Source organism: Aquarana catesbeiana, linkage group LG04 (genome assembly GCF_042186555.1).
Source record: "Aquarana catesbeiana isolate 2022-GZ linkage group LG04, ASM4218655v1, whole genome shotgun sequence".
Taxonomy (NCBI): domain Eukaryota; kingdom Metazoa; phylum Chordata; class Amphibia; order Anura; family Ranidae; genus Aquarana; species Aquarana catesbeiana.
The window spans coordinates 599,705,641-599,993,998 of record NC_133327.1 but is presented as its reverse complement, the minus strand read 5'-3'; the positions used below and the strand labels follow the sequence as shown (position 1 = coordinate 599,993,998).

Here is a 288,358-nt window from a genome sequence, read left to right as displayed (position 1 = left end):
TATATATATATATATATATATATATATATATATATATATATATATATATATATATATAAATACAGGGGTATTTGTATATTTGTATGTACTTTTTTTGTATAGATTAATAAATAAATATGAGGTTAAATACAATTTGCATTTACACATATTTCTATGTCCATCTTTCTCTCAATTTGTTTTATACATTTTATAATTTTTGTACAATTATAACAAATGCATGTATGTTCGCAGGTATAGATACATATTTAATATGCTCATATATAAATCTATCCATTCATACAAAACGCATGAACAGACCTATGTGTTTACACACAAAATATCAATAAATGCTATCTATCTATCTATCTATCTATCTATCTATCTATCTATCTATCTATCTATCTATCTATCTATCCATTTCTTTCTCCCCCTCTTTTCTTCCTCTCTCTCTGTCCCCTTTTCAATTTTCTCTGTCTTTTGTGTCTTTCCCTCCCTCTCTTTTTCTTTCCTTCTCTTTCCTCTCTCTCTCTTTCTTTCCTTCTCTTTCCTCTCTCTCTCTTTCTTTCTTTCTTTCTCTCTCCCCCTTTCTTACTAAGCACCAAAAGGACTTACAATACTTACTTGCAATATGGTATTTCAGAAGACTATATTTTTCCCTTTCCATCCATCCACCCATCCATCCATCTCTCTCTTTCTTTCTTTCTTTCTTTCTTTCTTTCTTTCTTTCTTTCTTTCTTTCTTTCTTTCTTTCTTTCTTTCTTTCTTTCTTTCTTTCTTTCTTTCTTTCTTTCTTTCTTTCTTTCTTTCTTTCTTTCTTTCTTTCTTTCTTTCTCTCTTTCTTTCCCACTAGGCACCTTAAGGTTTTACAATATCTACAATATAGTCTTTGAGAAGGATTCCCTATATACTTTTTATTTTTTTCCTTTTTCATCCATCTATCCATTTTTCTTTTCCTCTCTCAATTTCACTCTCTATTTCTTTCACTCTATTTTTCCTTCTCTTTCTCAATAGGCACCCCTAAAGGTTTTACCATATTTACAATATAGTCAGAAGCCTTACATTTTTTATTTCTCCATTTTTCCATAGCTCTTCGTTTACCTCTCACAAACTCACCCCAAGAATAAAATAAATAAATACATATTTAGACACTTGTATGTCAATTATCCATCCATTTCTCTCTCCCTCTCTTTTACTGTCTGTCTTTCTTTCTCTCTCTCTCTCTCTCTCTCTCTCTCTCCTTTTCCTTCTCCTCATCCTCTCTAGGCACCCTAAAAGTTTCACAATATTTACAATATAGTCAATCAGAAGACTTCCCTATACATTTATTTTTTCCTTATCCATACATACATCCATTTCTCTCTCTCTCTCTCTCTCTCTCTCTCTCTCTCTCTCTCTCTCTCTCTCGCTCTCTCTCTCTCATTTTCTCTTTCTTTTTCCCTCTCTGTTTCTTCCTCCTTCTCTTTCTCACTAGGCCCCCTAAAGGTTTTTCAATATTCACAATATAGTCTATCAGACTTCCCTTTATACTTTTTATTTTTTTCTTATCCATCTCTCTCTCTCTCTCTCTCTCTCTCTCTCTCTCTCTCTCTCTCTCTCTCTCTCTCTCTCTCTCATTCTCTCTTTCTTTTTGCCTCTCTGTTTCTTTCTCCTTCTCTTTCTCACTATAGGCACCCTAAAGGTTTTACAATATTCGCAATATAGTCTATCAGAAGACTTTACTATACTTTTTATTTTTTCCTTATCCACCCATCTATCAAATTCTCTTTCCCTCTCCCCCTTTCACTCTCTCTTTCTTTTTCTTTTCCCTTCTCTTTCTTAATAGGCACCCCTAAAAGGTTTTACAATATTTACAATATAGTCAGAAGCCTTCCCTATACATTTTTTATTTCTCCCTTTTTGCATAGCTCTTTATTTACGTCTCATAAACTCACCCCAAGAATAAAATAAATAAATACATCTCCAGATCCTTGTGTGTTAATTATTCCATTTGCATAGCCATCCCAAGCAAACGCACGCCTTTATTAATATAATCTGCGCCCAGCACAATTCATCATTTATTTACAACCCTAAAAATATACGATTTTGTAATTCTATTTGCATGAAGTGACATCGCTGGAGATAGAGAAGGCAGAGTGTATTTTCCCCCTTCTCCAAGTCATTCCAGGGCTGTACAATATAAAGCAATCTGCGAAGTAATGAAGCGCTATATCATGTGTATTGCAGGCTTGGCATGGCTATGACGCCGGGCGTGTTGAAATAACATGTATGGCAAAACTTTAATTAACAAAGGTAGAAGATATATTTTATTTAGCTTTGCTTTGTTATAAATTCAATTTAGCGAACTGCAGAATGGGATTTGTTCCATGCAAATTATTTACAGGCTCCATTGCCTTTTGAACATTAGTCACATATTAAATTTACACAATAATACCATAAAGGCACTTGGAAGGCAAAGCGTTACGTTTGTAAAGATAAAGCAGCAGTCCTGGCTCCATCAAGCCAAGCCAGAAGGTGGATTTGACATGTTGACTTGATCTTTTGCGCCGTCTAGCGGATATCTGAGAGAAGTGCATCCCTGAAAAAAAAAAAAAAAAAAAAAAAAACGAAATGGAAGAAAACGCACGCAAAATAAATTTTATATTTTAATTATACCCCATGCAAAAAAAAAAAAAATCTAAATTGGATTTTAGGTCCTGATAAATGGCTAATTAATTACCATTTTTGTTTCCTAAACACTGCTCAAACGACAACTAGGTTTTGATGGATTTAACAAGAAGCGCTGATTATGTTCAAGTGTCATTTGAGAGCACTAGAAAATCATGGAAACAAACAAACACATCGCACAGATCATTAACATGGATAAGGCAAACGTAGGCAGATCATTTTCACAATAAATAAACTCCATGCTTTCTACATTTACCCCCGGCACCACAAATGTCATGCACAGATTTTTAATGCACAGCGACTTTAGTAAAAGGGAACATTCACTGGGGTCACGAACATTCACTGGGGTCACGAACTTAAAACACTTAATGTCACTATATATATGTATATATATATATATATATATATATATATATATATATATATATATATATATATATATATATATATATATATATATATAGCAGCTGTAGTAGCTGAACTCCTAGTGCAACTTTTAAGTATCCCACTGCAATCAACTCTGAGATCCACAAAATACAAGAGCAATAGATCTGAGCAAAAATGTAAAATCAGCTAGGAAAACTCATCTGTACACCTGTCATCTTCTGACCAATTATATACACTTGTATATAATTTAATATATAAATAACTGTATATGATGTACTAAATGAGTTAGTAAAATTCACACAATAAATTATGCGAACATTTACTCATGTTAAAAGAAAATGGCTGTTTATTTATTTCATCAGCATATGAATGGATCATTGAGGGTAATATTTACAATGTCAAGATTTTGAACTCCTTTAGTTATTCAGAATTCAGATATATGTTATATATATCATTTATTTATACATACATTGCATATACACACGAATGATGCTAATTAATCATCGCTTCAAATAATTTGTCTGATTTCAGTGTGATTAAGTAATCTTCACTGAAATGACTCCTTTGACAGCACCCCCTATAGTGGACCTTCATACCGTAGTTATTGATTTGTGACATTGATTTGTGACACTTTAAAAGCCATTACTCAATGCAACGAAATTAAAACTTTGTTTTAACTTTCTATCCTGTCCCCTATGATGTTTATTCTGTAATCAGTAAGATGACTTTAGCAGAATATATGTATTTTTAATAAACTGTTGACATTAAATGACATCCTTTAGCAGTCATTGTTAAAAGCGGTGATAATTGATAAATAATATCTGTTGATTAAAAATCCTCAGTGCAGGCCTGTTAGTTTCTCTCCTGTCTTTTAGATGTCTTTAGGAAATTAAGTCCTTTTTTATTTAGGATCATTAAGAACACACTGGTTAATATATGATGGTTTTTTAATGGTTTTCAGAAATGTATATATATATATATATATATATATATATATATATATATATATATATATATATATATATATATACATACATATCTATCTATCTATCTATCTATCTATCTATCTATCTATCTATCTATCTATCTATCTATCTATCTATCTATATATGTAGATAGATATATTGTGGCTGATCATTTCATTTTTGTTTCCCAGGTTTGCAATAGTTTTACTCCTTGAACTTTTTTTTCTTTACATGTCAATGTGCTTTATACCCCAGTAAAGGGGGTTTCGCTAACCCTGTGTCACTATTGCCTGCTAGCCCTCCCCTGGCACTCACCAAATCCTCTGTGGGACTATAGACGCCAGCTTTCTCTCCCTTGTGGCACACTGCCTGTCAAGCAGCCAGCCTTCCACCAACAAGTTGTAATCTCTTATGAATCTGTAGTGTGTGCTTTATGTGCAATAACCCCACTGATTGTAAATCATCATAATAGAATCGCCAGCAGCTTGTGTTGAATAAGGATTTTTTTTTCTCTGTGTCAGTAAACAGTATGTTGCATTTGGCTGCCTTTTAACGAACTGAGTTAAAAGTTAGAAAAAAATGACACCCTTAAAAAGTAAATGGCATGTAATTTATTTTTCTTTTAAAAGAATTAAAGCCTTGCATTGTCTTTAAAATGCAAAATCTGTTCCTATAATCTTGTAATTTTCTTAAAAAATTACCTTTTTCACGTAATGATGTTTTTTTATTTTTTTTGCAAATATTGAATTGCATTTAATGCTAGCACCTTTTACTTTTTATTGTACAATAATGTTTATATTCTTCTTATCATTATTATTTTACAATATTTGAGTTATGCTGCTTATTTATGTTTTTTATTACAATTAAACATTAATCATCTTAACTAGCTAATATATTAATATGTATGCTGTTTTTTTTTTTAACATTGATGTGTGTTTTTTAAATAATTTTTTTAACATGAAAGAGATTTATTGTTGCAAGGAAGACTGTAACCAGTCCATATGCTTTAATATAAGTGGCATGCATAGTAACACAATATTGTATGGCGAAGTTCTCCTAAACTTTTAGGGTGACAAGGTAATTGGAAGGTGTAGATCAGAGAGTGTTTCTGTATTTGTCTCTGTCATTTACACCATACATGCTCTGGGGACAATTTGTTGGCTCTCTCCAGATGTCAAAAGGACTTTCCCATCCTAATGAAAATCACTAACAACCAAGGCATTATAATGGCAATTGTCACATTGCTCAGCAATGGTCATTGTAAGGACAGAGAAGACATTTGTCTTATTTCAGGTGTGTTAATGGGATTAGGCGATGGTGGGAATGGTGTGATTGCTGGTCGCAGGTAGTAGCAGGTGCGCAGGCAGCACTCAGCCCAGAGGTGGGAAGTGAAGGCCACTCTAGGTCAGCACCTATAGCCTCAGCAGCGGGGAGGCGGGGTCAAGGTAGCCAATCAGGAGAGGGATGCGGCTGACACCTTTCAGGATGCTGTTAATCAGCAGCAGGGATGGAACCTCTTCCCTTGCAGTCATTATCTGGGGACATGTGTCCTGGTGTGAACATAAGTGCAGCAAGAAGCATTTTGATCTTTCTGTTCACTGAGACATACAAGGTATCACCTTCTGCATCACATTGTTAAAGTGTTAGTGGGAGAGAGATGTCTCTTGATCTCTTTGGTGAACTCATTGATGGCCGCAAGGAGAGCATATTTCAACAGTCAACTCTATATAGATGCAAACCCAATTATAAAAATCTCATAATATGTAACATGTATACAGTGGGAGAGCTTTACTAAAACTGGTGCACACAGAATCTAATGCAGCAGTTCATAGTAACCAATCAGCTCCTAACTTCAGGTGGTTCTAAAGCTTTTATTTTGGATTAAAATACCAAACACATCTATACTTATCTGCTCTGTGCAATGCTTTTGCACAGAGCAGCCCAATCCTCTTCTTCTGGGGACTCCAGCGCTCCAAGCCTCTCCTCTTTATCAGGTGCCCCCACGGAAAGCCACTTTTCATGGGGGCACCCATGTGTGTTCGCTCCCAAGTCCTGCTGCTGCATCCAGCAGACAGCGGGACTCGGCCCCATCCCCTGCTCCCATGTCACAGGATTTGATTGACAGCAGTGGGAGTCAATGTGCGCATCGCTCGTGTACATCACTAGATCGGATCTGGCTCAAGTAATGGGGGTGGGGGGGGGTGGGGCTGCAGCACAGAAGGTTTTTTTACCTTAAGCGGAGCTCCACCCAAAAGGTTAAGCTCTGCTTACTTGCCTCCTCTCACCATCCACTGCCACATTTGGCACCTTTCGGAGGGGAGCGAGTACTTGGTTTTGACAGGTACCCACTCCCACTCCTGGATGACTTCGCCGTGGCTAAACTCATCTGAAAGTTTGGTCCACCTCCTCCTCCCCTGCTGCCGGGACATTCACAAAGTGCAGCGTGCTTTGCGCATGTGCAGTAGGGAACTGGCTGTAAAGCCTCATGGGTTCACTGCTGGCTTCCCTTAACAGAAATGGTGGTGGCAGCGCCCAAGAGCTGATTTAAAAATTGGCTCGGGTGAAGACACCGCTGGATTCGTGGATAGGTAAGTGTCCTAATATTAAAGGTAAGCAGCTACAGCATTTGTTGCTGCTGACTTTTCATGGAGCTCAGCTTTAATGCATAGAATGCATTAACCGTTTGCTGACCAGCCGCCGTCATTATACAGCGGCAGGTCAGCACGATCCCGCGAACCGTCGTAGCTATACGTTGGTCTCTTTAAGCGGGATAGCAGACACCTGCCCGCTGCACAGCGGGGGTGCTGATGCTCGTGACCGGCGGTCACGATGACCGTCGGCCACGAGCGATGGAGGGCACGAGAGGCAGGTAAACACACACATCCCAGCTCAGTGAGGAGAGAGAGATTGTGAGTTCTTACGAGCTGGGAACCACGATCTCTCAGCTCCCATAGTCACTACAATCTCCTACAGTTAGAACACACACCTAGGGAACACAGTTAACCCCTTGATCGCTCCCTAGTGTTAACCCCTTCCCTGCCAGTGACATTTACACAGTAATCAGTGCATTTTTATAGCACTGATCGCTGTATAATTGTCAATTGACCCAAAAATGTGTCAAGAGTGTCCGACGTGTCCACCATAATGTTGCAGTCTTGATAAAAATCGCAGATCACCGCCATTACTAGTAAAAAAAATAATAATAATAAAAATGCCATAAATCTTTCCCCTATTTTGTAGACGCTATAACTTTTGCGCAGACCAATCAATATACGCTTTTTGCAATTTTTATTACCAAAAACATGTAGAAGAATACATATCGGCCTAAACTGTGGAAAAAATTAGCTTTTTTAAAAAAAATTGGGGCTATTTATTACAATAAAAAGTACAAAATATTGTGTTTTTTTTCAAAATTGTTGCTCTCTTTTTGTTTATAGCGCAAAAAATAAAAACCGCAGAGATGATCAAATACTACCAAAAGAAAGCTCTATTTGTGGGAAAAAAAGGACATAAATTTTGTGTGGGTACAACATCGCACAACCACGCTATTGTCAGTTAAAGCAACACAGTGCCGAATCGCAAAAAATGGCCTGGTCAATGAGCAGCCAATTCTTCCGGGGCTGAAGTGGTTAAGGTGAAAAACCTTAAAGGGTTACTAAACCGTTGTTTTTTTTTGTTTTTTTTTAAATAACAAACATATCATACTTACCGCCTCTGTGCAGTTGGTTTTGCACAGAGTGGCCCCGATTCTCCTCTTCTGGGGTCCCTCAGTGGCACTGGCGGCTCCTCCTCTTCCCAAGTGCCCAGTCAGAGAAGTGCTCTCCTTCGGGACACCCGTGCAGGTGCGCTCCCGAGTCCTGCTGCTGTGTCTATTAACACAGACAGCAGGACTTGGCCCTGCCCGCAGGCTCCGAATCATTGGATTTGATTGACAGCAGCGGGAGCCAATGGCTGTGCTGCTATCAATCTATCCAATCAGGACATGAGACACCGGCCGAAGTTGGTGTGCTCGTCTACGTTGCGGAAATTATGGGGCTCAGGTAAATAAAAGGGGGGCTTGGGGGGACTGCTGCACGACAGGAGGTTTTTTACCTTAATGCATAGAATGCATTAAGGTGAAAAACCTTGAGGGTTTACAACCCCTTTAAGGCAAGCACTTTCAGCTTGTTCAATTCAGCTTTGACAATAAAACCTAGAAATTGATTGATTACTATGCACAGCTGCACCAGATTCTGCATGCATCAGTTTTAGTAACTCTCCCCCCAGTATGTAATTTCAAAGTCATCTTTAGTATTTTTGAAGAGGAACTTTAGACATTTTAACCACTTTACTCCGGAAGGTTTACTCCCCTTCATGACCAGGCCATTTTTTGAGATATGGCACTGCATTACTTTACCTAACAATTGCGCGGTCATGCAACGGTATACCCAAATAAAATATATGTCCTTTTTTCCCCACAAATAGCACTTTCTTTTGGTGGTATTTGATCACCTCTGTGTTTTTTATTTTTTGCGCTATAAAAATAAAGATACAGACAATTTTGAAAAAAAAACTCATTTTTTTTTACTTTTTGCTGTAAATCATATCCATTAAAAAATTGAAAAAAATCTAATTTCTATATAAATTTAGGCCAATATGAATTTTGATACATATTTTTGGTAATAAAAATTTAAGTAAGTGTATTTTGAGCTATAGTGTCTACAAACTATGATATATATTCTGGAATTTTTATTTCTTTTTATACTAGTAATGGCGGCAATCAAGCGACTTATAGCGGGACTGTGATATTGCAGCGGACAATTGGACACTAACTGAAACTTTTGACACTGGAACCAGTGACACTAATATGGTGATCAGCGCTAACAATATGCACTGTCACTGTAATATTGACACTGGCTGGGAAGGGGTTAACATCTAGGGCGATCAAAGGGTTAACTGTGTGCCTAGCCAGTGTTTATGTATACTGTGTTAGGTGCTATTACCAAGGGAAGTAATGGATTTTATTCCCTGCTTTGCCGGGACACAAAATCCATCACCCCCCCCCCCATCAGAACAAAGCTCTGCCTTGTTTACATAGACAGAGCTTTGTTCTGTGTCCCTGCCTGATGATCGGCGGGTGCCAGCAGACATCCAGTGCCCTGCACCCACAGATTGGCTTCTGCTGTAAGTAATTACAGCAGAAGCGGCCTGCCGGTGGAGTTTGCGCAATCCCTAGGTGGAAGTGAAGATTCACCTATATATACATGTGATTCTGTGCAGGAGGGCCGCCCTGTAGCAGTAAATCTGCTATGAGTCGGTTTGGAACTGGTTAAGATATAAAGTCAGAGGCTGCAAATACTGTAGCTAGTGACTTTTGAAAAAACAGGTACTTCTGATGAATCACAGCCGGCTCCCCATTGCACATGCACAAGATCACATGGTACAAGGAGACAAGTCCTGCAGCCTCCAGGGATGCAAATTATATAGAATGGTTGAGGGAATCCACCTCATATTATTATTATTATACAGGATTTATATAGTGCCAACAGTTTATGCAGTGCTTTACAATATAAAAGGGAGACAATACAGTTATAACACAATAAGATACAAGAGGATTAAGAGGGCCCTGCTCAGAAGAGCTTACATATTAAAAGGTGCTCAACCCTAAAATCTAGGTGGGTGTCATCACAAATATGCACCATATTCAAGAAGAACACAAAACAGTGGAAAACACAACACCATTAGGTTTACCTCCTTTAAATTTATTGAAATTTATTGAAAATAGTAAAAAAGAAATTCAAAAAGATGTTTATCAATGCAAAGGAAAATCCCATCTGAGCATACATCATCGCCCCCAACAATCCCCTCCCAACCTCCCCCATAAAACACACTATGTGACCCACCACTTACAAAAAGGACTCCAGCAATATTGTCAAAATGTCACTGTGGACAGTAATGTGAATGGATGCTTGCCAAATGTGCAACACCCAAATATCCAGTAGACAGAAGGCATCACCGGAATGCAGACTGTATAATATAAGTATGATAATATACTATGAGTATGATAATATGATAATATTATGTTTTATAGATGGAAGGCAAGTCCCACCTGGAGAACGCCTACAGTACACCATCAGCACAGGTCAGCTAATCATCCAGTACATGTCCTAAATTAATTTCACATATGAGATTATGAGATATGAGATGTGTAGGATGACAGATGCTCAGATGGGATTTTCCTTTGAGGATGGGTACATTTTTACATCTTTTTGAAATCATAAAAACAATAAAAAGAGCGATTATGGGACTTTAAATGAGGTGTATGTCTCTGCAAGTATGGAATGTCAACTTATTGGTAGTAACCAATCCCCAAAGGGTAGTCCCTGTCATGAACAAAATAATATTTCTTGTGTACAATATAGGCACGATATAAACATATTCAATGCACAATAGTCACATATTTAATGTTTATACATAAAAGGACATGATTGGTACAAACAACAATAATGAAGAATTAATGTACAAAATTGATAATAATAAATATTTATAAACAACATAGTAAGATAATTCATAGTATTCAAGCACGCTGTAAACCTGGCACCCTTGAGTATGGACTCAACGCGTTTCATGGCGTTTAAAGCCAATCATCAGGAGTAGGATGCTAAAAGATAAGTAAAAATGGAAAGTAAATAAATAAATTAAATAAATTTGCCTACGTCAGAAATCTATATGTTAGGTTAGGCTCACTAGTTAGAAAGGAGATGTAATGATGGTACTAACCTGAAGCGTATCCAATGGGTGTATACCCATTGCTACTGTGTTAAGATGAACAAAGCCTGGGTATGTTTGTCTCCCCCGGGGTTGAGGCGGGGATACCCAGCCCAGTGCAATCCCACCAACCCAGCGCCCATACGGATATGCAGGCTAGGTGGGGGGTGGAGGGGCCAGCCAGCCGAGGATAGGAGGATAGACCACACATAGGGGGACCGAGGTGGGGAATTAAAGGGCCCAGGATAAGGTATGGTTACTGTATAGTAGGCAAATCCAGGAACGAAGTGTCCATTAGAATCCTACAATACATAAAAAAGGGGCTAAGTAAATGTAGTTACATGTATTGTATATATAAAAAAAATATATAAATATCAAATCCTGGGGAAACCTTCACATACCTAGGTCAAGCAAGATGAAGATGAATATTGTTGTCCCAGATAGATGGTAATAGCCTATGAGTGGCCCCCAGCTCCCTCCCGGCTGATATACCCGCCAAAAGGGGCGGGACCCCGCCAACGTCATGCGTGCACGCTAAGCGGCGAGGAGGAGATACACTCCATAGTCGCCGCAGCGTGAGATGATGGAAGTACACACCCCTCGATCGGCACGTAGGGAGAGGCCGCGCGAGAGAGTGCGTGAGCATGACGTCGAGGTGCAAAGGTCAACCCCTACCCCGTCACATATGGGACGGGCGAAGGGGAGGAACTGGGCACCTCGCAACCCCGGAGCGAGACCACAGAACCCATGGCCATGGACATAAGACTAGGGGAAGTAGGTCGGGCTAGTGTAAAACCCCTAGATAGAGAGCCTAAAACTAGTTAAATAAAGATGATTACATGGACATAGGAATTATGGATAATCTTGCTGGGAAAGAAATCTAATAATTATTAATATAATATAATGAAGTATAACCTATGTTAAAGCTAAAATAGGAGTCTATGGATATGTCTGGATAAATGGATATAACTGAAAGTAATATGTTGGGCATAGGGGGTCACATCAAGGAATGGGTGTCTTCCACCCTAAATACATAGGAAAAATAAGAATAAAAGAAACCGAAATGTGACCCACATCCGCCCAAACATAAAGAAGTAGAGACTCACCTCCATCCCTAGGACATTATAAAAACAATAAAAAGAGCGATTATGGGACTTTAAATGAGGTGTATGTCTCTGCAAGTATGGAATGTCAACTTATTGGTAGTAACCAATCCCCAAAGGGTAGTCCCTGTCATGAACAAAATAATATTTCTTGTGTACAATATAGGCACGATATAAACATATTCAATGCACAATAGTCACATATTTAATGTTTATACATAAAAGGACATGATTGGTACAAACAACAATAATGAAGAATTAATGTACAAAATTGATAATAATAAATATTTATAAACAACATAGTAAGATAATTCATAGTATTCAAGCACGCTGTAAACCTGGCACCCTTGAGTATGGACTCAACGCGTTTCATGGCGTTTAAAGCCAATCATCAGGAGTAGGCTGCTAAAAGATAAGTAAAAATGGAAAGTAAATAAATAAATTAAATAAATTTGCCTACGTCAGAAATCTATATGTTAGGTTAGGCTCACTAGTTAGAAAGGAGATGTAATGATGGTACTAACCTGAAGCGTATCCAATGGGTGTATACCCATTGCTACTGTGTTAAGATGAACAAAGCCTGGGTATGTTTGTCTCCCCCGGGGTTGAGGCGGGGATACCCAGCCCAGTGCAATCCCACCAACCCAGCGCCCATACGGATATGCAGGCTAGGTGGGGGGTGGAGGGGCCAGCCAGCCGAGGATAGGAGGATAGACCACACATAGGGGGACCGAGGTGGGGAATTAAAGGGCCCAGGATAAGGTATGGTTACTGTATAGTAGGCAAATCCAGGAACGAAGTGTCCATTAGAATCCTACAATACATAAAAAGGGGCTAAGTAAATGTAGTTACATGTATTGTATATATAAAAAAAAATATAAATATCAAATCCTGGGGAAACCTTCACATACCTAGGTCAAGCAAGATGAAGATGAATATTGTTGTCCCAGATAGATGGTAATAGCCTATGAGTGGCCCCCAGCTCCCTCCCGGCTGATATACCCGCCAAAAGGGGCGGGACCCCGCCAACGTCATGCGTGCACGCTAAGCGGCGAGGAGGAGATACACTCCATAGTCGCCGCAGCGTGAGATGATGGAAGTACACACCCCTCGATCGGCACGTAGGGAGAGGCCGCGCGAGAGAGTGCGTGAGCATGACGTCGAGGTGCAAAGGTCAACCCCTACCCCGTCACATATGGGACGGGCGAAGGGGAGGAACTGGGCACCTCGCAACCCCGGAGCGAGACCACAGAACCCATGGCCATGGACATAAGACTAGGGGAAGTAGGTCGGGCTAGTGTAAAACCCCTAGATAGAGAGCCTAAAACTAGTTAAATAAAGATGATTACATGGACATAGGAATTATGGATAATCTTGCTGGGAAAGAAATCTAATAATTATTAATATAATATAATGAAGTATAACCTATGTTAAAGCTAAAATAGGAGTCTATGGATATGTCTGGATAAATGGATATAACTGAAAGTAATATGTTGGGCATAGGAGGTCACATCAAGGAATGGGTGTCTTCCACCCTAAATACATAGGAAAAATAAGAATAAAAGAAACCGAAATGTGACCCACATCCGCCCAAACATAAAGAAGTAGAGACTCACCTCCATCCCTAGGACATTATAAAAACAATAAAAAGAGCGATTATGGGACTTTAAATGAGGTGTATGTCTCTGCAAGTATGGAATGTCAGCTTATTAGTAGTAACCAATCCCCAAAGGGTAGTCCCTGTCATGAACAAAATAATATTTCTTGTGTACAATATAGGCACGATATAAACATATTCAATGCACAATAGTCAAATATTTAATGTTTATACATAAAAGGACATGATTGGTACAAACAACAATAATGAAGAATTAATGTACAAAATTGATAATAATAAATATTTATAAACAACATAGTAAGATAATTCATAGTATTCAAGCACGCTGTAAACCTGGCACCCTTGAGTATGGACTCAACGCGTTTCATGGCGTTTAAAGCCAATCATCAGGAGTAGGATGCTAAAAGATAAGTAAAAATGGAAAGTAAATAAATAAATTAAATAAATTTGCCTACGTCAGAAATCTATATGTTAGGTTAGGCTCACTAGTTAGAAAGGAGATGTAATGATGGTACTAACCTGAAGCGTATCCAATGGGTGTATACCCATTGCTACTGTGTTAAGATGAACAAAGCCTGGGTATGTTTGTCTCCCCCGGGGTTGAGGCGGGGATACCCAGCCCAGTGCAATCCCACCAACCCAGCGCCCATACGGATATGCAGGCTAGGTGGGGGGTGGAGGGGCCAGCCAGCCGAGGATAGGAGGATAGACCACACATAGGGGGACCGAGGTGGGGAATTAAAGGGCCCAGGATAAGGTATGGTTACTGTATAGTAGGCAAATCCAGGAACGAAGTGTCCATTAGAATCCTACAATACATAAAAAAGGGGCTAAGTAAATGTAGTTACATGTATTGTATATATAAAAAAAAATATAAATATCAAATCCTGGGGAAACCTTCACATACCTAGGTCAAGCAAGATGAAGATGAATATTGTTGTCCCAGATAGATGGTAATAGCCTATGAGTGGCCCCCAGCTCCCTCCCGGCTGATATACCCGCCAAAAGGGGCGGGACCCCGCCAACGTCATGCGTGCACGCTAAGCGGCGAGGAGGAGATACACTCCATAGTCGCCGCAGCGTGAGATGATGGAAGTACACACCCCTCGATCGGCACGTAGGGAGAGGCCGCGCGAGAGAGTGCGTGAGCATGACGTCGAGGTGCAAAGGTCAACCCCTACCCCGTCACATATGGGACGGGCGAAGGGGAGGAACTGGGCACCTCGCAACCCCGGAGCGAGACCACAGAACCCATGGCCATGGACATAAGACTAGGGGAAGTAGGTCGGGCTAGTGTAAAACCCCTAGATAGAGAGCCTAAAACTAGTTAAATAAAGATGATTACATGGACATAGGAATTATGGATAATCTTGCTGGGAAAGAAATCTAATAATTATTAATATAATATAATGAAGTATAACCTATGTTAAAGCTAAAATAGGAGTCTATGGATATGTCTGGATAAATGGATATAACTGAAAGTAATATGTTGGGCATAGGGGGTCACATCAAGGAATGGGTGTCTTCCACCCTAAATACATAGGAAAAATAAGAATAAAAGAAACCGAAATGTGACCCACATCCGCCCAAACATAAAGAAGTAGAGACTCACCTCCATCCCTAGGACATTATAAAAACAATAAAAAGAGCGATTATGGGACTTTAAATGAGGTGTATGTCTCTGCAAGTATGGAATGTCAACTTATTGGTAGTAATCAATCCCCAAAGGGTAGTCCCTGTCATGAACAAAATAATATTTCTTGTGTACAATATAGGCACAATATAAACATATTCAATGTACAATAGTCACATATTTAATGTTTATACATAAAAGGACATGATTGGTACAAACAACAATAATGAAGAATTAATGTACAAAATTGATAATAATAAATATTTATAAACAACATAGTAAGATAATTCATAGTATTCAAGCACGCTGTAAACCTGGCACCCTTGAGTATGGACTCAACGCGTTTCATGGCGTTTAAAGCCAATCATCAGGAGTAGGATGCTAAAAGATAAGTAAAAATGGAAAGTAAATAAATAAATTAAATAAATTTGCCTACGTCAGAAATCTATATGTTAGGTTAGGCTCACTAGTTAGAAAGGAGATGTAATGATGGTACTAACCTGAAGCGTATCCAATGGGTGTATACCCATTGCTACTGTGTTAAGATGAACAAAGCCTGGGTATGTTTGTCTCCCCCGGGGTTGAGGCGGGGATACCCAGCCCAGTGCAATCCCACCAAACCAGCGCCCATACGGATATGCAGGCTAGGTGGGGGGTGGAGGGGCCAGCCAGCCGAGGATAGGAGGATAGACCACACATAGGGGGACCGAGGTGGGGAATTAAAGGGCCCAGGATAAGGTATGGTTACTGTATAGTAGGCAAATCCAGGAACGAAGTGTCCATTAGAATCCTACAATACATAAAAAAGGGGCTAAGTAAATGTAGTTACATGTATTGTATATATAAAAAAAAAATATAAATATCAAATCCTGGGGAAACCTTCACATACCTAGGTCAAGCAAGATGAAGATGAATATTGTTGTCCCAGATAGATGGTAATAGCCTATGAATGGCCCCCAGCTCCCTCCCGGCTGATATACCCGCCAAAAGGGGCGGGACCCCGCCAACGTCATGCGTGCACGCTAAGCGGCGAGGAGGAGATACACTCCATAGTCGCCGCAGCGTGAGATGATGGAAGTACACACCCCTCGATCGGCACGTAGGGAGAGGCCGCGCGAGAGAGTGCGTGAGCATGACGTCGAGGTGCAAAGGTCAACCCCTACCCCGTCACATATGGGACATTATTATATTAATAATTATTAGATTTCTTTCCCAGCAAGATTATCCATAATTCCTATGTCCATGTAATCATCTTTATTTAACTAGTTTTAGGCTCTCTATCTAGGGGTTTTACACTAGCCCGACCTACTTCCCCTAGTCTTATGTCCATGGCCATGGGTTCTGTGGTCTCGCTCCGGGGTTGCGAGGTGCCCAGTTCCTCCCCTTCGCCCGTCCCATATGTGACGGGGTAGGGGTTGACCTTTGCACCTCGACGTCATGCTCACGCACTCTCTCGCGCGGCCTCTCCCTACGTGCCGATCGAGGGGTGTGTACTTCCATCATCTCACGCTGCGGCGACTATGGAGTGTATCTCCTCCTCGCCGCTTAGCGTGCACGCATGACGTTGGCGGGGTCCCGCCCCTTTTGGCGGGTATATCAGCCGGGAGGGAGCTGGGGGCCACTCATAGGCTATTACCATCTATCTGGGACAACAATATTCATCTTCATCTTGCTTGACCTAGGTATGTGAAGGTTTCCCCAGGATTTGATATTTATATTTTTTTTTATATATACAATACATGTAACCACATTTACTTAGCCCCTTTTTTATGTATTGTAGGATTCTAATGGACACTTCGTTCCTGGATTTGCCTACTATACAGTAACCATACCTTATCCTGGGCCCTTTAATTCCCCACCTCGGTCCCCCTATGTGTGGTCTATCCTCCTATCCTCGGCTGGCTGGCCCCTCCACCCCCCACCTAGCCTGCATATCCGTATGGGCGCTGGGTTGGTGGGATTGCACTGGGCTGGGTATCCCCGCCTCAACCCCGGGGGAGACAAACATACCCAGGCTTTGTTCATCTTAACACAGTAGCAATGGGTATACACCCATTGGATACGCTTCAGGTTAGTACCATCATTACATCTCCTTTCTAACTAGTGAGCCTAACCTAACATATAGATTTCTGACGTAGGCAAATTTATTTAATTTATTTATTTACTTTCCATTTTTACTTATCTTTTAGCATCCTACTCCTGATGATTGGCTTTAAACGCCATGAAACGCGTTGAGTCCATACTCAAGGATGCCAGGTTTACAGCGTGCTTGAATACTATGAATTATCTTACTATGTTGTTTATAAATATTTATTATTATCAATTTTGTACATTAATTCTTCATTATTGTTGTTTGTACCAATCATGTCCTTTTATGTATAAACATTAAATATGTGACTATTGTGCATTGAATATGTTTATATCGTGCCTATATTGTACACAAGAAATATTATTTTGTTCATGACAGGGACTACCCTTTGGGGATTGGTTACTACCAATAAGTTGACATTCCATACTTGCAGAGACATACACCTCATTTAAAGTCCCATAATCGCTCTTTTTATTGTTTTTATAATGTCCTAGGGATGGAGGTGAGTCTCTACTTCTTTATGTTTGGGCGGATGTGGGTCACATTTCGGTTTCTTTTATTCTTATTTTTCCTATGTATTTAGGGTGGAAGACACCCATTCCTTGATGTGACCCCCCTATGCCCAACATATTACTTTCAGTTATATCCATTTATCCAGACATATCCATAGACTCCTATTTTAGCTTTAACATAGGTTATACTTCATTATATTATATTAATAATTATTAGATTTCTTTCCCAGCAAGATTATCCATAATTCCTATGTCCATGTAATCATCTTTATTTAACTAGTTTTAGGCTCTCTATCTAGGGGTTTTACACTAGCCCGACCTACTTCCCCTAGTCTTATGTCCATGGCCATGGGTTCTGTGGTCTCGCTCCGGGGTTGCGAGGTGCCCAGTTCCTCCCCTTCGCCCGTCCCATATGTGACGGGGTAGGGGTTGACCTTTGCACCTCGACGTCATGCTCACGCACTCTCTCGCGCGGCCTCTCCCTACGTGCCGATCGAGGGGTGTGTACTTCCATCATCTCACGCTGCGGCGACTATGGAGTGTATCTCCTCCTCGCCGCTTAGCGTGCACGCATGACGTTGGCGGGGTCCCGCCCCTTTTGGCGGGTATATCAGCCGGGAGGGAGCTGGGGGCCACTCATAGGCTATTACCATCTATCTGGGACAACAATATTCATCTTCATCTTGCTTGACCTAGGTATGTGAAGGTTTCCCCAGGATTTGATATTTATATATTTTTTTTATATATACAATACATGTAACTACATTTACTTAGCCCCTTTTTTATGTATTGTAGGATTCTAATGGACACTTCGTTCCTGGATTTGCCTACTATACAGTAACCATACCTTATCCTGGGCCCTTTAATTCCCCACCTCGGTCCCCCTATGTGTGGTCTATCCTCCTATCCTCGGCTGGCTGGCCCCTCCACCCCCCACCTAGCCTGCATATCCGTATGGGCGCTGGGTTGGTGGGATTGCACTGGGCTGGGTATCCCCGCCTCAACCCCGGGGGAGACAAACATACCCAGGCTTTGTTCATCTTAACACAGTAGCAATGGGTATACACCCATTGGATACGCTTCAGGTTAGTACCATCATTACATCTCCTTTCTAACTAGTGAGCCTAACCTAACATATAGATTTCTGACGTAGGCAAATTTATTTAATTTATTTATTTACTTTCCATTTTTACTTATCTTTTAGCATCCTACTCCTGATGATTGGCTTTAAACGCCATGAAACGCGTTGAGTCCATACTCAAGGGTGCCAGGTTTACAGCGTGCTTGAATACTATGAATTATCTTACTATGTTGTTTATAAATATTTATTATTATCAATTTTGTACATTAATTCTTCATTATTGTTGTTTGTACCAATCATGTCCTTTTATGTATAAACATTAAATATGTGACTATTGTGCATTGAATATGTTTATATCGTGCCTATATTGTACACAAGAAATATTATTTTGTTCATGACAGGGACTACCCTTTGGGGATTGGTTACTACCAATAAGTTGACATTCCATACTTGCAGAGACATACACCTCATTTAAAGTCCCATAATCGCTCTTTTTATTGTTTTTATAATGTCCTAGGGATGGAGGTGAGTCTCTACTTCTTTATGTTTGGGCGGATGTGGGTCACATTTCGGTTTCTTTTATTCTTATTTTTCCTATGTATTTAGGGTGGAAGACACCCATTCCTTGATGTGACCCCCTATGCCCAACATATTACTTTCAGTTATATCCATTTATCCAGACATATCCATAGACTCCTATTTTAGCTTTAACATAGGTTAAACTTCATTATATTATATTAATAATTATTAGATTTCTTTCCCAGCAAGATTATCCATAATTCCTATGTCCATGTAATCATCTTTATTTAACTAGTTTTAGGCTCTCTATCTAGGGGTTTTACACTAGCCCGACCTACTTCCCCTAGTCTTATGTCCATGGCCATGGGTTCTGTGGTCTCGCTCCGGGGTTGCGAGGTGCCCAGTTCCTCCCCTTCGCCCGTCCCATATGTGACGGGGTAGGGGTTGACCTTTGCACCTCGACGTCATGCTCACGCACTCTCTCGCGCGGCCTCTCCCTACGTGCCGATCGAGGGGTGTGTACTTCCATCATCTCACGCTGCGGCGACTATGGAGTGTATCTCCTCCTCGCCGCTTAGCGTGCACGCATGACATTGGCGGGGTCCCGCCCCTTTTGGCGGGTATATCAGCCGGGGGGGAGCTGGGGGCCACTCATAGGCTATTACCATCTATCTGGGACAACAATATTCATCTTCATCTTGCTTGACCTAGGTATGTGAAGGTTTCCCCAGGATTTGATATTTATATTTTTTTTTTATATATACAATACATGTAACTACATTTACTTAGCCCCTTTTTTATGTATTGTAGGATTCTAATGGACACTTCGTTCCTGGATTTGCCTACTATACAGTAACCATACCTTATCCTGGGCCCTTTAATTCCCCACCTCGGTCCCCCTATGTGTGGTCTATCCTCCTATCCTCGGCTGGCTGGCCCCTCCACCCCCCACCTAGCCTGCATATCCGTATGGGCGCTGGGTTGGTGGGATTGCACTGGGCTGGGTATCCCCGCCTCAACCCCGGGGGAGACAAACATACCCAGGCTTTGTTCATCTTAACACAGTAGCAATGGGTATACACCCATTGGATACGCTTCAGGTTAGTACCATCATTACATCTCCTTTCTAACTAGTGAGCCTAACCTAACATATAGATTTCTGACGTAGGCAAATTTATTTAATTTATTTATTTACTTTCCATTTTTACTTATCTTTTAGCATCCTACTCCTGATGATTGGCTTTAAACGCCATGAAACGCGTTGAGTCCATACTCAAGGGTGCCAGGTTTACAGCGTGCTTGAATACTATGAATTATCTTACTATGTTGTTTATAAATATTTATTATTATCAATTTTGTACATTAATTCTTCATTATTGTTGTTTGTACCAATCATGTCCTTTTATGTATAAACATTAAATATGTGACTATTGTGCATTGAATATGTTTATATCGTGCCTATATTGTACACAAGAAATATTATTTTGTTCATGACAGGGACTACCCTTTGGGGATTGGTTACTACCAATAAGTTGACATTCCATACTTGCAGAGACATACACCTCATTTAAAGTCCCATAATCGCTCTTTTTATTGTTTTTATAATGTCCTAGGGATGGAGGTGAGTCTCTACTTCTTTATGTTTGGGCGGATGTGGGTCACATTTCGGTTTCTTTTAATCTTTTTGAAATCCTTTGTATTTTTTACTGTTTTCAATAAATTTGCATAAGGTAGCCCTAGTGGTGTCGTGTTTTCCACGGTTTTGTGTTCTGTTTGACATTAGCCTCCTGGAATGTTGGATGTGTCCCAGGAGGTTGCGGTCGGCAAAAAGGGTGGGTTAAGGCAAAATCATCTTCGCCTAGGCAAAGACTGAGGAAGTGGAAGCCAGGACTGACAAAAAGATGATACTTGTTTCTCCCTAATGATATTTGTTGATGCAGAAAACCTGCAACTTAGTTACAGGCTGCAGGAAAGGAAAGAATGAGCTTAATGTCATTTTTTATTATTCTTTACTTTTCATTTTAGAAAATATACAGCCAGCAAAAAAAGCCAGTAGCAGTATTAACAATTAAATACAGATTTGAAATAGAGGCCCTTGTTCAGGCACTTTCTGTTATAAGGTGACCGTACACCTAACAATTTAATTTAACAATTATTTACAGAATAGGGCAATATTATCCTGTGGTCATCAATCTATTTGGAGCAAAACTGATCACTTTCATTGAATTTCGGCTGATTTTTCTGGAGAGAAAATCTAATTGTATGAAAGTAGATAGATTGATATGATTTCTAAAGAAGTATTAAACTCTTATGCCCCGTACACACGGTCGGATTTTCCAACGAGAAATGTTCCATGGAGCTTGTTGTCGGAAATTCCGACCGTGTGTAGCCTCCATCGGACATTTTCCGTCGAAATTTCCGACAAACAAAATTTGAGATCTGGATCTCAAATTTTCCAACAACAAAATCCGTTCTCATAAATTCCGATGTGTACACAATTCCGACGCACAAAGTTCCATGCATGCTCGGAATCAAGCAGAAGAGCCGCACTGGCTATTGAACTTCATTTTTCTCGGCTCGTCGTACGTGTTGTACGTCACCGCGTTCTTGACTTTCGGAATTTCCGACAAGATTTGTGTGACCGTTTGTATGCAAGACAAGTTTGAGCCAACATCCGTCGGAAAAAAAAAAACATGGATTTTGTTGTCGGAATGTCCCATCGTGTGTACAGGGCATTAGGGGTTTATTCGTTGAAAACATTGAGCACAATAAAAAACAAAACAAAAAAAGATAACCATTCCCCAGTAAAATACTTTTCAATGTTGCTGTCTCCTTCTTTCTCAATGTTGTTTCCTTGAACTTCCAGTCTTCACAGGAAAGAGTAAATAATGGACAGTGCAGTCTTCAGCCAGTCTGTAATTTGAGAAGGAGGGAGGACTAGGGAACTACCTTGCTATCCTAGGCTATGGGGTTGTGTGTTTCTATTGATGCACACAGTGTAGGGAGACACAACTCTAGTCCTTGCATGCAAGGTTATCTCCATAGGATGCTGCAAGAGAAAGGAGCTGCCCTGAAACAGGAAACCTTAGCCAGTGGTCATGGCACCAGCTCAAACTGGAATATATGTTGAAAGGTCTTTAAAAACTGAGAGTTTAACCTCCCTGGCGGTATGATTATTTCGGATTTTAGGTGCTGAAAGCGGTACAATTATTTTGCATGGAAATTTGGCATTTTATATTGTAGGTCTGTAATTCTTAACAATAACACACTTAAATCTGTCCAAACAAGAGTCTAGTAGATATCCCGGGTATGATAAAGTTTGAAACACAAAAACATAAATTATAATATAATAAATAAAAATAAATAATTAAATAAAAAATAAAATAAATTTCCCCACGATTCACTATCGCTCAATTCTGCAAGTGTTCTAATTTACTATCGCTGTTTTCTAGCTGGTCTAAAGCCACTTTTGATGTAAAGGGACACTTTTTGGTTGCTATGGACAATCTCCAGTTTCCAGGCAGAAAGAACAGTATATAACATAAAACTGCATGCAGGGCATGGGCCAGAGCACTGGGGACAAAAGGGATGTGAAATAATTTCATACAGTAATGTAATCTGTAAGATTACAGTACTGTATGTGTTATGATTTTACAATTTTTTGAATTTGCTGCCAGGCTCCGCCCCCGTGCGTCGATCCGCTCGCAGGGAACGGAGCCTGGCACGGAGAGGCTTCGGAGGAGGACGGAGCCCGCAGACACAGTGGGGGACATCGCAGGATCCCAGGGACAAGGTAAGTAAAGCCACACCAGGATCCTGCGATGTAATCCCGAGTGTGGCTCGGGGTTACCGCTAATGGTACTGAATTTTAACCCCGAGCCACACTCGGGAAAACCGCCAGGAAGGCTACTAGCACTTTCAGAGCATCGAATGATCTTTTTGATCTTCCAATTGTACTTTTCCCCCGAACACTGTTTATCATCATCTGGAAGCCTACTGTATAAAAATGTCACCCCTGGAGTGCATGCATGTAGACAGAAAGGGGCTGCAAAGAGGCTGCAGGAGATCAGCAGCACTGAAATGCAATAAAGGATGAAAACAGATTTAAACAAGTATTTTTATTGAAACCACTTGCCGACCGACGAACAGTAATTTTACTGCTGGTCTAAGGCTTGAATAAGCATCACAATGTACCAGTACATCACATAGCTCATGCGCACTGGAGCGCGCCTTGGGGCCCGCAGTGCTGCGATCTGAGATGGTTGTTTCCATTGGACACAGCATATTGCAGTGCTCAGTATCAGGCCACTTTGAGGGGCCCTGATACCACGTGATTGCTGTGTGATCACATGATACCTAGTAAACAAATTTCATGAATGTAATCCATTCATGACATCATTGTTTAGTACTGTGTGTGATCTGTAATTGGTCACCAGGGATCACATGGTACTTGGGCCAATCACAGCACCATGTGATAGCTATGGCCAATCACAGCATCACAATAGTAAACAATTAACCATTTGCTTACCGGGCAATTAAACCCCCCTCCTGCCCAGACCAATTTTCAGCTTTTAGCGCTGTCATTCTTTGAATGACAATTGCACGGTCATACAACACTGTACCCAAATGAAATTTTTATAATTTTTTTCCCACAAATAGAGCTTTCTTTTGGTGGTATTTGATCACCTCTGGGTTTTTTAATTTTTTGTTAAAAAAAAATTTTATATAAAAAAAAAAAATACAAAACTGTTTTATATTTTGTTATTAAATTTTGCAAACAGGTAATTTTTCTCCTTCATTGATGTAGGCTGATGAGGCTACACGGATGGGTACCGATAGGCTGCATTAATGGGCACTGATAAGGCAGCACTGATGGGCACTGATAGGTGGCATTGATGAGCACTGAGAGGTGGCACTGATGGGTGGCACTGATGGGTGGCACTGAAGGGAATTGATAGGCAGCACTGAAGGACACTAATAGGTGGCACTGATAGCTGGCACTAATGGGCACTGATAGCTGGCAGTGATAGGCACTGATTGGTGGCAAGGATGGGCACTGATGGGTGTCAGTGATGGGCACTGATCGACACTGGTCGGTGACACTGATAAGCAGCACTGCTAGGTGGCACTGATGAGGCACTGATTGTCACCACTGGTGGACATTGATAGGTGGCACTCGTGGGCATTGATAGGCGGCACTGATTATTTGCACTGTAATGCACTGGTGGGCACTGATTTGTGGCACTGTGGGCACTGGCAGGTGGCACTGGCAGGCGGCACTGGTGGGCACAGATGAGATGGGTGTGCATCTTCCTCTTCGGGACTGATGTCCCTTGCACAGAAGCCGGTGATCGGCTTTTTGTTCTCCTCACGCTGTCAGCGTGAGGAGAAAAAAAAATCGATTACTGATCTTCTGTTTACATCACGTGATCAGCTGTCATTGGCTGACAGCTAATCACGTGGTAAGGGGCCGGGATCAACCACTTACTCCGATCTGTCATCACCCGCGTCTCACTAACTCCTTGATCACAGCGTGCGGCACGCGCACCCTGCAGGGGGCACACGGGGAGCGTGCAAAGGGGAGGATGTCTATTGACGGCCTCCCGGCAAAGTAGGTCCGCGCTGTAGCCGCTATAGTGCGGATCTGAAGGGGTTAAAGACATTCATGACAGTTCAAACAATTGCCGCTACAGTGATCATCATAAAAACAAGCAATCACAGTGCAAAAACTAAAACAACCCCCCAGAATAGTAAAATGTGACTATGGTGAAACTGAACTACTCTGATGAGAGTATGTATAAAAAAAAAAAAAAGAAAAAAAAAAGAATTGTTGAAAAAAATTTTAAAAAATGATTTCTTTTTTAACATACTGTCACCAGTCAGTATACCTGATCACCGCCACGCCAATCAAAGTTGTGAAAAAAAAAAAAAAAAGTTTATTTCATTTCTTCATTTTGCTAAAAATTATGACAAAAAATCACAACAATCACATCACAAAATTCAAAAAACTTGCCTTGCCTCTTACATTGGACTGTCTACTTTCCAAAAAGGGGTCATTTGGGGGATATATGTACTATCGTGGCATTTTAGGGCGTCAAGAAATGAGATGGTGGCTCATCCATTAGGGGCGCACGGCCGCTGCCCCTCCTATCCATGTGTCCGGCCCCCTGATCTACATGCAGGGCGCCGGACCATAGATTCCAATGGGGGGGGGGGAGCACTGCGCTCCGAGCCCACCCAGTTGTGTGACAATAGCAAATCAATATTCGTTATTGCCACACTGATCCTCAGTCCTGAGACCCGTCACCTGATTGGCTGAAAGGACAGGCGATCCTATTGGACACCTAGGAGGAGCAGGGAGGAGACGCACAACAGAAGCTGCCGTGATGCAGAGGAGAAGAGACGTGATAGAAGCTGCTGCCCGCCGTCCATTGCCTGTAGGAGCGCCAGGGTTGGACTGGGAGTAAAAACCAGCCCTGGAAAAAATTTCAAACCAGCCCCATATTATTATTATATCAGCCCAACATCATAACGTCATTATTTTCTTATTCATAAAAGGGAAAACCATGCATTTTAAAGCACATAGGGCTTCATATTTATATATACATATATAACAGCAAATTCTAGTTAAAAGTGATAAAAGTGTAGCAATCATCAAGGGGGACCCCAGGGACTTTAGGAATGCGGGGGGGGGGGGGGCCCTCTGGTGACCAGAGATCACTTTCCGCAGAAAGAATACACTAAGGTAAGGGGGGGGGTTACTGATTTAAGGGCGAAACCTTTATATCGATGCCCCCTTACATTATTATATTCACTCCCCCTTACATCAGTGACCCCCCTCAGACTGGCTTGGCGGCACTGATACTGACCTCCTCTCAGGTGCAAGAGATCAATGCAGCTTCACCAGTGCCCATCAAATGCAGCCTACCAGTGCCCATCAAATGCAGCTTATCAGTTGCCATCAAATACAGCCCACCTGTGCAGTACCCAGCAAATGCAGTCCACCTGTGCAGTACCCAGCAAATGCAGTCCACCTGTGCAGTGCCCACCTGTGCAGTACCCAGCAAATGCAGTCCATCTATGCAGTGCCCACCTGTGCAGTGCCCAGCAAATGCAGCCCACCTGTGCAGTGCCCACCTGTACAGTGCCCAGCAAATGCAGCCCACCTGTGCAGTGGCCACCAAATGCAGCCCACCTGTGCAGTGCCCACCTGTACAGTGCCCAGCAAATGCAGCCCACCTGTGCAGTGGCCACCAAATGCAGCCCACCTGTGCAGTGCCCACCTAATGCAGCCCACGCGTTCAGTGCCCACCTAATGCAGCCCACCTGTGCAGTACCCATCAAATGCAGCCCACCTGTTCAATACCCACCTAATGCAGCCCACCTGTTTAGTACCCACCTAATGCAGCCCACCTATGCAGTACCTAGCAAATGCAGTCCATCTATGCAGTGCCCACCTAATGCAGCCCACCTGTGCAGTGCCCAGAAAATGCAGCCCACCTGTGCAGTTCCCAGAAAATGCAACCCACCAGTGCAGTGCCCACCTAATGCAGCCCAGCTGTGCAGTGCCCAGCGAATGCAGGCCACCTGTGCAGTACCCACTGAATGCAGCCCACCTGTGCAGTGCCCACCTAATGCAGCCCACCTGTGCAATGCCCACCTAATGCAGCCCACCTGTGCAGTGCCCATCAAATGCAGCCCACCTGTTCAGTACTCACCTAATACAGCCCACCTGTTTAGTACCCACCTAATGCAGCCCACCTGTGCAGTGCCCAGCAAATGCAGTCCATCTATGCAGTGCCCGCCTAATGCAGCCCACCTGTGCAGTGCCCAGAAAATGCAGCCCACCTGTGCAGTTCCCAGAAAATGCAGCCCACCAGTGCGGTGCCCACCTAATGCAGCCCACCTGTGCAGTGCCCACCTAATGCAGGCCACCTGTGCAGTACCCACCAAATGCAGCCCACCTGGGCAGTACCCATGAAATGCAGCCCACCTGTTCAATACCCACCTAATGCAGCCCACCTGTTCAGTACCCAGCAAATGCAGTCCATCTGTGCAGTGCTCACCTAATGCAGCCCACCTGTGCAGTGCCCAGAAAATGCAGCCCACCTGTGCAGTTCCCAGAAAATGCAACCCACCAGTGCAGTGCCCACCTAATGCAGCCCAGCTGTGCAGTGCCCAGCGAATGCAGGCCACCTGTGCAGTACCCACTGAATGCAGCCCACCTGTGCAGTGCCCACCTAATGCAGCCCACCTGTGCAATGCCCACCTAATGCAGCCCACCTGTGCAATGCCCACCTAATGCAGCCCACCTGTGCAGTACCCATCAAATGCAGCCCACCTGTGCAGTGCCCACCTAATAGAGCCCACCTGTTCAGTGCCAACCAGTACCTGGATCACGATCTCCTCATGAAGCTTGGATTTCAATTTCCCACCCGGGCGGCCACTGTAAGAAAGTCCTGCCTCACAGAAGCCAGTCTAGCAGGTGGGACTTTCTTACAGCGCCGCTGAACAGTTCAGACCCAGCGAGTCGGGAGATAGCCACTGTGTGTGTGTGTACCACACACGAGGAAGAGGAGGGAGGGGAGGACAGCACAGAAGCCTTGACGACCAGGCGCAGTGCAGCCGCGCAGGATCGGCACTGCTTGAGCCACAGCTCAAAGCGGCCCCAGGGCAGGCGGCATACCGGGAAATTTCCCGGTATCCTGGTAGGCCAGTCTGGCCCTGAGGAGCGCTACCCGCTCAAAACCTAGATGGGCTAAGCGCGGGGGATGTTTGCTGCCCCCCCCGAAAAAAAAAACACCGGCCGCCACTGCCACCAAAAGAAAGTCTATTTGTGTGAAAAAATGATACAAATTTCATTTGGGTACAGCGTTGCATGATTGCGCAATTGTCAGTTAAAGTAGCCCAGTGTTGTTTTTTACACACGGGTTGATTTACTAAAACTGGAGAGTGCAAAATCTGGTGCAGCACTGCATGATAGCCAATCAGCTTCTTGTTCAATTAAGCTTTGACAAAAACCTGGAAGCTGATTGGCTTCTTTGCAGAGCTGCACCAGATTTAGCTTTCTTCAGTTTTAGTAAACCAACCCCACAGTGCTTTAGCACAGTAGGGTTAATTTAAAGGATCACTGAAGTAGTTTACATTGGGGTTATTATTATTATACAGGATTTATATAGTGCTAACAGTGCTTTACAACATGAGGACAGATAGTACACTTACAATACAAATCATTTCAGGAGGGATCAGAGGGCTCTGCTCGTTAGAGCTTACAATCTAGAAGGGGAATTTACTAAAACTGGAGAGTGTAAAATCTGGTGCAGCTTTGCTTAGAAACCAATCAGCTTCCAGTTTTTATTGTCAACGGTTAATTGAACAAGCTGCAGTTAGAAGCTGATTGGCTACCATGCACACCTGCACCAGATTCTGTTTGCTCCAGTTTTAGTAAATCAACCCCATTGTATTCTGATTGTATGTGGTTAGTGTCTGTAATGAAGGTATTAGGTATTTGAATTCCTTTTTTTTTTCATGTGCCTTTATTTATGTTGTTGTCAATGTTTACATGCAGACCAGCTGTCCAGCAAAAGTTAAACGCTAAGCTTACATGTGCAGCAGTCTCTGCAGTGGATCACGTTTCAGAGGTCAGTAAAGCAGCGGTTTGCAGGCATTCAGGAGGGGATACTGCCACCTGAATGCCTGTTTTTACTTTGGCTGTTCTTTTGCCAAAGTGGTATTTTGAATGGGAATGCCATGCTGCAACCATGAACTTAGTGTTTGGCTTGCAGCTGCAGCACAGTCCCATTGAACATCAATGGGAGAGTTTGACAGGCAGTGTCACCTGTCAAACTCGAGAAGCCGCCAAAAATTTGCTTCTGCTGCAAAGCATCAAAGCCATGGCATGTGTAGAGCCCCTTCCATCTGTATGTTATATTTTAGGTAGGTGGCTGGGGCCAGTAAAACCATGGCTTAAACTCCTGTTTTTACCATCATGTAAAGAAGACCTCATTAAGGTTGGGAGAAAAAAAACGTATAAAAATGCCTGAAGCTGCTTACAAAGTTTATTCATATGATCCATACCTTTTTTCCAAAAGAAAAAATAACTTGTGACTGTAACTGCTTAACACCACTTGCCGACCACCGCACACCGATGTACGTCCCAAATTTGGGGACGGATATCGTTGTTATGGCAGCATCTAGCTGCCATAACCCCGGTATCCCTGTGTTCGGCCAGCAGTTGGCTACAAGATAAAAGTGGTCTCTGTGGCGGATTTGCCGCAAGATCACTTTTATCGGTGGTGGGAGAGGCCCCCCCCTCCTGCTGCGATCCGGTGCCCTCCGCTGCTTACCGGAGCCGTCGGCAGCAGGGGAGGTGATCGCGTATGTCCCCTTGCTGGGTATGGAGATGAGTGAGGGGAAGATGGCCCCCCACTCATCTCCATACCATAGCAGGGCGGAAGCGACGTCAAAACGTCACTTCCGCCCATACATCCTAAAGGCACATTTTTCTGTTGTCATCTTCTCAAATGACAATTTTTTAAAATTTTTTTATTGCATTTAAGTCCAAATATGAGATCTGAGGACTTTTTGACCCCAGATCTCATATTTAAGAGGACCTGTCATGCTTTTTTCTATTACAAGGGATGTTTACATTCCTTGTAATAGGAGTAAAAGTGACCCATTTTTTTTTTTTTTTTAAACAGTGTAAAATAAATAAAATCAAGTAAAATATATAAGAAAAACATTTTTTTTAAAACACCCCATCTCTTTTTTTAGCTAAAAAAAAAAAATAAAAAAAAAAAAAATAAATAAAACACCCCATCTCGACGAGCTCGTGCGCAGAAGCGTACGCATACGTGAGTAGCGCCCGCATATGAAAACGGTGGTCAAACCACACATGTGAGGTATCGCCGCAATCGTTAGAGCGAGAGCAATAATTCTAGCCCTAGACCTCCTCTGTAACTCAAAACATGCAACCTGTAGAATTTTTTACACGTCGCCTATGGAGATTTTTGAGGGTAAAAGTTTGACGCCATGCCACGAGCGGGCGCAATTTTGAAGCATGACATGTTGGGTATCAATTTACTTGGCGTAACATTATCTTTCACAATATAAAAAAAATTGGGCTAACTTTACTGTTGTCTTATTTTTTTATTCCAAAAGGTGATTTTTTTTTAGAAAGTGCGCAAATACGGTGTGAAAAAAAGTATTGCAATGACCGCCATTTTATTCTCTAGAGTGTTAGAAAAAAAAACAATATATAATGTTTGTTGGTTCTAAGTAATTTTCTAGCAAAAAAAAAACTGTTTTAAACATGTAAACACCAAAATCTCAAAACGAGACTGGTCCTTAAGTGGTTGAAAAGTGCTAGCCGGAGTTAGGCTTTAATTTGTTTGTTACTTAAAACTAATTGCCTATCTAAGACTATAGAGTGACAAAACTAATGGGTGATTTCACTGCAATACTAACTGTCACCCCATCAGTGGATGTAAAAAAAAATGGATTTACTGACAGGATCAACACGTAATAAAAATGTTACAGGGGAAAATTAGAACGCAAATACTACTGTTTTAGTGCTAGTGACAGGCTCCATCTTATATGTCATTTTGGACTTTGCTCCAAGTTCCACTTTAATGGAAAATAGAAAGTTACATAAAATGCATAGGTGTGTGCAGGGGGGGTGCCAGGTGTGCCTGGGCACACCCTAATAACTCTGTGCAGTGCCGATTCCCCCTACTGCTTGGGTTACCCCCCCTCCCCCCGTGCTACTGACTTCCCTCCTCTCCTCCTGGCTGCTGTGGGGGATTTTTCAGGATCGAGAGTGGGGGGAAGGGGCTAATCAATATATCATTTACTGACCCTTTCCTTTTCTAAATGAACCAGTTGAACACACTCACTCACTGTGTACAATGATAAATGAAGTATAGTGAACTGTGGTTTACTATGCTTCAGTTTGTGAATGAACAGGAAGCCGCTCAGCACAGATCACTTCCCTTTCAGTCACTGTAGAGGGCAGCTGAGGGTGCAGAGAAAGGCATGTGTGCTGGAGCTTTGGGGTGCACACCCTAATACAATAGGCTGCGTACACCTATGGCACCCTGGGAAGCTACATCACAAGTGCCTTCCTGGAGAGATCTCGTTCATAAAATTAAAAAAACTTTTCCTCCAAGATCTTATGAGATTTCCTGAAATCTTGGGGGGAAATGCTTTTTTTCCCCTAGATCTAGATCTGCCCAAGAAGTCATTGTGGCCTGGCAAGAAAAACACGGAACAAGAGCCTGGCGACTGATGATTGTAACTTGTGAAAATGGCACAAGATTATTTACAGCTGCATCCCTGGAAGTTCCTGTCACACATTCCAGGAAGTAGACCCAGATTTCTAGGCAGAGTTTCAGAAAGTAAAGGTAGATGGATTTGTCTGCCCTTAGTATAAATGGGCACTGTGAGAATAATGGGGAGGAAAAGAAAAATAAGGTACAGTAAAACCTCGGATTGCATGTATCGTGGTTTACGAGCGTTTCGCAACACGAGTTGTTTTTTTTCTTTAAATCCTGACTCGATTTGCGAGCGTTGTCGAGCAGACAAGCAGGATTCAAGCCTCTGGGGTGTGCAGTACCGCATGTGGCCAGCGGTGGGGGGCACCGGCGACACTTGGATACACTCGGAGGCCACTCAGAGACGCTCGGAGACACTCAGAGACACTCTGGAACCTAGTGTCTCCGAGTGTCTTCGAGCATCTCTGAGTGTCTCCGAGTGTCTCTGGTGCCCCCCCCCACCTCTGGCCACATGCGGTACTGCATACACTAGCAGTGACACTGGAACAAATTATCTGAGTTTCCATTGATTCCTATGGGGAGACGCGCTTTGATATACGAGTGCTTTGGATTACAAGCATGCTTCTGGAACGAATTATGCTCGTAATCCAAGGTACTACTGTATGTGAATAATAAAAAGCCTGCAATTATTTATAAGTATCTGTTTGTAGATTGCCATTACTAAACATTTTCAAAGTGCCTTCGTTGAATAAGAACACTTTGGAAAACAAACTTAGGTTTTTTTAATAAACAGAATAAACATTCACCAATCCCTGGTTTTTTACAGTATATGTCAAAGCAAAAAAAAAAATGTATGCAGTACATCTCTGTAAGGCTCGATTCACACTAATGTGTTTTTTGATGCATTTTGCAGAAATGCAGGGAAATCTTTTAACATGGATTCCTATGGAACATGTTCACATCAATGCATTTTTGTGCCTCTGCGTTTTTGGAAAGGGTCGGTGACTTTTTTCCCGCAAAATGCAGCATTTTGCATGTAATAGAATTCAATAGACCCGCATCCAAAATGCAAGTACTGCGTTTTTACTGCGATTATGACGTGATTTTGCCGTGATTTGCGTTTTGCGTCTTTTTTATTTCTTTTTTTTACACTGTATATAGCTGGTTGCTAAGGAGGGGGACAGGAAGCCAGCCGCTGCGTACTTAACAACCGATGAGTCATCAGCTGTCAGCTAGCTTCCCGCTCAATGTAAAAAAAAAAATGCCGGCTAAAAACAAAATGTGAAAAAAACAGCCTGGGGTCCCCCCCCAGGTCCATACCAGGCCCTTAGGTCTAGTATGGATTCGAAGAGGACCCCCACACACCAAAATGTAAAAAAAATGGCATGGATCCCCCCAAAATCCATACCAGATCCTTATCCGAGCATGCAGCCCGGCAGGTCAGGAAAGGGAGGGGACGAGCAAGCGCCCCCCTCCTGAACCATACCAGGTTGCATGCCCTCAACATGGGTGGATGGGTGCTTTGGGGCAGGGGGGGGCTCTGCACCCCCCCCACCCCAAAGCACCTTGCCCCTGTGTTGCCCGGTGGTTGTCGGGGTCTGCAAGCGGGGGGCTTATCGAAATCTGGAAGCCCCCTTTAACAAGGGGGCCCCCAGATCCCGGCCCCCCCATGTGAATGAGTATGGGGTACATTGTACCCCTAACCATTCACTAAAAATAAAGTAATGTAGTGTTAAAAAATACAGTAGACAGTTTTTGACAAGTCTTTTATTAAAAATCATCTTCTTCTCCGCTTCTTCCTCCGGTCTTCCTCCATCTTCTCCCGCATCTTCATCCTCCGGTCTTCTCCCCCTGCTTCTTCTTCCGCTCTTCTTCTGTCTTCATTGTCTGGTGTTCTTCTTCCTCTGCCACCGCTCCAGCCGACGACCCTCCTCTGATTCTGCATCCCGCTGATCTGTCGGCACCGATGTCCCGCAATTCTTAAATAACGATGGGGCCTGGCAATCGGATTACGTCATCCAGAGGCCACGCCTCCTTGTGACATCACCGCCTGATGGGTCAGTGACATCACAAGGGGGCGTGGCCTCCGGATGACACAATCTGATTGCCACGCCCCCATCGTTATTTAAGAAATGCAGGACATCAGCACCAACAGATCAGCGGGACGCAGCATCGGAGGAGGGTCGTCGGCTGGAGCGGCAGCAGAGGAAGAAGAACACCAGACAAAGAAGACAGAAGAAGAGTGGAAGAAGAAGCAGGGGGAGAAGGAGAAGACCGGAGGATGAAGATGCGGGAGAAGATGGAGGAAGACTGGCGGAAGAAGTGGAAAAGAAGAAGAAGGTTTTTAATAAAAGACTGTCTATTGTATTTTTTAACACTACACTACTTTATTTTTAGTGAATGGGTAGGGGTACAATGTACCCCATACTCATTCACATAGAGGGGGAGTGGGATCTGGGGGTCCCTTGTTAAAAGGGGCTTCCAGATTCCGATAAGCCCCCCCGCCCGTAGACCCTGACAACCACCGGGCAAGGGTTGTTGGGAAGAGGCCCTTGTCCCCACCAACATGGGGGCAAGGTGCTTTGGGGTGGGGGCGCAGAACCCCCCCTGCCCCAAAGCACCTATCCCCCCATGTTGAGGGCATGTGGCCTGGTATTTTTCAGGAGGGGTGGCGCTCGCTCGTCCCCTCCCTTTCCTGACCTGCCGGGCTGCATGCTCGGATAAGGATCTGGTATGGATTTTGGGAGGACTTCGAATCCATACTAGACCCAAGGGCCTGGTATGGACCTGGAGGGGGACCCTACGCCGTTTTTTCTCTTGATTTCTTATTAGCCGGCAATTCTTTTTTTTTAACATTCAGCGAGAAGCCCGCTGACAATTGATGACTCATCGGTTGTTAAGGACGCAGCGCCGGCTTCCTGGCTCCCTCCTTGGCAACCAGCTATATACAGTGTAAAGAAAAACCCCGCAAAACGCAAATCGCAGCAGCAAAATTGTGGTAAAATCGCTGTAAAAATGTGAGTCCAAAAAAGCGGCAAGCACCACAAAAAGCACTGCACAAACTCTCAAAAGCAACATGCATAGATGTGAATCGAGCCTAATACTTGTCAGCTGAGCCCAGTTTTCTCTTGACAATCTACTCAGACCCACCTACTCTGCCATCTCCACAGCATATTGACTAGTCATTCTGTAGACCCAAGATAAGGACTGGTAGAACGAATTACTTTCCTTGAACCAACATAGGAAAGGAGCACTGGACACAGAATAGCACTGAATTTTCGACATGATGAACAGGTTTTTTATGCACTTGTTGAACAGATATAACAAAATGCTTCCAACGGTATATTTAACAAACCCAAAAAGAGCAAATTAGAAATGTGTATTGTTAAAGTGATACTAAAGTCTCATTTTTTTTTTACAAACATGTTATACTTACCTTCTCTGTGAAATGGTTTTGCACAGAGCAGCCCAGATCCTCCTCTTCTCGGCTCCCTTTTCGGTGCTCCTGGTCCCTCCCTCCTGCTTGCTATGGGGGCACCCGAGCTGAGCCACAGCTCCATTTGTCCATTCAGACACAGAGCCACGGTTCGGCCTGCCCCCTCTCTCTCCTGATCGGCTAACTGACTTTGATTGAAAGCAGCAGGAGCCAATGTCTCAGCCAATCAGGAGGGAGAGTCCTGGATGTCCGAAGCACTCGTGCACATCACTGGATAGAAAGGCGGTCTCAGGTAAATATTAGGGGGGCTGAGTGGGGCTGCTACACACAGAAGGTTTTTTATCTTAATGTATAGAATGCATTAAGATAAAAAAAAAAATCTTCTGCCTTTACAACCACTTTAATGTTTACATACATGATAATGCTTTCAAAAGTTCTATTTTGAAATATTGTTATTTACAGTACTGCAGCTGTCTTCCAGCATGAGAGAACATCTGTGGGGATCAACCAGGTGACCCCAACATTCACATGTCAGAAGCTTTGTGGGTAGTCCTAGACGCTTGGGCCAGTTTTAGCTATTCAATAGGGATGAGCTTCGAGTTCGAGTCGAACTCATGTTCGACTCGAACATCAGCTGTTCGCAAGTTCGCTGAACAGCGAACAATTTGGGGTGTTCGCGGCAAATTCGAATGCCGCGGAACACCCTTTAAAAGTCTATGGGTGAAATCAAAAGTGCTAATTTTAAAGGCTTATATGCAAGTTATTGTCATAAAAAGTGTTTGGGGACCTGGGTCCTGCCCCAGGGGACATGGATCAATGCAAAAAAAAGTTTCAAAAACAGCCGTTTTTTGCAGGAGCAGTGATTTTAATAATGGTTAAAGTCAAACAATAAAAGTGTAATATCCCTTTAAATTTCGTAGCTGGGGGGTGTCCATAGTATGCCCGTAAAGGGGCGCATGTTTCCCAAGTGTAGAACAGTCTGACAGCAAAATGACATTTCAAAGGAAAAAAAGTCATTTAAACTACTCGCGGCTATTGCATTGCCGGTCCGACAATACACATAAAAGTTCATTGATAAATACTATTCAATAAAAATCAAGCTGTGCTGCTGCACTGTGCATCAACATGTCAGCATAACCTGCAGTGTTTAAGGGTTGCATCATGTGGACCCTGCAAATCAAGAAGCCAAAGACCTTGAACCTGGAAGAAGACCTAAAGAAGATGAAAGTGCTGGCAGAGGACGGAGCACTGACATTGTAGACCTGGAAAGGATTGCTTTAAAGTAAGTCTGCCATAAGGTGCTAATATGCTGTGCATACCAGCACATTATGGCAAAAAACTCCTGGGGGACCAAAAATGTTAATTTGGTCTGGCGATTTAGTTCTGCTTTAAGCTAATTTGATGTACAAAATTGTGCTTTGTATTAGATATCTGCAGCATGTACTAATCCAATGAAATAACACTAGGAATACAGTTTGGGAATTTATTGTAGCGTAAAATAATACCAAAATGTTACTTAGTAATCCTAAAATCTCAAGAGACTTGGAAACAAAAAGCAAATTGCAGAAAAACAACTGTCAGCAGAAAACAGACTGAAACAGATTAAACACAATTGGAATTCTACAGTACAAAAATGGGGAACAATTATTATTATCCAGGTATCAGGTGATATGTTTAAGAGCTCTTAGAAAAGTACCCTTAACATTTTGTTCTTGTGAACGAGTGTTTCTTGCTTAAGCTTGTTCTGGAGGTTCTTCCTTTAGCATGTCAGATGTTATTTTTTTACTATTGTTTTAATGGCAAGTTCACGTTCAAAATAGGGAAGGACTCCAGCAAGCCTGCATTCAAAGCATTTTTCCAGTATATCTAGAGCCAAAACATTTTTCGTTAGTTTTGGATAGAAAGGAGAAGGGTTAGCAACCCTATCAACTTTTTATTCCAGTTTGTGGAGATTTGCTTTGTCTGTCCTAGTGACTATCAACACCAAAATTTACAGTAATGGCAACATCCAAAATGTTTAGTGTTCACGAAAACAAGGAAACAATGGGAGCACTTGTTTCACCGCAACTTTCCAAGGTGGGGATTTCCCTCACTTTGCAGATACTTCCTCTTATTTCCTGTTATACTTCCAGGTCAAGTAGGAAATAGGGGTGAAATTTGGGTTAATCATTACCATTGGTTTGGTGAAACCTGAATGTTTGAGGTTTATGGCCATGAATTAATGTGGGAATTCATCAGACCCAATTCTGTGTAATTTTAATACACCGCTCGGCCTTTGGAGTTAGGTCTGTTGGCTTAGAAGGGCCAATAAGGTTTTTTTTTGGATAAGCCAGTCCCCTAACTATAAAGGGGGGGGGGGGGGGTCACAGCAGTCATCTTTACAAAATGCTTTATCTGTGATAGGGAAAGCATTGGGAATTCTGCTGACAAATTGCATAGGGAGAGACTAGTGTGGGCAATGTAGGCACTGTTAGGGCTGTTAAATTAGATGTAAGCCTTTACTTAATGTCATGTAAGTAGCAAAATGCTGTGTATCTTTGAAAATTGGGTGGCTGCTTTTCTTCTTGCAGTTTGATTATGAGAACCTCCTGGAAGGCTGTAGGGATATAGCCTTCTGTAAGAGCAACTTAAAGGCACTGGCTATGTCACCAGTTTCTCAGAAAACAAGAAGCTGAAAAACATATCTTCATTTCTTAATCGTACATCACGGGACACAGGGCCATAGTAGTTACTATGTGGGTTATATAGGCCACCTTTAGGTGATGGACACTGGCACACCCTAAACAGCAAGTTCAACTCCCTATATAACCCCTCCCGCTACAGGGAGTACCTCAGTTTTTTTGCCAGTGTCTTAGATGTTGGTCACGAAGATGTGCTGTGCTGTGCTGAGCTCCGCTGGAATATTCCTTGCTGGGGCACGCCATGCAACTGGATCCATTCAAAGTGTCTTTTCCATGCTGAATTGAATGTTACCCGGGCCTTGTGTCCGAAGAAACAAGGTTTTACCTGTAACACTTCTCTTTTTAGAGAGCTGGACCCCAGGATCCAGTATTTGTTTTTTTCAGACATATTCCTGGTGGGGTGCTTTTTACAGGCCCAGGGCTGCGGATCCTCCGATGAAAAGGGGGCCCCTGTCCCTAAAGGTTTTTTAACAGAGCCCACCGTGAGCAGTGAAGATTGGGTCTGTTTTATCACAGAACCCTGCAGCTGGATAAGGTAAGGGAGATTCCTAAGGAATTTCTTCTAAATCTTGTGGGTTTTCTCCTTTGAGTAAATGTTTGCTATGCCTAAAGTCGCCACCGGGGGCTGTCAAGAGCATGTTCCATGCTGGTCAGTCTTGCTCAGTGTCACAAGCTGCATGCTTCCTTCGAGCTCAAACTCCAGGTAGGATGTGGGAAAGGGTTTTTTTCTGTTTAGGAATGTCCCTCCACAGCTTCTCCCCCCCGGTTAGAGGCCATGGGGAGGTCGGCGGCATGCCACACCACTCCTGCTGCCGCCGCCATCACGGCAGCTCTCCATCCACCTGCCCTCCTCTCTCCTCTGCCCCAGCCCCCCCTTTACATGCGATCCGGTCGGATCGGAGCCCCTGCTCACGCGGGATATCGGTCTTTTTTCTGAAGAAAGATGAGGGAGGGCGGAAGGGGTGGCCGAAGGAGGGGGGGACGGAGCATTAGTGTGGCGTCAGTGTGGTTCAATGCCCACAAGCGCGGGCCATGCTTAGCTATAAATGTGTGCTTTTTGCAGGTGCACACAGCTAAAGGAGGGACACAGAGCAGATGGATTGCATGTGAGAGTGGTTGACACAGGCATTCCCAGGCACATTTACTTAGCATCAGACTGAGCCTTGATAGCAGTGGCAGTTGCTGAACTATATTGTTCAGCAGTGGGTGCATGTCTGGTAGTACCTCTGAATTTGTGCTTAGCACTATGGGCAGAAGGGGAGGTACAAATACCCTGAAAAATAGGGTCTCAATTGATCTCCCTCAGGCTCTGAGGACCCTCATTCTGCAACGCCATCTCCCCCTGAGAAACCTGGGGAGGCTGGTCAAAGTGAGCCGTCGGGGTTTGGGGTTGCAACTGGCATTTCAGTCCCTGTATATATTACTCAGGAGGTTTTTTCCTCAGCCATGAGTGGATTAGAGGAAAGATTAGTGACCTTAATAGCATCTTCGCAAGTAGAAGAAAACGCATTAAGGCCCCTTCTATCACTCAGGACCCTCAAACAGAGAAACTCTGGGAGAAAGAAGATGATCCCCCTCAGGGGATTGGGAAGAGATTGATGACTCCTCTTCTGAGGAATCAAGTGGGGAAGGACCCTTTTCAGCCTCACAGGCTGAGAAATTGCTGGTGCAATCTCTTACTGAAATGGCCTGTTCCACATTTAAGTTACCCGTAACTGAGTCAGTTGAAAATCCCACTTCTGGTTTGGGTTCACTGAAGCCTCCTCAAGCTGTGCACGCCTTTCCTGTTCATTCATTGCTGGGAAAGCTTATTTATTCTGAGTGGGATCACCCAGATAAGCATTCTTTCCCTCCAAAAAAGTTTTCAACACTTTATCCTATGGAGGAAAAAATTTACTATGAGGTGGAGTATGCCGGCAATCGATGCTGCTTTTTCCTCGGTAAATTAAGATTTGACTTGTCTGGTTAACATTGCTTAAATGCTTAGGAATCCATCTGATGAAAAATTGGAATTCCTGTTAAAAAATATTTTCTCTTTGGCAGGTTCAGCAGCTCAACCTGCAGTGGCAGCAATTGGGGTATTTCAGTCCCGGAGAGACCATTTGAGACAGGTTCTCAAGGTTTTCCCTGAACAGCTAGCCCAGGATTAGCCAAGCTGCCAGGGGCTTGGTATTTTGCAATTGACACAATCAGAGATTCTATTCTGCAAACCTCTCGCTTTACACTTGGGTTGGGGCATATTCGTAGAATCTTATGGTAGAAAAGTGGTCAGCCGAAGCACCATGCAAAGCTCCTGGCTATTTTTTTCCTTTCCGTGGTGAAAGGCTGTTGGGGATGGGAAAAGGTACCCTTTTGCCAGTTAAGCCTACACAGAACGCTAAAGCCTCTTATGAAGGGGCGCCCCTGCTCGCTCGAATGGGGGGAAGACTTTTGCAGTTCTCAAAGGTCTGGCAGGAGAAGTCTCGAGACAGATGGATGTTCTCCATAATAGCTCTAGGCTACAAACTAGAGTTCCAAGATTTCCTGTCTCCTCATTTTCCTCAGAGCAAAAGTCCATAGAAAAAGAAGTCTCCTTTTTTCAAGCATTAGTCCAACTTTTGGCTCAGAAAGGGTCATGGCGGTCCCCGTGATGGAGCAGGGGTTGGGGTTTTTTCAAACCTTTTTATGGTGCCAAAGACCAAATGGGGATGTCAGGCCCATGCTAGATCTCAAGGACCTAAACCGTTTCCTGAAATATCCACTTTTTCCACGTGGAATTAATCTAATCTGTTGTCTCCATCCTATAAGGCATCAGTCGACATCAGGGATGCATACCTGCATGTGCCTATTTTTCCCCGCTAATCAAAAATATCTGCGTTTTGAAGTAGAAAAACTTCACTTTCAGTTGTAGCATTGCCTTTTTTGGTCTAGCTACTGCACCTTCACAAAATTTCTGGCCCTTGCTTTGGTCAGATTAAGGACTCAAGGTATAACAATTGTAGCATACCTAGACGACCTGCTCTGAATAGACAGGTCAGTAGCCCGCTTAGACCATAGCATGGTCTCCACAATCAGCTACCTGTAATACCTAGGTTGGTTCCTCAACCTAGAGAGATCTTTTTTAAAACCATTAAGAAGACTAAGAATACTTGGGTCTGGTTATAGATACAGCCCAGAAGAGGGTGGCTTTTACCCCAGGCAAAGAACAGTTCCGTAAAGGAGCTGGTTCAGGTGGTCAGGGCAAAGAAGGGTCCTTCTATTCGCCTTTGCATAAGGTTGTTGGGAAAGATAGTGGCTTCATTCGAAGCAATTCTGTATGCTCAGTCTCATACAAGACTGCTGCAAAACAGTATCCTGTCTACTTTAAGCAAGAAGGTCCAAGCGCTAGATTTCCAAAGCGTCTGTCGCCAAAGGGTGCGCCAGAGCCTCAGTTGGCGGAAGATATCCAAGAATCTGCATAAGGGGAAATCGTTCTTACCAGTTACCTGGAAGATGGTAACAACAGCTGCCAACCTTTCGGGTTGGGGAGCAGTCCTGGAAGAGGCGACTGTCCAAGGGAAATGGTCCAGATTTGAAAGGACCTCGCCCATCAACATTTTAAAGATTCGAGCAGCGCACCTAGCCCTAAGGGCCTGGACATTCAGGTTGCGGATTTGTCCTGTCTGGATTCAATCCGACAATGCCATAGCAGTGGCTTATGTCAATCACCAAGGGGGCACCAGAAGTCATGCAGCCCAGGGAGAGGTAAACCATATCTTAGCCTGGGCAGAAAAGCAGGTGCCATGGATATCATCAATCTTCATTCCAGGGGTAGAGAATTGGCAGGCAGCCAGCAGTTGTTCCCTGGGGAGTGGTCCCTTCACCCCAAAATCTTTCTGCCTATATGTCAAAGATGGGGGATTCCAGACGTATGTCTTTTTGCATTCAGGTTCAACAAAAAAATCGACAACTTTGTGTCAAAAACAAGGAATCCACTCGCATATGGAACAGATGTGTCGGTGACCCCGTGGGATCAGTTCTCATTGATTTATGCATTCCCTCTTATTCTGCTGCTACCAAGACTTCTTCGCAGGATCAAGCAGGAAAAGAAGTTGGTGGTTTTTGTAGCCCCAGTGGGGCCCAGAAGATCTTGGTATGCAGAGATCATAAGGATGGCGGTAGGGGACCCATGGACACTACCACCACGTCCAGACCTGCTCTCGCAGGGACCAGTATTCCATCCTATCTTACAAACACTATATTTAACGGTTTGGCTATTGAAACCCACATTCTGAAGAATCGTGGGCTTTCAGGCTCAGTGTCATTTATTATAGAGTCTGGAAGGCATATGTCCTGGTGTGAGTCCAGGGGTTGGCATCCTAGAAGGTATATTCCTTGCCTTTCTGTAAATAGGATTAGAAATGAAGCTGGCATCAAGGGCCAGGTCTCGGCCTTATCAGTATTATTCCAACGACCACTTTCTTTGCATCTCTGGTCCGGTGACATGGCTCAATCCGCCGGTTAGGTCACCCTTAAAACCTTGGGACTTGAATTTGGTTTTGTCAGGTTTACAAAGACAGCCTTTTGGGCCGATACGACATACTCCCTTGATCCTTTTGACAAGGAAGTTGTTTTTTTCTGGTTGCCATATCTTCTGAAAGAAGGGTATCAGAATTGGCTGCTCTTTCTTGTAAAGGGCCATATTTAATTATTCATAAGGATAAGGTGGTATTGTGTCCTTATCCTAGCTTTCTGCCGAAGGTGGTTTCAAGTTTTCATCTAAACCAGGATATTGTTCTACCTTCATTTTTTTTCCAGAACCCTGTTCTAACGGAAGAAAGGTCACTACATTTTCTTGATGTAGTGAGAGCAGTGAAAGTCTATTTGAAGACGACTATTCAGATTAATAAAAAAAAATCGAATCGAAAAAAAATCGAATGTTTTTGTTTGTGCTGCCTGAAGGTCCTAGAAAAGGACAGGCAGAGTTGAAATCTACTATTTCTAAGTGGATCCAACAAGTAATTATTCAAGTTTTTGGTTTGAAGGGAAGGTTCCACCTTTTCAAATCAAAGGGCACTCCACCAGGGCTGTTAGTGTTTCATGGCCAGTGCATCACTAAGCCTCCATGGCTCAAATCTGCAAGGCCGCAACTTGGTCTTCAGTCCATACATTCAGCAAATTCAGGTGGATGTAAGAAGGCATGAGGCTATCGCCTTTGGGCACAGTGTACTGCAGGCAGCAGTATAGGTCCTCAGGCCTGATGGCACCCTACTTTTGTTTGTGTCTCCCTCCCCTCGGTTGGCATTGCTCTGGGACATCCCACATAGTAACTACTATGGCTCTGTGTACCGTGATGTACGATTAAGAAAATAGGATTTTTATAACAGCTTACCTGTAAAATCCTTTTCTTTGAAGCTCATCACGGGACACAGAGGTCCCTCCCCTCTTTTTTGGGTATACACGTGTATTGCTTTGCTACAAAACTGAGGAACTCCCTGTAGGGGGAGGGGTTATATAGGGAGTTGAACTTTCTGTTTAGGGTGTGCCAGTGTCCATCACCTAAAGGTGGCCTATAAAACCCACATAGTAACTACTATGGCTCTGTGTTCCGTGATGTACTTCAAAGAAAAGGATTTTACAGGTAAGCTGTTATAAAAATCCTATTTTTTAGCAAAATAATGATTTGTTTTCTATTCAGCATGCAGAGCTGATGCATGTTTATTTTTTATTTTTGTTTTTGGGGGAAAGGTCTGCTCTAATACGGCTAATGTCCTGCAACCTCTTTACAACCTATAGAAACCAAGTTGTTATCCCTCCATAAAACAACAAAAACCTAGCTCAAGGACTGTTCTGGATGCAAGTTGAAGATGGTATGTGCCTGGCTGTGCAGCAGTGGTGAACCCTGTCACCCTACAAGGGTAGTGCTACACACTTGTTCTCATTTATAAAAAAAAGTGAGAATGAATTTTTATGATACTGTTCACACAACACAAACACAACTTTAAACTACAGTGCTTACAAAAATGAGTTGAAGTAAATTAAATGGCTCTAATCCAAATGAATGCTCAGATTTCCTGATCTTTGGGTGCAATATATGGAATAATTTCATCTGGTGACAGAAGTTCTTAATGACTTTTACTAAATACATTTCTTTCTAGCCCTGAACTAATTGTCCTTTAGTAAAGCTGTACTTAAAATGCAATGTGCTAGTATATATTAACTGTGTAAATGTTTATTAGAAGAATAAAACAGGAACATTCTTCTATGGGTGCCAATAGTTCCACACAAAAACAAGTGAAAAAAGATATCTATTTAAATGAATGTATATGCTACATGAAATACTGCTGTACTTTCAAACTTAATATCTTGGATATACCTTATATAAACAAGACTAGGACAGTAAACCATTTCCCCCAGGGTGTATGATGTAGATTGTAAACCACAGTCTAAGAACTGGAGAACAAATGTATTTTGATGCAAGTTGTGTTAAAATCCTACCATTCATCTTGTAGCTTACATCTGTCTCCCAATCCATCTCTCTTGCTGCCTCTTTCTATCACAGGGCACAGAAAAGTGGAAAAATTATAATAAGAACTGTAGGAATGACCCTGAAGTAGCTCCTGGAAATGTTGGGTTCTTTACAGTGATGACCCACCATGTAACCACCAACACACCAATATTGATATAATTTGAGCTTTATTAAAGCTGAGATAAGACCTGATCGAAAGTATTGAATAAATAGGCTTGAAAGTGGTAAAAGCAACAGTTTGATGACAGCAATATAATCCAATAATACAAGAAAAATAGTACTGGTGTTCGTTCTCTTTACTGCCAATGAGAGACCTTGCCTAAAATGCACTGGCTGAGTGGAGAACACCACTGCAGGCTATAATAAGCAATAATAGTACAAGCCAATGCCTCTGTGTTAGAGTAAGAATGATGGGCTAACTACATGAGCCTAACTGCAATTGAATGGACCCTAACCAACCAAGGGCCCTGCCAATTAACCACAGGAAACAAGCTATGGTGTGGCCATGATGCCCAGGCTGTGCAGCTCCCTTGACTCAAAGGGGTTACCAGCCAGGGTCACAGAAGAAACAAATAGTTGTTACTGACAACTGATTACAATTTTTGCTTAATTAAAAGTGAGATCTCATTGGTTTGTATTGAAAACAATTTCAGTTTTGTAGTAATTTTCTTTTCTTTAACGTTTATGAATAACACGCTTGCTCATTTAATGTGTCTTTAAAGCTCAACCTTTTTTTTTTTTTTGATAACATGGAATGGCCAGATCCCCTTTCAGATTTCTATTGCTGTGACCAGGTTGGGGTGTTTCACCCTCACTATAGGCCCTTGTGACCATTGTCTCTCCTACAAAAAATGATAATGATCTTTTGCATTCCTGATGAGCTCAGTGGTTCATCCCATCAACTCAGACGTCACTACTGTTTTCTGAAGTATTTACTTCCTCTTCTTTGTAGATACCCCTGTCATTTGAAGAAACATTTTAATGAGAGAGCTGCTTTAAAAGAAATATTCACAAAGCAAAATGCCAGCTTCTATGCTTGCAACATTTTTTTTTATTACTAATGTTACCATTTTCATTACTTTTTAGTTTAATAAATTAGAAAAGTGTATGTTTACTTTGCACATTGAATGTTAGTAAATAGGCCAGATTTGCATATACTTTGAATAACCAATTACGTGTAAGGGAAATGAGAAAACAAGTATTTTTGCTAGCACATGATTGGTTGAGTGAAGTGACCATAGCCTTTTCCTAATTATACTTTTTAAAGAGAACATTTACTGCGCTAAGTGAACAGTCTGCATATCAGCCTTTTGAAAATCAGCCCTGCATGATTGTGTCAGTTTTTTAGTACCTACCTCTTAAAAGAAACAGGTCAAACATTCTGTTGTGAACGAGGCAACTAAATTTAAATAGTCATAGCAGACTCTTTACTGTAGGAACTCCTTTGCAGGGCAACAGCTGGGTCACTGTGGATACAGTTCCTCTTTACCGGTGTATGTAGTAGCTATGTTTTGGTGTGAAACCTATAGAGACCAAGGGTGAGTATCTGTGATTTAGATATGTTTTCTTGCCACTAGGGTGGTTAAGCATGGAATATGATCCTTGCCACGTAAAAAGCCCTGAGCAATAGTTCTGCTACAAACTTAAAGTTAAGGCAACAAAGCCAAAAGACCATACAAGTACTCTTTGATGAGTGAAACCTTTATATTAAAGTGTTACTAAACCCAGGACCCTGCAGTCCCTATATCTGGTCCCACACAGTACACAGAACATGGAAATGCAATTATTTTAGTAAATATAAATTGCTAAATACCTTTTCTCATCAGCAGTTAGAGCAGTCTTGTGACTTCTATCAGTGTCTGTTTAAAGCTTGTAGGAGGAGTTTTCATTCTCTCATGATTGTCCTATGAGGATGCAGGACCCCTGACCCTCTGCTTGGACAGTGCTAATTGGCCCTGTGCTGATCACATGGACTCTCCCAAGAAAAAAAAAACTCTCTAGCAAAATGCACAAAACGGAGCATGTGTATTTTGTCCCTTAACCGGTTCCCACCGCTGCATGTAAATATACGTCGACAGAATGGCACGGCTGCACAAATGGGCGTACCTGTATGTACCTTTGAATTTGCCGCCGTGCCATCGCGTGCATGCCGCCAGCTCCGTGAGTAGGATCGTGGGTCCCGCGGATTCGATGTCCGCGGGGATACCCGCGATCATCTCACGGAGAGGAAGAACGGGGAAATGCTAATTTAAACATTTCCCCGTTCTGCCTAGTGACACTGTCACTGATCACCGCTCCCTCTAATCGGGAGCGGTGATCAGTGATGTGTCACACGTAGCCCCTCCCCCCACCGTTAGAATCACTCCCTAGGACACACGTAACCCCTACAGCGCCACCTAGTGTTAACCCCTTCACTGCCAGTCACATTTACACAATAATCGATGCATTTTTAATCGCACTGATCGCTGTATAAATGTGAAATGTGAATGGTCCCAAAAATGTGTCAGGATTGTCCGATGTGTCCGCCATAATGTTGCAGTCATGATAAAAATTGCTGATCGCTGCCATTACTAGTAAAAAAAAAAATTATTAATAAAAATGCCCTACAACTATCTCCTGTTTTGTAGATGCTATATTTTGCGCAAACCAATAAATAAACACCTATAAATTGTATGAATGTTAGTTTCACTTATCCAGTCATGTGCAGATAAAATAAGTAAATAGGGATTCTTTGTCTTATATGATTGGATTATTGGAGTGAATCTCAAATCAGAATTTTTTTTTTTGAAAGCCCATGGTGTGTGAAACACACTCAAAAACTTCACCCGGTGCCAACACGTGCAATGGGTGTACACAAAGCCTCTAAAATTAGAGGGCCTTGCCCTGATCCCCCGGGGCGTTAGGCTCCGGACAGGGACTGGGGTACTTTACGCTTGGTCCATCTGGCCGAAACCAGACGGACCCCTTTCTCTGGAGGGTCTGCCCAAACAGACCCACCCAAGTACTTGGTGGGGCTCCCCTGAAGGGAGACCCCATGAGAGAGGGCGAACCAAGCCAGAAGGCCATATCCACCCCCTCCCAAAACCTTTCAGAACAGGCCCGAGGACCTACACCCTACCAGTCACACGTGCAAAAACCGTGTACAAACATAAAAATATAAAAAGTGACAAACAAGGGCTTAAATAAAAGAAAGTTGGGTGAAGGAAGTGGAGAGGAGAGTGAAAAGTGGTCATTGCGTGAAACGGTGACCAGGCCCTCCGGGGAGAGTACTGCTTGCACTGGATTAATTCTCAGGCTTTGAAGGGCTGTATTGCTTGACCTGATCTGTACTACAGGACTCACTGGTGTGCAGGTCACTTATGGGGAGACACCTGCATTCAGTACTAAAATTTGAGCAAGCAAGGTCATGTTACAAGTTACGGATATGTAATAATAAAAGTAACTTTTTTTTTCATCTTTTTTAATTATGTTTTCAGATTGCACATACAGCTGTAGCCCACTCAGGGGCAAGACCAAACAGGTCATATTTTCATACAGCAACATGTATCCTAAGAACTAAACAAAAGCAATCTACTAAACTAATTCCCCAATGTGGGGAGAAGTTTCAGTTCAGGATTAACTATGCTCAAACCCGGGATATTAGGATAAAAAATTAAGGTGGTTACATTGGGACTAATTGTTCAGTCAGAGACTATGCTTAGCTGGCACAGGCCTGATCGCCGCCTACTGTAGTGGAGTCGTCAAGCCAACATGCCCAAACCTTATTGGATTTATTGGGGAAAACCCTGTTCGCATAGGTGGCCTTATATGAGGGTAGACTGGTGTTTATCAGACCCTTCCAGAATTGGACAGAGGGAGGGGATGGGTGCTTCCAATTCATTGTGATGGCTTTACGAGTGTAAAACAGTAAAAGGTTAATGAGTACTCTTCTGGCCATGGTCATCGACAGTTGTTCAACCAGTCCTAGCAAACAATATCTTGAGTCACATGGTATATGGATCTTGGTTACACGTTTAATCACTTGAAGGACCTCTTGCCAGTATTATTGTATTGCCGGACAGCTCCAAAAAATATGGAAAAACTCTCCAGTCTGGTCCGTGCATTGTCAATACAATGGGGAATATGCCGCAGACATCCTGTGGAGCCTGTGAGGTGTATAGTATGCTCTGTACAAATGTTTATATTGTACCATCTTATCCCTGGCTGAGAACAGGGGGGAGAAGGGGAAATCCTGGTCATCCTCATCCAGTCCCAGGATTTCCTCCACCCATTTCCTGCAGAGGAAGGACAACTCAGTACTAGCAGCCATGAGTAGGTAACCATAAAGTTGAAACGTGGGTTTCCCCAAGTCCTTCACTCGGAGGGTAGATTCCAAATCTAAGTATGATAAAGTTACCGGTCGACCCAAAAATTGCCACCTGAAGGCATAAGCAATCTGGAGGTATCTAAAATATGCATGAGCAGGTACATTAAATTTTTCTTGTAGAGTATGAAAAGAGGACAGCTCAGTGTTAGTGATAATGTGTTCCAGCTTCACAATTTTGTGTTTGGTCCAAGCCTGTGGATCTGGGATGGTGTAGAAATGCGGGACATTGGGATTCAGCCACAATGGTGTATGTGGAGAAAAATAATTTGGCTGGGATGTCTGCAGAGCTTCACTCACTTTCCACACATGTATGGTGGTGCACATGGAAGGAGTAAGGTGGTGTGGGGACTTTTTCCCCCTAAACAACTGCCCCTGAAGGGCCTCTAGAAATTTGACAATTGCTGCCTCCAGTACTATAGCAGAATTGGTTAGATCAGGCTGAAGCCACCAATGGGCAATCACCAGCTGGGTAGCCAGGAATTATTTATAACAACCGGAAAGAGCCAATCCCCCCCTATCCACAGGCCTGGTCAAAGTGGTATATTTGTATCTGGGTGGTTTTGATCCCCAGATAAAGGACGTGAAAAGTTGTTTAATGGAGTTAAGGAGTTTTTTTGAAAGCCACTGAGGAGAGTTTATAAAAATATACGTGAATTTGGGGAGGACCTTCATTTTTAAGAGGTTTATGCTAGAAGCAGAGCTCAGCTGCTGCACGTCTGTCTTGCTTCACATCCAGTCATGCCCCCCCATAATGAAAGTAACTTTAGATGATATTCAGAGGAATCCATAAAGAGTGTCTATGATACTCTTTAGAATTTTGTTGTGCCTTTGCATGAGAAATTTTGGTGCAGGCAACAGTTTCATGTACTGTATCTGTTGGGAACAGATACAGTGGGAACGGAAAGTATTCAGACCCCCTTAAATTTTTCACTCTTTGTTATATTGCAGCCATTTGCTAAAATCATTTAAGTTAATTTTTTTCCTCATTAATGTACACACAGCACCCCATATTGACAGAAAAACACAGAATTGTTGACATTTTTGCAGATTTATTAAATAAGAAAAACTGAAATATCACATGGTCCTAAGTATTCAGACTCTTTGCTCAGTATTTAGTAGAAGCACCCTTTTGATCTAATACAGCCATGAGTCTTTTTGGGAAAGATGCAATAAGTTTTTCACACCTGGATTTGGGGATCCTGTGCCATTCCTCCTTGCAGATCCTCTCCAGTTCTGTCAGGTTGGATGGTAAACGTTGGTGGACAGCCATTTTTAGGTCTCTCCAGAGATGCTCAATTGGGTTTAAGTCAGGGCTCTGGCTGGGCCATTCAAGAACAGTCACAGAGTTGTTGTGAAGCCACTCCTTTGTTATTTTAGCTGTGTGTTTAGGGTCATTGTCTTGTTGGAACTTAAATCTTCGGCCCAGCCTGAGGTCCTGAGCACTCTGTAGAAAGTTTTCGTCCTGGATATCCCTGTACTTGGCCGCATTCTTCTTTCCCTCGATTGCAACCAGTCGTCCTGTCCCTGCAGCTGAAAAACACCCCCACAGCATGATGCTGCCACCACCATGCTTCACTGTTGGGACTGTATTGGACAGGCGATGAGCAGTGCCTGGTTTTCGCCACACATACCGCTTAGAATTAAGGCCAAAAAGTTTTATCTTGGTCTCATCAGACCAGAGAATCTTATTTCTCACCATCTTGGAGTCCTTCGGGTGTTTTTTTAGCAAACTCCGAGCGGGCTTTCATGTGTCTTGCACTGAGGAGAGGCTTCAGTCAGGCCACTCTGCCATAAAGCCCTGAATGGTGGAGGGCTGCAGTGATGGTTGACTTTCTACAACTTTCTCCCATCTCCCGACTGCATCTCTAGAGTTCAGCCACAGTGATCTTTGGGTTCTTCTTTACCTCTCTCACCAAGGCTCTTCTCCCGCGATAGCTCAGTTTTGCCAGACCGCCAGCTCTCGGAAGGGTTCTGGTCGTCCCAAACATCTTCCATTTAAGGATTATGGAGGCCACTGTGCTCTTAGGAACCTTAAGTGCAGCAGAAATTTTTTTGTAACCTTGGCCAGATCTGTGCCTTGCCACAAGTCTCTGAGCTCTTCAGGCAGTTCCTTTGACCTCATGATTCTCATTTGCTCTGACATGCACTGTGAGCTGTAAGGTCTTATATAGACAGGTGTGTGGCTTTCCTAATCAAGTCCAATCAGTATAATCAAACACAGCTGGACTCAAATGAAGGTGTAGAACCATCTCAAAGATGATCAGAAGAAATGGACAGCACCTGAGTTAAATATATGAGTGTCACAGCAAAGGGTCTGAATACTTAGGACCATGTGATATTTCAGTTTTTCTTTTTTAATAAATCTGCAAAAATGTCCACAATTCTGTGTTTTTATGTCAATATGGGGTGCTGTGTATACATAAATGAGGAAAAAAAAATTAACTTAAATGATTTTAGCAAACGGCTGCAATATAACAAAGAGTGAAAAATTTAAGGGGGTCTGAATACTTTCTATCCCCACTATACATGGATTTGGGCCAAGCACTGCATGCTGAAGTGTACTATGGCTGGAACATCTGTACAGAAACTCTGTCCTCACTGCAGCTGAGCTCTCTCCCTGCCACTGCAGTTTCCAAAAAGACACAGCAGTGGCTCAGGATTTTCTAAGCTGGGTGAGCAGAGCCTGATGTGGTCAGAGACACTAGTTCCCCATCAGGTTCTCTTCTGTTGTGATTGACTTCTGGCAGTGGCGGATCTGTAGCCAATAGATAGCCAGCTATTGGTAATAGGACCAGCCCACTGCCTGCTGTCAATCAAAAGGGTAGAACTGACCTGACGGCAAACTAGTGTCTCTGAATGCCCATCATACTTCACCAACTCTCAGCATCGCTACTTGCTAGAAGGCTGTTAGCTGTAAAGCTGACAGCATCCTTAAAAATCAGTGATGGGCTGGGAGAGGACGTGAGGTGGTGGAAAATGTGCCGCCTGCTACAGAGCATACAGAGAAGACCACTCTGCTTGCCTCTGTACACCAACTTGTACTTCTAAAATGGAGCTATTAAGAACTATCTAATTCAGCTGCATATTTTGGTAAAGCTACTAAAACTGGTGGCAGGGTTTTTAAACCTAGTGCAGGAATTATTTAAAGGTCATACTACCAGAAAATGCTTTATTGTATTCCTCTGTTGTGTTTACAATTCGTACTCTGTGGCTGTACATATCAGTGCTATCATTTTCAACTTGTGGTTCTCTAGAGAATTGTGTTGGGGGCTACAGGAGGGTGTTAAAAGTCCCAGATTCTGAAACATTCATAACTGAAAGCAATTAAACTTAAATGGCCAGACTAAATATAGTAGCATCAATTTACTTAAAGTGGAGCTCCACCCAAAAGGGGAAGCTCCTCTTGTTCATAGACATGTGCATTCATTTTCTTCCAAATGCATTTTCGTCCGAATTTCGGGTATTTCCGTTATCGTTTGTTGTTTTAACAAACGATAACGAATGTGCAGAATCCAAAAACCGAAAGATCCGACATAAACAAATGCTTTATTTTCGTTTTCGTTGCGACAACAGTTCGATATAGATAGGAGATTAGACATGACACTGACAATAGCAATCTGTGTCCATCGAACCTGTGGTCGAATGTTCCTAACCTTAGCTCTATTAGTCCAAGATTATTCTACATAGAGAGAAAAGATTCGACATAGAGAGAAAAGATTCGACATTATAGAGAATATAGCAAAAAAGGTCGACTGTGCCTAACCTAACTCTATTAGTCCAAGATTATTCGACATAGAGAGAAGAGATTCGACATAAAGATTCGACGAAGCAGTCGCTGCGAGTGGACATTTCTGGTCAAATGCTCCGCCCATAGGCTATAGAAGAATTCTAATGTTGGTTGACTAGTAATAATAATGAATAAATATAATTATTACTAGTGTCATACAACATTAGAATTCTACTATAGCTTGTAGGCAGAACATTCGACTGGAAATGTACGATTGCGGCGTCGTACAGTTTAGCTGCTCCGTCGAATCTTCTTAGAACATTCGACAGACAGCATAAGCCTTCAATGACAGATTCAACCCTAATTATATCGGATTTTCGGACGAACGCATTTTTTTTAACGAAACGAAATAAATAAATATGAGTTTTGGGAGTAACTAAATAAATGTATTTTTCGGACGAAAACGAAATTCCGAAACAAAATATTTCAGTGTGCACATGTCTACTTGTTCGCACTCCCCTTTTCCACTGCCACATTAGGTACTTTTCGGGGGTGAGGGGGGATCGAGTACCTGGTTTTGATAGGTACCTGCTCCCACTTTCAGGTAAGACTGCCGTGGCAATCTATAAGAATGTCAGACCCCTCCTCCTCCCGGCTGCCTTCTGGGACACTCCCAGATCCCAGAAGACAGTGGTACCATTCTCAAAGCTCTAAAGATGCTGGCACCTGCACCCAAAGCTGATGGAAGAATTGGTTTGGGTGCTGACATTGCTGGATCCCTGGACAGGTACGCGTCTTTATATTAAAAATCAGCAGCTACAGAATTTGTAGATGTTGACTTTTAATTTTTGGGGGGGAGACTGGAGCTCCTCTTTAACTATGAGATCTATAACTCATTAATCAATTTGAAAGATGGGTTTGAGAACTAGGAGCATGAACAAGTGTGCATTCCTAGTTCATTGCTGCAATGGTAATTAGACATTGTGAGCACAAGCTGGTAAAACAACCAACAATATAACTTTTTACATGCGCTCAGGAAAGACACAATTTTCTCTTACCATAAAGCTGGTGTTTCATAAAAGATTTACCTTCTTTGCCACAAGTAATTCAAATGTATCCAATTTTGCCAGATAGGGAGTCACTTTACTGGTTTGCCAGAAAGAAATAAGTCAATTGGAGTCTGAAAAGCCATTTTCTTCAATAAAATGAGTGTTTATTTCATGATGAAAGTCAATGATGCATATTTTTTGGGCAAAAGCACCCAGGAGGCTGTGCCATTAAACTAAAAAATATAGTCTAGCAAGACCCCAAGGGGTATAGTTTTTCATATTCTGTAAAATTAGTTGGCTTTTAAGCTGCAAAATGTATGTTGCAGCATAAAGCAACAGCCTGATAAAACAAACTAGCACAGTTCTTTGTTGTTGTAAGATAAACAGTGTGTTCTCTAGAATTACAGATCTGTAATTGGAAAATTGAAAGACTAGAAGCACTTAGAAATATCTGTAATCACTTTAGGTTGAGGTCACTTAACTTTCTATTTGAGATGAAAAGAGACACACTGCTCACAAAAAAATTCAAGTTAGTTACCAAGTACCTTTATGTCACTCCTAGTTGCTTTACGGATGCTTAACAATTATAACACTCCATTAATTATCTCTGCTACAGTAAATGTTATATTCCTTAACCTTTTTAAAGCCTGTTTTTGCCTCCACATTCTTTTGTTTAATGACACTAAATCTACTGAATCTATGTAACTCATATAATAATGCATAAATCTAATATGAGGTCTACCAACACATGCATATTTTGATGTTATTTTTTTAAGCCCTATAAACATTCCTTATGTCAAATCCAACTTCATTTTTTTATTTTCTCATTGTCTTTCTTTTGAATATTTAATTATTGTTGCAAGGCAAGCCTAGATTTCTGGAAAGGCTGAATAAACCTGGGTCTTAGACGTACCCGGTTGTTCAATGCTGCATTACATTCATACACTTCATTCCTTTGTAAGCATGCGATCTTAAAAGCAAATACATGCACCTTTCATTTACATGTATTATAAATGTATTTATTTTATACCAAATGTTGGAAAATTTGCAGCTAAACTAGGCCCCGAAGAAGTTTTTCCTATCCTATGGTGATTAAATGTTCTTGCCAGGTCCATCAGACTCTAGTAATGATTGGCAAGATGTCTATACGGATTTAATTTTGACTATACACAGTTGACATTTTGGAGCTTTCAAACCACTTTGAACTACAACATTCTGCCAACTGTGCTTTTAACCATTTTACCATTTTACCATTTTACCATTGGTGGCACAGTGGTGTAGTGGGTAGCACTCTCACCCAGCAGTAAAAAGGGCCGCTGGTTCAAATCCCAACTACGACACTACCTGCCTGGAGTTTGTATGTTCTCCCTGTGCCTGCATGGGTTTCCTCCAGGTACTCCAGTTTCCTCCCACACTCCAAAGACATGCTGGTAGGTTAATTGACTTCACTCCAAAAAAAAGAAAATTGGCCCTAGTATATGAATGTGAGTTGGGGACCTTGGATTGTGGGTTCCTTGAGAGTAGGGACCGATGTGAGTGTGCAATGTATGTGTGGAATGTTACGTAAATTGACAGCACTATATAGGTACCTTAAATAAATAATATATAATTGAGGAGTATGAGACACAATGTTCTGGGATAGGGACAATTGTAGACATGCACCCACACTCACTCAGGTTGAACTAGATGGACTGGTGCCTTTATTCAACCTTACTAACTATGTAACTACCCATGCTGAGTGACTGAATAATCAAAACTTAAAGGGTAATTCCACTTTGGTGGGGGAAAAAAAATAGCAAATAAAAAACGAATATAGCATATACAATTACGACACACGTCATATTGTAATTGAATATTATTAAAAATGACCTTTCTTTTTCAATCCACAGCTCTGTAATTTTCTGTAAATGGCTACCTGTAGATAGAATGTGTACAGAACGCCCCCCCCCAAAAAAAAACATAATTTCCTGCTTGAGTGATTGGCTCACTGATTTTCCCAAAAGTCTACACTAAGATACAACTCAGATTTCAGGCATCCCCTGCAACAAAAATGTCATTTTGGTGAGAAACTCCCAGTAGGAAGTCACATCTAAAGGGACGCAGACCTTGCATTTTACCTCATTAGAGCCTGGCAGGTGCAGAAGCTGGTTGATAATTTGAAACCACTCCCATTAGATTAACTTTCCACAGGAACACAGAGAAACACACAGGGATTTCTTAAAAAAAAAAAAAAAGTAGGAATCTGCAACAAAGTTTGTTAAAATCCTTGCAATGTACATTTTCTCAACAAAAGAGAATTTACTCTTTAAAATCATAAAAAATGTAAAATGCCCTTTAATAGCCACTTTAGTAGTCTATATAAATTGCTACCACAGTTTTGGTTATTTGGTGGCTGAAAACTTGGAAAGTCTGAATAGTAGATTACTGAGTTTAAAAGCAGATAGAATTTGCCAAAAGTTTAGATGAGATTTCAAAGGTCTTTAACCACTTCAGCCCCGGAAGCATTTGCCCCCTTAATGACCAGTTCATTTTTTGCGATACGGCACTGCGTCGCTTTAACTGACAATTGCGCGGTTGTGCTACGTTGTACCCAAACAAAATTGTCGTCCTTTTTTTTGCACAAATAGAGCTTTCTTTTGGTGGTATTTGATAACCTCTGCGTTTTTAATTTGTTGTGCTATAAACAAAAAAATAAGCGTCAATTTAAAAAAAAATATATATTTTTTACTTTTTGCTATAATAAATATCCCCCCCCAAAAAATGTAAAAAAAGAAATTTCATCATCAGTTTAGGCCGATATATATTCTTCTACATATTTTTAGTAAAAAAATCGCAATAAGTGTATATTAATGGGTTTGGCAAAACTTATAGCATCTACAAAATAGGGAATAGATTTATGTTTTTTTTTTTTTTTTACTAGTAATGGCAGCCATCTGCGATTTTTGGTGGGACTGTAACATTGCGGCAGACAGATCGAATGCTTTTGACACTTTTTTGGGGCCATTGACATCTATACAGCGATCAGTGCTTTAAATAGTCACTGATTACTGTGTAAATGTCACTGGCAGGGAAGGGGTTAACACTAGGGGGTGATCAAGGGATTAAATGTATTCCCTAGGTGTATTCTAACTGTAGGGGACATGGGCTGCCAGGGACATGACAGAGATCACTCTTCTCGATCACTGGGAACAGTAGATTCCTGTCATGGCAGTTCCCCATTCTGCCTCAATAATAGGTGATCGCGGGTTGCTGGTGGACGAGTCCGCCCGACCCACGGGCACGTTTCTGCAGCATGCAGCTCCCGCTATCCCGCCTGCGCGAGCTGCCTTACAGCTACGGCGATTTGCGCAGGAGAGCCAACCTGACGCCGTATAACTCCGGCGGCTGGTCGGCAAGTGATTAACACCATAACCCACAGAACTATTGAAGGATAACAATTACTTTCTATTTTGATATTATAATAAAGGGTCTCACTTTGTTATTGTTTGTATTTTTTCTTTGATTTCTTTTTCTTTTGTTTTTCTATACTCCCCTATAGGTTATCCATGGGGATACTCTATATAGATTATATGGTTGTACTATCAAATGAAAGTTATCTACTTATTTACGCTCCCATTATAGTTCGGGAGTTTACTAACAACTATCTACAGCCATCGTAAATAAGCTTAACAAGTTAAAAGTGTACATCACGCTGCAGAGAGCAAAACTAATACACTATACGAAAAATCGGCCTAACCCATTTTAAAAAAAATGAACATTCGGCCATGAGTGCAAATGATAGTGCCATCATGTAATGACCGATAAATCGTTCATAAATCAATGCATTTTTTGTTCGCTTTTTTACATATACCTAGTGCAGACGGTTCGGACAGGAAACACATTAACCTTTCAATTTATCGTTCGTTCGGCAGAAAATTTCTAAACTTGTCCTTCATTTTTTCAGCTCAAAAACGTCCCAACGATTATCGATTTTGTGCCCATTAACTGTCCGAAGAACGAACGAACTGTCTAAATGACTGAATTTTTTGTATAGTGTATGGCCAGCATAAGTGATACTAATTACAAGGATATAGGTAGTAATTGTTTTGTCATGCTTTTTATTTTTCTCTTTCTTTTCTGTTACTATATTTTTGATTTGATGTTTGTAAAATGGAAATCTTTAATAAAAAAATACATATATATATATATATATATATATATATATATATATAAAAAGCAGATAGAAAGGGACATATTTAGAAAGCAGTGAATGTGAAATTCACCAAACATTTATTGCAGGCAATCAATCACTGTAATTTAAAACACACCCACCAGGACAATAATTCATCTGCAATAAATCGTTGATGAATGTCACATTCACTGTTTTATAAATATTTTACCCTAACTAATAATTCTTGGGGAAATTATGTAAACCAGGAATGTTTTTTTCTCCTGCAATTGGAATTGCCACCTACTTATAGCGCTGATTCCAAGAAAGCTATCTGCTGAGCATATAGACATGCATGCTCAGGAACAGGCTTCAATTTAAGAAAAAAACATATTTAGAAAGTCACACACATGTTACCATTATGTATTGTCGATAGCTAGCTTCTAATAAGGTTGGAAAAGTCAAGAAGAAGATACTTGTGGTTCCTTTAGGCAAAAAGCTGTGTAAGGGCAGAAAGATGTTTAAATGAGAGCAAGGAGAGGTGAGACATCTGCTCAATGTTTCCAGCACTGTGCTCGAAACCAGTTGTACCAGGTCATATATTAATGCACTAAGGACCTATTTATATTTGTCCTCTGTCTCACACTTTAACACATGCTTTCCTTTTCCCACAGATTAATTTGATCATGCACATACTACATTAAACCATGCCAACATGATTTAAGGGTCAAAGCAATGACTGGTAACACAAAAAAGGCATCATACTATGCAAGTAAATTGGAGTACTGGGTCTCTGTGAACAGGGGGGATTCCCTTTCTGGGGAATTAGCCAGCAATGTAATTGGGAGCAGAAAAAGTACCGCACCCAGCATTTAACAATAACCCACTAGTATGAAAGTACTACAAACAATGAAAATGTTACATTTTTTACAAAGAGGAGGATAGCTACACAGAGGTCATCCCTATGTGGCACCTCTAGAAAGACAACACTGCTTCCACCAGCAGGCAAGGGTGCTTCTCTACAGCATGCTTAGAGAACACGTTTCCAAAGTAATTTAATGATAAAATCTTTATTCTGCTGTTAATCAATTTTATAATTAAAGTGGTGTTCCGGCCGAAATTGTACTTTTTAAATAAAAATACCCCTATAATACACAAGCTTAATGTATTCTAGTAAAGTTAGTCTGTAAACTAAGGTCTGTTTTGTTAGTTTATAGCAGTAGTTTGTTATTTTATAAACTTACAGCAGGCCGTGGCCATCTTAAGTGTGGGCATTTGAAGCCAGACTGTATTTCTTCCTGGATCTCATCCTTGCAGATCTCGCACATGCTCAGTGCAGCACAAGCAGTTTAATAGGTTTCAGGTCTGGTTTCCATAGCAATGGCAGTGTCAGAGGAAGTTGCCACTCCTTCCCAGAAGGCATTGCAAACAGGAAATGATGCGATGGGCCACGGCCAAGGGGGAGGAAGTGAAAAATGAATACAGCAGATATACAGTAGTTGCTGAGAAAAAAAAAATTAAACATATCAAATTCGTTTACAGTGCACAGTTTAGTGAAGGATGCTGAAGAGTTGTAAAAGTGGGTGGAACTCCACTTTAACTTACCTAGGGCTCTTGAACATTTGTTCGGCACTCGCTTTGGATTAAAGTGGAAACAAAAAAAATCTACACACCCATGCAAAAAATAAAAATAAAAAGTACTTGCATAGGTGTACAAACCCTCTTATAATTAGGGATGTGTCTATTTCCAGAATTAACGAGTCACATTCAAATTGATGCTAAATAGTAGTTAGTACAATAAAAGTGAGTCATATATAGGTTGGCTGTTCTATTAGGATTTTTCTGACATTTACTCTGTTGCCTCTTATGACAAAAGCCATGGTCTGCAAAGGGCTTACAAAGCATCAAAGACAGCTTATTAATGGAAGGTATCAATCAGGAGAAGGTACAACAAATTTCCAAGGCATTAGATATACTGTACCATCAGACACAGTGAAGACGGTGATCAACAAGTGGAGAAAATATTACATAATTCCTTAAAAATTCATGAGAAAAAACAAGAAGAAAACTGGCCTGGGAGGTTGGAAAGAGGTCCACATCAACATTAACCACTTGCCTACTGGGCACTTTTACTCCCTCCCCAGCCAATTTTCAGCCTTTAGCGCTGTCACACTTTTAATGACAATTCTGTGGTCATGCAAGGCTGTACGCAAACAAAATTTGTATCATTTTTTTGAGACAGTTAGAGCTTTCTTTTGGTATTTAATCACCACTGGGTTTTTATTTTTTTTAATAAGCAGCACTGATGTGCGGCACTGATGAGCAAGCACTGATGGGCACTGAAAGGCAGCACTGATGGGCACTAATTGGCATCACTGATGGGCACTGATTGGCAACACTGCTGGAAACTGTTGAGGCTGCACTGATATTCAGGGCACTGGTGATCAGCGCCCTGATTATCTGTGCTGATCTCCCCTGTGAGGAAATGCTGCTGGTCGGCTCTGCTTTCCTCACACTCTGTCAGCGATACCAGCATTTCCTTGTTTACATGTGATTAGCTGTGATTGGACACAGCTAATCACATGGGTAAAGGGCCTCATTATTGGCTCCTTATTGGGATCGGTGATGCGCCGTGTCCCAGGGACACAGCGCACCACCGATCGCTGCGCTGCGTGCCCCCCACAAACGCACATGCGCAGTGAGAGTGGGAAGGCATCATATGAGGCAGTTAAAAGAAGCTGCAGGAATTTCTAGCAAGTACTGGTTGTGTACTATATTTGACAACAATCTCCTGTACTCTTCATATGTCTGGGCTGGGGGGCAGGGTGGCAACACAGAAGCCTTTTCTTATTAAAAAAAACATCCAAACCTGGCTACATTTTGTAAAGCCTACATCAAGTCTGCCAAAAGCATGTGGGAAAATGTGTTATGGCCTGATGAGACCAAGGCTGAACTCTAATTTCAAATAGTATGTTTTGCACAAAACCAACAATGCACATAACCAAGAAAATCCCATACCCACAGTAAAGCATGGTGGTGGCAGCATTATGCTTTGGTGCTATTTTTCTTCAGCTGGATCTGGGGTTTTAGTCAAGGTGGAGGGACTTTTGCACAGTTCCAAATATCAGTCAGTTTTGGCACAAAACCTTCAGGCCTATGCTTAAAAATCTGAAGATGAAGAGAAATGTTACCTTTCAGCAGGATAACGACCCAAAGCATAACTCCAAATTAACAAAAGAATGGCTTCACCAGAAGAAGATCAAGGTTTTGGAATGGTCGAGCCAGAGCCCAGACCTAAATCCAGTCCTTAGTACACAGCGCGTCCCCGATCTCGGTAAAGAGCCGATGACGTGGCTCTTTACCCATATGATCAGCTGTGTCCAATTACAGCCGAACACATGTAAATGCGGAAGTGCCGTTTATTATCTCTCCTTGCCTTACACTAACAGAGTGTGAGGCGAGGAGAGCCGATCAGCGGCATCTCCTCACAGGGGAGACTGTACAGGTAATCAGGGCACTGATCATCATCGCCCTGATTACAGTGCAGCCTCAACAGTGCCCAGCAAGTGATGCAAGTCTGTGCCTATCAGTGACACCAATCAGGGCCCACCAGTAACACCAAACAGTGCTCATCAGTGACACCAATAAGTGCCCATCAGTGACACCAATCAGTGCCCATCAATGACACAAATCAGTGCTGCCTTTCAGTGCCCATCAGTGCCTGCTCATCAGTGCCCATCAGTGCTGCCCATCAGTGCCTGCTCATCAGTGCCACCCATCAGAGCTGCCCATTAGTGTCCAACAGTGCCGCCTATCAGTGCCCATTGGTGCCGCCTATGAGTGCCCATCAGTGCCCCCTATCAATCGCCATCAGTGTCGCCTATCAGTGCTCATCAGTGTCGCATATCAGTGCCATCATTCAGTGCCCATCAGTGTGGAATATTAGTGCCTCCTCATCAGTGCCACCTAATCAGTGCCCTTCAGCGCTGCCTCAACAATGCCCATCAGTGAAGGAGAAAAATTACTTATTTACAAAATTTTCTGACACAAACTAAGAAAAACTTATTTTTTTTCAAAATTTCCAGGGTATTTTTAGCTCTTTTTAGCAAAAAATAAAAAACCCAGTGATGATTAAATACCACCAAAAGAAAGCTCTATTTGTGTGAAAAAATGCTAAAAATTAAATTTGTATACAGTGTTGCATGACCGTGCAATTGTCATTGAAAGTGTGACAGCACTAAAAGCTGAAAATTGGCCTGGGCAGGAAGGGGGTGAATTGCACAGATTATAGGTCACATTAAAGGTGGAACAAATTTATTTTGGTTGGATTTTTTTTACATCTCAAAAACATGGCATTTTTACAGAGGTGTGTAAACTTTTTCTTTACATGGTATATGTATGTGGATTCTTAACTCTTGTTGTTTTCCTTGTTTCTGAGGGTGGTTCCTGTTTTGCGGAGTGCTGCTGAACCACAGCCAGTGTGCCCAGTGACAATTTCTCTGAACCTTTTCTTGTTGTCTTGTTTTCTCTACAGTCTGCTGCCAAGGGACAGGCTTTCTTACTCAAACTGTGCCTACTTTCTAAAGACAAACTGTAATTCTGTGTATACTTTTTTGTTATGATGCTCCGGGACTGTATTTAGCTGATTTAAACTGAAAGTTCATGAGTATTATTGATGTTGGTTCCATCTACGGATCTATACCACCTCTGTCAGCCCATGCCTGCTACCCACCATCCAGGAATGGCCCCTTCCGTGTTCTGACACAATTGGACACTTTATTATTTCACAGTTTTTCACTTTGAGACTTTATGATTTATTCATTACAAGACGCATCATCGAGTTTAAAGATTTGTGGACTTGATGTTATTTTGTCAATTTTTCACCTAGCGCTGCATTTTTACACTTTTCCTTCTTTGGAGCCTAGAATGGAAACTTTTAAAAAGCAGCTCTAGGCACCAAGCAATTAAAGAAGTCAATTGAAATAACACTGAAACATCACATTAAAAAAGCAAACTGCATACTTTTGGGATTTCCTTTTTTATTTCTGATAAAAAACATGGCAATTCTGCTTTGGACTTTCTTTAACATGATGGCAACTCAGATTCTCCTACAGTAAAATCATTGTCGTGTTGTTACTCTGGAGGAGATTTACTAAAACTGGAAAGTGAAAAATCTGGTGCAGCTGTGCAGAGAAACCAATCAGCATCCAGGTTTTATTGTCAAAGCTTAATTTTATGCCGCGTACACACGGTCGGACTTTTCAGCTACAAAAGTCCGACAGCCTGTCCGACAGACTTTCGACGGACTTTCGACGGACTTGCGGCGGACTTGCGGCGGACTTTCTAACGAACAGACTTGCCTACACACGATCACACAAAAGTCCGTCGAATTCTTACGTGATGACGTACACCGGACTAAAATAAGGAAGTTGATAGCCAGTAGCCAATAGCTGCCCTAGCGTGGGTTTTTGTCCGTCAGACTAGCATACAGACGAGCGGATTTTTCGACCGGACTCGAGTCCGTCGGAAAGATTTGAAGCATGTTTCAAATCTAAAGTCCGTCGGATTTGAGGCTGAAAAAGTCCGTTGAAAGTCCGGAGAAGCCCACACACGATCGGATTACCAGCCAGCTTTAGTCCGTCAGCGTCCGTTGGACTTTTGTAGACGAAAAGTCCGACCGTGTGTACGCGGCATAACAATCTGAAATTAGAAGCTGATTGGCTGCCGTGCACTGCTGCACCAGATTCTGAGTGCTCCAGTATTAGTAAATCTGTTCAGTGCTGCAGATCATGCACATAGTGGTGGAGAGCCACTAAAGGCCTCCGCTTCCAACTCAGCCAGCAGTGGCCACTAGGGATGGGCGAACATTTCGGCCCGAGCATAAGTTCGGGCCGAACTTTCATTGTTCGGTCATTCGGCGAACAGCCAAACAAACGAGCCTGAGCCTGAACGGACGCTTCTTGCTGGGCTGCCTTATTAGATCATCCTCTCTCTCAAGATTTGGCTGTTACTTGGGGGTCTTACTCATTGTACCTGGTCCTGCTTTACTGCATCCCTAAACCTGATTATTCATCTGTTGTTTTTGGGACCAATCTTAATTTTCTACCATACTATACATGATACCCTGACACAGGCAGCCCTTGCATTACTACTGATTAGCCATTACTTGAACTTGTCAACAATCCCCCGTTTCTGCCATGGGGGGATTTGTGTGGGGTCCTACTATCCCATTGAATCCGTCTGAGTTGACTTATCCCTCCTGAAGAAGCAGTTTTAACCGTGAAACGGGTGGAGGAAAAAATCTTAGATACCCCTCTCTACAAGAAACTTTGCGGTTCCATCCATTAATGTTTGTGTTTAGTGCGGTGTATTTAATTTGTTTTAGTATTGTATGTATGTACTATTTTGCAAATGTGTTTTGTAATTATTTAAGCTTATACTCTTATTATATATGTTCTCTCAATTGCGAGTTACTAACAAGTGGCGAGATAGTACCAACTTCCAATTTGTAGGTGTGTATGCGCGGATAGGCAAGTGGCAGCAACTGCCTCCACGCCTCCACCCCTATTTCTTCAAGCCAAACCAACGGGTCGTTTGACCGTTTGTTCGCCCCCCGAACCGACCACAATGCATTGCGGCGCTGAACAGTGCATTGCAAGCCCTGATTGGCTAAAGCAGTGAAAGCTTCAGCCAATCAGGGCACAGAGCACTGTCAGAGTCATGATTGGACACTGTCATCATGACTTTATCCAATCATGGCTCATTCCCGCCCCACAGTATAAAAGTATTCTTTCAATGGCAGCCATTTTCAGTGTGATTTTGGCGTGGAGAGAGATAGAGCAGGGCTCTGTTGAGTGCTATTAGTGCTAGCAGTGCTATTAGTGTGCTATACTGGGCTATTTTGCTTTAATTCTCAGTGTAGAATATTAGTTTAGTGTCAGTCTAGGGACAGTGTGAGTGTAGTGAGGAGGACCATCATTCAGCTTTGCATAGTGTGCAGCTAGAGTAGGGACAGCTCAGATAGTTTCACTGTAGTGTAGTGAGACCGTGCCATTCATACATACAATAGTGTAGAATAGGGACCGCTCATATAGTTTCAGTGTAGTATAGTGAGACCGTGTCAGTAATCTTTACATTAGTGTATAGCTAGTGTAGGGACAGTTCAGATAGCGTTAGTGTAGTGACGGTTGAACACCGTCTATTTGATTGCATTACTGCTAGTTTAACGCCATTTACTTCTGTGTGCGTTACTGCCAGTTTAAAGCCATATAGTTTTGCGTGCATTACTGCCAGTTTAACGCCATATCGTTTTGTGTGCGTTACTGCCAGTTTAACGCCATATAGTTTTGCGTGCATTACTGCCAGTTTAACACCATATAGTTTTACGTGCGTTACTGCCAGTTTAACGCCATGTAGTTTTGCGTGCATTACGGCCAGTTTAACACCATATAGTTCTGTGTGCCTTACTGCCAGTTTAACGCCATATAGTTTTGCGTGCGTTACTGCCAGTTTAACGCCATATCGTTTTGCGTGCGCTCCTGCCAGTTTAATGCCATATACTTTTGCGTGTGTTACTGCCAGTTTAACGCCATATAGTTTTGCATGCGTTACTGCCAGTTTAACACCATATAGTTTTGTGTGCGTTACTGCCAGTTTAACGCCATTTACTTCTGTGTGCGTTACTGCCAGTTTAACGCCATATAGTTCTGTGCGTCACTGTATGTTTGGTGCATTAAATTGTAGTATATTATAGTGTATCCGTGGAGTATGTCTGTGTAGTGTGAGTACTCAAATTAAAGTGCACCAAACACCTCTTAAAGTGCATCTACCTACAGATTTCAACTTCTTCTTTACATTTGCTTATAAGCACCACCCCCTCCCTCCCAATAATGTCTGGGAGGACAACAAGAAAAGGCAGACATTCCCTTGGCACTGTAAGGGGACCAGCAACAAATGTGTCCACAGGCAAAGGTGGACAAGGTGGTCAGTCCTCAGGCAGGGCATCATTTCCACTGTTTAGTGAGTTTGCCCATGCTATCCAGCCACAGCATGCAGAGGAGGTGGTGGACTAACTTACTAAACCTTCCTCATCCTCCTCATCCTATGTCATGCAAGCAGAGACAAGTGTGCAGTCCCCTGCAGTTGCCAGAGTGGATAAACCTGCCTCCTTGTCCACATGTATTCCCGCCATAGCCCCAACATCAGCCATTGAGGAGTCAGCTGAGTTATTTGACCACAGCGTCAGTCACTTGCTCCTTGATGATGCCCAGCCATTACTGGATTCAGATGTTGGTTCTGAGGTTGAGGATGACAGGAACATGAGCCTAGAGAGAGGGAGGAGCACTGGTAGACAAATTGGCATTCATGTTCCCCAAGCTGCAGCATATTGCCAAGTTGTCTCCAGTGGTAATGATGAAGATGGAGGAGATGGAGATGATGATGAGGTCACTGATGCGACTTGGGTGCCAGATAGAGCAGAGGAGGAAACTGAAGGTGAGACGGCACAACCCCAAGGAGGCCGACATCAAGAAAGAGTAGAGAGCAGCCGCCTATTCCATCACATTCTGCAGCTGTTATCTCCCAGCCCACTCCCCAAAGCTCAGCTGTCTGGGCCTTTTTCAACACAACTGCAGCAGATCGCACTGTTGCTATCTGCAAACTGTGTCTCAGGCACATCAAACGTGGCAAAAACACCAACCATTTGGGTACCACGTGCCTAACAAGGCATTTAACGTCCATCCACTCAGCCCATTGGCAAGAGCACCTAAAAGCCACACAAAAGGGGCACAAATCTGTCCCTCCTCCTCCTCCCTACCCACTTCAGTCTGCATCTGCGATACCGAGTCATTACCTTTCAGCAGCCTCCACTGACAGGGATGATGGTATGGCACAGGGTGTCCCGGGTCCAAGCTGCACATCTGCCAGCAGCACACCACCAGCTGTAGACTCTAGCCGGCAAATTTCTCTGTCCCATCTGCTGCAGCGGAAAAAAAAATACAGTCCCTGCCACCCACACGCCCAGCGTCTGAATGCAAGCTTGTCAAAGCTGTTGGCTCTCCAACTTCTGCCTTTCAACCTGGTTGATTTTGCCCCCTTCCGTGAATTCGCACAATGTGCTGTACCACAATGGCAGGTTCACAGTCGCTACTACTTTTCACGTAAGGCCGTTCCATCTCTCTACCATCACGTAGAAGGGAAGGTTCTGGCATTGTTGGGCAAGGCAGTCAGCCATAAATCCACCTTACTGCTGACACGTGGTCCAGCAAGCATGGGCAGGGACGATATATTTAATTCACAGCACATTGGGTAACACTGCTTGCAACATGAAAGGATGCAGGACAGGGCTTGGTGCAGCTTGTTGTGCCCCCACGTTTCCATACAGCTGGTGGTGATGATGCCAGACCTGTGAGCTCTACCCCCTCCTCCTCCTCCTCCGCCACCTCCATGCCCTCCTCTGCAGAACTGTCCTATGAACATCAGGTACCCCCTAAGCGTTCAAAGGGCTATTCCCAGAGTCAGGCTAAAAGGTGCCATACAGTGCTTCAGCTGGTGTGTTTAGGGGACAGAATCCACACCGGAGCAGAGATTCTTGCAGCTCTGCAGGGACAGGCTCAGAGGTGGTTCACACCACACCAGCTGGAGCCAGGAATGGTGTGTCCGATAATGGCTCAAACCTCCTGTCCGCCCTTAGACTGGGAAAGTTGACGCATGTGCCATGCCTGGCATATGTCCTCAATTTGGTGGTGCAGTGTTTCCTAAGTATGTACCCAGGGTTGCAAGATGTACTAAAGCAAGCCAAAAGAGTCTGTAGCCATTTCAGGTGGTCATACACAGCCAGTGCCCGGTTGGCTGAAAGTCAGCGGGAATTCCACCTGCCCGTAAACTGCCTGATTTGTGACATGTCCACCAGGTGAAACTCAACTTTGGGAATGCTGCAATGGCTATACATGCAGCAGAGGGCCACCAACGAGTACCTGTGCCAGTACGGCACGACGACAGGCTCAGGACGCCTCTGCTATTTTTCCCCATGCCAATGGCTGATCATTAAGGATGCATGCACTGTATTGTCACCATTTGAGGAGGCCAAAAGGATGGTGAGCAGTGACAGTGCATGCATCAGTGACACAATTCTGGCACTTTCATAGACTTCGTAGAAGAGGAAGACATGCGTCAATCTGTAAGCGATGCCTTTCCAACCCCAGGACCCTTGGGAGTAGTATGTGGCTGGGAGGAAGAAGTTCCAGATGCTGTCATTCTGAGTGACCCCAAGAAGTCTGCTTTTCAAGCCTCGTCAAATTTGAGGCACATGGGCAACCTCATGCTTCAAAGCATGCGAAAGGACCCAAGAATACGTGGCATAAAGGAGAAGGATGATTGCATCACATGGTGGATGATTACCTTGGGGTCAAAACAGAGATAGAAAGCTTTCCAGCTGACGATCCACTGACTTACTGGGTCATGAGAATAGACCACTGGCCAGAACTTTCCCAGTATGCTATTGAGTTGTTGGGCTGCCCTGCATCCAGCGTGCTTTCAGAATGGGCATTCAGTGCTGCAGGAGGTTTCGTTACTGATCATAGAACTTTTATAAAAATGAATCAGTTCTGGATTACCAGCTATGAAGCCCCTGATGTGGATGTCACTGATTAAGTCTTTTTGGGATGTAGAATCTCTGCAGGACTTCGAGGCTGCCTAGCTTTGAGGGTTTTTAATCATTTCATCTGGAAGAATATTTTTGGTATAGGTTTCATGGGCACAATTAACACCCAAAGACCAATTTTTCAGCACCTGTTTGACAGGTGCATATCATTGCAATTTTTTTGCCTTCATCGAGAGCACCTCTATAGGGTTACGGTGGGAAGGCACCTCCGACACCCACAGAGTAATTTTTCTGCACCTGTTTGACAGGTGCATAGCATTGCAATTTTTTTACAGCAAGGCCAATTCGTGCTTTCATCAAGAGTACCTTCATAGGGTTACAGTGGGAAGGCACCCCCGACACCCAAAGAGTAATCTTTCTGCACCAGTTTGACAGGTTCATATCATTACAATTTTTTACAGCAAGGCCAATTCTTGCTTTCATCAAGATTACCTCTATAGGGTTACAGTGGGAAGGCACCACCACTGACACCCAAAGACCAATTTTTTCAGCATCTGTTTGACAGGTGCATATCATTGCAATTTTTTTTTGCCTTCATCAAGAGACCCCTATAACCATTGCATGCCCAATTACTTGCATATAAGGCTTCAAAATGGGCACTTTGGATTTTTGATGTTCGGGTCCCATTGACTTTAATGGGGTTCGTTATTTGGGTCCGAACTTTTGCGGTGTTCGAAAGTTCTCATGCGAACCGAACAGGGGTCCGTTCGGCCCATCCCTACTGGCCACATGCCTCTCCTGCTTGGGGAGAAGAGTAACGTAAGCGGAACATGATGCCCTCTTTCATCCATCAAGTTGGCTTTGGCAGCTAGAAGTGCACTGTAGCCCATATGGTGATGTCACAGAGTTATGAAAGTGTTTCCATGGTCCTGGACTTAAGTAGATTAAAAAAAAGAATGAAGATATCAACTATATACTAATATTTAGAAGTAATAACACCAGGGGTAGTTGATCCAGTGAATATCCAATTGCCTCATAGGGAACCAGGACGGAATTTTTTCTTCTGCTGGAGTAAATTGGTTCATGATTTATCTTTTTTTTTTTTTTTTTCTTTTCTCTGGTTCAACTGTTTGTATAGGATTGTGTATATGCAGGGTTTTTCTATTTGTGTGCTTTTTTATGCCATGCTCAGATTAGTATAAATAAGATTTACAGTGATGGGCATGATATATTACAGCTATACCTAAGAATAGGGAAAAAGTAAATCCACTTTTGTGAAAAAAAAAAATCAAATAAAAAAATATAGCATTCAATTGGTGCACAAGACATATTGTAATCTAACTTTATTAAAACCTTTCCTTTTGCAACCACAATAATTTTCTGTTAAATTAAATGTTCTTTTTTACATAGTTGATGTGCAGAACTTGCCCTGTCTGCAGTCTGCACTAAGATACATGTACAATTTTAGGCATCCTCTGCAATAGGAATTAAATTTTTTGGTGAGATACTCCATAAGCATGAATTACTTCTGAAGAGATGCAGATACTGCAACTTTCCTCATTAGAATTCAGTACATCAGCTGATTAGTTTGAACATAGATACTCCCATTCAGGAACCAGACGTAAGACATAATGGAATATGCAGATTTTTTCTTAAAGCAGACCTTCAGTCATTTTTTCAACTTTCCATCTATTAAATATGCTGCCCTTGTTGCTTTAACTTTGGATAGTAAAACATTCTTTTTTCTGCCAGTAAATACCTTATACAGCCCACTTACTTGTCAGGTCATTAGCTTAGGCTTATGACATCATGCACAGCTCTCTCTCACTCTTGTGAGAGTTTTCCAGGAAGGGAGGGGGTGAGTCATAAGAGGGCCAATGAGAGCTGCAGAGCTGGGGGTGTGCCTCTGTGTAAATCCATGAAGTGAACAGGCAGCAGCTTCAGCTGCCCACAGTTGGATGCACAAATGGATGCAGCCAGGCTCAGTGAAGGGAGATTTCTGCAGCATATTTGGCAAGTGCAGAATTACACTATATATAAAATAATATGCAAATTGGTTGGGGAGAAGCTTCAGAATGGCAAAGATGTTTTTATTATATGAGCAGACTGCAGTTCCTCTTTAACCAGTTCCCGACCGGTGCACGCCGATGTACGTCGGCAGAATGACACGGCTGAGCAAATGGGCGTACCTGTACAACCCTTTAAATTTGCCGCCGTGCCATTGCGTGCTTGCCGGGAGCTCCGTGAGTCGGGTCGCGGGTCCAGTGGACTCGATCGCCGTGGGGATACCCGCGAACGCCTCACGGAGAGGAAGAACGGGGAGATGCTAATATAAACAAGCATCTCCCCGTTCTGCCTAGTGACAGTGTCACTGATCTCTGCTCCCTGTGATCAGGAGCAGAAATCAGACACGTGTCAGACATAGCCACGCCCCCCACAGTTAGAATCACTCCCCAGGACATACTTAACCCTTACACTGCCCCTTAGTGGTCAACCCCTTCACTGCCAGTGTCATTTACACAGGAATCAGTGCATTTGTATAGCATTGATTGCAGTATTAATGACAATGGTCCTAAAAATGTGTCAAAAATGTCCGATGTGTCTGCCATAATGTCGCAGTCAAGATAAAAATCGCTGATCGCCGCCATTACTAGTAAAAAAAAAAAAATATTAATAAAAATGCCATAAAACTATCCCCTATTTTGTAAACGCTATAACTTTTGCCCAAACCAATTGCGATTTTTTTTACCAAAAATATGTAGAAGAATACATATCAGCCTAAACTGAGGAAAAAAAATGTTTTTTTATATATTTTTGGGGGATATTTATTATAGCAAAATGTAAAAAATGTTTCAAAATTGTCGCTCTTTTTTTATTCATAGCGCAAAAAATAAAAACCGCAGGGGTGATCAAATACCACGCAAAGAAAGCTCTATTTGTGGGAAAAAAAGGACGTCAATTTTGTTTGGGAGCCATGTCGCATGACTGCGCAATTGTCAGTTAAAGCGGCGCAGTGCTGAATCGCAAAAAGTGCTCTGGTCTTTGGCCAGCAAAATGGTCCGGGGCTTAAGTGGTTAAGAACAGAAACAGGTAGGAACCTACCACAAAGTTTTTTAACCACTTTCTGACCGCTCTATAGCTGAAAGACAGCTACAGCACAGTTGTCTAGTTCTGGGAAGGCATCTATTGACATTCCCCCAGAACCCTGCCCCCCTACATGCCCCTGGGCCGCACATTGGACCCACTCAGTAATGGCTGTGTCCTTTGGACACAGCTGATCACAGATCGATGTAGGGGGTCAATCACAGTGGTCCTTTACCATGTGATCAGTTGTGTCCAATCACAGCTTATCCTATGTACACAAATGCCGGTTATCATAATTTCCTTTCCTCAGTGCTGTCACTGTGTAAGGAAAGGAAAGCCGATAACCAGCTTTCTTGTGACAGCAGATATTTACACTGATAATCAGGGCACTGATCATCAGTACCCTGATGATCAGTGCAGCCTCATCAGTGCCAATCAGTGTCTATCAGTGCAGCATATCAGTGCCCATCAGTGTTGCCTTATCAGTGCAGCTTCATCAGTGCCTATTCATCAGTACCCATCAGTGCAGCATATCAGTGCCCATCAATGCAGCCTTTCAGTGCCCATCAGTGCAGCCTCATCAGCACTCATCAGTGAAGAAGAAAAATTACTTATTTGCAAAATTTTATAACAGAATTGAAGAAAAAGGTGTTTTTTTTTTTTTAACTTTTGGTCTTTTTCCGTTTGTTTAGCAAAAAAAAAAAAAAAAAAAAAGAAACCCAGTGGTAATTAAATAGATTAGATTTAATCTAAATACACTACACTACACTAACTTTATCTGTTCAGGAATTTGGTATAGTTGCAATATTACTACAGCATTCCACTGTTAATGATTGTTAAGAACACTGGTCAGTGCAGGCACCACCAAGTCCTTACAACCAGGGATGTCTCCAGCCCCATTCACTTATATGGCTAGTAATTCCTATCCATGTAAGCAAAGGAGTGGGGTGGTAACATCACTGAGAAAAATGGCCATGGCTCTAGACCAGTGCTTCTCAACTTTTCTAGTGCCATGACCCCTTAATAAAATTTCCCAAGTTGTGGGGACCCCTAACAGTAAAATTATTTTCGTAGCATGGGTTGTCAGCACCCAAGGTAAGACAAGTCGTTTGCGACCCTAACCCATGAACATTTAGTGCTCCCTGAGTCCCTTCCACTCGTACATTATTAAAACCCCTTATGGTACATTTTAGGATGTACCACTACTTTCTCTTTGTTCTCCTTTCTTTCCCTTTTATCTCTCTCTATCCTAATTTCTTGTTTTTTTTTCCCCATCCTTCTCTCTAGCCTTCTTTCTTGTTCTTTCTCTTATCCTTTCTCTCCCTTTTTCTTTTTTTCTCCCCCTTTTTTTATCTCCCTTCCATGTATTCTCCATTTTTATTACTTCTTCTACTCCTTGGTTGGGGGGGGATGAGTGGCAGTGCTGGTGGGGAGTTGGGATAAGTACCAGTGCTCGTGGGGGGTGAGATCAGTGGCAGTGCTGGGGAGAGTTCTGATCAGCCAACTTGGGTGCTCTTGATCAAGGTCATCTGCTGATCTGAGAACTGTAGTGGGGACTTTTAATGGCAACTATAGTCACAGGTAGTGTTACTTGCTATGTCTTGACTTTGTGGTGTCTTGCAGCAGTGACACCTATGCAGAAATCAGGAGATAGGGTCTCCTTTAGCCCCTCCCACTTCACATTCCTCACCAGTCAGCTGACCTCTAGTCTCTGCCCCTCAGCCATGCCGTGAACTGAGCTCAGCTGCGAAGAGGCTGAGTGGGCGGCCGCGGGCTCCAGGAACAGCCCAGCTGGGCAGCCACAGGCTCCAGGGACAACCCTGCTGGGCATCTGCAATAAAGGCTGGGAGAGCGGTGTGGGATTCAGGAACAGCCCAGGATTTGGTGACCCCTGGAAAATTGTCATTCGACCCCCAGGTTGAGAACCACTGCTCTAGACCAAATATGACTATTTTCATATTTGGTCAGTCATGTCACCACAGCCAAGTCCTGCATATAAATTTAATGATAGTCATTAGCACAGGAGTGTGGTGTGAGTGGGCAGGCTGGTGTAATGAAAGATTTTTTTTCTTTCAATAATTGGTGGGTGACAATTGATGGGTGGTGTTCACTGTAATTGATGCTGGATTTACACTGGATTTTTTTAAAATAAAGGACTTTTTAAAAACTTATGTGTGTTACAACTGATTTTTTTTTGCAAATTAGTAGGAGTATCCTTTACATAACCTTTACTGTTGTGGGGAACCCCCCAACGGCCCCCCATGTTGAGGGTATGTGGCCTGGTATGGTTCAGGAGGGGGTAAGCCCCCTTTTCCTGGCCTTCCAAGCTGTATGCTAAGATTGAGCATCTTAAGTCTGGTATGGATTTAAAGAGATCCCCATGCCATTATTTTGTACTTGGACTTTCCCCTAAATCCATATTAGATAGATTTGGAGGGCCCAATGTTTTTCTTTTTTTGTGCTGGGTTCCCCATCAAAATCTATACCAGATTAAATGGTATAGTATTAATTCTGGGGGGGGGTGTTATTTTTTTTTACATGTATAGCAAAAGTGCAATATTGAAAAAAGTAATTAATTCAATTTTCCCTCCAAACTACATATCAAACCCTCAGGGTCTGGTATATATTTTGGGATGTCCCCATTGCAATATTTACAAAAAAAAGGAAGCTTCCACGCTAGTGATGAACCACCTCACAGGCATGTTTAGACGATCACCCCCCACACACACATAGGTTTTTTTTCTATAGTATATTGTGTTTTAATGTTGCATTTTAGGGACTAATAAATGCAATGCTGTGTAAAATATGGTATTTAAAAAAAAGTTTTTGCATTACAGGGCAGTGCCCAGCCCCCCCATGCACTTTTTTTTCCTTGTCAATTCCTTGACTGTTAACCCTATAAATTGATTTGGTAGATTCAGCTCCCATTGATTTTAATGGGGTTCAGACTTGGCATGTGAAAGTTTTTGATATGTTCTACATGTTTGGCTGATAGCAAATGTCTACAGGGAGCTTTGTGTACTGTTATGAACAAGTTGGAGCTAAGAGACAGCATGTGTTATCATCACTCCTGTAGTAAAGTATTTTCCCTGTACAGTCAGATATTATTATATTAAATAACTGCTTTGAACCATACCACTGGCTTTCCTCAATAAGCAATTATTATTAAGTCCTGGAAGGCTGAGTAGATAGAGATGACATTCCTATATATTTAAAACGGCAGTTGAGGTGTATTCTTATAAATGTATTTTAAAATGAAGTGACCTGAAGAAGTGGCTATCAGTAAACCATTAGCCAGGAAGGAACCTTCCCCATAAAATTACCAGCAGGACATTGAATCATTTGTTCTGTTGGTGAAAGTCACAAAGAAAGTCTTAAAATTATACAATTATAAACATAAATCAATTTATGGTGTCATTTCTGCTTTTCTATATTAATAAATTAAGCATGTAACATTGTTCAAAATTATGTCAGTTACGCATATAATAATCTTTTAAATTAATGAAGTGATGGAACAGCTTGATGACGACCGTGATTTACTAGCCTGCTTTTAGCTGATGCTAAAAGCTTTTCATTTAATAAATTGCCCCCTTGAGAAATTACCAAAAATGAATATTTTCTGTGCTAAATGTTCCAAGGTTTACACTTTTTCAATATATTAATAAATGGCAAGGGATATGCATTTTTCAAAATATATCTTCTTTTACATATATTTAATTGAAATTAATTAGTGTAATACGTTTGAGGCAAGTGGTCAAGCCGAGAGGTTCAAGATCATTTATAACAATTTCTTTTAGTAATAAAAAAAGGAATTTTAACAATAGCATTGATCGCATTCTTAAAACTTTTATAGTAGCTTAGGAAAGATTCCAAGATATTTTGATTAATTAAAGGGGAACCTCACTTACATTAGAAGACTACTTGGCTTTTACTATTAGGATATCTCTTTCAGTTTATCCTTTCGTTTAGAATACAATCTCTTTACCAGAAAATAATCAAGATTTGTTTTCTTCTCCGCATGGGATTAAATGTGGGATAGCAACAGAATTGTGTAATAATATATTTGGAAGTTAAAATGGGTGAAGAATTTACTCTTTAGGTGTAAAAGCTTTCTTTCTATATAGTCAGTTATTTTATTGATGTCAAGAACTGGCAAACTGAACATGTTAGAAATTACATACAGAGTTGAAGTGTATATATGGACCAAACTTTTTAGGTTTTGGATAGAGTAGAGAAAGGTGAAAATCTTTGTCAGTTTAATTTTTCTTGTGTTGGAGACAGGAAATGAGAAGACATATCTTCAAACAGTTGTCACAAGGACAGGTGTCCCGATTGGAAGGTTTATCCTCACCTCCTGTTCTGGTGACACCTGTAAAATTTTGGATTTCCCATCATTTTCTGTTTCAGTGACAGTGGTCACTAAGTCAAAGAAAAGGGTGAAAATACCAAGTAGGGACACAGACAACAATAAAAGGGTTCTAGTATTTCCCAAGTCTAAAACATAAAAAAATGGTTTTGCCTATACATATACTTTAAGCACACAGACAACTGTAGGAGAACCAATGACACTCTGTAAGGGTCATTTCTAAGTGTGACTCGTTGTCCCCTACCATAGTTGAGTAACAGAGGCCTCTCAGTGTTGCGTATGTCCCCTTTAAGAAGCGGTGTTGCGAGTGGTGCCCGCGATAGTGTCACGGAGAGGAAGAATGGGGAGATGCTTATGTAAACAAAGCATTCCCCATTCTGCCTAGTGACAGGACAGTGATCTACTGCTCTCTATCAGGAATGAGCCGAACACCGCCCTGTTCGGTTCGCACCAAAACATGCAAACAGGCAAAAAATTTGTTCGAACACGCGAACACCGTTAAAGTCTATGGGACTCGAACATGAATAATCAAAAGTGCTAATTTTAAAGGCTTATATGCAAGTTATTGTCATAAAAAGTGTTTGAGGACCTGGGTCCTGCCCCAGGGGACATGGATCAATGCAAAAAAAGTTTTAAAAACAGACGTTTTTTCGGGAGCAGTGATTTTAATAATGCTTAAAGTGAAACAATAAAAGTGTAATATTCCTTTAAATTTCATACCGGGGGGGTGTCTATAGTATGCCCGTAAAGGGGCGCATGTTTCCCGTGTTTAGAACAGTCTGACAGCAAAATGACATTTCAAAGGAAAAAAAGTCATTTAAAACTACTCGCGGCTATTAATGAATTGTTGGTCCGACAATACACATAACAGTTCATTGATAAAAACGGCATGGGATTTCCCCACAGGGGAACCCTGAACCAAAATAAAAAAAAAAAAATGGCGTGGGGGTCCCCCTAAATTCCATACCAGGCCCTTCAGGTCTGGTATGGATTTTAAGGGGAACCCCGAGCAAAAATAAAAAAAAATGGTGCGGGGTCCCCTAAAAATCCATACCAGACCCTTATCCAAGCACGCAACCTGGCAGGCTGCAGGAAAAGAGGGGGGGACGAGAGAGCGCCCCCCTCCTGAACCATACCAGGCCACATGCCCTCAACATTGGGAGGGTGCTTTGGGGTCCCCCCCAAAGCACCTTGTCCCCATGTTGATGGGGACAAGGGCTTCATCCCCACAACCCTTGCCCGGTGGTTGTGGGGGTCTGCGGGCAGGGAGCTTATCGGAATCTGGAAGCCCCCTTTAACAAGGGGACCCCCAGATCCTGGCCCCCCTGTTTGAAATGGTAAGGGGGTACAAAAGTACCCTCTTCATTCTCGGGCCGCTCTGCATCCATGATCCTCCATCCAGGAGGCTGTGTGACGCTTCTCGTCTTCTGACACTTCTTAAATAACGCACTGGGACTTGTCGGGGGCTTACCTGTGCATTCCCCGTGACGTCAGAGGGGGGCGGGGTCACCCGTTACGTAATTTTTTTTAAAAATTTTGGCGCGGGGCTCTCCTTAATATCCATACCAAACCTGAACAGCCTGGTATGGAATTTAGGAGGACCCCCACGCCATTTTTTAAAACTATTTTGGTTCGGGTTTCCCTGTGGGGAAATCCCATGCCGTTTTTATCAATGAACTGTTATGTGTATTGTCGGACCGACAATTCATTAATAGCCGTGAGTAGTTTTAAATGACTTTTTTTTCCTTTGAAATGTCATTTTGCTGTCAGACTGTTCTAAACACGGGAAACATGCGCCCCTTTACAGGCATACTATAGACACCCTCCAGGTATGAAATTTAAAGGAATATTACACTTTTATTGTTTCTCTTTAAGCATTATTAAAATCACTGCTCCCGAAAAAACAGCCGTTTTTAAAACTTTTTTTTGCATTGATCCATGTCCCCTGGGGCAGGACCCAGGTCCCCAAACACTTTTTATGACAATACCATGCATATAAGCCTTTAAAATTAGCACTTTCGATTTCTTCCATAGACTTTTAAAGGGTGTTCCTTTCGAATTTGCCGCGAACACCCCAAATTGTTCGCTGTTCGGCGAACTGGCAAACAGCTGATGTTCTAGTCGAACATGAGTTCGACTCGAACTCGAAGCTCATCCCTACTCTCTATGTTCGAAAGCAGTGATCACTGTCCTGTGTGTTCAAGCCCAGCCCCCTCACAGTTATAATCACTCCCTAGGACACCCATTCACTGCACCCTAGTGGTTAACCCCTTCACTGCCAGTTTCATTTACACAGTAATCAATGCATTTTTAATCTCACTGATCACTGTATAAATGACAATGGTCCCAAAAATGTGTCAAAAATGTCCGATGTGTCCGCCATAATGTCGCAGTCCTGATAAAAATCACAGATCGCCGTCATTTGACGAGTGATCACGTGATAAACGGGCGCTATCAGTGGCCATTTACCTGATCCGTGATGCGCCGGATCCCCCCGGACCCGGCGGTCACGGATGTTCCCGGGGGCGCGCAGGAGCACAATTCTGTGAGGACGTCCATAAATGCCTACCCAGAATAAGCCGACCACGCTGTAGCTGTCTTTCGGCTATGGCCCGGTCGGCATGTGGTTAATATATGCTTATTGCGATTTTTTTTACCAGAAATATATAGAAGAATACATATTGGCCTAAACTGATTGAAGAAATTAGTTTTTTTGTTTTGTTTTTTGTATATTTATTATAGCAAAAAGTAATAAATACAGCGTTTTTTTTTCATTTTTTTTTGTTTATAGCGCAAAAAAAAAAAAACTGCAGAGGCAATCAAATACCACCAAAAGAATGCTCTATCCTTAGGAAAAAAAGGACGTCAATTTTGTTTGGGTACAACGTCGCACGACCACGCTATTGTCAGTTAAAGCATGGTCGTTATTTGTCAGCTTTATCTTTGGCTGTTCTGTGTGTCATCCCTATATTTTTTTCATATTTTAGACTACTTCAATTCCACTGATTATTGAAAAAGAAAAAAAAAACAATATACAGAATGTTTCAGAAAAGTCTATACATTTAGCTGTATTGTTCTGTCCAGGGCAATAATTGCAGTGCATTTAAAAAAATATCTTGCATGCTGTAGGTTTGAGTGTGTGGACCTGCAATTTTCCACTCCAACTGAATTAACCACTTAAGCCCCGGAAGGACTTGCCCCCTTAATGACCAGGCCATTTTTTGGGATACAGCACTGTGTTGCTTTAACTGACAATTATGCGGTCGTGCGACACTGTACCTGAACAAAATTGACGTCCTTTTTTCCCACAAATAGAGCTTTCTTTTGGTGGTAGTTGATTACCTCTGCGGTTTTTATTTTTTGCGCTATAAACAAAAAAGAGCGATGATTTTAAAAAAAAAAAACAATATTTTTTACTTTTTTGCTATAATAAATATCCCCCCTAAAAAATTATATAAAAAAAAGTCTTCCTCACTTTAGGTCGATATGTATTCTTTTACATATTGTTGGTAAAAAAATCGCAATAAGCGTATATTGATTGGTTTGCACAAAAGTTACAGCGTCTACAAAATAGGGTATATATTTATGGCATTTTTATTATTATTTTTTTTTACTAGTAATGGCGGTGATCTGTCATTTTTAGCGGGACTGCGACATTGCGACAGAAAGATCGGACATTCTTGACACTTTTTTGGGACCACTGACATTCATACAGCGATCAGAGCTAAAAATAGCCATTGGCAAGGAAGAGGTTAACACTAGCGGTGATAAAGGGGTTAAATGTGTGTCCTAGGGAGTGATTCTAACTGTGGGGGGATGGGACAGCCTGAAAGAGGAGACCAATCGCTGTTCATACTTAGAATGAAAACACAAAATCTGTCTCCTCTCTCCTCACAGAACTGAGATCTGTCTGTTTAAATTGACATTCCTCCATTCTGTCTCTCTCAGGAACAATTGCAGGTGCCCGCGACTGCGGGCATGCACATCGACTTCGTTGTCACGCCGCGGGAGCCCCTAGTTGTCTTAAAGCAGGCAGCGTACAGCTACGGTGATTTGCCCAGGGGAGCCAACCTGCCGTAGTATAATTGTGGGGGCTGGTCCTCTAGTGGTTAACAAACACACTGCAGCAAGTCCAAAATAGCTAAACAATGCATGTAGATATGAAATATTGCATATATTTTCAATTGCATCTTGTATAAATGAGCCTTAAAGTTGAACTTTAGGCAGAACATAGTTTTTTTTTTTTCATTTTGGATACAGTAAGGGAGGATTATAACCCCTGTCAGTTTTTTGCCATCTGTTCCATTGGTGAGATTTACCCTTTCCTCCTGTCCCATTGCCAAAATAGGAAGTGAAATCTCTGCAAATTAAGGAAATACCTTGGGCCCCCAGGTCACCAGAAATTTTTTTTTCATTTAGGATAGAGAAAGGGAGGTGTATAGGTCTTGTCATTTCCTTGCCATCTGTTACATTGGAGAGAGTTACCTTTTCTTCCTGTTCCATTGCCAAAATAGGAAGTGAAAGGAAATTCCTGCAAATTAAGGGAATACCTTGGCCCCCCCTTCCTGCCCCCCCCCGTCACCAGAACTTCCTGTTCAATAGCCAAAACAGGAAGTGTGTGGAAGTCCCTGCAAATTCAAGGAATCCCTTCGGGGTCTCCCAGGTCACCAAAGCTACTTTCAATGACAATGGTGAACAGGATAAATAGTAAGAATAAATCTCCCTAACGGAGAGTACAGACAGCAATAAAAAAAAAAAAAAAAATAGGTGCTCTAATTCATCTCTCCTCTTTAAAAAAAGTTTTGTCTTTAGATATACGGTAATCTCTACATATTCTGTGTATCTAAAATATACCACAGTGATAAGTAAAATAATAAAAATCAACTCTTTTCAGCCCGTTTTTTAACATTTACACCCATGGTCTACATATACTCACATCATGGCCAGCTACACATCTTTGTTCTGGACTGGCATGCTGGTAGTGAAAATCACGGCCATGCCTGAGCAAATCTTCTAAGCATGGATACTTATAGTCTCCAACAGGGCTGAATGTGACAACAGAGTGACAATGTAAGAGCACAATTGGGGCACAGTTGTCACCACATGACAGGAAGTGTCTGAACAGGAACCTTTATGACAGATGCACAAGGTATTCTTATAAAGAAAGCTGCAGATTTTAAAATTTAAATAAATATGTTAGCTTATGAAATTTTAGTGACGGTTTAGATTTACTTTAAAAAATCTAAAAATTTTGTAATACAAATTATAATAATAATAATAATAATAATAAAGGGATCATTTTCTCAAAATTAGCACAGCATAAAATTGTGTGGCTAAACACTTTATAACAAACAAATGTGATGCTCTAAATTGCATGCTTATGGTTCAGATTGATTGAACTGAGATAAAAACTCTGTATATTCAAGCCAAGCTGTTATCCAGACTGAGGCTTTGAAGGCATCACATTAGAAACCAGGATTCAGCTCTTCTCCCTTTTTCTATTTAATCTCTTAGTTTATGATCATATGCAAAGCTGAGAAAAGCTGAGAAAGACTGCCATAAAAATAAAGAATTTCGTTTCGGCCACTTGTTTCACTTACATAAATGAATCACAGTGTATGAGTATGGTACCGCGAATACCTTAGCAATAACAAGAGCTACATGCAACGCAAATGAGAAACATACGGAGGAATTTGTGTAGCTCCAGAGTTTGTAAGTTCATGGTAACGCATAAAATGCCAAAAATATGTGCATTCCTTTTTTATGTTGAATCGTTTCAAAAACACTTTAAATGATCCCAGGAGATCATTTCAAAGTAAATTTTTTTTTTCTGGCTGTAAATTATCCAGATGGGCAAGTTTGTCTGTTGATTATAGAAGCTGAGTTACAAAACACAAACAGTGCCACACAAAACGATGTTTTCCCTATAAACATCAATTACAGAGCGATTAAGTATACACAATTTTTGCACAATTGCTATGAAAATATAATATACATTTTTTCCTAATGACTGTGACATGTGGAAGGTTTACATTTTTAGAATATTGCATTGTTGCTAAGCTAATATTTCATTAATCGTATCTTACCTGGGGCACACACTTTGATAATACACATAATGCAATTTATAGGTTCAATGAATTCAGAAACGCCAATATTTTTATAATCTAATATTGGTGGCTGGGGGGAAAAGTTTGTATGTCATGAACTGGATCACACAAAGCTTTTTTTAATGTAAGATTTTGATCCAAAATTTGTAGCAAGTTTAAGGGAAACAAAATTAATCTAACTCTTGTATGAACTTACAAACACTGTGGGAGAATGCTTACAAACCAAAAGAGAAGTGTGAGAGATTGCTTCCTGCTGTGTCCAGTCCGAAATTTCAGTTTTATTCATGTACATAAATGTTTAAACAATAATAAAAAAAGATTATGATAATAATAAACAATAATAGTAACAAAACATCAACAATATTAATAATTATATTAATATTAAAATTATTGTAAAAATACTAGCAATGTTAATAAAAATAGTTTCCACCCACAATTTGGATTTATTCAATTATTATTATACAGGATTTATATAGCGCCAACAGTTTGCACATTGCTTTACAACATTAGGGCAGACAGTACAATTACAATGCAATTAGATACAGGAGAAATCGGAGGGCCCTGCTCGTTAGAGCTTACAGTCTATGAGGGAGGGACAACTATACAAGGGTATAACTATAAAAGTGCAGTTGTTAGGTGGAGGCAGGGTAGGCTTCTCCAAAGAGAAACGTTTTCAGGGATTGCCTAAAAGTAGATAGATTTGCAGATAGTCTAACAGATTGGGGCAGGGTATTCCAGAGGATGGGAGAGGCTTGGGAGAAGTCCTGGAGGCGAATATGGGAGGAGGCGATGAGGGAGCTAGAGAGCAGGAGGACTTGGGAGGAATGAAGAGGGCGATTAGGTAGGTATTTTGAGACTAGGCTAGCGATGTAGCTGGGGGCAGAGTTGTGGATGGCTTTGTAACTTATTGTTAATATTTTGAATTTAATTTGTTGGGCATGTGGCAGCCAATGGAGGGATTGGAAGAGAGGGGTAGCAGACACTGAGCGGTTTGTAAGGTGGATGAGTCTGGCAGCAGCATTCACGTTGGACTGAAGGGGAGCTAGTCTATTTAAAGGTAAGCCAGTGAGGAGGGAGTTGCAGTAGTCAAGGCAAGAGATAACCAGGGAGTGAATCAGGAGCTTTATGGTTTCATTGGTTAGGAAGGGATTGGATGTGGGGGCCAAAAGGAGATTTCAGAGTCCAGGATAACACCTAGCACTCTGGCATGTGGGGATGGGTTGATGGTTGTGCCATTGCTCTAGTGATGCTTGAGGAGACTGATGGAGTGAGTTGAGGGGTGGAGAGATAGATTTGTGTGTCATCAGCGTAGCAATGATATTGAAAGCCATGTGAGGCTATCAGCTGACCCAGGGAAGAGGTGTAGATTGAAAATAGGAGAGGTCCAATTAAAAAATGTTTTTTATAGCCCTCGGGATTTATATTTTATATTTTTTTAATGCGTATTCTTATCTCATTTTCCTATTGTGCCATTCCTTCATTGAACAGACCAGAGAGATTTTGTTCTGTTGTTAATTAAACTTTTAGTGTTGTTTTGTTAAACTCAATCATTTACAAGAAAGATAAAAAAAAAGAAAAAAAAAAAACCTGAATATTTGCTACTATATAATCAGGTATTCAAAGTGAATTCATCTTCACTTTACTAACATTCACTCTGCAAACATTTTGCTAAGGCTCTATTCACATGAATGAGTTTTTTGATGCATTTTGCATTTTGCAGAAATGCATGGTAATTTTTTAACATGGGTTCCTATGGAACATGTTCACATCAATGCATTTTTGTGCCTCTGCGTTTTTGGAAAGGGTCGGGGACTTTTTTTCATGCTAAATGCAGCATTTTGCATATAATAGAATTCAATGGACCTGCATCCAAAATGCAAGTACCGCGTTTTTACCGCGATTTTGCTGCGTTTTTGCTACGTTTTGCGTTTTTTTCTTTCTTTTTTTTTTTTACACTGTATACAGTATAAAAAAAAATAAAACGCAAAACGCGGCAAAAACGCATGTTCAAAAAGGCATGTTCAAAAACGCGGCAAGCACTGCAAAAAGCACTGCAGAAACGCTCAAAAGCAACATGCATAGATGTGAATCAAGCCTAAGTGAGCAGTAGTTATCCATTTAGTAAATCAACCTCATAGTCTGTCTGACTAAGTATCAATTTTTTTGTTTTTTTTCCACTGGGTCTTTAAATGTGTTTAACTTTAGTAATCATTTTTTTTCCTGAAGTCTTTAAATGTGTTCTCCAATCCCCTCTTTTTCTATTTAGGATGCTTCCATTGGCAGCCAGAACTACAGTCCCTCTGGCATTTTCCCACATAAACAATATCCATTTTTTGCTGAAAGTGGAGCTTTAGACACGTTTTTCCTTTTGGATGTAGGGTGACAGGAAGTGAGGTCATTTCCCGTGTGTTTACCATGGCAGGGATGGAGAGAAATTTTTGAAAAAGTTATAAAAAGTAATAAACAAAACACTTTTTGTGGTAAATAAGGGAGGGGTCAAAATCTTGGTCAAGCGTGTCTGTCACTATCTTTGTTAAAACATTTTTTTAAAATTTTATTTAAGAAGTACAGGGAGTGATGCAATCTCTACAGACAATCTCTACAGACAACAATAAATCATAATTTTAACCCTTTCTCACACTATCTGAAAGTATGACTTTAACGCCCATCTCGCTAAAAACCCTTCCTGCCCCTTCCTTCCTGCCTCCCTCTGATCCATTCAATATTTGAAACAAATTCCTGTTTGAGCATTATTATACTTGCCTAAATCCCTCAACCATGTCCCTTGCTGGTGCTCTTTCTAGATGCGGGAGACCTGCTGTCAGGAAGGGCATATTTTGCTCAGGTGAAATTGTGTGCTCAAGTGCAGAACTACTGTGAGCCATGCTCATGCACGTGCATGTGCACATGTGCCACCGCACACGTCAGTGCGCACGCCCACCACTAAGAAAGGCACCAGGTAGGCTATTTAACTAGCACTCATACTCTGGATCATTGCCGTATGGTCTATAACGTTTCCTGTTTCCTGCATTTGATATCCTGCTGTCGATCTGCCTTGACCATGTCTGAACTTTGCCTGTATTAACCCCTGGCTTGCCTCTGGTCAACATCTCTGTCTGTTCCCTTTTCCAACCTGCCTCACCGTTACCCACTCTGGCCTGGACCTTGACTACTAACCCGGCTTATGTTTGCTCCTGACCTGCATGCCCGTTACCGATCCGGCTTGCCTGACTCTGCTCTGCACCCTGGGCCTGTGCCTACCATCTGTGCTCAGATGGCACTTGACAGACAGCAGTCTGCCAAGTGCCTGCTGTCTGTCTTCCAGTACCTTACCAGCCTATCTCCTCTGCTGCTCGGCAATCATGGTCCATTCCGCATCTGTCATCTTGAAAACTGTCAAGCACTCGAGCCACTCTGTGCTCTCATGCCTCATGTTGCCTTACCATGGGCTCTGAGCTAGAGGTGTAAGAGATGCCTACCTCCTACCTCTTCATGTCAGGCTCCACCACAAGGTACTTAACACCTGCATATATTTCTGCACTGGCCAGTCCCTTCTCATTGATGTCATCACTCCAGTCTGTCTTCAGGATCTCCCTACCACTGGACAGCCAATAAAAGTTTTCACACCACACAGGCAGTGACATGAACACCTGAAGAAAGGCCCTCCTGCTGTGCACAAAAGAAGAGAGAAAATTTGGGAGCAGAACATTACAGAGCCACAGATTTCATTGAGTAAAAGGAGCAATTTTTATATTTTGAATGACAGTATTTAGTTAGAGAGCTGTGGGGGGTGGGGTGGGGGAGGGTGTGTATGTTGGAGGATAACATGCAAAATTGTTTGAAAGCCTAAGGTTTCTTTTGACTTCAATTATTATTATTATTATTATTATTATTATTATTATTACCAAGCTGATCCAAATAAAGCTTTACTAAGAAATGCACCCACTGGGATCACTGTATAAACTGCATGTAGCATTGGCTGCAGTATACAGCGCTATGTTTTGGCTGCAGGATGGGGACTTCCTGTCCCACTCACAGAACAAAATCTAGTTATGCTGTGCACTGCTCAGACATTCACAGGAAGCCTTGTATTTCATCAATGAATGCAAGGCTTCCTCTGGTTGGACTCTCCACTCCACACCTTTTCACTTCAGCCAATCACAGAAAGCCCTGTATTCATTGATGCAATAAAGGCTACCTGTGAATGTCTGAGCATCGTTCACCCAATTTTGTTCTGGAAACGGGACGGGAAGTCCCCATATCGATGCCAGAACAAAGTGTTTACTGTATGTAGCTGATAAAGTTTATACAGCACTCCCAGCAGACGCATCTGCTAGTTAAGCAAATAGTTAATTTGGACCAGCTTGGTCCAAACAATCTATCTAAAGTCATGAAAAACCTAAAGTTAAACTTTAAATTGGTCCTAGAATGTGTATGAACTTGTCTGCGACTGCTTTACCGATTATACATTTTAAGCTCAGCAGAATAAGTCAGCAAATATGGGAAATCATCACATTTGCCTGGAATTCTTTTTTTCTAGTAGGAGTAAGGCTAACAGTGATTGTACAGTAATAAAGGTTTCTATGTAGCTATTTACCACAACAGCCATATGATGTGTTTACACTTCACAACAAGTATCATAATTTGCACAAATTGTAGAATTGGATAATTGGTATGAAAAAAGACTGTCTGTGAATGCTTCATAGGCACCAGACAAAAATACCGTAATTGAAAGGAGATGGAAAAGACAGTAGAAGGAATCATAACAGTATCATCTGCTGAACAATAGTGTATATAACTACTGCCAGCAGTCAAAGCTCGGTAAATTTATTCTGACATAAAGAAGATCCAGAAAATTTCAACAAATTATTCCAGTCTGACTGGCTTAGCCTATGTCTTATCATGAAAAGATATATTTTGCCAAAACTGGATTTTGTAGAAAATCCATAAAGACAAATGGGATTCAGAAGTGATGACTTTACAGGCTGGATTATAATTCCCCAGTGTCCTTAGTCTGGTTGATGAACGTTGTCACTCACTCCGTAGGGGAATCTGTTAACATTGGGACACTAACAGGGAAGAATTCTGACTCATAGTATGTAAGAAAATATTAATGAACACTTGTATTCCAGATACAACCACAGAGGTGAAAGAGGAGCTCCATTGCTCACTAGTTACATCTACACTGGTAAAAAACATAACCTCAAAATATTTTTAGAAACCTTGCAACTATTCCTGTGAAGAAAGGAAGAAATTATTATTGTGTATAGGGTGCTCAAATTACTAAAAGTCACACACATAAAGGAGCCGTGCATTTACACTCTTCATCATCATGTTATTATTGTCAATTGTAGTGGTAGGTCCATACACAGGATAGTTCAAAGTGACTTGCAATATTCTTAAAGTGTACATATAGCCAAACACTTTTTTCTTTAATTTTGGATAGAATATGGAAGGGTTAAAACCTCTAACAGGTATTTTTTTGCTACCTGTGTCCTACCAGGAAGGGGAGGAAGACTCTAATCTTAGCCAGTTGTCATCAGAAGGGAACAGTTTGCTTTTGTTTGGACCCAGGTTTGGGTCCCAACCAGGAAGCCAGCTGTCATTCTTGATCCAATGAGCTGTGGGTGGGGCATCCCCTGCCCCACATCTGATGTTACAAAGGGGCGGGGATGCTAGTGACATCATTGACCTGATATGGCCACTTTTAAGTCCAAGCAAACTCAAATTTGTTCCTAGTCACCAGGACATTTGTCCCTCACTTATTGCTTTTGTGACAACTCTAAAATGTAGGGTTTAATTATTATTTTCCTTTATGACAATGGTCACCAGTACAAATATAAAGGTGACGTTTCCCAGTAGGGACACAAACTGAAATAAAAACTTGACCAGGGACCTAACCCTACCCCACTTTATCCAGAACTAAAATAATACCTTTACACTGGCTACACAGACAGTCCATCAATCCTTATATACTCTCTCTTATTCGTCATGTGATTATCGGCCCAGCGCATGCACACATGTCATGTCCCCATGAATGCAAAGCACCGATACACAGTCTGAACAACGAATCACTCGATCAAAGAAATTGTTATTGTGTATAATTAAAGAGCTGTATCAAACTCTATTGCACAAGACATGTGCCAGCCTTTAATCCGCCACTTATTAAAATGATGGTGTGCAAGAGTAAACAGTAAAAATTTTTTTTATTTTTATTTTTACTGTTTACTCTTGCACACCATCATTTTAATAAGTGGAGGATTAAAGGGCGCTGGGCCAATGATCACATGATGAATAAGAGAGAGTATATAAGGATTGATGGACTGCCCGTGTAGCCAATTCCATTTGAAGAAGTCTTATCGTCGAAACATGTCTGGGGCATGGTTACACGGCATTCCATCACATTGACATTAGACGCCGCTTGCTGAGGAGTATCACTCTGATCGGACTGCTGGGCCTAGAGAGTGGGGTGAGAGACACACGAGCACACACTTCAGGTCCACCGTGACCACAGTGCACCGCCGAATCATCAGTTGTGTTGTTTGCTGTGGATTTGTTTAAAGGCTTATTGGTTTCAATTTAAATGTGAGTGTAAACATTGAAGTGTTTTGGAGTGATTTTATAATAAACTGGTTGATACGTTATCACGCTATGTGAAGCACTCTAGTTATTTGTTCTTCATATATGGAGCTGGTCTGATTGGAGTCATGGTTCATCACATGTAACCCAGGTGTGGTTCAATTGCTGTTTTGCCAAACATGAGAGTGGGAGGCAATATAATCTGGTGAGTGCGCTCTTCAGAGGGAATGGTGTCACTAACACGGTGGTGTGGTGGAAGAATAGAAGATTAAGAACACAAGAAGATTGAAAAACATTTTTTTTGCTTTATAGTTTATTTTTCACAGTTTATGGACTTTACCATCACTATATGGTTAATATTGACACTTGTCACTGGGTGTTTTATATATACTTAGGTATTGTTTATTTCTATCTTTAATTATAGGATCATGAGTTTAATACTGTTTGACTCATAGTTATAAATCACATGTATTAGCGCTACTATCTCTCCCTGTCCGCATGGTAGTGGTATGGTTTGAGATTTTTGACAACCATACATACCATGCATACACACAGATCTCTGCTGCTGGCTATGAGATTTCATACACTCTGACAACAATCCTCATGTAGTCAGGTTGGCTGTCTCATTTCCTGTCAGACCCCCAATGCAATTACAGAGAACAAAAGATGGAAAATCCTAAAGAGATTATGATGGCCTCTCTTACACCTCTGGCTCAGGGCCTCTCGTAAATAAAACAGATGGAGCAAGGGCACAGAGTGGCACAAGTGCCTCGTAATTCTTGCTAGCAGCTGGTAGAGGTAGACAGACTTATCTAATTTCGGCAGCGTTGAGTAGCTTACCCACAAGAGATCATGGACAGGAGACTGGACAAAGGAATACCAAGCTGAACTCCACAGCAGTGGGTAACAACCCCAGGAACAAATGACAAGTGGTAGGTTGCAACTTAGGTTGTGACCTGAAGCAGGTGTGTAGACAGGAGTGTTGTCTGAAAGACTACAGGCTGAAGATGACCTTGGCACAGAAACTCAGGACTAGTGTAAAGTCAGGTAACTTGGGTCAGCAACTGGCGTTCAAATCAAGTAGAATAAATTAGGCAGAAATGTAGTAGGGGTCCAGATTGGAGCCAGCAACAAACAAGCAGGTCAGGAACAGAAAGAAACAGTTAAAGAAAGAAGCACCTTCTAAGTATGAACTGTAGAAACTTTATGGTGCAATAAATAAAAACACTCACATTGAGGTTAAAAATGATCAGCATGAGGAAAGTCCTGCAGCAGTGCGTCTCTTTGCTTGCTAGTTCAACAGCCTATGTCACTCAGGACCCATAGAAAGCTGTCCACCGGGTCTGTACACTTTGTGGCTCATATGGTAGTACAGAGTAGAGGTCTGAGGCGCTCGTGGATCGCAGAGGCATCTGACGTCATTGGAAGTGTTGCAACGCCATTTTTGAGCCTGCGCACTTCGGTGGGAAGGACAGGCACGCTCCTTTGTCAAGCCTTGATATAAAGTTTATATAGTTCATACTTAGAAGGCGCCTCTTTCTTTACCCTTTTTCTACATGTTTTGGAGCGTGCTTCTACTATCCTGAAGAGGCCTGCGCTGAGTTATGGACCATTTCTTCTTCATCCTTGGATATCATTATCCATCTTGCACGGTTTGTGCTCTCCCCTGATCCAACCCCCATTATAATATCACAGACTCAGGTTCTCTGGCATCATTTGGACTACAGTTTGCGCCAGAACCACCCCCATTTCCACAGGAACAGAAGGAGCAGGCAGAAGCATAGTCCAAGTGCACGCCAGGGTCGGTACGTGTGACTATCAGGAGCAGGGCAAGGTTAGATGGGTCAGTACAGGTAGTCAGGGACAGAGTCACAGATTTTACAGAAATTCTGTAGATAAGACAGCACTGGCTACGTGCAACTGATCAGTTTAAATAACCCATTTGGAAACAGCAATAGTGACAGGCTTGTATGCATATTCTTGTGCACATTCTTGCACACGTGCATGTTCACTTACATTTGCATATGCACAGCTATGAGCCAGCCTGCGTCTGAGCACTGATGTTCATCCAAATGGGCCATTCTGCATACTGACCTTCCTGGCAGTCGCAGTTACAATGATTAGAGCCTGAGGCTCTAATTGGCTTCAGAAAAGGGTGGGCTTGGGGCGCAGAGCACTGTGCCCTGAGTCCACCCAGTTGTGTGACAATAGCGAATTAATATTTGCTAATGTCTTCCTGATTCTCCTCCTGGCCAACCAGGAAGCGGTTCCTGAGACCCAAATGGCCAGGGAGTCTTAGGATGGGTCTCAGGATCAGCCTCCTGTTCGGCCGGGAGAAGAAGCAACCTATGTAACGTGAGGGACAAGTGGGAGCCGGTGCGGAGAGTGAGGAGCCCGATTGAACGAGCAGGAGCCAGTGCGGAGAGCGGGGGAGCAGTGTGATTAACTACCGAGGCCGTCCCTTTTTGTTGCTGCTGTCATTTTGGATATGACACCTGTTTTCTGGATTCAGGAGTGGCAGCAGGATGTATTGTTTGCCGCCCCCCCCTCCCCAAAAATACACAGCACCAGCCACTGTAAATGTCTACATCAGGTGTAGGCAACCTTTGAGAGGTAGAGATCTACCTGAACAACATAAAAGAGATTGAAGATCACCAAGGTGTAACACCCTTTTTTTTTAAACTAGCAAGTCCTAACTAAATAGTAAGGAAAAATATAATAAAACAAATGTCACTATAAAAATATAAACTTAGCCTACCTTAAAACAGTGTCAGTCAGTAGAGCAGTGAACAATATCAGTAGGGCAGTGAATGGTGCGAACGGTGTCAGTAGAGCAGTGGACAGTGTCAGTAGGGCAGTGGATGGTGTCAATAGAACAGTGAACGGTGTCAGTAGAGCAGAGGTTGGTGTCAGTAGAGCAGAAGTTGGTGTCAGTAGGGCGGTGGAAGGTGTCAGTAAAGCAGTGCATATCTGTCAGTAGGGCAGAGGAATTTGTCAGTATGGCAGAGGACGGTGTCAGTAGAGCAGTGGATGATGTCAGTAGAGCAGTGGACAGTGTCAGAAGGGCAGAGGTTGTAGTCAGTAGTTTTTTATTTTTATTATTTTATTTTTTATTATTTTTTAAAATGTTTTTATTATTTGTTACAATTGTATATATATATATATATATATATATATATATATTAACAGCCCTGTTGGGGGCTATGGTGAAATATCAGTAATCTTTTTCCTGGTGACTGTTATTGCAGGGAGAGAAAGTTATGGGTAATCCATATATATATATATTTTTACCAGAAAAGAAGTGACTTTATATTTTTCATTTGGGAAACCTGTTCAAGTGGCTACTGTCTGGGAGGGGAAAATCCCCACATTAACTTGCTCTCACTTGCAGCTGAGACTCAGGTAATGGAAATGAAAGAAATCTCAACACAAATGGAGACATGGCAAAAAAATAAACCCACATGCATTTTGGGATAAAGGGAACATTAGTATAATCTGCTGATGTTACAATCATTAAAGTAACCTCCTGCTTTATTCTGCTTAGACAAAGCACTTGTTTACATTAAAATGTTACTAAACCCAGGACCCTGCATTGGTCTCTGGTCTCCCATAGCACACAGAACCTTGGAAATGCAACTATTTTAGTACATTTAAACTGCTAAATACCTTTTCTCATCAGCAGTAAACAGCAGTCTTGTGACTTCTATCATTGTCTGGTTAAAGCTTGTAGGAGGAGTTTTCATCCTCCTCTGACTGTCCTATGAGGCTCAGGATCCCTGGCCCTCGGTCTGAACAGTACTGATTGGCCTTGTGCTGATGACCTGCACCCTCCCAAGAAAAAAAAAAACACTCTCTAGCAATACATGCCAAACTGAGCATGTGCAGAGTGCCCCAAGGCATTGTGGAAGAAGGGGAGGAACAGAGAAGACAGTATTTTTACACAGTGCACAGGATTAACCCCTTAGGTTCCACAGTGAGCATAACAAGCATGATTTACTGCATATACCAACTGATTTTACTGTTGTGGGTTTAGTAACACTTTAAGCCACCTACAGACATCTGAGGGCAGTTGTGTGTGCTGTATCTACTTCTTATTTCCTCAGCTAGGCGAGCATGACATTGTCTCAGTCTGTCCCTCCATCCCCATCTCACAGCCTTCTGGGATAATGTCACAAATCCTAGGAGGCCGAATCAGCTGGGAGCGATCAGTCAAGATGGAGGCATTGAAGAAGAAGCATCAGCTGCATTGGAAAGCAGTGCTAGACAACATTGGCAGGTAAGTATCTGTTTCTGATTGTAGGGGGTGTCAATGCTGAGCATCATACTGTGGGGTACAGTGGCAGAGACTGGATCAGTATTGCAGCTGGAGCTGATTTTTTATTTTTCAAAGATGCTGGTGACTGCTTTATCAATTTTTTTTGCCAAAGCTAGGCTGGGCTTTAAGCTTGACATAAACAGAAAGATCAGGCTATCTGACACTTTTCTGCTGAACGTGACCTGCCTGCAACAGATCTGTCCAGCCTCAATTGCGACAAAATTTTACAGATGTACTCAGCATGGGTACTAGATAGAGTATATGAATTTATCTGATCCTTATGCATTATATGGTATATCCCAGTTGTCTGAATTCTGAGCATATATCCATTGGCCTAAAAAACATTGTTTTACACAGAATATAAGGTGTGACCCAAGTCCTAATCAGGTGCTAACTCAATATTTAATATATAAAGTGTAAATAGGTAAATGGGAATATGAGGGCACCAATACAAAAATACAAAGATGTATAAAATGAAATTAACTTTTATCTATACAAATGGTAAAATTATTTAAAAAACAATGGCTGATCAGACAAGAAAGGCGTTCACACTCACAGATACTATATTTCAAAAAGTAATATTAGAATATCTATGATGACAAACACAAATGTTCATTTTATGTATAAAATGAAATTAACTTTTATCTATACAAATGGTAAAATTGTTTAAAAACCAATGGCTGATGAGACAAGAAAGGCATTCACACTCACAGATACTATATTTCAAAAAGTAATATTAGAATATCTATGATGACAAACACAAATTCTTATAGATTACATATACACTTTGTTGTAAATATTGTAATGAATGATTGAAGAAGAAGATGAGATTTTGCCCTTTTCTAACGCATTTCCAGCAACTCGTCCTCAGGGGTAGAGATGAAACTTCCAGATTTATATATTGATACACAATAAGATCATAAATATGCCACACATAAAAAGGCATAATCATCTAAAACCATATCAAAAAATCCTAGGACGTACATCAACAATGAGACTCTGCATGGAGGTTCAGCAGGGAGCGATTTCCGGAAGAGGATCCTATTGGACAATCTAACACGCTCTCTCATCTGAGTGGACCTGATTCCATCATTGAAGATTGTAAGTCGTGAGGCCTTCCGTAAGCTCCTACCACAGACCTTAGACAGCTTTAACCCTACCGTACAAACGGTGGAAGCCTATATGGCTCACCGCCAACGGCCAGTGAGTCCACCGCTTCTGGTAAGGGCATTTCATTTACTTCCCCTCTTATTGAATATAAGAAGAATTACTCTGGATGTGAATATACATTGGAGTGTGATCTGCATATATGCTCTGTAACCACCTCCACGCTTGGATGAACTGTTCAAATCCCAGAGACTTGCTCTGAATCCCATTTATATTTGTGGGTCATTTGTACACGTTAATATTGGTGTTTATGGTTCTATGGGATTGTTTTTACACAACCACACAGCCTAGAGGAAATATTACTCTTTGATTGTATTGTATTTTTTCTTTCACAGGTGCTGTTATAAGGCCTTTTTTAATGCTTGATTTATAGTAGTGGTTGCATTTAAAGTTTACATATGGGTGAATTACACTGATGTTCACTTTTTAGGTATTTTCATATATGTAAGCGTTCTTTACTTAAATATAGCGCTGCACTTTTTATTTTCTTAAGGTAAGCTTATTGTTACCTTTTTGCTTATGTTGCTTTATGGTAGAATATGAATTTATGAATAGTAGACATGTGCAATTCGTTTTGGTCCGAATACAAATTCAGACAAATTTGGTGTTATTTGGAGACCTTTTGGGTCTGGTATGGATTCTTAAGGGGAACCCCACGACAAAATAAAAAAAAAAAATGTTGTGGGGTCCCCACCAAAATCCATAGCAGACCGTAATCCGAGCATGCAGTCTTGCAGGTCAGGAATAGGAGGGGGACGAGCGAGCTTTGGGGCAGGGAGGGCACTGCGGCGGCCGTCGTGATGGACATCGAGGGACACTTTTTTTTCTTTCAATAAAGGAGTTGTCAAAAACTGTTTCCTGTGTTTCTTACTTTTTGACATTTTTATTGATGAATGGGTATGGGTACGATGTACCCGATACCCTTTCATATAGAGGGGGGGCTTCCAGATTGTTAAAGGGGGCTTCTAGATTCTGATAAGCCAACCCACCCGTATGGATTTTGGGCGGGACCCTGCAACGTTTTTTTTTATATTTTGGTGTGGGGTTCCCCTTAAAGTCCATACCAGACCCGAAGGGCCTGGTATGGACTGGGGGGGGGGGCTACGCCATTTTTAAAACATTTTTCTCATGTACTTCATCTGTCGATTACCATATTTACAACAAAGTATATATGCACTCTATAGGAATTTGTGTTTTGTCATTATGGGTATTCAAATATTGAGCTTTTGTAATATTGTATCTATGAGAGTGAATATGTTTCTCGTCTGATCAGTTTTGTTTTAAAAACAGTTTTACTGCTACTATTTTTTTATACATCTGTGTATTTTTGTATTGGTGCCCTCAAAGTCTCTGTCAGGAGACCAATACTCATACAGCTAATGCTCCTGCTCATACTCATGCAGCTAATGCTCATTGTCATGCCTGTGTGCTTGTGCCAGGCACACAGATGGACTTTGGCCAGTAACCAGTGTGCACTGACACATCGGCACATCCATGTGCACCACCGCCTGAAATGACGCCAAGTTGCCTATTTAAAGGAGGCCCTAATGTGTGCTAATCACTGGATGTTCTTCAGTTGCCCATGATCTGTGTTCCTAACCTGGCCTGCTCCTGACCTTGCTTTGTGGATTCTAAACTCTGACCTTGGCTTCCCTCTGACCACACTCTGTTGTCTTCCTGGTATCGACCTCGGCCTGCTGCTTGACTATGCTGACTCCAGCTCCCCGTATATGACTCTGGCTTTGCTACTGTCTATGTCCTTGCTGTCCATCCATGCTGACCCTGGCCTGCCACCTGACAAGGTCCTGTATTTACCTCTGACTGTGCATCCTTGCAGTCTCTGTACCAAGCTTCCATGGTCCAGTTCCTGGGTGCCTTCCTGTGGGCCACCATCCTTGGCCCTTGTCCTTCTTTCTGTACTGTTTCCACACTCAGGCATACTTTACTCAGATCAGAGCTGCAAGGGGAAGCCCTCTCATCACTTTGGCCTCCAACCAAGGTACGTGACAGTTCAGTTTACCCATATATACCATTCTATATATAAAAAGCATGGTTTGTCAAGCTAAAATAATCTTTTGACCAATAATATCCCTATGTTTTAGAACAATATACTGTAAGCCTAGAACTAGACCTTTTGGGAATGCAGTTCTCAGGTTAAAGGGGTTGTAAAGCTTCAAGGGTCATCCTAATGCATTCCATGCATTTAGGTGAAAAACCTGTGGTGCAGCTGCCCCCCAGACCTCTCCTTTTTCTTACCTGAACCCAATCGTTCCAGCGACGAGCACAAGCCCAGCAGCTCCAGCCACTGTATCGGGTCCTCATTGGATAGATTGATAGCAGCGGGAGCCTTTGGCTCCCACTGCTGTCAATTTAAATCCAGTGACACAGGGCGCAGCAGCAGGACTCGGGAGCGTCCCCGCACAGGTGCCCCCATGGAACATGGCTCTCCGTCGGGGGGCACACGGTGAGGAGGAGGAGCCAGGAGCATCACCGGAGGACCCCAGAAAAGAAGGATCAGGGCCGCTCTGTGCAAAACCCCTTCACAGAGCAGGTAAGTATGACATGTTTGTTTGTTTTTTTTTGTTTCTTTAAATAACCTTTACAATCACTTTAATCTGTGTCCTGTTATGCCCATGGAAAATTATCTATATCTTCCGCTTACTGTTTTAAAATGCCAAGCAGCTATTTTTGCCATCTGGGTTTCATTAGGGAAATTTACCTTCATTCTCTGTCCTGTAGACTTAACAGGAAGTGAGAGGATATCTTTCCAATGTAACTCAATTGTCATGGGAGCAAGGGTCCCTATTTTTCTCCCTATTCCTGTTCTGCCAGCAACCAATAATTGTGGATTTACCCTCACTTTCATTGCTGGTGACATTGATGATTTGGACAATTACAACTCTATCTTTATATCTCTATTTATATATATTTATATATGCGCACAGGCACATACACACCCCATTATAACAGAGATAGTATAATGAATATAAAGTAACATAACAAAATATGTTTAGAGCTTTATACATTTTAGGCATTGGCACCAAGATTTAGTGACTTTGCTGCAACTTTTCTTGTATATTTTACTGGTGTCTTTAGAAGTGCAGAGTAAAAATAAACAAATGAGAAAATTAACAGTACAAATGAATTTGGTTTATGTTACGCTCTGACAATCCCATGAAATAGTGCAGGTTCATCTTGGGTTTCACAAATAAATGGCTTAAGAGTTTAAAGTAAGAACTTAAACGTAAAATGAACTGAATATGTATAAGCACCCAAAGAAGACTATAACAAAAGGAAGAACACAAAAGCTATTCATAATGAAACACACATGTCAGCAATTAGACTGCAACTTTGTTTCTACACTGATGTTCTTTGCAACTTTTTTTTAATTTTAATTTGGGACATCAAACATCTGCAACATCTGCAACATAAACCTTTAGTGTAGCTGTCACTTAAATATATTCCATTCTTTATTATTTTAAGTTTTATTTTCATTTCTTACTTGTCTAAAAATATTTTTCAGTTGACTGAATACATTCTATCTATCTATCTATCTATCTATCTATCTATCTATCTATCTATCTATCTATCTATCTATCTATCTATCTATCTATCTATCTATCTATCTATCTATATCTATTTTTATTAGTGTCACTACACACTACTAAGGACCCTTATCGTTATCTCTGGAGAAAGTCACTAAGCATTGACCAGTAAATAACTGCTAATAATAATTTTAGGGCTGTTACTGATTAAAATTTTCGTGTTCGATTAATCGATTTTTTTAGATTAATTATAATGCACATACAGATCCAACTACTTTTAGCTGACGTCATGCGTAGCTCCTCCCCCGTACCTGTTATGTTCAATCAAAACTTCCTCAGAACTTCCTCAGTGGGGCGGGGCTACGGCATCACCCTACAATCTATTTAAATAGCACCGTTGTGCATCAGGGGGACCGATGGAGAGCCAGAGACATCCATCACCTGCTGAGACAGCAAAGTGTCAGCTCTTTGGAAAAAAGTGCCCTCATCATAAATGTTTCTTCATTGCTGGATAACCAATCAATGTCAGTTCATCATCAAACTGGCTTACAGCCAGGAAAGCCCTCAGATATGTTGATTTTCAAGTCCAGGATTTATATAGAAGTTTATCTGAATACTTTGACCAGTGAGATCAATCAAATCGTTAGGATCTGTCTTCCTCAATTTATGATTTCACAGACATCGACGTCACTGGACATCTCACCCTTCCCTTCGTTAGCAGACGGAGGCACTTGGGGAAGGAGGGAGGAGTCCGGTGACATTGATGTCTGTGACATCTGACGGAACTCCCTGAAGACCCGGAAGCAGGCAGAGAGGTGAGTACCGATCAAAAGAATTTTGATCGATCAAAAAAATTAACGATTAATCGAGGAATTAATCTTTAATTTTCCCAGCCCTAAATAATTTGTGTGATATGATATCTAAACAGATACCTGTTGGTTTTTGAATTAGTGGCTTGCCCATTCAATAGCCATTTATAGACAGAGAAAACCAGAAAAAAAAACATAAATAGAAGTTAATTATATATTAAACAACATTATTATTTCTATTTAGGTGTCCATTGCATTAAACAAAAAAAAAGTCAAAAATCGGTTTCACATAAAAATAAAAAATATAAAATAATAAAATTATATGCATAGAGAGTGCGATGCAACGCAGTTTTGTTACTGTCTGTTAACATATTTTATTTCTGTTTGTTTCATGACACTGTCATTATAAGGATATGGTACTAGAAGTGGGTGGGCTTTGCTTAATCCACCTTTTCGTTCTTTGTTTCTGGTACAAATAACCTGATGACACTGTTTACAATGTCATTGTGGTCATTATGTGATTCTCATATAGAGGGGGGTTGCATAAGCCTACTGATTGGTTGTGCTTGTACACTACTTACTTCGATGTCACAGTCGTGTTTATTTTTTCTTCTTTGTTGTGTGTTTGTCTTGTACAATTTTGAAAAATTTCAATAAAAAGTACTTGTTAAAAAAAAAATGATATTCATACTGGAAGATAACCACCCTTTAACTACTTGCTGACCAGCCGCCGCAGTTGAACTGCGGCAGGTTAGCACGGCTGTGCGAATCGCCTCCATTGTATGTCAGCTGCTTTAAGAAGCTATAGGGGGGTGCAACGGCAGAGACAATGTGTGTGGCTGGCGGCCGCGATGTCCGCCGACCACCCGCGATCGCTCCCCAGAGAGCCAGAATGGGGATCTGTCAATGTAAACAGGGGAGTAGAGAGAGATCTGCTGTTCCTAATGATCAGGAACAGTGATCTCTCTCCTCCTCTAGTCAGTCCACTCCCCCCATAGTTAGAAACACCTCCCTAGGGAACACTTAACCCCTTGACTGCCCCCTAGTGTTAACCCCTTCCCTGCCAGTGACATTTATACAGTAATCAGTGGCTTTTTTTAGCTCTGATCGCTGTATATGTGTCACTGGTCCCAAAAAAGTGTCAAAAGTGTCCGATCTGTCCGCCGTAAACTCGTAGTCCTGCTAAAAATCGCAGATCGACGCCATTACTAGTAAAACATAATAAATAATAAAAATGCCATAAATCTATCCACTATTTTGTAGACGCTAACTTTTGCGCAAACCAATCAATATACGCTTATTGTGATTTTTTTTACCAAAAATATGTAGAAGAATACATATTGGTCTAAACTGATTAAAGAAATTTGTTTTTTTAAATGCTTTTTTTGCATATTTATTATAGCGAAAAGTAAAAAATATAGTTTTTTTTTTTAAATTGTAGCTCTTCTTTTGTTTATAGTGCAAAAAATAAAAATGGCAGAGGTGATCAAATACTACCAAAAGAAAGCTCTATTTGTGGGAAAAAAGAACAGCGTTGTATGCTTTTTTTGCATATTTATTATAGCGAAAAGTAAAAAATATAGTTTTTTTTTTAAATTGTTGCTCTTCTTTTGTTTATAGTGCAAAAAATAAAAATGGCAGAAGCGATCAAATACCACCAAAAGAAAGCTCTATTTGTGGGAAAAAAGAACAGCATTGTACAACTGCGCAATTGTCAGTTAAAGTGACTGGACTTTGTTACTGAAAGATTCACTGAGATGTAGCTTACAAAACATTTGAAAACATGCTGGCTTTGAACCAAAGCTGATAGGAAAAGAGGAAAGTAGAATCTGTAGGTGGTAGATGAGCATTGGAGGCTGGAGTTGTTATTGGGAGAGCATGGGGTTGAAATTGTGGAGAAACCATTCTGCAAAGTCAGCCATTGCCACATGAGCAGACACTGAAGTAGTCTGGAGTGGCACCTCAAGCCTAGACATGAGTGAAAATTGGAGTATGCCTCAGTTCCTGGTATCCATATTGATGACCTGCAAAATCTTTCAACCATGATTCTCTTTCTTTTTAATTTAATTCATATTTTTCTAAAAAAGTGTCCCCAATGAAATGTTTTAATTTAAAGTTTCAAATAGAAAAGTCAATCTTAATAGAGCAGCTTTGGAAAATAGAATAGATAACTCACCATTATTTGGAGGGTACATTGGAGCCAGGCAATGAATCCCATTTTTTAATAGTAAGATGAGTCTTTAATGGAGTTTAACATGAATTGAATTGATATGACAATACCTTATACTTAAAGAATGCAAACCTTTAGTTCACAACATATTAGTGGAGTTTATTTCTTTATATTATGATGACATTTGATTAAAATTAAAATGAATTAATTAAATTACCTAAAATTACAATGTCTCAATGGGGGTTATTTACGAAAGGCAAAACCACTTTGCACTACAAGTGCACTTGGAAGTGTAGTCACTCTAATTCTAAGGGGTAGATCTGAAATGAGGGGAAGCTCTGCTGATTTTATCATCCAATCATGTGCAAGCTAAAATGCTGTTTTTTTATTTTCCTTGCATGTCCCCCTCGGATCTACAGCGACTGCACTTCCAAGTGCAATTTCAGTGCACTTTCAAGTGCACTTGCAGTGCAAAGTGGATTTTCATTTAGTAAATAACCCCCATTGTGTCCCAAACTCTATTCTATGGCACTTAAGGTTACCATATATAGCACTGACAAGGCCATATAGGTTGGAAACAGGTGTATGCTGTTTGGATATATTTTAGACTACTGCTGTGTTTTCAGTTCATAATCAGTGAGCCACATGCAGGCTTAGTGTTGGTTTATTCTTACTGGTGTCAGTTATTCAAGTGTATCTAATGATTTTTATTTGGATGGAGCAGTGAATAGTTTAAACTTTTGTCAGAGCAGAGAATGATAAGCAAACATCTGCCTGCTGATTGTCTCGGCACTGAATGAAACTGGCTGCTGTGGCCAGGGAAAAAGCTGATCAAGCAAGATATGCGCTTGATTAGCTTCAATGGGGTACAAATGTAACAATAGGTGTCCCTTGAAGACCCATTAAAGAGGAACTGTCATGTTCATTGTACTATCAGCTCCCTATATGATAGTAACAACAAAGTGGTTTTGGGTGCTTCTAGACCACACTATATAACTGCAATGTCAAAGCAAAAGCAATCATTTTAGGGCCATCACTCATGCTTAAAGTGTTACTAAACCCACAACAGTAAAATCAGTCTGTATATGCAGTAAAACATGCTTGTTATACTCACTGTGGAACCTAAGGGGTTAATCCTCCGCATTGTGTAAAACGACTGTTTGATCCTGGCTTCTTTGATCCTCCCCTCCTTCCACTGTCCCCTGATAATTTCCTGATAACACAGAGTCTATGGAGTCAGGCTGCACATGCTCACATGGTGTGTATTGCTAGATATATATTTTTTTTTTTTCTTGGGAGAGTGTATGTGATTAGCACAGGGCCAATCAGCGCTGTCCAGACAGAAAGTCAGGAGTCTTACAGTCTCATAGGACAGTCAGTAAACTCCTCCTGCAAGCTTTAACCAGTGCTTGGCTGGACACTAAAAGAAGTCACAAGACTGTTATGTACTGCTGATGAGAAAAGGAATTTAGCAGTTTATATTTACTAAAATTATTGCATTGCCATCTTCTGTCTACTGTGGGAGACCACATATAGTGAATGCGGGGTTCTGGGTTTAGCAACACTTTAACTATAAATTGATGAGCTGTAATGGCTTTTAAAGCTTCTTCTATGGGCAGTTTTTAGTACTGAAGTTTGTCTCCATATTATGGGTGTGCACAATTTTAAACTTGACATCTTTGGCATATATTTATTTAATGCAATATCATATTTATAATTTTACATAAAATGAGGTAATATATTGTGTTTGTGTGCACAAAATAACTTTTTTTTTAAACTAGCATCCCCATTCCTTTGTGCATGTGCAGCTGTGGGGCAGGAATGCTACGCCTGCAGCTCATTGGCTCAGCAGTGATAATTGTCTTCCAGATTATGGACCAAACCCAAACTCATCCCTACTTTGGAGATATTTCCTCCTATTTCCTGTTGCATCTCCAGGACACAAAGTGAGGGGTAAATCCCCCATGGGGCATATGTAGCAAGATAAGCCTGATAGGGGGTTTAACTCTTCCCTACTCTTTTCAAAACTGAAAAAAGTTTGGGTTTTATATAAACTTAAAGAAATTCTGCAGAAAATTGGACAACAGAGCTGGACAAAATGCCTATCAAAGCCAAGTGTAATTGCTGTCATTATTATGGAATTATGCCAGATGAAACACACCATTTTATTATATGAATTGCTTTCTTCTTAATGACTACATAAGTCATTAAATTGTGTCATTTAGAAATGGTAGTGAAGGGAGTGTCCTTACTGTGGAGTCCCCTCTTCATCTGGAAATATCAGAAAGAAAAAGATGAGCCTGGAACAAAGCCAGTATAATCAATTTCATTTTCCTATGGGGCTAAATGAGATTTAACTATCCTCTATTTAATATGACATTCATCTGAAGATTTGTGATTATATTATTCCCCTTTAACTATTCTTTTTTACATTTAACTTCTAAGTTACCCAAAATATGCAATATTTAAGTTGAGAGATTGGTAAAAACTATCTTTATTAATAATTCAATACAGTTAAAATTATTACACTTATCTTTCTTGATATCCTCCATTTAAGGTCTTAATAATATTTCACTCATTAAATGTGTGCATATTACCACTATCAGCTATATGGAGACATGTGTAAAAACAGGTTTATCTACAAGTGTTTCCAAGGTTTTGTATTGTGCTAATATTATTTAATAGAGTTGGGCAAATGGTTCGGCCCAAACATTGGCTGTTCGCTTATTCGATTAAAACCCGAATTATGGGGGAATTCAACCATTTGTTAGGCCCGCCAAACGACCACCGAAAAGTGTATTGGAAGCCCTGATTGGCTGAAGCAATGAAAGCACATAGCATTTTCAGAGCCAAGATTGGACACTGTGATGATGACTCTATCCAATCATGGCTCATTGCTCTTAGTCCCACCCCACGCTATAAAAATATTCTTCCCATTGCGGCCATTTTCAGTGGGGTGGGATAGAACAGGGCTCTGTTCCGTGCTACTACTATTGTCAGTGTACAGTGTCACATTGGTGTTAATCTAGTGATAGTACAGTGTGAGAGTAGTACTTTTACCGCAGTATATTAAAGTGCGTCAGGGCTTGTTTACTGCAGTATATTGTAGTGTGTCAGTGGAGTGTGTCTGTGTAGTGAGTACTGAAGTTAAAGTGCACCAAACACCACTTTCCATAGATTAAAGTGCAGCCACGTACACATTTCCCCATTTCTATTACAATTAGTTTATAAGCCAACAAGGAGAGGCCAGCAGTGTATGTGTCCACAGGCAAAGGTGGATGTGGTCAGTCCTCAGGGCATCATTTCTGTTTAGTTATGCTGCCCATGCTATCCGGCCACAGCATGAAACCCAAGCCTGAACTCTGGGTGTTCAGCTTATCGCTATTCAGTGTGATGTGCTGAATTTTAATTTCAGTAACTTTTAGAAACCAATTAGAATCCTTCTTGTACTGGTCTGACGGAAGGGATTGAGGTTGCTGGTATGGGTTGCTGTATTTAAGAAGGAGATCAAGGTCAGTAATCTTAGGCTTAATGTACACGGGACATTTTACAACCTCTCCTAAACGATTTAACTTGACAGATAGTAACCAACATTAAAAAAATGTCCATTTTGCCACGTTTACATCCCGCGTTTAGCCGGGTTTGCATTTAGAAGCATTTTATTTTATTTTTTTCAAATAGTCAAAAATTAAAAACGCCTGTAAATGAAACATGGCTAAATGCGAGTTACTGCGTTTACACGCTGTTACAAGCGTTTGGGGTTTAAAATGCCTCTGAACATCCGTCCTGAACGCATTTTTTTTCTTTCTAAATGCTTCTAAACTCAACTGCCTAGAAATGACAATAAATGGCCCTGTGTATATATACTGATAAGATAACATAGAGGAGAGTTCAGGGGCAGCTGAAAAAAAAAACTACTCCTACACATCCGCTTACCAGCAGCAGTGTGCATAAAGTCTTAGTTGTAAATACAGCAAACATAATATATATTTTTTCAAGCAATGTAACATTTTATTCATTTCTTCTCTTTCGGTTGCTGCAGCAATGTATACTTCTAGTACTAAACATAGCAAATTGGCCATATTTCCGGCCTAATAGCAGTTGGTTTATGCTGATAGCTGCTAAGGACTGGATCGGAATTACCCAAAAAAATACAGATCTTGTGTAATGAAAAGAAGCAAAAGTGGAATAGCTACCTATACTGGAATTTTCTTCTTGAGTTCACGTGAATGTTGTTTTACACCCCTAGGGAAGAAGTTTGGCAAGTGGCTTACATGCAAGTAAAAGTACTGGTGCGCATATATAAATTTTAACAACGTGCAAATGTAACTTGTAATGCCAATATTACAAATGTATCAAAATGTGGAAATCTGTTTGAGTACATCATTTGTTTGCAATTATCTATAAAGCACAGAGTGGTCAAGACGTGTCACCTTGAGCCGCAGGGTTTCATGTGTAAATAAATCTCATTAATTTTCATTAGTGAGCAGAAAGATTTGTCAGTAGAGGTTTCTTTTGTAAAAATAAGAAGTTACTTCAACTCAAAGCACCCATAAGCACAAGCATTCCTTTGTAATAAAGGTCTGAGATAAAGAGATATAGATTGTCTTTCTTTGGAGATGTAGCGCTATAAAAGGACAAAAAATGGCTGTGGTCAATACTTACTGAAAACCATTGTTTAGTTTAATTATACCGTGTTAGACTGATAATTTGAAGAATAACAATATCACAAAGACCAACACTGTCTTAATTTACGCAGGAGGCTTTTACCCCATGTCTAATAAATAATTACCTGATAATGGATCCTCAGATCAAGAATAAAAGAAGGCACAGTAAACCTTTGCCTAGTGGCAGTAGAGTACACAAGAAGCTGTACTTGACAGTATCTGGCAGTTCCATCAGGAATGTATTTGAATAACTGTGTTTTATCCAACATGCACATCCACTAAATGGTGCATGTTGGATAAATAAATTCTCTTTTGAGGAATACAGTCTGCTTAAAGTAGAAGTAAACCCTCATTTTTATCTTGATAAACAAATGTGTATCATAAACACCTACAATTTTTTTCCATACATTACTGTTTATACCTTTTTAGCTTTTGCTGCATCTCAGGACTACTGATCTCTTCTAAACATGTTCAACCCTTTCCTTTTTATTTCCACTGACAGCATTGGTATATCATTGTTTAAACACAGCTTCCTGATAGTGACCATGATGGATCATACCTAGCCTTCTTTTGTCAGTACATCTTCATGTACTGCAGTCTCCACTAGGGGTGCGTGATTTCAAGAGCAAAAGAAGTGCCTGAACAAGGCCCTCAATAGCAGAATCACTAGGCATTCTCTTTAACAGATTGAACATTTTGATATTACATTAATTTGCAGGAACTTACTTGAGATTTTAGTGATTGTGTTTAGACCTAATTTATCAGTAACTTTTTGGAAGCGTGACAGTTTGCCTCCATGCATGGGTACCTAAGAGATGGAACTTTTTTGCTTTAAAAGCAAAAAATAGCACTATGGATTTCTGTAGAAGGGCACCTGAGTGATTTATGTTTATACTACTGGAAGATGAGAAATTAAAAGCAGAGTTAACATGATCTCTTCTCTCCTTTTCTCCTGTACCTCCTTTATGACTAAAAACTATCCAACATTTACTAGTTGTTATTTTTTGCTTATCCTTAACTCATGACCTGCATAAGTTGACTCCTAGGGGGTTTCCTCTTCCACATGGCTTAACCTCATCCTTTTTCTGCACTGCCCAACATAATTGGACCTATAAGCATTAATGGACCTTCACAAGCCTAGTTGGTTTGATCTTGTTGTAAGAGCTGATTTACCTCTCAAGCTCTTTTATCTGGAGTCCACAGTGTTACTTGGTATTGGTGCTGACTTTTGAACGTTTCTTTCCCTGTTTAGTACACTACAAGGAGAGACACTTAGTTGATACCGATTCATGCACTTGGAAAGTTGAGATGGCCATATCACCTTTTGCTGCCTTGCAGTGATTTTTCACTTCCTTAGTTGTACATCTTTGCATGGTGATATTTGTCTATGGTTTGCATATATAAGATTTTTCATCTTGTGCTATTCAGTGTTTTTTTTTTCAATGTTAATGCTCTTTTTTTCTTCACAGTTCTGGGAATTATATTCACACAAATTGGGGTACATGCAGTGGTGGGAAGTTTGGGATGGGTTATTACTACTGCTTCATTTGTCGTGTGTCAAACAACACTGTCTTAGCATTACTTGGTGTACCTTTATACATGTGCTCCACAACTTTAAGCCACATTATTTAAAATATAAATTTACCTGGTGTTCACCTGCCTGTCCAGAAATCTTATATTCTAATTTGTCATGGGATCCCTTAAATTGATTAGGTGGAATGTTGGAGGTATGTGTCACAAAGTTAAATGCTCCTCCATTCTTGCTTTCCCTAAGAAGCAAATGGCAGATGTCTTCACCTTATTTGCAACCCACTTGACTGACATGATCCAGCACTCTCTCAGGAGGCAGTGGGTGGACTGGGATTATTAAGCAGCTCATACATCCTCTTCCTGGGGGTTGTCATCCTTACCCCTAAATGTGTTAAGTTTTGTTACATCAAGTGGAGCTCAACCAGCAGGAATGATATCTTTTCCTGTATGGTACATTTTTTTGGGCTACCACTATTAATATTGACTTTCTATGTCCCCAAAACTTTAATATATTGGAAGCTGTGTCCATGATAGATGCCTGGCATCATAAATATGTTGATCATCAGGTTTTCTTCATGCTTTTCAACATTCTATGGCTCAACTTCCCATTTTGACCTAATTCTACCAAACTCTCTGGTCATGCTTTATTATTTATTTTGGAAAATGAATACATTTTGGCTTTCCCTGCCTCTGGATGCATCCATTATTTTCCAAGAATTGCTTTCCTTCTTTGAAAGGAATGAAGTCTCTGATGGTCCCTTGGTGGTATGGGAAACTTTTAAAATGTAAGCATTCATATCTCTTCTCTGATCAAAGAGGGTAAACAGACACCTGCCGCTGCTGAACAACTGGCTGATTAGACTCTGGTGGATGCCACTGATGCTTTTGCTCATCACCATGCAAGGGTGTTTAAATTACAATAGAGGATTTTTGAACATGGAATGAGCTGTGGTAAACTCTAGCTAATTATGAATTTAACCCCTCTGTGGTTATCGCTTTCTGCTCTTCCAGGGGCTTCCTGATTGTGGATCTGTAAGAGGTGCTTCAAGTTTTTTCCTGCTTTTACCAGCAACTTTCTGCTTCTTTGTAACAACTGGCCTCCGAAGAGATTGTCATGTTGGAATCAACTCTTATGCCGCTTACACACGGTCGGACTTTACGACAGACTTTGCCAGGCGGACAGGATTTCTTAGGACAATTCGATCGTGTGTGGGCTCCAGCGGACTTTGTTTGCTCAAAAGTTGGACGGACTTAGATTTGAAACATGTTTTAAATCTATCCGTCGAACTCGAGTCCGGTCGAAAAGTCCGCTCGTCTGTATGCTAGTTTGACGGACAAAAAGCCACGCTAGGGCAGCTATTGGCTACTGGCTATGAACTTCCTTGCTCTAGTCCAGTCGTACATCATCACGTACGAATTTGACGGACTTTGGTGGATTGTGTGTGGGCAAGTCCGTTCATTCAGAAAGTCCGTCGTAAAGTCCATCGAAAAGTCCGCCGGGCAAAGTCTGCCGTAAAGTCCGACCATGTGTATGCGGCATTACCCTTACTGAGGTACAGACTACCATTTCTAAATTTGCCCAGATTAAGGCCCCAGGTACCATTGGCTTACCTACTGAGTTCTACAAAAAGACACTTAGATGGCACCACACCTCCTGGCTTTATATAAAGAAATAAATGCAACATTTTCATTTCTGCCATCCATGTCTGGAGAGCTTATAATTTTTTATCAAAAAAGCCATATAACGACCCACTTGATTCATCTTATAGACCTATATCTTTACCGCAACCAGATGTTAAAATGTAAGCAAAAATCCTTTCCCTCTGGCTTAATCAAGTAGTCCAAACCATTATACACCTGGACCAAGCTGGCTTTATGGTTGGAAAAAACACCTCACCTAACAAGAGAAATGTATTCATAAACTTAAAAGCTTTTTATGACTGGACATGCACTAAGATTGTGGTGAGTCTGGATGCAGATGTTTCATCTAATACTGTTATATTTAATAATGATTTTGGTGCTTATTCAGGTGAATCACAAATTTTGCCTATTGATACCTTCCATGCCACTAGTAATCAGGCCTCACTTATGTAATGCACGACTAGTATAATTAGATATCTTGATATAGATATTTCCAGGGAACTTTAGTATCATATCTGTTTAAATGTTGAACTCCCATTTACTACTGTTAAAACTAAGATTTGCATTTGGTTTAGGCTCCAGGATGATGTCATGGGACACATTAAACTTGTTAAAATTATTCTGCTCCCCTAAACTCTTTATATTTTTGGTACTCTCCATTTATTGTATTGCCCTTGAAATTATTATTATTGTATTTGCCCTTGAAATATTTTAAAGTGTTAGATATCACTTCTCAACACAGATGTTAAACTTCTAGAAAAAACTTTAGCAAATAGGATTAACATGTTATTAGAAAACCATAACCATAAGAATAAGGTTGTTTTTTTACCCACACAACAAGCAGGTGACAAAATTCGCCATATGCTACAACTCATCCACCTTTCCAGATCCAGATCATTTGAGAACACACTGCTTTGACTGCTTGAATTAATGCTCGAAAAGCCTTTGACACATTATTGTGGCAGTACATGTTCGAAAATGGGGGTTTGACGAGGCCTTGGCCCTCTTGGCTTGGATTACAGCTCCGTATGCCAACCCCACTATGTCTGTCAAGTAGACAGGATTTAGTTTGGAACCATTCTGTGTACTTGTGGAACAAAGCAGGAATGCCCTTTTTCACCAGTCCTCTTTAACTTAGCTCTAGAGCCACTCACAGCTGCAGTCCATGTTAATATGTCTATTCATGGTCTTGAATTTGCCAGCATTCACCATAAAATCATACTGTTTGCTGATGTCATCCTTTTAAACATATCCTCCCCACGTAACACTTTACCTAACCTGCTTCTTACCCTCCTGGACTTTGCAGCATTTTCAAGACTGAAAGCCAATGAGGCTAAACCCATACATTAAATATCACCTTAAATTCCCAACTCTATTACCAAGTTAAAGTTAATTACCATGTTACCTGGCTTTCAACACTAACCTATATAGGCATTAATATCTCTTCCTCCCTTGACTCTATGTAAAAAACAATCCTTCCACCTCTTTTTATAGAACTTTCGCACTTACTGTCCACCTTACATACCTATCCATTGTCTTGGTTCGACAGGATTTGCACAATTAAAATGTCTTATCTTCATAAACTACTTTATTACTTTAGAGTGCCTTCAGGACCCATTCCAGCTCACATTATCAGAACTGAACAAAGGAAAATGTTAAAATGTATCTTTCATATTCCTAACTTAGCAAAAGATAGCAAATAGCACCATTAGAAACACTCCACACTGCCCCAAAACTCTCTATTCAGTTTTAAATATTACATACTGCTCTCTTACTCTGATCTTCAACTTACTGGATCCCTCTTCAACCCCATGTTCCTTCCAGCATTAAAAAACCTTTTAGCCTTTACTCCGTGGTTTACTAAAGGTATTACGTATATTTACAACCTTTTCTTTTTAAACAGCATCAAATCGTTAACATAACTCCAGAAACACTGGAAGCTTCCTCATTTGGAATACTTTCAGTGCAATCAAATCACCCATTTTATACATACTTCTCCTAAACAAAGTGATATTTCTGACCCCTTTTGTGAGCAAATGCAAAAATTCCCTGCACTTCAGTGGCTTGATTTATCTTCTATATAGCCCCTCTTATACAAGAATCCAAGCTGCAATATATCCATAGCTGGGAATGAGACCTGGGGACAACACTAATGCCTCATACACAAGGTCGGATTTTCCCATGGAAAATGTTCGATGGGAGCCTTTTGTCAGAAATTCTGACCTTGTTTAGGCTTCATCAAACAGTTTCCATCGGAATTTCTGTCACACAAAATTTGAGATCTGGTTCTCAAATTTTCTGACAACTAAATCCGTTCGCGTAAATTCCGATCGTGTGTACACAATTCCGATGCACAAAGTGCCACGCATGCTCAGAATAAATTACGACATGGAAGTGCTCGGTCTGGTAAAACTAGCTTTCGTATTGGAGATAGCACATTCGTCAAGCTGCAATTTTTAAAATAGTTTAATGCAGCGCATTTTCTTCTTCTTTAGAATGCTAGAAGGATGAATTTGTTTTGATGCTCATATTCACACAGAGTTCTCACATACTGATTTCTTTAGTATTTCTCGTGATCTCAAGAATAACATTCATTTTGTTTTTCGTCACATCTCCATAATAGTGTATTTTTTTTTTTTTATCAAGATCTGCATTTTTTGATTTTTCTAGTGCTCTCCATAATATTATTTCTTGTTTTGTGTGTCAAGTTACCACAACACCATTATTATCTTGTATTTTTTTACCTCAAGGAGGTTGGTTGGTGTCCCTTCGTAATTTGACCTTGTATTTTTGAAATGTACCTGCCTACTCACAAACAAACTGTTCTTTTTGAAGTAAAACACATAGGCAAGTATTTGTGAAAAATAAATAGCCATTTATTCTGGGTCATAACAAAAAAAGAGGAAGGCAACGCTGGAGAAACTGCTGAAATTTGGGAAGCCTTTGTACCCCAGGGCACACATCAATAATTTTACAGTCAAAATTGGTAGCCTGAGGAGTCCTTATAATAAGGAGCACAATCCAGTCCAGGACTACAAGAGATCAGGAACAGCAGCAGATGACATCTATGTCCCCAGGCTGTGGTCATGCAACAGCCTGCATTTTTTGCCAGACCAGACTGAACCCAGGCCATCACACTCTTGTCTTCCTTAGACACGTCCTTCCAGGCTGTGGCTCTGGTGTTGGAGTTGTGGCAGGAGGTAGAGGAGGAGGACCTGGAGGAGGAGGTCCATGGTTGAACTCATAAACGTGGCTTTGGCTTGTGAGTTCGCCCCTAAACCCCTTATTTAGGGCTTACAACATCACTTCCTCACATAAGAGGCATCGGCCCTCCTCCATTTCCAGCATTTTGCAGGCTGTCATGTAGGCATTGTCATCTTGAACACTGGGAGGGGGTTCTGAGGGCCGCAATAGCCTTCAGAAATATGCCAATTGCTGCCTCCTTCAAGTTACTCCACTTCCTGGCACTTTTTTGTGGAAGGCCGAGGGGAGTGATCTGGGATTCTGGCAGGCTACTGGGCCCGGCCACCTCCTGGCTGCCACTTAACCCAGCCACCTCCTGGCTGCCACTTTCCACAGCCTCCTCCTGGCTGAGACTTTCCTGTGTATGAAAATGGGACATAGTTTTAGTTTTTTGTTCATCAATCACACACAATTTTCAGCTCATGACTGTAGCAAATTGAATGTTAATAAATAGAAAAGACTATAATTCTGACCCCAGCATTTTTCATTCTTGTCCCAATCATTTGTGGCCACTACTATCTATTGATATGTAAAACACTTTGTGAAATCAGAAATTAGTTATAAAAACGAACATATATTTAACCTCATTAACTTGACAAACAGAAATATTTAGAAGAATGCTATACCTAACTCAAGCTGGGCTCCTCCACATTTTTCTGCCTGAAAGGCCCAGGTTGGTCGTCGGAAGCCTCAGCTGGGGGGGAAGGAAGCCTTGAAGGAAGACTGGAGAGTGCTGGCCTGGGTTCAGTCTGGCCTGCCAGAAAATGCAGTCTGTCATAGTACCACAGCCTGGGTGCATAAATGTCATCTGCTGCAGCTCCTGATCTCTGGGAATCCTGGACTTTCTTGCACTCCCTATTATAAGTGCTCCTCATGCCACCAATTAGGGCCTTCAAATAGGGGATGTCTGCCGTGGGGATCACCGTCTTCACAAATTCCAGCAATTGATCCAGCTCTGCCTTCCTCTTTAGCAGGGATGGGCTGGCTGTTCGAGTTGAACATGAGTTCGACTCGAACATCGGCTGTTTGATAGTTCGAAGATCGAACATTATGAGCCGCTCGCTCCAAATTCGATTGGTGCGTCAGGGCCCATAATGCACTGCGTCATCACAGTGCATTGCTGGCTGATGATTGGCCAAGCATGCACTATGACCCGCATGTTTTGGCCAATCACAGCGCCATCAGCGAAGAGAGCCATAGTTGGCCAAAAGCAGGGTGCCTTGGCCGATTATGGCTCAGGGGGTTAAGTCCATGCCCCACACTATATAAGGCCACCTGCACATCGGCCGTGTGTAGTGTGTTGGTGGCGTTGTTAAGAGAAAGACAGAGAGAGACAGAGAGAGGCAGAGAGAGTGTCATTTCATTTAGTTTGAGCAGGCAGGCAGTTGATTCAGTTAGCTGCAGTGTATTTCATATATATACAGATAGTCTAATATATATATATATATATATATATATATATATGTATATATCCACTGCATAAAGTTTAGCTAGATCTCACTGCAGACCGTTCCTGCTGTACTGTTTCTAATATACGTTAGGCAGGCAGTTGATTCAGTTAGCTGCAGTGTATTTCATATATATATATATATCTATATATATATACAGTCAGTCTAGTATAAATATATATCCACTGCATACAGTTTAGCTAGATCTCACTGCAGACCATTCTTGCTGTACTATTTCTGATATACTTTAGGCAGGCAGTTGATTCAGTTAGCTGCAGTGTATTTCATATATATATATATATATATATATATATATATATATATATATACAGTCAGTCTAGTATATATATATATATATATATATATATATATATATATATATATCCACTCCATACAGTTTAGCTAGATCTCACTGCAGACCGTTCCTGCTGTACTGTTTCTAATATACTTTAGGCAGGCAGTTGATTCAGTTAGCTGCAGTGTATTTCATATATATATAAGTCAGTCTAGTATATATGAATATACACTGTATACAGTTTAGCTAGATCTCACTGCAGACCGTTCCTGGTGTACTGTTGCTAATATACTTCAGGCAGGCAGGCAATACAGTTAGCTGCAGTGTATTTAGTATATATATATCCCGGCTTTATATATATATATATAGATATATATCTGTATATATATATACTGTATACAGTTTAGCTTCATCTCACTGCAGACCGTTCCTGGTGTACTGTTTCTAATATACTTCAGGCAGGCAGTTGATTCAGCTAGCTGCAGTGCATTTAATATATATATACAGGCTTATATATATATATATATATATATAGTCTAGCCAAGCCTATACCTGACTGTAGGCCATTCCTGGAGTGCGTGTTCAAAGACACTATCAGGCAGGCAGGTGACTCTGTGAGCTGCAGTTCATAAAATAGATATCCACTGCATTGTAGTCCAGCCAAGCCTATACCTGACTGTAGGCCATTCCTGGAGTACTGTTTTTAGTAAACTTCAGGCGTTGTTTTGCTAATCTAATTGTACAATATGTCTGAAAGGCCACCAAGGAGAGGCAGACACTCACAGGCCACTAAAAGAGGGCAAGCAGGCTCTGTGTCTACAGTCAACAGTGCTGGTCATGGACACAGTGCATCCTCACCACGTGCACGATTGTCCTTTTTTTCGGCAGCTGGCTGTGTTGAGCCACAACATGCAGAAGAGTTGGTAGAGTGGATGACCAAGCCATTCTCATCCTCCTCATCCTCTGTCACCCAGGCTCAGGGTACTTTGTCTGCCAATGCAGCTGCCAAAGCGGCCTCTTCCTTCGGCTCAATGTCATCAGTCACTCCTTCCCTAGCCCCACCATCATGCCCTGAGGAGTCCCCCGAACTGTTCGAACACAGTGTAGGGTACATGCTGCAGGAGGATGCGCAGTGTTTTGAAGGCTCTGATGATGGTACCCAGGTTGAGGATGAAGGCAGTAACGCAAGCCCAGAGAGAGGGGGTGCCAAAGAAGAACAAGAAACTGGCAGTCATGTTCCCCCAGCTGCAGCATACTGCTAGGGTTACTCCAGTGGCGAGAAGGGAGGGGATGAGGAGGTCACTGACTCTATGTGGGTGCCAGATAGAAGAGAGGAGGAGGAGGCACATCTCCAACGAGGCAGGATGCCCTCCAGGGGCAACCAACTGCATCACACCACAGAGCTCCGCATGTTCCAAAAGTTCTTTGGTGTGGGCCTTTTTTGAGACGTGTGCAGTAGATCCCACCATTGCTGTTTGTAACATATGTTTGAAGCGTATCAAGCGTGGCCAAAACAGCAGCTGCTTGGGCACCACATGCTTGACCAGACATATGTCGAGCTCCCATGCAGTCCGTTGGCAACAGTACTAAAAAGACCAACACCAAAAAACAAGGCGGACCTCTCCTTGCTCCTCATCAGCTGGGATCTCCAACCCCACTATAACTTCAGTCCTCTAAGAGACCTGCACTGAGAGGAATGAAGGTGTAGAATTAGGTGTTCCAAGCACTTCCGGGCAATCTGCTAGCGGTACACCAACATCCGATTGTAGCAGGCAAATTTCCTTACCCCAGTTGCTAAACCGTCAAAAGAAATTCGGTCCCAGCCATCCACATGCTCAGTGGCTGAATGCTAGTTTGGCTAAATTTCTAGCACTCCAACTGCTGCCTTTCCAGCTGGTAGACTCTGCCCCCTTTCGAGAATTTGTGGAATGTGCGGTACCTCAGTGGTAGGTTTCCAAACGCCAATTTTTTTCTTGGAAGGCCATTCCAGCTCTCTACTGACATGTGAAAGGCAATGTCTTGGCCTCATTGGACAGGGCACTCAGCGGTAAGGTGCATATTACCGCTGACTCATGGTCTAGCAGGCATGGACAGGGATGTTACCTTTCTTTCACAGTGCACTGGTTAACTCTGCTGGCAGCTGGGAAGGATGCAGGACAGGGTGCAGTATTGTTGGAGCTTGTTCCACCACCATGCCTCCCAAATGTTGGTAGTGGTGATTCTCCCACACCTCTCTCCTCCACCCCCTCCTCTTCTTCTTCCTCTATGGCCTCTTCCTGTGCAGATTTGTCCTCGGAACCAGCGGTACTGTGTAGGCATTCTAGGGGCTACGCAAGCACTCAGATGCCATGCGGTGCTTGAGTTGGTCTGCTTAGGGGACAGGAGCCACACTAGGGCAGAGATTCTGGCAGCTCTGCAGGGGCAGGCTCAGAGGTGGTTGACGCCACACCAGCTTCAGCCAGGAATGGTGGTTTGCAACAATGGCACCAACCTCCTCTCCACCCTCCGACAGGGGCACTTCACCCATGTTCCCTGTTTGGCTCATGTGGTTAATTTGGTGGTGCAGTGGTTCTTGTGCAGGTACCCAGGCTTACAGGATCTCCTGAGGCAGGCCAGAAAAGTCTGTGTGCATTTCCGCAGGTCATATAATGCCAGTGCTCGGCTGGCTGACCACTAAAAGGAATGCAACCTGCCCAAGAACCGCCTACTCTGTGACATGCCCACCAGGTGGAACTCAATGTTGGCAATGCTGCAGTGGCTGCACATGCAGCAGAGGACCATCAATGACTACCTGTGCGAGTATGGCACCAGGACAGGGTTAGGGGAGCTTGGCTTTTTTTCATCACACCAGTGGCTCATGATCAAGGATGCATGCATTGTCCTGTCACCATTTGAGGAGGCCACGAGGATAGTGAGCAGTGACAGTGCATGCATCAATGATACTGTCCCTCTTGTCTACCTGTTGGAGCACGCGCTGCATGGAATAATGGACAGGGCACTTGAGGCAAGTCAGAGGGAGGAAGAGGAGGACTTCCTTACCTTTCAAGGCCCCCTTTATCCAGACAGTATTCCTGCAGTCCTGCCTATCACACAGGAAGAGGAGGATGAGGAGGAGAAGGAGGAGGATTGTGTCAGCATGGAGGTGGAGCCTGGCACTCAGCATCAGCAGCAGGGGATCGTTTCTTCAAGGGATCGTTTCTAGTCCCCAGAAACCCATGGAATTGTACGTGGCTGGCAGGAGGTAGCTGCGGATCAGGTCGTCCTTAGTGACCCAGAGGACTCCGGTCCAAATGCCTCAGCAAACCTACGCTGCATGGCCTCCCTGATCCTGCAAACCCTTCTTGATCCACGTTACAAGGGTAAGATGGTGGAACTTATCCAGCCGCTGCAGAGGGAGCAGAGGATGAAACATCTTCAGGAGGCCTTGCAGAAAGGTTTGTGCAATGCGTTCCAGAGCCTGGGAGGTTACAATTTCCTGGTCCTCCTGGATAACGTGTTGCTGAGGCTTCGGTCAGTCACAGAAGGAGCAGTGGAGAAGGTGGGCGTCTGACTGATGCGTTCAGACCATTTTTTAGTCCGCAGCCCCAAGGTCTGATCAGTTGCAGCAACCATCGCCAGCGTCTGTTGTACATGGTGTAGGAATACCTAGGGGCAAGATCAGACTTGGAGACCTTTCCAACCAAAAATCCACTGGGTTACTGGGTCTTGAGGATGGATCACTGGCCAGAGCTTGCACAGTGTGCAATTGAGCTACTGACCTGTCCTGCACCAGCGTTATTTCGGAACGCACATTCAGTGCTGCTGGAGGCTTTGTAACCGATCACAGAGTGCGCCTGTCCACCGACTCGGTTGATCGGCTCACCTTCATAAAAATGAATCAGTATTGGATCACCAGCTACCAAGCACCTGATGCTGATGTAACCGATTATTTTTTTTATAAATGTGAGATCCCTTCAAGACTGCCTATGCTGATGCTGAGTGACTATCCTGTTATGCTGAGTGACTATCCTATTCCTCCTCAATGTTCATGTTGATAGCTTCTAAGAACATTTTTGGTTCTGGGCACCACCACCAGTGGCTAAGGCCCAATTTTTCTGCCCCTGTTTAACAGGGGCGTGTAATTAAAATTTTTGATCAAATATTTAACAGCAGGGCTTGTTCCTGTACTCAACAAGAGTATCTGTGAGGGGTTGGAGTGTTGTGGCACCACCACCACCACTGCCTAAGGCCCAATTTTTATGCCCCTGTTTAACAGGGGCGTGTAATTACAATTTTTGATCAAATATTTAACAGAAGGGCTCGTTTTTGCACTCAACAAGAGTATCTGTGATTGGTTGCAGTGTTGTGGTGGCACCACCACCACTGTTCCTAAGGCCCAATGTTATGCCCCTGTTTAACAGGGGCGTGTAATTACAATTTTTGATCAAATATTTAACAGCAGGGCTCATTCCTGCGCTCAACAAGAGTATCTGTGAGGGATTATAGTGTTGTGGCACCACCACACACTGCCTAAGGCCCAATTTTTATGCCCCTGTTTAACAGGGGTGTGTAATTACAATTTTTGATCTAATATTTTACAGCAGGGCCCGTTCCTGTGCCCACCAAGTGTAAATGTGAGGGCTTACAGAGTTTTGTGACATCACCACCAAAGGCCCAATTTTTCTGACCTTGTTCAACAGGGGCATGTAATTACAATTCTTGATATAATATTTCACAGCAGGGCCCCTTCCAGTGCCCACCAAGAGTAACTGTAAGGGCTTACAGTGTTCTGGTACCACCAACACCTAAGGCCCAATTTTCCGTAGAGTGTATAGGGCAGGCCATATAGTATATACAGGGTGTCCCCTATTTTCAAAAATCCGACTTACAAACCACTCCTACTTACAAACGGATAAAGAAAACAGGAAGTGAGAGGAAATCTACCCCTAGGAAGGGAAATTATCTCCTGTAAGAGTTAATATGGGAAAATGGTGTCTCCTCCACTGATTTATCACCAATCCTTGTTTCCCTTAAAAACCCCAAATTTTCAAAATCCAGTTGTCATTGGGACAGAAAGTGAGGTGAAATCTTCTGAAGAGGGGCACAGACAGCAAAACAGACAGGGATGATAACCCTTCCCTATGTTTTACAAAAAGCTATAAAATAGATTTTTTGGCTGGAGCTACACTTACAAAATGTACCTGTTCCAAATTACAAACAGATTCTACATAAGAACAAACCTACAGTCCCTGTCTTGTTTGCACCGCCTGTATACTGCTGTTCAGAGTATATAGGGCCTGGGGCCCAAAGCCTTTTCTTTTTTTTAATTTGGGTGTGGGGTTCCCTTTAATATCCATACAAGACCCAAAGGGCCTGGTAATGGGCTGGGGGGGTACCCATGCCATTTGTCTCACTGATATTCATCCATATTGCCGAGACGCAACATTACATTAAAGCCTCAAGCAGTTTTTAATGACTTCTATTCCTTTAGAAATTTCATTTTGTGAGGGACTGTTCCTTGCACAGTAAACACGCGCCACTTTACAGGCATACTATTGACACCCCCCAGGTACGATATTTAAAGGAATATTTCACTTTTATTTTTTCACTTTAAGCATCATTAAAAGCACTGCTCCCGAAAAAACGTCTGTTTTTAAAACTTTTTTTCCATTGATACATGTCCCCTGGGGTAGCACCTGGGTCCCCAAACCCATTTTAGGACAATAACTTGCATATTAGCATTTAAAATTCACTCTTTTGATTACTCACGTTCGAGTCCCATAGAGTTTAACGGTGTTCGAATGTTCGTGCGAACTTTCGGTCCGTTCGCATGTTCTGGATGTGAATCGAACCGGGAAGTGTTCGGCCAATCCCTACTCTTTGGTTTATTGTTATAAAAGGGATGGTTTACCTGCCACAGAAAGGGCAGCTCCCTGCACATATCAATGAATATGGGATAAAGTCCTCATTGTTGAATAGATCCATTTTCTATGCAAGACACAACACAAGACAAACCCTAATGTCAGGCAAAATTCTCCTAATCTTGACCCAATATAGGCCTCAATCTATAAGCAGTATAGGCCACTGATGCACCAACTTAAAACTGTACCTTCGTTATAATAATGATAACGATCATTATAATGATCGTCTCTTCCGTTACTTCGTCCTCCGCTCAGAGATCGTACGTATGACACACGCGTGTTATATACACTGCATATGCGTGAAACTCCGCCCACCCCTGACGTTCTTTGTAGTCTATTCCCCGCCCCTTCTCTTTCGGCGCAGTGGGAGAGAGCATGGCAGAGAGACAACATGTGCATGCAGAGGAGAGCAGCAATGACGAAAGGCGGGCCCCGAACTTCACGATCCCGGAGGAGATTGAAGACCTTAAATTACCTTTGTAGAGATGGTGGAGATGGTGGACATCTTGAAGAGGGCCGACTATGACGGGAAGCATGGACCTTACCCAAACCCAAATGTGAGAAAGGCCAAGATCATGCCTAAAGTTGTGAAGAGTCTGCAGAGGAATTTTGGGGATCAACTGAGGAAACGATGGTCAGACCTCAAATTGAGGGAGCAGGCTCAGTACAGAAGAATCAGGAGAGTGCTGCAAAAAAGTAAGTATTTTGTCATGTGTTCCTATTCTTCTTAACGTTCGTGCTGCCCCATGTACTTTTCTTGGTCCCCCATGATGGGAGCTAGCACATGTTCACATTAGGCATGGGATCAGGGGGGAAATCACCATTTTTACTCTCAATTTGTGTGCATCTTCAAAATTTGGCTTCTACAGGGGTGACATCACCCCATCTGATGAAGGCAATATTAACACATTTTGGACATTCTATTGTCTGATATTGTCTTCACTTTATCAAAGTTGAACTTTGTAAGTTCCTGAGTTATGTATGTTATACTTTGAAACATGCCTGTTTAACCAAAAAAAGGATCTTTACAATGTGCAAAAAAATATATACACCAAAGATGTTGGTTTGTTCAAAAACCTTTTCTAACGCACATGTGAATGTGCTTTGAGTAAAATGTGTTCTACTCAACGATGTGTGGCTTCTTTCAATGCTCAATAGCAATTTTTGTAGTAAGTTGTGTTTACAGTGGCAATGGGGATTATTTACTAAAGGCAAATCCACTTTGCACTACAAGTGCAGTTTCATGTGCACTTTTAAGTGTTGGTGTGCAAAGTGGATTTGCCTTTAGTAAATAACTCCCACAGTGCTTTCTAATTTGCCACAATCACGCCATTTTCATGACTCCACAAAATTCATTCATGCTCCTGAAAATGATGAATATTTTTGTCAGTAATGCATTACATACATTAACAACAAAAACAAGGTGTGTGTGTAGCAGACCCACAACATAAAAATAGTTTGCTGAAGAAGAGATTTTCAGCTCATGTATCAAAAAAATTACATTTGCACCATTGCACTAAAATGTCCAAAAAGAAAAGCTCATTGGAGAACCTAGGAGACAGCTAAAAGAAACCCAGACAGTAGATCAAAGGAAATCTTCTTTCAGTTTAAGTTAAAAATTTGTTGATAAAATGTTTCTTAAACATTTTCTGGCATATCAATGGCCCCCCACCCGCAAAGTACTCGACATACTTCTGTCTTATTTCACAGGCGCTTGGGGGGGGCAAGCCAGGACAGCCAGCTTCAAGCGCCGTCACGGTTTCTTGTTGAAGTCAGGCCTCAGGCCTAACTGAGGCCACATAGTTCATTTAATTTCTCCTTAAATAGTTGTGTAGAATTGTTGTGGAATCTCATATTAGCCAATGTATTTCATATTGTATATATTGATTTGCATATATTTTATTGATAATTATTATTATTATTATTATTATTTATATTATTATATAGTAGTGGTTTTATCAATATTACTATTCAATAAGTAAAGCAACAATTATTAATCTTTAATAATGTATACTGTATTTTCCAGATTTAGAAAGTCTTCATTTTTAAGTGTTGAACTTTAAATGACCTCTGCTTTATGACAAGTACTTGTACACAGGTGTTCTCGAAAATGTATTAAGATAGTCTACTGGGTGAACGTTCATTAGAATAGATTCAAGTTATATAGAATTGTCTCAGACAGACAAGAAAACAGGTGGTTAAAATAATTAGGTGGAATACAGGAAAGTTATGTACAGAACATTAATTAAGTTTGACAGGGTCAAACAAAGGTCTGCTTGTGCCCTCATTAAAACTGTTAAAATACATGCATATAGTGAAACATATAAAACATCTGGTGGGGTTATTGAAAGGTAATTGTCTCAAAGTTGTAAATCTGCAAATCCTTGAAGCTAGTTAAATCTTATCAAGATAAGGAGAGTTTGATAACACAGCTGGGTGCCAGACTGTCTCTATACAGGTGTTTTTAATTGGACAAAAACAGTTATAAATCACTTTAATGAACATATAGGAATTTTGGGAATAATTAAGTTTATCTGGTTGTAGAACAGGTGTCAGATTTATGGTTGGTTACTTTGACGTAGATCTTAGCGACCAATCATATGTAAGAGATATGTTAAGATAAGACTTGTAAAAGGGTATATAAATGCAAGCTCTACAATTGTTAGACAGACAAGTCAGATAGGAGCTCATAAGGCTGAACTCTGTGTATGCTGCCCTATTGCACGGGTCATAGAGGTCAGAACCAATGGGCAAGTATCTGTCCTAACTTGTCTCCTCGTACGAGTCAGAGAAGACTTCTTAACTTGTTCCAGAATGTGGTCTCAGGTGAATTTCCCTCAAGAACTTGGTCGAGCTGGAACCCAGAACTCTGTGAGGGGACCAGACCACCGGCAGATTGACTGGTCCCTATCAGGTGACGGGTTCCCAAGAATTGGCAGAAAAGACCCATTCTGGTTCAGGGTGAGAACAATTCACAATTGTTTCAATTTGGTTAGAGGATAAGAATATTTATATCTAATATGCTTGCATTGTAAGAAACTGTATAAATTAGACCTGTATCTTGTAATACTTTGAACATAAACCTGTATGTTATCAGCTGTTAATAAACCTGCATTGCTGACGTTCTGCCTGGTTCGATACTTTACTATTCTACTTCAGAATGCAGCATACAAGGATTATATGGTTAAATTTATATTCCGCCATGTTGATTGACGCAAGGAATAGGCAGAACCGGCTGGCCATTATCCTGAAAACGTTCTCCACCACTCTTCTGGCTCTGGCCAGATGGTAGTTATAAACCCTCTGGTCCGGGGTGAGGGTCCTCATGGCTTCAAAATGGTCAGCTGGTCAGAACAGAAAGCACTGAAAAACAGAAAGGCTGGAGCTGAAAATCAGAAACGAGCGGAGAAGAACGCACTGAAAAACAAATACATAGTAGAAATATGAACCCACAAGCACAAACCAAAGCAGTAACGATCGGAAAAACAGGAGGCTGAAAAGCGCCAATTGTCTGTCACCAGACAATTGGGCGGAAGGAGCCCAAAGGGTGGCGCACTTGGTATTGAACTTCCTCTTTCTAGTGCCGTTGTACGTGTTATACATCACCGCGTTCTTGATGTTTGGAATTTCCGAGCAACTTTGTATGACCGTGTGTATGCAAGACAAGTTTGAGCCAACATCCGTCAGAAAAAATCCATGGATTTTGTTGTTGGAATGTCTGATCGTGTGTATGAGGCATTATGCCCCGTACACACAGTCGGACTTTGTTCAGACATTCCGACAACAAAATCCTAGGATTTTTTCCGACGGATGTTGGCTCAAACTTGTCTTGCATACACACGGTCACACAAAGTTGTCGGAAAATCCGATCGTTCTAAACGCGGTGACGTAAAACACGTATGTCGGGACTATAAACGGGGCAGTGGCCAATAGCTTTCATCTCTTTATTTATTCTGAGCATGCATGGAACTTTGCCCGTAGGATTTGTGTACACACGATTGGAATTTCCGACAACGGATTTTGTTGTCGGAAAATTTTATATCCTGCTCTCAAACTTTGTGTGTCAGAAAATCCAATGGAAAATGTGTGATGGAGCCTACACACGGTCGGAATTTCCGACAACAAGGTCCTATCACACATTTTCCTTCGGAAAATCCGACCGTGTGTACGGGGCATAAGAGTATACAACTTGATCTATCCAAAACCATAAAACCATAGCCAAAAACCCATGGGAAGCATTACTCCACAGACCTATCCCAGAGAGATGTGAGTGAAAATTTATATCCTTTAATTTCTTAGCCACAATCCACACCATTGCTAGGGCATAGAGGCAACTGATTTAGGACTTCATGGAGGTGAAGTAGCAGATAATGGGTACCATGGTTCATGAAAAACTCACTTCTATTCTAAGTGACACCTATTCAAAGTTTTGGAAATCATGGACCTCCTGGTTGGAGCATAATCAAAGCCTCAACCTTGACCATTCACTTCTATCCTTTTGACGTAATAAGGAACTGGATGGAAGGCAGCAGCTGGCCAGACCCCCCCCCCCACACACTGACCCCCTTCTTAACTTGGCCCTATTTTTCTACCACTGCCATTTTATCTTTCTACCCTTTTCCCTGCCTTTTCTCATTCACAATTGCAGTGCCTTTAGTCTTATCTTGCTCAATGCTCAACTGCAAAACCTCCCTGCTTGTTTGATATTTGAGACCAGTCAGCCTGTACTATTTGAACTTTTTTTTTTAAAAAACCTGCAAATCAGAATGCACAGAAGAATGTCACTCTGGTAAATTGCATTTAAAGGATTGTATCCTTCAGTTATGCATCTGAACTCATACTCTTAAAAAAATTAAATAAACATGTGAATTAAATAGTTTAAAGTATTAGGTTTCCTTTTAAACCACTTCTTCATCCAGCCTATTGTCAAATGATGGCTGGGTGGGATATTCGTCACTCACCGGACACAACCGATGACTGATCAGTGTACCGGCCCACTGCCAGTACCAAGTGATCACTGTGACCAGTCACAGCACATCACATGACAACTGTATACAATGGATGGCTTCCTTTCATGCGATTCATTGTGTACAATTGTGTTGCTAGCTGTGATTGGCCACAATGATCATATGGTACAAAAATGCTGTTTTTATTTTCCTTGCACGTGATTAGGTATTCCTTTCAAAGTTAAAATTCACCACATTCACTAAACTCTGGGGAAAATTGCCATGCAAAGTGCAGCTTGCCTTGAAAAGTGAACTGTCTGTTTGTCTTTAGTAAATCAACTTCACAGTCTCAAGCTTTGGAACATAGCTTTTTTCAAACTAAGTATTCCAAGAGTTTATAGTCACATATCAATTTGGCAAAATCAAACTTTGAGGGAGCTTTGTATGGTGCCACATCCTGAGCTCTGGTGTATACTCATTTAATTAAGATCTTAACTGGTGGGCAACTCAAATCTTTTTCAGATTTAAAAAGGGCATTTCATTTGCTGAATTGTATGCTTTTTCAGATACATTCAGCTTGGACATGCAGTCATCATGCAATTGGGGCCTGTCGTACCTTCGCCACTTAGGTTAGAGCTTCTCCCAAACAAATGATTTTCTACGCATCCTTCCAGGACACAATGGCACAAGCACAGTCTTATAATAGAAAGATTTTGTGGGAGGCTGATTTGTGCCTCATTGATGATGAGACCTGTTAACAGGTTCCAACTAGCCACCAATTAGTCTCCCTAAAACCTACCGATAAGCTCACCCATCTATGGCTCAGAATTTACCGATGCCAGTTTGGTTAGCCAGAAATAAATCTTATAATTCACTGGAGGGAATAGTTACTAAAATGAGTGCACACAGTATCTGATGAAGCTGTGCATAGTAACCAATCAGCTTCTAGGTTTTATTGTCAAAGCTGAAAGTGGTACTAAAGTCTTAAGGTTTTTCACCTTAATGCATTCTATGCATTAAGGTGAAAAACCTTTTGTGCTGCAGCTCCCCCCCAGACCCCCCCACCCCCACCCACTTTTCTTACCTGAGCCTGATCCAACCCAGTGACATGCACGATAGCAGTGGCTCCCACTGCTGTCTCCCTTCTCATTGGACAGATTGATAGCAATGGCTCCTGCTGCTGTCTACCAAAAGCTGTGACACGGGAGGGGGGGGAGACCCGCTGTCTGTGTCAGGACTCGGGAGTGATCATGTTCAGGTGCCCCCATGGAAAGCGTGTTTCTGTGGGGGGGCACCCTTCAAAAAGGACGGGCCTGGAGCACTGGTGGGGACCCTAGAAGAAGTGGATTGTGGCTGCTTTGTGCAAAACCGTTGCACAGAGCAGGTAAGTATAGGCATGTTTGTTATTTATTTTTTTAAAATGAGGGTTTAGTAACACTTTATAAGAACAAACTGAAATTAGAAAGCTGATTGGTTACTATGCACAGCTGCACCAGATTCTGTGTGCCCCAGTTTTAGTAAGTCTCCTCCATTATGTCCAGAGTGTCGAGGGGCCCCGGCTTTTTTTTTTCCATCTCCCGGATCCTGTCCACAGATACAGACTTACTTACTGGCATACAGGCTTACTAGAAGAAAATGTCATGGGTTCCTTGGTACAGCTAGACCAGGGGTCTCCAAACTTTTCAAACAAAAAGTGTCATTCTGGTACGGTCTAATTTTCGAACCCTTCACTGATAAAGTCTTTGTGTGGGCTTCATATATCAAGGTGTTTTGTATTGCGAACTGTCATTATATTCCCCATAGCCACCAATCTAATTCACAAGTTTTAGTTTGCTTAGTGACTGCAGGGAAATAAAGGCAGTTGTTAGCATTTTGATACATAAGGCATTAATCAATCAAATAGATAAGGAAAAAATGAGTTTGAATCAGACTCAGAATACTTTATTAATCCCAAAGGGAAATTATTACGACACAGCCACACTCAACAAAAACAACAGACAATCACAACAATGAACAGAACTAAAGACTATATGACACAAACAGCAATAAACACCAATAAAAGAAATGAAAACTATACTCTAATACAGGAGTCTCCAAACTTTTCACTTCAAGGGCCACATTGTAAATTTTACATAAATTCACGGGCCGGAAAATCTGTTATTTATAAATGAATCCGCAGGGGACAAGAAAGTTGAGATAGGTCGAACTATAGGTGGGCAAACATCCAAAATGGTAGTAGGAAAAGGAAGGGTTCCCCCTTGCAGACTTTTAAGAGCCTGGTGATTGTATGTACAGTCACCACGGATACTACATATTCATAGTAAAGAGCAGAAAAATAGAAAAAAGTATGAAAAAATATAATTTTATTGTACAAGAATAAAAAATATTATCAAAATACATTTAAACACAATATGTGGCTGTGCGAATGCACGTCAAAATAACACAACAAGGCTGTATACTACTGAAGGGTCTTGGACCACCGATGGTGGATAAATGGAGTCATTGAACCATACCCAACACATTTCAGAATTTCTTTTCTCTTCATGGGTGTTTTTTTCTAGCAAAAAGAGATAAACAATAATCACACTAAATGCAAACAAACAAAATTTAGAGGATAATATAGTATACATCATACATAATATAAAGAGGAAAGACATCGCTCACTATAGTGGTTGTGTCCAAATAAACTCACATGTTGACAAATAGAAAGCAATATAACAGCCACAACAGTTTAAAAGCAGCGAAATTCATCCAGGGATGGCTCAAGACCCAAAGCCAACTCACCACATCAACAGGTCTAACCACATAGGTCCAGCAAGACCGAGTAAAGTCTGCAGGAACAGAAGAGAAAATAATTTAGCAGGCAACTGGTAGCGGTGCTGGATGGTGCTCCTGTATCCTCTGCCAGCACCTAAATGCTGGAGTGTCATGCCATGGGGCCTTACACCTTTGCTCCCTTCAGAGTATCCCTATACATCTCTATCCCCATCAGGGTCTCCCTGCAAATTGGTGTCCCCATCAAAGTCTCCCTGCAAATTTGTGTCCCCATCAGAGTTCTCCTCACATTTGTGTCACCATCAGAACCCCTCACTTATTTGTGTTTCCCCTTCATAAACCCCCTCAAACACATGTGTGTCCCCATCACAGCCACATGCACATTTGTGTCCCCCTCAGAGCCCCAAATGCACATTTATGTCTCTATCACAGCCCCCCTCACATTTGTGTCACCATCAGAGCCCCCCACAGATTTGGGTTTCTCCTTGATAGACCCCCCAAACACATTTGTGTCCCCATCACAGCCACATGCACATTTGTGTCCCCCTCAGAGTCGCCCATGCACATTTATGTCCCCATCACAACCCCCCCTCACATTCGTGTCACTACCAGAGCCCCCACTTATTTGTTTTTCCCCTTTATAGACCCCCTCAAACACCTTTGTGTCCCCATCACAGCCCACATGCACATTTATGTCTCCTCAGAGCCCCCCAGGAATTTTTATGTCCTCCACACAGCCCCCCACATACATTTGTGTCCCTCTGAGAGCCCCCCATGTCCCCATGTACTTTTTTTGTCCCCCTCAGAGCCCTCCATGTACTTTTTTGTCCCCCTCAGAGCGCCCCTCATGCACATTTATGTCCCCATCACAACCCCCTCACACACATTTAAGTCCTCTTCAGAGCCCCCCCTGCATATTTATGTCCCCCTCACAACCCCATGTACATTTTTGTCCCCCTCAGAGCCCCCTACGTACATAGTTATGTCTTTGCTCAGAGCCCCCATGTACTTTTTGTCCCCCTCAGAGCCCCCCATGTACTTTTTGCCCCCCTCAGAGCCCCCCATGTACATTTTTGTCCCCCTCAGATCCCCCCATGAACATTTATGTCCCCATCACAGCCCCCTCACACACATTTATGTCCCCCTCAGAACCCCCATGCACATTTATGTCCTCATCACAGGTCCCTATGTACATTTGTGTCCCCCTCAGAGCCCCCCATATACTTTTTTATCCCCCTCAGAGCCCCTGTGTAATTTTTTGTCCCCCTCAGTGCCCCCATGTACTTTTTTGTCACCCTCAGAGCCCCCTCTCCCTTATTTATGTCCTCTTCATAATCCCCCCCTAGCGCATTTGCCTCTCCATCAGAAATCCCTATCTTGTGCCTCTGAAATAACTAGCAAGCAATCACCAGCTTCAGTGCAGATCTACTCACCTTCCAGTTCTGGTCCTGATGTTACATAGGCTGTAACAGTAGGACTCCAATGAAGTTCTAGCAACCAATAGCACAGTATGTCCCACAAAGTCCCGCAACCTGACAAAGTTTAAAGAAACTGGTCCCTGTAGTGAGTGTGAGGACTCAAGCTGCGGGCTGGAAAAAAGCTTTGTTAATAAAACCTGGAAGCTGATTGGTTTCTACGCATAAGTGAGCCTGATTTTGCACTTTCCAGCTTTAGTAAATAAACCCCATTGTGTACTTAAAAGTGGGGTATGCCTGTACACTGATTTGCACTTCACACAGATGTTCATGACTAATAAGGCAAAACAACATACTGATTAACCGACTCTTTAACATTCCTGGCGGTATTCCCGAGTGTGGCTCGGGGTGAATTTTCACTACCAAAAGCGGTAACCCCCGAGCCACACTCGGGATTGCATCACAGGATCCATGTACAGCATACTTACCTTGTCCCTGGGATCCTGCCGCCCAATGTATTACTGTTCCGGGCTCAGTTCCCTGCGAGCGTCGCGACACATGGGGGTGTAGCCTGGCGGCAAATTAAAAAAGTGAAAAATACATAACACATAGAGTACACTGTAATCTGTAAGATTACATCACTGTATCAAATCATTTCACCTCCCTTTTGTCCCTAGTGCTTTGTCTAGTGCCCTGCATGCAGTTTTATATAATATATAATATATACTGTTCTTTATGCCTGGAAACATGAGAATGTTCATGGGAACCAAAAAGCATCCCTTTACATCAAAAGTGGTTTTAAACCAGCTAGAAAACAGCGATAGTAAATTAGAATCACTTTCAGAATTGAGCGATAGTGATTCGTGGGGAAATTCGTCATCAGACACTGAAAGTGACGACAGTGACAATTCTGCGTATTTGAGGTATGTGACGTATTCAGAGTATTTGATTTGATTACATTATAAGAATTAAATGTCTTATTATTATATTATTATTTGTTACAATTTTTTATAGTTATTTATTATATTATAATTTATGATTTTGTGTTTTAAATGTTATCATACCCGGGATGTCTACTAGACTCTTGTTTGGACAGATTTAAGTGTGTTAATACTAAGTAGGGATGAGCTTCGAGTTCGAGTCGAACTCATGTTCGACTCGAACATTGGCTGTTCGCAAGTTCACCGAACAGCGAACAATTTGGGGTGTTCGCGGCAAATTCGAATGCCGCGGAACACCCTTTAAAAGTCTATGGGAGAAATCAAAAGTGCTAATTTTAAAGGCTAATATGCAAGTTATTGTCATAAAAAGTGTTTGGGGACCTGGGTCCTGCCCCAGGGGACATGGATCAATGCAAAAAAAAGTTTTAAAAACGGCTGTTTTTTCAGGAGCAGTGATTTTAATAATGCTTAAAGTCAATCAATAAAAGTGTAATATCCCTTTAAATTTCGTACCTGGGGGGTGTCTATAGTGTGCCTGTAAAGGGGCGCATGTTTCCTGTGTTTAGAACAGTCTGACAGCAAAATGACATTTTGAAGGAAAAAACTCATTTAAAACTACTCGTGGCTATTGCATTGCCGACAATACACATAGAAGTTCATTGATAAAAACGGCATGGGAATTCCCCAAAGGGGAACCCCGAACCAAAATTAAAAAAAAAAAAATGACGTGGGAGTCCCCCTAAATTCCATACCAGGCCCTTCAGGTCTGGTATGGATATTAAGGGGAACCCCGGCCAAAATTAAAAAAAAAAAATGACGTGGGGTTCCCCCTAAATTCCATACCAGACCCTTCAGGTCTGGTATGGATTTTAAGGGGAACCCCGCGCCAAAAAAAAAAAAAAAACAGCGTGCGGTCCCCCCAAAAATCCATACCAGACCCTTATCCGAGCACGCAACCTGGCAGGCCGCAGGAAAAGAGGGGGGGACGAGAGTGCGGCCCCCCCTCCCTCCTGAACCGTACCAGGCCACATGCCCTCAACATTGGGAGGGTGCTTTGGGGTAGCCCCCCAAAACACCTTGTCCCCATGTTGATGAGGACAAGGGCCTCATCCCCACAACCCTGGCCGGTGGTTGTGGGGGTCTGCGGGCGGGGGGCTTATCGGAATCTGGAAGCCCCCTTTAACAAGGTGACCCCCAGATCCCGGCCCCCCCCTGTGTGAAATGGTAAGGCCTACCATTTCACGAAAAAAGTGTCAAAAATGTTAAAAATGACAAGAGACAGTTTTTGACAATTCCTTTATTTAAATGCTTCTTCTTTCTTCTATCTTCCTTCATCTTCTGGTTCTTCTGGTTCTTCTGGCTCTTCTGGTTCTTCCTCCGGCGTTCTCGTCCAGCATCTCCTCCGCGGCGTCTTCTATCTTCTTCTCCTCGGGCCGCTCCGCACCCATGGCATGGGGGGGAGGCTCCCGCTCTTCTCTTCTTCTTTTCTTCTCTTCTTCTCTTCTTCATTTTCTTCTCCGGGCCGCTCCGCAATCCATGCTGGCATGGAGGGAGGCTCCCGCTGTGTGACGGCGCTCCTCGTCTGACAGTTCTTAAATAACGGGGGGGGCGGGGCCACCCGGTGACCCCGCCCCCCTCTGACGCACGGTGACTTGACGGGACTTCCCTGTGACGTCACGGGGAATGCCACAGGGAAGTCCCGTCAAGTCACCGTGCGTCAGAGGGGGGCGGGGTCACCGGGTGGCCCCGCCCCCCGTTATTTAAGAACTGTCAGACGAGGAGCGCCGTCACACAGCGGGAGCCTCCCTCCATGCCAGCATGGATTGCGGAGCGGCCCGGAGAAGAAAATGAAGAAGAGAAGAAGAGAAGAAAAGAAGAAGAGAAGAGCGGGAGCCTCCCCCCCATGCCATGGGTGCGGAGCGGCCCGAGGAGAAGAAGACAGAAGACGCCGCGGAGGAGATGCTGGACGAGAACGCCGGAGGAAGAACCAGAAGAGCCAGAAGAACCAGAAGATGAAGGAAGATAGAAGAAAGAAGAAGCATTTAAATAAAGGAATTGTCAAAAACTGTCTCTTGTCATTTTTAACATTTTTGACACTTTTTTCGTGAAATGGTAGGGGTACTTATGTACCCCCTTACCATTTCACACAGGGGGGGGGCCGGGATCTGGGGGTCACCTTGTTAAAGGGGGCTTCCAGATTCCGATAAGCCCCCCGCCCGCAGACCCCCACAACCACCGGCCAGGGTTGTGGGGATGAGGCCCTTGTCCTCATCAACATGGGGACAAGGTGTTTTGGGGGGCTACCCCAAAGCACCCTCTCAATGTTGAGGGCATGTGGCCTGGTACGGTTCAGGAGGGAGGGGGGGCCGCACTCTCGTCCCCCCCTCTTTTCCTGCGGCCTGCCAGGTTGCGTGCTCAGATAAGGGTCTGGTATGGATTTTTGGGGGGACCCCACGCCGTTTTTTTTTTTTTTTTTGGCGCGGGGTTCCCCTTAAAATCCATACCAGACCTGAAGGGTCTGGTATGGAATTTAGGGGGAACCCCACGTCATTTTTTTTTTTAAATTTTGGCCGGGGTTCCCCTTAATATCCATACCAGACCTGAAGGGCCTGGTATGGAATTTAGGAGGACTCCCACGTCATTTTTTTTTTTTAATTTTGGTTCGGGGTTCCCCTTTGGGGAATTCCCATGCCGTTTTTATCAATGAACTTCTATGTGTATTGTCGGCAATGCAACAGCCGCGGGTAGTTTTAAATGAGTTTTTTCCTTCAAAATGTCATTTTGCTGTCAGACTGTTCTAAACACAGGAAACATGCGCCCCTTTACAGGCATACTATAGACACCCCCCAGGTACGAAATTTAAAGGGATATTACACTTTTATTGTTTGACTTTAAGCATTATTAAAATCACTGCTCCTGAAAAAACGGCCATTTTTAAAACTTTTTTTTGCATTGATCCATGTCCCCTGGGGCAGGACCCAGGTCCCCAAACACTTTTTATGACAATAACTTGCATATAAGCCTTTAAAATTAGCACTTTTGATTATTCATGTTCGTGTCCCATCCATAGACTTTAACGGTGTTCGCATGTTCGAACGAACTTTTTTCCTGTTCGCATGTTCTGGTGCGAACCGAACAGGGGGGTGTTCGGCTCATCCCTAATACTAAGAATTACAGGCCTACAATATAAAATGCCACAATTCCATGCAAAACATTGTACCGCTTTGAGATTAAAAAATCTGACATAATCATACCACCAGGGAGGTTAACTATACAAAACCTTTATAGCCAAGATATACTTGTGAAAGAAGACAGTATATACAGTATCTCACAAAAGTAGTACACCCCTCACATTTTTGTAAATATTTTATTATATCACTTTGCTACAATGTATTGAGTAGTGAGTGCACAGCTTGTATAACAGTGTAAATTTGCTGTCCCCCAAAATAACTCAACACACAGCCATTAATGTCTAAACCGCTGGCAACAAAAGTGAGTACACCCCTAAGTGAAAATATCCAAATTGGGCCCAATTAGCCATTTTCCCTCCCCGGTGTCATGTGACTCGTTATGCCGCGTACACACGAGCGGACTTTTCAGCATCAAAGGTCCAACGGTATTTCTGACGGACTTTCAACAAAGTTACGATGGACTTTCAAACGACCGGACTTGCCCACACACGAACGGACTAAAGTCTGGTCGAAAGTCCGTTGGTTTGAACGTGATGACGTACGAAGGGACTAGAATAGGGAAGTTCATAGCCAATAGCTGCCCTTGCGTCCTTTTTTGTCTGTTGGACTAGCATACAGACAAACAGATTTTTCAACCGGACTTGAGTCCACGGAAAGATTTGAAACATGTTCTAAATCTGAAGTCTGTCTGATTTTTGACAGAAAAAGTCTGCTGAAGGTCCGAGAAGCCCACACACGGTCGGATTGTCCGACGGATTTGTTCCATCGGACCAGTCTGGTGGAAAAGTCGTGTGTACACAGCTTTAGTGTTACAAGGTCTCAGGTGTGAATTGGGAGCAGGTTTCAGTTTATCCATCCAACCAAAAGGCAAAGCATTCATCTAATCAAGAAACACATCAGCACAACTGACACAGTAAGAAGAGCCCAGCACTCTTATCTCTCTGTAACATTTCACAGACACAATCTCACTACATCAAAAGCAACATCTTGCCAGCAGGGAAAATGTCCTTTGTAGCTTACCAATACAATCTTAGGTTTGGCAGTTGACCAGCTTCCCTTTCTTATCCAGGGTGGTGATGCAGAACTCAAAATTACCACAATGGCTTCGCAGATAGCAACTTTCTCAATAAAGATGTGCAAACCCCAGCCCCAGGTTAACAGACAGATGTAGCACTTTTCACCATAAACAGAAGTCATTTGAGCAATAGAGCTTTGGTGCTCCTATCTTGTCCCAAATGGCATCATCATATCTTTCAGATCTATGCAATTTTTCATAAGATTTTCAGGCACGTAAGGATACTGTATCTCATATTCGTTAGCCACATTCCTGTTGACTAGCCACTGCAGGATAGTTTGGTCAACTTTGTGGGGTTCCACACACCCAGGGAGGACATAAAAGTTGGGTGACGTTTTAACAAAAGACAATGCAACCATTTTCAGAACTTTAACACTGATTGTAGCCCGTGATGGTGACTTGCTGGGTTGATCACTAGATAATTCTTCCATCTTAACCCTCAGTTGGCTACTCTCTAATTTGGAGACAACTGGAGCTCATATAGGCAGAGATGATGGTGGTTTTACAGATTCAGCAACAAGCATTGGGACAGTACTAGCAGGAACCTCTCCATCTCCTGATCCTCGCTTCTCCTTGTCCCCCCACACAATATCTTCCCCCTCTATGGAAGTCTATGGAAGTCTATGAAACTCAATGGTACTCAAAATCGGATTACCTTAAAGTTCACAACAGGACTGGGGCAAGATTCACTATTCACTAGCAGCTGTGTTAACAATATCTTTATCACATGTTTTTCAAGGTGTAGGGCTATCTTTCAATTAGCTTCTCCCCCATGCAGTGCATCAGGCCTTGACCACAGCCCCAAGAAAACCTTAGCACATTCTAGCATGCCATTTTCCAATTTACTGATTATTATGAGTTATCACAGTACAAATCTAAGCTTGTCCCACATTAGTTGCCAAAAATGTAGCACTCTTCCTGTAAGGGTAGTTGAGAATGACCTCATAAGTGGAGTTGCAGGCTAACAATTCAATCTATGTTTGGAAACTTTAGCTTAAGGTGGGTAAAAAAAAGTTGGGCCAATCACTTTTCCACGAATGTATTACTAAATACATTTATGGGAAAGAAGGTTAGGATAACAGGATACCCAAAAAAAATAGGATAGCTTATGTTTTCCAGTAGTAGTTTGTAATTTTTTGGCCCTTTTAGAGTAGCCAAGTAAATTCCATTGGTTCAGTTTTAAACTGTGTCTGTGATTCATACACACATTTATAGGCACAATTGGTACACACAGGTCAGTAGGTGGTCATTATTACTACTGTTTGTGATTGTGTTGCAGTACTTGTACTTGGGATTAGCAGGGTAGCTGTAGCTAGGCATCAGTGAGGGGTTCTGGAATGGGGGGAGGTATTTGAGCGGGAGGGGAAAGGGTTTGATGTGGATACAGTGCTGTAATATGATTTTTGATATTATTAAATAAATATATTTTTTAAGTAAAAGGTGTTAAGACAATTGTGATAAAGTACTTTTAGGTTGGTGTCTCTCAGTGTTTCTTTTCTTTTGTTTTTGCATAAGGAGTTTTTTGCGGTGACATCCACCAACATTGTGTTTATTATTTTATTAAGCACCTGAAATCACACCTGTGGGCTCCTAGAACCAATCTTTGTAATGGGCATTGTTTAAAAGATCAGCCAGAGGTTCAGATGGGTGAACTGGTCAAATGTAGCCAGTTTGTTCACCCCATGAGCCGGTTTGATCCTTGACAGACTATGGCTTTGTGGCACTGTCAGGTCGAAAAAACATTTTTCTAGGAAAATACTGAAACCTTAAAGCGTTATTAAACCCAAAACATAAAATGTAATATATTGGAGCTTACCAATCATTAGATAAGTTAATGATCTTAGTTTTCATTTTTATAGGCTTTTTTTCCTTCTGTTTTCCCCTGGTGAGCTAGCCAGTAGCACACCTCCTGTATTAGAGAAATACCACTCTGGTGGCTGAGCACAGGGGGCAAATTTGGACAGCAGCATTGCCAGTCTGGAGGGAGAGGAATGTTAGATGTACTAGCAGATTTAGATAAAAGTAACAAATTGAAGCCAAACTCCAGCTGATACTTTATTTTTTTTTCCTTTTGGGATAAAGGTTTTACATGATTAAATACAAGCTGTCCTCTGTAAGCACACCTGCCAGTGTTAAATGGTTTGTTTCATCCATGTTACTGCAAGGGAGCTTGTTCTGTTGAAAAACAACAGATTTAATGGCCAGATAACCAGATGAAAATCAAAGAAAAATAGCTTAAAATAAACTAATGCAGCCATCACATCTAAGAATTGGTAAGTTGCAATTGCTTTTGGATTTCATATCATATATAGATGGCCACAGTCTTCTGCTTAGTCTTCATTATGGCATTGTTTTCTCCCTAAGGCCGGGTTCACATATGTGCGACCGCGGTTCCCAGCATGGGGTCTGGTGCGTCCCTGTTCACCAGTTCAGGTGAATCAGGTCTGAATTTTTGCCTGAATTTGCACCTGAACTGGACCCAAACATGCACAGGACCCTTTGCCAATCGAAACTGTGGCCACCCCAAACCTGTGTGAACCAGCTCCATTGAGAGCCGGTAACACTCACATGTCATGTGAATTGGATGCGGAGAAACCTGCATCCAATTCGCACATATGTGAACCCGGTCTTAATCCCTTTTGACTTTACTCACACTTTTGGAGATTCTGAAAATGCCTGCTAAGTAAACCATCACTCTGTCACTTCACCTGCTAAGTCTTCACTTAAAAAACTGTTCCACGAGTTTCCTGAAAAATGGAAAAGACTAGCCCTTTTAAGGGATACTGCTTGAGGACTGTTCAATCCTGTTCCCTAGCTCCTGGAATGAGTGCCCTGAGTTCTATTTGAGTGTTGTTCAAGTGTTGTAGGGCAAACAGGCAAAGGGGTGTCAAAAATCAGCATGGGGGAAGGGGTTGGGCACTGTCCTCGGGAACTTGTTACAATGCAAAGGTTTTTATCAATTTCATTCACTCAGGAGCAGTGATTGTTTTAAATAATTTAATTGAAACATTAAAAATGCCCAATTCCTATAAATACCATGCCCGGAAGGTGCCCTAATCCTGCCGGTGAAATGGCACATATCTGTAATGTAATGAAAGTGCAGCACTGACATTTACAATGGAAAAGAGTGTTTAAAATAGTCTGCAAACAGCACACAGACCACTCCAAGTATCTGTATGCATTAAGATAAAAAACCTTTTGTGTGTAGTAGTTACCCCAGCACCCCCTAATTACTTACCTGGGCTCCTTCTCTCTCCATCGATGTCCACGAATGTTTAAGCTGTTCGGGACACTTCTCCTGATTGGCTGAGACACAGCAGCGGCGACACTGGCTCCCGTGGCTGTCAATCAAAGTCAGTCAGCCAATCAGGGGAGAAAGGGGGTGAAGCCAGGTCGTGACTCTGTGTCTGAATGGATACACAGAGCTCTGACTCGGCTTGGGTGCCCCCATAGAAAGCTGCTGGCTGTAGGGGCACTTGATAGGAGGGAGGGGCCAGGAGCAGCAAAGAGGGACCTGAGAAGAGGAGGATCTGGGCTGCTCTGTGCAAAACCAAATGCACAGAGGAGGTAAGTATAACTTGTTTGTTATTTTTTTTTTTTTAAACAAGACTTTACAATCATTTTAAACGTTATCAGTTTTTTTCTTTGTAAACGTCACTTTTTTTGTAGCACAATCTACAGCAAGAATGAAAAAAAAAAATGATGTAGAGTCTTCACCCTCCAAAATGCATACCAGACCTTTGAGTCTGGGGTGGATTTTAAGGGGGTACCTCATACAGTAAAGAAGATAAATGCATGAGGTCCCCCAGGAAACCTATACCAGACCCTATGAGTCTGGTGTGGGTTTAATGGGGATCTTAACCACTTCAGCCCCGGAAGGTTTTACCCCCTTAATGACCAGAGCATTTTTTGCGATATGGCACTGCGTCATTTTAACTGACAATTGCGCGGTCATGCGACATGGTACCCAAAATTGCACTATAAACAAAAAAAGAGTGATAAAGTTTGAAAAAAAAACAATATTTTTTTTGTTTTTGCTATAATAAACATCCCAATTTTTTTTTAAACAAATTTCTTCATCAGTTTAGGCTGATATATATTCTTCTACATATTTTTGGTAAAGAAAATCGCAATAAGCGTATATTGATTGGTTTGCGCAAAAGTTATAGCATCTACAAAATAGGGGATAGAGTTATGGCATTTTTATTATTAATTTATTTTACTAGTAATGGCGGCGATCTGTGATTTTTATCGAGACTGCGACATTGCGGCAGACAGATCAGACACTTTTGACACTTTTTTGGGACCATTGACATTTATACAGTGATCAGAGCTAAAAATAGCCACTGGTTACCGTATAAATGTCATTGGCAGGGAAGAGGTCAACACTAGGGACCGATCAAGGGGTTAAATGTGCTCCCTCATGTGTGTTCTAACTGTGGGGGATGGAAGTGACTAGAGGAGGAGACATATTGCTGTTCCTAACTAAAAGGAACACATGATCTGTCTCTCCTCTTCTGACAGAACCGGGATTTGTGTGTTTACACACACAGATCCCGGTTCTGTCTCTCGTGACGACGTATATGTATGTGAGTCGGTCGAGAAGTGGTTAAAAAGTTGTGTGATGTGCCCCTACAAAAATGAATACCAGACTCTTAATCTGAACATGCAGCCCAGCTGGCACGGAAAGGGAATGGGGGTCAGCGTGCAACCCTCCCCTCCTGAACCATACCAGGCCACATGCCCTCATGTTGACATGTTTTATTGATTAAAGTTGTACATTTTAGTGGCAGGTCAGATTTAGGCTGGGTTCACGCTATTGCGAATTGGATTAAAAAGTTGATTTTTTTTTACAGTAAAATGGAACAAGTGGGAAAATCTAGTGAGACGTGGGAAAACAACAAAAGTGTTACTGTATTGTATCAGTAAAAACCCAAATTATGCAAAGGTGGATTTGCACTTTGCTGAGATAATACTATCAAAGGAGGAAAGAAAAGACCATTGCTGTTTGTGAGGAGTACATAATGGAGATGCTACATTCAGATGTCAGAAGCTGGCCTTAGAACTGACATCGTTATTTAAAGAAAGACTATAATGGCATTGAACCAATTTTCTTTTAAATTTTTTAAATTAACATATTTTGAACCTGATCTTCATGATTTTTACATGCTTTATAAAATATGTATTTAAATCCTAATGGACTTCATCTGTTTGCCCCCTTTTGATCTCTTAAATATACTCTATAATTAAAAGCATTTTGTTTTATCCAGGTGCAAAAAAAATGAAAGTTGAGCCTGCCAGAAATCCAATGAGCTTGTCATTTATGTGTAAATCTCAGGCAGTGTTATGAGCCCTTCCCAGTTGACCTCAGTGAACTACAGAACACCTTCTCCCTATGATAGGGAGATGAGGAGGTGGGAGGTGTTTGTAATCCAAATCAGAAGCAAGCAGCCTAGGTTTTGTTCTTCTATAGATACAGCATGGTCATTAAACTTTGTAGGAGTATGGACACCTGCTGAAATGGTACCATCTACAGGCTGCTTAATTTTTCAATAGGACACAAAAGTTAAATCCAACAAAGTTTTACTTCAGACAATTGCAATACTGCAGGATGTTTTTTTCCAGTCCATTGAAGTGTAAGAAATCCATGACTTTCCTGAGCACTGTCTCTAAGAATAACTAATACTGACTGAGGGAACATGGAAAAAATGGGTGGGGTCGAGCTAGGACTAAACTAACCAGCAATAAACAGAAGGAGAGGACAGAGGAAAATACCAAAATCACATTTGTAAGGAGGTTGTTGTGGCCAGAATCCACCACCAGATGTCTGCATACTACAGAACAATGATAACCTAATGCGGTTCAATACAACACAGAAAAATTACACGAAAATGGGGCAGAACATTTGTACATTTGTGTTCTTGGATTTAAACCTATTGGTTCTCTTTGAGTTCTCTAAATAGGGAATGCAGCAGTACACTTTTCCTTTCAAACTATCTCTTTCTAATTGAAACTTGTATAGAGCCATACAGAGCACAGACATAGAGTACACAGGCTGGTTCAGCCATTTATATAACTTTACCTATCCAGCTCAGTAAACATTAAATTGTAAGCTTATATTTACTTGGCTAATAAAGATCCCTTTAAATCCTTTTCAATCTATCCATGTCTACCAAATGTTTGCCCGCTCTCAAAGCCATCTTGTTCCAGAATTAAAGACCTAAAGCTTGGGTCAAATTGGACTACCCTAGGGGGAGATAACAACCACTTACAACCATCATAGGTGCCGATTATCAATGCAGAATTTTTGTAGATTGTTGGAATATCACTGTGCGGGGGGAGATAGGCGGAGCCTAGCGGAGCAGACATGCATTGTTAGAGCTCCGCACCGCTGAGGAGAGAAGAGAAGGACAAAGTGGAGCCTGCAGGCTCAAAAGGTATCCATTTGAACCTTTTTGCCCCAGGGAACAAACTGTGAAAGTTTGGGCAGGAAATATGGTACTGGGAGGAAACCATGGCAGAAATAAAAATCACCTCACAAAGAGCTCACAGGCACTCACTGCAGCTGAAGCAGCTCCAGTCACCTCACAAGATACAGCATCAGGGCGCTCTCACAGACAGAAAATGTCACAGCAAGACTCTCCATTTGAGTCAGATACAGAACAAATCCTCTCACAAACTTCTCCACAAGCCTCCTCAGCATCCCCAGTAATATTATTACAATTTGAAAAGATGCTTCATAAGGCTTTAAAACAAACCTCAGACCAAATAACAAAAAGCCTAACCAAAGAAATAAGAGAGCTGGGAAACCGCACCGCAGCCTTAGAAATAAAAATGGATGAAATTGAAATTACAACCCAAGTAAATATAACAGAATTGGAACAATTAAAAGAAGAGAATTTAATACTTCAAACTAAGCTCGAAGATTACGAAAATAGAGCCAGACGTTCAAACTTGCGCATAAGGGGAATACCTGAAACTGTGACAGACCTGCAATCTACTATTACTGCTCTATTACAAGAACTAAAGCCAGATATCCCTATTGAACATTTAGAACTGGACAGAGTACACAGAGCCCTCACAGCCAAAAAGAAAGATGGACCCCCACGTGATATAATCACAAAATTTCATTATTACAGAACGAAAGAACAAATACTAATTGCTGCAAGAGAAAAAAAGGAACTTAATTTTCAAGGACACAATTATCAAATTTTTGCTGATCTATCCCAACTTACTATTACTAAAAGACGATCCATGAAACCCCAACTAATGGAAATGCAACGCCACAACATTATGTATCAATGGGGCTTCCCCTTTTCAGTCAGATTTAACTACCAAGGTACAATTTACAGAAGCAGATCAGCAGATGAACTACAACAAACCCTTTTAAAATTAAATCTGACAGAACCCACAAGCAGCAACTCCCCCACACGCAGAAGAATGGCATCATCTTCACCTTCAGGCAGCACTCAGAAAATTTCAGAACAAAATGGGAATCATCATTCTCACAAAAGAGGCCGTTATGCCACATCATCCATGGACCAAGAAGATTCAATGGACTGACATCCTAATTCCTGATATCTCTTCATTTATTATACTAAGAGATGGTTCTCTATAAAAAACCTGTATTTATAACTGACTGTAACTGCATTCTGATAGTCACACTCTGTGTGGGATCATGTTACATTCCAGTTATATTTCTTATTACTTCTGATTCATATAGCCTTAGAATATATAAGTGAAATAAGGAAATTCTTGTTCAGTTATATATTATCAGGTAATAACAATAGATTTATTACTTTTTAGGACAAATATGTTCAATAATCCAGAAGTAATGGAAGCTTTTTCTTTCTTTTCTTAAAACAAATATATTATTACCTAACTAGTTCCTAGAATTATGTTTTTGTTTATTCTAATCTGAAGCAATACAACCTCAATTTTATGAGTTAACATATCTAAACAGTTGCATGTGAATAAAATATGTAATTGTTTACTCTAAAAGGGTTAAAATCCCAAAATAATTCAAACTATCTTCATCAATACCAAAGTTATTAACAGTACCTTTCTAACTGAATTATTTAGCCTAGGGCAAGACTAACCATATACAACCACCCTGGAATAAATAATTTCAACAAAAACTATATTCTGCACTCCAATTAATGAAACATCATTTTGATGTCTTTTGACATAGCACTTCTCTCCTGTAAGCGGATGATCCGTGTACCCCCATTAGCCCTCCTCATTCTCCCAACCATATTATGTGGGAGTGTGACGAAGGCACTTATTCCCCTGAGAGAGATATTTATTCTCTTTCACGGGTAAATTGTGATTACTTGCAAAAAATAATTTATACAATGTATCATCTAATCTCATATGTTTTTTGTTTACTCTTTACTCCAGAATTCACTGGTTTCTTTTCTATCTATTCATCTCTTCAGTCCACACAGGTTGATCTGCACAGTCAGCTCTGCATAACAAAAAGTAAGTCAAAACTATTTGATCTGTTGCCATGGCACCACTGAATATACTTTCCCTGAATGTTCAGGGAATAAATGTCCCTCAAAAAAGGACCAAAGCCTTCTGTACTTTCCATAACAAGAAGGCTCACATAGTATGCCTCCAAGAAACACACTTCACCAAAGATTCTACTCCAAAATATATTTCTCCTTTTTATCAACAAATTTACACGGCTTCTGCCTGTACCAAGCAAAGGGGAACTCTAATTGCATTTCACCGATCCACACCATTCACCTTATCATCAGAAATTAAAGACCCAGAAGGTAGATACCTGATACTCATGGGTTATATAATGGATACAGCAATCATGGTGATTTCCTACTACGCTCCTAACAAACAACCTACACCATTCCTCTCACATATATTACAAGTGATTAATACACACAAAATAGGAACAGTGATAATGTGTGGGGATTCGAACCAGGTCCTCCTCCCATTTCTAGATAAATCACCTTTTACACCATCCAAAATAACCTCTAGATTACCTTTTTCTCAACTTCTTTCCAAATACAATCTGGTAGATTCGTGGAGAGAAAGTAACCCAATGAAAAAGAAATTCACTTATTTCTCGCACCCTCATCAAACCTTCACCAGAATAGATCATATTTTTCTAACAATAGGAATGATACCAGAAATTATTGCATCAGATATAATTCCGATTCCGTGGTCTGACCATAATGCAGTATACACTACTATAGCCTCAGCCATACCAAAAGCGCATGACCCAACGTGGTACTTACCGGACATAATGCTCAAACACCCACTACATCAGATGGCCATTGAACAAACTTTAAAGGAATACATATCAATTAATAATACAACAGACATCTCCCCAATAACACTGTGGGAAGCTCATAAGCCTGTCTTGCGTGGTACAATACAAAGACAAATGGCACTATTTAAACGGGAACGCAAAAATCTAGCAAAAAAACTAGAACTCAATTTTAATGCAGCCTACATATCATTTCAAGATAATCCATCTCAGAGTACAAAATCTCATCTGGGAAAATCTAGATTGGAATACGATCTATTTCTCACTGAGTCAGTTGATAAATCCCTCAAACGCTCCAAACACAATTTCTACATGAATACAAACAAACCAGGTACATATTTGGCTCGGGCATTAAATTCAACTAACAAATCTTTCAAACCAATACGTTTGAAATTATCAAAAAATGTTTACACTTGTAATCCAGTTAAAATAGTCCATAAATTTCACTCACATCTCGCAACTTTATACAAGACAAACAATGAATTTAATCCTACAGAGGCTGAATCCTTCTTCTCAAAAATAACCTTACCTGAGTTATCTCAGAATCAAAAAAGCAGTTTGGATGAGCCTATAACTATAGATGAAGTTGCTAACGCCATAAAAGACCTAAAACTTAACAAAAGACCAGGCCCAGACGGCTACTCGGCTTTATACTATAAAACAGTCTCAGAAATACTCTCTCCAATTCTCACTGAAACTTTTAACAAACTTCTAGATGGACATTCTTTTCGGCAAGAAACACTAATGGCAATTGTTTGTATGATCCCAAAACCCCTTTCTGATGATACTTCCTGTGTGAATTATCGGCCTATCTCTCTGTTAAACCTCGATATTAAATTATTAGCAAAAATAATAGCAAAACGCCTCAATAGCATTATAGGAAAATTAATACATAGAGATCAAGTAGGCTTCATGCCAAATAGACAGGCAGGCGATAATATACGCAGGGCAGTGTTATTGGCACATATTGCTAAAAAACGGAAAACCCCTTTATGTTTTCTATCTCTCGATATTAAGAGGGCATTTGACACAGTATCCTGGCAATATATGCAATATTCATTACAAAAATGGGGTTTTGGACCCCACTTTTTAACATGGATCAAAGCATTATATAATAAACCCAAAGTCTATATAAAATATGCTTGTACAAATCTGATGCCTTTAATATCGAAAGAGGTACCCGACAGGGTTGCCCATTATCTCCCTTATTATTTGCCCTTATACTCGAACCCATGGCCCAATACATCAGAACAAACCAAACTATAACTGGCATTGAAGTAGGAGGTATTACACACAAATTATGTATATTTGCAGACGATATATTACTTTTTCTATCATCACCACAGGTCTCTGGTCCTACCTTAATACCAGCTCTTGATGGATTTGCAGCCCTATCCGGCCTTATGATTAATCCTAAGAAATGCCTAGTGCTTAATATTTCACTCACAAACATGGAATTGATCCCGGCTAGGGCTGCACTCCCATTCACATGGGCAGAAAAATCAATCCCATATCTTGGAATTCATTTAACAGCATCTCATTCTGACTTATTCTCAACCAATTATCCTCCTGTATTAAGACAGATCACAAATCTAATAAAACAATGGTCGCAACTTCCTTTATCCTGGATAGGGAAGATTAATGCAATCAAAATGACTATTCTACCCAAATTGCTTTATCTATTCAGAGTCCTCCCTATTCCAATTCCTTCCTATTTTTTGAGAATAGTACAAAAAAGAGCAACTTCGTTTATATGGGGCTCTTCTAAACCACGTATACCTATACACACACTACATCTTCCCAAAAATAAAGGAGGCCTGGGATACCCTAATTTTACTAACTACTACAGAGCAGCACATTTGGCCAGTCTGTCCAAATACCATGCAAAACAGGAAATCCCATTATGGGTTTTTATAGAGGCTTCAGAAAATGACCCTCTATTAATATCAAATTTATTATGGCTTGATCCTAAAGACCGCTTTAAAATTCATAATCCCATAACTAAACACTTCTTATCTCTCTGGGATAAACTAAAAACCAAATATCAGTTACAATCTCCACACAATCCTCTCCTTTCTTTTATCAGAAATCCGGCCTTTTATCCGGCATGGATCCACCCAAATTCTTTCAAAGCTTGGACAACATCAGGCATTCAGACACTAAATGACTTCATAGCATCTAAATCATTCCTTTCATTCCCATCGCTTAGAGAAAAATATGATCTACCAAACTCTGAGATATTTAGATTTCTCCAAATCAAAAATTTCTATACACCATTCCTAAAGGGGGATACACCATTATCCCAATTATCCATTTTTGAATCAATCTGTACAAATGATCCATTTGCTAAAGGTACAATTTCATCACTTTATAATCAATTATATGGAGTAGCAAATCTTAATAGACCCTCTTATGTTCAGAGGTGGGAGGAGGACCTGGGACGAACTTTAGAAGACACGGACTGGTCTAACATATGGCTCACATCTAAGTCATCTTCACCCAACATCTTAGCACTGGAGACAAATTATAAAGTCCTAACTCGCTGGTACCTTGTACCCGCTAGAGTGGCAAAATATTCACCTAATACCTCAGCTCTTTGTTTTCGAGGATGCCGAGAAATAGGCACATATTTACACATATGGTGGACGTGCCCAGTAATCCAAACCTTCTGGAAGGAAGTCTTCATGATTGCATCTAAAATATTTTAAAAAATAATACAACCAGATCCATATTTAACTTTACTTAATCTAAAACCGGAATGGTTAACACTCTCTCAATTCAAACTTATGATCCAACTAATAACGGCTGCAAAACAAACAGTGGCCAAGGCATGGAAATCTCCTACATTGGTACTAGCAGAAACAATTCACAGAATGAATAATACAATGTCCCATGCTAAGATGGTAGCCATCGATCAAAATCAAATTCCAAAATTTGAAAAACTTTGGCATCCTTGGATAAAACAACAGTTCCTGTCAAACTTCAATGACTCTGTCCTGTTGCCATGGTAACAGATTAAATGACTTACAGAGACACCCATTCTAAGGCTTCAAAGAGAACTAAAAAGAATAATAAACTGAAGAGCGGGACAACCTTGTGGACCATACCTCTACCTTTCAACCATTTTTCTTCTTTCTCTTTCCTTTTCTCCACCTTACGATTAAAGCTCATTATCAGAATTTATTTGACCTATATATACACTCTACTTGTAAACAATATGTATAGTAGGTATAAATCATTTAAATACCTACAAAAGTAACTAAGGAAATGATATATATCTTTAATTTAGGTTTACGTGAACCCAATGTTTAATATTTGAAATTTCATGATATTTACCTATATAAACCCTACTGTAAAACAATGAGCTTACTTTATAGATCCTTGTAAACTTACTTTATGTATCTTTATAACATTGTATACTCAATAAACTTCTTTTGACAAGGAATATCACTGTGCAACATGCTTATTTCTGTTTTCATTTCAGTGAGACAAAGCAAGGAAGCAAGCAGTTAGTTGTAAGTACAGTAGTTGCTTCTGCCCCTTAACCAGTTGCCGACCGCCGCACGACGATGTACGTTGACAGAGCGGCATGGGCAGGCAAAAGGACTTACATGTACGTCCTTGCCTGCCCGCGGGTGGGGGGTCCGATCGGACCCCCCCCAGGTGCCTGCGGCGGTCGGCAAATCTCCCCCGGCGATCGGTGGTGAGGGGGAAGCCATCCATTCGTGGCCCCCCCCCTCGCGATCGCTCTCAGCCAATGGGATCATTTCCCTGCCTCTGTATTGTACACAGAGGCAGAGGAAATGATGTCATCTCTCCTCGGCTCGGTATTTTCCGTTCCGGGCCGAGGAGAGAAGACTGTAATGTGAGTGCACCAAACACACACACACACAGTAGAACATGCCAGGCACACAAAACACCCCAATCCCCCCCCGATCGCCCCCCGATCCCCCCCCAATCACCCCCCCCTGTCACAAACTGACACCAAGCAGGTTTTTTTTTTTTTTCTGATTACTGTATTGGTGTCAGTTTGTGACAGTTACAGTGTTAGGGCAGTGAGTGTCCCCTTTAGGTCTAGGATACCCCCCTAACCCCCCCTAATAAAGTTTTAACCCCTTGATCACCCCCCGTCACCAGTGTCGCTAAGCGATCATTTTTCTGATCGCTGTATTAGTGTCGCTGGTGACGCTAATTAGGGACGTAAATATTTAGGTTCGCCGTCAGCGTTTTATAGCGACAGGGACCCCCATATACTACCTAATAAATGTTTTAACCCCTTGATTGCCCCCTAGTTAACCCTTTCACCACTGATCACCGTATAACCGTTACGGGTGACGCTGGTTAGTTTGTTTATTTTTTATAGTGTCAGGGCACCCGCCGTTTATTACCGAATAAAGGTTTAGCCCCCTGATCGCCCGGCGGTGATATGCGTCGCCCCAGGCAGCGTCAGATTAGCTTCAGTACCGCTAACACCCACGCACGCAGCATACGCCTCCCTTAGTGGTATAGTATCTGAACAGATCAATATCTGATCCGATCAGATCTATACTAGCGTCCCCAGCAGTTTAGGGTTCCCAAAAATGCAGTGTTAGCGGGATCAGCCCAGATACCTGCTAGCACCTGCGTTTTGCCCCTCCGCCCGGCCCAGCCCAGCCTACCCAAGTGCAGTATCGATCGATCACTGTCACTTACAAAACACTAAACACATAACTGCAGCGTTCGCAGAGTCAGGCCTGATCCCTGCGATCGCTAACAGTTTTTTTGGTAGCGTTTTGGTGAACTTGCAAGCACCAGCCCCAGGCAGCGTCAGGTTAGTGCCAGCAGCGCTAACACCCACGCACGCACCGTACACCTCCCTTAGTGGTATAGTATCTGAACTGATCAATATCTGATCTGATCTGATCAGATCTATACTGGCGTCCCCAGCAGTTTAGGGTTCCCAAAAACGCAGTGTTAGTGGGATCAGCCCAGATACCTGCTAGCACCTGCATTTCGTTAACAGTTTTTTTGGTAGCGTTTTGGTGAACTGGCAAGCGCCAGCGGCCTAGTACACCCCGGTCGTAGTCAAACCAGCACTGCAGTAACACTTGGTGACATGGTGAGTCCCATAAGTGCAGTTCAAGCTGGTGAGGTGGCAAGCACAAATAGTGTCCCGCTGCCACCAAAAAGGAAGACAAACACAGGCCCGTCGTGCCCATAATGCCCTTCCTGCTGCATTCGCCAATCCTAATTGGGAACCCACCACTTCTGCAGCGCCCGTACTTCCCCCATTCACATCCCCAACCAAATGCAGTCGGCTGCATGAGAGGCATTTTTATGTCCTCCCGAGTACCCCTACCCAACGAACCCCCCCCAAAAAAAGATGTTGTGTCTGCAGCAAGCGCGGATATAGGCGTGACACCCGCTATTATTGTCCCTCCTGTCCTGACAATCCTGGTCTTTGCATTGGTGAATGTTTTGAATGCTACCATTCACTAGTTGAGTATTAGCGTAGGGTACAGCATTGCACAGACTAGGCACACTTTCACAGGGTCTCCCAAGATGCCATCGCATTTTGAGAGACCCGAACCTGGAACCGGTTACAGTTATAAAAGTTACAGTTACAAAAAAAGTGTAAAAAAAAAAAAAAAAACACAAACAAAAATATAAAATAAAAAATAATAGTTGTCGTTTTATTGTTCTCTCTCTATTCTCTCTCTCTATTGTTCTGCTCTTTTTTACTGTATTCTATTCTGCAATGTTTTATTGTTATTATGTTTTATCATGTTTGCTTTTCAGGTATGCAATTTTTTATACTTTACCGTTTACTGTGCTTTATTGTTAACTATTTTTTTGTCTTCAGGTACACCATTCACGACTTTGAGTGGTTATACCAGAATGATGCCTGCAGGTTTAGGTATCATCTTGGTATCATTCTTTTCAGCCAGCGGTCGGCTTTCATGTAAAAGCAATCCTAGCGGCTAATTAGCCTCTAGACTGCTTTTACAAGCAGTGGGAGAGAATGCCCCCCCCCACCGTCTTCCGTGTTTTTCTCTGGCTCTCCTGTCTCAACAGGGAACCTGAGAATGCAGCCGGTGATTCAGCCAGCTGACCATAGAGCTGATCAGAGACCAGAGTGGCTCCAAACATCTCTATGGCCTAAGAAACCGGAAGCTACGAGCATTTTATGACTTAGATTTCGCCGGATGTAAATAGCGCCATTGGGAAATTGGGGAAGCATTTTATCACACCGATCTTGGTGTGGTCAGATGCTTTGAGGGCAGAGGAGAGATCTAGGGTCTAATAGACCCCAATTTTTTCAAAAAAGAGTACCTGTCACTACCTATTGCTATCATAGGGGATATTTACATTCCCTGAGATAACAATAAAAATGATTAAAAAAAAAAAAATGAAAGGAACAGTTTTAAAATAAGATAAAAAAGCAAAAAAATAATAAAGAAAAAAAAAAAAAAAAAAAAAAAAGCACCCCTGTCCCCCCTGCTCTCGCGCTAAGGCGAACGCAAGCGTCGATCTGGCCTCAAATGTAAACAGCAATTGCACCATGCATGTGAGGTATCACCGCGACGGTCAGATCGAGGGCAGTAATTTTAGCAGTAGACCTCCTCTGTAAATCTAAAGTGGTAACCTGTAAAGGCTTTGTATTTATTTTGTTGCCACTGCACGTTTGTGCGCAATTGTAAAGCATGTCATGTTTGGTATCCATGTACTCGGCCTAAGATCATCTTTTTTATTTCATCAAACATTTGGGCAATATAGTGTGTTTTAGTGCATTAAAATGTAAAAAAGTGTGTTTTTTCCCCAAAAAATGCGTTTGAAAAATCGCTGCGCAAATACTGTGTGAAAAAAAAAATGAAACACCCACCATTTTAATCTGTAGGGCATTTGCTTTAAAAAAATATATAATGTGTGGGGGTTCAAAGTAATTTTCTTGCAAAAAAAAATAATTTTTTCATGTAATCAAAAAGTGTCAGAAAGGGCTTTGTCTTCAAGTGGTTAGAAGAGTGGGTGATGTGTGTAAGCTTCTAAATGTTGTGCATAAAATGCCAGGACAGTTCAAACCCCCCCCCAAATGACCCCATTTTGGAAAGTAGACACCCCAAGCTATTTGCTGAGAGGCATGTCGAGTCCATGGAATATTTTATATTGTGACACAAGTTGCGGGAAAGAGACAAATTTTTTTTTTTTTTTTTGCACAAAGTTGTCACTAAATGATATATTGCTCAAACATGCCATGGGAATATGTGAAATTACACCCCAAAATACATTCTGTTGCTTCTCTTGAGTATGGGGATACCACATGTGTGAGACTTTTTGGCACAAAGTTTTGAAAATTAAAAAAAGAAAAAAAAATTTTTTTTTTTGTCTTTCTTCATTTTCAAAAACAAATGAGAGCTGCAAAATACTCACCATGCCTCTCAGCAAATAGCTTGGGGTGTCTACTTTCCAAAATGGGGTCATTTGGGGGGGTTTGTGCCACCTGGGCATTCCATGACCTCCGAAACTGTGATAGGCAGTGAAGAGTGAAATCAAAAATGTACACCCTTAGAAATCCTGAAGGCGGTGATTGGTTTTCGGGGCCCCGTACGTGGCTAGGCTCCTAAAAAGTCCCACACATGTGGTATCCCCGTACTCAAGAGAAGCAGCAGAATGTATTTTGGGGTGCAATTCCACATATGCCCATGACCTGTGTGAGCAATATATCATTTAGTGACAACTTTGTGCAAAAATAAATAAATAAATAAATAAATTGTCACTTTCCCGCAACTTGTGTCAAAATATAAAATATTCCATGGACTCAACATGCCTCTCAGCAAATAGCTTGGGGTGTCTACTTTCCAAAATAGGGTCATTTGGGGGGGGTTTGTGCCATCTGGGCATTTTATGGCCTTCAAAACTGTGATAGGTAGTGAGGAGTAAAATCAAAAATGTACGCCCTTAGAAATCTTGAAGGCAGTGATTGGTTTTCGGGGGCCCCGTATGCGGCTAGGCTCCCAAAAAGTCCCACACATGTGGTATCCCCATACTCAGGAGAAGCAGCTAAATGTATTTTGGGGTGCAATTCCACATATGCCCATGGCCTGTGTGAGCAATATATCATTTAGTGACAACTTTTTGTAATTTTTTTTTTTGTCATTATTCAATCACTTGGGACAAAAAAAATTAATATTCAATGGGCTCAACATGCCTCTCAGCAATTTCCTTGGGGTGTCTACTTTCCAAAATGGGGTCATTTGTGGGGGTTTTGTACTGCCCTGCCATTTAAGCACCTCAAGAAACGACATAGGCAGTCATAAATTAAAGGCTGTGTAAATTCCAGAAAATATACCCTAGTTTGTAGGCGCTATAACTTTTGCGCAAACCAATAAATATACGCTTATTGACATTTTTTTTACCAAAGACATGTGGCCAAATACATTTTGGCCTAAATGTATGACTAAAATTGAGTTTATTGGATTTTTTTTAGAACAAAAAGTAGAAAATATCATTTTTTTTCAAAATTTTCGGTCTTTTTCCGTGTATAGCGCAAAAAATAAAAACGGCAGTGGTGATCAAATACCATCAAAAGAAAGCTCTATTTGTGGGAAGAAAAGGACGCAAATTTAGTTTGGGTACAGCATTGCATGACCGCGCAATTAGCAGTTAAAGCGACGCAGTGCCAAATTGGAAAAAGTGCTCTGGTCAGGAAGGGGGTAAATCCTTCCGGGGCTGAAGTGGTTAACTGTGCCACATGACATATTGATTTACTAAAACTGTAGAGTGCAAAATTTGGTGCAACTCTGCACAGAAACCAATCAGCTTCCAGGTTTTTTGTCAAAATGTAATTGAGCAAGCTGAAGGTAGAAGCTGATTGGCTACCATACACAGCTGCACCAGATTTTGCACTCTCCAGTTTTAGTAAATCAACCCCATAGGGTGGTTTAAGAATGAGCAGATTTCTCTGACAGCTACCCATCTAGGGCCAATATGGATGTGACATTTATTATTATTATTGTTATACATGATTTATATAGCGCCAACAGTTTGCCCAGCGCTTTACAATGTAGAGGGGGGACAGCACAAATACAATACAGTTCAATACAGAAAGGACACGAGGGCCCTGCTCATGGAGCTTACATTCTAAAGGGAGAGGGGAGGTGGTACAAAAGCTAATAGCTGCGGGGGATGATTTGATGGGGGTGGCTCGGCTACAAATCTTAGGTAGATGTGGAATAGGCTTCCCTGAATAAATGAGTTTTCAGGGATCTCCTAAAGGTGGACAGGGTAGGGGCTGATCAGACATACATTGGCAGGGAGTTCCAGAGGATGGGAGAGGCTCTAGTGAAGTCCTGTAGGCGAGCATAGGAGGAGGTAACAAGGGAGCTAGAGAGAAGGAGGTCCTGGGAGGAGCGGAGGGGATGATTTGGACAATATCTGCAGATGAGGTTGGTGATATAGCTGGGGGCAATGTTGTGGATGGTCTTGTATGTTGTGGCTAGTATTTTGAATTTTATACAGTAGGGTAGTGGAAGCGAGTGAAGGGATTGGCAGAGAGGGGCAGCAGTCACAGATAGGTTAGTGAGGTGTATGAGTCTAGAATCAGCATTCATAATAGACTGAAAGAGGGATAGCCTGTGTATGGGTAGGCCATTAAGGAAAGAGTTGCAGTAGTCGAGGCGGGAAATAACCAAGGCGTGAATAAGTTGCTTTGTGGTGTCTTTAGTCAGGAAGTGGCGAATTCTGGAGATGTTATGGAGGTTAAGGCAATAAGATTTAGCCAGTGATTGGATGTGGGGGCTGAAGGAGAGGTCAGAGCCAAGGATTACACCCAGCACCCTGGCATGTGTGGAGGACCAATGGTTGTGCCGTTGATCTTAATGGTAAAGTCATGGGGAGGGGACCGGGAAGGAGGAAATATAACAAGCTCAGTTTTAGAAAGATTGAGTTTGAGAAAGTGGTGTGACATCCATACCGATATGTCATTCAGTAAGTTTGTGATCCGTGAGGAGATAGAGGGGTTGAGCTGAGGAGTGGAGAGATAGATCTGGTTGTCGTCGGCATAGAGGTAGTATTGGAAGCCATGGGAGGTTATCAACTGGCCCAGGAAAGAGGTATGGAGAGAGAATAGGTGGGGCCCATGGACTGAGCTTTGGTATACTCCAACAGAAAGAGGAAGAGGAGATGGAGTTGTAAGTAGCACTGAAAGTGCGCTGAGATAGGTAGGAAGAGAACCATAATAAAGCAGAATCACAGAGGCCAAGGGAGCAAAGGGAGTGGAGTTTGCTGAGGAGGAGCAGGTGGTCAACTGTGTCAAAGGCAGCAGAGAGGTCCGAGAGTATGAGTATGGAGTACTGGCCGTTGGTTTTAGCAGTTAGTAGGTCATTGGTGAATTTTAGTAGGGTAGTTTCAGTGGAATGTTCTGGCGGAAACTGGACTGTAGGGGATCGAGAAGGTTGTTGTCATGGAGGTAGCAACTCATTTGGTCGTGGACAAGGCGTTCAATGAGCTTGGAGGCAAACGGGAGCAGGGAGATGGGTCTTAAGTTATTCAAACAGTGAGGGTTTTATTAAGTATTGGGGTAACCAGTGCATGTTTGAGCGGGGAGGGAAAGGTGCCAGAGGAGAGGGAGAGGTTGAAGATGTGGGTTAGAGAGTTTAGGATAGAGTTGGAAGGTAGTACCAGTAAGACCCCTTTCACACTGGGGCATTTTTCAGGCGCTTTTGGGCTAAAAATAGCATCTGTAAAGCGCCTGAAAAACACCTCCCCTGCTGTCCTAGTGTGAAAGCCTATTCATGCATATGGTGGGCACATAGTGAATTCTGTAGGGATACAAATTTGCTTACTCATGCACAATCGATGCAATAGCATACACAAGTATCATGTAAATCAGGTACATAAGTTCTATAAGAGGACGTATGTATAGTTTCAACTCAATGTTATAATCTTATTAAAATGTGTTACTGTTTAAAAATATGTTTGTTTGTATAGTTTGTAATTTTATATATCTTACATGGGGACAGCCATATTTGCTAATTATGTAAGTAAGCTTACTTTCTGCTGATCCTCTCCCTGATTTGGTTTGCTTGCTTGAAAACCATAGACTCTCTGACACCTTTTCCTACAAGTTAAGTGACAGAGTGGAATACAGAGCAGCATTTGTACTCACAGCAACAAGGGACTTTATTTACTTAAAATATGTTGTTTCTTAACCACTTCAGCTCTGGAAGGTTTTACTCACTTCCCGACCAGGCCTTTTTTGCGATATGGCACTGTGTTACTTTAACTGACAATTGTGTGGTTGTGTGATGCTGTAACCCAAATAAAATTGATGTCCTTATGTTTCCACAAATAGAGATTTCTTTTGGTGGTATTTTATCACCTCTGCGGTTTTTATTTTTTGCGATATGAACAAAAAAAAGACCGACAATTTTGAATTAAATAAAACAATATTTTTTACTTTCTGCTATAAAACATTCCCAATAAAAAAATGTAAAAAATGTCTTCATCAGTTTAGGCCAATATGTATTCTAAAAGAAAGAAAGAACCCGCACTATGGAAATAAGGAATATGTAATAATATAATAGGTCTGCTGCTAAAGTGAAAGGTTAAAGACCCCAATAAATGCAAAAAATTAAAAATTAAACTCAGCGCTGCTCCTATAGCTCAAACCAGTATAGTATTAGGCAAGCCTATATCAACATATACAATATCATGATATAGCTTAACGACATGGTATAAAGTGCTCAGTGCAAATATAAAGTGCAAAAAAATATAATATATATAAAGTGCAATCTTATAAAGTCCATCCAATATGGTGAGCTGAACTTGTAAACAGTTGTAGTGGTGGCTCTCAGGTGACTATTCGTGCTCCCCTCTTTGGTCCCCACTCACCAAAAAAAAGGCTTTATATATATTATATTTTTTTACACTTTATATTTGCACTGAGCACTTTATACCATGTCGTTAAGCCATATCATGATATTATATATGTTGATATAGGTTTGCCTAATACTATACTGGTTTGAGCTGTAGGAGCAATGCTGAGTTTCAGTTTTAATTTTTTGCAATATGTATTATGCTACATATTTTTGGTAAAAAAAAAAAAAAAAAAATCCCAATAAGCGTATACTGATTGGTTTGCACAAAAGTTATAGCGTTTACAAACTATGGGATAGATTTAGGGACTTTTAATTTTTTTTTATTGTTTTTACTATTAATGGCGGCGATCAGCGGTTTTTAGTGGGACTACGACATTGCAGCAGACAAATTGGACACTAAGTGACACTTTTTGGGGACCAGTGATACCAATACAGTGATCAGTGCTAAAAGAAATGCACTGTCACAGTATTAATGACAAGCTGGTGGTAAGTTAAGCTTGTTTTTTTCCTTCGATTTATCCTTGGCCTTGTTTATACCTGTTGTTAGCCTTCCAATGCTTCTTACTGCGATAGTTAGCTATAGATGGTGGCAAGTAGTGTATTTTTTGTATTACTGTACTGTTTTTTGGTCAGGCAACGCACTGACACCTTTGCAGCCATTGTGCTATATGCTGGGTGTTCAGTATGCCCATGTACCTTTAAGAAGGGGTGGCTCCCCTTCAGTCTACCTGCTCTCACCTATCCATCAGAATGCATGTGCCTCCACTGTGGGGACACTTATAAGTTAGTGTTAGGTACCATAGATACCAGGGTGCCTTGACAAGGCTCTGTGGCTTACGCATGCATTTGCAAATGTGTGCAGACTAAACCCCTGCCTTTAACGCATACTGTTAGACAGGTTATTTGGAGACACTGGAGAAGAAGAGAGATTGGCTTGGCTTAGCTTAGCTGAAACACATGATCTCTCTTTTGTTCCCTGACAGATCAGCGGTCTGCCTTGTTTACGTAGACACAACGCTGTTCTGTTTCCCCTCTGAATGATGGCCATAGTGGCTGCTGGACCCGCTGATTGGCTCCTGCTGTGTTCAATCACAGCGGGAGCGACACTCTGGTGGCATGCGTGTGCCCCCTACACCGCGTGCACAAAATCATGTACAGGTATGTGATTTTGCGCAGCCAGGCCGCCCTGCCACAGTATATAAGCAGTGGGCGGTCCAGAAGCAGTTAACCACTTGCTGACCGGCTCATGCCGATATATGTCAGCAAAGTGGTACAGGTGCGCAAAATCACGTACCCGTATGTCACTGAGTCATCGGCGGCTAGCGGGCACGTGCACGCACTCGCTGCGTGCCGCGCTGCGGGAGTGTGCCTGCGGGTCCCGCGGACTCAATGTCCGCCGATGGCCCACGATCATGACATGGAGAGGCAGAACGGGGAGATGCTTATGTAAACAAGGCATTTCCCTGTTCTGCCTAGAAACATGACTGGGAGCTACTGCTCCCAGTGATCAGGAACAGTGATCTCTGTCATGTTCTAGTGAGCTCATCCCCCTACAGTTAGAAAACGCCCAGGAACACACTTGGCCCCTTGATCGGCCCTTAATGTTTAACCCCTTCCCTGCCAGTGACATTTACACAGTAATCAGTGCATTTTTATAGCACTGATCGCTGTATAAATGCTAATGGTCCCAAAATAGTGTCAAAAGTGTCCAATCTGTCCGCCACAATGTCGCAGTCATGATAAAAATCACAGATCGTCGCCATTACTAATAAAAAAATAATAATAATAAAAATGCCATAAATCTATCCCCTATTTTGTAGATGTGATAACTTTTGCGCAAACCAATCAATATACGCTTATTGTGATTTTGTTTTACCAAAAATATGTAGAAGAATACATATCGGCCTAAACTAAGGAAGAAATTTGTTTTTTTTATATTTTTTTTGGGACATTTATTATAGCAAAAAGTATAAAATATTGCTTTTTTTGCAAAATGTTCACTCTTTTTTTGTTTATAGTGCAAAAATAAAAACCCGCAGAGGTGATCAAATACCACCAAAAGAAAGCTCTATTTGTGGGATAAAAAGGACGTCAATTTTGTTAGGGTACAACGTCGCACGATTGCGCAATTGTCAGTTAAAGCGATGCAGTGCCGTATAGCAAAAAAAGGCTTGGTCAGGAAGGGGGTAAATCTTTCCGGGGCTGAAGTGGTTAAAGAGGTTGTAAACCCTCACACATACCCAATGAAGCAAATAGCCTCAGATGATACACAGAGATTAAACAAATCCTCCTACATAAGTTTTACATGTACATCTGCAGTCTTCCCCTTTCTATACTCTTTGGAAAGTGCAGATCATGTTAAAAATCTTTCTTCCTCTTTCAGCAGAACATAGGGGTGGATGGGGAGACTGGACTTACACTGTATGAGAGCTAATTGGAGGAAAGGGACACCCCCCCCTCCACATAGGCAGAGGAACTAAGAAACATGCAGAGCTGTAGTCTGAATAGATAAGCTCCCTGCTTATCTACCTCTAAGCTCCCTCCCCGACACAAATTTTTAGCTACTGTTATCTCATGTGTCGGAGAACATGGTATGTCTAGTATGCTCTATAGCATTAGAGTTTTTTTTTTATCCATCCATGTTTACAACAATGTATAATGTATGCCCAGCACCCAGGTCTCCCAATATCAGCCAGCAAACCTCAGGGATATCATGGACAGTCTATGTTATATTCACCCTAATGATCCACCATGGCTTAGGGCTTAATCTAGTGCCAACAGTGTGGGGTGCATGACATCTCCTCTCAGGGCAGAGACCATTGAACCTGAAGTGGTGGTGTATCACTAGGAAAAATGTATGCACTTAACATGCCTGAAGAATAACTTTGTAAACAAACGTTATCTACCCCACCAGTGGACCATCTGGAGGCATGAAATTGAGGTCCGTATATATGTAATGCATAACTGCTCAAAGATTATCCTGTATATGGGAACTTGATAACATAGACTGTCCATGATATCCCTTGAGGTTTGCTGGCCAATTCTGAGAGACCTGGGTGCGCATCTTGCCGGTCATACATCATTGATTGTTTCCAACATGGCTGGTTGAAAAAACAGCATGTGATAAATACCCTGTAAGTCTCCTGAGAAAGTTGAATATATAGTCCATGAAACAAGTAAGTAAGAAATTGCCATTCCTTCCTCTTATTGTTGATACACCAAATTTGGGAACATCTGTGGTATATGCCCACTACATCGGTTTGAATAAAGGAAGGAAAATAAAAGTAGGGGGTAAATTATGTATGCTATGTTATCAACATATCTGTAGGATATGGCTGTGTAATCTGTACCTAAAAAAAAAAAAAATGTACACAAAGTTGTCAATGAAATTATATATTACTCAAATATGCCATGGGCATATGTGAAATTACACCCCAAAATACATTATGCTGCTTTTCCTGAGTACAGGGATACCACAAGTGTGAGACATTTTGGGAGCCTAGCCATGTACAGGACCCCAGAATCCAAGCAACGCCTTCAGGCTTTCTAAGGCGTAAAATGGTGATTTCACTCTTCACTACCTATAACAGTTTCGGAGGCCATGATATGCCAAGATAGCACAAACCCCCCCCAAATGACCCCATTTTGGAAAGTAGACACCCCAAGCTATTCGCTGAGAGGCATGTTGAGTCCATGGAATAATTTATATTTTGCCACTAGTTTCAGGAAATTGACAAAAAAAAGTTTTTCTTTTTTTTTCACAAAGTTGTCACTAAATTAAATATTGCTCAAACATTCCATGGGCAAATGCGAAATTACACCCCAAAATACATTCTGCTGCTTATCCTGAGTACCACATGTGTGGATACCACATGTGTGGTACTTTTTGGGAGCCTAGCCACGTACAGGACCCCGAAAACCAATCACCGCCTTCAGGCTTTCTGAGGGCGTAAAACAGTGATTCAGAGGCCTTGAAATGTCAACATAGCACAACCCCCCCCCCCCAAATGACCCCATTTTGGAAAGTAGACACCCCAAGCTATTTGCTGAGAGGCATGTTGAGTATTTTGCAGATCTCACTTTTTGTCACAAAGTTTTGAAAATTGAAAAAAATACTTTTTTTCCTTTTCTTTCTTCATTTACAAAAACAAATGAGAGCTGCAAAATACTCACCATGCCTCTTAGCAAATACCTTGGGGTGTCTACTTTCCAAAATGGGGTCATGGGGGGGGGTGGTTGTGCTATTTTAACATTTCAGGGCCTCTGAAACTGTGATAGGTAGTGAGGAGTAAAAACACAATTTTACGCCCTTCGAAATTATGAAGGCGGTGATTGGTTTTCGTGGTCCTGTACGCGTCTAGGCTCCCAAAAAGTATCACACATGTGGTATCTCCAAACTCGGGAGAAGTAGCAGACTGTATTTTGGGGTGCAATTCCCCATATGCCCATGTCATGTGTGAGCAATATATCATTTAGTGACAACTTTGTGTAAAAAAAAAAAAAAATTGTAATTTTCCCGAAACTTGTGGCAAAATATAAAATATTCTGTGGACTCAACATGCCTCTCAGCAAATAGCTTGGGGTGTCTACTTTCCAAAATGGGGTCATTTTAGGGGTTTTTGAACTGTCCTGGTATTTTATGCACAACATTAGAAGATTATGCCACACATCACCCACTCTTCTAACCACTTGAAGACAAAGCCCTTTCTGACACTTTTTGTTTACATGAAAAAATATTTTCTTTTTTTTGCTAGAAAATTACTTTGAACCCCCAAAGATTATATATATTTTTTAAAGCAAAGGCCCTACAGATTAAAATGGTGGGTGTTGCATTTTTTTTTCACACAGTATTTGCGCAGCGATTTTTCAAACGCAATTTTTTTGAAAAAAAAAACACTTTTTTGAATTTTTATGCACTAAAACACACTATATTGCCCAAATGTTTGGTATAATATAAAAGATGATCTTATGCCAAGTACATACATACCAAACACGACATGCTTTAAAATTGCATACAACTGTGCAGCGGCGACAAACTACATACATTTTTAAAAGCTGTGATCTGACGTTCACGGTAATACCTCACATGCATGGTGCAATTGCTGTTTACATATGACACGAGACCAACGCTTGCGTTCGCCTTTGCGCATGAGCACGGGGGGACAGGGGTGCTTTTTTTAAACTATTTTTTTTGCCTTTTTATTTTATTTTTACACTGTTCCTTTCTTTCTTTTTTTTTATCATTTTTATTGTTATCACAGGGAATGTAAATATCCCCTATGATAGCAATAGGTAGTGACAGTTACTCTTTTTAAAAAAAATTGGGGTCTATTAGACTCTAGATCTCTCCTCTGCCCTCAAAGCATCTGACCACACCAAGATCGGTGTGATAAGATGCTTTCCCAATTTCCCAATGGCGCTGTTTATATCCAGTGAAATCAAAGTCATAAAATGCTCATAGCTTCTGGTTTCTTAGGCCATAGAGATGATTGGATCCATTCTGGTATTCGATCAGCTCTATGGTCAGCTGCATTCTCATGTTCCCCAGTGGGACAGGAGAGCCCAAGAAAACCATGGAAGATGGCGGGAGGGGCATTCCCTCCCACTGCTTGTAAAAGTAGTCTAGTGGCTAATTAGCCGCTGGGATTGCTTTTACATGAAAGCTGACCGCTGTCTGAAAAGAACAATACCAAGATGATACCTAAACCTGCAGGCATCATTCTGGTATAACCACTCAAAGTCCAGCAACATACCAGTACGTTGCTGGTCCTTGTTGGGCATATATTGTAATGTTCTTTTTTTCATGCAGCCTGTGGGCTGAACGAAAAAAAGATTGATTGGTGGTTATGCCTACCATTAGAATATCGCCCTGCATCCACCCACTTCTAATGATGGGCATACCTGTCCGTTTTTTTTAACTGTGGTGGTGAAATCACCTCCTACATCGCCGGAGTCGCTGATATGCGTATCGTGAGAGCAAACGCTGTTACTGTCAAGATGGATAAATCAGTGCTGCAGCTGAATGGTGTACCTGAAAAGCAAACAATGGTAACAATACAACATTAACTCAGTAAAACTACTTTTTTTATTGCAATCTGTGCCAAAAAAAAGAGTGAAAAATATATGCCAAAGCATGGGGCAATCCGCCCCTAATGTTAGGGGCAAATCACCCCTCCACCCCTGCTTCGGCATATATGCTCTTTTTTTTTTAACTGTGGTGGTGAAATCATCTCCTACAGGGCTGGAGAGCAAACATTGTTGCTGTCAAGAGATATAAATCAGTGCTGCAGCTGAATGGCGTACCCACAAAGAAAATAATGATTAACAATAAAACACAGTAAACTGTAAAGTATAAAAGAATTACATACCTGCGAACATGATAAAACATAGTAACAATAAAACATTGCTGTTAAAGTGGTGTTCCACCGAAAAAAAAAAGAAAAAGAGAGAATAGAGAGAGAAGACCAAGAAAAACACAACTATTATTGGCTTTTTTATTATATATATATATATATATATTTTTTTTTTTAACTTTTTTTTTTTACACTTTTTTTTGTAATTGTAAAGGTTCCAGGTTCGGGTCTCAGGATTGATTGGGAGTAAAGAAGGCTGCAAACTGTTGGTTGAAGGGGTTTATTTTGAAGGGGCCGAATTTTGTAGAGCCAATCAAATCCAGAGTCACCCCGAGGATGACAGAGTTTATTGTCAGTGAAGTGCATAAATTGCAAGATCTGCTCGTATCTAGCCCTGGTCATGGATGCAGAGAACACGGGCATATGGTGAATTAGGTCAGTGGACCAATATGACCGCAACTCACTCTTTTTAGTTATGCCCATGAGGAGGGATAGGCCCAGGAAGGTCTTAAATTCAGAAACCGTAATAGGTTTCCAATCTCTGGCAAGGCTCAACTGGGGATAAGCGGCAATGAATTGATCAGCATACAAACTGCTTTGGTCCACAATAGATCTATAGAGATCTTCCATGAAAAACAGTAAATAAAAATCAAGTGACGTAAAATCAACTATTTCCACCTGAATTCCGGGTTGGCCAGTGAATGGGGGAAGTACGGGTGCTGCAGAAGTGGTGGCACTATGGGCTCGACGGGCCTGTGTTTGTCTTCTTGGTGGCTGCGGAACACTACTTGTGCTAGCCACCACACCAGTTGGAACTGCACTCATGGGACTCGCCATGTCACCACATGATACTGCAGTGCTGATTTGACTACGACCAGGGTGTACTAGGCTGCTGGTGCTTGCCAGTTCACCAGAAGGATGAGCGGCACTAGTACTGGCTCTCTGCTCCATACTAGAGTCCTGCGGTTCTTGCACCTCAACATCAGAAGAAGAACGTGGTCGGGTAAACCTGACCTTGGCAGGGACCACTTCTCCGTTGTCAGAGCTATCTGTCAGGATGCCGCTGCTGTCTACTGGTTCGTATTCTGAGCCTGAATCTGACAGGTGGGTGACTTTCTCTTCATTCTCATCTGTCATGCTCAGAAACATGTAGGCCTCTTCACTAGTGTACCTTCGATTGGACATTGTGCCCTCTAAATTTACTGGTACAACTAGTGAGACTTACGGGCAAAAAGAGCACCTGATTGTCAGCGACTGCTTCAAACACTACCAAAAAAACTGGTGTGTATATTATAGGGATAGATGGCACTGCCTTTTCACCTGGAGAATACACCCGGTGTTAACTAGCAGTGGTAGATGTAAGTCCTAGTTGGACTTCTCAGTGATGTGGACTGGGGTAATGTGTCCCGCTAACGAACCCCTGAGAGGTGACCTTCAGAGGGGTTGTATATATGTGCGTAAGAAATATATGTAAATCCACCATAGATTGATTGTGGTAGCAGAGAAGAAATAATAATTGTGCAGATTGTTTCAACAAAAGACCCCGTGTAAAAAGCTAATACCTGAGATGACCTATACCTCCTCACCTATAAAAAGTGCTTAATTACAGTGCTTGATATATTCAAGGTGTTGCGTGATAAAAATGTAAAATTAAATATATATGAACTCCGCTTGAGCTGGAGTTTCATGTCAGTTCATCAAAGGAAAAAAAAAAAAATATATATATATATATATATATATATATATATTATAAAAATGAATGGAAATGAATATAAGAACAGAAAAATAAATAAAATAAAATAAAATAAAAATAAAAGTCTCTTGAAGAAAAACAATCCTAGTTTATAATGCAGGTATATAAATTTACATAGTTACATAATTAGTCGGGCCGAAAAAAGACACAAGTCCATCCAGTTCAACCTTAAAAAAATAAAAAAATAAAATAAAAAATAATCGTACAATCCAATATACCCAATTTTATACCCTCAGTTGATCCAGAGGAAGGCAAAAAACCCCAGCAGAGCCTGCTCCAATTTGCTACAGCAGGGGAAAAATTCCTTCCTGATCAACCAAGAGGCAATCGGATTTTCCCTGGATCAACTTTACCTATAAATGTTAGTACCCAGTTATAGTATGTACATTTAGGAAAGTATCCAGGCCTTTCTTAAAGCAACCTACTGAGCTGGCCAGAACCACCTCTGGCGGGAGTCTATTCCACATTTTCACAGCTCTTACTGTGAAGAAACCTTTGTGTATTTGGAGATGAAATCTCTTTTCCTCTAGACGTAAAGAGTGCCCCTGTGTCCTCTGGGTTGACCGTAAAGAGAATAACTCAACATCAAGTTCACTATATGGACCCCTTATATATTTGTACATGGTGATCATATCCCCCCTTATTCTCCTCTTCTAAAGAGTGAATAAATTCAGTTATTCTAATCTTTCCTCATAGCTGAGTTCCTCCATGCCTCTTATCAGTTTGGTTGCCCTTCTCTGCACTTTCTTCAGTTCCCTGATATCCTTTTTGAGAACTGGTGCCCAAAACTGAACTGCATATTCCAGATGAGGTCTTACTGAAGATATGAGCAGTGGCAAAATTATATCTCTCTCTCTCTCTGGAGTCCATACCTCTCTTAAGACAAGAAAGGACTTTGCTCGCTTTGGATACCGCAGCTTGGCATTGCATGCTATTATTGAGCTTATGATCTACCAAAACCCCCAGATCCTTCTCCACCACGGATTCCCCCAGTTGTACTCCCCCTAGCATGTATGATACATGCATATTCTTAGCCCCCAAGTGCATAACTTTACATTTCTCAACATTAAACCTCATCTGCCACATAGTCGCCCAATTAGACAGTGCATTGAGGCTGGCTTGTAAATTGGAGACATCCTGTAAGGACGTTATTCTACTGCATAGCTTGGTGTCATCTGCAAAGACAGAAATGTTACTTTTGATCCCAGACCCAATATCATTTATAAAGTTATTAAAAAGTAAGGGTCCCAGCTTTGGGGTACACCACTGATAACCTTAGACCATTCAGAGTAAGAATCATTAACCACTACTCTCTGAATTCTGTATTTTAGCCAGTTTTTATCCATTTACAAACTGATATTTCCAAGCCTGTAGACTTTACCTTACACATGAGCCACATGTGGGGAACTGTGTCGAACGCTTTTGCAAAATCCAAGTATACCACATCCACAGCCACCCCTCTGTCCAAGGTTTTACTTACCTCTTCATAAAAAGAAATCAGGTTTGTCTGACAACTTCTGTCTTTCATGAATCCATGCTGTCCGTTGCTTAAAATGTTTTTTTCCAGCAAGAACTCATCTATGTGGTCTTTTATTAAACGCTCCAGTATCTTCCCGACTATAGAAGTTAAACTAATAGGTCTATAGTTACGTGGTAAAGACTTTGATCCCTTTTTAAATATAGGCACCACGTTTGCCCTGCACCAATCCAGTGGTACTATTCCAGTCTTTAATGAGGTAAAAAATTAGGTACAATGGCTTTGAAATTACAGAGCTCAATTCTTTTAGGAGCTCTGAATTCAATACAAATTGAATCTGTAGTGCAAATTGCTCAAAATCCAATCCAAAGTGACTTGTGCAAAATCATGTGCAAGCAGCATAAAGTGACGGTAGTGCTCTCCTTCAGTTCCCCACTCACCAGATTTACAAACCTCTGCAGGTTTGCAGGTTTGTTAGTGTTCGCAAGGATCAGGCCTGACTCTGTGAATGCTGCAGTTATGTATTTTGTGTCTTGTAAGTGACATTGATCGATTGATACTGCACTTGGGTGGGCTGGGCTGGGCTGGGCAGAGGGGCTAAATGAAGGTGCTAGCAGGTATCTGGGTTGATCCCACTAACGCTGCGTTTTTGGGAACCCTAAACTACTGGGGATTCTAATATAGTTCTGATCAGATCAAAGATATTGATCCGTTCAGACACCATACTACTAAGGGAGGTGTATGGTGCGTGTGTGGGTGTTAGCGCTACTGGCACTAATCTGACGCTGCCTGGGGCTGATGCAGACCCTAAGTGATGCTAAAACCTAACTGATGTCACCTGCTGGGTGATCGGGGGTTAAACCTTTATTAGGTAATATATGGGGGATGCCCTGATGCTATAAAAAAATAACTAACTAACTAGCGTCACCCGTGACGCTAATACGGTGATCACTGGTGACAGGGGGTGAAAGGGTTAACTGGGGGTGATCAAGGGATTAAAACCTTTATTCAGTAATATATGGGAGTACCCTGATGCTATAAAAGACTGACGGTGAAACTAACCAACTAACTGGCTAACCCGTGACACTAATACGGCGATCAGAATATAGATCTATACACTATATTAGTGACACTGGTGGCAGGGGGTGAAAGGGTTAACTAGGGGGTGAACAAGGGGTTAAACCTTTATTAGGGGGGTTTAGGGTGGTACCCTAGACCTACCTGGGCCTACTACTAACTGCCCTAACACTTATTAGTCACAAATGACACCAATTCAGTGATCAGTGAAAACTGCACTTGGTGACACTGTGACAGTAAGTGAAGGGGTTAACTGGGGGGGTGATCAGGGGGTGACAAGTGTGCCTACGTGTACTGGTGTTAGTTTAGTGTTGTGCAACTCACAGTTAGATGTCCTCTCTCCTCTCTCTGGAACGGAAAAGAGTTCCACGTGGGGAGATGACGTAATTTCCTCTGCCTGTGTTTACACTTACAGGTAGGGAACAGGCTTTCTTTCGCCAGAACCGATCACCAGGTCCAGGCCAGAAATCATTGGCCTGGGCCTGGAGACTGATTGGTTATGAAGTGAATCCGATCGCCGCGGGTGTGCCTGGTGCGCACGTGCGCCCCCATGGCAGCTGAACTCCCCCGAGGCGGCTGCGTGCCTGACATATACCTACGGCGATTTGCCCAGAAGAGCCGACCTGCTGCTGTGTAATGACGGCAGCTGGTCAGCTACTGGTTAAGATTGGTCTTCAGTCTTAGCATCTTCTGAAAAATGTAACCAATTCATAATAATGAGACATGATGGGTGATGTAAGTCTCTGTAGGTATAGTAATACTAGTAAGCAATTTTATAATATACTTATTTATTGCATCAACAACTGATGGCTAGATAAGTAGGCTGGATTGTTTTTCCACTTTTGAAAGTATAAACTAGCATGCTAAATTTTTTTTTTTTCTCGTTAAACTAGGATATCTATGTATCTTGACAAGAAAAAGCATCACTTTAGTATTGCTTTCATTTCTTTAACTTGCATATGCGATAAAACTCTTTCAACACATAACCTAGGGGGCTGTGCACACATCAAAAATGCTTAGATAGTTTTGTAGTTTTGAAAAGCAGTTCATTAAAATATGGTAACTACCTATGTGAAGGTCATTTTTATGATATCCCATTACATAAATACTCCCAGAAATACACTTGTGTTAAGAATAACACTTCATATACTTCAATGTATTTCCCAACAAAGTTGAGTCTGAGCTAGCAGGAACTCTCCTCTAACTACTAGATTTTGCTTGGCAAGTGAATATCTATGAATGAGGCTTTTTAAGTGTAGAAACTCAACACTTATATTGTCAGTTAATAAGATCCTTGCTGACTTTAATATATTTTATGGGAACAATATGAAATTAAACATCAAGGAGTTTGCAGCGTATAGATCTTAATTGTTCGAAAATGATGTAAGTTTAAAAGAGGTTAAATCAGGTTTTATTTGAGCGGCACTCAAGCGTGGTTCCTCTTTACAAAGAAAACATCTTAGATTCGAAACCTTTTTGCTATCTGTTTTGAGTTTGTTTTCTTTTGTCACTTACAAAGGGAAGATTTTCTGTTGTAAACCCTAAATAATGAAAACCTATGACTTCTCAAGCGGTGACCTCAAAGTTCTTGTTTCCTAGGTTCTCCCTTTAACACCTATATTACCCCACGTCTTAGCCTACTTAGCACTAAACCAATTGATGCCTGCTCAGTGGCTGAAAGCAAGGAAATATTCATTAATGGTACTTCATTAAAGGATGGCAGTAGGAAAGCCTAAATGGTTCTCCAGAAACTAAAATCCAGAGCAAGCTGTCTATTAGAATGGTAACAAAGACAGTTTAGGAAACTGGACTCCAGCTCAACTGCAGCGGATTAGGAAGGCTGATGGGATTAGTGTTTAATGACTTGGGGCAAGAGACAAAAGAAAATTCTACAAAGAAGCTTAGATATGGAAGAATTAACACTCTCTATTCCAACCATGACTCTGATGACTTGCAGCATTCTTTTCTCTCTCTAAGAGAGAAAATCTCACAGAGGAAAAACAGCTTTCATACTCTGTCACTCTTATTTACAATTGTATATAAAATGGCATCACATTAAAATCAAAGTTCAAACGAACACAAAGGAATTTGACTTTATAATTCTAGGTCAATATAACATTTTACAAATAAAAAGTAATATTCTCGTATTAGGGAAAAAAAATGACAGTAGTAGTGTAAATTAGCAATGCAAAGAAAATCTGTTTTTTATTGTATGTGCTGTTTATTATTAATATTATTAATCATTTTTATTATTATATTTGATATTACATAAGGCAAGAAAAGTGAATTAAAAAGAATAATGCAATGAAAAAATAATATAATAATATACAATTAAAATTCAGATATATTTATATGTGCATTTATTGATATAACTATTGCTGTTTAGTACAAAATGTCATTAAACCTAGTAACTAAAATGCCACATAAGATTTAACATGTTCTTGTCATTTCAAAAGTTGTTTTTAATCTTTTTAAATTTACAGCTTACATCATAATAATATTTGATCCTGCAGTGAAAGTCCTCGTTTAAGCACCCACTGTTATCACATGATAACTATCCTAACTGTGCTCCTGTGCATTGTCACACTGTTACATGTGCCACTGGTTGAGATTACAGGCAGCCATTCTGACAAAACCTGTGTTGGCATGGTCCACCATCGTCAACATCAGGAAGCCGATGCAGCTGACGATCAAGTGAGTGCATGACAGGAAGTGGCTAAATGGGGCTGCAGAAAATCACCAACAATGAGTTGTAAAAAAAAAGTGAGAAATAAATATAAAAATAATATTTCATGGTGAAAAGCTTTTTTTATGATACTTTAGCAAACTAATTTTCATTCAGTTAGGGTTAAGACTGACTTTAAAGCCCAATTCCAAAAAAAAAAATAGAAAATTTTCCTTTGCAGTGCAGGTGCAGCTCCATATTTTTTTTAACCATATTAACCATAGTTAATTACATGCTTAGATCTAGGAGACATAAAAAAGAAGGTCTACTTACCCAATTCTCTGCTCCTCCATGCTACTAAAACAATCCCCACAGCATCTTCCCTACACTCCACTGGTCTAAGATCCTGACATCATTAAGATCAAGGTAGGATCCTTAGCCCTGCACTAGATGTGATGATGCCAAGGGACAGTCCATGTGAAGCATAGGGAGCGCCATCTGCTGGGGCAGCAGGGGGAACAGGTAAGTTAAAGTTCTTCTCCTTTTCCCTAGACAGCAGTTAACCCTTGTAGTGTGGGCACAGCCCCAATGCAAGGGATTATGTTTAAATTTCCAGGATTTGGGCTGTTAAACTGCTATAAAATAAGATGTATTTAATTACTGCTTTAAGCACAAATGTTTACATAGCCTAACTGATTCTACTTCAGTAATTTAACAATCCAACCATGTATATAGAGAAAACCTTCACTCCAGTATTAATCTGCAAGATGATTGTAGGACAGTATGAAAAATTAAAGTAAAAAAATAAATAAAATGATTTAATTAATCTTCAATTAAAAATTAAATTAACATATTTTACTTGTATCTCTTTTGCCATCTTAATTTATGTAACTTTAATAAAAAAAATTAATTGGGGAAGTCAGGCAACCTTGGGCTGGAACTCAAACGATCACTAACAATTTTTCAAAGAAAGATAGGGCACTGCATGATCTTCCTGTATTCCTCTTAGCTTTCAAACAGGGCTGCTGCTATAAACTGTGCTGAATGAGTTTCCATACTGACATTATTTATTAATACCTTTAACCACTACGTCGCTTTAACTGAAAATTGCGCGGTCGTGCGACGCTGTACTCAAACAAAATTGACATCCTTTTTTTCCCCACAAATGGAGCTCTCTATTGGTGGTATTTTATCATCTCTGCGGTTTTTATTTTTTGCGATATAAACAAAAAAAGAGTGACAATTTTGAAAAAAACACAATATTTTGTACTTTTTGCTATAATAAATATCCCCAATTTTTTTTAAAAAAAGCTAATTTTTTTCTCAGTTTAGGCCGATATGTATTCTTCTACATATTATTGGTAATAAAAATTGCAATCGTATATAATGGTTTGCGCAAAAGTTATAATATCTACAAAATAGGGAATAGAGTTATGGCATTTTTATTATTATTTTTTTTAGTAGTAATGGTCTGCGATTTTTATTGTGACTGCGACATTTAGGACAATTTTGACACATTTTTGGAACGATTGACAAAACAAGCTATCAAAATGCACTGATTACTGTATAACTGTCACTGGCAGGGAAGGGGTTAACACTAGGGGGCGATGAAGGGGTTAACTGTGTTCCCTGACTGTGTGTTCTAACTGTAGGGGGAGGGGACTGACTATAGGAGATGACAGATCATGGTTCCTAGCTATTAGGAACTCACGATCTGCAGCTCCACTCAGAACAGAACAGGGATTTGTGTGTTTACACACAAACTTTCCTGCCCGCGATCGTGGCCGATGGTCATCGCGACTGTCGGTCGCGAGCATCAGCACCCCCCGAGAGCAGCGGGCACGTGCGCCTGCTATCCTTCTTAAATGAGCCGATGTATAGCTACGATGGCTCGTGGGATCGTGCTGACCTGCCACAGTATAATGACGGCGGCTGGTCGGCAAGTGGTTAAAGCAGGAGTAAACTTCCATCTCTGACTTTTACCTATAGGTAAGCCTATAATAAGGCTTACCTCTATGTTCTGTAAATATCTCCTAAACGTTCACCGTTTACTGTTTAGAAGATTTTTTATTTGTACATGCAGCCAATGATGCCACCGGCACATGCACTCTGAGGGAACGGCTACCCGGGCTGTCTCTTCAAAGTCCTGTGCCGTAAGCGGTGGGACCCGTACGCATGCGCACAAATTATGTCATCACGGCTCTGGCCACTTACACAGTCGGAGTCCTCGAACCCAGAAGGAAGACCGGGGGAAGAAACCCTCCCAGCAGTCACAGCATGGCGCTGGGGGGCTTCCTTTTCAGGTAAGTTTCACATAATGTGCTAGTATGCAATGCATACTAGCACATTATGGCTTTACCTTGCAGGTTGCAAAAAAACAACACACACACAGCATACATAGTATACAGTAACAGTACAATTTCTCAAAAAATGCTGGACTTTGTATTATTAAAAATAAGTCCTTGAGTGGTTACTTTAGCTGAGATGATGTCTATGGCGCCAGAAGAGAGCATTCCCTTAGTCTTTTTTACCCCAGTGTCCAGAGCGCAACTTTGTAACTTTGTAGAAATGTAAAAGGTTAGAGGCTGCAGCAGAACATTGATCTGTGTCAGACATTTTTGAACAAAGCTAAGGAACCAGGATTGAGAGAGTTGTGTAATCTCTGAGCTAGCATCTCAGTCCAGGAAGTAGATGCTGACTCTGGCTAGAGCCTGAAGCTAGATGGCTCTTTACTTGGGCAAAGAAAGGCAGATGAAGACATTGTCTGGGGGAGTACAGTGATCTCCGTGATAGGCAGTGGCATAGCATGGGGGGTGCAGGGAGTGCCATGGCCCGGGCGCAACATTTAGGGGGGCACCAGTATGTGTCACTGGCTGCCTCCTCCTAATTTTAAATTCCTGTGTCCCTGGGCTCCGGCCGCCATGTTCAGTGTCAGGTGCCCTGTGATTGGGTGTATGGGGGTCACGTGAGGCGTAGAGCTGGCCTGTCCGCGATTGCTTCTGAAGTCCCACCTCTGCTCATGACCCCCATACGCCCTATCACAGAGCGCTGCGCTGAACACTGAACATGGTAGCTAGAGCGCGGGGGAGAGAAGCAATGTGAGCCGCCGCTGTCTTCTCCTCCTCCGGACTGATGCAGTTCAGCCAGACATGAAGGTGAGTGAGACTCCCTCGTGAGAGTCATGTTACTGGCCCCAGGGGAAGAGAGAGAGAATGTCAGTTAGTGTAGTATGGTGGTCAGTTAGTGTAGTATGGTGGTCAGTTAGTGTAGTATAGTGGTCAGTTAGTGTAGTATAGTGGTTCAGTGTAGTGTAGTATAGTGGTCAGTTAGTGTAGTATGGTAGTCAGTTATAGTAGTATAGTGGTCAGTTAGTGTAGTATAGTGGTTCAGTGTAGTGTAGTATAGTGGTCAGTTAGTGTAGTATGGTGGTTCAGTGTAGTGTAGTATGGTGGTCAGTGTAGTGTAATATGGTGGTCAGTGTAGTATAGTGGACAGTATGGTGGTCAGTGTAGTGTAGTATGGTGGTCAGTATAGTGGACAGTGTAGTATAGTGGACAGTATAGCGGTCAGTGTAGTGTAGTATGGTGGTCAGTGTAGTGGACAATGTAGTGTAGTATGGTGGTCAGTGTAGTGAACAGTGTAGTATAGTGGACAGTATATCGGTCAGTGTAGTGTAGTATGGTGGTCAGTGTAATGGACAGTATAGTGTAGTATTGTGGTCAGTGTAGTGGTCAGTATAGTGTAGTGGACAGTATAGTATGATGGTCAGTATAGTGGTCAGTGTAGTTCTCAGTGTAGTGGACAGTATAGTGGTCAGTGTAGTTCTCAGTGTAGGGGTCAGTGTAGTATAGTGGTCAGTGTAGTATAATGGTCAGTGTAGTGCAGTATGGTGGTCAGTGTAGTGGACAGTGTAGTATATGTAGTATAGTGGTCAGTGTAGTGTAGTATGGTGGTCAGTATAGTGTAGTGGACAGTATAGTATGGTGGTCAGTGTAGTGGACAGTATAGTGGTCAGTGTAGTTCTCAGTGTAGTAGACAGCATAGTATAGTGGTTAGTGTAGTATAATGGTCAGTGTAGTATAATGGTCAGTGTAGTATAGTGGTCAGTGTAGTATAGTGGTCAGTGTAGTATAGTGGACAGTGTAGTGTAGTATGGGGGTCAGTGTAGTGGACAGTGTAGTATAGTGGTCAGTATAGTGGTCAGTGTAGTGTAGTATGGTGGTCAGTATAGTGTAGTGGACAGCATAGTTTGGTGGCTAGTGTAGTGGACAGTATAGTGGTCAGTGTAGTTCTCAGTGTAGTGGACAGTATAGTGGTCAGTGTAGTTCTCATTGTTGTGGTCAGTATAGTATAGTGGTCAGTGTAGTTCTCAGTGTAGTGGACAGTGTAGTATAGTGGTCAGTGTAGTGGACAGTATAGTGTAGTGGACAGTATAGTATAGTGGTCAGTGTAGTGGACAGTATAGTGGTCAGTATAGTGGTCAGTGTAGTTCTCAGTGTAGGTGTCAGTATAGTATAGTGGTCAGTGTAGCGGACAGTATAATGGTCAGTGTAGTATAGTGGTCAGTGTATTGTAGTGGACAGTATAGTATAGTGGTCAGTGTAGTAGACAGTATAGTATATTGGATAGTGTAGTCTCAGTGTAGTGGACAGTATAGTGGTCAGTGTAGTATAGTGGTCAGTGTAGTGTAGTGGACAGTATAGTATAGTGGTTAGTGTAGTGTAGTGGACAGTATAGTGTAGTGGACAGTGTAGTGGACAATATAGTGGCCAGTGTAGTGGACAGTATAGTATAGTGGTCAGTGTAGTGGACAGTATAGTGTAGTGGACAGTATAGTGTAGTGGACAGTATAGTGGTCAGTGTAGTTCTCAGTGTAGTGGACAGTATAGTATAGTGGTCAGTGCAGTGTGTAATAGTCAGTAAAGCAATCAGGTTGGTCAGTGTTGAAATCAAGTAGGTTAGTGTAGTGGTCAGTATAGGAATCAGGTAGGTCAGTACTATTGTATTTGAAGGGACTCAGGGAGTGCTAAAAGTCCGCAGGTTAGGGGGCGCAAATTACTTGTTTAGGGGTTAGTATAGTATAGTGGTCAGTGTAGTTCTCAGCGTAGTGGACAGTATTTTGGTCAGTGTAGTGGACAGTGTAGTATAGTGCTCAGTGTAGTGTAGAGGACAGTATCGTGTAGTGGACAGTGTAGTGGTCAGTGTAGTTCTCAGTGTAGTGGACAGTATAGTATAGTGGTCAGTGTAGTGGACAGTATAGTGGTCAGTATGGTGGTCAGTGTAGTTCTCAGTGTAGGGGTCAGTATAGTATAGTGGTCAGTGTAGCGGACAGTATAGTGGTCAGTGTAGTATAGTGGTCAGTGTAGTGTAGTGGACAGTATAGTATAGTGAACAGTGTAGTGGTCAGTGTAGTTCTCAGTGTAGTGGACAGTATAGTGGTCAGTTTAGTATAGTGATCAGTGTAGTGTAGTGGACAGTATAGTGTAGTGGACAGTATAGTGTAGTGGACAGTAGTGTGGACAATATAGTGGTCAGTGTAGTGGACAGTATAGTATAGTGGTCAGTGTATGGACAGTATAGTGTAGTGGACAGTATAGTGGTCAGTGTAGTTCTCAGTGTAGTGGACAGTATAGTATAGTGGTCAGTGTAGTGTGTAATGGTCAGTAAATCAATCAGGTTGGTCAGTGTTGAAATCAAGTGGGTTAGTGTAGTGGTCAGTATAGGAATCAGGTAGGTCAGTACTATTGTATTTGAAGGGCCACGGGGAGCGCAAATTACTTGCCTTGCCCCGGGTGCTGGCAACCCATGCTACGCCACTGGTGATAGGTAATAACGTAAATGTTACAATTACATGCTATTTAGAATGCATGTAATCCACATGAAGAAATATAGTAGCATCTTTGCAAGGGACGTTGCACTTTGCAAGGAAATTTTTTTCCCAGAGCTTAGTGAATGCGGTGAAATTTCACTTTGCAAAGAATACCCAATCACATGCAAAAAAGATCATTAAAAAACTGCATTTCTGTATGTATATGATTGAGTAATGGTAGTCAGCAGAACTTCACTTCATTCACTAAGCTCTGGGGAAAATTCCCTTACAAAAGTACAAATTCCTTGCAAAGTGAACAGTCTATTTTCCTTTAGTAAACCAACCAGAAGGTCCACTTTAACTAGAAAGACCTGACCATTGCCTGGCAGCAGGAAGACATTGGTAGTGCCATATTTAGCAGCAGAAGTGCAGTTCGTATTAGAAAGTTCCATGCAGACCACACAGTGAGAAGGTACCTTAGCTATCTTCACAAGCCTCTAAAGTACTATTTAAATGGCAACCCAAAAACTTAAAATGTTAACCCAAAATTCCAAAAGTTACAACTACAGTTTAAAAGAAGGATTGATCTACTTATACATATTATAATCATTTTTGTACTAATCACGATTTCATAGTGAGGAAGCTGGGGCAATTGCCCTTTATTCTCTTTTACAAAAGTAACTTAGATTGGGTTTGATCTATTTTAACATAACTGTTATTCTTTCTTGTTCACAATATATTTCGTAATTGAAAGAGGATTTTATATGAATATAGAAAAAAAAATGAAAACACAGCTGAAGACATAAAAATGTTCTTATGATATTATATTATGAACTGGCTATTTTGTAGCAATGTAAATAGTTTTACAAATGTAGTGAATTCCTCTTACAAGCTCCAATGTGTAAGAAGTGGTCTTTCTGCCAGATTGTAAGTGCCAGGAATATTTGGCAGTCCTGCACAGCCCTATCACATGTCACTATGTGTAATCCACCTTCTCTCACTTTTTTCTTCCAGTTGAATAGGCAAAATGTGTTTTAAGGTAGGCCAGAAATGAATAGGAATATGATGTGAACCTATTTGCCAAATAACTTTGGCTACTTTCACGTTAATAAGATGCTGGTTAATTGGCTATTGTTTTTCATTCAATAACTTCTAACTATTCTTGTCTAAAAGGTAAAGTGTTTTTTTTTTATATATATTTTATCTATATTGGAAAATTACAGTTATTAAACGCATTAAGTCTTTGTTTTCTTGCTTTTTCTTTTCTTTTTTTTTTCATCACACATTGTATAAAGGCATTTAGCCTGGTAGGGAAAGCCAATCAAGTGTGCTGCATCCACCTGTCCTAACAAGAAACGTGCTGAAAGGAGACAGAGCAGAGTGGAGCATATCAGTCTGCCGCTGCTCCTTCACTGTCCAGTCACAGGTTGACCTAGTTGTATGGCTGAAATTTGAACAGTGGAAGGTCACATCACTAAACAGGCCTTGTTATCTTTCAGGGCTGTTGAAACCATCCGATGTACAGAAATAGGCAAAATGTGTTTAAAGGTAGGCCAGAAATGAATAGGAATATGATGTGATGTGGCTACTTTCACGTTAATTAGATGCTGGTTAATTGACTATTGTTCTTCATTTAATAGCTTCTAACGATTCTTGTCTAAAAGGTAAAGTGTTTTTTATTTATGTATTATCTATATTTTAATATTACAGTTACTAAAAGCATTAGGTATTTTTTTCTTTTTTTGTTCGTTACACATTGTATAAAGTCTTTTATCCTGGTAGTGGAAGCCTATCAGGTGTGCTGTATCCACATGTCCTAACAAGAAATATGCTGACAGGAGAGCAAAGTAGAGCTCATCAGTCTGCTGCTGCTCCTTCACTGTCCAGTTACAGGCTGCATTGTTGTATGGCTGAAATTTGAACAATGGAAGGTCACATCACCAAACAGTCCCTATTATGTTTCAGCACTGTTTAAGAAGGAGTTCCACCCTCCTTCTGAAAAAATTAAGAGTCAGCAGCTACAAACACTGCAGCTGCTGACTTTTAATATTAGTACACTTACCTGTCCAGGGATCCCGTGAGGTCAGCAGCCCAGCCCATTTTTACATTAGCTCTGGGGTGCTGCCACTGCCATTGCTGCCAGGGGAAACCGGCAGTGAAGCCTTGCGGCTTCACATCCAGTTCCCTACTGTGCATGTGCAAATCACTCTGCGCTTTCTGAATGCCCCGACAGCAGAGGAAGGAGGAGGGGGCCGAACTTCCGAGTGATCTCATTGTGGCGAGGTCTAATGGAAGTGGGTACCGGTCAAAAACAGGTACCCAGTCCCTCCCCCCGAAAGGTGCCAAATGTGACACTAGAGGGGGGGGGAGGAGGAAGATAAGTGGAGCTTCCACCTTTGGGTAGAAATTTGCTTTAAATCATTGGATGGCCAGAAATACAAATCCTTCAACGGCTCCCTCTCATTTTTTTCAACTGTATTGCAGCTATTTGACTGGAGCCTTTTGCAGTGACAATATGCTAGGATAGAACTGCCCAATAAAACTTGCTGGAAGTGGAAAAACATTTATAGATTATTATTATTCTTATACAGGATTTATATAGCGCCAACAGTTTGTGCAGTGCTTTACAATATGAGGGCACACAATACAGTTACAATACAATTCAATACAGGAGGAATCATAGGGCCCTGCTTGTTAGAGCTTAGATGTAGTCATAAAAAGAATTAGACATTCAGTGGCAGAGCCAGATCTCTGGACTGCATAGATAACAATAAACATGGTCATACAGTGGTCGCATATATAGAGAGATAAGTTATCATGGTGCTGTCCCTGTACAAAACAGAAGAAACAATGCCTCTGAGTGTAGACTATAAAAGGTCCAACCCAGGTTCACACTGACTGCGGGAATAAAATCGTGTGAGTTCAGCTGAACTCGCACGATTTCATTCCCGCATGTCAGTCCCAACTTCAGGGGCGATTTCAGAGACATCTGTGCGGGTTTCAGCACAGATGTCAATGGAAATCGCACCCCCAAAGCGCAGAAACTACTTTTGGGTATCGGTGCGGCACTGCAAATGTGCCGTTGCACTGTTTCGGATGTTGCCATTGCGGACAATTGCAGCTGCTTTGACATGCGATTTGACATGTCGAATCGCATGCCAAATTGCATCAATGTGAACCAGGGCTCAATAAGAGAACAGTTAAAATCCACTCACATTTCTCAAGTTCAAAACAGGCACAATAAGGTCTTTAATCTGGTATGGACGGTCAGTAGGACATTATTTACCTTAACGCAGAGAAAGCATAAAAATGGTTGTAAAGACTAAAGGTTTTCTACCTGAATGCATTCTCTGTATTTAAGTAGCTCCCCCCCGACCCCTCCCCACCTTTTACCTACCTTACCCCTATCACGATCCAGGGATGTGCAGGAGAGCCACAGCTCTCTTGGCTCTCTCTGTCCTCATGGGCTCAAAGACAGCAGTGGGAGCCATTGGCAATCACAGTCAGTGAGGAGAATGCGGGGGGGGGGGTGGGCGCAGGGCCGAAAAGCGCTCTGTGTGTCAATGGACACACAGAACCGGCTTGGGGGTGAGTCAGCAAAAGTGACCCCATAGCACAAGGCATGCTATGGTAGGCAGTTGGTGGGGGGAGGAGCCAGGTGCGCCAGCAGGGGACCTGCTCTGTAGAATCTGGCCTGCTCCGTACAAAATCATTGCACAGAGCAGGTAAATATGACATGTTTGTGTTTTTTTAAAAGGTACAAATTCTACACTTGCAATCTCTTTAGGTTAAAAATGTTTAGACTTTAGAATAACTTTTATAAATATATATTTTTTTTTACTGTTACAATTATTTTGTAACTTTTGTTCTTCAAATTCCACAGACATGTGTTTTTTGCTGCCCGACCATGTAATGGCTATTTTATCCTTGGCAAATGTTATTTTTAATAAAAATGTGGCATTTGTACATTTATATAAAAGCCTCTTATGTCATTGATAGGGTAAAATGCAGTCTCCATCTGACACGCATGTATGTAGGAATATAGATTTTTCTGGCTAGGTGCTGTGTGCAGGGCATTTGGCTTCAGTAAGTAGTAGGTTCTGGCCTTTGTCTAGAGAAGAGCTTGAAGGGTCTCTTATTAGATTATCGTACTGTGTAGCCAAAACACACAGGAATGTTTCCAAGAACAATACCGACTGGTAATATTGGGATGGGGATTGATCTCAGCAGGATCTTTTTCGGGTAAAACAATTTATTTCTTGGAGGTGCTAGGAGTGTCAAGTCAATGGCAACTTGGGTGACCTCCCAGAGTAAAGTGCTGTATGAAGTAAAATGAATATACCCTGAAACTGCTTGGGCGATTTGAGTAAGACTGTCCAATTCATTTTGAGGATATCAAGAGGCCCGAGAATTGATTTACTTAAGGAAAATAGGCTATTTACTTTGCAAGGGAATAATCTCCAGAGCCTAGTGAATGTGATAAAATTTCACTTTGCAAAGTATATCAAACCATGTGCAAAGAAAAAAAAACAAAAAACATTTTTGCATGTACATGTTAGGATAATAAAGTGAGCACTAAGCTCTGGGGAAAATTCCATCAAAAGTACAACTTACCTTGCAAATTGAACAGTCTATTTGCTTTAGTAAATCAACCTCCCAGAATCAATGCCTATAGGAGAGCTACCATCTGCTTCAAACACCCTGTGTAAACCCACCTTTGTATAATTTTTTAGCTAAACATATTATCCAAACAAGCCAGTTTTCCCAAATATAATTGCTTTCCTTTTTTTCTGTACATTTTGTTAAATTTATGATCTTCGCAGTTTTGTCCATGATTTCTTTTCTTAATAAACTGGCTTTCCACCATTTCCCTGCAGAATCCTCAATATGAATGCAGATGGGCACTAAAATATTTGTGAATGTGTGATTAATTTGACATTCACGTTATGTTCCTAGTATCATACATTAACATTTTAGTGTAAAGAAAATCTTTACAGAAAAGCTATTTGGCAGGATTTGTTTTTGGCCATAACTATCTATGGTAATGCCACTATAAGCCTATCATTAGTATGGCTGGTAGTTTTTGAAGCCAATTACCTCAATCAGATATAGAAAGTATGCTGCTGCAGGAGTTAACTTAATGCTAGGGATTAGGTTTGTGCTAGGGGACAATGGTTAGGAGGGAATGTCCAGCATCAGGATTAAGGCTAGAGTTAAACCTCGTACACACGATCGGATTGGCGGAAAATCCAACCGTGTTTATACTTCATCGGACAATTGTTGGATTTTCCACAGACAAATGTTGACTAGCAGTTTTTAAAATTTTCTGTGGGCAAATGTCTGTTGTCGGATTTTCCGAGCGTGTACACAAGTCCGTCGGAGAAAAGTCCAAAGTACAAACATGCATGCTCGGAAGCAAGGACGAGCCAGAAGCAGTCGGTCTTGTAAACTAGCGTTTGTAATGGAGAATTAACATTCGTGACGTGGCAAATTATGAAATCTCCAAATGCAGCGCACAATTCTCTTCTTCTTTAATGGGATAATAATGAAGCTGCTTTGCTGGTGATACTGATGGAGTTATTGCAACCGAATTTTCAAAGGCTTTTTTTTTCTAGTGATATCAAGAATATTATTATTATTTCTTTTTTTTGGGCAAGTTACCACAACACCATTATCCCGTAGTTTTTAAGATCAAAGATACAACTATGTTGGTGTCCCTTGTCAATTTTACATTGTATTTTTTTAAATGTAACTGCCTACTCTCAAACTATCATTTGAAGTAAAACACATAGCCAAGTATTATTCTCAACAATTTTTTTTATTGCGCATTAAAAAAGAAAACAAATAAAATTAGACATACTATCTGCCAATAGAACTTAACCAAAAAGCGCATTCTATGCATCCAAAAATATAGAAAATATACCAAATAAAATCATTATTCAACCAAAAAAATAATGTCAAAGCAATAATTACAAGGCCAATAATAAATAACACGTTATCTCCTCCGATTCCGCAACATGTCTATTAGACGAATGGCCGTTCAGAAACTAACTGAAAAGCATGAAATGAAAAGAGCGAATCAACACTCACCAAACTTCTACTAACACAAAATTAGCAGAAGGAGCCCAAAGGGTGGCGCTAAAGAGCTGAAAAACCATGTAGTACGTCACTACATTCGTGATTGTTGGCCAACAATTGTGTGCTGTGTGTATGCAAGATAAGTTTGGGCCAACACCCTTCGGACAAAAGTCCACGGTTTTGTTGGCTAACAATCCTATCGTGTGTACGAGGCTTTAGGGTTCATGATGTAAAACCCACAAACAAATATGTAACATTTTGCAACTTAACAGTCATTAGAAGTAGTGGCTGAATTTATTTTTTTTTGCTTAATTTTTACCTGGTGATCTTGCCAGTAACACACTTTCTGCTCTAGGGTGACAACACTCACTCAACATACAGTATCTCTGGAGGGGCAGTGTGGCACCCTAGGGCAGGAAGTATTTTAGGACTACAGAACACCTATTCCTCTACTCTTCTTTGTAACATAGAGGGCAAATGTTCTTTAGTCCACAGGAGTTCAGTTATCCCGGCACACAAGCACTGCTTCAGAATGTAAACTGAACTGCACATGTGCAGCTCAGTGTACATTTTACAGATAACTGAAGAGAGGTAGGCTTATTTTATTGCAGACGAGATACTGCATTGCTTACAGTTTTATTTTTTTATTTTTGTTGAGACTTCGGTTCCACAGGATTTAGTTTATGATGGAGGGGCGGGGGGGGGTGTTATTTCTTAACCTCCCTAGCAGTATTCCTGAGTGTGACTTGCGGTGAATTTTCATTACCAAAAGCGGTAACCCCGAGCCACACTCGGATGCATCGCAGTATACTGGTAAAGTTACTTACCTTGTCCCCAGGATCCTGCGATTTCCTCCTGCTGTATCCGTGGGCTATGTTCTCCGCCCGATTCATCACTGTGCCGAGCTTCGTTCCCTGTGAGCATCGCGACATAGGGGGGAGGAGCCCAGCGGCAAATTCAAAATGTGAAAAACACATACAATACACTATAATCTGTAAGATTACATTACTGTATCAAATCATTTCACCTCTCTTTTGTCCCTAGTGCTTTGTCCAGTGCCCTGCATGCAGTTTTATATAATATATACTGTTCTTTCTGCCTGGAAACTTGAGATTGTCCATGGCAACCAAAAAGCATCCCTTTACGTCAAAAGCGGTTTTAGACCAGCTAGAAAACAGCGATAATAAATTAGAATCACTAGCAGAATTGAGCGATAGTGATTTGTGGGGAAATTCGTCATCAGACGCTGAAAGTGACAACAGCGACAATTCCGAGTTTGAGCAAATTTCAGTGTTTATGATTTGATTACATTATTGAATAAAATGTATTATTATTATATTATTATTTGTTATAATTATTTATAGTTATTTATTATATTATAATTTATGATTTCATGTTTCAAATTATCATACCCAGGATGTCTACTAGACTCTTGTTTGGACAGATTTAAGTGTGTTATTCCTAAGAATTACAGGTCTACCATATAAAACGCCAAATATCCATGCACAACAATGTACTGCTTTGAGCTTCAAAAATTAGACATATTCATACCGCCAGGGAGGTTAAAGGTGTTGTAAAGGTTCTGTTTTTTTTTTTTTTTTAAATAACAAACATGTTATACTTAGCTCTGATGTGCAAGGGTTTTGCACAGAGCGGCCCCAATCCTCTTTTTCTGTTTTCCCCCAGTGGCGTTCCTGGCTCCTCCTCTTCTCGAATGCCCCCACAGAGAGCCGCTTTCCATGCGGGCACATTCCTGAGTCCTGCCGTTGCATTCATTGACACAGACAGCAGAACTTGACCCCGCCCTCTGGCTCCCATGTCACTGGATTTGTTTGACAGCAGCGGGAGCCAATGGCTCCTGCTACTATCAATCTGTCCAATGGGGACCCGAGACAGAGGCTGAAGCTGCTGTGCTCGCCTCCCGTCGCTGGAACGATTGGGTTCAGGTAAGTGAAAGGGGGGCTCCGAGGGGCTGCTGCACTAGAATGCATTTAGGTGAAAAACCTCAAGGGTTTACAACAACTTTAAGGTCTTAAAGGTTAGTAATATGTCACTCCTACACTGAAAACTACTGAGGTTCAGTGTTTCTTTTACATTTTCTTGGTACAGGTTGACTTTACATCATAAACAAATTATCTATTCAAAAAGATGGCAGCCACCCCAATTTATAACTAGCCTTTGCAGTAAGGTTTCACATTGAAGAGCATTGCACATCACACACAAACAAAAATTTCCCTGCACACTTACCAGCTAGCCCATAAAAAAAACAAACTGACCCTGTCTAACAATTCACGTTAAAAACAGGTTTGAGTTTCACACATATGCATATGTGAAAGCCTCAGTGCTCACATCAAGGCTCTTCTGTATACTGCGGCTCTAACGATATTTTTGAGAGTCTCAGGGTGGAGCATATATAGCATTGGATAAATTAAGGGCAATTTTGCCTGGAGGGAACCCATTTCTTCTTGAAGGTACAGGAACAGCCCAGCAAGAGCCCAATGAACTCTGGAGGCATCCAATGTGTTCCCACACCAAACATGCTATATAAAAAGATAGCATCCACCCCACTGTATAACTACCTTTGCAGTAAGATGCACATGGAAGGGCAACACACATCACAAACAAAGAAAAGTTTCCTAGCACACTTAAGGCTCGATTCACACCTATGCATGTTGCTTTTGGGCGTTTTTGGAGGTTTTTTTTTCATGCTTGCCACGTTTTTGAGCAGCGTTTTTGCGGCGTTTTTGCCGCGATTTTGCCGCGATTTGCGTTTTGCGGTTTTTTTTTTTTTTTTTTTTTTTTTTACAGTTTTTTTTACAGTCTAAAAAAAAAATTTAAAAAAAATTGAAAAAAAAAACAAAAAAAAAAAAAAACGGCAAAAACGCATCAAAAACGCATCAAAAACGCTGCAAAAACGGTGCACTTGCGTTTTTGATGCTTGTCCATTGAATTCTATTACATGCAAAACGCTGCATTTTGCATGAAAAAAAGTCCCTGACCCTTTCCAAAAATGCAGAGAAACAAAAAGGCATTGATGTGAACATGTTCCATAGGAACCCATGTTAAAAAATTCCCGTGCATTTCTGCAAAATGCAAAATGCATCAAAAAACGCGCTAGTGTGAATCCAGCCTAACAGCTAGCCTGTAAAAAACAAACAAATTGGCCCTGTCTAACAATTCACGCTAAAAACAGAGGTTTTCTGTGCACATATTTGCAAATATATGTGGAAGCTGCAGTGTCCACGCCAAGGCTCCTCTGTGTACTACGGTCCCAACTGAATTTTTTTAGAGTGATCAAGTTGGATAAATTAAAGGATAAGATCACCTTTGGCACATGTTACACGTTCCACTTTTTTTTAGTTTGGAACATGGAACATGTTCCAACATCCTCCCCCTCTCCCCCCAATCCCCCCCTCCCTGTGACAGTGGGCAGGGGATCTTCTTCTCACATGACTGCTGTCACAATTCAAAAACAGGTCTCCACCCACATGTCTACCTCATTCCTTCACAGTTTCCTGTGAATGGATAGACTACAAGTACTGTCAGCCATTGCAACTGACGGCTTGTACTTCTTAATGAACTACAATGGCGCTGGTGATCGCTCTCATAGTTCATTGATCTTCTTGCTCTCAAATAACTTTCTGCCTGTATGGGCGGTACAGGCAGTCAACTACCGTGAGAGTCTGCAGGAACTGGACATTGCACCCATATTTGCTGATCGCTGGAGTGATGCTCTGCAGGCTCCTTGGGGGAAAAAAAAGAAAATTTTTTTACCTGCAAAAAAATGTGCATTTATTCATTTTTTTCAAAAGGTTTGCCTGGAGGGAGCGCACTCCACCTTAAAGGTACAGGGACACATTGGACGCCCAGCATTGGCTTGCTATTCAGAGGGCATTTAATAGGTAGCGAGGAGGAGTTTTATTACCACTTCACCTTCCATTTTAATCCTTTAAACTCCAAACCAGCATGCAGCATCCATGTGCATTGCAAGTGGTTGCAGGGTGCCCCATTGAGTTGAATAGATGGCATTACATAGGCAGTGGGGATAATTTGTGCCATGATGCAATGCAAAGCATCTTGGTTGCTGCATTTGTACACCCCCCCTCCCCTGTCTTTGCAGCTTACCTATTTCTGGATGGGTGGCCCATACAGGCACAGTGACGTACTGGTAAGTCGCTGCCTGTTTCTGGGTTTAGGGAGAACGCATGCGCCCCCCCTGCTGACACTCGCTATGATTGTACACATCAGTAACTTGTCAGCAGGTCCCGGCCAATGATTCATTGCCAGGATCTGCTGCTCGGCTGTGTCCAATCTCAGCTCAGACTCCTGACAATCAACACAGGGTTCTGTACAGCAGTGTTAATTTTGGCAGCAAATTTCGATTTAGTTTTAGTCTTAGGACTAAAATGGCATTTTAGTTTTAGTCCGATTTTAGTCTTCTGCAATTGTTTTAGTTTTAGTCGTGTTTAGTTGACTAAATCTCCAGTACATTTTAGTCGACTAAAATGTCCTACATTTTTAGTCGACTAAAATGTCCAGTATATTTTAGTTGACTAAAACTCGTCTAAAATCTAATGGGTATAATTCAATTGTAATGCATTAGTTAACAATTCTCTACAATTTGCAAACTCATTATATACTGCTGGAGTGAAAAATCTAATATGTTATTTATTATTACATTGAGGTATGAACATACACTACAGACCAGTATTAATTTTGCAGTCAGATTTCAATTTAGTTTTAGTCTTTTGACTAAAATGGCATTTTAGTTTTAGTCCCATTTTAGTCTTTTGACTAAAATGCCATTTTAGTTTTAGTCGTATTTTAGTCATTTCAGTTGTTTTAGTTTTAGTCGTATTTTAGTCGACTAAAATAATATTCATTTAGATGACTAAAATATTTTAGTCGTTTTAGTCGACAAAATTAACACTGCTGTACAGAAGGAACAATCTCTCCGATTCTTCTCCCTGTAAAGCAAAGAGATCCTTAGTAAAAATTAGCACACATTACACAAATTAACACATCGTTAGGCACACATTTAACCCCTTGATTACCCAAGATGTTAACCCCTCCCAGTCAGTGTCATTAGTACAGTGACAGTGTATAGTATGATCACTGATCACTGTATTAGTATCACTGGTGATGTCAGTTCCCACTCAATATCTGTTATTGGGAGATTTCCTGCTGCACTATTGCAGCCCCATTAAAGTCGCTGATCATTGCAAACAGTAGTATTAAAAAAAAAAAAAATCCAGTATATATACCATGGTTTGTAAAAGCTATAACTTTCACCCAATCAATCAAAATACACTTTTTTTTTTTTTTTTACCAAAGACTTGTAGTATAATAGTTTTTGGCCCAAATTTATGAAGAAATTTTATTTTTTTAATTGGATATGTTTTATAGCAGAAAGTAAAAAATATTGTTTAAAAAAAAAAAAATCTATTATATAATAAAAAATAAAAACCCAGTGGTGATCAAATACTATCAAAAGAAAGTTCTAGTTGTGTAAAAAAAAATTATATACATTTTGTTTGGGTACAGCGTTGCATGACCGTGCAATTATCAGTTAAAGTAGGGCAGTGCTAAATAGCAAGAAATGTCCTGGTCGTGAAGGGGGTAAGATCTCCTGGAGCTGAGGTAGTTAAGAGAGAGCATTGGGGGTGGTAACATCGTGGCTAACCACAAGTTTAAATGAGGCGTTAGTGAATTGCTCTTCTATGTACCACCCATGCTAATTTTAAATTGATTTAGCAGCTGCCATTTTTTCTATTTATTTTGGGCAGTGCAGATATTTTACCTTTACTGAGTTTTTCTTTGTAAACGTACTACTGTAAATTTTTTAAGCACAGTGTACACTGCTCAGCTGCTAATAATAATGAGCTAATGAAAGCATGTGCTGAAAGCCGATGCACTTCACTGGAGTGTTAAATATGTGTGTATTATCTGTTGATTTGATATTTTTCTAGGCGCACATATGCCCTTAACAGGCAATGCAAACACATGGCTTGCAGCTTTCTCACAGCAAAACTGCCTTAGCAACACCTCCATACCATTAAAAAAATGACAGTTCTTAAACAAGTTGCAGGCTGTCCCCTTTTAAGTGTTTACTTTACAAAGTAACAGCTCGAGTTTTACTTAAAGCAGAGCTACAGCCAAACAGCTATGTACACAGTTGAAACACATAAGCGAATTGTTTTACATGCCAAGTATTTGTAATTGTTCAACCACTTTTGTAATTCATACACTACTGCATACAGGTCAAAACAATAATATTTCCCCCTTCCCGGTCCCCCCCCCCTATGACTTTACCATTAAGATCAACAGCACAACCATTGGTCCCTCCACACATGCCAGGGTGCTGGGTGTAATCCTTGACTCTGACCTCTCCTTCAGCCCCCACATCCAATCCCCGGGTCAATTCTGCCGCCTTAACCTTCGCAACATCTCCAGAATTCACACCTTCCTGACTAATGACACCACAAAGCAACTTATTCACTCCTTGCTTATTTCCCACCTCGACTACTGCAACTCTCTCCTTAATGGCCTACTCTTACCCCCCTTCAGTCTATTATGAATGCTGCTGCTAGATTAATACACCTCACTAATCGATCCGTAACTGCTGCCCCCCAGGGCTTTTTTTTCTCAGAGGATAGGTGCAGGAACTCCCCCTTTTGGGAGTTACCCATTGTCTTTGCCGCTACCTACCTCTGAGCATCAGTCCTTGGTTTCACCCCCTACCCACCTCCCAGCACTGCTTCTTTTAGAGAATACAGAACCAAGTAACATTTGTGGTACTAGGTAATTTGTATGGAATTTGTTATTGATAACAAGAAAAGCAGTAAAATAGACCCACCACAGCCAACAACAATAGACCCACCAGCAACAATAGATCCCCCCTGCAACAATGGACCACCTATAACAAAATACCACCCAGCAACAATAGACCCTCTAGCAGCCAGCTATAATAGACTGCTCCCTCAACAGTAGATCCCTCCCAGCGACAACTGACCCCCAAGCAACATAAGACCCACCCCAGCAACAATAGATCCCCCACCAGCAACAATAGACCTCCCCAGCAGCAATCAACCCTTCTTTAGTAATAGATCCCCTCCAGCAACAATAGATCCATCAGCAGCCAGCATCAATAGACACTGTAGCACAACCCAGCACTCCTTGCCATTACATACATTCAGTGGTGGAGGTGCCGGAACTGCGTTCCCCCACGTTCCCGCTGAAAGAAAGCCCTGGCTGCCCCTCTCTTCCAATCCCTTCACTGGCTTCCCCTACCCTATAAAATTCAAAATACTAACCACAACATACAAGGCCATCCACAACATGGCCCCCAGCTACATTACCGATCTCATCTGCAGATATTGCCCAAATCGTCCCCTCTTCTCCTCCCAGGACCTCCTGCTCTCTAGCTCCCTTGTTACCTCCTCTCATGCTCGCCTTCAGGACTTCTCCAGAGCCTCTCCCATCCTCTGGAATTCCCTGCCCCAGTATATCCAATCAGCACCTAACCTGTCAACCTTTAGGAGATCCCTGAAAACTTACTTATTCAGCCACCCCCATCAAATCATTCCCCGCTTCTATTACCTTTTGTACCACCACCCCCTCCCTTTAGAATGTAAGCTCTACGAGCAGGGCCCTCCTGTCCCTTCTGTATTGAACTGTACTGTAATTGTGCTGTCCCCTCTCTTCATTGTAAAGCACTGCGTAAACTGTTGGTGCTATATAGATCGTTAATAATAATAATAATAATAATAATAATAATAATTATCCTGAACCTGTTGTTCTACAATTTCCTATATCACCTACCTAATTTCAGTCTGCTCATTAGACCATGAATGAATGTTACCACATTAGCTAGGTCCTCCCTGCACTGTCTACCTCCTGCAAACATTTAAATAATTTCCTGCTTTACCCTAGGTTCACATCTATGAAGCTGCGGTTGATGTGTTTTTTTTGGGTGTGTTTTGCAGTGCGTTTTAAAAACCCGCATTTTTTATGTATTTTTGCATGCAGTTTTCATGCATTTTTGCTGACAGTTGGCAATAAAAAAATTGGGGAAAAAATGGCGTGGGGTCCCCCCTCAATCCATACCAGGTCCTTCAGGTCTGGTATGGATTTTGAGGGAACCCCACACCATTTTTTTGTTTAAAAAAGCGTGGGGTCCCCCCCAAATCCATACCAGACCCTTTATCCAAGCATGCAGCTTGGATAATGCAGGTCAAGAAAAAGAGGGGGACAAAGGTTTCTTCCCCACAACCCTGGCCAGTGGTTGTGGGGGTCTGTGGACCATGGGCTTTAACAAGGGGGCCCCCAGATTTCATTCCCCTATGTGAATAAGGTAGACAAGGACCCTCAGAGCCTGGTATGAATTTTGGGGAGCCCCACACCATTTTTTATTTTAAAGTCTTGCTATCAAGTTCTCAAATCCTTTTTGGGGGACAGGATGGGGTGAAGACATTGGGACAAAGTGCCTTGCAAGGGCCAGGCTTGACTGTCCCCCCCCCCCCCCCCATTGCAAGGCACTCCCTCATGTTGAAAGGCATGTGGACTGGTATACTACCAAAAGGGCAGGTGCATGTTAGCCAACCTTATTTTCCTAGACCCCCGGGCTGCATGCCTGGATAAGGGTCTGGTAAAAATATTAAGTTGAATCCACGCCATTTTTTGTAATTTTTAATGTGTACTACTCATCTAAAACAGATATTAAAATGTTTAAGATGCTATGTTCTAGGTTTGTGGACTTGTCACTGGGCCAAATCTTCTTCATTATCACAAGAGCCTTGGGGCCCTGCAGTGGCTCAGTTTTGCTTCACAAATAAAGAGAAAAAGACAGAAAATTGCATTAAAAAATGTGTAAGGTAGCAGGAGGACCATTTGCTCACTATGCTCAGATGCAGGAACGGGCCCCTTCGGGTCTTTGTCTCACAAATCCCTGGGTTGCTGGATACACCCAAAAAAATAAGTTTCTCTGCATCCTTCACGCAGCACCTCAGAAAGGCCATGCCTGGTGAGACAGAAGTAGCTGGACAAGTGATCTGTAGCTAGATCAGAGGCCCTCCATTGTTGGAACTAATATGCAAACAGCTGGACCAGAGCTTAATCGTATGTAGCTTCTTCTGGAGACCCAGCTTGGGTCTGGGATCACTCCAGCTGTTCACCTGTGTTACCCTGGACTTCACTGTCATGGGCACTGGATTTTGTACGGTTTTACTGAAGTAGTCATTCAAAACTTGACTTTATGCAGCCACAAGTCACAGAGACATTGCCTTGAAGTGGTAGTTAACTCTCTATTTTAACTTGTACCTACACGTAAGCTCACAATCAGGCTTACCTTAAGGCACAATAAATATCTCCTAAACATGAACTGTTTATGAGATACTTATAATAGCAATAGCTGATGATGGCACCCGCACATGCGCAGTATGCCGTGAAATGCAGAGCACAATGCCGCGGACATGGGAGTGGCATCATCGTGGCCCTGGCCATTCAAACAACCAGAGCCTGGGAACCTGGAAGGAAGACCCAGTGAAGGTGGAAGCCCTGGCAGCAGTGACAGCATGCCACCAGAGGGATTTGTTTGAAAGGTAAGTATATCATAATGCGGTGCATACTAGCACATTATGACATAAACCTGCAGGGGACCCATTTTTTTTTTGGTCCAGTTTACTACCACTTTGAGGGGTCTGTGTTTGTACAGCTTTATTACTGGTTTTAGCATCTCTCTGTACAGTTTGCACACACGTATGCCATTTTGATACTACTCTGCACTTGTTTAGGAAAGTTGAAGTTAAAGCAACTCCTGTAGAAAACACGGTAAGAAGTAGTTGTGCATGTGTGATAGAGGAACAGCAATGCTCACCGAAGCTGAGAAGTATCTCATCAGCTCCCCTTGCTCCTCAACTCTTATTTGAAGATTTTTTTATCTGCCTTAGGCCATTTTATATAAATTTGCATGCAGTGATGTGTATCTTTGTTGACTGTTGCTGCATGCATGCACATACAAAGTTTTGTACATTTAGGTGCATATATATGCATTATTGCGTGTTGCATTATTTATTCATGCATTAGTGTGTGCAAAGTGAGAGAAAATTATTTACTATAGAATTTGTATTGTTACATGAAAAAAAAGACACAAATGTATCATAAATGCATTTTGTGCATTTCAGCAAAATAAGCCAGATCCAGATAATGTATGTAAACTGACTAACATGCTAAATCTTTTTTTTTTTTTAACTGGCTAAGCTGCAGTTTATAGAGGTGAACTAGCCAAAATATAATTAAATACAATTTCATGCAGTAAAATATATGTTTTACTGCATGTGGTATGAAAACTATGTTTAGAGGCTATCATGGATGTTAATAGTACTGTATAAGGACTTGAACACATAGATAGATGTATAAAAAGTAGTATTTATTACATTTGCAAAATACATATAAAAGAAGGATTATGCCACAAAAAGGCGCTCAATTACTCTACAATATAATAGTATAGTGATGGCAAATGGCTGATACTTAAAACCCATCACATAACATGTATCCAGAACTTCTCGACATGTTTCACGGAGAGTACAAAATAGATTACAGCGCACACATACAAAAATTACATTTAAATCCTGCAAGGCTATTTAAAAACACCTGAACATATTAAAAAAATATGGGGATTTGGTCACAGTATATGGTCATATAGTGCTAAGCCCAATTTCTACTACGTCAAAATAGCCCATTATCAGTTTGGCCCTACACTAGTAATAGAATGAAAGATCCTGCATCTTAACCATGGGAGACAAACTCCTCTTTATGGGAGAACCGAAGGGACTCCTTCTATGAACTGGCAGACACTAATAAGAGGTAATAAAGGGGGGATGGGGTGCTTCGGCCCAAGAAACCTGGTCGGAGTCCATACCATATACATACAAAATAATACTTGGGGTGGCACACCCTAAAAATGCGTTTACATTCAAGATGGTGCTGCTATAAGACCAACAAACAGTACAAAATAGATTAAAGTGCACACATACAAAAATTACATTTAAATCCTGCAAGGCTATTTAAAAACACCTGAACATATTCACTGATAATGGGGTACTTCGATGCAGTAAGTGGGCTTAGCACTATATGACCATATAGTGTGACCAAATCCCCATATTTTTTGAATATGTTCAGGTGTTTTTAAATAGCTTTGCAGGATTTAAATGTCATTTTTGTATGTGTGCATTGTAATCTATTTTGTACTGTTTGTTGGCCTTATAGCAGCACCATCTTGAATGTAAACACATTTTTAGGGTGGGCCCCCCAAGTATGATTTTGTATGTTTCACGGAGAGGTCCGCTTCTTCAGGAGCTTTAGGGAGCGAGCACAACATTTTTTTCGACAAAAAGGAAAATAGTATTTATAGTAACAACTATAACTATGTTACTATAATTAACTTGTAGAAAAAATGTCTGTGCTAGTTTTTGTGCTAGGTTTTAATTATCAACCTTTTAGCATCACTATACTATTGTCCAGCCAATAGAAGGCAATTGAGTGCCTTTTTGTGGCACAATCCTTCTTTTATATGTATTTTTAAAATACATATAATAAATACTACTTTTATACATCTACATTATCTATGTGTTGAAGTCCTTATACAGTACCATTAGCATCCTTCTAAACACAGTTTCCATACAACGTATAGAGGACGTAGGTACACTTTGTATTTTTCTGGCACATATTCTGTATTTTACTGAATGTTATTAGTTTTACAGTATCTCACAAAAGTGAGTACACCCCTCACATTTTTGTAAATATTTTATTATATCTTTTCATGTGACAACACTGAAGAAATTACATATGTATAACAGGCAAATTTGCTGTGCCCTCAAAATAACACAACACACATCCATTAATGTCTAAACCACTGGCAACAAAATTGAGTGCACCCCTAAGTAAAAATGTCCAAATTGGGTCGAATTAGCCATTTTCCCTCCCCGGTGTCATGTGACTTGTTAGTATTAGGTGTCAGGTGTAAAGAGGGAGCAGGTGTGTTAAATTGGTGTTATCGCTCTCACTCTCTCATACTGGTCAGTGGAAGTTCAACATGGCACCTCATGGCAAAGAAGTCTCTGAGGATCTGAAAAAAAGAATTGTTGCTCTACATAAAGATGGCCTAGGCTATAAGAAGATTTCCAAGACCTTGAAACTGAGCTGCAGCACAGTGGCCAGGACCATACAATGGTTTAACAGGACAGGTTCCACTCAGAACAGGCCTCGCCATGGTCGACCAAAGAAGTTGAGTGCACGTGCTCTGCGTCATATCCAGAGGTTGTCTTTGGGAAATAGACGTTTGAGTGCTGAAAGCATTGCTGCAGAGGTGGAAGGGGTGGGGGGTCAGCATGTCAGTGTTTAGACCATACGCCACACACTGCCTCAAATTGGTCTGCATGGCTGTCATCCCAGAAGGAAGCCTTTTCTAAAGATGATACACAAGAAAGCCCACAAACAGTTTGCTGAAGACTAGCAGACTAAGGACATAGATTACTGGAACTGTCCTGTGGCCTGATGAGACCAAGTTAAACTTATTTGGTTCAGATAGTGTCAAGAATGTAGGGCGGCAACCAGGTGAGGAGCACAAAGATAAGTGTCTTACTTACAGTCAAGCATGGTGGTGGGAGTGTCATGGTCTGGGGCTGCATGAGTACTGCCATCAATGGGGAGCTACAGTTCATTGAGGGAACCATGAATGCCAACATGTACTGTGACATACAGAAGCAGAGCATGATCCCCTCCCTTCGGAGACTGGTCTGCAGGCAGTTTGGGCATGATAATGAGCCCAAACATACCTCCAAGATGACCACTGCCTTGCTAAAGAAGCTGAGGGTAAAGGTGATGGACTGGCCAAGCATGTCTCAGACCTAAACACTATTGAGCATCTGTGGGGCATCCTCAAACGGAAGGGGGAGGAGTCAAAGATCTCTAACATCCACCAGCTATGCAATGTCATCATGGAGGAGTGGAAGAAGACTCCAGTGGCAACCTGTGAAGCTCTGGTGAACTCCATGCCCAAGAGGGTTAAGGCAGTGCTGGAAAATAATGGTGGCCACAGAAAATATTGACACTTTGGGCCCAATTTGGAAATTTTCACTTAGGGGTGTACTCACTTTTGTTGCCAGCGGTTTAGACATTAATGGCTGTGTGTTTAGTTATTTTGAGAAGACAGCAAATTTATACTGTTATACAAGCTGTACACTCACTACTTTACATTGTAGCAAAGTGTCATTTCTTCAGTGTTGTCACATGAAAAGATAGAATAAAATATTTACAAAAATGTCAGTGGTATACTTAGTTTTGTAAAATACTGTATATTATCGGCCTTAGCGGTATTACCAATAAAAAACAGGTGTACCCACTTCATCTCCAATACTCTCCCTCCCTGCAGTAACTCTGCCGCAAGATATTCATTCAGCCAAAAAGACTGAAAACATACTGTGAGTGCAGGGCACCATAGACCCAAACCCTGACAATGAATTACCATGCACAGTTTATTGATGCTGAGAGCAGCTTTGACATCATCACAGTTCTGCTCTCTGTATCATTAAAGTGATTGTAAACCTCCATTTTCAATTTGTACCTATAGGTAAGCCTATAATAAGGCTTACCGATAGGTACAGCAAATATCTCCTAAAAGATGCACGTTTAGGAGATATTTGCTGTACCTATAGGTAAGCCTGTTTACTCTGTATTGTGCCGATGATGTCATCGGCGCATGCGCTGTGAAGAAATGGCTCTCTGCGCTTTGTGAATGGCCCGGTGGCTGGGGAAGGAGGAGGGGGGCCGAACTTCCGGGTCATCTCGCCGTGGCAAGGTCCCCCAGAAGTGGGGATGGGTACCTGTCAAAAACAGGTACCCGCTCCCCCCCGAAAGGTGCCAAATGTGGCAGCGGAGGAGGGGAGGAAGCAAACAAGCAGAGCTTCCCCTTTTGGGTGAATGACAATGTGATGCATACTAGCTCATTATGCATTTACTTTGCAGGGAACAAAAGAGGAAGTAAAACCCATCAGGGTTTATTCCTCTTTAAGACTGCTGGAACTTAAAGTGATTGTAAACGATCACCTTGTAAAACAACCCATTCAGTTTAAAATAGAAATGAAAGGCAAAACATTTTTATATAGATATAATTTTTTTTTTTTATAAATACCGTTTTTCCCTTTTTTAAAAATAAATGATCACATTCCCACTGTTCTCAGCTGCATAAGATCTGGGGGGAGGAGAACCAGCAGCACATGGAGCTTGCCAGTGAATGGCTGTGCAGTGGGGACGTGTCAGGACAAGTCTGATCATTGGAGGAGAGTACACGGAGTTCCCAGCATAACTAGAGAACTGACCAAGGTGTGCTCTCCTGCTTAGTATGGTCACTTTTTAATAGGAAAGCAAGGAGACTACCAGAAACACCAGAGATTTCACACAAACGAAGCAATACAAAGAGAACAGGAGACTTTCTCATACAAATACATGGTACAGCAGGCACATCAGAATTTAGGAACATGAAGTGTTGGGGTGACAAATGCTTTAAAACAAAGAGGACTCTGAACATCATGTGATTGGCCTGAAGACTAGGGATGAGGTTCAGAGTTGCATCTACTATGGGCTCTCAAAAATTCACAAAGTTCGCAAATTCTTATATTTTGGGAGGAAAGTTTGCAAGTTTACCACCAGAAATAAGAAAATAAATATATTTCAATGTAAAACCTGTCAAAATAGCCAATAACTTGAAGTGGGGATGGGTACCTGTCAAAAACAGGTACCCACTCCCCCCCCGAAAGGTGCCAAATGTGGCAGTGGAGGAGGGGAGAAAGCAAACAAGCAGAGCTTCCCCTTTTGGGTGAATGACAATAAAAAATTTTGATTCTGATAAATGGCAAATTTACATTGTGGGATTGTGCTGCAACTGAGAGCCAAGCATTTGACTTGTGGTTGCAGTGAGGCCCTACTGATCTCAATGGCTGTATTTGACAGCCTTAAGCCTCATACACATGATCAGATTGTTGGCTAACAAAACCGTGGAATTTTGTCCGAAGGGTGTTGGCCCAAACTTGTCTTGCATACACACGGCCACACAATTGTTGGCCAACAATTACGAACGTAGTGAAGTACTAGACATACTATGTGGTTTTTCAGCTCTTTAGCGCCACCCTTTGAGCTCCTTCTGCTAATTTCCTGTTAGTAGAAGTTTGGTGAGTGTTGATTCATGCTTTTCTTTTCGCTTTTTTCATTTATTGCTTTTCAGTTCACTCTTTTCATTTCGTGCTTTTCAGTTTGTTTCTGAACGGCCGTTCGTCAACCAGACATGTTGCGGAATTGGAGGAGATAACGTGTTATTTATTATTGGCCTTGGAGTTATTGTTTTGACATTATTTTTTGGGTTGAATAATGATTTGATTTGGTATATTTTCTATATTTTTGGATGCATAAAATGCACTTTTTGGTTAAGTTCTATTGGCAGATAGCATGTCTAATTTTATTTGTTTTCTTTTTTTAATGCGCAATAAAAAAATTGCGGAGAATAATACTTGGCTATGTGTTTTACTTCAAATGACAGTTTGGTAGTAGGCAGTTACATTTAAAAAAATACAATGTAAAATTAACAAGGGACACCAACATAGTTGCATCTTTGATCTTAAAAACGATGGGATAATGGTGTTGTGGTAACTTGCCCAAATTAAAAAAAAAAAGCAAAATAATATTATTCTTGATATCACTAGAAAAAAAAAGCCTTTGAAAATTCGTTTGCAATAACTCCATCAGTATCACCAGCAAAGCAGCTACATTATTATCCCATTAAAGAAGAAGAGAATTGTGCGCTGCATTTGGAGATTTCATAATTTGCCACGTCATGAATGTTAATTCTCCGCTGCGAACGCTAGTTTACAAGACCGACCGCTTCTGGCTCCTCGTCCTTGTTTCCGAGCATGCGTGTTTGTACTTTGGACTTTTGTCCGATGGACTTGTGTACACACACTCAGAAAATCCGACAGCACACATTTGTCCGCGGAAAAATTTAAAAACCTGCTGTCCAACATTTGTCCGTGGAAAGTCTGACAACAATTGTCCGATGGACCATACACACGGTCGGATTTACCGCCAACAGCCTGTCATCGAACATTTCCCGTCGGAAAGTCCGATCCTGTGTACGGGGCTTGAGTTAAAAATGCTGTGGCTACAGAGCAAAGCATTGAGGCCAGGGTTGCCAACTGGCAGTAAATTTACTGACAGTTTGTAAAAATCAGTGATTTTTTTTACAACTGCCAGTAAATATCAGGGGCTGATAATTTCATGCTGTGACTTTTTAAGTGTAAATCAAGCAAATTACTTTGTTATAGGTATTGTTAGTGTTTCCATATCATGTTTATACTGTTCAAATATTCACTGTGTTAGTTTTCAATAGAAGTTCTGTAATTTCTCAGGTTGCCAGTAAAAAATGTGTTCCACCAGGATATTTTCTCATGTTTTGTCAGTACAAAATGCTGCGGTAGGTTGGCAACCCTGATTGAGGCTGTGACATGTGCCTAGCCCTGTCAGGCTATATTGTTGGAATTTCAGTGGGCAGTCAGAGAGTGGTAGAACTGAGACTCGGCTGCCTGGTGCCCTTTTACCCAAAACAATTAATTTTAATAAAAAACTTCATGAACTCTGTTCTGTTGTAAAAATGTTCTTAAAAAAAAAAAAAACACAAAAAAAAAGCCAGTCAACTGATTATGCAAAGCACTGTTGAGATCAGAGATGTGAAACCAGTACAATATTTTTTTAGAATTTACTGTGAACAATGAAATAAAAATAGTTTGCACTGTTTCAGTTTAAATTTAAGGGTGTTTTTTTATTGGTAAATGTTCTGAAAGTGAGAGAAGGGACTTGACAACAGTTCACCTAAGAAAATGAACCTATTTTAAGATGAAATGTAATGTTTTCATTACTGCTGTAGTTTAACAAGCATCTGTATCACAATCTCCCGGCTAATGGGGCTGCATGGAAGTTTTAGCTAAGCCCACAGTGACATCAAATGGAAACAAGAAGCTTAAGCAGAACTATATAAAACAATTCTTATTTATACTAGGGACCTCAGTTAAAGAAAGTTCACTGGCTATGAACTGAATTTTACTCTTATCCCCTTAAATAATAAGAAAACACAAGAGAATGAATATGCAGAAAGGAATTAACACAATGGGCAACATTTCAGTGCACAGTCACTTTTTATCAAGTAATGTAACATAAGTGACTGCAGAACTTGTGACTAAGTACCTAAAGATTGATGAAAGGTCCGAACGAGGGCACATGGAATAAATACACAAACCAATCATTCGGGTTTCCTGTCTCCATGAATAATGAGCATAAACAAACCCTGTGGCAAAAAAGAGGACCAAGTAAGTGTGAAGAGTACTGTGCGAGTAATCTAGCAGCGGAGAAAGATTAATTAACAATAAATGTCATTTGGAGAACATGTCAGATTTGCATCATGATAAACTTTTTAAATAATTTTATTATTATTGTTTTATTTATTTTTGCACCTATCAAAATTGCATTAATTCATCAATTTGAGGCAATTTTATTTAGTTATGTTTTAGCTTTTAAGGGGGCATATTTGTAGCACAGTGAAGGTAACATTCACTAAACATTCACTGGTAGTGAATAATTTACTGCCATCAAAAATACATGCATCCGGGAGATTCACCTGCAGTGCATGTTTGGTGAATGTCAGGTTCACTGTCCCATTATATATATATATATATATATATATATATATATATATATATATATATATATTGTTGTTTGACTAGTGTCACAGGCTACCAGCAATAGTACAGAATATAAAAATCTATTTTTTTTTACCTATCACTAGAACAGGAATAGGGAACATAGGGAACAGATTTTCCAATGAGGACACAATGAGGACATTTATTCTGGTGACAACCGTCTAAGAAAAGACTTTCCTATTTTTGGAGAGATCTCTTACTTCTTGGTATATCTTGATGCAGGAAATGATGGAAAATATCCCTAAAAGGACATAGGCAGCAAAAAAAGAGAAAAACCCAAAAGGGGAAGCTCCCGCTTGTTTGCACCCTCCCCCCCTACTGCCACATTTGTCACTTTTGGGGGGGGGGGGGGGAGTGGGTACCTGATTTTGACAGGTACCCGCAACCACTTCCAGGTAAGATTGCTGTGGCAATCTTTGAGTATGTCTGGCCCCTCCTCCTTCCCCCACTACCTTCTGGGACACACATAATACATCGGGCCATTCAGAAAGCGCATGTGCATGCATGGTAGGAAACCGGCTGAAGGCTTCATTGCCGGGTACATTAAGTGAAGATGTCAGTGCCTGCACCTGAAGCTGATTGAAGAATTGGCATGGGTGCTGACACTGTTGGATCCCTGGACAAATAAGTGTCCTTATATCAAAAGTCAGCAGCTACAGTATTATAAGAAAAAAATTGGGGGGAGTCTGGAGCTCCTTGTTAACAGGAGTTTTAAACATTCACTAACCTCTCAAAAACTTTAAAAAAGGCTTTATGTATAATTTACTAACCATAGTAGCTCAAATTCCTAAAGAATATTAGCAGCTTGACAGTATGAGCTAGTTATTACCCTGAGCTATCCACAGTGTATTAACATCAGCCCCTCCTTTAAGCTCCCCCCCTTTGCAAGCGGGAATGCCGAAGAGAGTTACCAAGGACAGGCAGGGTCAGAGTCCCTTTAAGTTGGCTCAGCATGGCACAGATATTATAAAAACCATATGTAACATATATATTTATTATATGTACAGTATTTAAAATAAAATGGCTATAACTATTACAGCTACCATCATCAGCTGTAATTTTGATTTAGTTGACAAACTTGATTGTTCTAATCCATATCTAACCCATAGAAAACATGAACGTTGAAAACCCTAGAGGTAGCATCAATGAATCCTACCAATAGAAGTTTAAAGTTTCCAGTAAATATATCTGAAGACCATATATTCAATATGGGCTATAATATCAGAGGACTTATGAACTCTGGTCATTGAGATTACTTAGCTTTAACCATCAGCAGAGCAGGATTTTAGAAACATGCTCCAAAAGATCACTGTACCTTCTCAATGACCATAGATATTTGCGGTTGTGTAATTCAATGCACTGTCTATATATATATATATATATATATATATATATATATATATATATATATATATATATATATTTAATAAAAGTGAATGTGTCCTTCGCGCTACTATTAAGTGAATCAGTGAATGTGCACAGAATAAAAATATGTGATGATATCTAAAAAGATAGCAGCAAAATCTAAAATGTGTTCACACTACACAAATAAAATGATAAGTTAAAAGTGATCTTGCGCAGTCAAACCTATTCACACATATTTAAGTGACTCAGGCATATATAAAGTGCATAATCATAAATGACATCATAATAAAATAAAAATATATATAAATAAAAATAAATATGAATATATGAAAATGTTCTCAATCTGTGCAATAGCAGTGAAAAATCAAAAAATGAATAAGTGAAAAGGTCCAATTCAAGCAGTATACACTGCATGTAATGACACAGGGAATAATAAAATGGGCTGGCCAAAGTTCATATGCGTCTTCCTAGATAATCTCCTGTTTCTATCAGTCTCTCAGAACTCTCACCTTAATGTGTGTTTAAACAGGCAATGCTTATTGGCATCAAAATGTAGATCTGCATCAGCATCAGAGTGAAGCGCAGATAATCCTCCTCCATTCACCACGGTTTAGACAATTTTCTCTCTGCTCCCAATACAGCTCTCTAGCCTGTCACAATATGCACCACCGAGGCACAAATGGCCCGGTGGTACAAGAGGAAAAAAGAGCCTCCAATAGTGTTGTATGTTAGGTGAGTATAGATAAATTTATTCAGTGCTTCAAGATGTACTCTTACATAGAAAAGATTAAAAACAAGCAAAGTATGGATACAGCGGCGTCTAGAGCGCCTCCTCACGTGACTTCTAGTTTACGTCTGTCCACGGCCACTCCCTACGCGTTACGTCACCGCTCGTGACTTCATCTGGGGTCAAATTTATCTATACTTACCTAACATACTACACTATTGGAGGCTCTTTTTTCCTCTTGTACCACCGGGCCATTTGTGTCTCGGTGGTGCATATTGTGACAGGCTAGAGAGCTGTATTGGGAGCAGAGAGGAAATTGTCTAAACCGTGGTGAATGGAGGAGGATTATCTGCGCTTCACTCTGATGCTGATACAGATCTACATTTTGATGCCAATAAGCATTGCCTGTTTAAACACACATTAAGGTGAGAGTTCTGAGAGACTGACAAGTCCCCAGATGAAGTCACGAGCAGTGACGTAACGCGTAGGGAGTGGCCACGGACAGACGTAAACCGGAAGTCACGTGAGGAGGCGCTCTAGATGCCGCTGCATCCATACTTTGCTTGTTTTTAATCTTTTCTATGTAAGAGTACATCTTGAAGCACTGAATAAATTTATCTATACTGAGTCACTTAAATATGTGTGAATAGATTTGACCGCGTGAGATCACTTTTAACTTATCATTATATATATATATATATATATATATATATATATATATATATATATATATATATATATAAATTTTAAACGCCATATAATTAATGTTTTGTTCATGTGGGGGTTAAGTTGTTCATCACCATAAGATGATTATTGCCCAAGCAAGTCAATTTTAATTTGACCAGTTGGAAAGTTAATATCATCATGGATGTCTGCACATTATTTGACCATTACATTTCCCTTTATCTTATGCCCATAGGCATGCGCAGGGGGGTGTGCCAGGTGTGCCTGGGCACACCCTAATCACTCTGTGCGGTGCAGATTCCCCCTACTACCCAGGCTACCCCTGCGTTTGCGCCCCCCCATCGCACTGCTGCTGGCATCCCTCCTCTCCTCTCTCCACCTGTTGCTACCGGGGATGTTTTAGGATGAAGAGTGGGGGAAGGGGCTAATCAATATGTCATTTACCGCCCCTTCCTTTTCTAAATGAACTCACTCACTCACTGTGTTCAATCCTAACTGAAGCATAGGAAACTGTGTTTCCTATGCTTCAGTTTGGGAATGGACAGGGAGCCGCTCAGCACAGAGCACTTCCCATTCTTTCACTGTCCAATGCAGCTGAGGCTACAGAAAAAGGCATGTGTGTTTGAGCTTTGGGGTGCACACCCTATTGCAGTAGGCTGCGTACACCTATGCCTATGTCTCTGATAACCTTTATAAAATGAATAAATGTAATAAGATAAGGAGAAGAGTAAAACCTGTTTTTTGGCTTAAGTTTTGCATACTTAGGTTAGGGCCTACATGTGTTGGTCCAAGAATGGCAAAGCTTAAGATGGATACCCAAGCCGAACAGTTTCAAAAATTATTTTATAGTTCCTATAGGCTGAAATGTTGGCCTCACAGTGTTGATATTTTACCTGATGGGCAACTGATATATAGTAATTGTCAGGCCACCTGAAGCCAGGTGACAGATGCACCCTGTTGGGGTCAGGAGTGCACTGCTAAGATAGTGGACCCTACAGCTGACTGCTGCAGATGGAGCTCTGGGTGGTTCAGGAAAGTGGGTCCTCTGGAGCATCAACAAGGAACACTGGGAGGTAGAGCATGAGATTCCCTAGGGTGCAGAATCTAAGAGCCAACGGATGTTCACCAGAGCCCCTGATGGTGGGGATTAACTTCGCTGCAATTGGCTCCAGGTCACGGCCCACAGGGTCTCCCAGCTCACGCTCACGGTAGGCTACTGGAGGATAGTGAGGAAGCAGCAGACCCGGACAACAAGGGATAGTCAGGAGATAAGCCAAAAGGTTGGGGCAAATAGCAGGCAGGGATAGTCAAAGAACATGCCAAAGGTGGGTATATGAAGCAGACAGAGACAGTCAAAAACAAGCCAAGGTTGGTAAAAAGGATCACACAGTACACGGCAAGAGCTCACAGATAGCCAAACACCCAATATTGATCATTGAGGCTGGCTTGCACTGCCCAGGTTAATATAGTGATCCCAGTTAGAGGCTGGGGTGGAGCCATGCTCGAGGGAAGATTACTTAAGCAGACAGGTGAACAGGCGGCCAGTCTCTTAAGCTGAACACAGCGGTAAGCAGACAGACATGAACATTACTGCAGATTCATGACAGTAATACCTTGGATTAAGAGCATAATTTGTTCCATGCTTATAATCCAAAGCACTTTTATATCAAACGAGTTTTCCCATAGAAAATATTGGATAGATACTCAGATAATCCATTCCACAGCCACTGCTTGTGTATGCAGTACTGCAAGTGACCACCAGAGAGACACTCGGAAACACTCGGAGGCGCTCGAAGACCACTCGGAGACGCTCGGAGACCACTCGGAAACGCTCGGAGACACTCAGGAATGGAGCATCACCGGCACCCTCGCACCTCTGGCCAAATGCAGTACTGCACACCCCAGAGGTCTGAATCTGGCTCGTCTTGCAAGACAACGCTCGCAAAGCGAGTCAGGATTTAAATAAAAAAACAGTTCACATTGCGAAACGCTCATAAACTGCGTTACTCGTAATCCGAGGATCCACTGTATTCAAGGGAAGAGAAACCAGCAGTGAAATTCATGGCAACCTCAAACCCTGCGAGTAACAATGGTGTCACTGCTCACCTCCTCCTACTCCTGAGACTAGGAAAACCCCATTCATATGGTAATGAAAAAGCCACAGTCAATTTTTTCATAAGCTCCCAAGTAAAAGTTTTAAACTCTTGCCCAATGTCATTATAGTCAAATTTTGTTGAAACAGGCTGGCCTGGAACCAACCCACTTAATTTAAATTTATTCTGGAGCCTAGTAATTTGTTCTTCTTTATTGTTTAGAATGCTCAAATTACATCATCAGATCATTTTTTTTAAATAGCTAAACATAAAAAAAAACAAACATGCACAGAACATTCTATTAATGGACAATGCTTCTATTGTTACAAGTCAGCAACAATATGGACTGACACCTAAAATCCAAAGACTTTCATTTTTCATTAGCTTTTAGTCCGCTAGCTGTGACCTCAGTGGTGTAATGTTAATGTGACATAAAATTCGGCAAGAAAAATGTATAGTGTTTATTTCTAACAATTCGGCCTGGCTCTAGTTATGTCTAATCTCGGATGATTTCCCAGAGAAACTACTTAGAGCAGAATGTAATGTTGGCCTGTTCACATCATCTGGAAATATAAACTGAGGTCAAGAAAACCACAACATCTGGAACGTGAGAAAAAGGTTTTGCTGTGAAGTAGTTAATGAACTCTGAAAATAAAGTCCCAGACTTCTCTAATTTGTTTAGGCTTCAAAGAAGAGTTTAATGCAAAACTGAAATTGCTGTGGTGTTGTTCTTCTGAAGAAATAAAAGGAACACCTTGCTTGATTTAAAAAATGTACGTTTTCTTTTTTAGGCAGCTCCAGAGCCTAAAATAGACACCGGGTACACCATTGCGCGACATGCACTGAGGTTTTCATGTGTGAAGGACTCTGTATATCAATCGTAAATAAACACTGGTGATTTAAATGCAATGACTACGGAGTAATTAGGGGTTTCCTCCTTTGGCTTACCTTGGCAAATCCTAGGCTTTGGTGCAAGAAAGTGCCATTGACAAATTGGCAAGATGACAATGCCATGTTCAAAGCAATTAAATCATTGCATTCACAGCAGGAGTAATAGTAGGACTGTTTTAGTGATAGCTGGAAGAAGTATCAGTGTTGACTATGGCAACCAATATGTTTGTAGGAGTAAGCAATTGGAAAGATATGCATTTTTTGTATGCTTTTTTTTTTTTCTAGACCACCTTCATTGTGTTCATCTCTAACTTGTTACCTTGGCACATGGAGGCCTCTATGAAGACAATATCGTGTCATATTTAGGCGTATTTCTGCTCTAAGCCAACCTGAAAGATGCCGTTTAGTACAAGTCCAATCCATTGTGATGTGGTATTGCACTATAAGGCTGTATTCACACCTGAGTGTTTTGTAGCTTGAAGCTCAAAAATTCTGGAGGAGAAAAAAAATCAATGATTCTCTATGGAGATGGTTTACATCTCTACTCCATGTTGCCTCGGGCAGATTTGGGTGTTTTGGGTGCATTTCTATTCTCATAGAAATAAATTAAAATGCACCAATCGCTGTGCGTATTCATGCATTTTGTCATGTGTTTTTTGCATGATTTTCTGCTCAAATTAAAAATAAAAAAAATTGAATATTCATAATATATGCTTAAATAAATGTAAAATAAATACACAAATAACTAAAAAGCATCATAAATAAGTAAAATAAATTAATAATATGTAATAATGCATTAATAAATAATAATTAACATCTAACCTTAAAAAAAATATTAAATACATTATTATGATTATTATTAATAATAATAATAACAATAATAAGCGCCCAAACTTGAACAAAATACTTTAATAATAATAACAATAATAATAATCATTTATTTTGTGTTAGGGTTAGGGTGTTTAGTTATTTATTATTATTTTATTTTTTTAAGGGGTAAGGGTTAAAGTTAAGTATTAATTATTTATTTATTGTTACTTAGTATTAATTTATTGACTGTATTTATTTTTTATTTATTATTTTTATTTATTTGTGTATTTATTTTATATTTATGTATTCATGTATTATTATTATTCATATAATAATAAATAAAATAAAATAAAAATAAATAAAATAATAATGAATAACCCTAACCCCAAGTCCTAATCCTAACCCTAACCTAAACTGAACCTGAACCCCTTACCCTAACAAAAAACATTATAATAAATGAATAATAATAATAAAAGAGGAAATAAAAGCTAATGGAAAAGCTAAAAAAGCTGAAATACCCAGCAACAAATAACAGATAATAGTTTTCTCTATTGGCTGATAAAACAAATGCCAAATCCCAAAAATGCTGCATACAAACACACAAGTCACGCAAATATGCGCAAAAAAACACGCAAAAAAACGCACCTAAAAAGCCGGAAAAGCGCTCAAAGACGCTACACTCAGGTGTGAATGCAGCCTAAGCTAATGCTAGACTGACCTATCGGAGGTAACTTGGTGTCTGCTTTACATGCATAGATACCTTTCAACTATACAAAACAACAATAGTTCAGATAAAATTAAGGTGGATATTCTGTGTTTTTTGAGGGTGTGATTCCTTATTGTTACAAAATCTGCTTTCAACCAAACTGGACCTGTTTTTGTGGTAAAAAAATGACTCATCATTTTATGTTTTTTACATTTTTTTTCACGGAAAGAAAATAACACAGTGAAAAAAGTAAAAAAAAAAAGCAAACAAATGAAATAACCAGTACATAAACAATGTTCAAATATACAAAAGAAAAAAAAATACAAATATAAAGAACACCTAATCAAATAAACAAAACTAAAATAATTACAGTCTCCTAAAAACACAACCTCTAAATCAAGAAAAAAAGATTAAATATTCTTTCCAAGCAAACTTTGCCTGTGTAGCTCAAAGAGCAAAATTGAGAGTTTTCATTTTTCAAAAGTCCACCAAAAACAAAATTGGCAATTCTGCTCATTCCTACCCATTACCTGTGGTACTGGTTTCAGTTCAGACTTTGAAGAAAACTTCACTGACGCATGGCATGAATGGACACCTATGGTTTCAGTGGTCTACTACCATTTTCCAACTCCTAGGATCCTAGGAAACGAGATTCCCCTCTAACTCCAACCATCAAATGTATGTATACTATCTCATTATCTCCATAAGCAAAGTAACATCCTGCAACTGCTGGATTCTGCATTTATTCGTGATTTAGCAGGCAAATCCTGACATCAATGCTTTGCAAAAGCTGAGCTAGATGTCTTGGTATGGGAACTCAGAGACTCTGGGTGTAGCTCCCTTAAGGCGGTAATAGACGGTTTGAATCTCGGCCGGTTCTGTAGGAAGCAATCGGGATTCGAACTATGTATGGGCAGACTGATTGTACTCAAGTTGACCGAGCAATCAACTTGGGTACAGCCAGCCTGTTGGAATTTACATGCTGGGATGAACCCCCCCTCCCCCGTCGGGAGAACACAGTAGCTCCGCAGGAGGGAAGGAGGAATTCACAGTCAGTGTTGATGGGGGAAATCAACCCATGGTTGCAGGAAAGAAAATCGCACCACCTGTGGTGGGCTTTAGACATTTGGGGGGGGGTTTACAAAAACTGGGGCGTGCAAAATCTGGTGCAGCTCTGCATAGAAATCAATCAGCTTCCTAATCGGAGGGACACTGCATTTGCTGAACTCACACGGCTTCATTCCCACAGCTCAGTGTGAACCAGGGCTAAAAGATAGTAAAAAATAAAAATGAGGAAAGGGCGCCACATATATTAAACTAAAATATTCTAATGCAGCACCAAAAATTAGTAATACCTAATAAAGCATGTGTAAAAAGTGATTAAGGGCGCAAATAGAACATGTACTAGTATATTATAGGATAAAGTGCATAATATATCATATGAAGGTAAATATTATATTTGTGTCAGAGTCCAAAGTTCAGAAATCATTTATAAATATGAATAAACAATATATTATACAAAATAAACAAATTATTCATTCGGGTCTTCTGTGCAAACTCCAACACCGTGCCTTTCTAAAGTGCAATGTGCTTCAATTCTTGACAAAAAAAGTGCTTTACCCGAAGTGACATATAAATGTGCTCACCAAATATCTAAGGCCACAAAGTGACCACCAGGCATATAAATGAAAGGATTCCTTCTTCTGTTGGCTAGATACTTCCAAGCCACAGTCAGCCTTAATCAGCTGCTTCCAAGATTAGCCCGGACCATACTCCATTCATAAATGGCATGAAATAGTATAGTATAGAATAGTATAATAGTATAAACTTCATTCAGCTATACTCTTGAGTATGTATCCACAGCTCCCTTTCATTCACTCTGTAAAGTTAGGCTCCACCATAAACGAGCCACAGAAAGGCATAAATAGTGTAATATTGTCTTTAATTTCTTTAAAAAACAACTTGCAGCAGAATTGGGGGAAGAGGCAAAGGCCGGTCCATCACTGAATGTGTGATACAAGAAGCGTGGCGTGCGTCTCAGCTGTCCGTGGGGGCGGAGGACTCCTGTATCCTGCGTGTCAACCCTCAAATTCAATTTCAAGTGAATGTGTCCTCTTAAAAAGGATACATTCACTTTTTAAGAAAAAATACTAAATACACATATTTTTGCAGACAAAAATGGGCAATTAATATTTTTTACTGCAGGAGCCTGGAAAGCATTGCACCCATCATCAGTGGATCAGAGGTACAATGTCAGGCTTCTGCAGACAAGCCCTGAAGCTTTCAGCCCATACCCCTGATATGGGTTGACTGTTTACAAACTGTAGTGCTTGTGAATGAACTACGAGGGTCTCATCAGCACTTTCGCATTCTATTCAGAACTAGAACTACATCTCGTCAGCCGCCACGGCTGATGGTAGTTGTATTACTGTATATTCATTCACAGGAACCTACAGGGTTCTGCACAGCTGCGCTGTTTTTAAATTGTGACAGCGGGTGCAGGGAGAAGATCCCCCGCCCACTGTCACACTGAGGTGGAGATGGGAGGGGGAGGCTGCAGGACCTGAAACATGTCACATGTTACACTCTAAATACAGGTGTAACCTGCAACATATTCCGAAAGGTGAATTTATCCTTTAACTGTAAGTATTTTTTGTTTTATGAAATTCCTTCCCCAAGAGGGTCAATCTAATTTAAGGTATCTCTTTAAACATATTTCCCTTCTGTGCATTTAGGAAATATGAAGCTGGACTCCAGCTAAATAAATAAATAAATAAAAATGAATAGCCTTGTAATAGTAAAGAATTAAAAATGAGCTTTTACTGCAATACTCATTTCAGTTCTGAGCTACCCACACAGTAATTCCTTTCCACTACTAGATGTCCTCAGTCTTCTAGGTTGAATGATAGCCAGCTTTATTCAACCAGCTTCCTCTGAGCCCAGGCTGCCATGGTCCCATCCACTGGGGGTGGCATTCTTACATTATTATTATTAAGGTACTTATATAGCGCCGTCAATTTATGCAGCGCTTTACATATACATTCATGTCGGTCCCTACACTCAAGGAGCTTACAATCTAAGGTCCTTAACTCACATTCATATACTAGGGCCAATCTAGACAGAAGCCAATTAACCTACCAGCATGTCTTTGAGTGTGGGAGGAAACTGGAGTACACGGAGGAAACCCACGCAGACACAGGGAGAACATGCAAACTCCAGGCAGGTGGTGTCATGGTTGGGATTGAGCCAGTGACCCTTTTTACTGCTAGGTGAGAGTGCTACCCACTACACCACTGTGCTGCCCACATCACTAATCATCTTTTTTTCCTTTAATATACGTCTGCTTTAGTCAGAGATGTATTTGCGTTTTAAAGTGGAGTTCCAACGTCAAATCATTTTTTTTTTTATCAATTCTGACGTTCATATAATGTAAATGTACCACTCACTTGTTTTTTCCAATATATCCCCGATGTCCGGTTTCTTATAAAAAATGAACTTATATAATATGTTCTTGGCAGCTGTCATCTTGCCTGTGGGCATGTGAAGCCCACAAGCAGACATTTCCGGAAAACGGTGATGCGAGCTACCAGCATGCACCTCCCGTTCCCGCGCATGCGCACTATGCGCTGTGCGCAGCGCCGTAAGCTTCCGATGTTGCCATCACAATGGGCGGCGTTGTCGGAAGTCCCCGCCCTGTTGTGATGGCAATAAAGATAAACAAAAGTGCTCAGATGAATGGAGGTGTAAGAAATGCCTCCAAGACGTGCTGGCGTCATTGCGTCACTTCCGGTTTTGGAAAATCGCGATAATTAGCGGCGGATAGCCACACTGACTCCTGGGAATATTGATTCCTAGCTCCTAGGAGACAATGCACCGATGGATATGAAGGCGATACCTGCGGGAGGCTGAGACAGGAAACGCCACAACAATAAAGGCTAAAAAGGTAACCCTTTGGCAAAAAAAAAAAAAAAAAACATTTCCATTTGTTATTGTATATAATGCCAGCATGTTAATAAGATGAACTTTGGATATTGTGTGGAACCTCGCTTTAAGATCAGAGATGCTATAAATATGACATTTCCATCCTACAGAGACAGAGATTTGTTAACTTTTCCGTCAATGATTACAATGTGAACTGTATGTAGTGTATGCATAGACTGAAAGAGAGAGGAAGAGAGTTTTGGAGACTGTTCTGCTGAAGCACATTACTAGTTAACCTTCTCATCCATTTGCTCTGTTTTTGTACATTTCCTATGGAATGCCTCTTCACAGAAGTTATTAACGTCTGGTAACGTGAGCCGAACTGCTTGCATATTCAAAGGAAAGTATTTCTACTAAAATTCATATTTCACAAAGAGAAATGCATGCTGCCAGAATCGTTTTTTGGAACTTGAAGGAAAGGGAAAAAAACTGTGAAACTGTAACCCACATATGTTAGTTCACATAAACATATTGTATGTGTCACAGGAATGGGAATAAGAGAAGTTTCAAGGTCTTGAGATAAAATCTAAACTCGAGGCAGATACAAAAAACACAAACTAATAAGAAAAAACACAAGCCAATGCATGTATGTATTAAAGTGATACTAAAGAATTAAAAAACAAAAAACAAATATGTTATACTTACCTGCTCTGTGGCATTTCTGGCTCCTCCCCCTGCTGAGTGCCCCATAGCAGGCCACTTGGGGGCACTTGTGTGTGATTGCTCCTGAGCCCCGCTCTGTTTGTTCATAAGACACACAGAATGGGGCTCGGGTCTGCCCCTTGCGCTCTCCTCACTGGCTGGATCGGGCTCAGGTAAGGCCCTTTTCACATGGGGTGGACTCCCTAATGTGCATCTGCCTTCTCTACGGGGAAGCTCTCCACTGATCCCTGCTGAGCAAGCAATTGTCAGGTCTGTGTCTGCTCTGCTATGCAGAGCAGACACAGCCCTGCTGTTCTCTATGGGGCAGTCAGATGGAAAAGAACCACCTGTCCGTTTCCATCCAACTGTCATCCAATCTGCCAGGCGGGTGGCGAATGGATCCCCCATCCGGCTGTTTTTGGTGGACAGGATCAGACTGGATGCTGGCAGGTGCCAGCTGGCACAGGTCCGCTAATATCCGCTGCTCAATAGAGAATAATGGCTGGTCCAAGCAGGTCCACCTGAAAAACTGACAGGCAGACCTGATTGGACCACCCATGTGAAACCAGCCTTAGTATTAGGGGGGATGGAGGGGGTACTGCATACTGAACATTTTTAACCTTGCACAGAATGCAATATGACAAAAAAACCTTCAGCCTTTAGAACCACTTTAATTAAACACTTCAGCCCCGGAAGATTTAGCCACTTGAAGACCAGGCCATTTTTTGTGATACGCACTGCGTCGCTTTAGCTGACAATTGTGCGGTCATGCGACGCTGTACCCAAACAAAATTTATGTACTTTTTTCCCCACAAATAGAGCTTTCTTTTGATGGTATTTAATCACCTCTGCGGTTTTTATTTTTTGCGCTATGAACAAAAAGCCGGACAATTTTGAAAGAAAAACAATATTTTTGCTATAATAAATATTAAAAAAAAATGTCTTCATCAGTTTAGGCCAATATGTATTCGTCTACATATTTTTTGGTAAGAAAAAAAAAAATCGCAATAAGCTATATATATATATTTATGGCATTTTTATTATAATTTTTTTTTTACTATTAATGGCAGTGATTAGCGATTTTTAATGGGACTGCGACATTGCAGTCACTTTTGACACTTTTTTGGGACCAGTGACATTTATACAGTGATCAGTGCTATGAAAATGCACTGATTACTGTATAAATTACACTGGCAGAGAAGGGGTTAAGGGGTTAAGTGTTCCCTGGGGAGGTGTTTCTAACTATGGGGGGAGTGGACTGACAGGGAGTAGAGAGAAATCGCTGTTCCTAATCACTAACAACAGACGATCTCTCTCTACTCCCCTGACAGAACGGGGATCTGTTTGTTTACATTGACAGATCCCTGTTCTGGCTCTCTGAGGAGCGATTGTGGGTGGCTGGCGGACATCGCGCCCGCCGGCCACGCGCATCAGCTCCTCCGCCATACAGTGGGCATGCTGACTTACAGCTATATCGATTTGCAGAATCGAGCCGACCGTCCGCAGTAGAATGACAGCGGCTGGTCAGCAAGTGATTTATATGATTACTGTATTTTTCAAAGCAATGTAAGTATATGAATTTGGCTTAGCATGCACTGTACAACAACACTCAGATTGAGAGAGGGAGAGGCAACACCAGGAGCCAATCAGGAGCTGCTTCATATACATGTGCTGAAAAGAAAAATGCTGACAGTTTAGTAGAGCTGAGCAAGAAAAGGATGAACTTAGACTGTAAGCGCTAATGAGCAGGGATTCCTACTGTATTAAAATGTATTGTAGTTGTACTGTCTACCCTCAAGATGTAAAGCGCTGCGTAAACGGTGCTTTATAAACCCTGTATAATATTAATAATAATAATAATAACTTATCAGTCTGCTGCTGTTCCTTCACTGTCTAATCACTGGCTGGGGGCAGGGAGGTGACCTGGCGGTTTTGCTTAACTGCCTTGGAGAAAGTCAAACCACTGACCTGCCTGTGCTGTGTGGTAGGGCTATGTAAATGTTAGGATTGTGTAGATGGAAATTGAAATCTTTTGACAGGTAAAACAGATCCCATATTTGTATGTTAACTATTAGTTTAGCTGTTTGCATGAAGTTAAACTTTAGTACACAATGTCATATGTTCTATAAAAATGTTAACAAACACATGCATGCTGGTAAAGTACCAGTGGCTACTTTTATTTTACAGAGCATGAGCATGCCATGCTGGATGTATGAACAACAATTCTGGCATGTAGTGTCTTAGCATTGCATTTACCTAAAGGGACCTGTCACCAGTGGTGTGATTTGGTTTTGTGCTGCCCTATGCAAGAATGGGTAAAAATGTGGTGCTGCGCTAATCCTTTTAGATAAAAATAACTTGATGTGACAGTGGTGAGAGTATGTAGTGGTGATATGTATGACTATATACTTATCATACAGGTGCTCTGCTAATGCTAGCAGTAAAACATGCACAATTTGTGAAAAGTGATTAGTGCTTATACGTCATAATACACAGAATAAATATAAGTATATCACAAAATATATAAAAATATATAAAAAAATTTATGAAAATATATATATATAGTAGCTAGCTTCAACATAACCAGTCTCTGACTGGCTTGACATATACCTGGTATAAATCAACACACTCCGTGCTTAAAGTGCATAACATACAGTGACAATTTTAATATGGCTGAGTGCTAAAAAGTTAATTTATATGCATGCAAATCATGCGTGCAAAAAAATATAGAAAATATGGTGCTCCGTTTGGCAATGAACAATTATTCAAAGTCCAAAAAATATAAGTGATCCCTTTGGTGCTAAAATATAAGTGACAATGGTGGTCAATCTTCATTCAGCAATGCACACACTGGTGGGCAGTGGCCCCTTACCTGAAGGTAATGGGGTACTCGCATTTAGCCACTTTGAGGCATGGCAGCCTTTGTAGAAACCGTGGATACAACCAGCTGTGAGGGATGGTGGAGATATGGTCCTATCCTGGTCACTTCTCTCATGGGGGCATCTAGTCCTTTCAAGTAGTGTCCCGGGGTCACCCAGATAAATTAAAAAGGAAGCCCACAATAGTGTAGTATTGTATGGAAAATGTACCACTTTTATTTAAGAAAAACCATATGTACTCACATAACGAACATTAAAACCGGGTGGAGATCCGACGAGCGGCGAGCTCGTAGTACAACAACAGTCATAGAGTGCCTGTCCCGTCCCTACGCGTGATGTCACGGTCACGTGACTTCTTCAGGGGATCCTTTAGGTAAGGGGCCACTGCCCACCAGTGTGTGTGTTGCTGCATGAAGATTGACCACCATTGTCACTTATATTTTAGCACCAAAGGGATCACTTATATTTTTTGGACTTTGAATAATTGTTCATTGCTGAACGGAGCACCATATTTTATATATTTTTTTGCACGCATGATTTGCATGCATATAAATGAACTTTTTAGCACTCAGCCATATTAAAATTGTCACTGTATGTTATGCACTTTAAGCACTATCCACTTTGTCTATACACACACCTGGGAGTGTGTTGATTTATACCAGGTATATGTCAAGCCAGTCAGAGACTGGTTATGTTGAAGCTAGCTGCTATATATATATATATTTTGATATATTTTTTATATATTTTTATATATTTTGTGATATACTTATATTTATTCTGTGTATTATGACGTATAAGCACTAATCACTTTTCACAAATTGTGCATGTTTTACTGCTAGCATTAGCAGAGCACCTGTATGATAAGTATATAGTCATACATATCACCACTACATACTCTCACCACTGTCACATCAAGTTATTTTTCTATTGACATTTATTTTTACATTTGTAAATATTTATTTTATCTGTACTGGGAGGCACCCACCATCACTGAGTTATTACACGTATAATCATTGCCTATCTAAAAGGATTAGCGCAGTACCACATTTTTACCCATTCCTACTGTAGCCGGGGACAGGCTGTACCCTATTCGGTGTAGGCTGCTTTTCCTTGTTTCACTTGAATTTGGGCCCCCCCCTTTTTTTCTCCTTCACCCCGTCTCACGATAGCGCAGGAATACCCCATAACCTTTTGCTATGCAAGACTAAAATCGAGCGCCCCCATCTAAATTTGTCCCACCCCTTCCTGTTTAAGATCCACCCCTTCATATGGAAACTCCTCTCTTCCTATTTAGGCTCCACCTCTTCCTATTAGTGCTCCACCTCAAGAGTTGGTCAGAGACTGCAGACATGATACAGCAGAGGGTCAGAGACTGCAGTCATGATACAGGAGACGTCAGAGACTGCAGACATGACTCCTCATGGTCATCATAGTGAATAGAAAAGTCTGCAGCCATTCATTCACTGTAATCACAGTGGGGAACAGCTTAAGTTCTAAAAAATAACAAGCAAGATAAGTTACAGCCTCTTCTGTGACACTATCATTATGCTTCTTCTAATAGTAATAATAATGCCTGTTACCATTACATCACTGTGACCGCCCCTGCCTGAGCACATAGAGCTGAGGTGAGCCGAGCCCGCCCCCTCCCGAGAACAGCCAAGGTGAGCCGAGACTGCCCCCTCCCGAGCAAAGCCGAGGTGAGCCGAGACTGCCCCCTCCCGAGCATAGCCGAAGTGAGCCGAGACTGCCCCCTCCCGAGCACAGCCGAAGTGAGCCGAGCCCACCCCCTCCCGAGCACAGCCGAAGTGAGCCGAGACTGTCCCCTCCCGAGCAGAGCCGATCAGAGACCGCCCCCCCGCCCGAGCACAGCCGAGGTGCCCCTCTGCTCAAACCCAACCGAACGGAGACTGCCCCCCTCCTGAGCACAGCCCAGTTGAGACTGCCCCTGCCAGTCCGAAAAGTCCCTGCCCAGTCCTCCCCATAAGCCGCTGGGGACTGTTTTTCTGCAGGAGACGGGAGCTGGGACTCGGGAGGAGGTGGGGGGCTTTTTTTCATGCAGGGGAGATGGCTTTTTGCTACCCCCCCGCAAAGTGCCCTAGGCCTGGGCCTTGTCGGCCTAGGCTAAGACACAGCACTGCCTGTCACCATAGTGCCACTTGTGGCCCAAAAACCTACCTGTAATAGCCAATGCTTCTCTGCTCTCTGACAACTGCAACTATTTGACTCTGTGGTTCTTTCTGTTGCTTCAGAGTGCAGTAGTGATATATGAGCAAGTAGGATAAAGCAGAGTGTGTGGTGGGGGAGCCAGTATTCTACACTGGAAAGTGTGGAATACATGCAGTGGCCAAGGAGCAGCAAAACTGCAGCTGTTAAACACATGGGCCACCAGAAAGCTAAGCATATTGTCTCTTCTTTTACAGGTGGGCTACACCTTCTTTTAAAGGTATGGTGACAGGGTTGCTTTAATTTTGTTGCATCTGTAGCAAATTTTTCATTTTTCAAACACTTATTAAAATCTGATTTTTTTGCTAGAAAATTACCTAAAACCCCCAAACAATTATATATTTTCTTAAAAACAGAGGCCCTGTAGAAAAAAATGGTTGCAACTTTTTTCACGCAGTATTTGTGCAGCTGTTTATAAAATGCATATTCTCAGCGAAAAATACACTATAATGAATTTTGTTGTATACAAACGCAATATAATACTCAATTTTCGGTAAAATATAAAAGATGGGGTTGTGATGAGTAAATAGAAATCTTGTCAAGCCTTAACCACTTCAATACTGGGCACTTTTACCCCTTTCCTGCCCAGATCAATTTTCAGCTTTCAGCGCTGTTGCACTTTAACCACTTGCCGACCGCTGCACGCCGATATACATCAGCACAATGGCAGCGGTGGGCAAACGGGCGTACCCGTATGTCCCCTTTAAGAGCCGGGGATAGCAGGCCTGCCGCGTACAGCGTGTCCGTGCCCGCGGGATCGGCGGACTGGTCTCCCGGCGATCGTGTAATGGAGCCTCAGAACGGGGAAGTGCCTATGTAAACAAGGCATTTCCCCGTTCTGGCTTGTGTCATGACAGAGATCACCGCTCCCTGTCATCATGAGCAGTGATCGCTGTCAAGGGACTTGAAGCCCACCCCCCCACAGTTAGAATCACTTCCTAGGACATACTTAACCCCTTTCGTCGCTCCCTAGTGGTTAACCCCTTCACTGCCAGTGTCATTTACACAGTAATCAGTGCATTTTAATAGCACTGATCACTTTTGACACTATTTTGGGACAATGGTCCCAAAATAGTGTCAAAAGTGTCCGATGTATCCACCATAATGTCGCAGTCCCGATAAAAATTGCCATTACTAATAAAAAAAAATCAAAAATAAAAATGCCATAAAACTATCTCCTATTTTGTAGAGGCTATAACTTTTGCACAAACCATTCAATATACACTTATTGCGATTTTTTTTACCAAAAATATGTAGAAGAATACATATCGGCCTAAACTGAGGGGTAAAAAAAAATTTATATATTTTTGGGGAGGTATTTATTATAGCAAAAAGTAAAATTGTCGCTCTTTTTTTGTTTATAGCGCAAAAAATAAAAAACGCAGAGGTGATCAAATACCACCAAAAGAAAGCTCTATTTGTGGGAAAAAAGTACATGAATTTTGTTTGGGTGTAACATCGCACGACCGCGCAATTGTCAGTTAAATCGACGCAGTGCTGAATCTCAAAAAGTGCTCTGGTCGGGGCTGAAGCGGTTAAAGGACAATTGCAAAGTCATGCAACACCGTACTCAAACTACACTTTTATTATTTTGTGTTTACACAGCTAGAGCTTTGTTTTGGTGGTATTTAATCCCCACTGATTTTTTTGCTAAATAAATGAAAAAAGACCAAACATTTTGAAAACAAAAATAGTTTTTCTTTGTTTATGTTATACAATTTTGTAAATAAAAAAAATGTATTCTGCTACATTTCTTTGGTGAAAATAACCCAAATCAGTGTATAATATTTAGTCTGTAGGAAAGTTATACAGTTCACAAACTATGGTATATATCTGAAAATTGATCAATGTACTGACAGCCTCATTTCTTGAGGCCCAAAAATGTCAAGACTGTACAGATGTCCCCCAAATTACTCCTTTTTGGAATGTAGACAGTCCAAGGTATTTAGTAAGAGGCATGTCAAGTTTTTTTAAGTTGTCATTTTTTTACACAATTTTTTGGAAAATGTAGAAATAAAAAAAAACAAAAAACTTTTTTTTAACACACTGACCAGAGCAATAACATGTTAACGCAGTACTACTCTGGGGAAGTGCTCAGTATTTTTTTTTTTTACACATTATGTTTGCCTATAGCAGGGATCCTCAAACTACGGCCCTCCAGCTGTTGCAGAACTACACATCCCATGAGGTATTGTAAAACTCTGACATTCACAGACATGACTAGGCATGATGGGAATTGTAGTTCCTGAACACCTGGAGGGCCGCAGTTTGACGACCCCTGGCCTATAGCAATGAATTTCATTACTATAAGCAAGCATTTTACTGAATGAAATCAATTCATTCAGTTTGTTTTGTTGCAATTAGCTGTGATTGGGCACAGCTGATCACATGGCACAGGTGGGCTGTGATTGGCCCAGTCTGTACTATGTGATCACTGTGACCAATCACAGCTAGCAACACAATTGTACACGCTGGATGGCTTGAAAGGAAGCCATCCATTGTTTACAGCTGTCATGTGACCTGCTGTGATTGGTGCGGAAGTCCAGTAAAGTAATCAGTCATCGGCTGTGTCCAGTGGACACAGCCGGTGACAGATCATGTCGCAGCATGGCCCCGTGGCGCAGTCTGGGAGGATGTCATATGATGTCCACCAGGATTGATGAGAGTCCTGCCCAGCCGTCATTTTGCTATAGGCTGGGAGGGAAGTGGTTAAAAGTGGTTAAAATTGCACCTGTTAATTGGTGAAGAACGACGGTACCCAAAAGTGTCTATAGACGACACTTTAAAAGCCTTTACAGCTCCTCAGTTTAAAGTTAACCATTAATGATGGACCTAGACTTATTGATCTCTGAAGTTTCATGTATGTGCAGGGTGAGGGGGTTGCTTTTAACATCTAAAAAATATATTTATTTATTTATTTATTTTATCATAATTAAATTTTTCCATACTTGTTTTACTTCACTTTATCACAAGCCCCCTGTGCTATTCATCAATTACATTAATGGCTGTGGTCAACGTTAAAGGGCATTCCTCCTCTCACAATTGGTAAAAAGTACATAAGTAATACCCTAATACCAGCATTATTTCCACAAATTGTGGCAAAAATTAAATAAATTTGGGGTGTCTGTGACAGACCTAGCCAGAACAGAGGCTGTTGGAGAGGACTGTATGCCAGCCTGTTGCCTTTTGATTATGGGCCCTGGATTTTCAATGGAACAATACTCTTTGTGAGGTGAATGAGAAATCCAGGCTGAACTGTACTAATCGGACTCAGTCGTGTATATATGTATATATTGTATGGGGACTCCTTACTGTAGATTTGTGTCCCTGAAGAGGGAGGGGGGATTCCTCCAGCAGCCCCCTGCTGATAAGACTGATTCATTCTGTTGGGACACATCCTGTGAGGAGATGCTGGTGTCATCAATTCCAACTACCTGTGTTTATGTTAATTGAGAGAGCTGATCACATTAGCCACCAGCACTGGCTAGGAGACGAATGGTCTAGGCTGAGGAGGGGGTAGATTGTTGTTTGTATTGTTAATTGTAATTAGCTCCAGCTATTGTGTTGATATAACTGTGTGAAGCTCGGTGACCACAAGTCTGGGCGAAAGGTCATGTCTCAGTCACCTAGGCTGTATAAAGGATTAGATAATTAGCTCATGTTAATTAGGTTACAGTTGTATTGTTAGAGGAGGTTCCAACGGCATATAAAGTCTTGTAATTTTGATTCTAAATAAAATGAGTTCTTGGTAGCAACAAGCAAGTGTCGCCTTGTTTGTGCTCAGAGAGGTTGGGATATCTGTATACAGACTGGGAGGAAGTGGTATATGACAGAAGCACTCAAGCGGAGTGTGGGACGTTCCGTGACATTGGTGGCAAGCAGCGGGAAAGCTTCCTGCAGTCTGGGAAATTTAAACCTCCACCTGGATCCAAGATCAGGATAGCAGACTTCAGTCACCCCAGCGGAGATATGGACCTGGCATCAGAATTCCCAGGGCTGCTGCAAATCATCCTTTCAACATACACCAGGACTGTGTCTGAGGATGAATACCTGGAGCTTAGGCAGCAAATTCGGGTGGAGCTCTGGATTGCAGCCCTCCGTCTCGCTGGTATAAAACAGGGCAAGTGCTTTCCAACCCAAGAGCAACGGGCCAGTGACCAACGGGCATTGCGGATGGCATTCCTGGGAGAGCAGCCCCAGGAGCAATGGGTGACTGAGTTGGACAGGTTGGTCCAGCAGGAGATAGAGCTGGACAATCGTTATCGGGCTCTGCAATGGCATGCAGAGGAGGGATATTTAGGGGAGACGACAGAATGCTCTCCAAAGCGATATGACTTTGGCGGCCCTGGATTGCTGTGGGAGAACCTTACAGATCTTTTTATGTTTGGCGATGAAGGGGAACCTGACCTTGAGGACGTGAGAGAATATAGAGAGTCTATGCTCGGTCTTACAGGGGTCTCAGAGCTCAAACCTGATCTGAACCATTTGCTAAGGAAGGAACAGCATCTGGAAAGGGCATACAGGAAACTGCTAGAACAAGTTCAGCAGCATGCCAGAGAATCGGCAGTGGAAAATCCGGAGATTGCCGTCCCCAAACCTGAAGTGCTGACAACAGGGCAGAGCTCTGCTAATCTCTGCCCAGAAATGATAGCATCTTCTGGGTTCCATGGACAGGAGATGGTGAACCTCTATCCCCAGACATCAGTTGCAGAGACATGGGACTTGATAGACTTTTCTGCTGAGGAAGAACAACCTGCCTCCAGCAGAAGAGCTGCTATCAGGGCCAAAGTTCACTGTGTTCTGCCCAGCACCAACAGTGGCTTCGGCCTTCTTGAGAGAAGAGGTAGTCGGCCTTTCTCCCACAACACTGACAGGGACATGTGATTTTCTGCCAGCAGCATCTATGGAGTTAAAACAAACTTCTCCAGCTGAAGATCTGGTAACTGAACAGAGGGTCTAAGACCTCTGTCCCACACTTTTACCACTTCCAGAGACTGGGGATTTAATAGAAGTTTCTGTAGAGGAGGAACCACCTAGCAAACCCCCAGCAGAAGTGCTGGCAACCGGACAGAGGGTCCAAGATCTCTGCCCCACACCTGCAGCAATTGTGGAGGCCCAAGGTGAGGAGGTGGCAGTCTATCGCGAGCTGCAGATCAGGATCCAAGGAGAGAATGCAGTCATCACCTCACAACTGCAGCTTGATCTGGTGTCGGTTGATGGGGCTTCAGTCCCCACCTGTATACCCCAGGGATGCTGGGCAGTCGACCCAGATCCCCAACAGCAGGATGGAGTGAGCCCAGTCCCCCTGTCTTCTCTCCAGCGGCAGAAAGGATTCCAGGGAGAAGGGCCAGTCCGGGCCTCTCCCCAGTGGTGGATATGTTCTCTGAGAGAGGCAGAGGATGGCTGGGTGAGTAATACTCTGTTTGGAATAATTTGTTTGGGGTACTGTGTGGGTACAGGCAGTAGAGGACTGGAACTATGCACTAACTTCGGAGTCAACCCATCTGGGGTCTCCTCCTGTGTTAGTCTCCTGCCGAAAGGGGAGAAATGTGACAGACCTAGCCAGAACAGAGGCTGTTGGAGAGGACTGTATGCCAGCCTGTTGCCTTTTGATTATGGGCCCTGGATTTTTAATGGAACAATACTCTTTGTGAGGTGCATGAGAAATCCAGGCTGAACTGTACTAATCGGACTCAGTCGTGTATATATGTATATATTGTATGGGGACTCCTTACTGTAGATTTGTGTCCCTGAAGAGGGAGGGGGGATTCCTCCAGCAGCCCCCTGCTGATAAGACTGATTCATTCTGTTGGGACACATCCTGTGAGGAGATGCTGGTGTCATCAATTCCAACTACCTGTGTTTATGTTAATTGAATGAGCTAATGACATTGTCCTCTATACAATGTAGGAGACGGGACGACTGCTATTGTGTTGATATAACTGTGTGAAGCTCGGTGACCATAAGTCTGGGCGAAAGGTCATGTCTCAGTCACCTAGGCTGTATAAAGGATTAGATAATTAGCTCATGTTAATTAGGTTACAGTTGTATTGTTAGAGGAGGTTCCAACGGCATATAAAGTCTTGTAATTTTGATTCTAAATAAAGTGAGTTCTTGGTAGCAACAAGCAAGTGTCGCCTTGTTTGTGCTCAGAGAGGTTGGGATATCTGTATACAGACTGGGAGGAAGTGGTATATGACGGAAGCACTCAAGCGGAGTGTGGGACGTTCCGTGACAGTGTCTATTTAAAAAAAGGGGACAATTTGGAATGTTTGTACTATGCTGGCATTTTTATTTCATATGTTTTATACTAGAGGGTTAGTAGAACAGTTTTTTTCACAATTTTTTGCATTTTCCTTAATATAGTAAAAAATTGAAAATCCAGTGATTTAAAATTATATAAAATTAATTTTGGTACAGTGTTTCATGCCTGAATAATTGTCAGTCATACTATTACAGCAACCTGGTAATGAAAGGGTATCTACAGGTTAGTACACAAGTGGATAATTAACCCATCCTTCATTCCTACCCCATTACAGCTGTGTACTTACAGGGTTCTTGAAGCCACAGACCACCATCATGTTTACATTCAATAAGCCTGAATCGTCTTCCTTCTGTCTTTTTCTCTGTAGTCAGTCTCCATAGGCTTCTATAGGGAAGTCTCCCAAGCACCTTAATTTAAAGTCAGGTTGGGGGGTTAAGCAAACAGGGTAAGAATGTATTCCAGCACAATTATACCTACCCTTAAATATGCTTTATTTTACATAGAGATATACTGTATATGTTGCAGACCATTTTTAGACCATGTAACATTATAGTTGAAGCCTTTCAAATTAAATGCCACTTTTGTGGCATTTCACTTTCTACAGATTAAATTACAATATAGAAAGTTATGGTATGTTTTCAAATGTTGTGCCCATCACATATAAGTAATAAAATGAAATACAGTACGTCTAAGTGTAAGTTGTGAAATGTAATAGTTAGAAGTGAAATAATTTTATATAGGAAAAAAGCTTTTATAAGAGTTTAATAAGAAATATATTAATTTGTTAGATTTCTAGGAATTTGTCTGCATTTTTGGTATGTTTGCTTTCCTTTTAGTGGGGGTGATATAAAAGAAAATATCTAACTGGGGCAGGTTACTTAAGGAAAAACTTCAGTCTAAATGAAAATCTGCATATAGACTGCAATTAACGTTTTGTTTTTTTTTTCTATTTCCAATATATAAATATTCCTATATTTGTATTTTACTTTTTTGTTTCTTGTTGTGAAAGATCAGCGACATCTCTTTGATTCCCTAGATTTGTCAGGTAATATGTCTACTAATTTTTGATGGAGTTTGAACTTCATCAATCGGGGGTATACAATAGGCAACCTGTCAATGATCGATTTACTATTATTATTATTAATAATATTAATAATTATTTAATTCATTATTTCTGAACTGCTAACACTACAGGTGATATACTAAAATCAGTGTTGGGAAAGCTGTATTTTGGAGCCCATTGGGGGTCTTGTCCTGCTGTATTTTACAATGTACCAGAATAAACATAGAAATTGCTAAGGAGGCTAGAAGCAAATCTATGCATTTCCCAGCAAATTTGCTTTAATGGCCCATACCCCATGAGCACACATTTTCTTTACTCTCCCACTTTCTCAGATTTCTGTTGGAAGAGAAGAAAATGTCTGGTACTTCAAGGTATTTAAGGGCATGGGACTCACTCAACTTCCTGCCAATCAAAATCACTGATCATTAACCAACATAAGGACCTGGGCCCTTAGCCACGTGTAAGCTTAGCATAGCAAAACTTAACATTTACAAAGGGCTTCCTTTCACTCCCAGCAGCTGAAAAGAGGGGCAGGGAAGCGAAGTAAGTTTGCATCTATTGACAAATACAGCTTGCTTTAACTACTTCAGCCCCAGAAGGATTTACCCCCTTAATGACCAGGCCATTTTTTGCGATACAGCACTGCATCGCTTTAACTGACAATTGCGCGGTCATGTGACTTTGTACACAAACAAAATTTATGTCCTTTTTCCCCACAAAAAAGAGCTTTCTTTTGGTGGTATTTGATCACCTCTGCCATTTTTTTTTTGCGCTATAAACAAAAAAAGAGTGATAATTTTGAAGAAAAACAAAAACAGTATGTTTTACTTTTTGCTATAATAAATATCCAAAAAACAAAACAAAAAAAAATAATTTCTTCAATCAGTTTAGGCCAATATGTATTCTTCTATATATATCTCTGGTAAAAATCGCAATAAGCATATATTAATTGGTTTGCTCAAAAGTTATAGCGTCTACAAAATAGGGGATATATTTATGGCATTTTTATTATTAATTTTTTTTTATTACTAGTAATGGCAGTAATCAGCAATTTTTAGCGGGACTGCGACATTATGGCGGACAGATCAGACACCTTTGACACTTTTTTGGGACCATTGACATTTATACAGCGATCAGTGCTATAAATAGCCACTGATTACTGTATAAATGTCACTGGCAGGGAAGGAGTTAATACTAGGGGGCGATCAAGGGGGTAAGTGTTCCCTAGAGAGGTGTTTCTAACTGTGAGGGGGGAGTGGACTGACTGGAGGAGGAGAGAGATCGCTGTTCCTGATCACTAGGAACAGCAGATCTCTCTCTACTTCCCTGAGAAAACGGGGATCTGTCTGTTTACAGTGAAAGATCCCCATGCTGGCCCTCTGAGGAGCGATCATGGGTCACTGGCAGACATCGCGGCCCCCGGCCACACACATCGGCTCCAGTCTCGCACCAGGGGCACGTGCACACGCGCCACCTATAGCTCTTAAAGCAGCCAACGTATACCTACGGCGGTTTGTGCAGCCGTGCCAACCTGCCACAGTATAATGATGGAAGCTGGTCGGCAAGCAGTTAAGGGCATTTAACTTGCATTAGAGATCCATAGACACCTCTGGAATCCCTAAGAATTCATTTACAGATGCATTTGACCTGCAGTTGACCTCCTTCTGACTTCCCTCTAAGCTGTATCAACCTGCTTTGCATTTCCTATTGATTGTATTGGAAAGGAAATAGTTCTCTAAAGGTGCTGATGGAGAGGGGGGCATTAAAGCCAACCTTTTGCTTACCTCTGCAATGTGATATATACTGTATATACAGTACCGTGCAAAAGGTTTAGGCAGGAATGAAGAAATGCTGTAAAGTAACAATGCTTTCAAAAACATATATTTCAATTGTTTATTTTTATAAATTTACAAAATGCAAAGTGAGCAAGCAGAAGAAAAATCTAAATCAAATCATTATTTGGTGTGACTACCCTTTAGCTTCAAACCAGCATCCATTCTTACACTTGCACGCTTTGCATTCTTTCACAAAATTAGGGATTTTGTAAGATTAGAGTCAAGTGTATGTTTAACCAATTATACCAAGCAGGTGCTAATGATCATCAATTTCATATGTAGGTTGAAACACAGTCATTAACAGAAACAGATGTGTAGGAAGCTTAAGACTGGGGGAAGAACTGCCACGCTCTGCTACTAAGGTGTGGTTGTGGAGGACAGTTTCATATCACAGGCCATACACCATGGCAAGACTGAGCACAGCAACAAGACACAAGGTAGTTATACTGCATCAGCAAGGTCTCTCCCAAACAAAGATTTCAAAGTAGACTCAAGGTGTGCTGTTTAAGCTCTTTTGAAGAAGCACAAAGAAATGGTCAACATTGAGAACCGTAGACACAGTAGGGTTGATTAATTAAACCTGGAGAGTGCAAAATCTGGTACAGCTCTGCATAGAAACCTCAGCTTCCATTTTTTGGTTGTCAAAGCTTAATTTAACAAGCTGATGTTAGAAGCTGATTGGCTACAATGCACAGCTGCACCAGATTTTGCTCTCTCCAGTTTTACTAAATCAACCCCAGTGGTCAGCCAAGCAGACTCAATGCAGCAGATAAAAGATGACACATGCTTACTTCCCTCTGACATGAGAAGATGTCAAGTAGTGCCATCAGGACAGAATTGAAGGAAACCAGTGGGACCCAGGTACACCCATCTACTGTCTGGAGAAGTTCTGCCAGAAGTGATCTTCATTGAAGAATTGTGGCCAAAAAGCCTTATCTTCAATGTAGAAACAAGGCTATGCAACTATGCCTGTAAATATAGGAACTGGGGTGCTGAAAAATGGCAGCGGGTGTTATGGATTTATGAGTGAAAATTTGAAATATTTGGCTGTAGCAAGAGGCAGTTTGTTCACCAAACAGCTGGAGATCAGTACGGTAATGAGTGTCTGCAGGCAACAGTGAAGCATGGTGGAGGTTCCTTGCAAGTTTGGGGACTGCATTTCTGCAAATGGGGTTGAAGATTTGGTCAGGCTCAATGGTGTACTCAATGCTGAAAAATACAGGTAGATATGTATCCATCATGCCATACCATCAGGGAGTGTGGCCGAATGTATTCTGCAGCAGGGTAACAACCCCAAACATAAAGCCAATATCATTAACCAGTTGCCGACCGCCGCACGACGATGTACGTCGACAGAGCGTCACGGGCAGGCAAAAGGGCTTACATGTATGTCCTTGCCTGCCTGCGGGTGGGGGGTCCGATCGGACCCCCCCCGGTGCCTGCGGCGGTCGGCAAATCTCCCCCGGCGATCGGTGGTGAGGGGGAGGCCATCCATTCGTGACCCCCCCCTCACGATCGCTCCCAGCCAATGGGATCATTTCCCTGCCTCTGTATTGTACACAGAGGCAGAGGAAATGATGTCATCTCTCCTCGGCTCGGTATTTTCCGTTCCGGGCCGAGGAGAGAAGACTGGAATGTGAGTGCACCAACACACACACAAACAGTAGAACATGCCAGGCACACAAAACACCCCGATCCCCCCCCCGATCGCCCCCCGATCCCCCCCAATCACCCCCCCCGTCACAAACTGACACCAAGCAGGTTTTTTTTTTTTTTTTTTTTGAATACTGTATTGATGTCAGTTTGTGACAGTTACAGTGTTAGAGCAGTGAGTGTTAGGCCCCCTTTAGGTCTAGGATACCCCCCTAACCCCCCCTAATAAAGTTTTAACCCATTGATCACCCCCCGTCACCAGTGTCGCTAAGCGATCATTTTTCTGATCGCTGTATTAGTGTCGCTGGTGACGCTAGTTAGGGACGTAAATATTTAGGTTCGCCGTCAGCGTTTTATAGCGACAGGGACCCCCATATACTATCTAATAAATGTTTTAACCCCTTGATTGCCCCCTAGTTAACCCTTTCACCACTGATCACCGTATAACTGTTACGGGTGACGCTGGTTAGTTCGTTTATTTTTTATAGTGTCAGGGCACCCGCCGTTTATTACCGAATAAAGGTTTAGCCCCCTGATCGCCCGGCGGTGATATGCGTCGCCCCAGGCAGCGTCAGATTAGGGCCAGTACCACTAACACCCACGCACGCAGCATACGCCTCCCTTAGTGGTATAGTATCTGATCGGATCAATATCTGATCCGTTCAGATCTATACTAGCGTCCCCAGCAGTTTAGGGTTCCCAAAAACGCAGTGTTAGCGGGATCAGCCCAGATACCTGCTAGCACCTGCGTTTTGCCCCTCCGCCCGGCCCAGCCCAGCCCACCCAAGTGCAGTATCGATCGATCACTGTCACTTACAAAACACTAAACGCATAACTGCAGCGTTCGCAGAGTCAGGCCTGATCCCTGCGATCGCTAACAGTTTTTTTGGTAGCGTTTTGGTGAACTGGCAAGCATCAGCCCCAGGCAGCGTCAGGTTAGTGCCAGTAGAGCTAACACCCACGCACGCACCGTACACCTCCCTTAGTGGTATAGTATCTGAACTGATCAATATCTGATCTGATCAGATCTATACTGGCGTCCCCAGCAGTTTAGGGTCCCCAAAAACGCAGTGTTAGTGTGATCAGCCCAGATACCTGATAGCACCTGCGTTTTGCCCCTCCGCCCGGCCCAGCCCAGCCCACCCAAGTGCAGTATCGATCGATCACTGTCACTTACAAAACACTAAACGCATAACTGCAGCATTCGCAGAGTCAGGCCTGATCCCTGCGATCGTTAACAGTTTTTTTGGTAGCGTTTTGGTGAACTGGCAAGCGCCAGCGGCCTAGTACACCCCGGTCGTAGTCAAACCAGCACTGCAGTAACACTTGGTGACGTGGCGAGTCCCATAAGTGCAGTTCAAGCTGGTGAGGTGGCAAGCACAAATAGTGTCCCGCTGCCACCAAAAAGACAAACACAGGCCCGTCGTGCCCATAATGCCCTTCCTGCTGCATTCGCCAATCCTAATTGGGAACCCACCACTTCTGCAGCACCCATACTTCCCCCATTCACATCTCCAACCAAATGCAGTCGGCTGCATGAGAGGCATTTTCTTTATGTCCTCCTGAGTACCCCTACCCAACGAACCCCCCCAAAAAAGATGTTGTGTCTGCAGCAAGCGCGGATATAGGCGTGACACCCGCTATTATTGTCCCTCCTGTCCTGACAATCCTGGTCTTTGCATTGGTGAATGTTTTGAACGCTACCATTCACTAGTTGAGTATTAGCGTAGGGTACAGCATTGCACAGACTAGGCACACTTTCACAGGGTCTCCCAAGATGCCATCGCATTTTGAGAGACCCGAACCTGGAACCGGTTACAGTTATAAAAGTTACAGTTACAAAAAAAGTGTAAAAAAAAAAAAAAACACAAACAAAAATATAAAATAAAAAATAATAGTTGTCGTTTTATTGTTCTCTCTCTATTCTCTCTCTCTCTATTCTCTCTATTGTTCTGCTCTTTTTTACTGTATTCTATTCTGCAATGTTTTATTGTTATTATGTTTTATCATGTTTGCTTTTCAGGTATGCAATTTTTTATACTTTACCGTTTACTGTGCTTTATTGTTAACCATTTTTTTGTCTTCAGGTACACCATTCACGACTTTGAGTGGTTATACCAGAATGCTGCTTGCAGGTTTAGGTATCATCGTGGTATCATTCTTTTCAGCCAGCGGTCGGCTTTCATGTAAAAGCAATCCTAGTGGCTAATTAGCCTCTAGACTGCTTTTACAAGCAGTGGGAGAGAATGCCCCCCCCACCGTCTTCTGTGTTTTTCTCTGGCTCTCCTGTCTCAACAGGGAACCTGAGAATGCAGCTGGTGATTCAGCCAGCTGACCATAGAGCTGATCAGAGACCAGAGTGGCTCCAAACATCTCTATGGCCTAAGAAACCGGAAGCTACGAGCATTTTATGACTTAGATTTCGCCGGATGTAAATAGCGCCATTGGGAAATTGGGGAAGCATTTTATCACACCGATCTTGGTGTGGTCAGATGCTTTGAGGGCAGTGGAGAAATCTAGGGTCTAATAGACCCCAATTTTTTCAAAAAAGAGTACCTGTCACTACCTATTGCTATCATAGGGGATATTTACATTCCCTGAGATAACAATAAAAATGATTAAAAAAAAAAAAATGAAAGGAACAGTTTTAAAATAAGATAAAAAAGCAAAAAAATAATAAAGAAAAAAAAAAAAAAAAAAAAAGCACCCCTGTCCCCCCTGCTCTCGTGCTAAGGCGAACACAAGCGTCGGTCTGGCGTCAAATGTAAACAGCAATTGCACCATGCATGTGAGGTATCACCGCGATGGTCAGATCGAGGGCAGTAATTTTAGCAGTAGACCTCCTCTGTAAATCTAAAGTGGTAACCTGTAAAGGCTTTTAAAGGCTTTTAAAAATGTATTTATTTTGTTGCCACTGCACGTTTGTGCGCAATTGTAAAGCATGTCATGTTTGGTATCCATGTACTCGACCTAAGATCATCTTTTTTATTTCATCAAACATTTGGGCAATATAGTGTGTTTTAGTGCATTAAAATGTAAAAAAGTGTGTTTTTTCCCCAAAAAATGCATTTGAAAAATCGCTGCGCAAATACTGTGTGAAAAAAAAAAATGAAACACCCACCATTTTAATCTGTAGGGCATTTGCTTTAAAAAAATATATAATGTGTGGGGGTTCAAAGTAATTTTCTTGCAAAAAAAAATAATTTTTTCATGTAATCAAAAAGTGTCAGAAAGGGCTTTGTCTTCAAGTGGTTAGAAGAGTGGGTGATGTGTGACATAAGCTTCTAAATGTTGTGCATAAAATGCCAGGACAGTTCAAACCCCCCCCAAATGACCCCATTTTGGAAAGTAGACACCCCAAGCTATTTGCTGAGAGGCATGTCGAGTCCATGGAATATTTTATATTGTGACACAAGTTGCGGGAAAGAGACAAATTTTTTTTTTTTTTTTTTTTTGCACAAAGTTGTCACTAAATGATATATTGCTCAAACATGCCATGGGAATATGTGAAATTACACCCCAAAATACATTCTGTTGCTTCTCCTGAGTACGGGGATACCACATGTGTGAGACTTTTTGGGAGCCTAGCCGCGTATGGGACCCCGAAAACCAAGCACCGCCTTCAGGCTTTCTAAGGGCGTAAATTTTTGATTTCACTCTTCACTGCCTATCACAGTCTCGGAGGCCATGGAATGCCCAGGTGGCACAAAACCCCCCCAAATGACCCCATTTTGGAAAGTAGACACCCAAAGCTATTTGCTGAGCGGTATAGTGAGTATTTTGCAGACCTCACTTTTTGTCACAAAGTTTTGAAAATTAAAAAAAGAAAAAAAAAATTTTTTTTTTTTGTCTTTCTTCATTTTCAAAAACAAATGAGAGCTGCAAAATACTCACCATGCCTCTCAGCAAATAGCTTGGGGTGTCTACTTTCCAAAATGGGGTCATTTGGGGGGGGTTTGTGCCACCTGGGCATTCCATGACCTCCGAAACTGTGATAGGCAGTGAAGAGTGAAATCAAAAATGTACACCCTTAGAAATCCTGAAGGCGGTGATTGGTTTTCGGGGTCCCGTACACGGCTAGGCTCCTAAAAAGTCCCACACATGTGGTATCCCCGTACTCAAGAGAAGCAGCAGAATGTATTTTGAGGTGCAATTCCACATATGCCCATGACCTGTGTGAGCAATATATCATTTAGTGACAACTTTGTGCAAAAAAAAAAAATAAATTGTCACTTTCCCGCAACTTGTGTCAAAATATAAAATATTCCATGGACTCAACATGCCTCTCAGCAAATAGCTTGGGGTGTCTACTTTCCAAAATGGGGTCATTTGGGGGGGGTTTGTGCCATCTGGGCATTTTATGGCCTTCAAAACTGTGATAGGTAGTGAGGAGTAAAATCAAAAATGTACGCCCTTAGAAATCCTGAAGGCAGTGATTGGTTTTCGGGGCCCCGTATGCGGCTAGGCTCCCAAAAAGTCCCACACATGTGGTATCCCCATACTCAGGAGAAGCAGCTAAATGTATTTTGGGGTGCAATTCCCCATATGCCCATGGCCTGTGTGAGCAATATATCATTTAGTGACAACTTTTTGTAATTTTTTTTTTTTTTTTTGTCATTATTCAATCACTTGGGACAAAAAAAATGAATATTCAATGGGCTCAACATGCCTCTCAGCAATTTCCTTGGGGTGTCTACTTTCCAAAATGGGGTCATTTGTGGGGGTTTTGTACTGCCCTGCCATTTTAGCACCTCAAGAAACGACATAGGCAGTCATAAATGAAAGGCTGTGTAAATTCCAGAAAATGTATCCTAGTTCGTAGGCGCTATAACTTTTGCGCAAACCAATAAATATACGCTTATTGACATTTTTTTTACCAAAGACATGTGGCCAAATACATTTTGGCCTAAATGTATGACTAAAATTGAGTTTATTGGATTTTTTTTAGAACAAAAATTAGAAAATATCATTTTTTTTCAAAAATTTTGGTCTTTTTCCGTGTATAGCGCAAAAAATAAAAACGGCAGAGGTGATCAAATACCATCAAAAGAAAGCTCTATTTGTGGGAAGAAAAGGACGCAAATTTCGTTTGGGTACAGCATTGCATGACCGCGCAATTAGCAGTTAAAGCAACGCAGTGCCAAATTGGAAAAAGTGCTCTGGTCAGGAAGGGGGTAAATCCTTCCGGGGATGAAGTGGTTAAGAACTATATTTAGTGTAAAGAAGAACAAGAATTCCTGAAAGTGATAGTTTGGCCCCCACAAAGCCCTCGATCTAAACATCATCAAATCCGTCTGGGATTACATGAAGAGACAGAACGATTTGAGGCAGCCTACATCCACAGAAGTGGATGTTCTCCAAGATGTTTTGAACAACCTACCTGCCAAATTCCTTCAAGCACTGTGTTGATGTATGTCTCTTAAACATATTTTTTCATTTCATGGACTTTATCTATACTGATTGCAAAAACTTTCCCTGAGGAAGGAGGCAAGATTACTCTGAAGAGTGTTAAATATGTTTATGCAATGTTTGATGTAACTTGTTTATATACATTGGTTAGGTGTTATGCATAAAATGATGCGGTCATTTGTACCCTACGTTTTTATCCTATACTGTATTTTTTGATTCCTTAATTGTCTTCTACTTTTTGTGAATCTATGTGATACAATTAAGCTTTAAAATTGTAGTATGAGTGACACTCTTGTGTCTTTAAAGTCCCCTTTAAAGGGGAAATCCATGTTCTCTCACACCAAATATTGGTTTGATTTGGGTTTCACTTTTATTCATTTAATTTCCATTTTGTCAATCGATAAAAATAAATTATTAACACTTTTTATTTTTGAAAGCATTCCTAATTCACTAATATATATAGCTTTCTTTTGCTGGTATTTGATCACCTCTGCGTTTTTTCATTTTTACGCTATAAACAAAAAAAGAGCGACAATTTTGAAAAAGAAAAACAATATTTTTTACATTTTGCTATAATAAATATCCAAAATTAAAAAAAAAAAAAAAAAAAAAAAAAAAACAAATTTCTTCCTCAGTTTAGGCTAATATGTATTCTGCTACATATTTTTGGTAAAAAAAAATTGCAATAAGCATATATTTATTGGTTTGCGCAAAAGTTATAGAGTCTACAAACTATGGGATAGATTTATGGCATTTTTATTATTATTTTTTTTTATTAGTAATGGCAGTGATCTGCGATTTTTAGTGGGACTGCGACATTGCGGTAGACAGATTGGTCACTTTTGACACTTTTTTGGGACCATTGACATTTATACAGCGATCAGAGCTAAAAATAGCCACTGATTACTGTATAAATGTCACTGGCAGGGAAGAGGTTAACACTAGGGGGCAATCAAGGGGTTAAGTGTTCCCTAGGGAGGTGTTTCTAACTGTATGGGGGCTGGGCTGACTGGAGGAGGAGAAAGATCATTGTTCCTAATCACTAGGAACAGACAATCTGTCTCTCCTCCCCTGACAGAATGGGGATCTGTTTGTTTACACTGACAGATCCATGTTCTGCTTGTTTCTGGAGCGATCGCGAGTGGCTGTTGGACATCGAGTCTGCCGGACCCGCTGTTTGGCCCCCCCGCTCATGAATGGGTGCCTGCGCCCACAAATTGCCATGTTCGCGCCCAACATACAATGACGGCAATTCGTGCAGGGGAGCCAACTTGCCGCAGTACAATTGCGCCGAGCGGTCGGTAACTAGTTAAAAGAATATAGTATTGTCTCATACTTATATTTTATATACTAATAGTACTGAAAATCTTACTTAACTTTAGTTAAAGTGATTGTAAAGGCTCATTTAAAAAAAATAAAAAAACCCAAACATGTTACACTTACCTCCTCTGTGCAGTTGGTCTTGCACAGAGCAGCCCAGATCCTCCTCTTCTCAGGTCCCTCTTTGCTGCTTCTGGCCCCTCCCTCCTATCGAGTGCCCCCTCAGCCAGCAGCTTTCTATGGGGGCACCCAAGCCAAGTCAGAGCTCCGTGTATTCATTTGGACATGGAGCCATGGCCTGGCCCTGCCTCCTCTCTCCCCTGACTGACTTTGATTGAAAGCCATTGGAGCCAATGGCATTGCTGCTGTGTCTCAGCCAATCAGGAGGAGTGTCCTGGACAACTTAGACATTCGTGAACATTGCTGGAGAGAGAGGGGGCTCAGATAAGTAATTAGGGGGTTGCTGGGGAGGCTGCTACACACAGAAGGTTTTTTATCTTAATGCATAGAATGCATTAAGATAAAAAAAACTTCTGCCTTTACAACTCCTTTAACTGTATTCTGACAGCAGGACTCCCTCAACTTCAAAATACACTGATTAGAGCTGCAGCTGATTGGCTGCAAGAGCTGATTAAAAGGAAATTTTCCAGTAGGACTGTTCCTGAGAAGTCTCAAGAATAGGAAGGGCCTACTGAAATGGGCGAATTTTGATTCATGTAGATTTAGACCTTGGGGACACCTCAACATAGAAATTAAGGCCTGAGACTGAGGACTGAGAAAATAACCTGAGATGAGAAAGCGAACATCATCAAGTGTAGGTACCCTTTTTGCTAAGTTCTCTGTAAAATCTTTCCGAGCATTATGGCAAATGCCCTCGCTTTTTGCTGAGTGGACAACGTTGACAGGCGCACAGGAGGTGGCATGTACAGATCCATAGTATGAAAGGTTTGGGAAATGAAAAATCACTTGTGGGAAGCTGGTTGAACAATTCAGGACACAGAAAAACCCACTGGTTAGGAGTCAACTTCAATGCTACACTTACTATATATAAAGAAAAAGATAAAAATCACTGTGTCATCACCTCAGCTGGAGATACAGAGGAGAGTATCCTATAAGGAATCAGATACCTCAAACTCTATCTCATGCACAATTGCCCCACACAAAGTCAAATTACCCTCATACAATTATTACAGGGAATGTAATCCTCTATAACAGGGGTCCAAAACTGGCGGCCCTCCAGCTGTTGTGAAACTACAATCCCACGAGGCATTGCAAGACTGACAGTTATAAGCATGACTCCCACAGGCAGAGACATGATGGGACTTGTAGTTTCTCAACAGCCGTCAGTTTGAGACCCCTGCTCTACATATATAAGCATATATTTATAGAGGACTAAAGGTTCACAAAGAAATATTCAGAGAGGATCAATCGGTCAAATCTAAACAGCCTTATTAAAGTATATTTGGTAAGAATAAAACATGAAAAATTGCAAAAACCTCAGACATAACAAAAAGTTAAAATGACATTGTTGTCAAAACTAGACAAGAAAGCAGCTGTAGACACCCACACAAACCACAGACTCATCCAATCCGATCGTTTGAATCAAAGAGGCACTAGTGCAAGTGGCTGCAGATGGAGTATGATATGGTTTTTACCACAGTTGGCCAGTCTATGGCTTCAAAGGTAGTACAGGGCCAGACATGATGTGGAGTATATAAGGGATGGATGGCTGGATCTGCTGAAACAGAGTAAAAAAGACATGCTGGTAGGTTAACTGGATCCTGTCTAAATTGTCCCTAGTATGTATGAATGTGAGTTATGGACCTTAGAGTGTAAGCTCCTTGAGGGTAGGGACTGATGTGAATGTACAATGTATATGTAAAGCTCTGCGTAAATTGACGGTGCTATATAAGAACATGAAATAAATAATAAATAAATAATAAATAATCTGTGGTGCATTTGCATAGTACAACCGTAGGTGCAGGCTGAATGGGGTCTGCACGTGTTGTTCTGAATGGTAGCCACACGCTAACATGGCTGTGTAAAGCTGGACTATGAGCAGGTGGACAGGTGCAGATAGGAGCTGTGTGCCTGCAGTATCTTGCTAGAAGGATGGCTACATGTGGGTGAGTCAGTGTCCTTTGGACAGTATACACAAAGTAAGTCAGTGCAAACTCACCACTCCCCAGCCGCACTGAAGGCTCCTAATGCCTCATGGACAGGATCCACATGGAGGTAGTCCACCAGAGCACTTTCCGTGCAAGATTTTTATGTTCTTTTTTTACCAAATATACTTTAATAAAGTTGTTTATAATTGACCGATTGATCCTCTCTGAAAATTTCTTTGTAGACCTTTAGTCCTCCGTAAAATAACTGCTACACTTACTGCAAGTAAGGAAGGAAGGTCCTCTACTCTCTGACGATTTTGTTCGACACCCTGCTATGCCATTCTGGCTGAATTCCAATCCAGGGGCATGCTTGTCCTGAATTTGACCAATCTTATAACTTCAGGTAAAACTTGATAACAAAGTTTTACCCTATACAATATCACAGAAGGATATAAAAAAGGGGTTGGAAGCCTGATCCCCAGTCAGGCGACCAAAAATGGAGCATATTGGACTATTACGGTACAGTAATTAAGGGTAACCATAAGAGCAAGTGACGGCAGTAATAGTCCAATATGCTCCATTTTTGGTCGCCTGACTGGGGATCAGGCTTCCAACCCCTTTTTTATATTGATTTCTGGATGATGGTACATATGCACTGTTGCTACCTTTATATTTTACTGTAGAGAGGCCATTTCTCTAATCGAATATCACAGAAGGGTTGATTTACTACAGGCAAAGTGCAGGTGCTCCAAAGCTTGGTAAGTGAGGTAAAGCTTTACTTTGCAAAGAATACCCAATCATGGGCAAGGACAATAAAAAATAAACTGCATTTTTGCTTGTACATGATTGAATGATAGAAATCAGCAGAGCTTCTACTAAGCCATGGAGTTGCAGAGTGCACAGTCTATTTGCCTTTAGTAAATCAACCCCAGAGTGTCAGATTTGCCCCTTGGCCTAATCATGGTCAAGCAGGGGAGAGAGCTTTTCGCTAATGTTTCTCACTGTGATAAATTGATGTTAATCATTAACTTCTCTCCCACACGATGGGGTCTGGGATGTTGCCTGGCACTTTCCAACATTTTTCGAACTTATCCCTTGTCCCACACACTTGTCTGCATGTATGGCCAGCTTTAGCCACTGCATGGCCTTGCTTGGTACTTAGATGTATAGGGTGTTGGCTCTAAACAATTTAATAATAATTATAATAATATTATTTACGAGGTCTACAGTTCATCGGAGGTTATGACTTCAAAATTCCATTCCATACCACCTATAGCTGAGTTTGGGATTGTAGCTTATCCATTCAAATACATATTGGCCCTCTGTGGACTTAATCCACCAGGATGGGACCTCTGTATTTTGCTTCATTGAAAAGTTTGAGTCATTAGGGGTTGTTTAATTTTACTGAAACATCTTCAAGTCCTGTCACAGATAGTTCATACTTTTTACCATTCTACATTTACAAAAAATTTCTTTCTTACTTTTTTATTCCTGTGAATGGGCATCTCAAACATTCAATAACATCTTTGGGCAAAAATCAAGACAAATTTACTATAAAAAAAGTATCCAGTTAATGTTTCTTCAGTTTAAAGAGATAACAGCTAGATGGAAAAACTGAAAAAGGAAAAAGAGAACATTGGGACTTTAAGTGAGACGGTGACCTGGTAAGGTCAATTGCCTCCATCCCAATCTAATATATGGAGGAGAGGGAGAAGTGAAAACCAACCAGGAATATATGGGGAACACAGCGCTCTGTGTCATATCCTAAACAACAATGTATGGAAAAAAGAAAAAAGCCCTAAGGATATTGCGGATACAGAGAGAAGTAAGTAAGGGTATACCCATAGATAAAAAAGTATATATATATTTTATTAGTGCAAAGTAATAATAGACAATACAGAAGTATCTTGTACAAAAATCACCTAAAAACAATAAACAATAGAACCTGAAAAAAATGAAACAGCCGCTGAGCTTGGAGTGCACCACAGATCAAAGCATGTAGTTTGACTAGTGGGGCATATGTACCAAGGAACCCAACGTTTCGGAGAGCAAAAAGAGGGATTTTTAAGATATGTATGTTTCCTTCTTCAGGGGTTAAAACAGACGCGCTGCTTCATTTCTATTGAAAGAAAAACATATAATAGATGGTGTATATATTAATATATATTTATAACAAACTGGTTGGTTATGGCAACAATATGGTACATGTAAGGTAAATGAAAGTAGACTGTACTTACATAACAGTGTTTATATTTTTACTTTACACACCAGTAGACAGGGCGTCGGGACTTGGATATTGCTTAGCCATATTTTCAAAGTATATACGTGTTTGAAAAAAACACTCTTATATGGTTGAAAATGGAAGCTGGAAAATCCAAGCTAAGTAGATATAACCAGGACCAGTGGATGCACCCGGGCGGTCCAACAATGCTCATGGGGTTATCCCTAATGGATGGGGACGAACATCTAGTGAATAGAGAAATATAAAAATAGTGTCGGGGAGCCTCGGTGGACCATCAGGGGCACCAATGGACCCCGTAAAAATTAAAATATTTAAATACGGCTGCAAGCAATCCGATCCATCGGCTACTGTCTAGATGGTTAAAGTTAAACTCCAATCATTTACTTTTGGTGTTAGAAAGCAAAGAAAGCAATAACTGCAGTACAACAAGTGTAAGTTTCAAACACATTGCTGGACATTATAAAGTAAACCTGCAAACATGTACAGTATAACTACAGCAAATAGCAAAAATTGCATGTACACATAACATCACATTGTGCTAATAAATTTAGAGAGGGAAAAAGAAAACAAAAAAAGAAAAAGAAAAAGAGAGAGAAAGAGAGAGAAAAGAAGCAAAAGAAAAAAGAGGAAATGGGAAGAATGTGATAGCTGAAAAGGAAAAGATTAATGGGTTGCCTCTATTTATTGGTCTTTATCGTAGAGGCCTGATATGAAACCAGGTAAAAAGGGCTTTTATATTTCTCTATTCACTAGATGTTCGTCCCCATCCATTAGGGATATCCCCGTGAGCATTGTTGGATCGCCCGGGTGCATCCACTGGTCCTGGGTATATCTACTTAGCTCGGATTTTCCAGCTTCCATTTTCAACCATATGAGAGTGTTTTTTTCAAACAAGTATATACTTTGAAAGTATGGCTAAGCAATATCCAAGTCCCGACGCCCTGTCTACTGGTGTGTAAAGTAAAAATATAAACACTGTTATGTAAGTACAGGCTACTTTCATTTACCTTACATGTACCATATTGTTGCCATAACCAACCAGTTTGTTATAAATATATATTAATATATACACCATCTATTCTATGTTTTTCTTTCAATAGAAATGAAGCAGCACGTCTGTTTTAACCCCTGAAGAAGGAAACATACATATCTTAAAAATCCCTCTTTTTGCTCTCCGAAATGTGTTGGGTTCCTTGGTACATATGCCCCACTAGTTGAACTACATGCTTTGATCTGTGGTGCACTCCAAGCTCAGCGGCTATTTCATTTTTTTCAGGTTCTATTGTTTATTGTTTTTAGGTGATTTTTGCAAGATACTTCTGTATTGTCTATTATTACTTTTGTACTAATAAAATATATATACTTTTTTATCTATGGGTATACACTTACTTACTTCTCTCTGTATCCGCAATATCCTTTTTTCTTTTTTCCATACATTGTTGTTTAGGATGTGACACAGAGCGCTGGGTTCCCCATATATCCCTGGTTTGTTTTCACTTCTCCTTCTCCTCCATATATTATAAATTGGGTAGTAGATACCCGCCATAGGCCCCGTTTTCTAGTCCTTGAAACCACCAGTGGTTTAATATTCTGGTTGATTTGGCACTCCTAATCCTTTGTGCTTAAAGGAGAGCCTCCTTTTCTTTTCTCCTTTTTTCTTCATTATGGCAGAACTATATAATCTATCATGGAATGATTTCACAACCAAACTACAGCAAGATTTTGGTCAAAACGAATCACGTGTTTCAGAATTAAGTTTCTTATTCTCGGGCCTTACTAAATGGCTAGAGAAGAAGTCACTTCTCCACTGGCACATTAAGAGCTTTGAGGAATACATCAAAGGTGACCTGAACCCTTTAGGCCTAATGCCCCGTACACACGGTCGGACATTGATCGGACATTCCGACAACAAAATCCTAGGATTTTTTCCGACGGATGGTGGCTCAAACTTGTCTTGCATACACACGGTCACACAAAGTTGTTGGAAAATCCGATCATTCTGAACGTGGTGACGTAAAACACGTACGTCGGGACTATAAACGGGGCAGTGGCCAATAGCTTTCATCTCTTTATTTATTCTGAGCATGCGTGGCACTTTGTCCGTCGGATTTGTGTACACACGATCGGAAATTCCGACAACGGATTTTGTTGTCGGAAAATTTTATAGCCTGCTCTCAAACTTTGTGTGTCGGAAAATCCGATGGAAAATGTGTGATGGAGCCTACACACGGTCGGAATTTCCGATAACAAGGTCCTATCACACATTTTCCGTCTGAAAATCCGATCGTGTGTACGGGGCATAAGAGTGCAAATTTTTCCAACTTTTGATAATTTGGACCCCATATTTAAATTAGCATGGGAAAGCATTTTAAATAAATGTTGTGCCAAAATGATGAAACTCTTAATTGATGAGTATTAGAAACGTTTAATTGACATCAATTGTAATATTGACAAAATTTACTCCAAAATCAAACCGCTACAGGCTCATCCCTCATTCCAGGAGCTGAGTGAAAAATTGAAAACCCATATAGAATTGTTTAACAAATCCATTCTCTCCAAAAAGGAGCTCAAATATATGAGGGATAAACAAGCCTTCGATGAGGGAAGAGCCTATAAATGGTCATCCAAGACGCATAGTACTAATAATAAAGGCAGTTCACGTAAACCCAAGGCAACACACAATACCCCTTATATCAGACAGTTCATCTATCTCCTCTATGGCTTCTTCACGGTCTTTCAAAAATCAACGCACGAGACAACCCAAAAGGGGACGTGATAGCGACAATTCTTCCACTACAGGCACTAACAAACGTCCACCCAAATACCACTCCTACACATCCTCCTCAGGTGCTAGAAATTACCCAACGCCACAAGATCCAATGGATACTGGCGCGGAGGCAGGACTGTCAACCAGTTTAGATGCACCTGTCCCTATCACCCACAAGATTCCAACAATGTTTGTCCCCAAAAATCAGGGAAACTCCCTCACCCCAACACCACGAATGCCACTTTAGTGCTTCATCACTCCACTAATTTAAATATTGTCAATCTTTCTTCTCACTTTCTCACACCAGATGAAGCTTCAGTCCTTTCTAAAGGTCTCACGTTTGTTCCATCCAATAAAACTGATAAATTCGAAGTGATCAAAGATCTTCACTTATACACACGCAGACTCCTCTTAAAAAGCAGGTTCGAGAAGACCAATACTGACATGGAGGGTTTTCGAACATTAAGCAAGAGACGTGCCCTGGAGAATCTCAACTCCTTATTGGAGGAGAGTGAACCCAAAGATCTTATCGATACGATTGACCTAGAATTCCCTTTAAAGGGAGCAAGTACCTCCGGTGATGTTGCCCCCAAGAAATCCTCTCTTAAAAAACCATCTTCAATATACCCTGCACCTAGCTCCATTCAGGGTGTATCAACTTTTCTAAAAATGACCTGCCAAGAAATCAGAAATCTTAAATCCAAATCCTCAATAGCAGAGAATTTAACTCCAAATGAAAAGGTTGCCTTTAGAAATCTGTCTAGTCTTCATGAAATCACTATCAAGGCATCAGACAAAGGGGGAAACATAGTCCTAATGGACAATGACAAATATAGCCGTATGTGCATGAAAATTTTGACCAATCGTGATTGGTATCGTCCAGTTGGCCCTGATGTTGTTCAGGCATTTAATAGCAAATTCTATGCTTTAGTAGATGAGGCGTTCCAAAATAAGGTAATTTCCAAACAAACTCTTGAGTTTATTCGTACTCCCCATCCCAGGCTTGCAACTTTTTACGCTCTCCCTAAGATCCACAAACACACTAGCGACCCTCTAGGGAGACCAATAATTTCTGGCAATGGTTCGATTACTGAAAACCTATCACGCCTTGTGGATGAGCATATTAGACCTTTCGTTCTTTCAGTACCCTCATATGTACGTGACACCATTCACTTACTACAGATTATCGAAGGTGTGCAGGTCCCTGGAGGGTGTGTTCTCGCTAGTATTGAAGCACTTTATAGCTCTATACCCCACTCCAAGGGACTTGCATGTATACAAAAAATTCTTTCACAAACCAGTCATCATGAAAGTTCTTTATACTTCTCTCCTTGGACCATATTTTGAGACACAATGTTTCTTCATTTGACAATCGATTGTTCCTCCAGGTACAGGGTGTAACCATGAGCACTTGTTGTGCTAATAACCTCAAGCGACGCCTCTTGGAAAGGGGATATAGCCACAAATGCCTTAAAAAGGCCTTTAAGCGTTCAGTGAACAAAAATAGACATGATTTGTTGACCACCAAATAGAAACCCCCGGAGACCCATAGCCTTATTATTACCACTTATTCCAGTGATCACACATCCATCGTACAGGTTTGTAGGAAATATTGGACCTTTTGACATCAGACCCCATGGTGGGACCTTATGTGCCCCCAGCTCCAACCATTACATATAGACGTGCTACATCTTTAAATGATCTATTAGTCAAAAGCGAATTTCAGAGGTTGGGGAGGGGAGACCCATATAAAACAATGGGAACATTTCCCTGTGGCTCACATTGCAAATACATGGACCACAGAAGAAACATTTACTTACCCAATGGAATGCGATTTACGCCAAAACATTTTTCTAACTGTCAGACCAATGCAGTTGTCTATTTAATATTATGCAGCTGCAATTGCTTTTACGTGGGCAAGACCGTACAGAAACTTTGGCAAAGACTATATCGTCACATCAAAGCTATGCAGACGGGTGACCCTGAGGTACCTCTAGGTAGACATGTTCGACTTGCTCACAATGGCACTTGCCCCAGGATTAGAGTATTGGTCTTGGACCGTATACACCCCAGCTCTCGGGGAGGAGACCTTGACAAACTGTCAGGGTACTCGCCAGGGCCGAGATGCTGAGAGCGGCTCCCCTTGCAGCTGAGTGCGCTATACCCCTGGAGGTGGCACAGAGGGTATCGGGCACAGAGAGGCACGGGTCGCCAGGCACTAGTAGGAGCCTGCGTGTTGAACTTCTGTCTGGTAGTAGTCTGTGCAGGGTACACCCGGACGGTGATCAGCAGAGGAATCAGACTGGGGCTCCAACACCTTGGTCCTGAAGTAGATAACTGGAACAAGTATGTAGAGAAGCCAGGGGGTCAAACACAGCAAGCCGGTAGGAAGGAAGTCCGTTTAAACAAGCCAAGGTCATACACAGGAATCAATCAATAGGAGAGTCCAAGACAGGCCGGGGGTCAAACACTGGAGCAGGCAGTAGCGAAGTCCTTAAAGAGAAGCCGGGGGTCAAACACTGGAGCAGACTGAAGAGGAATCCGTTAAGCAAGCCGAGGTCAAGGTGCAGGAGAAGTTCAAGGATGGTCAAGGAAATCCGGGTCACAACAGGCAGGAGTCAATAGTAGAACAAGGAACAGGAACACAGAAGCTGAAATGACAAACCAGCAATAAGCCAGAGAGCTGGGCTGCCTTTTATAGGGCTAATAGGGGAACCCACGTGTGCGGCTAAGATGCGTACGTGCGTACATGCTTATGCCGTTTCGCCGTTTCGCCGTCCGCTGACTTGCACGTCTATGTGTGCCGTTACGCTGTGATGCGGTCTGCTGAATCGCGTACCCGCATACGCCTATTAGCCATTCTGCCACGCAGGCGTACAGGAAAATGCCGGTACTGGCAAACAAAGTTTCTGTTATTCCTCTGACAGTGCCCCCCCCCGAGGGGCAGCCTCCGGATGCCCAACCTGGCTAATATCCCTGGGTGTCGCCTGTGAAAATTCTGAACCAAACGAGGTGCGTGTATATTACTGGCAGGTTCCCAGGAGTTATCTTCCGGTGGGTACCCTTTCCATTTCACCAGATACTGAGTCTGCCTACCCCTCTTCTACAGTCCATAATTGCTTCCACCTCAAATTCTTCTTCACCCTCTACCTCCACTGGTGGAGGTGGAGGTTCCTCCCTTCCTGAAAAAGAATTGGGAACTACTGGTTTTAGTAGGGATGCATGGAACACTGGATGGATTCTAAGAGTACAGGGTAAGGTTAGTTCGAAGGCCACAGGATTAATTACCCTTTTTACTTCAAAAGGACCAATGAATTTTGGGCCAAGTTTACGTGAGGGACAGGGTAATCTAAGATTGACAGCAGATAGCCAAACCTTATCCCCAACCTTAAATTCCGGATTGTTTCTTCTCCCTTTGTTGTAATATTCCTTAAAGCTGTCTTGAGCTTCCTTCATGGCCTTTTGGATCTGTAAAAAATTAGATTGGATGAGATTTACTCGATCTTGAACTGCGGGGGTTGTGACTTCTGGAATGGAGTTTGGCAGAAAAGATGGGTGGAACCCATAGTTGGCCCAAAAAGGCATCTGATTGGTGGCAGAGTGTGTGGCATTATTATAAGCGAACTCCGCACAGGGGAGAAGGGTTGACCAATTATCCTGAGAGCTAGAGCAGAAACAACGGAGATATTGCTCCAAGGTCTGATTTGTCCTTTCTGTTTGGCCGTTGCTTTGGGGATGGTATGCTGAAGAAAAGGAGGTTTTGATTTCCAGGGGTTTACAAAGGTCTTTCCAGAATCTTGAGGTAAATTGAATTCCTCTATCAGAGGTGATGTTGTGGGGAACGCCATGGAGTCTTATTATTTCTTTAATAAAAACATTTGCTGTAGCCAAAGCAGAAGGGGTACCAATCATGGGTAGAAAGTGTGCCATCTTTGAGAGGCGATCAACCACTACTAAGATGGTGGAAAAATTTTCAGAGGGAGGTAGATCAACAATGAAGTCCAAAGAAACCTCACTCCAAGGTCTTTCAGGGATAGATAGGGGTCTAAGGAGGCCCCAAGCTTTAGTGTTTGACCCTTTGCTGCGTTGGCAGGTAATGCAGGATTGAACGTACTTTTTACAGTCTTGCCTCCAACCCGGCCACCAGAAAGAGCAGTGAACTAATTCAGAAGTCTTCCGTACTCCGAAATGTCCTGCCATTTTGTGATCATGGAAAGTCTGTAAAATTCTAAGCCTTACAGAGGAGGGGACAAAAACCTTGTCCTGGGCCCACAGCAAACCATCTCTTTTTTCTAAGGAGGATATCTCGGATTCCGTGCATTGCCTAGAGGCCTGTTCAATAGCAGATTGAAGGTTAGGTTGAATGAGATGAAGAAAATTGTGAGAGGATAGGATGGTTTCAGGTTCTGTTGACTCATTGGCCTCTGGAAACATACGGGAAAGTGCGTCCGCCTTCCCATTTTTTGACCCAGGTCGATAGGAGATATGGAAATTGAACCTGGAGAAGAATAATGCCCATCGGGCTTGTCGGGGCCTAAGACGTTTGGCTGTTTGGAGATACTCCAGGTTCTTGTGGTCCGTGAAGATCATGATGGGCTGGGACGCACCCTCCAGTAAGTATCTCCATTCCTCAAGGGCAGTTTTTATGGATAATAATTCCCGGTCACCAACATTATAATTTTTCTCTGGAGGACTTAGTTTGCGGGAGGCAAAGGCTACTGGATGGAGAAGTGCCTTAATACCACTTCTCTGAGACAAGATGGCTCCTGTGGCGGATTCTGAGGCATCAACTTCAAGTACATAAGGTAGAGTGGGATCCGGATGCTGAAGTATGGGAGCTGACGTGAATAGATTCTTTAGTTTGGCAAAGGCATCTTGAGCTTCCTGGGACCATCGGAATTTGATTTGTTGATGAGTTAATTGAGTGATGGGAGAGATAATTGAGGAGAACCCCCTAATAAACCTGCGATAAAAATTGGCAAAGCCAATAAATCGCTGGACTCCTTTTTTGTCTGAGGGGGCCGGCCACTCCTGGATGGCTTTAACTTTTTGTAGATCCATGGCTACCCCTTCAGTAGTGATGATGAAGCCAAGGAACTGGATGGTAGTCTTTTCAAATTCACACTTCTCTCCTTTTAGGAACAGGCCGTGTTTTCTGAGAACTGAGAGGACTTTCTTGACATGGTCTCGATGTAATTCTAAAGTGGTAGAGAAAATCATAATATCGTCAAGATAGACAATGACAAAGTTATCTAGGAATTCCCGGAAAATATCATTGACTAGATGCTGGAATGTAGCTGGGGCATTACAGAGCCCAAACGGCATCACCAGATACTCAAAGTGACCGAATCTGGACCTGAAGGCTGTCTTCCATTCGTCCCCAGCACGTATCTGAACAAGATTGTATGCCCCTCGTAAATCCAATTTGGTAAATATTTGGGCAGATCGAAACCGCTGGAACAGTTCAGGAATGAGGGGAAGTGGGTATCGATTTTTAATGGTGATTTTATTAAGTTCTCTATAGTCTATGCATGGTCTGAGAGATCCATCCTTTTTCTCGACAAAAAAGATACCAGCCCCTGCTGGGGAGGAAGAAGGACAAATAAATCCTTTTTCAAGGCTTTCATCAATGTAGAGGCGGAGAGCTTCCAACTCGGTCTCCGACAAGGGAAAAATTCGGCCAAACGGAACCTCGGAGCCGGGCAACAGATCGATGGGCCAATCATAATGCCGATGAGGTGGTAAACTATCGGCCTTCTTTTTATCAAAAACGTCCAGGAATTCGTGATATGCTGCAGGGACATGTGTAAGCGTATCTGGCACTGGTTGTACGGTCAAACAGGGGACAGTCTTATTGGAGGTTGGCACAAAACAATGCTGGGAGCAGTATGCTGAAGAGAAGAGAATTTCTTTTTTACTCCAAAGGATCTGAGGGTCGTGTGCCATTAGCCACGGGAACCCCAAGATAATGGGAAACATGGGTGAGTTGATGATGTTGAAGCAAAGAAATTCCTGATGACCAGAGTCTGTAGAGACAAGAATGGGCTTGGTTTCTTGAGTGATGGGTCCTGAGTTGGGTAGAGACCCGTCTGCCAGGTAAATCTGAAGGAGCTGTTTTTTATCTTGAAGAGGGATGTGCAGACTTTGGGCAAGAGATGCATCCAGGAAACAGCTGCATGCTCCGGAGTCAACGATAGCCAGCAGTCGAATTCCCTCTTCCGCCACCTGTAATGAGACCGGTAGGATAAGGTGAGACTGGGTTGAGTCAGCAACTTGAACGTTCATAGCGTGCCGTAAGCGGTACTTACTGGGTCTCACAGGGCAGTTACGAAGGAAATGGCCAGCTTCTCCGCAGTAGAGGCAAAGATTCGCTTGACGCCGTCGCAGTCTCTCATCAGGAGTGAGTGGGGACCTGACCAGTCCCAGTTGCATGGGCTCACTGTCAGCAGAAGCTGAGGGACCCGCGATAGGCACAGGAACTGGAGGAACCCGGGGTAACATCCAGGTAGGCCAGGAAGACTGGAAGCGTTCAGAGCGACGCTCCCGCAGGCGTCTGTCGAGCTTAGTGGCGAGTTGGATCAGATCTTCCAAAGAGTCAGGGGTATCCACTCGTGCCAATTCGTCTTTAAGTGTTTCGGAGAGGCCCTGACGGTACTGGTATTTAAGGGCGGCCTCATTCCAGGTGGTGTCTCCAGACCATTTATGAAATTCCACGGTGTAATCCTCTACTGGTCTTTTTCCTTGGGTAAGGGTGTGCAGAATGGATTCAGCAGTAGCTGTGCGTTGCGGGTCATCATATAACTGAGCCATAGCGGCAAAGAAAGTTTCAACTGAGTCTAATAAAGAACTCTTCTGTTCAAGAAGATTATGAGCCCAAGATTGTGGTTCTTCAGATAGTAGTGAAAAAACGAATCCCACTTTTATGGATTCTGCATGGAAAGTCCTGGGTTGAAGAGCTAGATACAGTAGGCAAGCATTTTTGAAAGCTCTAAATTTCTTCCAGTTTCCAGAAAAACGTTCCGGAGTGGGGACTCTGGGTTCAGGGAGAGTCATTACAACTGAAGATGCTGGGGTGACTTGACCTTGGGGAGAGGCCACCCCGCTGGCTGAGGCTGCATCTGAAGGAGCTGGAGCAGACATCAGGTGCTGGAGACGGCCCTCAATTTGGAAGTAGCCATCTTGGAGTCTTTGGACAGCCTGAGTAAGAGCTGTCACCTGCTGGCAGAGTGCCTCAAGGGGAGAACCAGCTCTATCGGCCTCTGACATGGCTGGTTTGTACTGTCAGGGTACTCACCAGGGCCGAGATGCTGAGAGCGGCTCCCCTTGCAGCTGAGTGCGCTATACCCCTGGAGGTGGCACAGAGGGTATCGGGCACAGAGAGGCACGGGTCGCCAGGCACTAGTAGGAGCCTGCGTGTTGAACTTCTGTCTGGTAGTAGTCCGTGCAGGGTACACCCGGACGGTGATCAGCAGAGGAATCAGACTGGGGCTCCAACACCTTGGTCCTGAAGTAGATAACTGGAACAAGTATGTAGAGAAGCCAGGGGGTCAAACACAGCAAGCCGGTAGGAAGGAAGTCCGTTTAAACAAGCCAAGGTCATACACAGGAATCAATCAATAGGAGAGTCCAAGACAGGCAGGGGGTCAAACACTGGAGCAGGCAGTAGCAAAGTCTTTAAAGAGAAGCCGGGGGTCAAACACTGGAGCAGACTGAAGAGGAATCCGTTAAGCAAGCCGAGGTCAAGGTGCAGGAGAAGTTCAAGGATGGTCAAGGAAATCCGGGTCACAACAGGCAGGAGTCAATAGTAGAACAAGGAACAGGAACACAGAAGCTGAAATGACAAACCAGCAATAAGCCAGAGAGCTGGGCTGCCTTTTATAGGGCTAATAGGGGAACCCACGTGTGCGGCTAAGATGCGTACGTGCGTACGTGCTTACGCCGTTTCGCCGTTTCGCCGTCCGCTGACTTGCACGTCTATGTGTGCCGTTACACCGTGACGCGGTCTGCTGAATCGCGTACCCGCATACGCCTATTAGCTATTCTGCCACGCAGGCGTACAGGGAAATGCCGGTACTGGCAAACAAAGTTTCTGTTATTCCTCTGACACAAACTCCTCCTGCAATGAGAGCTTAGGTGGATATTTAACCTCAATGCCATGGTGCCCCCCGGCCTCAACAAGGCCTTTAATCTCAAGCCCTTTTTACCTGGTTTCATATCAGGCCTCTACGATAAAGACCAATAAATAGAGGCAACCCATTAATCTTTTCCTTTTCAGCTAACACATTCTTCCTATTTCCTCTTTTTTCTTTTCCTTCTTTTCTCTTTCTTTCTCTCTCTTTTTCTTTTTCTTTTTGTTTCTTTTTCCCTCTCCAAATTTATTAGCACAATGTGATGTTATGTGTACATGCAATATTTGCTATTTGCTGTAGTTATACTGTACATGAGGTTTACGTTATAATGTCCAGCAATGTGTTTGAAACTTACATTTGTTGTACTGCAGTTATTGCTTTCTTTGCTTTCTAACACCAAAAGTAAATGATTGGATTTTAACTTTAACCGTCTAGACAGTAGCTGATGGATCGGATTGCTTGCAGCCGTATTTAATTATTTTAATTTTTATGGGGTCCATTGGTGCCCCTGATGGTCCACCGAGGCTCCCCGGCATGGGGGGCCCCACGGTGGCGCGCCCAGTGTGCCGCTTTGGGGCAGTTTCACCCCCTTCATGGGGGTGCCTTGGGCGAGCAAACCTGTGGAGACGGTTGTTCTCCGCATCTGTGCACTGGACCTCTCCTTCGTCCAGTGCATCTGCCCACTTCCGTGCCGGCAGCCGTGTCAACGTCTGATGTCACCGCGTAAGGCGCGGTGAAGCCGGATGCTGCATCGGCCGCAGTATTCCCATTAGAGAACGTGGGTCTGGATTCAGCAGCACAGGTGATGTGGGGAGACATCAGCTGACGATCCCCAGCACCTGTGTCTGCCTGTTTCCCTCTCCCTCCTCCTACTGCCCAATACCATGGCCCTGATTGGCCCTCCTTTGATCCCTTGGCGTATTTATGCCTGTAGTGATGCTTTTTTGGCTCACTTAACCCCATATAATACCTCCAATGTATGTAGTCTCATTGCTATCCACTATTTTTATATTTCTCTATTCACTAGATGTTCATCCCCATCCATTAGGGATATCCCCGTGAGCATTGTTGGCCCGCCCGGGTGCATCCACTGGTCCTGGTTATATCTACTTAGCTCGGATTTTACAGCTTCCATTTTCAACCATATGAGAGTGTTTTTTTCAAACATGTATATACTTTGAAAATATGGCTAAGCAATATCCAAGTCCCGACACCCTGTCTACTGGTGTGTAAAGTAAAAATATAAACACTGTTATGTAAGTACAGGCTACTTTTATTTACCTTACATGAACCATATTGTTGCCATAACCAACCAGTTTGTTATAAATATATATTAATATATACACCATCTATTATATGTTTTTCTTTCAATAGAAATGAAGCAGCACGTCTGTTTTAACCCCTGAAGAAGGAAACATACATATCTTAAAAATCCCTCTTTTTGCTCTCCGAAACATGTTGGGTTCCTTGGTACATATGCCCCACTAGTCGAACTACATGCTTTGATCTGTGGTGCACTCCAAGCTCAGCGGCTGTTTCATTTTTTTCAGGTTCTATTGTTTATTGTTTTTAGGTGATTTTTGTACAAGATACTTCTGTATTGTGTATTATTACTTTTGTACTAATAAAATATATATACTTTTTTATCTATGGGTATACCCTTACTTACTTCTCTCTGTATCCGCAATATCCTTGGGGCTTTTTTCTTTTTTCCATCCCTATCTAAATAAGAAAAAGGGGACAGTACACTGCTGGCAGTAAATATCACAAAATACATATAGTAAAATTGGTCAAGTAAAACATGTATTGAGCAATAACACGGCATATAGTAGCTCTATGCATTTCGTTAGTTCATCCACTCTTCAGGATCATGTACGTGGAGTGAATGAGTATTGTAGTATGATGGAAGGAATATCTATGGTCTGACCCTGTCAAGGAAGAGAAATTAAAATTGAGTAAATAGTAGACATGTGCATTCGTTTTCGTCCGAATGCATTTTCATCCAAATTTTGGGTATTTTCGTTATTGTTTTAACAAACGATAACGAACATGCAGAATCCGAAAACCGAAAGATCCGGCATAAACAAATGCTTTATTTTCGTTTTCGTTGTGACAACAGTTCTATATAGATAGGAGATTCGATGTGACACTGACAATAGCGACAATAGCGATCTGTGTCCATCGAACCTGTGGTCGAATGTGCCTAACCTTAGCACTATTAGTTGAAGATTATTCTACATAGAGAGAAAAGATTTGACATAGAGAGAAAAGATTCAACTTTATAGAGACAATAGCAAAAAAGGTCGAATGTGCCTAACCTAACTCTATTAGTCCAAGATTATTCGACATAGAGAGAAAAGATTCGACATGAAGATTCGACAAAAGCAGTCGCCGCGTGTGGACATTTATGGTCAAATGCTCCTCCCATAGGCTATAGAAGAATTCTAATATTGGTTGACTAGTAATAATAATTAATAAATATAATTATTACTAGTGTCATACAACATTAGAATTTAAACTATAAACTATATCTACTATAGCTTGTAGGCGGAACATTCGAGCGGCATACAGTTTACCTGCTCCGTCGAATCTTCTTAGAACATTCGACAGACACCAAAAGCCTTCAATGACAGATTCGACCTTAAAGTGGTGTTCCGGCCGAAATTATAAATTTTACATAAAAATACCCCTATAATACACAAGCTTAATGTATTCTAGTAAAGTTAGTCTGTAAACTAAGGTCTGTTTTGTTAGTTTATAGCAGTAGTTTGTTATTTTATAAACGTACAGCAGGCCATGGTAATCTTAAGTGTGGGCATCTGAAGCCAGACTGTATTTCTTCCTTGATCTCATCCTTGCAGGTCTCATACATGCTCAGTGCAGCACAAGCAGTGTAATAAGTTTCAGATCAGGTTTCCATAGCAACGGCAGTGTCAGAGGAATTTGCCGGCCCTTCCCAGAAGGCATTGCAAACAGGAAATGATGCGATGGGCCATGGCCAGGGAGGAGGAAGTGAAAAATGAATACAGCAGATATACAGTAGGTGCTGAGAAAAAAAATAAAAATTATCCAATTCGTTTACAGTGCACAGTTTAGTGAGGGATGCTGAAGAGTTGTAAAAGTGGGTGGAACTCCACTTTAATCATTTCGGATTTTGGGACGAATGCATTTTTTAACTAAATTGAGTAAGTAAATAAATCTATTTTTCGGACGAAAACTAAATTCCGAATCGAAATATTTCAGTGTGCACATGTCCAGTAAATAGGAGGTAGAATTAACTGTGCCATTATTGTATGTATATCTATTTAAATGAATTGTATTGGATATTTATGCCTACTCATGATTACCATCAAGTAACATATAACTGATTTCCAATAAATGTGAACTTTTACACCTGCGTGCTTCATATAAAGTCCCAAATCTAGATGAAAAAACTACCTATCAATAATTCTGTAATTTGTTGCATTATGAAGACATTGAAATATGAAAGAAAATAGTTTATATCCACCTCCATGCATTAAAAAAAGATCATGTTCAATAATTTAACAGCTTAACCTTGTAACCAGAGAAACTCATGGTGAGGTCTTTACCGGGTGTTGGTTGCTAATTTCTGATCTGTGAAATAAAAATCACTTACACAACTATATACATCTGAGATTTGATCTACTTTTTTGAAAAATCATTGTAAAATGTAACATCCATGTCCAGTCTCAAGAGAGTAGAATTCCAAGAGAACTTGATAAAAAAAAATTGTTCTCCAGACTAGAAGGTCATTAAATCAAATGTCTCAAACTGTTAAGAAGAATTTAAACTGGACTTTTCAGAAAATTATAAAACTGTTTGCCATCCCTTCTTGCTGACATTCAGTGAAGGCTGGGTGGCAAACAGTTTTCTAGGCTGATGGTAAGGCCTGCTAAGTCGTCCTTGGTAACTTAACTGAAACAGTATATGTGTAAATCCATTGTAAATCCCCAGCCCTTTACAGCTTCACTCCCACTGGAAATAAGATCACAGTCATGTTTACAAAAGCCTATGATTCATTTGGCAAGAAAGCCATGACAGCATGCCTTGCTAGTCTGTGAAACGTAAGTAACCAAAGCTTAGCAAAATATTCTGAAAGCACAATAATAAGGGTGAGGTAATTACTATAAGTTAATTACTGGTGATACTGCATGCCCCAGTATGTGAATGGTCCCACTGTAAATGTCAGTGATGTGTGCCTTTATAGTCTACTGTAATTTTTTACAGTTAAATCAGTTAGTGTAAACATTCCCACTATGCTGTCACATCTGCTTCGGGTTTTTAAGCTTTTGTTTTTCCTTTAAGCACTTGCTGTATAGTGTTAAAAGCAAAATAGTCATATGTGCCTTTTACTTCCAATAGCAGGTAATGTGTAAATTCAGAAATGTTTTTCTGTTTTTCATGCTACTCATTTATTCATGTTATCAGCTCCCACAGCTCAAAAGAGATAAGCTGTCACTTCAGTACAAAACCCAAGTTCAGACTGAACTTTGGCAGTTACCCCACCTAGCATCCCATAATGCATTGCAAACAAGTGTAGTTGGCCAAAGTTTTGCACCTAGCATTTGGTCTCAGCAGCCCTTTGTCAGTGTGTTCAAATTTAGTTTGATAGACAGCTGACAATATTACAGGGGGGGAGTTGGCAGTGTAGTGTTCTATTACAGCTATACAATGCAATATACAGTACTATATTCGGTGCCATTGCTTCCTGCAAAGAATTGCAGTTTGTGTGGTTAGAGAGAGGAATGTAAGCCCACTTGCATTCACTGTAATTTCATAAAACCCGGCAGTCCTTTTTGGGATTACTTTTTTTCTTTTTTGTGTGTGTCAGTGGTCAGTTCTGTTGCTGTGTTACTGCTTCCATATGTTTCCATATTGCTGGACTACATGTTCAACAGGGAAGCTCATATGACCACAGACACGTGGTTCAGCAAGTATGAGCATGGACATTATATATCAATCATGACTGCTGGGTAAGTCTGCTGACAGCTGGGAAGCATTTAGGGCAGAGCACACTACAACATTGGAGCTGGTTGGGCCAAAAGCATCCTTACAACTGGTGATGGTGACATTGCAGTCACCTCCATCTTCTCCGCCTCAATGCCCTTTCAGGTTACCCTCTGAAACACCAGTCCCCTGCAAGTCTTCAAAAGACTATGCAAAAGCTTAGACAAAGGGATGTCACACAGTGTTGCAGCTGGTATGTCTTGGGGATGGGAGCCACACTGGGAAAAAGATATTGTCAGATTTGCAGGGGCAGGCCCAGAGGTGGTCAACCCCACACCATTTTATGCCAGGAAAAGTTATAGGTGACCACCTGCTTCCCACTATTCCTGTAGTGTTCCTCCTGGAGCAGACACTGCAAGGCACCTGTGGCACAGCAACAGGAGGAAAAGGTGGACTTCCTGGTGTCTCATGGTTTGCTATATCTGGACAACATCCCAGTGAGTCCTCAGCAGATACAAGAGGAGCTAGAGTAAGGTTGTAGTGGCAGCTTTGAGGAGCAAGCTTCAATGGGTGGGCTTCAACACTCAAAAACCTAAGAAGTTGTACATGGCTGAGGAAAGGTAGCTGAAAACAATGTTGTTGGGTTCCTCTGCCCACTTTAACCACTTCCGGACTGCCGCACGCCGATATAAGTCCTAACTTTGAATAGGGATATCTTTGTTATGGCAGCACCTAGCTGCCATAACCCTGGTATCCTCTTCTTCGGCTGGTGGTCCGGTTTCCGATAATAGTGGTCTCTGTGGTGTATTCACCGCAAGATCACTTTTATCGGCGGCGGGAGAGGGGCACCCCTCCCGCCGCGCCGGTGCCCTCCGCTTTAGCTGCCAGCAGCGGCGGATGTGATCGGGTCCTTCTGCTGGCTGGATATGGAGACGAGTGAGGGGAAGACGGCTCCCACCATTGCAGGGCGAAAGCAACGTCAAAACGTCACTTCCATCCATAGCTCTTAAAGGGCCATTTTTTATTTTTATTTTTTTCAAATGACAACATTTTCTTCTTTATTGCATTTTAGTGTAAATATGAGATCTGAGGCCTTTTTGATCCCGGATCTCATATTTAAGAGGTCCTTAAATAGGACCTTGTAATAGGAATAAAAGTGACACAATTTAAAAAAAAAAAAGAACAGTGTAAAAACAAACAATAAAAGGTAAAATATATAAGAAAAAAAAAATTAAACGTGCCCCATCCCGCCGAGCTCGCGTGCAGAAGCGAACGCATATGTCAGTAGCGCCTGCATATGAAAATGGTGTTCAAACCACACATGTGAGATATCGCTGCGATCGGTAGAGCGAGAGCAATAATTCTAGTCCTACACCTCCTCTGTAACTCAAAACATGCAACCTGTAGAATTTTTTAAACATCGCCTATGGAGATTTTTAAGGGTAAAAGTTTGTCGCCATTCCACGAGTGGGTGTAATTTTGAAGCATGACATGTTGGGTATCAATTTACTCGGCATAACATTATCTTTCACAATATAAAAAAAAATGGGCTAACTTTAATTTGGTCTTATTTTTTAATTTTATAAAAGTGCATTTTTTCCAAAAAAAGTGCGCTTGTAAGACTGCTGCACAAATACGGTGTGACAGAAACTATTGCAACGACCACCATTTTATTCTCTAGGGTATTTGAAAAAAATAATATAATGTTATAATATAATATAACATGTTTGGGGGTTCTAAGTAATTTTCTAGCAAAAAAAACTGTTATTAACTTGTAAACAACAAATCTCAGAAAAAGGCTTGGTCCTTAATTGGTAACTTGTGGTGAGGAGAGGAACCATTACTGATTGGAAACCCACCTTGTTTCACAGTACAAGGGGAAAGTCACATAGCTCACCCTGCCTTTGCAGAAATAGCAGAAGATAAAACACCCGGAGATAGTGATGCAGATAAACCTGTTAACCTCCTTTCCAGTTGCCTGCATTATACTGTCTCATGGACAACATGGCTTAGAACTTACTATTGTTGAAAGAGGTGGCTGTCTAAGCGAGGCATTTAAAACATTTTTCTGTAAATGTACAGCAGTTAGTGCTGTCTGCTGCCAGCAAATATTAGTTGCGGCTGCATCACAAGGTTGGAGAATACATTGGGTTACAAAGTTGCAAAGTTGCAAAAAATGTAAATTTTTTTGGTAGCTAACATTCTGAGCTCTGTACAAATATTTCTGAAGGGCTAATAGTGTTTAACCACTTCAATATCGGGCCTATTCTGGCACTCCTCTCCTACATGTAAAAATCATCATTTTTTTGCTAGAAAATTACTCAGAACCCCCAAACATTATATACGATTTTTTAGCAGACAACCTAGGGAATAAAATGGCTGTCATTGCAACTTTTTATGTTACACGGTATTTGCACAACAATTTTTCAAACACCTTTTTTTAGGAAAAAAAACTGTTTCATTAACCTCCTTAGTGGTATTCCCGAGTGTGGTTCGGGGTGAATTTTCAGTACCAAAAGTGGGAAACCCAAGCCACACTCGGGATCGCATTGCAGGATCCAGGCAAAATCACTTACCTTGTCCCTAGGATCCTGCGATGCCCCTCCGCTGCGTGTGTGAGCTGTCCTCTGCCGGATCTATCACTGTGCCGAGCTCAGTTCCCTGCGAGCATTGCGACGCACAGGGATGGAGCACGGCGCCAAATTCAAAAAGTTAAACACACAATACATATACAGTACACTGTAATCTTACAGATTACATTACTGTATCACATTATTTCACCTACCTTTTGTCCCTAGTGGTTTGTCCAGTGCCCTGCATGCAGTTTTATATTATAAATACTGTTCTTTCTGCCTGGAAACTTGAGACTGTCCATAGCAACCAAAAAGTGTCCCTTTGCATCAAAAGCAGTTTTAGACCAGCTAGAAAACAGCGATAATAAATTAGAATCACTTGCAGAATTGAGTGATAGTGATTTGTGGGGAAATTCGTCATTAAACTCTGAAAGTAATGACAGCGACAATTCTGCAACTGAGCAAATTTCAGTGTCTTTGATTTGATTACATTATTGAATAATTTTTATTATTATTATATTATTATTTGTTATAATTATTTATTGTTATTTATTATATTATAATTGATGATTTTGTGTTTCAAACTTTATCATACCCAGGATGTCTACTAAACTCTTGTTTGGACAGATTTAAGTGTGTTATTCCAAAGAATTACAGGCATACAATATAAAACGACAAATTTCTATGTAAAACATTGAACCACTTTGAGCATTAAAAATCTGACATAAACATCCCGCCAGGGAGGTTAATTAAAAAATAACAGTAAAGTTAGACAATTTTTTTGTATAATATGAAAGATGATATTAAGCCGAGTAAATAGATACTCAACATGTCACGCTTTAAAATTGCGAACACTCGTGGAATGGCGTCAAACTTATTTAACCACTTCAATACAGGGCATTTTCACCCCCTTCCTGCCCAGGCCAATTTTCTGTAACATTTTGAATGACAATTGCGCGGTCATGCAACACTGTACCCATATGAAATTTAGATAATTTTTCCCCCACAAATAGAGCTTTCTTTTGGTGGTATTTGATCACCTCTTTGGCTTTGATTTTTTGCGCTATAAACAAAAAAAGAGCAACACTTTTGAAAAAAACACAACATTTTTTACTTTTTTCTATAATAAATATCCCAATTAAAAAAATGTAAAAATACATTTCTTCCTCAGTTTAGGCTGATATGTATTCTTCTACATATTTTTGGTAAAAAAAAAATCGCAATAAGTGTATATTAATTGGTTTGCACAAAAGTTATAGCGTCTGCAAAATAGGTTATTGATTTATAGCATTTTTATTATTATTTTTTTTTTACTATTAATGGCGGTGATTTGAGATTTTTGTCAGGACTGTGATATTGCGGTGGACATATCGGACACTTTTGACACTATTTTGGGACCACTGACAATTATACAGCTATAAAAATGCGCTGATTACTGTGTAAATGTCACTGGCAGGAAAGGGGTTAACACTGGGGGCGATCAAGGGGTTAAATGTGTTAACTAGGGAGTGATTCTAACTGTAGGGGGAGGGGACTGACTGGGGGAGGTGACCGATCAGTGTCCCTATATATAAGGGACACAGATCAGTCTCCTCTCCCCTGACAGGACATGGATCTGTGTGCTTAAACACACAGATCCACGTTCCTGGTCTGTGACTGGCCGAGGATGTCATATGACGGCCGCCCAGGATGGGTTAGCCACCTTGCAGCCATCATATGTCTACACGCAGGATAGGAAGTGGTTAAACATCTCCATAGACAACACTTTTACATTTTTTACAGGTTACATGTTTAGAGTTACAGAGTAGGTCTAGTACTAGAATTGTTGCTCTCGCTCTAATGCACGCAGCGATACCTCACATTTGTGGTTTGAAGGGCATTTACATATGTGGGTGGGAGTTACGTGTGCGTTCGCTTCTGTGCGCGAGCACACGGGAACCAGGGCGCTAAAAAAATATAGTTTTTTATTGTTTATTTTATTGTAATTTTTTTATTTTTACACTTTCTTTAAAAAAAATAAATTTTTGATCACTTTTATTCCTATTACAAGGAATGTAAACATCCCTTGTAATAGGAATGGTGTGTGACAGGTCCTCTTTATGGAAAGATATCGGGTCTATAAGACCCCACATCTCTCCTCCAGGCTGGAAAGCATCAGATTGAAAAAATGACAGATCTGATGCTTTCCAGCCGAGATCGCCACTTTGTTGACATCCATGGCCCGGACGTGACGCCATAACGTCACGCACAGGCCTCTGATGGTCATAGAGATGACTGGTGACCATCTGAACACCGGAAATCTCTATGCTCTTCATCTAGCAGTGGTGCCTGTAAGAACTGATGCTATGATCATTCTTACGGTGCACAGAAAAGAATGATATCTGAATGATACCTGCAGCTGCAGCCATCATTCAGAAATCCCCACTGAAAGTCAAGGACGTCATATGGCATACTGTGGGCGGGAAGTAGTTAAGCACCACTAGAAGCCTAAATATATGCAGGGTTGCAATGTAGCAAAGTTGCAAAGAATGTAACATTTTTTGGTAGGTAACATCCTGTGCTCTGTATGAATAATTTTGTTTGGTGCGGTGTGCTGGCAGAAGTATTAATCATAGCCTAATTCTCAGACAGCTGTTTCCCAGAGATAAAAATATCTACATAATTTTTGGCTGGGTAACTACTGTGTTGGCAAATAATGTTTCATTATGGAATGTTTCATTATGGTGCATCAACATTTCAACATTTTATGTTTCTGTATTATTCTTCTCAGTTTGGATTTTTTTGGGCTTTCATGCAGGCTATATCTAAAACTGTTTGCATTGATCTTTTGACCCAACCTGAGTACGCTGGCAAAATCCAGAATTATGGTCTATAAAGAATAATTTACATTTTGGCAGCTAGTTTGCATACTATTGTTCTCCTTTGACACAAGAGTAATACAATTATTATTATTTTTTTTGCAGATTAAATCTGTCTGCTCTCTCCCTCCTGAATTGACTCCTATCAAAAATAATTTGTTTTTGTAAAAGTACAATTGAATATTTTGGCCTGAAATAAGACTTCTCTGCTTCTAAAATGTAATTCTATTCATTTCTGTGCATGAAATCTTTACAATGTTTAAAATAAATAACGATTACATTTATTGGTATGTCTGTAGTAGTGGGAAAACACAAAAACTGCGCTAGTCTTATAGAAAAAACAGAGGCTGCAACTCAAATGTGGGATACACACAATAAACAGGTAGAATAAAAGAGGTTGCGCCCACAATTTAACATGATTTATCACAGTCCATAACTTCAGTTCTTGATATGTACCACAGTGAGATCACACAAAATGAAGAAGTGCCCGACACCATATAAATGGCCTGCTTATCAAATAGCAGGCAATATAAAGTGATCAGCTGTAACCCAGCCATGACCTTGACTGCAGGAACGGCTGCTGAACACACACAGGAGGCCTGGTACTGGATATAGTATTGGCAACCACTTGAGCATCTCACTGGGTCATGGCCATGCAGGGATATACTCCATGGAGTCAATGGAAAGAGAAACTGGGCCCCTTACAGAGTGCTCTAAGGGAAGACTGGCCGCAGTCTCCGCCCTCTACCCTACGTGACACCTGGCTCCTCCCCATACCGTGACCCATGTGGGAGGCGACATCATGGTACGGGGAGGAATGGGGTGTCACATAGGATAGAGGGCGGAGGCTGCGGCCAGTCTTCCCTTAGAGCACTCTGGAAGGGGCCCAGTTTCTCTTTCCATTGAGCCTATCTGTAGTATATCTCTGTATGGCCACGACCCAGTGAGATGCTCAAGTGGTTGCCAATACTATATCCGGTACCAGGCCTCCTGTATGTGTTCAGCAGCTGTTCCTGCAGTCAAGGCTGCGGCTGGGTTACAGCCGATCGCTTTATATTGCCTGCTATTTGGTAAGCAATGTAATGTACACACAACTGGTTTTGCCGGCGGAATAAACTCCGAATGTTTCTCCGACAGAATTAGGCTATGATTAATACTTCTGCCAGCACGATGGAATTCCATTCAAGCGGTCTTGCCCACACACGATCAAACCAAAGTCCGGCCGTCCAGAACGAGGTGACGTACAGCACGTACGATGGGACTAGAAAAAGTAAGTTCAATAGCCAGTAGCCAATAGCTTCCGTCTCGTACTTGCTTCAGAGCATGCATCGTTTTTGGTCTGTCGGAGCAGCATACAGACACATACAGTTTTCCCGATAGGAATTGGTTCTGTCGGAAATATTTAGAACATGTTCTATTTTTAGGTCCGTCAGAATTTTCGAAAAAGAAAGAAAAACGATGAGGCGCACACACGATCGGAATAGATGATGAAAAGCTTCCGTCTGACTTTTTCTGTTGGACATTGCGCTCGTGTGTACACAGCTTAAGTGGATTCAAGCATGCTTGGGACACACATAGATCTATATTTAGACAAAAAAAGTAAAAACAAAACAAAATAAAAAAATTGGGCAGACTTGATGAACCACTTGGTCTTTTTTTCAGCTGCCATTCTTCTATGTTTCTATGTTTCTTTTTAGCTAATTCATGTAATTTATATATAGTGTCTTTTTAGAAAATAAAATTGTTATTTTTATTTCTGATGAGATTATTCTACAAATATGTGCAATTTTTAAACCCTCTGCCTAAAACAATGTAATTTCGGGTAACATTTCTGGCTGCAATAGGCATCATCTCTCTCTCAATATATCCTCCCATTATTAAAGATGAGATTGTCTGCAGCAAATCTGTACCATATTCAAACTATGTTTATTCAGTGTAAGTTTATATTTATTGCTGAAATCTGCCAGCAGTCTTCCTCAGAAATAGTTGTCTATCCAAAAAGGCTTAAAAGTCACACTGGAGTTATGTACTGTTTTTGGTCTTCAGGCTACACTGTTACATACAATGCAGAATTCGTGCTAGATTTTACATATATTGTCCTTGCTATAAGTGGCGGCTGGTGGTAAATTTTTTTGGGGGGGATGACAAACAGTGCACCCACAGCCACCGGTCTGGTCAGTCGGTTGGGTCATCAGGAACACCAGAGCACTTACCCCATCTATGGCAGCGACAGGTGGTGGCTTCTCCTTCCCCTGCTCTCCTCCTCTGCATGACGGGTGGCTTCCCCTTCCTCTGCCCTCCCCCGTGGGCATCACGGGCTGCTTCCACTTCCCCTGCTCTCCTCATCGGCATCACAGAAATCACAGGCGGCTTCCCCTTCCCCTGCCCTCCTCCGCGGGCATCACGTGCAGCTTTCATCTCCTCCCTCCTCCTCGGCGTGTCTAAAAGGATGGCAGACAGCTTTTTGTTTACCATGACCTCATTCATGCGATTTTTAACTGCTTCAAAACTGAGTTCGGGGGATTTCCAGGCTTTTGCAATGGTCAATTTAGTTTCAGTAAAGAGATGTTGCGCTAGCTGCCGCTCTGGGCATAACAACTTTACAATTGGTTTACCAAGAAGGGCTTTGTAGGGGTCCCTTTTAAGGTTTATGTGAAATAACTTACGAAGAATGGTATAAACCCTGACCCATAACCTGCATGCCTTCGGGCATGACCACCATATAAGTGCCATAGAGACTTCTTGTGAGCATCCTCGAAAACAAGTAAAGAGCAAGTTGGAATGAAATGGGCCAATCTAGCTGGTGTATAGTACCACCTATATAACACTATATAGGCATTCTCCAATATAACGACATCTCTTGAGAACCTGGAAAGGGCTATGGTCATAGTCCACCAGTCCTGTGGGTCTAACTGTCTCCCCAACTCTTTTTCCCATTGAAGATGGTAGGGCCTCAATGGAGGCTTCTTTGTAGAAATTATGGACGAATATATTAATGATATCATGCCCGGGGAGTGGGATCTGGCTCTACATAGGCTCTCAAAAGGAGTCAGAGTGTATGGAGTGGGACAGGATTTGGTAAGTTGTTGGAGAAAGTGTCTCAATTGTAGGTAGCTATAGTGTTCCCTCAATGGGATATCATGAGAAGAGCGTAAGGCATCAAATGTTAATATCCTAGTGGGGGTAAACAGAGTGAACCTCTGTAAACCCATGTGTAGTCCACCAGGAGAATTGAGCTGGGTTTTCACATCCCGGAGGGAACAATGGGCAATGAAGGAGTTTCAATAGTGGGAGATGAGGGGAGCTCAAGCCCGCTGAGTATTTGACTGAGTCCCATAGTTGTAAGGAATGGGTTAAACATGGTCTTATCGATTGCAGACGGTGAGTAGGAGGGAGCCATGGTAGAGAGGAGACAGGCATAGGGTCGGAGTTGACAAGATCTATTGTGGCCCAAAGCGGCATCTGGTATGTTTCATGGAGATGGGAAAGTGGAGCAATGCCTGCTGCCCTATAGTAAGCCTGCAAGTTAGGAACCAAGTTGCCGCCATTGATCCGCCGGGCATACAAGACATGTTTACTGAGCCTCCGTCAACATGGGGAGTGAAAGACGGTCAAGGAAACTATCTGTGTCCCGACTACCCGAATGATCAGAGGCTGAATACAGTTTGGTTAAACGGTAACAGAATACCTCCAGGACCTTCAGTGGGTTACTGGTGAGTACATTATGCCTGGTGCGCAGAGTGATAGGGGTAAATTTAGGAGTAACGGTACGAAGCCTGTGGGCCAGCATGTGATTTGGTCTATTCGCTTTAGCATACCACTTTTGGCGAGACCAACGCAGAACGAGTTCAGCTCCATCCATGAGGCATAGGTCCAGCTCTGAGCGGGCCTGATCCAGGAGTTTACAGTTAGCAGGATTAGAGGATTGTTTAAATGCAGTAGAGAGTAATTCCAGGTAGGCCTCTAAATCACGTTGCCAAAAACATCTTTTTCGTTTGCGTTTTGAAGCTATCTGTATGATGTGGCCCCTAAGTACCGCTTTGTATGCCTCCAATAGAGTTACAGGAGATGAAACCGAGCCTATGTTGGTACGGAAGCAATCCTCAGAAGCTTTCGGAATATCATCCCGAATCTCCTTGAAAGATAGAAGCGAGTCATTCATTATCCAGGGAGAATGGGGTGGTTTACTGAGAATAGAGTGACATACTACCAGAACGGGATCATAATCTGACCATGGGGCAGCTAAAATAGAAGTGGATACCACCAGGGGGAGATGTTTCCTCAACATAAACACATGGTCTATTCTAGAGTGAGAATGGTGGGGGTGGGAATAGAGCATATAATCTTTGCCTAGGGGATGGAGTTCCCTCCAAAGGTCAACCAGGTCATGGACTTGTAGGGCGCAAACAAATTTCCTAGCATAAGGGGAGGGAGCAACGCGTTCTAAGGGATATTTGTCTAAGGAAGGGTTTAAAGCCAGGTTGGAATCACCCACAAGATGGAGGGTGCCCTTGTGGTGAGATGTCAGAAGGCAACAGAGATGGGTCAGAAAGGGTCCTGGGGTAGAATTAGATGATAATAAGTCATAATAGTTACCTCTGTGTCCTGAATGAATACCTTGTAGCAACAAATATCTGCCATCTGGATCTGCTAACTGTTTAGTGCAACTAAAAGGGACTGACTTCCGAAAAGCAATGAGCGCCCCTTTTTGCTTAGTTGGGCCGTTGGCAAAAAAAACTGAGGATATCGAGCATCAAAATGTTTTGGGCAGGAGGTGGTTGAAAAGTAGGTTTGCTGCAAGCACTCTATATCTGCCTGCTGGACCTAGAATTATTAATACTAAACTTTTTTTTTCATAATTTTTGGGAAATAAAGTCCACTATGGAGGCATTTTTTGGTAACAGGTTCTCCTTAATCAGTGTACATATTGCAGTGTATATATTGCCAGCACAGGGATCTTCAAATAACATCCAAAGGTTTTATTGAAAAGTGATTACATCATTTACATTAAAAAGTACAATATTTTAAAGCTGCACAGGGCCCCTTTGTCAGGCATGTGATAAGTGCATACAGTACTGCAGAGATATTTACATAAACTATGTGATCATTCCTCAAAAAATCCTTTGGATATTATTTGAAGATCCACTGTGTGCTGGCAAATATTTGCACTGATCTGAGATGTTTTCAGTCTCCAGGCAACTGTTGCTGCATCATCCACTACCCTAAACCCATTCCAGTAACGTGTGCAATTTGAATATTAACAAAAATTCTCTTTAATGAGACATCATGAAACTAAAAGATCATTGATGTCTCATCTGCCCTCCAATCACAATTCTTTATATTCTTACCCAATCATACTGGTAGGGGACAGTAACACCAGGACCTGGACCTGGGCCAGATACAGTTTACATATAGCTTGCTGGATTTGGGCATAGTCGGCACTCTTGATGAATGAATATGACAGGTCCCTCAACTCTGTCTTATGAGTCACCTGAAAAGACCCTCCCCCTGCTAAATTATATTTAAAAATGTTTTGCATTGGTACATGTCCTCCAGGCTGCTGTCTAGCTGCCCAGCTCCCCATGTCCTTTGCTTGAGAATACCTTGCCTATGACCCTAGAAAATGGCCATTACTAATTTCTAAGACATTACTCCCATTGATCAAATAGCGTTTGGATTTGGGATCTGAACTCATCCATACAGCTCATGAGTTTGAGATCCCTGTAACAGAGCTAATTTCTTTGGATAGACCATCTTCCAGTTTCATTAGAAATTGGTAATAGCATGTTTATATTTACAGGCCTATTTATCAATGTTTTCCCCCAAGATTTAAATTGTTTTCAAACTGAACTTTGGATGGAAGTTGTTTGAATCTTGGGTGAATACAATAATAAATAGACCTCTTAATCACAGAGTGCAATATATAAAAAAAAAATATAAAAAAAAACAGTAAGTGGTGCTAGGACAATAAAAACAGTAAGTGGTGCTTATAAATAGACCTCTTAATCACAGAGTGCAATATATAAAAAAAAAATATAAAAAAAAAAAAACAGTAAGTGGTGCTAGGACATTTTTGTATTGTTTGTACTATGCAAAACCCTTTCATGTGCACCTTTAAAAGGTTAGTTATAAAATGGAGCAGTTGCCATTTTTGTTTATTCCTATTGTGGTATTCCTGTCTTCAAATTATGAATTGCTTTATATACACCAAATTAAGTCTCTGATAAAATAGAGCTAGGAACCACACTACACAGAGGGGTCTTAATGCAGGCTTTCTACATATATTTGCAAATGATGTACAACTAAACCTTCCATTTTTAATGCAATTTGTTAAACAGTGTCATTTATTTTCTGTTAGCTAGTTGGTGAGTTTGCTTGGAAATGCGCTTGAAGCAGATTATTTCATTTCAGCACCCAACATTTGGGGTTATGGAAAGATTGGTCAGCTCTCTCATGTTCAGGGGCGGACTGACAACTCATGGGACAATAGGAGATTATGGGTCCCCCAGGCAATAGGAGATTATGGGGCCCCCAGGCAATAGGAGATTATGGGGCCCCCAGGCAATAGATTATGGGGCCACACAGTATACACACACACACACACACACATACAGTATACACACACAGACACACAATATACACACACAGTATACACACACAGAATACACATACACACTGAAAAGGTACTGGAGAGGCGGGGCAGCTATAATCTTGGGATTTTTTAAAAAACACAGATTTTTACATTCTGTCCCTGGTTTTATTGAGGCTGGCAACCCTGATGGGGCCCATGAGTGGCATGGGGCCCTTGGGCAGTGCCCGAGTGCCCGAATGTTCAGTCCGCCCCTGCTCATGTTATTATTGGTCAGTCACTGCACTTCCCTGATGGCCAGCCCCATGGAGCAATATAACAGAACAAGAGGCAAGATGGGGTGGGGCACAGCTAGAAACCATGGGAGCTGACCAGTTTTTTCTAGCAGATTGACCCAGGTTTCAGGGCCCCAGGCATTCTGTAAAACACCAAAGGTGCCTTCACTTTAGTGTAAGTGGCAGTTAAGATTCTTGTTGGGGGGCACAAGTTTTCTTTAAAAGCATTGCTCACTTTTACTAAAAAAGCTGCCCATGCAGGTAAGGAACACACATAGATAAGAAGAAACTGTGAATCTTTGACCAAAGTTGAATAATAGTGGAGTCAAAGAAAGAAAAAAATTTGCGCTGAACTAAAATATGAGCAAGCGGCCAGCAAAGTTCGTTGATAGCAAACAAAAAGTCACATAAAAAATATTGCGGCGCTAAAAAACAGTCCAAAGAGGTCTGAAGAGTGGGAGGAATCAGATCACTAGATACAGTGTAGATGTAGAAAAAAGGCACTCGTCAACACGTGATAATGTAGTTTGCTTATCAGAAGGTAATACGGATTAAGCATGAATGAATAATTCTCAATGGCATCCAACAAATCCAGCTCCCTGGAACCCCTTGTCAGACAACAACTTCCGTGTAACTTCCTTCACACATCTACAACTCCCAATAATCACATCAGAGATGGGGCTTTCCAGTATGTAGTCATCAAATACCCGGGAAGAGAAATGAAGGACCCATAGTGAAGCCAGCTGGGCGGATAATATGAAGTTGATCGGTTGGTGGCGATGCCGTGCTGCTCCTCTGCTGACTCTCCGTCAATGAGCGGCCGATCTGTGTGACACTGGGAGTCTCTTAGCAACATCCTAGAAACAAGGCAGAACAGGATGATACAATCTCTGGTAATTTTTCAGTCAGGCTTCAGGTGGTGAGTAAATGGCCTACACCTATGGCAAGGGTATTATCCAGCTTTGGTCAAAGCTGTTTGGTCACAGTTTGTTTTTATCTACAGACACGGCATACCTGCTTAGGCAGTTATTTGGTAAAGGTGAACTATGCCTTTACGTTTAATGCCAGAAGTTACGTTTAGGCTAAGGGTCCTCCAGTTTATGAGTAAGGCTTATGCTGAGGGCCCATTCAGCCCAGTGTGCTGTGGCCAACCACGCTGCATTGCATTGTAGTACCATTCATTGTATATAACACATATAGTACAGTAGAGGCCAATGCACAATACACCAGAGCTCATCACAGATAGACAAATGGTACACTGGCTCAAATTCCTATCTTTCAGGTTGCTGTGGTCCATCCTGGAGAAGAAGCTCAACTGCAACTTGCTCATCTCCATCATTTTCTAATCACTAGCATCGTCCCAAGGTTACCAGTATACCTCACTAGGGGTCTGCATGATCATCATTCCATCAATATTTTATTATTTGTAGTAGTACAATACCTGTGGTACCTGATTTTCTAGGATAAAATGATAAAGAGGTGCAGAACTCCTGAAATATTTAGAAATCTTTCACAAGTGATAAAGGAACATATTTTTTTTTCTAAAGTTTGTTCATGTTTATAACTGCAAAATTGAAAGCTCCCATGTGGATAACAAAACAAATCAAATAAAAAAATAGGCAAAAGGGAAAACTGTGGGCAGCCAAATTAAAAATAACAAAGCCCCACTTTCACATTTGTGTTATTTTATTTTATTTAATCGTTTTTTACTTGCTGAACTATGCATACTTCTGCATATTAAAGATTTGTTAAAATGTTTTCAGAAAATGAGGCTGCTGTATGCTATAAGGGCACCTTGAGTATAATTGCAGTTGAAGATGCATTGCATCCCTTGTGATAATGTCTTGTTTATCCTATGAAATCCATGTAACCTCCATACACAGGACAGCTCCATTTACATCAAATGCAAGTCCTATTCACCTTTAGCTCAGCTATTATTTTTTTTCCTTCTTCTCGGTCAGTGGTGAAGGTGTGTAATCAACTTTACAAATTAGTGTAATTAGCACACCAGTTATGTATTAATCCTTGTTCTGAAACCTTAATTAACAGCTTGCAGGGGGCTTGAGCTATTTTTCTACAATTTCAAATAAAAACACAGATTAGGCACACAAGCCACATTTATTCTGAAACTACACTTAGCTGCAGCATTGTATCAGCCAAATCTATAGAAAATCCCCCATAATTTTGGCCAGCAATAAGATCATGCATCATTTATGCGTTAAAATGTGTGATGAAGATTATTATCATCTCTCTGATTGCCAGTGCCTGTAAACACAAGTGATCACTGTGTCCCCAATGTAGGTTGAGATTGGACATGTTTCAAATCAGGTCATAAGTACGACAATGAAATTCATCTGTGGTTACAATAAGGATTACTCAGATCAGCATAAACTGTCCTAGTTCCATCTGGTATGTCTATAAAAAAGCAACAAACACAACAAAACAGAGCAATAAAGCTATATTTTATCTCAGTATTGAAACACAACCTAATGTCAATAATCTTCTCATCTTTGACACCCTGCCAGTTTCCACGTGGAAGGCCTATAACACCGCAAAGCAAAATGACTGTTTCACAGCTTTTACATACAGTATAATGCCAATACTGAGTAATTCATTCAGGTGCTCTCCATGTGGAAGTAGTGTTTCATTAAAAAAGCAAAGCATGGCTTTCATTGCAGTTTATACTAACAAATGTGATATCTATACATTACATATGGTTGTATGTTAATTAAAGTATAAGTGCTGTATGTGTAGAAGTATAAATCTATATTTCAATCATTTAAAAATAAGTTATTGTAAAAATCAAGCGGTGTAAGTTTATCTGTCATTTTTTAAAGGAATAATTAGGAAATTGTATTTACTTACAAATATACATTAACAAGCCTTAGAAAGTAGCTTTGTTTAGTCTGGCACAAATTTAGCTTACAACATGTTTCCCATTTCTGTTCTTTCGGACTGCTAGTGGTGGAGTTAGATAGGGGCTTTTATTGCTGTCTCTTGCAATATACCTAGACCCTATGGAAAGTAGAGATGAGAAAAAGTTTAGTTAGTTATGTTTCAAGCAAATCATTTAAAAATTCACAAACATTCGAAATTTTGAATTTCTCAACTGGTAGACAATTAATGTCAATGGAAATCTGAATTAGCCACCAGCAAATGATCGAAATTTGTGCAGAATGCAAAGCTCATTGCAGCCCTGCTTGGCAAAATGAAAGTCAGTTTCTTTAAAAATTCTGCCAGGGATACTAAGATAGAAGGGCGGGACCCAAATGGCAATGACTGTCAAGTTAATAAGGCACAGGAAACAGTAGAAATAATATAAGGCAGAAACAGCATGTGGAGCAATTTTCTGTATCTTTCTCCCAGAAGCCTTTTGGAAATCTGAACAGCCACAAATTTGGTCCAAACCTATTGACAGATCATAGCAATATGCTGGGCCCTCATGAAATGCTATTGGTTGCAGCGGAGGTATCCCTGGGCAGAAACAGCCATGGAGTTGGTCAGCGGTAGCAAGCGGTTTTGGATTGGACACAATTGGCGGGTGTAAAGCTTGCGGAGGGAGCAGATAAAAGGGAGCTATGGGACGTTATTCACTGACCACTTGAACTGGACCGCGACTACAGTGCCCTGCAGGATGAAGCTCCGTTCTCCAGGCAGACGGTAAAGCCTCCTATGCCTCCTACTAGAGTGCCTTTGCCTGGTTAACATATCCAGTATATCTCTGCTGTGTTCCTATTATGACTTTTGCCTGGCTGACATTTCTGGTTCCTGATCCTGATCTTTGGCTTCTGACAATGCTGATTCCTGGCTTCCCGATCCCGACTCGTCTGATTACCCATTTTGGCTTCCTAACCCTGGCTTCTATTTTTGACTACATTCCTGATCTGTATTATTTTTACTATTACATTAAAGATGTGATTTTAACTGCATTTTCTGTCTCTACCTGGTTCATGGTCCCTGACAAAGACCAAGTAACAGCCCAGACTTTGTTTTATGCCTAACAGTGATTTTTTTTACAACAGGAATAAAGTACTAAATGTACACCTGTGCCATCAGCAATCACATACAGCAAAAAGAGAGTCCCCATTACTTTTATTTTATTTGAAAGTAAGTTGATGCTGTTAGAGGTGCTCCCAAGTAGCAGGGGCTAAATTGCAGTTAGCACCTGTTTGCTATTTTATTATAGACACGTTGTCTTTGTGATCTTTTACAATTTAATGAATGTCTGCTAAATTATACATTGCATTTAATATAATGGCATAAGAAGCTAAGATATTTTACCATGCAAAGCATGTTTATACCAGCTACTATATACACTGCACCTTTTAGTATGGTCAGACCACCTGAAGTGCATGGTTAAATGTGATTAGTACTCACTAAAAACATGTTTCATAAAAAAAAAAAAACACCCTTACAGTCCCCACTACCACCCTCCCAAAACCACCAAACAAATAAAGTCAAAACTAATTATCCGGTTTTGCACCAATAGGTTGGTGTATAAGACCTGTAACCTTCACAGTATGTTCAGCACACCCTACACATCCTACAAGCCCTGACATTCTTAAATAAGCAGAAAATGATCCATAGAATTTGTATTTTCCTAGTGATATCCATTACAGACATGCTGGCAGATCCCACAGGTCATTGCACTCAGAGGTCAGGTATCTATGTAGATTTGAACTCTGTGTGGAATTAATATCAAGTTAGACCAGATTTCATTTTCTTCCTACTTTAAACCCTTCAGGCAATAGCTATAGGACTTAGATCTACAATGCCATTTGTCTCTCAAGCACTACTGAAGTGAGAATTGCTACAACATCTCTTATTATATCATATATCATATATCTTATGTACCATGTTTTTGGAAGCTATTGTAAAACCTTGAAACCCCTAGAAAGGATTTCCATTGACATAAGATGGTGATGGCATTGCTTGAAAGATTTTGTTTATATTGTGTAAAGATCCCCACCTTACTATGGGTGCTAGGTAAGTGCATAAGACCAAGGAAGTAGCAATCGGTCATGCTGGTTAATTGCACTAAAACACTATTTTTTTCAGTGAGATAAACTAGCACTGGGATAATAAAGCGGGAATCTTTACACTTATAACCCTCTGATGATTAAACTGACATTTTTTTTAAGGTAATACTGCAGCTGCTGACTTTTAAAAAAACAGGTATTTACCAGTGCCTGATGTTCAGCTCTGTCTTTTTGCAGCTGGTTCCTCTTACCGCACCATCTTACCGCAAATTCTAGGCACCATCATTTTGGATACAGGAGCCAGCTGTGGCTTCCTGAGCAACCACTGGCTTCCTATTGCATATTCAAAAGCTTGTGTGGTGCCCTATAAATGGTCCTGCAGTCTCCTGGGACATGTGATGTGTCCCAGGAGGCTGCAGGAGGAAAGGGGGCATGGCAAAGGACATCATCCTCACCTAGGCAAGGATTGTGGAAGTTGGAGCTGGTACTCATAAAAATTAGTACTTGCTGTCCCCCAAAAAACAGCAACTCACTTGCAGACTCTTAGTCCCCTTAGGAAAATAGCACAAAAGGTTGCAAACCTGCATGCAGGAGTATCTCCTTTCTTCTGTAGAACTGCTCCCAGTTTCACTGCTTGCAGATACTACCAGGCCTTCTGGCTGCTGCTCTGAAGTTCTTCCAAGGCAAGAGATAAAAATGGTTAAGCACAGAGCTGTCCTTTTGAAAACTTGCTACATGTTTCTCCCCTTGTGAAACCCTGAGTGTGCTGATGTACTCACTCTGTACTCCTTGCTCCCACCGCTCTCAGGCAAGATTCCTTCTCAAACCGATCTGCTGATAGGATCTTCCTATGCCAGCCTGAGCCCATCCTGGTGGCAAAAGTCCCCCTAGACCTAGGAGACCTCTCCTAGGCCACTGACAGCCTCCTCAGCACTCCATTTTCCACCCAACCTGCTAGCATGGCTCCTCCATATTTAAGGGCTGTCATAGCCACCCTACTAGGGCAATCAGCCTGGGGATTTCCCAGGTTCCCCGATAAGGACATCTACTATCTTCCTGAAGCTTCTACCAGCTTCTAGACCCAGGAGGAGGTACCATAGACCTGCACTGTAGAGCCATTCAGTCTGGCCTGCAGTAACCCGACCTCATTACAGACTCACACAGTTACCATGAATCATACAAATACATTTGCCTACATTAACACTAGTGGCACACTAGAGGGTGCTACACATAGTAACATTACAATATAGAGGTATACTGTCTTCCTGTATAGCATTATCAAAATTGAAAGCAGTAAATCCCAAAATTTGGGTTTTCACAAGATTAGTTTGAACATGTTTGTAGGGGGACACTAATTTTGTTGACCCTGGTGACACCATACGATTACCTCACTTTATAGTGACTTTCTCTCATTTCTTGTTTTGGTCATGGTAAAGGAAATGAATGGCAATCTCCCTAATGTGACACAAATGGTAAAAACAAAAATACCAGTGATTCAAATCCCCCCTCCCTCCAAAAAGAATCATCCTAACATGTCTCAGCATATGTTAAGAAAACAGCAGAGTAGTTCACAGATTCTGATACTGTTTTGAAGAGGATCGGTGGCAATGAACTTGCATTTCCTCGTTTATTCCCTGGGATGAGGTTGTTGAAGGGGCAGGACAGGAAGATGTGCTAGGTGGACCAGAAACATGTGGGGTGGAATGCATGGAAGGTGAGGGGTGGGAGGAATGCATGGAAGGTAAGGGGTGGGAGGAATCCATGGAAGTTGAAGGTTGGAAGGAATATATGAAAGTTGAGGAATGGGAGAAATCCATGGAAGTTGAGGGGTGGAAGGAATGCTTGGAAGGTAAGGTTGGAGAAATGCATGGAAGGTGGGGGGGGGGGGTGATTGGTAGGGACAGGATGGCTATGGATAAAATACATATTTTGGTATGGGGTTGTTTAAGTCATAGTGGTATGTGGATAGAATAGGAGGATAAGAGGTAGGGGGTAATTCTGAATATCAGTTTAGGAAGCTGGTGATAGTGCATATGTGTATGTGGATAGACCTATGGGGGGTGGGTGAGAATTAGGTGAATTACATGGAGGATAAGGGGGAAGGGAGTTGGTGATGGAAATGGTGGAACTGGGGAGTCAGCAGGTTGGGGAATAAACCTGGAAATGCAGTTCATCATTGCCATTCGCATTTCTAACTGCCTATTGTTAGGCACTTTATTGAAAAACTTTCAAGGCTTTTGAGGTATGAAACTGTACTGTTATCCTCTATTTTTCATGAAAATTCAGCCATGAGATCAACAAGCCTGTAATATTGTTGTTGCGCCCTGTCTCTAGCGAGCCTTGATACTAATCACTGCACAGGTACTGTGCTTGAGGATGTCCTGTTATCACATGACATTTACTCTACCATTTCCTGGCTGTGTTCCTCAGTAGCCTTTGTGTCATCCACTGGGTCCTCCACTTCAGCTGCAGCTTCCCAGAAACTTTGGGTACTGAAATAAGAAACATGCTTTAGAAGGTCTATATTCTTTAACCACTTCTTGACCGCGCTATAGACAAAAGATGGCTACAGTGCGGTCGTCCAGTTCCGGCATGCTTTGGACACAGCATATCACAGATCGGGGTAAAGGGCCAATCACAGTGTCCTTTTACCATGTGATCAGCTGTGTCCAATCACAGCTGATCAAGTGTAAACAAGATTTTTGGTTATCTGTGTTTCTTTCTTCACAGGCTGCCATGGCATGAGGAGAGGAGAGTCGATAATGGGCAAGTGTGACAGGGGACATTTACACTGATAATCAGGGCACTGATCATCACAAAAAAAAAGACAACAGGTAAAACAGGTAAGGCTGAACATAATGGGAGACTACATAGCTGGAACATGTTTGCAACAAGTGCAGCTTGTACAACAGTATAGGCAGTATAACAACAAGAAAACGTGGCATAACATAGTGGGAAATATTACATGGCTGGCACAGATGTATGCAACAATTGCTGTCGAAATGATGCAGATGTGTGAGCAGAGATCTAGGCAAAACATGGCTGCAGTACACATAGCTAAAATAATTTTCTCACCTCTCTGGGTGCTACTCAAATGGGGCCAGTCTGCAATTAGACACGTGCAATTCATTTCGGTCTGAATTTAAATTCAAACAAATTTTTGGTTATACATTTAAATCTCCAAATCACAATAGTAATGAATTTCATTGAAATTAATTTTGTTTCATTTCGTTTACTTGTTTTCTAATGAATTCCAAATTTTTGAAACGATCGAAAAATGATTCGAATTTGCATTCTGTGTGAAAAATAGCTGGATTTTAAGGAGTGGGCTTGGAAGCCGGTCGCCGCCTCCTTAACAACTGCTTATTTATCAGATGTCAGTGGGTTTCCCAGCTGACAGCTGAACGTACACAGAAGAATTGCCAGCAAATAAAAATGCAGAAAAAAAAAGCGTGGAGGTCCCCACCATCCATACCAGGACCTCTGGGTTTGGAATGAATTTTAAGGGGAACTTAACACCAATTTTTTAAAAAAATGGAGCAGGGTCCCCCCAAAAAGGATGCAGCATGCAGCCCAGCAGGCCAGGAAAGGGGGGGCAATTATTCATCCCTCACCCCTCCTCAGCCATACCAGGCCACATGCACTCAAAATGGGGGGTGCTTTGGGGCAGGGGGGCTCCCCCTTCAAATCATCTTGTCCCAATGTTGATGGGGACAAGGGCCTTTTCCCCACAACCCTGGCCTGGTGGTTGTAGGGATGACTTATCAAAATCTGGAAGCCCCCTTTAAAAAAGGGGCCCCAGATCTTGCCCCCCTATGTAATTGAATAGAGGTACATAGTATCCTACTCATAGGTGTGCGCAGCCTATTGTATTAGGGTGTGCACCTCAAAGCTCCAACATATATGCCTTTGTGACATATTAACTGGCCTCTTCCCCACTCGTCATCCTAAAACAATGGGGGGGAGCAGGTGAGCACACAGGGGGACCTGAGCAGCAGAAAGAAAAGGAACTGGGACAAGAGGGGTAGCATACAATTGGTACCAATCCCTTGTATTTTCCTCCCATGGCAGCTGAATATTGGCGAGAGGAAGAGGAGGAGAAGCCTACTTTCAGCTGTTGAAGAAGAAAATACAGATCGGTCCCTTATGTTCCACTCCAGCCACCTGTCCAGGTTCTGGGGGTCAGAAAGTAAGGATCACGGCTTACCTGTCACCTGCCCACAATTGATGAGTTGCCAACTCCAGGATTAGGGTGTGCTCAGGCACACCTGGCACACCCCTTGCGCACACCTATGATCCTATTCATTCACCAAAATGTAAAAAAAAAAAAAAAATGTTGTTATGTTTTTATTAACTTTCTGAGCACTTTTTGGTGAATATACACCATACTCATGCACACAGGGGGCACCGGGATCTGGGGGATTTTGGGGGGGACCCAAGCAATTTTATAAACATTTTTGGCATTGGTTTACCCTTAAAATCCATACCAGATCCGACATTTGTTTTGTTTACATTCTGCTGTCAGCGAGGAGTCCCCCTGACAGCAGATGAGTCATGGTTGTTAAGGACGCCAGCGGCCGCCCACTCTCTAACATCCAGCTATTCTGATTTCTAAATATACAAAAGGAATGCTAAAGATATGAAACAAACCCCGAACTTCCAAAAACTAACTGGTTCAATATTGAGTCAAAGGACCAATTCATTTTCAGAATTTCAGAATTTGTTTTGTATTTTTAGTATTGTTTATTCAGATTAGCATTACAAATTTTTCATTTTAAAAACAGTGTGGTCACCCCCCCAATTCATACCAGGCCCTTCGACCCTTCAAAATTTAAAAAAAGCATGGGGTCCCATACAAAATAAGGGTTTGGTATAGATTTTTAAGGGAGCCCCATGCCAAACAAAAAAAAAAAATGGCATAGGGTCCCCCCAAAATCCATACCAGACCATTATCCCAGCATGCAGCCTGGCAGAACAGGAACGGGGGAGACGAGCAAGTACCCCCCCAAACTATACCAGGTCACATGCCCTCAACATAGGGAGTGCTTTAGGGTCCCCAAAGCACATTGTCTCCATGTTGATAGGGCCAACAGCCTCTTCCCCACAACCCTGGCCTGGTGTTGGATCTGTGGGTGGGGGCTTATCAGAATCCAGAAGCCCCCTTCCCCAGATCTCAGTCCCCCCTATGTGAATGAGTAGGGAGTACACAGTATCCCTACTCATTCACCAAAAAGTGCTCACAGAGTTAAAAAAAACCCACAAAACCAGTTTTCGACAAGTTTTTGACAATTGAGAAAATCATAAAAACACGGAACCAAACGAGTAAAAAAAAAAAAAAAAAAAAACGCCACCCGCCGAACACAACTGTTCCCATCTGGGGACATAGCCAAATGACAGGTAATGTGAAATGTAAAAAAGAAGTCTGTGCTAGAGGTACAGAGAATGCAGCTAGCAATAGGTCTACATACAAAACCCAACTGAAACATAAACAGTAATGTGCAGCGCCTCTATACAAACTTATATAATGTATATATGAAAAAACAATGAATCATATATAAAGCAATAAAGTTCTATTAACTGAGGATAAAAAAGCTGTCTTTCAGTGTCCAAAGAAAACCTTGAATAACTCACCACCACTTGTGCTCATTGCTAATAATGAACTTACCAGATACTATGCTGCCATTAGTAGCAAGCAGCACTTCAATATCAGATAAAAACTCCCAACCTCTCACACAAGACCATCCAACTGCCAAATATTAAATAGGTCCACGGTTGTCCAAAGTTCCAATGTTCGGCAGAGGGAAGATTCACACTGTGCATACAAGGGTAAGATGGCTGCCAATTGTGATCCCCGAAAATGGCAGCGTGAAGTCAGCGCGTAATCCAGCCCTAATGCATTTTGTGCATGTCTTCAGACTGGCATTTGGTACGCTGACATCTATAGACAATCTTTTTAAATAGAATGAAACATTTTGTTAAAGACCAAAGTATCAGCAGCTATAGAGCCAAAGGCCTCCAAACCATATTCCAGATCATTGGGGGGGGGGGGGGTCACATTTTCAATGAATAGCTAGTCAGCTACTGATTACAACTGTTTTTTGTTCAGCAGAGTCTGCTGAACAATTCTGTTTTAAGTGCTAGATAACTGAAGTGACCATGAGTTAATAACAGAAGGGGGAATGGCAAGGACATAGAGCTTACTGAGCTGGCCAGCTGGAAGGGGTTCTATGCCACCATAAGTTTTACATTGCTGGCAGTAAAAGGGTTAAAGATACATAGGAGGCTATCAGTAATATTAAATTCTACATGAAAAAAAGTAATATCTACAGAAAAATGTTTTTCAACTTATCATTCAAAGCTCTTGAGTTTCAGTCACAGAGAAATTCAGTACCTAGGCAGAGTCTCTTATGGTCTGCGTGATAAAATCATTCTGGGAGAATAATGTTATCCTAATCTGCTGCATGCTGGAGGAAAACACTTCATGTGTGTTCAATGACCCAGTCTTTTCAGTCTTTTCAGTGTAGTGTTCTGGCAGGACAGAAGGTAAGAGGAAACAGGACTGAATACACTATTATGAAAATGAGCAGAGGCATTGAGCTGTGATGGAATACCTTGTATTAGCCAATATAAGAGGTAAGAGTAAGAGGTAGCGGCAGTGAGACAACATGTACTCTATATTCACAACCAAGATCATAAGGCTTCTTCCCACACTTTGCATTTACATTATAGTATTGATTCTTGGATAGTACCTCGGTACAAAAAATAAAAAAGATGCTGGCCTCCGGTGAAGCCCAAACAAATTAGGCACTGTCCTATCGATAATTAGCAACAGTTTTCCAGGTGTTTTTATTTTGTCTTATTTAGGACCAAAACTTCAGATATTGTAAAAGGCTGAGGGACTAAACTAATTAATTATGTAACTAATAGGGATAAGCCCGATGTTTGCGTCGAACGTAAGTTCGACTCAAACATCAGGTGTTCGCGCGTTCGCCGAATACCGAACATTATGGGGCTTTCGTGGGAAATTCAAGCGCCCGCGGAATGCACCATAATGAACGGCAAGACCATCAATGCACTGCAAGATCATTGATTGCTTTGATGCTGCTGAATGGCCAAAGCATGCATCTGACCTGCATGCTTTAGCCAATCACAGCGCGTTCTGCTGTGAGAGCCATAATTGGCCAAAGGCAGGGTGCATTAATACATGTCCCCTGGGACAGGACCCGGGTCCCCAAACACTTTTAATGGCAATAACTTGCATATAAGCCTTTAAAATTAGTACTTTTTTCATGTTCTTGTCCCATAGACTTTAACAGTGTTCACGTGTTTGCACACATTATTTGCCTGTTCGCAAGCTCTGGTGCGAACCGGGGGGTGTTCGGCTCATCCCTAGTAACTATAAACACCAAAACCAAAACACCCTGTAAAAGAAGTTGAATGCTTACCTGTCCAATGGCAGCATTCTGTTCTGGAGCTAGAGTGCTGCTGCCATCTAACACCTTAGGCTCTTGGTAAGCATGGCCTCTGCTGGGTGCTGTGGATTCTTCTGCTGGCTGCTACATCAATACAGGACACAGTAGTGAAAAGCATCCAGCAGGTAAAAACAAAGAGTAGAACAGGGAGACACGTGATTGCACAGACTCAGAAGGCAATTGTGCTTGCAGGTCCAGAAAAGAATGAAGACTTTACTTGGTGCCCTTTGGGCAGGTTAATACTGCATGTAACTTCTATTAAAGGTTACTGGGTTTTCTTTGCTGAAGTCAAAGCAATGCAAGATGGACTCTGATTAGTTGTTATGTGTAATGCACTGCTTCATTAAAAATGCCTATGTACATTTGATGTTTTAGTAAAGAGGATAGAAAGCTTAGGAAGATAAATCAAATGTTTAGTGAAGGGGATATTGGAGGGTGTGTGTATATTGTTGTTTGAAAGCAGTAAAGGATAATGGAAGACACAACTTAGTGAGAAAGGCATGGAAGGACAATGTAGAAGTTAGAATTGTAAGCAACATTGCATCACCATAAAACAGAAAACATTCCTGCTCTACTTAGAGCTGTAATTACATTTTAATAGTGTAATATTTTTACAACAGATTCCCCTAAGCTAGCAGCGAAATGAGATAAACATCAATTGATTATATTGCTTAATATCCAAAATGTTTTGTGTTTCATGCTATTAGTTTCATTAATTTAGTTTAACAGGATTAAAGTAGGCGGTAGTGCTGGATTTATGCATTGTACGTATAAAGATAGCCATTTTTTATATGCAATAAAAATGATCCAAAACCTCAGCTTTCATGTTCATGACTGCTGGGGTGTAAAAAAAAAAAAACAAGTGAGGCATAAAGACAAAATAAAGCTGAGATGTGCAGGTTTGTGTGTAACCTATCAATAAAGGCCTTGCAAAGGATATATAGACAGAGCAGGATTAATATACCAAAACAATCAATTGTACTTATTATTGTAGTTCCTGGTTCTGAAGCTTGTTTTCTAAAATGCAGAAAAATGTAAAAGGCTGCTTGTGTACATTCTTTCTATTTGCCAGTCAAAGGGTTTCCCTACACTTCATATTCCAAGATTAGGAGAACAGAGTGGCTACTGATGAACAAATCTCAGAAAAATATTTGGGTGAGATTCATGCCTCAGTAGTTTTGCAGAGCCAAGCCTGACTTATAGGAAAAGTCGATATTTGTATAATAAGCTGCTTGGGTGAATGAACCTACTGATCACTTTAACACTTTAACACTTCATCAGTGGGGGTCACCCCTGCTTTTACAATTTTCATCAATTGCTCAATTTGGATTTTTGAATTTACAGTACATAACTACGCCAGTGAAAACGGAATGTGAAGAAAAAAAATTAGCTTGCCCAAGCAAGCCCTAACAAAGTCGTTTTTTAATTTTTGTTGTTTAGATTTTTTCATTGCCCTCCATTGGCCTTCTCCTCTACCTCCACTTAGCACCATGATCATGGTCCTGAAATGCAGTATGCAAATTGTAGAAGTAAAAACTTAAAAAAAGTATAAAAATTAAAAAAAAATTAAATAAATAAAAAATGGCTATTTCTAAAAACCCAGTCATGCTTCCTCCAACAGGTAAGGGTACACCCGTACAACCTTATGGAAGTTAAATAGCTGGCATTGTTTTGAATTAACATGTAACTTGTAAAGACTAAATGTAATGATATCTTTTAGCATTTGAAACAATTCACATGTAGGTTTTTCAACTAGGTATTTTTCTATTTTCTTGGAGTTCACTGTGAAATAATGCTAAAATATTGTAAAAGACTGGTGCATTTAAAAATATTCTAGGTAAGAGGTTTCACCGTGAATTAAACAAAATGTTGGTCGGTATACCATCTGCATGCTGCATTCATCTTCTTAGTATTCAGATGAGAAATTCTCAGTGTGTGTAATGCCTCAGATATTATAGTAGGAATGGAAGTGGAGTGTGACACTTATGTTAATCTGTGTCCTGCTGTGGAAACATACACAAAGATTCCATTACCACACTTATTAAACTGCAGTACACTTCATCTTGATTGTAAACTATAATAGTCTGAAAACACTTGATTCTACCCTGTTAGCCAAACAGTATAATGCTTGTCAAATGGTTTCCTAAAATGGCATAGGAGTTTCAGCATTGATAGGAAACTTTTATTTTATTACTAATAATTTCCTAATGTGTGACAAATACAGACACAGCTTCTAGCATTTCAATACACTGTTTATGTGAACTTTAGAAGTATATTTATAAAGCATTTGTTGGAACCTTTTCTGTGAGACTAGGCTGTTACCAATAGACCCCCATGCATTATCACAGAGCATGGGCTCTAATAAACATCTACATGAAACAGCACCCACCCACACATCATAGCAATAGCTCTATTCTTTAGAGCAATGAAGACTGTCCACTGCCAATAACCAAAGTTGGTCAATGGCATCCCTTTGGACTCGCATTTTTCGCCGTGAGTCCCGGCAGTCATCAGCATTAGGGATGAGCCGAACACCCCCCTGTTCGGTTCGCACCAGAACATGCGAACAGGAAAAAAGTTCGTTCGAACATGCGAACACCGTTAAAGTCTATGGGACACGAACATGAATAATCAAAAGTGCTAATTTTAAAGGCTTATATGAAAGTTATTGTCATAAAAAGTGTTTGGGGACCTGGGTCCTGCCCCAGGGGACATGGATCAATGCAAAAAAAAGTTTTAAAAACGGCCGTTTTTTCAGGAGCAGTGATTTTAATAATGCTTAAAGTCAAACAATAAAAGTGTAATATCCCTTTAAATTTCGTACCTGGGGGGTGTCTATAGTATGCCTGTAAAGGGGCGCATGTTTCCTGTGTTTAGAACAGTCTGACAGCAAAATGACATTTTGAAGGAAAAAACTCATTTAAAACTACTCGCGGCTATTGCATTGCCGACAAGACACATAGAAGTTCATTGATAAAAACGGCATGGGAATTCCCCAAAGGGGAACCCCGAACCAAAATTAAAAAAAAAAAATGACGTGGGAGTCCTCCTAAATTCCATACCAGGCCCTTCAGGTCTGGTATGGATATTAAGGGGAACCCCGGCCAAAATTAAAAAAAAAAAAATGACGTGGGGTTCCCCCTAAATTCCATACCAGACCCTTCAGGTCTGGTATGGATTTTAAGGGGAACCCCGCGCCAAAAAAAAAAAAAAAAACGGCGTGGGGTCCCCCCAAAAATCCATACCAGACCCTTATCCGAGCACGCAACCTGGCAGGCCGCAGGAAAAGAGGGGGGGACGAGAGTGCGGCCCCCCCTCCCTCCTGAACCGTACCAGGCCACATGCCCTCAACATTGGGAGGGTGCTTTGGGGTAGCCCCCCAAAACACCTTGTCCCCATGTTGATGAGGACAAGGGCCTCATCCCCACAACCCTGGCCGGTGGTTGTGGGGGTCTGCGGGCGGGGGGCTTATCGGAATCTGGAAGCCCCCTTTAACAAGGTGACCCCCAGATCCCGGCCCCCCCCTGTGTGAAATGGTAAGGGGGTACATAAGTACCCCTACCATTTCACGAAGAAAGTGTCAAAAATGTTAAAAATGACAAGAGACAGTTTTTGACAATTCCTTTATTTAAATGCTTCTTCTTTCTTCTATCTTCCTTCATCTTCTGGTTCTTCTGGTTCTTCTGGCTCTTCTGGTTCTTCCTCCGGTGTTCTCGTCCAGCATCTCCTCCGCGGCGTCTTCTGTCTTCTTCTCCTCGGGCCGCTCCGCACCCATGGCATGGGGGGGAGGCTCCCGCTCTTCTCTTCTTCTTTTCTTCTCTTCTTCTCTTCTTCATTTTCTTCTCCGGGCCGCTCCGCAATCCATGCTGGCATGGAGGGAGGCTCCCGCTGTGTGACGGCGCTCCTCGTCTGACAGTTCTTAAATAACGGGGGGCGGGGCCACCCGGTGACCCCGCCCCCCTCTGACGCACGGTGACTTGACGGGACTTCCCTGTGGCATTCCCCGTGACGTCACAGGGAAGTCCCGTCAAGTCACCGTGCGTCAGAGGGGGGCGGGGTCACCGGGTGGCCCCGCCCCCCGTTATTTAAGAACTGTCAGACGAGGAGCGCCGTCACACAGCGGGAGCCTCCCTCCATGCCAGCATGGATTGCGGAGCGGCCCGGAGAAGAAAATGAAGAAGAGAAGAAGAGAAGAAAAGAAGAAGAGAAGAGCGGGAGCCTCCCCCCCCATGCCATGGGTGCGGAGCGGCCCGAGGAGAAGAAGATAGAAGACGCCGCGGAGGAGATGCTGGACGAGAACGCCGGAGGAAGAACCAGAAGAGCCAGAAGAACCAGAAGAACCAGAAGATGAAGGAAGATAGAAGAAAGAAGAAGCATTTAAATAAAGGAATTGTCAAAAACTGTCTCTTGTCATTTTTAACATTTTTGACACTTTTTTCGTGAAATGGTAGGGGTACTTATGTACCCCCTTACCATTTCACACAGGGGGGGGGCCGGGATCTGGGGGTCACCTTGTTAAAGGGGGCTTCCAGATTCCGATAAGCCCTCCGCCCGCAGACCCCCACAACCACCGGCCAGGGTTGTGGGGATGAGGCCCTTGTCCTCATCAACATGGGGACAAGGTGTTTTGGGGGGCTACCCCAAAGCACCCTCCCAATGTTGAGGGCATGTGGCCTGGTATGGTTCAGGAGGGAGGGGGGGCCGCACTCTCTTCCCCCCCTCTTTTCCTGCGGCCTGCCAGGTTGCGTGCTCGGATAAGGGTCTGGTATGGATTTTTGGGGGGACCCCACGCCGTTTTTTTTTTTTTTTTTGGCGCGGGGTTCCCCTTAAAATCCATACCAGACCTGAAGGGTCTGGTATGGAATTTAGGGGGAACCCCACGTCATTTTTTTTTTAAAATTTTGGCCGGGGTTCCCCTTAATATCCATACCAGACCTGAAGGGCCTGGTATGGAATTTAGAGGGACTCCCACGTCATTTTTTTTTTAAATTTTGGTTCGGGGTTCCCCTTTGGGGAATTCCCATGCCGTTTTTATCAATGAACTTCTATGTGTATTGTCGGCAATGCAATAGCCGCGGGTAGTTTTAAATGAGTTTTTTCCTTCAAAATGTCATTTTGCTGTCAGACTGTTCTAAACACAGGAAACATGCGCCCCTTTACAGGCACACTATAGACACCCCCCAGGTACGAAATTTAAAGGGATATTACACTTTTATTGATTGACTTTAAGCATTATTAAAATCACTGCTCCTGAAAAAACGGCCGTTTTTAAAACTTTTTTTTGCATTGATCCATGTCCCCTGGGGCAGGACCCAGGTCCCCAAACACTTTTTATGACAATAACTTGCATATTAGCCTTTAAAATTAGCACTTTTGATTTCTCCCATAGACTTTTAAAGGGTGTTCCGCGGCATTCGAATTTGCCGCGAACACCCCAAATTGTTCGCTGTTCGGTGAACTTGCGAACAGCCAATGTTCGAGTCGAACATGAGTTCGACTCGAACTCGAAGCTCATCCCTAATCAGCATTACTTCCACAGCTCCCGGTGCAGACACCCCCTGTCGACTCTCATTGTACATTGCAACGTGCTGAATTTTGAGCTGATTTGTGAACATATGAAGGTATAGATTCCACCATATCTGTGGCTTTGGTCACTCATTTTTTTTATTATTTTATCTCTTCCCCCTTTTTTCCCTGCATTTGGGGCAATTATTAGATCATATTATTATTTCTATACATTTTTCTTTTTAGATTGTATCTGCTCCTGAGGAAGGGGAACATACTCCACGAAACACGTCTAGTTATATGGATGTGATTCTTCTTTGTACAAACATATGTTTAATCTTCATACTATGGACCCATGCCAAAGTTGTAGATTGTGATTCTCTATACTATTATTCCTTCATATAACATCCACTATTCCAATGTGCTATGATCCAGCCTAACTATGTTGGTTTTATCTTATTACCTGAATGTGTTATTGCCATCTTGGCTATATCCTAATTTTTTTACTACAATTGCTTATAATGCTCTGCAACAATACTATCTAACAATAAAATGTGTTTTCAACAAATACTACTTATGATTCCAACTGTGTGTATATATGTGTATTATTAATGAGAAAACATTATTCATAGATAATTGACTGTTCAATATGCCCCTCATTTAAAGTCCCCAAACCCCTCCTTCTCTTCCCTACTACATTAAAAGGTTGTAATTAAAGTTTATCTGTTATCAGGCTACACTTTACTTATTCCTAACAAGCAGTAAGCAATCAAGAAAAGCATCCTCACTCACCTATGTAGGTGCAGATCTTGCGGAGCAATTCATTAAGGTTATTCAAGTTGGCATCCTAAGCATCCCAGCACGCTCTGTCCCCCCTCCCAGAGCTCAAGCTCTGTGTTTACATTAAATATTAGAAGGCTGGAAGGCTGAGCCATTTCCCAAAGGAGAGAGCAGGTGATCTGACTAATGCCGCGTACACACGATCGGACATTCCGACAATGAAATCCTGGATTTATTTCCAATGGATGTTGTCTCAAGCTTGTCTTGCATATACACAGTCACAGAAATGTTGTTGGAAATTCCGATCGGCAAGAATGTGCTGACTTACAACACGTATGACGGCACTATAAAGAGGAAGTTCAATAGCCAGTGCACCACCCTTTGGGCTCCTTCTGCTAATCTAGTGTTTATCTCGTGTTAGTAGAAGTTTGGTGAGAGACGATTCACGCTTTTCAGCCTTGTGCTTTTCAGATCGTTACTGCTCTTCAGTTTGTGCTTATGGGTTTGCATCTGTTCTTCAATGCATGTAGTCAGTTCGTATCTGGTTTTCAGTGCATATTTTTATATTACGTATTTGATTTTCAGTGCGTTCTTGTCCGCTCGTTTCTGCTTTTCAGTGCGTTCTGTTATTTCGTTCTGACCAGCCGACCGTTTTGAAGCCATGTTGCAGGTATGTACTCATCGTAGAGTTCGTGCTGTGCAGGGGCTTGGTGTTGGGGTTCTTACTTTGACCCACGCCCAGTCCATGAACAGGGGGAGGAGGATTTCATGGACAAAGAATTGGTTGCTCCAGCGCGACCAATTCTCGCACATGCCTTTGTTTCGGGAGATCTGTGAGAATAATCCTGATGATTTCAGGAATTATCTCCAGATGACGGACCCCGTTTTTCACTGTCTGTTGGCGTTGCTGTCCCCTTATATTACCAAGCAGGACATCTGCATGCAACAAGCCATCACTCCGGAACAGAGGCTAGTCGCCACATTGCGGTACTTGGCAACGGGGGGGGGGGAGTCTGCAAGACATCAAGTTCTCGACAGGCATCTCCCCCCAGGCTCTGGGGATCATTATTCCAGAGACCTGCTCTGCCATTATACAGGTCCTGCAGAAGGACTATATTAAGGTAAGTTTTCTCCTTTAACATCACATTATATGTATTTAAATAAATGTATTTTTTAAATAAATTTGTATTTTAAACATAAAAATATTTCCTTTGATTTACTGCTTGTTTCTTTTAGCTGTCTCCTGGGTTCTCCAATGGGCTTTTTTTTGGCCATTTTCTTCAATAGTGCAACGTAATTTCTTTGATACATGAGGTGACAATCTCTTCTTCAGCTAACTATTATGTTGTGGGTCTGCTACACACACACCTTGTTTTTGTTGTTAATGTATGTAATGCATTAATGATAAAAATATTCATCATTTTCAGCACCATGAATTAATTTTTTGGAGTGACGAAAATGGCCTGACTGATGCAAATTATAAAGCACTGTGGGTGTTATTTACTAAAGGAAAATCCACTTTGCACTACAAGAGCACTTGAAACTGCACTGAAAGCGCACTTGTAGTGCAAAGTGAATTTGCCTTTAGTAAATAACCCCCATTGTCACTGTAAACACCAACTTAACCAAAAAACTGCTATTGAGCATTGAAAGAAGAAGCCACACATTGTTGAGTAGAAAAATTTTTACTCTGTGCACATTCACATGTGCATTTAGAAAAGGGTTTTTGAACAAACCAACATATTTTTGGAATATATATTTTTTTGGACAATAGAAATATCCTTATTTTGTGGTAAACACAAAACCATAAAACCATAAAACAATACACAACTAAGGAACTTACAAAGTTCAACTTTGATAAAGTGAAGGCAATATCAGACATTAGTATGTCCAAACTGTGTTGATATTGCCTTCATGAGATGGGGTGATGTCACCCCTGTAAAAGCCAAATTTTGAAGATGCACACAAATTGGGATTTAAAATGGGGATTTCCCTCCTGATCCCATGCCTAAGGTCAACATGTGCTAGCTCCCATCATGGGGGATCAATGGACGTGTTTTAGGGGTGCAACCCCTTTCTCTCAGCTACTTTAGTTGCGATGAAGGTGTTGCACCCACAAAACGAGTACATTGATATCCAGTGATGGGAGATAGCACATGTTGACACACTGTGTGCATCTTCAAAATTTGGCTTTCAATTTTTTTTTAGAAAAGTTAGAAAAATAAAAACAATTACAAAAATGTTGGTGTGTTTTAGATTCTGCCTAAAACATCAATGATGTTTTTGAGTCTTTTTTCCACATCATTGATGTCTTCCTTGATTTTCTGTAAATCACGATTGCACACCATGATGTCCCCAATGAGGACGTGTGCACTTGCACTTGTGAAATGTGTTTCTTCTTCCACAACATCCACATCACCTAAAATAAAAAAAACACACCATGTATTAAAAATATGCAGGCATACATCTATTACCTGAAGCTGTGGTCTCAGACACTCACCTGTTGTGGTCACTATTTCACCCACTTCATAAACCTCTCCTTCCTCCACATCCTGAGATTGTTGTTTTGGGATTTCCCCTTCTTTAGGAGGTTGTGGGTCCCTGATGTCCCGAGTCTTTTCTCCCCTATGTGAATAAAAATAAGGTATACTTAGCACACAGATATTTGAGGGCAGAAATAGGAATATGAAACATTGCTTGTAAGTGTCATACAATTGTCTGTTGAGTTCCAAGCTGAAGACATGATTTTTTCCCTTACAAAAGCTGGAATAATGACCTTTTTTGTGCAAGTTTCACAGATTGAGACACCCCTAGTATCCACTGGAGCACCTGTGTGGGACACCCTAAAAAGTTTGTTCTAGTGTCCCACACTAGTGGTCCTGCATCCAGATGTGTAAACAGCTGCTGAGTGTCCTCTCCTTACTCTGAATCAAGTTTGCATTTCATTCTAGTAACAAACCCAATGTACTAAACTTCTTTGAATACAAATAGGCATGACCAAATGTAGTTAACCTGCATCTGCCAAAAACATTGAACGAACAATGTTTACTACGAACTATTACTGTGCCCACGAACCTGACACTTGCCATTTTAACCGCCATCTTAAACTGTCCAACAGTAAAGAAAAGCACATGGAGCAGCATGCAAGTAATAATAATAATAGGAACACACGACAAATACTTACTTTTTTACAGCACTTTCTTGATTCTTCTGTACTGATCCTGCTCCCTCAATTTAAGGTATGACCATCATTTCCTCGGTTGATCCTTGGATCGCCGTACCCCAAAATTCCTGTGCAGGCTTTTCACAAGTTTAGCCATGATCTTGGTCTTTCTCACATTTGGGTTTGGGTAAGGTCCATGCTTCCCGTCATAGTCGGCCCTCTTCAAGATGTTCACCATCTCTACAAAGGACATATTTGAGGCCTTAAATCTCCTCCGGGATTGGGATGTTCGTGGCTCTGGGCTTTCGTCGTTGCTGTTCTTTGATGCATGCACCTGTTGTCTCTCTGCCATGTGCTCTCCCACTGCGTGAAAAAGAAGGGGCGGGGAATATACTAGAAAGAAGGTCAGGGGCAGGTGGAACGTCACGCATGCGCAGTGTATATAAAGCGGAATACGCATGCACCGTACGTACGATCTGTGAGCGGAGGAAGGAGTAGCGGAAGCGCCAATCGTTCTAACCAAAGTACAATTTTAACTTGGGGCATCAGTGGCTTATACTGCTTAGAGATTGAGGCCTATATTGGGACAAGATTATACGAGTTTAGTCTGACAGTAGGGTTTGTCTTGTGTTGTGTCTTGCAGAGAAAATGGATCGAATCAACAATCATGATTTCCTCCCCAATTCATTGATTTGTACAGAGAGCTGCCCAGTCTGTGGCAGACAAAACACCCCTTTTATACAAATCGACTAAAGAGGAAGGAAGCACTGGATAAATTGCTAGAATTTGTGAAGCCGCAGATACACACAGCAGACATCAACTATTGGAAATGCAATATTGGTGGCCTGAGGAGCACATATAATAGGGAGTGCAAGAAGGTCCAGGATTCCATGAGATCAGGAGCAGCAGCAGATGATGTTTATGTCCTCAGGCTGTGGTACTGACAGACTGTGATTTCTGTCAGACCAGACTGAAATCAGGCCTTAACTCTCAGCCCTTCCTTCCACACCTCCTTCCACTCTTCCTTCCACTCTTCCTTCCACCCCAGATGAGGCTTCCGACGTCCAACCTAGGCCTTCCACCCAGGAAGAAGATGTGAGTCAGATATAGCATTGTTCAACATATTTCTCAAAATTGTGTGTGATTGATGAACAATAAACTTAAAAATATGTCCCTTTTTCATACACAGGAAAGCCTCAGGCAGAAGGAGACTGTGGAAAGTGGCAGCAAGGAGGCAGCGGGGTAAGTGGCAGCCAGGAGGTGGCCGGGCCCAGTAGGCTGACCGAATCCCAGGTCCCTCCCCTCCACCTTAAAAAAAGGCCCAGGAAGGGGAGGCGCATGGAGGAGTCAGCACTTAGGTTAATTTGGCAGGCTTCTGTGGCCTTCAGAACCCCCTAGTCTTCTTGAGGCCTATTCCTGCATGGCTGCCAACAAAATGCAGGAAATGGAGGTGGGCCAACGCATCTTTTATGAGGAAGTGATATATATGGCCCTAAATAACGGGTTGAGGGGCGAACTCACAAGCAAAACCCACCTGTGTGAGTTGGACCATCCTCCTCATCCTTCACCTCCTCCACCTCCTGCCACAACTCCAACACCAGAGTCACAGCCTGGAAGCAAGCATTGAAGAAAGCGTGTAAGGAAGACAAGAGTGTGATGGCCTGGGTTCGGTCTGGTCTGAAAAAAGAAGCAGGCTGTTGTAAGACCACAGCCTCAGGACATATACGTCACCTGCTGCTGTTCCCGATCTCTTGGAGTCCTGGACCGGATTGTGCTCCCTATTAACCACTTCAATACAGTGCACTTACACCCCCTTCCTGCCCAGACCAATTTTCAGCTTTCAGTGCTCTCACACTGTGAATGACAATTACTCAGTCATGCAACACTGTACCCATATGTAATTTGTGTCCTTTTTTTCACATAAATAGAGCTTTCTTTTGGTGGTACTTAATCACTAGTGGGTTTTTTATTTTTTGCGC

At 41.5% G+C, this 288,358-nt stretch overlaps 1 long non-coding RNA gene across 1 annotated transcript; it reads right to left on the bottom strand.

Moving 5' to 3' along the window:
* Positions 1-661: 661 nt before the first annotated feature.
* Positions 662-5,285, bottom strand: LOC141141589 (uncharacterized). Its single transcript, XR_012244147.1, has 2 exons — positions 4,311-5,285; positions 662-2,554 (listed from the first exon to the last, which is right to left on the bottom strand). It is a non-coding gene; the product is annotated as an uncharacterized lncRNA (long non-coding RNA).
* Positions 5,286-288,358: the final 283,073 nt, after the last annotated feature.